We start from the raw sequence: 288,358 nt of genomic DNA on the forward strand, positions 1-288,358 counted from the left end.
AGGCCCGCAGCTTGTGGGTTGAAAACTGGACGCTCAATTTTGCCGGCGTCTGTTTTCCAAACCCGTGGCTGTCAGCGGGCTCGAGAACCGACGCTGGCAAAATTGAGCGTCGGCTGTCAAACTTGCTGACAGCCGCCGCTCCTGTCCAAAAAGAGGCGCTGGGGATGCGCTAGTGTCCCTAGTGCCTCTTTTTACCGCCGGGCCTAATTTAAATAAATTTATGTACTGTATCGCGTGCACAGGAGAGTATCGGCCCGTCTGTTGGCAAAGAAGCATGCAGACGTTATGTTGTTTAATGAGAGGTGCCTGAGACTAACCTATGGCTCGGCATCTCTAACCCGCTGTGGCTCCTGCTGCTGCTTACAGCTTAAGCCCCCTCCCTCCCTCCATGGCTTGTGCAGTTGAAATATGAGAGTTTTGAACTCTGGAGCGCTATATCTGGATCAAAAATCATAAGGTGACAGAAAGAAGGTGGTGGAGACGTACACAGTATCAGAATTTAAGAGGGCACGGAACAAACACAGAGGATCTCTGTGGGAGAGACATAAGCATCGCAACGAGGTGGCTAGTGCCTCCCCTCCCAAAAATGTCCCTGCCACTCCAACCCTGCTTGGCATCTCTAACCCGCTGTGGCTACTGCTGCTGTTCCTGCTTCCAGAGGTGGAGAATCCCTTATAGTGCAAACATCTCATGTTTCAACTGCGTCGGCCTCAGGAGGGAGGCGAGGAAGGGAAGAGGGCTCAAGCCGAAAACAGGAGCGGCAACAATAGCCACAGCCACAGCGGGTTAGAGGTGCCAGCCAAGGTTAGGGTGAGAAAGGAGTGACGTGACTATTTTTTATTTTTTGCGAGGGGGCACCTGCCACCCCTTGCCAATCCATAGCATCACCTATGTCTCTCCCTGAGAGATCCTCTGTCCTTGTCCCCATTGCCCCCCCATACCACCCTTTCTGTAAAGAAATACTTCCTTCGATTACTCCTGAGTCTACCCCTCTCACTCTCATCCCATAGTCCATTCCAGAGCCTGCTTTCCACTGAAAGAGGCCCGTTTTCCGTACATTTCTCATACCTTACTTTCCCCTCCTATCCTCTAGGGGTGACATGGTGACATTTTTAAGTCTGTCCTCACATGCTTTACGATGAAGACTGTTGACCATTTTAGTAGCTGCCCTCTGGACCGACTCTGTTCTGTTTATTTCCTTTTGAAGATGTGTCCTCCAGGACCGTATACAGGCCTCCAAATGAGTCTCACCAGAAACTTATGCAAAGGCAGTATCACCGCCACTCTCTTCGTCCTCTGCGCCCAAGCATCCTTCTGCCTCTTGTCTACCTGTTTGACCACCTTAAGGTCATCAGATGTCATCATCCCTAGATCCTGCTTCTGTTTTTTGCACATCATTTTACCTCCTATACTGTACTGCTCCCTGCATAGCGCTGCATTTTTTAGCATTCAGTCTTAGCTGCCCAAATCGGGTCCATGCCTCAAGTTTCACAAGCACCCTCCTCATGTTTTCATGTTTTTGCATAATTTAGCTATCTGCAACCAAAAGGATTTATCAGTTTTGCAATTTATTTTATAGATGTAGTCTTCCTGGAGCTAAGCTCTAAGCTATTCAGTCCATGTAGTCTGAACTAAATGTCCTTCCATGTGTAATTCATTGGCTCACTTTGACTCTGTAAATCAGTATTTTGTTGATTTATCATGGTTTGTCATTAAGCATGTATGCTTACGAGTCAATAAAACATATTCTGAAAGAATCAATGTGTAAGGAAGAGATACTTTTGCATGAGATTAGATAACCACTGGCGGCTCTAACTCATCAGCAAAGCAAGTATCGAGTCGCTGCTAGCACCTAACACACAACCTGATTTATGGCGAAGCCAATAATGTGATATACAGGAACTTACCAATGTCACTTCTGTTTTGTTAGAAAGGCTTGGTAGTTATGCCATACCCTCTTCTAATTTGACTTGTTAGAACTTAAACAATTTGATCTCCTTTCTTGTTTTGTGTAGGAACTGCAGTTTCTGCCATCTCATTTTGGCATTAGCAGTTAAATATTTTTATAACAGTGCAAGAAAGGGGAGGATATGCTTTCTGTAAAAATGTAGGTTGCCAAAAAAAGATGAAACATCCAAATCTGAAACTCTTTTAGCCTCACCGCTTTCAACGCTATGGTATAACAATCTGCCAGGCAAAGTTGTTTGTCAATAAACATAAAAGCTTTCGTAAGATCTGTCTCTGTCCTAATAATGTGCTGTCCCCTTTAAACATCTATCTATCCATCCATACATGCATAAATCTATACAGTAAAAGTCCCACTGTCCGGCACTGAACCAACCAGAAAGCTCAACTAACCTGCATCTTGCAGTGCATTTTTTTTTCAACTAATGTTGTATTAGAATAAATAAAATCATAACACAACAGTACTTAGATACATGAAGTGTAGGCAATCCCAATAGAAATATTGTAGAGTCTCTGCAAAATATGCAATTAACGATATCTGTAATCAAGCCCATCACCATATCCTAATACTACTGAATTAGTGGGCAAACCCATCATATATGAAAGAGGGTCGTCCGTCCGTCCCCCCCCCAAAAAAAAAACAAAAAACAAAAATTACAGCAACACTTAGCTGGCATAGCCAGGAATAATTTATGTAAGCACTCGGGAGTGAGGTACCAGTGGAAAAGTACTTTGTAACCATTCTCAACTATCAAAGATGAGATATCATTTTTACTAACATTAGAAAAACAAAGGTCCCCTGAGGTTTCATCTGTGATTTCACCCAAGTCCTTTTCCCAGGCCTTAAGGTGTTTAGGCTTATCACTTAACTCTTCACTCAAAAGCGCATAAATCTTTGAAATCAGCCCTCTGACATTCTCTGCCTTGTTGCAATAACCCTCCTCGACCGCCTTCCCCTTCAGGAGGTAAGATTTAACTTCTCATGTGGCCATAAAATGTTTTAACTGGCTATATGGAAATAGATCACTCTGAGTTATGTACTATTTCTCCTGCCGAGATTCAAAAATACTTTATTGTATTATTTTTCCAAATATGTCGTAAGCTAGTGATTCCCAATACCTTCCAACAGTTACATGCATCTGAGGAGATCCATGGGGAGAATGCCTTATTATACCTTATTGGGGATAAAAAAAAAATTAGTCTCATTCGCCAACCAAGCCAGACTTCCCTCTAACCCAAAGATTTATAGTAAACTTAGTAAAAGGAGATTTCTATACCACAGAAGTGCACAAGCTCTTGGGTAGCCATGCATATGTCCATAAGGGGGTACTTCCAACAAAGGCCCGCTCTATTTTGAACCCACTACTTAGGATCCTTTTCTTTGTGCCACTCTATATTAATAGCCTGAACTGAGAAATCAAGTAGTATTTCTTAATGTTAGGGACTCCCAGACCTCCTTGCACTTTTGGTTGACAGAGGATCACATGAGCAGCCCTCAGGGGTTACACCTCCAAATAAAACTATATATCTTTTTCTGGCATTTTTTCCATATCTTGTTTGGGATCAAAATTGGCAGTGTCTGGAGGAAATAGCAGAATCATGGTAAAACATCCTTTCTGACTGCAACTTGAGGAATGGTCTAGAGTCTAGCAGTTAAGATTTAATGCTAAAAAATGTAAAGTAATGCATTTAGGATGCATAAACCCAAGGGAGATGTATAGTATTGGAGGTGAAATTCTTCTAAGTACAAAGTTAGAGTGGGATCTGGGGGTAATTGTATCTGATGATCTTAAGGTGGCCAAACAGGTGGAGAAAGCAATGGCAGATTCTAGAAAGATGCTTGATTGCATAAGGAGAGGAATGGTCAGCAGAAAAAGGGAGTTGATATTGCCCCTTTATAGGTCTCTGGTGAGACCTCATTTGGAATACTGTGTACAATCATGGAGACTGCACCTTCAAAAGCATATAAACAGGATGAAGTCAGTCCAGAGGGTGGCTACTAAAATGGTCAGTGGTCTTCATTCTAAAGAATATGGGGATAGACTTAAAGATCTAAACATATATACCCTAGAGTTAAGGCAAGGTAGGAGAGATATGATAGAGACATTTAAATATCTCAAAGGTTTCCATACGCAGGAGATGAGCCTCTTTCAACAGAAAGAAGGCTCTAGAATGAGGGGTCATGGGATGAGGGTGAAAAGGAGAAGAATCAGGAGTAAACTTAGGAAATATTACTTTACAGAGAGAGTGGTGAATGCATGGAACGGCCTCCTAATGGCGGTAGTGGAGACAAAAACAGTATTTATGAAAGCATGGGATAAATACAGGGTCTCTCTAAGCAGTGATGGGAATTATAATGCTAAATTAATTAGGCGGATGGGCAGACTGGATTGGCCATACTATCTTTTTCTGTCTTTATGTTTCTATGTTTCTGTGAACTTTCAGGAAGAAAACCTCATTTTCCAGAACAGCTATATTTAAAATTTCTGATTTATCCATATTTACCTTTAAAACTGCAGATCCTCCAAAATCCATCCAACTAAGCCAGTGGTTCCCAACCCTGTTCTGGGGACCACCAAGCCAGACAGGTTTTCAGGAGATCCACAATGAATATGCATGAGAGAAAATTTGCATGTTACGGAGGCAGTGCATGCAAATTTTCTCTCATGCATATTCATTGTGGATCTCCTGATAACCCGACTGGCTGAGGGGCCCCCAGGACAGGATTGGGAACCACTGAACTAAGCTATCAAAACCACTTTCTTTTGAATAGATATGGAGAGCCAGTGTAGTATTATTAAAAACACAGGATTCTGCTGGTCAATAGGACCAATTGTGAAGGCTAGATCAGCTATTTATTCAGCTACAGGCAGCCATTTTGTCCAGTGATGTCACTTCCTCCTCAGTTTTATTTATTTATTTTTTACTGCAAAACTGCACTGGGATGGGGATTTTCACGGGGCAGGGGGTCATGCACGTTCCTAAGAACTTAAGAACATAAGAAAATGCCATACTGGGTCAGACCAAGGGTCCATCAAGCCCAGCATCCTGTTTCCAACAGTGGCCAATCCAGGCCATAAGAACCTGGCAAGTACCCAAAAACTAAGTCTATTCCAAGTTACTATTGCTAATGGCATTGGCTATTCTCTAAGTAAACTTAATAGCAGGTAATGGACTTCTCCTCCAAGAAGTTATCCAATCCTTTTTTAAACACAGCTATACTAACTGCACTAACCACATCCTCTGGCAACAAATTCCAGAGCTTAATTGTGCGTTGAGTAAAAAAGAACTTTCTCAGATTAGTTTTAAATGTGCCCCATGCTAACTTCATGGAGTGCCCTGCTCCTTTACGGCCCTGCAACATCACATTGAGCACTGGCTGAAGGAAGATTGCTGAGACTGCTGCCTGCCCAAAGTTTAAACAGAATGCTAATCAATATCTGAAGGTAAGTGAGGAGACGGAAGAAGAGCTCTGGGGAATGGGAGGGTACTGGAAGGTCAATATTCAAGGAGGTGGTGAGGAGGATCCAACAGCACAAATCTCAGTACTGTCACTGTTGTTTTCTTCTAGATACTGTAAAAGCACACATTTCTTGTATCCTGCAACTATGGCTACCAGTACACCATCAACATGTAGAGAACAGAACCAAAAGCGTAATTAATTATGTCCAGTTTCTGATTGCACAGAAACTGGACATAATTAATCACCTGGAGGAAGAAGAAAGCAGAAGGAATTCAGCATTGACTCATTGACTTACCTATAATCTATGACATCAAGGCATAGTGACTACAATGTGTGACAAATTCTGAGACAAGCAAAAAGAAGGGTGTGAGCAATGTGGAGGGAGGTGATAGTAAGTAGTGTGAAGGGATGTGTGTGTGTGTGTGTGTGTGTGTGTGTGTGTATAGGAAGTAGGGTAGGTTGTGTGTGAAGGGGCAGGGGGAAGTGCGGATAACCAGTATGTGGGGGTGACCATTGAGTGATCTGGGTATTCTTCCTATACCATTAATTGTTGGAGTTCAATAAATAAATACTATATAAAGTTATAAAAACATGGATTTCTTTCTTTTATGAAAAGTACTATGAAAAACTCTCAGATAACTATCATATTCAATTAACCGGAATGGACTGTTCCGCCATACATGCTAGATAATGGGGTTGTTATTGTAGATATGTATACCTACACCCACACAATCATCTTTCCGAGAGGCCTATGCACCAAGCTGTAAAATTTGTTTGTGGAAAGGTTTTCTGCAAAAAACAAAAAAAAAGAAAATTGCGAAACATCCACAAATATGAAAAAATACTAAAGTGTGGGCAATTTGCACAAAACTTTTCACAAAAAAACCCCTTTTGAATGCAATTTCACAAAAGGCAGCTTCACAATAGTACATTTTCACACAGTGTACACTATGCGTGAAAGTTTATTCAAATACCACATTAATCAGTTTTTGCGACGAAAAATCATTCAAAGCAGCTCCTGCGTGTGGTATTTTGTGAAAACAGGCATGCAAAAAAGGCTTTGCTGGCCTGTTTTCACAAAAAAAAGTAATCACACCTCAGTGAGGTGTGGTTATTTTTCCTGGCAGCCCTGGGAAATGGTGATGCATGTAAATCACCGCAGGGATTTAAAGGACCTGAATGAAATATCTGTCCTGTCCTGCCGTGCATATGCAAAATTGCCCCTCCTAAGATTTACAAGTTGCACCCCCTTGCCCCCTCAAATCGAGCAATATCTCAATTTGAGATCAGCCTACCCTTACCCTCTATGCCCCCAAAAGCTCAATCACTGAAGCCCCATCCCCGCCCAGTTCCCAAAATGGGCAGTGATCTCAGGATCCCCTTTGACATGTATAAAGGGGCACCTGAAGTCAGAATTAGGCAGTGATGGGGCAGTAGTAGGTGGGAATCACTCCTGCCCCCCAAAATCCCACTCTTTTGCTGGAATAAGCTTTTGGGGCCATGGGGGAATTGGCCCAAATTGGGATGATGCTTACTTTGGGGGGGGGGGGGCAAAAGTGAGGGACTATTAAAAGGGGTTAGAATTGGACATTTCGAGCCCGTGAGGAGCGAGGGGATAGGAGTGAGGTGGGCCACTAAGACCGCCAAGGAATTTTGCAATCATTTGGGGTAGGTTGGGGAGAGGTAACTCACGTGGGCTACAAGTGCCCTTTAATTCCTCATGGCAGTTCGCATGCAGTGCCACTTCCTGGGCCAAGCTCATGAGATGCCAGGGCAAGGATTGCTTGTGCAATTCTGCAATGGATGCCAGTGAACTCCAAGCTCATTTGCATCCGTAGCAAAACTGCACACAAATGTCTGCTAACCTAGGTTACGACATTGGTCTCCAAATATTGTTTTAAGAGTACAGAGAATTAAAACAACTTTACGATTTTAGAAGGGCTTGAAAGAAAGCCAAACAATTACATAAAACAAAAACGGGTGGAAAGCACTGTAATCTTTGTAAGTTTCATAAAAGCCCGGCCCTCAGATTTTCTCCATTGATTTCTTTTTTCTGTTTTGGCTTGACTCTTCTTTCTCCACACCCAAGCTTCCTGCCCAAACCTTGCTCGCTGCTGTTTATGAAGAGCTGAGTCGCTAGGCCTTCCTTTGCAAGTCACCGGATTTGTCCCTGATTAGGGCCTTCCCCCCGTCCTTTTAGGATATAAGTCTTCACAGTACTGCCCCCAGTTTCCCGCAGCAGTGCAAGCAGGGCCGGGTGCTAGCTTTTTGGCTGCTCTGTGCGAACAATTATTGTACTGTCACACCCCCCCCCCCCCACACACACACACACTTCATTCATTCTCCGTCTCGGGCCTGCCAAAAAAAATCACAGCTCCTTCCAGCAACCTAAACGTTAAAAACTGTTACCCTCTCCCCTCATTCCCTCCCCGGAACCCATTGCTTGTGCAAGAGTATTAGGTGCCCCTGCCAAATCTTATACCCTTGCACCCCTGCCTCCTGCTCTCTCCACGTACACGGTTAAACAATTATGCATTTATAATAGATTTTGCATGAAAAAGAACATTCAAAGAACAGTCTTCTGAGGCAAAACAAAATCATAAGTATTTGCATGCACTTCTTTGGTACCAACCAGAAAATCCTACAAAAAAAACCTCACATGGCATTAGGGCTACTGTAATATGTGCTAGGTGTGGGTTTGACCCTCAGAAAACCATGAGTAAATTGCAATTACAATATAATAAACCTCCCCCACCAAAACAGCACTAACTGCTAGTACTTTAAAAAGTAACAACCCTACACCAGGCCCTAAAACTCCAAAATACCTCCTATTAGGGAAATAAAAGAAACCAAGCTGCTATAGATTCCTACAAGCCAGCAGAATACTCCTCCATGTCACACCTGCAGAACACAGGCAGACCCTCACCAAATACAGGAAAAAGAAACCATAAAATATAAATAGAAACATGCAGGCAAACACTGAATAGGAAAACCGCAACAAGTCAGACTCTATGCAATGCAACAGTGGAAAAGGAAATCACCAATACTCAACCATTAAATATTAAAATCAAGAAATATAATAAATACATTAATCATAATAGTATAAACATACTAATAACTAGAATATTTCAAAACAGCTGGTGAATGAAGATTCAATAATTAAAAACTCAAAACAATTTGTTTTAAATTTCTCAACTTTCTCATATTTCAAAATAGAAGACACATAAAAAACTAATAAGGATAAAATAATTCACTTGCTCCATACCTGGAAACTTTTGATTTCTAGTCACTCAGATTGTTTATTTATTGACATTTGATCTCAATTGAAATATCACACTGGTTTACATTCAGGTACTGTAGGTATTTCTCTATTCCCAGAGGGCTTACAATCTAAGTTTTTGTACCTGAGGCAATGTAGGGTAAAGTGACTTGCCCAAGGTCACAAGGAGCAACAGCAAGACTCAAATGTTGGTCTCCTGGTTCATAGTCCACTGCTCTAACCACTAGGCTATTCCTCCTCCACATAAGTGAGAAAGAGATGTATAAACTTTCTCCTCTCCCATAGATATATATCTAAACATACACATACATACATATGCTCTCTCCCTCATACACGCACATGCTCCCTCTTGCATACGCATGCTCACGTGTATATGCTTCCTCTCTCACATACATTCTCACTCATACACATGCTCACAGATGCTCCCTCCTACATATACATGTTCACACACACATACATATTCCCTCTTACATACACACACACACACACACACACACAAACAAGATCCCTCTTTCTCACATATATATGCTCAGACACACACACACTCACAAATGCACACATGCTCAGACACACACGAAGAGAACACCCTATGCTTCAGTACCTCAACTTTTCCTGATATAAACTGAAGAATTTACTGCTCAAAAAGAACTTACTACTATTTAGACCTCTTATTCCATCCTCCTTATAACTTGCATCTGTCTCAGTGCTCTCTCTTTCTCACACATACACACATGCTCCTTCTTTCACACACATGCCTCCTCTCACATGCACATGCTTAGACACCCACACACATTCATGCTCAGACACACACACACACACACACACACACACACATATATAGAGGAATATACAACTACTATGATGGCCCACTTAGGAGATCAGAAACTATCAAGAGATTTCAGATAATCCAACTTCAGAATTAATAAAGAAATTGGATAGTATAGTTGAACCTGTGCCTTTTCTGACAGATAAAGAGAAAAATGTTCTTCTAAGAAAACATCCCAGTACACCACTGATATACTCTGTTCCTAAAATCCATAAAAATATTACCCTGCCTCCAATTAGACCTATTGTCTCTTTAAGGGACACTGGAGCCCCCAGCTGTGTTTTTAGATAAGATTCTGCAGCCAATAGTTCAAAATTCACAGTCATATTTAAAGGATACTATACAGTTTCTTAAAGAAATTAAAGATTCATTTGGAGCAAGAAGACTATTGGCTGGTCACTATGGATATACAATCTTTGTATATGCAGATACCGCAAGAAGAGGCGATTGAGGTGGTTATAAACAGGCTGATTAAAGATAAAGATCATAGAAAAAATAGGATTCCAATAATATTTTTAGAACAATTATTGGAATTAGTTCTGACTAATAACTATTTCAGATTTGGAACTAAATATTACCACCAGAAATATGGAATCGCCATGGGATCTTCACTTGCACTTTTAGCTGCCAATATATATGTTTCCAATTTTGAAAGTCAACATATATATACATCGGAGTGGTGGAATCACATAGTGTACTGGCGTAGATACATAGATGATGTCTTTTTAATTTGGAAGTCCACTGAAGAAGATCTAATGAATTTCTTAATGTGGATTAATACAGTAGATGTTAATCTACAGTTTACATCTAATCAGGATAAAAGTAAGATCAATTACCTGGATGTGGACATAGTAAGGAGGGGAGTAAAACTGGAGACGACAGTTCATCATAAGCCTACAGAAAAAAACTCATTGCTGTGTTACCACAGCCATCATGCCAAGTCCCTGAAACAAGGATTACCGGTCAGTCAATTCTTCAGATTTAGGAGAATTTGTTCAACAAAAGAAGAATTTGAGAGGCAAGCACAGTGGCTCAAAGAAAAATTTAAATCTAGGGGTTATCCATCAAAAGTGATATCCAAGGCTTACAAGAGAGCAAAATACTCAGACAGAGAACAGCTGCTGTAATATCGAAGCAGAAAGGAACAGGATAGGATGACATGTATCCTGCCTCAATGTACATCTACTCCAGCAGTTATAGCATCTATACGTAGACACTGGCACATCCTCTCATTACATGAAGCATTTAAGGAGAAACCACTGATCGCTATGACGAGAGGACCTAACTTCAGGAATCGAGTAGTTCATGCTGACATCTTGAGAGATGCTACACATTGGGAGGGTTTCCAAGGAAAACACTCGAAATGTAACCAGTGTAATATGTGCAATTTCACGATAGAGGGTGCTTCATGGATAGACCCAGTCACAGGGTTTGAGATTTTAAGACATGATAATACTAATTGTTTATCAAAGAATGTGGTCTACTTGATATAGTGCCCGTGCCCGAAGAATTATGTAAGCAGGACGGCACGTATGGTTAAAATCAGGTTGACAGAGCACAGATCACGATTAAACACAAAAACCATGGAAGCCCTGTTGGTTGAGCACTGTCTAGAAAAACAGCACAGTTTTGAAGATCTACGATGGACAGTGATAGATAGCTTGAAAACTAATGAACAGGGAGGAGATGTGAAGAGATTATTAAACCTCCGAGAACAGAAGTGGATATTTAAATTAATACCACAGTACCTTTTGGACTCAATGAAGAGATAGAATGGACGTCATTATTATGACAACCATTCAATTTTTTGATAGGAGCAGATTCAAAAAAACTTCATTGGATGTAGACATATCAATGTGGGATACGTAACTCTCCATTGGTTAATGGCCGAGTCATTGACTTGGTTAAAAGACGAGGAGAAAATCTGTGATTTAAAGGACTTGCTTAAGCGGGAAGGTGACCTGACGCTGAGGAGAAGATAAGAAAACTCCCTTGAGGAAGATAAATTATATTTATTGAAACATGGCCATGTCGGGAGACAACTAAGAGAAAGCTAAGCAGATCGGGAACGCATTATAAGTATTTGTGACAAAGACGTTGAATATTTTAAGATAAGACAATGTCAAGTTGATAGAGGATATTTCCCACATTTATGAGCAAAATGCTGAAGAATTAAAAATATTGTCGGAAGTGTAGGTGAACCCGATTTAAAAGGATTGTTGGAGGTTTACGTAGACCCGGCAAAAGAAAGGTTGAAGATGCCGGGAAGTCACTGAAATAAGAACAAGCCGTTTAAAGTCAGAAGCGGCGTTCATTTAAAAGTTTAAAATGAGAGATTATTTGTATTGAATGTGAACACTTAAAATATACCGATACGCCGGGGAGTTATTAAAGTTGAATGAGCTGTTTTAAAACAGCAGTGGCGTCTATTTGAAAGTTCGAATGGGAAAGCATTCATATTGACTGTGAACACTCAAAACAATACCGGCGCTTTAGAGGTATTAAGAAGAGAAACGTTGACGAAACCAGAAAGGCATTTGAATGAGCTGATTTAAATTATGAGTGGCAGCCCATTTAAATATTTTAACATCAAGGTGTCACTAGATGAGTAAATCCAATAATGTGTTTGTAAACAGCCATAAAATACAAGCATGAAAATTTGATGGACTTCAGTTAAAAGCTCACAAAAGATTTACCAAAACGATTTTTAAATATTTTGACCTTATTCAATATTGAATTAAAAAGTAAAATATTGGTAGGAGGAAGGTTGGTTCATAATTACAAATTATCAATTACACTGCATGCAAGGCTTATTACAGCAGGTTGCAGTTATTGTATGAAACCATCATTTCCCTACTTTCAACATTTTTTGCGTGATTGTATATAAAATATAAAAATACATATGATAAAAAATTAAAAAATAAAGTATATAAAAATATAGAAATTCACGTGTGAGGGGTGGGGAATTGAGATTTGTGGTAACTGATTAATTTTATATCATCTGCAAATTTGATTATCTCACTCATCGTATTCCTTTCTAGATCATTTATAAATATATTGAAAAGCACTGGTCCAAGTACAGATCCCTGAGGCCCCCCATTGTTTACCATTTTCCACTGAGAAAATTGACCATTTAATCCTACTCTCTGTTTTCAGTTTGGCCTTCTAGCCCATGACTTTATTTTTCTTAGATACCTCTCACGAGGGACTTTGTCAAATGCCTTCTGAAAATCCAAATACACTATGGGGTAGATTTTTAAAAAAAGCGTGTTCGCGTACTTTTGTTGGCGCACCAGGCGCCAACAAAAGTATGCTGGATTTTATAAGATACGCGCGTAGCCACGCGTATCTTATAAAATCCTGGATCGGCGCACGCAAGGCTGCCGATTTTGGGCAGCCGGCGTGCACCGAGCAGTGCAGCTTACCTCCATTCCCTCCGAGGCCGCTCCGAAATCGGAGCGGCTTCGGAGGGAACTTTCTTTCATCCTCCCCTCACCTTCCCCTCCCTTCCCCTACCTAACCCACCCCCCCCCCCCGGCCCTATCTAAACCCCCCCTACCTTTATCCATGGATTTATGCCTCCCGGAGGGAGACGTAAATCCACGCGCGCCATCGGACTGCTGGCGCGCTGAGACCCGACCCGGGGGGCGGTTCCGGAGGGCGCAGCCATGCCCCCGGAACGCCCCGGGCCGAAACCACGCCCCCAGGCCCGCCCCCGAAATGCCGCGTCCTGCCCCCAAAACGCTGCGTCATTCGGCCATGCCCCCGACACGCCCCCTTCAGAAAACCCCGGGACCTACACGCGTCCCGGGGCTCTGCGCGTGCCGGCGGCCTATGGAAAATAGGCGCACCGGCGCGCAAGGCCCTGCTCGCGTAAATCCGGGCGGATTTACGCGAGCAGGGCTTTTAAAATCCGCCCGTATATCTACTGGTTCACCTTTATCCACGTTTATTAACCCCTTCATAAAAATGAAGCAGATTTGTGAGGCGAGACTTCCCTTGTGTAAATCCATGCTGACTGTGTTCCATTAAACCATGTCTTTCTATATGCTCTGTGATTTTGATCTTTAGAATAGTTTCCCGGCACTGAAGTCAGGTTCACTGGTCTATAGTTTCCTGGATCGCCCCTAGAGCCCATTTTAAATATTAGGGTTAAATTGACCACCCTCAGGTCTTCAGGTATAATGGATGATTTTAATGATAGTTTATAAATTTTAACTAATAGTTCTGAAATTTCATTTTTGTGTTCCTTCAGAACCCTGTGGTGCATACCATCCAGTCCAGGGGATTTGTTACTCTTTAGTTTGTCAATCTAGCCTACTACATCTTCCAGGTTCACAGTGATTTGGTTCCATTCATCCTCAGCCTTGAAAACCATCTCTGGAACCAGTATCTCCCCAACATCCTCCTTAGTAAATACAGAAGCAAAGAATTCATTTAGTCTTTCTGCAATGGCCTTATCTTCCCTAAGAGCCCCTTTAACCCCTCGATCATCTAACAGTCCAACTGACTTCCTCACAGGTTTCTTGCTTTGGATATATTTTAAAAAGTTTTTATTATGAGTTTTTGCCTTTACAGCCAACTTCATTTCAAATTCTCTCTTAGCCTGCCTTATCAGTGTTTTACACTTAACTTGACGATGCTTATGCTTTTTCCTATTTTCTTCAGATGGATCCTTCTTCCAATTTTTGAAGAATGTTTTTTTGTCTTGTGTGTGTATGGGTGTAAAGTACATGTTTGTGTGTGAGAGGGAGCCTGTGTGAAGGGATGTGTATATGTGAGGGAGAGACAAATGGAGGGAACCTGTGTGCAGGGTTGTGTGAGAGTATGTGCAAGAGAGAGAGGGAGCCTGTGTGAGAGAGAGGGGAACCAGAGATCATGGAGGGGGGGAGGGGGGGAGGGGGGATGGAGACATGAACCTTGAGGGGGTGCCAAAGGAAGTATTCACCCCAGGTGCCAAATACTTTAGGCATGCCACTGGGGAGCTGGGCAGCAAGACTCCTAGGGACTGGGAGAGCTGGGAAGCAAGACTCCTAGGGACTGGGAGGTCTGGAAGGATGGTTAAGCTTTAGCTTAATCACACCAGTATGATGTATGCCGACCCTTATTTAATTTAGATCCCACTTTTGAGTTTCTTTAATTTATATTCCGCCTTTTTGACACTTCAAAGCAGATTACATTTAGGTATTAGTGTGGGAAGGAGAGAGCCACTAAGTGTGAGATTGCCTGTGTGTGTATAAGAAGGGCAGAGAGCCACTGACTGTGAGAGCGTGCCTTTGGGTGAGTGTTGGACAGGGAGTCACTGAGTTTGAGAGAGAGAGAGAGAGAGAGAGTGTGTGTGTGTGTGTGTGTGTGTGTGTGTGAGTGAGTGAAGAAGAAAGAGCCACTGAGTATGTGGATGTGAGTTAAGAGTGTGTGTATGGAGGAAAGAGGATAAAGTTTGTAACCCCACCCCCCCCCAACTAATCCAGGACAATCTCAAGAAGACTGGAAATCAAAAGTTCCCAGGTATGGAGAACAGAGGATTTTTAAAAATCCCTATTAGTTTTAATCGTTGGAATTTGTTTGATATGTCTGTTGTTTTTAAATGTTTGATTGATGTAATATTTGCAAAGCTGTTCTTTCCTGGGTAGGGATGTTGCTGTTTGAGTCCTGGGAGTTAGTGTTGTTTTGATATAGCAGATTTGTCTCTTGGGATAACCTGTATTCTTGGGGTAACCTGTGATAGAATTTATTGGAGCTACGTAAATATTAGCCCAAAATACTGTACGTGAGCTATTGAGACAATATGTAAATATCTCTGATCTGACATTTGAAGAAGGAGCCTATGTAGTTTCAAAAAGTTCTTGTATAATATTTTTAGGTAAAGATATTTATTTTGCCGGTATTTTTAGGCAGCCTGGCTTGTTCTGTTTACCTAACAAGTGTTTTAGAGCCTATTGTAATATTTGCATTGTTGCCTTTTTATATGTAAGGTTTTTATGAGTACTGGCAGTTAGTTCACTTTCGGTATGGAAGGTTTACTATATTGTAATTGTTTAATCATTGCTTTCTGAGGGCCAAGCCCACACCTAATGCATCTTATAAATAGCCTAAAGTCACATGGATTCCAAATGTCTTTTGTATGTTGGGGAAAGGGGATAGAGAGAGCGAGACTGCTGAAGGCTGGAGAGGGGGTGAGGGAGGGTAAAGGGAGCGGAGGAAGACTGTTGGTGACTCGGGAGTTGGGGGGGGGGGGGAGTTGGAAGAGGAAAGGGGGCAGAGGGAGCGAGACTGAATCCCCAACTATAAATGTCACTGCATGCCACTCCACATACAGCAGTGCTCCCTCTAAATTTTGTGGATTGTGTGCGCATAAAAGTTATCATGTGCAATGTACTGTACAAACCTATGCACAGTGGGCCAAATTTTAGTAGCTACATGCGGGCGTAGATTTGTGCGCACAGCCCGGCCCTTTTTTCAAGCCCCGGGATATACACACGTCCCGGGGCTTGCACGCGTCGCTGGGCCTATGCAAAATAGGCTCGGTGTGCGCAGGAGCTGGCCCCATTTTATGGAACGCCTTACCTGATCCTTTGAGGAAAATCCCTTGTCGAAAGGAGTTTAAAAAGGCTTTGAAAACCCACATGTTCCAAGAAGCATTCAGGGATATGGAACACCCTAATTAAGGGGTATCCTTAGATATGGTTGCTGATTTAATTCTATATATGACCTTCTGACATCCTAACTTTTATTTTTTTCATTGTCCTATTTTTTTCTTAACTTTTAAGTTTTTTAACCGTAATGGCCATTCTCTTTACTTTTATGTCACCACATTTTCTTTTATTGATCATATTGTACGTTGTATTTTTATTCATACCTTTAGAGTAATATTTTTGTTTTATTTTGGATTAGTACATTTATATTTAATTTTAACTTGTTGATTATTTTATAATCATTTTTTGTAAACCGCTTTGGTCAGTATTCTTACTGGTAAAACGGTATATAAATATGTTAAATAAATTAATTAATTAAATTAAAGGGTTACGCGCGTATATTATGTGTGTAACCCTTTTAAAATCTGCCCCAGTGCTCTTTAAAACATTTTTTTTTCTCTTGTGTGTGCAGTGTTTTCCTGTGTGTGCTTGTTTCACAACCCTGCGTGTGCATGCATAGCTTATAGGGCACGTTGGTGGAGGTCCTGACGTGCAAATTGGTTATCCAACCTTGGTATGGGTGCAGAAGACTAGTACTTGAACCACCTAGTGGCTGGTTCTCTTCAAAGTGTCCCTTGGGATATCTGGCAGTCAGGCAATCCCCGTTTTACTTGGTACAGTGAATGATTAGATATAAATGGGTAAGAAGCCTGGCTCATTGGGGTGGAACCGAGCCATGAAATGCCTGGCACTGTGCTGTCTTTTATATAATTTAAGCAGGCACCATATTGATAGTGACAGTCCTTAGACACGTCTTCCTTACCATTAAATAAATAATATTTATTTCTTTAAAACCTTATATCTCACAACTTCCTAGAATAAATTCTGTTCAGTGCAATATAGAACAATATACATTGTTTCAGCCTACCACCCCTTCCTATATACCTCCTCCTACATAACTAATAAATGGGTTTCCAGATGTCTCAATATCTATTTTTAATATCAGTTTTTATTTATCACAGTTAATATTTTCCATTGCCCAGGTATTCCCATAGCCTCACAAACCATTCCTTCACACCAGGTCCTGGGTGACGTTTTCCTTTTAGCTGCAAGTATTAATCTTGTTGTCACTAGTGTTCTTGTCACCCATTTATCATCCGTTTGGTATGCTCTTTTCATTGGCAGTGCCCAGAAGACAAATGTCCAGATAGTGCTACGGGCGACACTGGATATTTTGTGCTAGTAGTACATTTGCTCAGCGCAGCCACATAGCCATCAGACTTAAAACACCACCAGTTCTGACAAAAAACAGGAATACATTACCTTTTTTTTTTTTGTTTGTTTGTGTGTGTACTTGCCCGGTTCCTCCTGCTCTTTTGGGCTTCTAGTTCAATTAGAAGTTACCATAACTGGGGTTACGTTGCCATGAGTTTCAATTCATGGATACTGGGAGGATTCCCTCTTTGAATTCCCTCTCCCTCTCCCATTTAGCCCAGTCATTGCAGCTGAGAGGCACGGATGGACTGCGGCCCTCCCTGAATCCTGTGCACCGTTAAGTCAACCAGTTGGTGTCGCTCTTGGTCTGTGGTTGCTGCCTCCACAGTGCCTCCCAGCCCCTTCCCGTGCCCCTGCCCCTGCCCCTGCCAGCTAGAGCAGCAGAATCTGGGTCCAAGACTGAAATGGGTCTCCTTCCTGGCACCATTCAGCACTAAACGGGAGAATGTTTTAGTTTTTGTTCATGTCTTTCCCTTGGTAGGTGAAGGTGAGTGACATTCAGAAATTCCCCTGTCCCCAGAGGGTTTATAATCTAAGTTCATACCTAGGGCAATGGAGGGTGAAGTGACTTACCCAAGGTCACAAGGACCAGCAGCAGGATTCTAATTCTACTTTCCTGGCTCTTTGCTCTTCTAACCATTAGAATATTCTCTCTACTAAACCCCCAAATACATTAACTTCCTCTGAACGTTTGGATAATAGTCAGCTAATGCTCATCTTGTTAATTTCTGCGTGTCTGAGAGTGGATTTTGAACTCAAAGAGCAGCAAAATTATGGAACATTATGCCAGAAGAAGTAGGTATGGTAATAACACTAAATCACTTCAAACACAATTTAAACAACAAAAAAAAAAAATTCAGAATGCAGTACAAATTACAATATAAAACATAATATAACTAAAGCACATGATACTAATCCAATAAGATTGCAACTTAAAAATAAAAAATACTGAAAAGTAAAAAGAAAAACATCTTACCCAAATACAGACTCATAGAACCAAGTTTTCCAGTGTTTCCTGAAAGTTATAAATTAGATCATTATCCTGATTCCTTTGGGCCAAGCTTTCCAAGGGTGGGCCCTATTATAGAGAAAGCTCTTTGCTTCAACTAGCCTCTGATGACAACGGACTATGAAAGAGGTATTTTGTATTAGCATTTGTTTAAAATGTATTAATTGCCTAACACATGAAGGCCTATGTGATTTACAAAAGGTACATACATAATTAAAATAAGACAAATGGAAAATCAAGAACAATAAATACATAAAATAAACAATCATTTCAATGAACATTAAAAAGAAAACATAAAATAAATACAAAAATCAGAGAGAAGCCTGCTGCAATAAAAAGCCTTTTAGAAGGAGTCTGAATTTTTTTAAATTGTCTTGAAGGTGAAGTTCTATAGGTAAAGAGTTCCACAAAGCAGGTGCGGCTACTGAAAATGCTGTATCACTAGCTGTAGTAAGGCGAGCATGGCGTATGGAGGGGACATCTAGTAAACCACATTAAGAAGATCTCAATTCATGGGTGGGCTTGTAAATTTTTAGCAGGGCATTAGACCATGAGCAAGAATCTATACTTAACAATTTGAAAGTAGTCATCACAGTTTTATATAGAATACGCTCTCAAATCGGCATCCATTTCATTTTAGCAAGAACATGTGTAATGTGATCAAACCAACTAGAACCAGTGATTAATCTTGCAGCAGAACTGAGAAGTAATTGTAGAGGATATAGGGAGCTAGTTGGAAGACCTAAAAGTAAACTGTTACAATAATCAACATGAGGGAAAATAATTGCACAAACAATAATATGGAAATCCTGATTATGCAAGAGATGATTAAAGCCGGCAAGAAGACAATTTGTAAAAACTAGCTCTGATAATCGATTTAATTTGAGGTTGGAATGACAAAGTTGCATCCATCCAGACACCAAGACTTTTGATGGGAGAATTCAGCGTAAACGTAAAATTGGCAATGGATACAGAATCGTATTGGGAGGTGGAATGAGGTCTATGAATTAGTAAAAGTTCAGTTTTAGCAGTTTTTAAGGACAATTAATTTTGATACAACCATTGTTTTATTGAAGACATGCAGAGTTGCAGATGGTCTACAGTATCCTTCCAGGTAGGATGTAGTCTAATGAAAAACTGGATGTCATCAGCATAAATTTTATACCCATCTGTAATACTGGCAAGGAGCTTCATGATAGGGGCTAAATATATATTGAAAATGGTAGCCGACAAAGCAGATCCTTGAGGAACACCGGAATTTAGAGGATGTGACGTGGAGAATTGATGATTAAATTTCACTTGTTGAGATCGATTACTGAGATAGGAAGAGAACCAACCCAAAACATTACCCAAGATACCACATTCACGAAGATGGAATAACAAAATGTCGTGATCTATGGTATCAAAAGCTGATGAGATATCCAGAGATACCAGAAGAAATTGTTGGCCATTGTCTAGTCCTTGTTTGATAGTGTCAAAAACACCAATAAAAGTTCAGTACTCATAGATCGACGAAAACCAAACTGATGGGGGTCTGAAATCTCATTGTCTTCCAGAAAATCAGTGAGTTGGCGCAGTGCAGCACATTCAATGATTTTAGCAACAAACGGTAAGGTAATTCTGATTTGAACAAAGTGTTCTACCTGGGACATAAGGGGTCAGGCCATCTATAAAGATATTTTGGTTTCTTCCCATACATAGCTTTGTGAACCAAAGAAAGAATTTTAAAGTTCACTCTGCAGCTTGCAAGAAGCCAGTGAAGGCTCTTCAACATCTGGGTGACATGGTTTCTTAACTTTATCCCCAGTAGAATATGCACTGCCATATCTTGGAGTAGTTGAATCTGATTTAGGTTTGGTTTTGGTTTTTTTTGGCAGACTTGCAAAAAGTGTATTGCAATAGTCTAAGTGTGTAGACACCAGTGCATGCCTAACTAGCCAAATCACTCCTAGTCAAGAATTGTCGTAAGTTTCTAATAAACCTAATATGGAAGAAAAAGGCCTTAACAACTGTAGAAAAATGGGAATACATTTTTAGATGAATATCTAATGTTGCCCAAAGAATTTTAATCTCTTTACATAGCCTGACCTGCGATCATAATCTCTGGAAGGGCTAATTTAAAAGAGGATCTGTAATCCATAGAGTTTCCATTTTTTAAGGGATCAACAGCAACTTATCTTGCAACATCCAGTTATTGATTTCTGTGAGTCTTTGACCCAATACCAATATAGCCAACTGAATCTGGGAGGCAGTACTCACAGTACAATATATCTGGACATGATCCAGCTTTTCTCAAACTTAGACTACTGTAACTCACTTCTACTTGGAATACCTATCTACTAAAAAAAACTACAACTACTACAAAAAAGACTTTTAAAAAGATCAAGAAAATGCAATCACATCTCACATTCACTGATAACTCTTCATTGGCTACCTGTACAATCCCATATCAATTACAAAGTCTTAACATTAATACATACCTCCATCCAATCTAGCACTACTTCACAAAAACTCAGAGCCAAAGTGTGCACTCCAAATATTCAATATCAGTCACCAAAGGAGATGCAGGAGAATTGAAAGGTCCAAACATAGAGATTATGCATAGAAAATCAATTTTTTCTTTTATTTAAATCGGCAACTCACTACAACCATACAAGCCACAGAGATCATTAAGATCTCAAAACAAAGGATTACTAGCTGTGCCATCTACAAAATATTCATCTATAAACATGCAGCTAACTAAATTATTGTTCTCTTGCTATGATGAGTCTGGATATGGTAGAGCATAACCTTGGCTCTATTTATGCCAGGATAGGAGGCCAGTCTGCTTTGCTGCACGTTGACCATTCTCCAGTGGACTCCTTGAAAAAAATCAGTCTAGTGTAGTGACATGGAATATTGGGTCCATTCTAGGTATAGTGGTCCCCCTTTGACCTTTAGAAAACACAGACTTTAAAGTCTTGATGTTAATCGAAATAAAGCATTGTCACAGCGAAAGGGGGCTCACATGTCAAGTATCTGCACTTTCACTCAGTAGGCTTTGAAGAAAACTCCGTGCTTCCTCAGGGGTGTTGTAGACGTGAGTGCTGCCAGAATGTGAAATGCGGTTTAGCGGGATACAATAGTGAGAATCTAATCTTTTTTCAAAAAAGTTCAGTACATATCGGTGAGAATGACCACTGTAGGCCCGCTAGCTTGACTGAATAGTCCTGAAAGATAAGTATTTTCCGGTCCCCGACCTGAAGCTGCTTGCCCTGGCACATTGCTTGCAATATGACTGCCTTCTGATGGAAGTCCAAAAACGTGCAATGACCACCCAGGACCAAGATGAGTTCTCTGAGCGCTGGCCCATCTGGTGGGCACGTTCGATCTGAATAGGCTGGACCACCTCGGGGAGCTGTAAAGCTGTTGGGAACCATTTTATAAGGTATTCACGTAGCTCATCATCCGGGATTGTTTCGGGAAACCGATGAAATGGAGGTTATTGCGTCAAGAGCGATTCTCCAGGTCTTCAATTTTATTTTTTATCTCTTCAAACCTGGTGCCACGTTAATTGTTGCCGCATTGGCACTACCCATTCCATCTTCTATATCCAAAATTTGTTGTTCAACTTTAAGCCTCTGGGTAGTTGAGGCGAAGGAGCTGGTAAGTTCTTTCAGCTTTGCAAATACCCCTTCATAATTTTCCATTGAGTTTATGGTCAAGGGCTTTCTCCACTGCCTCAGTCACTGGGGGATCAGTTCTGGGAAGACCTCAGCTTTCCTGTTCGCCATCTTGTGCTCCGTGGCTTTAGCTTTGTCCCGGTCTCTTTTGACTAACCGAGTCGACATAACCAGTGGAGAGATCTCCCGGATCAAAAAGCACACTTAATACTATGCGCTCAGATGCTTATCAGGGTCGGATGGGGTGCGAGTCAGTGGGTCGAGGGCGGATCTTGGGTAGGCCCGAAGGGAGCTAAAACAAAACACATCCTGCTTCCTTCACAGCATCATGAGACCCCTTGAAAAAATACTTATCTAACAAAAATAAGAGACCATGTGTTCTCTATAGCAGGCTCATTATTATGGAACTGTCTACCTGAGACTCTATGATTGACCCCAGAAACAAAGAATTTTAAACGTGACTTATAAACATGGTTATTTCAAAATGCCTATAACCTAACTTAAAACCTTCTGAACACAGAATTTTCACCAACAAGGACAAATTCACTAAATAGCTAACAATTGTACTAAAAACTTCATCACATCCTAACCACGTCCAAATAAATAAAACTGAAACATATTTTATAGCAGATCTATTCCACCCTGATTACATTATTCAACACATATGTCGAACTATAATATGTATGTTAGATGTTCACATCAAGTCAGTGTACATTTTGTTCTATTATATGTATGTCATGTTGTAAACCGTTGTGATCTTCACTTGGAACAGCTGTATATAAAATAGCTAAATAAATAAATCCACATAAATCTGATACTTCAGACCTGTCATTTGATCATTCTGTCAATGGTTGGCGATAAATGTTTAAAAGTAATGAAGACAGAATGGATCCCTGTAGGGCTCTACACATAAGTTTTCAGGGATCTGAAAAAGTTGAGCCTACCATTACCCTTTGAGTCCTATCTTGCAGCCTAAACATTGCCAACATTGCATGGATTGCCTCCAAATTATGCCGCAGGCAGATTCATTGTGGTTATCCTTAAAGCTCGATGTGCTGTGGGGTCACCAGGACAGGTTAGGGAAGCCCTGCTGCTGTTCCAGGAGGTATGTCACACTGCAGGACTTGCATAGTGGATTCATTACATAACTTATACTAAAGGAAAATGTTAACCTGGGAAGGTGTGCAGTGGAGAAAGTAGAACTCTCTCTTGAAAAGTGGTGATAAAAGGTCCCAGATGGGACCCTTGATGAGGTCTGTCCTGACACTTTTTTCGTATTCTAGGTGAATGGAATATGAAAAAGTAATATGAAAAAGTAATAGGATAGAAGGTGGTACTGCCCAACTCCCATGGTTTTCTATAGGGGAAAACTAAAATAATTATAACAAATTTCCTCTTATAGAAGACAATGAGAACTGCAAGGCATAAAAAGTCACTTGTGGACCTGAATGGAGTAAATATATTTGGGTTAGAGGCTTGAATAAAAGACTCATCTAGGTGGGGGTGAATAATCTCATGTGGGCCAGTTTGAAGGTGTAGTAGAAGATATTCATGGAGCATATTTGGTGGCACTGCCTCCTGCATATCCTGAATTTCTTTATCTGAAAACCATGCTAAACAGATGTTTCTCTACCCTGAATATCCTCGGAATAAACTCATTTATAACAGTTCTATTGCAAGCCCCTATAATATCTGTTGGAATTTGCCAAATGGTGATCCAAAATGAGAGAGAAGATGCTACCCTGCATTGTTTTTTGTTAGAAAAAAAAAAGTACTCTGGTCAGCCTCAGACTGGGTCTGTTTGAGCAGAGGCTGGTGCAGGCTCGGGCAGTGACTGGATGGAGCCTGGACATATTCTAGTGCTTCCACCCCCAAAGGAACCTGATTGGTCCTCACCCAGTGCCCCCAGCAATTTGAGGGTTCAAAGGTCAAGCTGAGTAGATCCGGAAAAGACCCACAAGTCCTTAGAAATTTGTTCTTAAATGTTGCGTGATGCTGGAGTGACCCCTATTGCCTAATGCTGTATGTTGAAGATTTCTTCAAGTATGTGCTGCATCTGTTAGAAAGAAGTGATTTACTATGCACCCAGACCCTGGACTGGATATATAGCACAGATAAAGCCTTACCCTTGCCCTAGACAGAGAGTAATGTAACTAAAGCCTAAGCTGGATTTTTACATAGCCTGTAATGTATAAACCTGCCTGTATTACAGCTGATGTGTAAATAAAACCCTCCCTAAAGGGTTCCCTCCCTAAAGAAAGCGCACCTCACATCTACGAGGGATCGGGCACTCTCCACTGCTGGACCCATGCACTGGAACTCACTCCCGACCTACCTCAGACTTGAACCATGCATCATAAAATTCAGAGCCCAACTCAAGACTTGGCTTTTCAAACAAGCCTTTCCCCAAAATCCTTGACACCTCTTGAACTGCGATGTCATATTACGGTACTCTGAATTTGACTCTGATTTTGCCTTCAAGGCTTGATAGTTCATTTGTTGCTAGTTTGCACCTGTTGTTTTGCTTCTATGCTTTCTTGCTTTCCTATTGGTTCTTTGCACCCCTTACCCCCTCCCCTGTTTTTTTGTAATTTACGTCCTATATTTCGATGTAAACCGATGTGATGTTTCGACTAATGTCGGTATAGAAGACTCTTTAAATAAATAAACCTTGTAGAAACGATACTACTGAATGTGACTTATCACTGACACTCTATTTTGTTTCTTTCAGTATATGTGGTTGGGCATAAGATGGCTGTGCACATTGCATGGTGGATGGAGACAATGTGTCAGCACCAGAACCGGGAGGGGGGGGGGGGGGGTGCACTAGCCACTCTGCATTGAATGTAGCTGGTGCAGAGCAGCTATTGTCTCCCTAGCTTGCAACATTGCCAGCCATTGCTGAGATTGTCTTTCTTTGTAACTGATTTCGTGCAAATAAGTACTAAGTGTATTGTTTGAAGGAAGCAGATCAACCATAATGTGCAATGTAACCCCCATAACACCAGAAATAATATCTTACCATGACAGCATGAACTTCCAATTAATTCTCTAACAGTCGTTGCATAGCCTATTTAATGACTCCTAGCATTTCATTGTATTTTGTCATCAGAGTCAAAGTTCAGCACATGCAGCCAGGCGTGGCTGTGGACTTTGTGTCCTCAGCCAGAGTATCTTCCAGGTGCCAGAGTATCTTTTTTTTTTGTAATCACCAATGCCATCAATCTCACTAAAGACAGCCATCCACATGACCTTCATCCAATGGGTCTGCTTCTAAATTCAGTGATAATTTCCTTTTGCTGTGTTAGTTTGTTCAGTTGCTCCAGTTCCGACCATCTGCCGAGTCTGCAAAATAGGTTACTTACAATCTGCAGAGCAGGCAAGTGTAACAATCTCCTTAACAATATATCATTAATGCAAGAAGCACATATATAAAATATTATATTTGAGATTATAGCAACTATTGAAAAACGCATAGTGAATTTTCTTCCTTTCTCTTCCTCACTGTACCTTTTCAGAAAGCTGCGTCAGAGCAATGTCAGTGCTGGCAGACCCCTCCACTCTTTGGGGCTGTAGGACAGCTTCTATCTGCTGTCATCTTGCAGGTAAGGGCTCCCGTAGGATTGCCAGCTTGCAACCGTCACATTTTTGAACACTTGAAGATGCTTTTTAATATCTTCTCTGATGGGTTTTATACATGTATGACTTTATTTTGCCACTCTTCAATATTAGAAACCCACAGAAACAATAGGTCTTTGTTATTATATTCTGTCTGCTCTGCCCGGTTCATTTCCTGCTGCAGTGCCATAGACCCCAGTTGATCTCAGACTTTCCCCTCATAACTTTGCAGTTTATGATCCTCCGTCCTAGTGCCGTTCTTTCTTCAACTGTTATTATTATTATTTTGTGCCCCTTCCCTCTCCCCTGGGAAGTTGTTCCATGCATCCATCACCCTTTCTGTGAAGAAAATCTTTTTTCATGTTACTTCTGAGCCTACCCCTTTGGGAGCTGCAGATCATGACCACTAGTTCTCAAAATTCTTTACTCCGAAAAACAAGAGTAAAAAGGTTTGCTTTTACCAGCCCAGGATTTTTAGGCCTCTTGGTAAACTGTGGACTTGAAGCCTATGAAAATTCACAAAATAAATGTATCCAACACATACTGAATACAGAACTGCCAAAGCGCATATTATATTGTATAATCGCAGGGGAGGACTAGATAATAACCAAAAGCTGCAGGGCTAAAATCAGGACATTTTGGAACATTTTGGCTCTCCCTCTTTTTATCAGTACAGTACCCTAAAAATCTGGGAGCCTGATTTTTTTTCTGGACTTTACAGGAAGATGGAGCTCCTCCTTTTCTCTTTGTAGATCTGTGGCTCTCAGCAAGCTTTCCTTTGCTTTATTTGTTCTGCAGAACTACTACTGTTGCAGCACAATATCATATTGCCATTTTGCAGTATTGGAGGTTCTAATGGACTCAGAACCAAACGACTGTTTCCATTCCATGTTACTTCAGCCTTCAGAATCTCCAGGGACCCAAGCCTTTCTGGGAGGATTGTCAGCACCTGATGGGCGAGGTGTTAAGACACCCAGGTTTCTCTCCGAATAGATTTGTGGCTGTTGGGGCTACCACACCTGGACCTAACCCAGGATCAATAGCTTTTGTTTTCTTATTTTAAAGTTTCAGCCAGAATGCTGGTTGCGGCAAACTGGAAAAGTGACAAGATTCCTACTAGAAGCCAGTCATTAACCAGCATGCAAAGCGTTACATACATGGAAAAATTAACAGCTATCTGCAGGGACAAGCTACCTAAATTTTATAAAATTTTGTCCCCCCCCCTAGATAAATTGCTACCGAATCAAAGAGAAAATCCCTAATGTGTAGTATTATATGCATGGGTCTCCTTTGGTACAGTGGTTGGTAAGATGGTACACTAATTCAGTTCCTTAATGAGTGTAATTTAACTACTACGGCTCCCTTAAGTACTGGGGGGGGGGGGGGAGGGATGGGAAGGGAAGACTGGGAGAGGGAATGTGGGATAAACTTGGTTTAGTGGAACATTGCTATGCGATTATGGATAAATGTCTTCTGGACCTAGAATACTTGGTTATGTTCTGTCAGTTTGGACTTTCATTTGTATAACTTGTATAACTGAATGCAATTTTCCACAATAAAAAATGTTAATTACAAAAAAACAAAAAAAGACTCTTTTGCTCTTATAGCTACTTTCTGGAATCTGCTCCCCCACGCAGCCCACTGTGCATCACATTCCAGCAGACTTCCAAGTGTGTGGGCACTGTTTGAAACTGCTTCCATATAGATCTTTCCTTTTCCTCTCATTTGATCTCCAAATGCCAGAAGCAAGGAATTCAAAGATTTCAGGTATAAACTTCTAAATAGAAAAGCTGGATGCTTGCTGCCACGCTGACTGGCAGGCAAGTTTCAATTAATAACCCCTAAATACCCCCTCACTCAATTATATCCAACTTAACGGCGCATCCACTAGATGACCTTCATAATAGGCATCATTGTGTGGTAACACGTACCTTCATTCACTCTGCCTTATTTTTAATCATCGGTCAGTCCATATAATATTTTTTCTTTGCTTGTGCTCAAGTGCTCATGTGTATTAAAACGAAATCTTCTCACATTCTTGCCAACAATATTAATGTATAATGACGTTCACTTATCTTAATGTCAGTGTTATTGTTGAATATTTATTTCTCCAGCCCGAAACTTTCTTGTCCGATGGTAAATAGCAATGTGTAAACTCCCCAATTTGCTTCTCCGTGCCCGACACTGTACAATGTTTTGGACGCTCTTGTCCTTCCTCAAGGGCGAAATCTGCGTCACAAACACACAGGTCTTAAAACATTAATTATCATTTCACTGATATTGTCCAAACGTGCAAAAACAAGCTACTCACTCATTCCCCGACATGGTGGTTCTCAGCGTTTTTTATCCTTCTCTTCCGGTTCTTATTACCCGCCTTCATTTTTAAACCCCTATGACAAGTGACATGGCTACCACGTCACTTCTGGTACTATAATGAGTACCACTCTATAACGCTGTTTAAACCTAATGGGATAACAGTGCGCATCCAAAAAATCCACTGCTGTTCTTTTAGATTTAACAAAAAACTAATAACATAAAATGCAGAGTCTTACTGTTGTGGTACCTACAGCCCCCTTTACAGACATGGCTTGTAAAGGAAAGTGGTGACGAGGCAATGAAACACTTTCTGACATATCACCCATGAAGTCATTATTCTTGTTCTCCTAAGTTTTTTGGGGTTTTTTTTATCATATGTCATGCTACGGTATAACAAGGTTACAGAAGATTTTGAAGAGACACAAGGCCAGTTGATATTCAAACTAATTGGGAGCCCCAGATCACACCACTTACATATGAGGTGAGAATAATTAGCATGGAGACCAAGAGCAAATTAACATATGGTCATTCAGATGATTTGTTTATAATAAAAAGCCAATCATAGAAATCCTGACAATTATATAACCTAGTTTAGGGGTTGGAAATGTATAACTATAAAAAGTCTTATTATCAGTGACTCATTTGAGAGAGAGTTTAAGCTGATATCTTGTGTGGCCCTCTGCCTCTCCATAAGCTGCCTTATTATTTATGATTTAAGATTTATATTATTTTATAGCATTTAATAAAAAGCTATTCTCTACAGCTGTTGACTCTAAGTGATTATTTTTCACATAACCCCAACAGTACATTTGGGGGTAGATTTTCTAAAAGTGCGCCCGCACGTACTTTTGTTCACACACCAGGCGCAAACAAAAGTACGCCGGATTTTATAAGATACGCGCGTAGCCACGCGTATCTTATAAAATCCGGGGTCAGCGCGTGCACATTTGTGCAACTTGCGCGCGCCGAGCCCTGCGCGCGCTGCCCGTTCCCTCCAAGGCCGCTCCGAAATCGGAGCAGCCTCGGAGGGAACTTTCCTTCAGCCTCCTCCCACCTTCACCTACCTAACCCACCCCCCCAGCCCTATCTACACCCCCCCCCACCTTTGTCGACAAAGTTATGCCTGCCAGAGCTGCGCGCCATCACCAGACCCAGGGGCTGTTCCGGAGGCCTCGGCCGTGCCCCTGGAACGCCCCCGGGCCGGCACCATGCCCCCCGACACGTCCCCCTGGAATGCCCCGACGTCGCGCCACCCCTGACACGCCCCCGACACGCCCACTAGCGAAGCCCTGGGACTTACGCATGCCGCCGAGCCTATGCAAAATAGGCTTGGCGCGCACAGGGGTTTTTTTAAAAGGGTTGCACGTATAACTTATGCGCGTAACCCTTTTAAAATCTATCCCTTGGTGCACAGAAACCCAAAGGAACAGTACACAATGGAGGATAAGGGAGAGTGAAATATTGATGTCCACAAAGCAGGGAAAAAGTCCTTCTGGTGATTATATCCGATGATTTAAAGGTAGCAAAACAATGCGACAAGACAGTGGACGGAACCCAAGAAATGCTAATATGATAGGGAACGGCATAACTAGTAGCAAAAAGGAAGTGATTATGCCATTGCATACGGGCAGATTTAGCAATTGGCAGAGTAGGTAAGTGCCAATAAGCAGCTTTCCCAGTGGGGTTAGCCACAACACTGATGTAAGCTCCAGTAGCTGCTCCTGTGCGGCCACATCAAAGCAGAGGGGATTGGCCATCCGATGCATCAGCAGGGTGGAGGAAGGGTGCCAGCTGTCCATATGTCTAAGGGCAGCTGGAGGTAAAAATCCATCACTGGTTGTGCAGGTTGTTGGTGAGAAATCACCTGGAGTATTCTGTCCAATTCTAGAAGCCTTAACTCCATAAGGATATAGACAGAGTGGAGGTGGTCCAGAGAAGGGCTACCAAAATAGCGAGGGGCCTGTACCAGAAGCCTTGTGAGATGAAACAAGGATCTATATATATTTACCCGAGAGGAGAGGAGAGGCAAGAGTGATACAATAGAGACATTCATATATCCAAACAATATTAATGATGTATAGAAGGAAAGAAAGTTCCAGGACAAAGAATCATCATAGGAGACTCCAAGGGGACAGACTCAGGAGCAATGTCAGGAAATATTTTTTCACATAGATGATGATGGATGCCTGGCATGCCCTCTCAGATCTGGTGGTGGAGCTAAAACAGTAAACAGCTTTCAAGAAGGCATGACACAAGCTGTGAGGAGCCTTAATTCCAAAATAGTGAAGAGATAGTGGATGCACGGCCTAGTGGAATGTGTTTAAAGTACCCTACTAGAATGATTCAAAAACAAACATTGGGGATACTAAAATGAATGGCAAAGTGGGTGATATGAATTGTTAGATGTCCTAGCAGAAAACACAGGAAACTGAACAGTTTGGTTAGTCCGGCAGGCTGCAATGACAGAAATAACTAGCAATCAAGTCTGTCTGGCAAGCTGCACACTCCTCAAGTTGACCAGGCCAGTGCAGCAGGTTGATGGTGGCAGCAGAGCTGGTAGAAGCACTAGGTGAACAAGGCAGCTGCTGAGAGCACCACAGTTTTGGGAATGACAGGACGATTTCATCTTCTTCCTGTCTGCGTGTGCCCATAAGAGGAAGGGGTGGTGCATGGGCCCATGCAAGCAGGAAGGAGATGCAAGGCCAGATGGAGCAGGTTGTAGGCCCACACAGCCAAAAAAAAAAGCAGGAGCAGAGCAACATCAGACCCATGCAGCAAAAAAAAGCAGAAGGGGCAGGAGCAGAGCAGTATCTGACCAGTAAGTCAAAGAAAGCAGGAGCAGAGCAGCATCGGGCCTATGTGGCTGAGAAAAGCAGAAGGAGCAGTGTCAAGTCATGTATCCAAAGAAAGAAGAGACCTGTCAGCTGCTGCTACTTTCCAGAGGGGGAGAAGAGTAGGTGAGACAGCATGTGAGTGTATATATGAGTGAGAGAGCATGTGTGTGTAAGAAAGCATGTGTGTATGTGAGTGAGCATGTGTCTGTATGAGTGCGTGGGACTTATCCAGCTAAGTAGTGGCAATTGAATATCCATTTTTGTTGAACAGCCACCACTTAGCCAGATAACTAGTTATCCAGCTAAATAATTAGCCACCTAAGTGGCAGGCAGGGTGAGGGTATTTCAGGGAAAAATCGATTTAGCTGGATAAATTATCCGGTAAACTCAGATATTCAGAGTTAGCTGGGTAACTTATCTGGCTAAATCTGGTCGACCCATAGGGCTGTCTTAAAGTTAGCCAGAAACATTTATCTGGCTAACTTCAAGACAGTTGATTATATGGGCAAAGTTAGCCAGATACGATTATCTAGCTTACTAGTTGAACCGCACAGCGGCTCAGTATCTATCTTGATGTTTTAGATTTCTTGATTTTATTTATGAGGAATGGTTTAATGTTTTTGTTTTTCCATTGTTCACTGCATACAATGTCTGGCTTCTTGCGGTTTCCAGTTCAGTTTTTATCTGAACATTTCTCTTTATACTTCATGGTCTCTTTGGTGAGGGTCTGTCTGTGTTCTGCATGTGTGACCATGAGGAGGTATTCAGCTAGCATGTAGTTTCTGTATATGTATCTATAGCAGTTTGTTTTGTTTTGTTTTCTTATTAGGAGTGTTAGTGTTTTAGGGATTGGTGTAATATTTGCAGAGTTGCCTTTTCATATGTAAGGTTGTAATTGTTTGAGTTCTGGCAATTAGCGCTGTTTTGGTATGGGAGGTTCACTATATTGTAATTGTAATTCAATTTACTCATGGCTTTTTGAGGGCCAAGCCTACATCCAACACGTTACAATAAGGCTAATACCATAAGGCTTCCAAGCATCTTTTTCTGCTTTTTTTTGCAAGGTTTTATGGTTGGCACCACACCAGAGCATGTAAATGTAATACACATGTTATTGTAAGTGATATTTTTACCACAGAATGCTGTAGTTTGAATATCCATTTTCATGTAAAATATATTATACATACCAACATTTGATCTCAATTGAGATATCACACCGGGTATCCCCAGCAGGCTTACAATCTAAGTTTTTGTACCTGAGGCAATGGAGGGTAAAGTGACTTGCCCAAGGTCACAAGGAGCAACAGCAGGACTTGAACCCTGGTCTCCTGGTTCATAGTCCACTGCTCTAACCACTAGGCTATTCCTCCACAACATATAATTTTTAATTAAGTTTGGGGAGAGCTGGGTCTAGGATTACACGGCTATAAGGGTCACTCTGGATGGCAGGGTAAAATCCAGAAAGATCATGGGAACCAGGGAGGCTGGATGTTTGAGCAAGAGCCATGCTAGTATTGGTAGTTATTTAGATTATACAAAGCTTTGTGATTAAATATGGGAAAGGAGGGTTGTAGAGTGTGAACTAAATAGATCTTGCATGCTCATCTATGCAAGAGAGTAGACTACCAAAGAGGAAGACAACAAATACTGTGCAGTATAAAAAGTGATATCCTAGAAGCAGTCATGCTGTATGGCTTTCAGCTGGGATATATCCTTGGCAGGATGGACAGAAATAACTTGGCAGACAAAATGGGTCAATTGTGCTTTTCTGACATCATTTACTGTACAATCATTTATAAACATCTGGATATGAAAAACATTCATGAGGATAGCTGGAATTAATAATGATACACCAGGAACTAAGTATGACAGCACAAAAAAAAAAAGCCTTGTCATGCTAGATTAATACATTTATTTATTTTATTTTAAAAGATTTATTGCATAAGCCCTCCAATAGTTCTGGGCAGAGTACATAGTAAACATGCATAGAGGAAAACACAATAAAACAAAAATGAAAGTAGAATAAAATTAACAAACACGGGGTACATTATAATGGACGAGCTGTAGGAGGAGACCTGCTTCTGAGTGAGAGAAAGAAGGATGGAGAAGATAAGTGGTCTAAGTAAAGCACTCAAATGCTCTCTTAAAGAGAAACATTTTGAAGGGTTTCTTAAAGGCCTTCGAATCCGGGATGTTACGTATCTCATGAGGTAGGGAATTCCATAGAGCGGGGCCTGCAGAGGAAAACGCCCTTTCGTGAGTCTCAGCCAAATGTCCTACTTGGGGTGATGGAATATTGATGAGATTTAGGTTGGATGTCCGGAATGTGCATGAGTAAACACCAGGAACAAGGAATATTCATGAGAAAAATGTGCAGATTCTGTGGAATCCAAGTACAATTTATAAATAAACACCCTCGCCCTGCAGGATCCAGGCATAAATCTGAAGGAAACTCCTGAATGCCCCTTTAAGAGCAAATACTCAAAGGGTACTCAAAGGTACTTTGCTACCCTTGAACCAATGGGATATCACAAGGTAGCATTTTTATGGCAGCAATAGACATCTGGAGGAGGATGGTTCTCCCGCCTTTTCTTTTGTCAAACATACCCCTGTTCAGATGCTCACCATTACTTTTCTCTATAAATTCTTATCAGAGCCACCTAAATGATGATAGTTTGCTGGCGCACTGTGGAGAAGCTGACTGTGACTCCCAGCTGAAGGAGACAGCCTTTGTTTACATTACAAGAAAATTACAGAAGCAAATCCAAGTGCAACAGTTAATGAGCACTCCCAAAACATGAGCAGCAGTAATCCTGTCTAAATTACATGGGAAAGTCGGCATCTTAGGCAGCTCCCAATATAGATCAACCCCAAAATAGGACAAAACAGACACAAACCTGAAAGCCAGTGGCTTCGTAGATGAAGTACTCTCCTGCCCTTGGTCCCTTTTGCACATTTTATTAATTGTATGTTGGCTATTTTTATAAGCACAAAAAAATTATAAACAGAGACACTTTTCACTGGCACTGATGATTAAAACACTGCTGGCTATAGGAGTTTTTCTCCATTACCATTTTTTTTTTCGAGTATCTGTATGTACATATTTACATGATTTCTGAAAAGAATCTTGTCAATTATTTTTTTTTTATTTTATTAAGTTTAGAGCACTTAAATGAGAAAGCCTTTAAGCCAGGGACTCCTCTTCTTTTTCTTTCCTTCTTCAACCCTTCTTCCTTTTGTCTGGCATCATGGCGGGGTGGGGGGAGAGGGATTGGAAGACATATCCCCTTCCCCCTCAGTACCCAGTTCTCCACTGCCTCAATGTCCAGTCCTTGTCTCCAGCCCTGCACTACCCCCAAGTTCTAGCCTATGTCTCCAAGTTCCAGCCTGCACCTTGGCTCCAGCTTCAGTCTAAGTCCTGCCAACCGCCAGAACCCAAAGGCTCAACCTGTGCAGGAGGTGGCTGGTCCAAGCAGAAGATCCTCTCTGCCAGGCCCATGCTATCGGGTGTGCAAACCATGCTGGTGCATGGGGTAGCACACCCGGGAAGGCGGCAGCTGTGAAGAAAGGGGGCCCAGCAAAAGGAGCAGCAAGAGGCCTATGCAGCCGCCAGTGGACCCCATCTCACCGGCGGCAGAAGAATGAAGAGGCCTGGCCAGGTGAAGGTGGAACTCATTCCACTGGTGGTGGAAGAATGCAGAGCACCACAAGAATTTAAAACATTTTGTATTCTGTGGGGGCACTGTCCGAGGTTTTCCCTTTCACATTGCTCAATATTTAACCCTGATTTTGGAGAATTTAATTTAAAAAAATGTTTTAATAAAGAAAAGAAGAATAAAAGAACAAGAATTTTAAAATTTTAAAAAGTGAATTGACCTCGGTGTTGGGTTTGACTTGGATTGTTTTGGGCACACCCTGTGAGCTTAATTGCTGTTAAGTGTATAAATGCTCACATTCACATATATGACAAAAAATCTGCATGTAGTACCAGCAGAGAAAAGGCCAAAGGCCTTGTTACAGGAATTTGAAGAGGAAAGCCTTATGCTACCATGGACAGGCAGGCAGCCAATGAAGAGTTATGTTGATCCAAGTCTTCAAGATCATGTATGTACAAAAAAGGAGGGATGGGGCTGTCAGATTTTTGTAAATGGTCCTTGCCCTGTTAAGCCAATCTCAACATACTTCATCCCGAATACTGGTATATGTATTCTGATTATTACCAGCACATAAAAGACACACAAGGGAACACAAGTTTCGATCTTCCATCCATAATTAGGATGGGTCCTCTCTGATGTACTGTTCTGTAGGGATGTGCAGAGGGACGCCATATGTTACATTCTGGATTCGTATTCGTCGGGGGGCAGATACATTGCATTCGGCAAGGGGGGCCCCACGATACATTCATGCGTTAATTCTTATTCGTTTCCTGGCTAAAATTAAATTAACTGCAACCCCCCACCCTCCTGACCCTCCCAAGACTTACCAAAACTCCCTGGTGGTCCAGCGGGGATTCTGGGAGCCATCTCCTGCACTCACATCCTCAGCTGCCGGTATTCAAAATGGACCCCACTGGACCACCAGGGACTTTTGGCAACTCTTGTGGGGGTCAGGAGGGTCTCCCAAGACTTGCCAAAAGTCCCTGGTGGTCCAGCGGAGGTCCGGGAGCCATCTCCTGCACTCGGGCCTTCGGCTGCCAGTAATCAAAATGGCGCCGATAGCCTTTGCCCTTACTATGTCACAGGGGCTACCGCTGCCATTGGTCAGCCCCCTCACATGGTAGGAGCACAAGATGGCGCGGCCATCCATTGCTCCTACCATGTGACAGGGGCTGACCAATGGCACCGGTAGCCCCTGTGACATAGTAAGGTCAAAGGCTATCGGCGCCATTTTGAATACCGGCAGCTGAGGGCATGAGTGCAGGAGATGGCTCCCGGACCCCCCGCTGGATCATCAGGGAGTTTTGGTAAGTCTTGGCGGGGGTCAGGAGGGCGGGGGTTTGTTTAAATTCGCTCCTTTAGACGGCCGAATAATTCGGCGAAGATTCATTGTATTCGTGGGGAATCACGATACGTTTCGCTTCCCCACGAATACAAAGAATATGGCCCTATACGTTGCGGATTACCAATACGTAGGAAATGAATGTACACCCCTACTGCTCTTTTTTGAAGGAGTTAATAAACATGTAGATAAAGGTTAACCTGTAGATGTAATGTACTTGGATTTTCAGAAGGCATTTGACAAAGTTCCTCATGAGAGGCTTCTAGGAAAAATAAAAAGTCATGGGATAGGTGGCGATATCCTTTCGTGGATTACAAACTGGCTAAAAGACAGGAAACAGAGAGTAGGATTAAATGGACAATTTTCTCAGTGGAAGGGTGTGGGCAGTGGAGTGCCTCAGGGATCTGTATTGGGACCCTTACTTTTCAATATATTTATAAATGATCTGGAAAGAAATATGACGAGTGAGGTAATCAAATTTGCAGATGATACAAAATTGTTCAGAGTAGTTAAATCACAAGCAGATTGTGATAAATTGCAGGAAGACCTTGTAAGGCTGGAAAATTGGGCATCAAAATGGCAGATGAAATTTAATGTGGACAAGTGCAAGGTGATGCATATAGGGAAAAATAACCCATGCTGTAGTTACACAATGTTAGGTTCTATATTATGTGCTACTACCCAAGAAAGAGATCTAGGCGTCATAGTGGATAACACATTGAAATTGTCGGTTCAGTGTGCTGTGGCAGTCAAAAAAGCAAACAGAATGTTGGGAATTATTAGAAAGGGAATGGTGAATAAAACGGAAAATGTCATAATGCCTCTGTATCGCTCCATGGTGAGACCGCACCTTGAATACTGTGTAGAATTCTGGTCGCCGCATCTCAAAAAAGATATAATTGCAATGGAGAAGGTACAGAGAAGGGCGACCAAAATGATAAAGGGAATGGAACAGCTCCCCTATGAGGAAAGACTAAAGAGGTTAGGACTTTTCAGCTTGAAGAAGAGACGGCTGAGGGGGGATGTGATAGAGGTGTTTAAAATCATGAGAGGTCTAGAACGGGTAGATGTGAATCGGTTTTTTACTCTTTCGCATAATAGAAAGACTAGGGGGCACTCCATGAAGTTAGCATGTGGCATATTTAAAACTAATCGGAGAAAGTTCTTTTTCACTCAACATCCAATTAAACTCTGGAATTTGTTGCCAGAAGATGTGGTTAGTGCAGTTAGTATAGCTGTGTTTGAAAAAGGATTGGATAAGTTCTTGGAGGAGAAGACCATTACCTGCTATTAATTAAGTTGACTTAGATAATAACCACCGCTATTACTAGCAACATTACTAGGTAACATGGAATAGACTTAGTTTTTGGGTACTTGCCAGGTCTTATGGCCTGGATTGGCCACTGTTGAAAACAGGATGCTGGGCTTGATGGACCCTTGGTCTGACTCAGTATGGCATGTTCCTATGTTCTTATATTCTTATGTGCCTGTGAAATAACTGAGACAATATCAAGCAGTACTAAGCGATATATACAGGCTCAGACTGGAGCTAAAAGAGCTCACCCAGAATGAAAAAAATCTGGCCAGGTTTCTTGTGAGCAGGAATCTCAATATTGACCTGTTGAGGCCATAGTAGCAAGCCCTTATACAGCACCCCTACATAAGAACATAATAAGTTGCTATACTGGGTCAGAACAAGGGTCCATCAAACCCAGCATCCTGTTTCCAATAGTTGCCAATTTAAGCTACAAGTACTTGGCAAGTATCCAAAACATTAAGTAGATCCCATGCTACTAATGCCAGCAATAGCAGTGACTATTCCCTAAGTCAACTTGATTAATAGCAGTTAATGGACTTCTCCTCCAAGAACGTAACCAAACCTTTTTTAAACCCAGCTACACTAACTGCCCTACCCACATTCTCTGGCAACAAATTCCAGAGCTTAATTGTGCATTGAATGAAAAAGAATTTTCTCTGATTAGTTTTAAATGTGCTACTTGCTAACTTCATGGAGTGCCTCTTAGTCTTTCTGTTATCCGAAAGAATAAATAACCAACTCACATTTAACCATTCTAGACCTCTGATGATTTTATAGAACTTTTATTATATCCCCCCTCAGCTGTCTCTTCTCCAAGATGAACAGCCCTAACCTCTTTAGCCTTTCCTCATAGGTGTTGCGTTCATGCTTGTTTTCGCCCTCGCTCCACCCTCTCTACCTTAGTGGCGACTCCCTTCGAGTCTGATGGACAGATGCTGCCGAGGCTTCTCCTCGCCGCTTCTCTCTGAAATTCCCGGGCTGGCCTGATGCTGCGGATCCGCCATGTTCCTGATGACACATGCGCTCGTACGCTCCAGAGTTTGTACCGGCAAGGGCGCGAACCTCGGGGGGCGTCCCCCCATAGTGACGTCATCCGCTTCCAACTTAAAAGGTCTTTGCAACCACGAATTGAGTTAGCAAGGTGGGGGATAACTCTCTCACTGCTGCTTTGCCTCCTTAACTTACCCAGGGGCACCCGCTCCTCGGAGGCCCCACTCTCGCTTCTTGATTTCAGATTGCTAAGACGGGATCCGGTACTAATTCCTTGAGGGCCTACGTCCCTGAATGCTCAGAAGACTCCTTACTACCTGGAAGCGATCGCAGACGTGAACACTGTGAGTTCTATTACAGATAGGAACCGGCACTCGCTCCACGAGGGCCTCTTTTCCTAATCTCCAAAGACTCCCTTCTGTCTAAGATGTTATCGCAGGTATGGAGATCGTGAGTCATTATTGCAGATTGCAGATAGGAACCAGTACTCGCTCCACGAGGGCCCATGATCCTAAAACTCTTCTCAACTCTCTTCTATCTCAGAAGCTATCGCATACCTATATCTGGTGCACTACTACCGTATTTCAGATTGCAGCTAGGAACCGGTACTCGCTCCACGAGGGCCTATGTTCCTAAAACCCTCCAAAGACTCTCTTCTATTCCAGAAACCATCTCATACACAGATATTGTGAGTTCTCATTCCAGACTGCATATAGGAACCAGTACTCGCCTACGGCTCCTGTTCCTGAATATACTGTAGACTCTCTGTTGCATAGAAGCCATTACAGATAACTATAATTGTGAGTGTATCATCTACTACTGGTTATGTATCCAGCATACCCTGTCTTCTCACTACCTATAGTCTCGCTCTACAGCTCAGCAACCCAGAGACCGCAATTCCAGTATCAGAAGGACTTCAGCCCTGCCGGGCACATCAGCTCACTACTGCCACCTCTGGTGGTTCTACTTCCTCTCTAATAAAGAACTATCTGTGTTTGTCTCCATACTACAGCCTAGCCGGTGGTCCCTCTCAGGATATCCTCCTGGGGGCGCTGTCATCTGCCATCGGCCCAGGGATTCACCAATTTACATTGTGTTCATTCCTTACACTACTAGAGCGGTATTATATAGACTGCCACTCAATGGGAAGCCAACCCACTACAGATCATTAACTCCGCCTACGGAGTATTACAATTGTTAGCTCCTCTCCTTTGGCAGAGTGATCCATATCTGGTTGCCAACTCCCTAGCGGTTTTATAACAGATTGCCAACTCCTCCCCCTTGGTGGGCTGATTTATTACAGATTGCTAACTCCGCCCCCCTGGGGAGCAGATTCTAACAGATCGCTAACTCCCAGCAGCAGATTGATAACAATAGGGGAGCTGTTCCATCCCCTTTATCATTTTGGTCGCCCTTCTCTGTACCTTCTCCACTGCAACTATATCTTTTTTGAGATGTGGCAACCAGAATTGTACACAGTATTTAAAGTGTGGTCTCACCATGGCGAGATAAAGAGGCATTAAGACATTTTTCATTTTATGCACCATTCCCTTCCTAATAATTCCTAACATTCTGTTTGCTTTTTTGACTGCCGCAGCACACTGAGCCAACAATTTTAATGTATTATCCACTATGACACCTAGATCTTTTTCCTGAATGGTAACTCCTAATATGGAACCTAACATTGTGTAACTACAGCATGGATTACTTTTCCCTATATGCATCACGTTGTACTTGTCCACATAAAATTTCATCTGACATTTGGATGCCCAATCTTCCAGTCTCGCAAGATCCTCCTGCTATTTATCACAATCCACTTTTGATTTAACTATTCTGAATAATTTTGTATCATCTGCAAATTTGATCACCTCACTCATCGTACCTCTTTCCAGATCATTTATAAATATATTGAAAAGCACTGGGCCAGGTACAGATCCTTGAGGCACTTCACTGTTTACCTTTTTCCTCACCTGTGAAAATTGATCATTTAATCCTACTCTGTTTCCTGTCTGTTAACCAGTTTGTAAAGCACGAAAGGACATCACATCCTATCCCTTGACTTTTTAGTTTTCTTAGAAGCCTCTCATGAGAGACTTTGTCAAATGCCTTCTGAAAATCCAAATACATTACATCTACCGGTTCACCTTTATTTACATTTTTATTAACCCCTTCAAAAAATGAAGATTTGTGAGGCAAGATTTCCCTTGGGTAAATCTATGTTGACTGTGTTCCATTAAACCATGTCTTTCTATATGCTCTATGATTTTGATCTTTAGAATAGTTTCCACTATTTTTCCCAGCACTGAAGTCAGGCTCACCGGACTATAGTTTCCAGAATCACCCCTGGAGCCCTTTTTAAATTTGGGGTTACATTGGCCCCCCTCCAATCTTCAGGTACAATGGGTGATTTGCAGATTCTCATCCCGATTCAAAAATCAATAAATGAATCCATGCAATTCTGGGACTCATGCCTTACCTCCATAAACTCCTTGCTATCCAACCTCCACCTAGCTCTAAATGCATCAAAAACTGAACTACTTTTTATCTCCAGTCATCATGACCGCACTTCCCTCCTCACACTCCAGAACACAGCCACAGCCCATACCCAGCTGCATTCCGTAAGAGACTTAGGTGTCCTCATAGATCAACACCTAAATTTCAAACCCTACATCAAATCTCTCCTAAAGGGGGGTTTCTACAAACTAAATGTCCTCAAAAAACTCAAACCCCTACTCCACACTCATGATTTCCGTACTGTAGTACAGACTACCATGCTCACGAAACTGGACTACTGTAACTCCCTCCTACTCGGCCTTCCCACCTCCACCATCAAACCCCTCCAGATTCTGCAAAACTCCATGGCCAGGGTCATAGCTAACACCTGTAGAAGGGACCATATCACCCCCATTTTAAAGGACCTGCATTGGCTGCCTATTTCCTTCCGCTCACAATACAAAACTCTTACCGTTCTTCACTGTTCTTCACTGTTCACCATACAAATACAATCACACCTGGCTAGATGAAATGCCACGTTTCCGCACCACTGACCGCCCCACAAGAAGGGCCCTTGCAGGCACCCTTCACATCTCTCAAATCTGTGCATCTGTCCCTCACCAGGGAAAGGGCCTTCTCCATCGCTGGTACCTCCCTCTGGAATTCCCTCCCCACTTTCCTCCGTCTAGAGCTATCCCTGCACAAATTTAAGAAAGGAGTCAAGACATGGCTCTTCAAACAGGCCTACCCTGATACAAACCAAACATAGACTGTCTCCCCTGAACAGTTCTGCCATGATGGCTTCCTCAATCCATCCCCTTGCCCCTTCCCTACCCCAGCGCTCCCACCGTAGCTCCTCCCCAACTACCTTCCCTCATTTCCTCCTTTTACGTCCTCCATATTTATGCAATTGATAGCAGCCTTGACAGATAAGATGTCTACAGATGTACATAGTGATATATAAGATGTATATAGTTCCTATTGCATTCACTTCTATCTGGTACGCAGTTCCTTTGTACCCAGTTTATTATTGATTTCCAACTCCTTCCTTTATTTCCACCTCATCTCTTTCCCCTTCCCTCTTCTCTTGCCTGCCCAATCTCCCCTCTCTTGTTTATTGTAATTTTCCTCCTTTCAGTTCATTGTAAACTGGCATGATGTGCCTTACGAATGTCGGTAAAGAAAAGCTCATAAATAAATAAATAAATAAGTAAATAATAAATGATTTTCACTAATAGATCTGAAATTTCATTTTTTAGTTCCTTCAGAACCCTGGGATGCATACCATTCAGTTCAGGTGATTTGCTACTCTTTAGTTTGTCAATCTGGCCTACTACATCTTCCAGGTTCACAGTGATTTGGTTTAGTTCTTCTGACTCATCACCCTTAATATCTGTCTCTGGAATCATTATCTCCCCAACATCTTCATTAGTAAACACAGAAGTAAAGAGTTCATTTAGTCTTTCTGTATTGGCCTTATCTTCCCTAAGAGCACCTTTAACATCTCAGTCATATAATAGTCCAATCGACTCTTTGCAGGTTTCCTGCTTCGGATATATTTTAAAATTTTAAAATTCTCTCTTAGCCTGTCTTATCAGTGTTTTACACTTAACTTGACAATGTTTATGCTTTTTCCTAGTTTCTTCAGATGGATCCTTCTTCCAATTTTTGAAGGATGATTTTTTGGCTAAAATAGCCTCTTTCACCTCACCTTTTAACCATGCTGGTAATCGTTTTGCCTTCCTTCCACCTTTCTTAATGCATGGAATACATCTGAACAGAGCTTCTAAGATGGTATTTTTAAATAATGTTCACGCCTGTTGTACATTTTTACCTTTGCAGCTGGACCTTTCAGTTTTTTGCTATTTTCTTCATTTTATCAAAGTTTCCCTTTTGAAAATTTAGAGTTAGATTTGTAGATTTATATATTGTCCCCGTTCCATTATTAGTTCAAATTTAATTATGTTATGATAACTATTGCCAAGTGGCCCCACTACCGTTACCTCTCTCACCAAATCCTGCATTGCAATAAGAATTAGATCTAAAATAGCTCCCTCTTTCGTCAGTTATGGAACCAATTGCTCCTTGAAGCAGTCATTTATTCCATCCAGGAACTTTACGTCTCTAGCATGTCCTGATGTTACATTTACCCAGTCAATATTGAGGTAATTGAAATCTCCCATTATTATTATTGCATTGCCAAATTGGTTAGCTTCCCTGATTTCTCTTAGCACTTCATTGTCTGTCTCATCATTTTGGCCAGGTGGATGGTAGTATGCGCCTATCACTATATTCTTACCCAACACACATGGGATTTCTACCCACATAGATTCTAAGCATTTAGTCTCTTGTATGATCTTTATCCTGTTGGACTCTATACCCGCTTGGACATAAACATAGAAACATAGAAGTGACGGCAGAAGAAGACCAACGGCCCATCCAGTCTGCCCAGCAAGCTACGCAGTTTATCCATTTTTTTTCCCCCTTTTTCTCCCTCCCACCCGTCTCTATTGGCTTCCAGCACCCTCCGGTCCCAATTCCCTTCCACCCCTCCACCAATGCAGGGAGCAGCGCCATCCTAGTGAACATCCAGCTCAATCAGGGGTAGCAACTGCCGCAACCAGCAGGCCACACCCCTTCCCCTTACCCACCCCTGTTTTGTTTGCTTGTTTGTTGTTTTTTGAGAAATAAAGTGCCACACCCCATCAAGTTAATCCTCCCTATCATTGTGATATAATTTGTACCCTGATATAGCACTGTCCCATTGGTTTTCCTCCTTCCACCAGGTCTCTGAGATGCCAATTATGTCTATCTCATCATTCACTGCTATACATGCTAACCCTCCCATCTGCTTTTCAGTTGATAGGGATAGGTTGGAATTATTTAGCTCAGGTGATTCTTTATTTATAGGCACATGGACTACTTTTGCTTTTCTTGGAACCTCTCTGTTGGGATGCTCTAACTCTCCTGTTTCATTAATATCCTTCTAAGATGCTTTCCTCTGAACCATGCACTGCTGAGTGACTGTTGGCTTTCCCCCTTGTTCTAGTTTAAAAGCTGCTCTATCTCCTTTTTAAAAGTTAGTGCCAGCAGCCTGGTTCCACTCTGCTTAAGGTGCAGCCTGACCTTTCGGAAAAGTCTCCCATTCTCCAAAAGGTTCCCCAGTTCCTTACACAACTGAATCCCTCTTTCCTGCACCATCGTCTCAGCTACGCATTGAGACTCTGGAGTTCTGCTGCCTCTGGGGACCTGCACATGGGACAGGGAATATTTCACAGAATGCCACTCCTGGAAGTTCTGGATTTCAGCTTTCTATCTAAAATCCTAAATTTGGCTTTGAGAACCTCCCTCCCACATTTTTCTTTGTCTTTGGAGCCCTCATGTACTACAACAGCCGACTCTACCCAGCACTGTCTAAAATCCTATCTTGGTAACATGTGAGGCCTGCCACCTTTGCACCAGGCTAGTTACCAGGCTATCCTCACGTCCACCAGCCACCCAGCTATCTACATTTCTAATAATCGAATCACCAACTGTGACAGCGACCTAACCCTTCCCTCCTGGATAGTAGACCGTGGAGACTTGTCCTCAGTGCGAGAAGACAACACATCACCTGGAAAGCAGGTCCTTGCTTTAGGATCGCTTCCTGCTACACCAGGAGGGTGATGCTCTCCAACCGGAAGACTTCTGATCCAAGGCAGTACCGGGGCTGCCAAACTGGATTTGGAACTTGGCTACTATGTCCCTGAAGGTCTCATCAATGTATCTCTCTTTCTGCCTCTGCTCCTCCAGGTCTGCTACTCTAGCCTCCCAAGTCATAACAGCACTTACATTCCTGCACCTTCCACAGGTTACTAGTATTGGCCAGCCATCTGATTACAAATGTGCCACTTTCTTCTTGGAGGCCATATTTGACTGCATCCCTCAGCACATCCTGCTCTATTTCTATTTTTTATTTTATACCTGGTCTCTCCACTCAGAAGACTGCTTAAAGCAACTATCAATCAAAATAATATTCAATACAAAATTACAATACAATTAATGCAAGCAGATATAAAAAACAAAGTACAATCAGAACAACCCAAAAACAAATGATATCAGAGAACCTATCCAATCCCCCATGCCCTTCAGTCCATAGTCCTCTCACCAACAAAAATAATATTCCCTAATATTAATTTATTTACACATCCTTATTGTGATGAGTGGCATGGAAGTGAGCCCTTGGTGCTGTGGAGTAGGTGAGCCTGTGAGGCCCACGCCAACAGCTGGTGAACTTGTCCTGAGGCAGGACAGTCTGGAGCTTCACCTATATCAGCCACCTCCCCACAGGTTGAGCCCTTGGTTTCTGGCGGCTGACAGGACTTAGGTGGGTCCCTAAGATGATGGAGAGAGCAAGAGTCAGAGGGCATGCTGGGGTCAGGACAGGCAACAGATTGAAGATACTGGAGACAGGCAAAAGGTCAGGGCAAGCTGCAGACAAGCTTAGTTAGGTCCAGTGTAAGAGGGCAGGTCCAGATATCAGGCAAGTGAGGTCAGGTCCAATGCAAGAAGTCAGTATCAGGAGATCAGACCAAAGGTGGACAAGGACACACAAGAAGACACTGGACAAGACTGGAATGATGAGACGAAGCTGGATGAGGCAGGCTAAGCAAAGCAAGGCTGGATGAGGTGAGGATGCAGGAACATGCTGAGGCAACACGTACTGCTCACAAGGCAGGAGACCCATTGCTGAGCACTGGACAGGAGCGTGGTTGGGGGTTTAAATACCTCGCCATGCTGAGGTCACCAGGGGAACACTGGCCCGACTTTCCCAATACGGGGCCTTGAAAGGGGATCCAAGTGTGTGCATGTAGGGGAAGGAGCAGTGCAACAGATCCAGTGCACAATGGTGGCATCCATGCAACCAAGAGTTCCTGGTGGTTCCTAGACCTCAGTGGAGTTTGGCGTACGTGTGGCCAGTCGTGAGGCCTTCTTGTGGCCAGCTAGAACATAACATTTATATTCTGCTGATTCCAAATATAGTTCAATGCGGATTACTTAAAAAACATCCATAATCAAATCAAAAAGGCAAAACAGTACATGCGGTCCATATTCAGCTGCTGTATGGCTCAGCCAGTAGCCAGATAAACCTATCCAGCTAACTTAAAAGGTAGATTTTAAATGCATTGTTCACGCAAAAATGGTCATATACGCACATATGCGGACCACAAAATTTTAAGAAGCCGGGAAGTACACACGTACATACCTGTGCATGCGTCAAGAATAAGGAGGCATAAAAGTGGTGGGGCATGGCCATGTAATCCTGAATTTTGCAAAGGATGATCGGGGGGGGGGGGGGGAAGAGAGAGAGAGACTCGGTAAGAGAAACAATCTGACACTTTCTATATCTTTCACTGTAAGAAGGGGCACTTTTAACTCAGGGTGGGTTTTGAGGGGAGAGTGTTACAAGGATCTACAGACCCTTGGCCCTAGGCAGACCAATGTAACACCACCTGCCTCTCCAAAACCCACCCTCATTTGAAAATGCCTCTCTTAACAGTGGGAGATATATGAGTGTCATATTCTCTCTCTCTCTCTCTCTCCCTGTGGCAGGAATATTTTAAAAGCTCACGTGCCAATACCATATGTGGGCTCACATGCATTCCTTTTAAAATTAGCCAGTTAGCCTGGATATTCAGTGGCGAAGAGTCTATCTGGCTAACTTTATAAGAGAATCAACAAAAATCAAGAGCGAACTCTTGTTATAAGAGGCCTACAGGGTGACTAGCCTTAGCTGGATACATCATCTGGATAACTCTAAATAACAGAGTTAGCTGGATAACTTATCGGTCATTCAGTGGGGCCGGATATTCAGCCACCGCCATTTAGCTGGATAAGCTGAAACATATCTGGCTAAGTAGTGCTGAATATGGACCTCAACATGCTCAAAACACAATTCACTAACGAAGGCAAAACGATTACCAGCATGGTTAAAAGGGGAGGTGAAAGAAGCTATTTAGCCAAAAGATATTCATTCAAAAATTGGAAGAAGGATCCAACAGAAGAAAATAGGATAATGCATAAGCATTGGCAAGTTAAATGTAAGACATTGATAAAACAGGCTAAGAGAGAATTTGAAAAGAAGTTGGCCGTAGAGGAAAAACTCACAGTAAAAACTTTTTAAAATATATCCGAAGCAGAAAGTCTGTGAGGGAGTTAGTTGGACCGTTAGATGATCGAGGGGTTAAGGGGCACTTAGAGAAGATAAGGCCATGGCAGAAAGATTAAATGATTTCTTTGCTTCAGTGTTTACTGAAGAGGATGTTGGAGAGGTACCCATACTGGAGAAGGTTTTCATGGGTAATGATTCAGATGGACTGAACCAAATCACGGTGAACCTAGAAGATGTGGTAGGCCTGATTGACCAACTGAAGAGTAGTAAATCACCTGGACCAGATGGTATACACCCTAGAGTTCTGAAGGAACTAAAAAATGAAATTTCAGACCTATTAGTAAAAATTTGTAACCTATCATTAAAATCATCCATTGTACCTAAAGACTGGAGAATAGCTAATGTAACCCCAATATTTAAAAAGGGCTCCAGGGGTGATCCGGGAAACTACAGACCGATTAGCCTGACTTCAGTGCCAGGAAAAATAGTGGAAAGTGTTCTAAACATCAAAATCACAGAACATATAGAAATACATGGTTTAATGGAACAAAGTCATCATGGCTTTACCCAAGGCAAGTCTTACCTCACAAATTTGCTTCACTTTTTTGAAAGAGTTAATAAAAATGTGGATAACGATGAACCAGTAGGTGTAGTGTACTTTGAATTTCAGAAGGCGTTTGATAAAGTTCCTCATGAGAGGCTTCTAGGAAAAGTAAAAAGTCATGGGATAGGTGGCGATGTCCTTTCGTGGATTACAAACTGGCTAAAAGACAGGAAACAGAGAGTAGGATTAAATGGACAATTTTCTCAGTGGAAGGGAGTGGGCAGTAGATTGCTTCAGGGATCTGTATTGGGACCCTTACTTTTCAATATATATATAAATGGTCTGGAAAGAAATACAACGAGTGAGGTAATCAAATTTGCAGATGATACAAAATTGTTCAGAGTAGTTAAATCACAAGCAGATTGTGATAAATTGCAGGAAGACCTTGTGAGACTGGAAAATTGGGCATCGAAATGGCAGATGAAATTTAATGTGGATAAGTGCAAGGTGATGCATATAGGGAAAAATAACCCATGTTATAGTTACACAATGTTAGGTTCCATATTAGGTGCTACTACCCAAGAAAGAGATCTAGGCGTCATAGTGGATAACACATTGAAATCATTGGTTCAGTGTGCTGCAGCAGTCAAAAAAGCAAACAATATGTTGGGAATTATTAGAAAGGGAATGGTGAATAAAACGGAAAATGTCATAATGCCTCTGCATTGCTCCATGGTGAGATCGCACCTTGAATACTGTGTACAATTCTGGTCGCCGCATCTCAAAAAAGATATAATTGCGATGGAGAAGGTACAGAGAAGGGCGACCAAAATGATAAGGTAAATGGAACTGCTCCCCTATGAGGAAAGACTAAAGAGGTTAGGACTTTTCAGCTTGGAGAAGAGACGGCTGAGGGGGGATGTGATAGAGGTGTTTAAAATCATGAGAGGTCTAGAACGGGTAGATGTGAATTGGTTATTTACTCTTTCAGATAATAGAAAAACTAGGGGGCACTCCATGAAGTTAGCATGTGGCACATTTAAAACTAATCGGAGAAAGTTCTTTTTCACTCAACGCACAATTAAACTCTGGAATTTGTTGCCAAAGTACGTGGTTAGTTCAGTTAGTATAGCTGTGTTTAAAAAAGGATTGGATAAGTTCTTGGAGGAGAAATCCATTACTTGCTATTAATTAAGCTGACTTAGAAAATAGCCACTGCTATTACTAGCAACAGTAACATGGAAAAGACTTAGTTTTTGGGTACTTGCCAGGTACTTGTGACTTGGATTGGCCACTGTTGGAAACAGGATGCTGGGCTTGATGGACCCTTGGTCTGACCCAGTTTGGCATGTTCTTATGTTCTTAATAACTTAAGTAAGTGTCTGACTAAAAAACTGTTATGATTTTTGTTTTCTAAAAGTTAAATATTCCATTTCTTCTCTCAGTGCAGAAGGCAAAGAATTCCACAACATAGATGCTGCATATGAAAATTCTCTAGCTCACATTTCTTGTAACCTCTGCTGGCACCTGGGTGGAACAGCTAGCCAAGTTTACCCTGATGATCTTAACAACTGTGCTGATATTTGTTGTGCTATGAGTCTTGCAAAACAAGGGGAGCCCTCACTATACGGATTCTATGAACAACTGTGAGAATTTTAAAATGAGAATTTTAAACAGAATTCTGACATTTATGGGCAGCCAGTGCAGCCTCCACAATTTTAGCATAATACTTTGTGGTGCCAGTTATCATTCTTGCAGCTGTGTCTTGAACTAGCTGAAGAATATGCAGCAAAACCTTGGGAAGACCTCAAACTATGGTCATTACAAGTGCCTGCATCACTGCCGTAACATCTGTTGCAGAAATAAAATACTTTAGCCATCGTGTCAATCGGAGATTTAAAAAAGCCGATCTAGCCACCCTCCTCCCATTCTCAAAAGGGCGATGGTGACCCTCTTCTAATCCGCAGATAAGAATGGAGCAAAGAGGGTTCTTTTAAATTGATATTTTAGCTAACAATTAGTTGCTTTGCCTCTATCAAATTGTAATTAGAGTTATTGACTGCAGTCAAATGTTTAAGGGCCTCCCTGGCCCCAGGAAGCCATCTATTCTAATCACAATGATCTTCACAGTCTCAACGTCCAAGTAAGTTGTAAATACAGAATACTGTTTATGGATGCAGTAGCTAAGCTTCTTGTGCCCTTTCATGCTATCCACATAAATCAAAATTTGTTGTATGAATTAATGTCTACACCAAAAAACAGACAAGGCCTACTCTCAAGGAAATACAAGTGACAAGATGTTCTTCTAACCCAGGGGTCGGGAACCCATGGCTCGCGAGCCAGATATGGCTCTTTTGAGGGCTGCATCTGGCTCGCAGACAAGTGTCGCCATACTTCGCGGTTCCCCGCTGACCCAGCTGCTCCCCGGTCCTCCGCCGCCCGGGCTTAAAATGCTGTCAGCCCGGGCGGAACGCGGCAGGACAGCTGGAGTCAGCGGCACCGGCGTGCTCTCTTCTCCTCCCCCCCCCCCCCCCCCGCGGCCCGGAAGAGGAAGTGGAGAGCATCGGGTGCCTGCGCGGGAAGAAGAGACCACACTAGCGTGGTCTCTTCTTCCGCGCAGGCACCCGATGCTCACCACTTCCTCTTCCGGGCCGCGGGGGGGGAGGAGAAGAGAGCACGCCGACTGGAGTCATCCGGGTGCCTGCGCGGGAGTCATCGGGTGTCAGCTGGGTGCCAGCGCTGGAGTCATCGGGTGCCTGCGCGGGTCTTCCCGATGCTCTCCACTTCCTCTTCCGGGCCGCGGGAAGAAGACCCGCGCAGGCACGCTAGTGTCCGGGAAGAAGACTGCAGCGCGGCTCGGAGGAAAATGAAAATCTTCAACCGCGGCCGATGGGACTCCGCCTTCGCCTCCGCGAGGGCTGAAAATGAAGGAGGTTAGTGTTGGGAGGTGGCTGCTGCTGCCGCGAGTTCCCGGGGGGGGGGGGGGAAGGGGGAGAGAGAGAGTGAATGAATGAGCGAGCAAGCATGTGTGTTTGAGATCCTGTGTGTGTGAGTGAGAGATTGCATGTATGTGAATGATTGAGAGCCTGTATACGTGAAAGAGAGTATGTCTGTGATTGAGATCCTGCCTGTGAGAGAGAGAGCATGAATGTAAGTTTACCATTGGGAACCTGTATGTGTAAGTTTGTAATTGAAAACCTGTTTGTTTGAAAGAGTATGTGTGTATGATTGAGATCCTTTGTGTGTGAGAGAGATCATGTGTATGTATGATTAAGAGCCTGTGTGTATAAGTAAGAGAGAGATCATGTGTGTCTGACAGCTGGTTTAGGTGATGGAGCATGTGAGTATGTGATTGAGAGCCTGTGTTTAAATGAGAGAGAGAGAGACCATGTGTGTCTGTGTGATTGAGAGCTGATTTAGGTGAGGGAGCATGTGAGTATGTGATTGAGAGCCTGTGTTTAAATGAGAGAGAGAGACCATGTGTGTATGTGTGTGATTGAGAGCTGATTTAGGTGAGGGAGTATGTGATTGAGAGCCTGTGTGTAAATGAGAGAAAGAGAGGACATGTTTGTAAGCATGTGAATGAGAGTCTGTGTGTGAGAGAAAAAGACAGCATGTATTTATGTGATTGAAAGCCTGTGTGTGTGTAAGCGTGAAAAGATAGACAGCATGTGTGTAAATGTGTAATTAAGAGCCTATATAAGTGAGAGAGAAAAAACATTTGTATATGTGAGTGACTGAGAGCATGTGTGTATAGGTGTGTCATTGAGAGCCAGTGTGAGAGAGAGCGCTGGTATGTGACTGAGAGAGGAGAAAGTTCCAAGCAAACCACCCCACCTCCTGCTAATTCAGAACAATCTCAGGACACCTGGATATCAAACGTTCCCAGGTATGCAGAGCAAAAAAATTTTTGTATCCTTATTATTTTTCATTACTGGATCTTTGTGTCTGCTATTTTGAAATATTTTGTTGGTATCTGGAAATGTTTTATATGAGTTTTTAATTATTGGATATTCCACTCATCAGCTGTTTCGAAATATGTTCTTTTTGTTAGTACAGTTTTACTGCTGATGATTTTATATTTCTTGATTTGTTTTATAAGGATGTGTGATGTTTCTTTTTTCCTTTGTTACACTGCATACAGAGACTCTGGCTTGTTGCAGTTTCCAATTCAGTTTTTGTCTGCATGCTTCTTGTTATGCGTTTTGGTCTCTTTATTCTATGTTAGGTGAGGGACAGCACGTGATTCAGGTGAGGTTTTCTGCTGGCGTGTAGTTTCTGTGTAGGACTCTATAGCAGCCTGACTTGGTCCGTTTTCCTAACAGGAGATGTATTGGTGTCTTAAGGCCTGGTGTAATATTTTCAGAGACTTATTGTACTTTAAAAGTGTGATCTTACATAAAATGCACACATTTACTTGTATTTAGTTTTAAACATATTGTATGGCTCTCATGGAATTACATTTTAAAATATGTGGCGTTTATGGCTCTCTCAGCCAAAAAGGTTCCTGACCCCTGTTCTAACCTGTTCTTTAACTTCTGTTTTTTCTCTTCTTCATCTTATATTAATCCTGCAAACTATGAATGCAGGCAGGTCTACTTAATCTATGCACTAATTGTTTACACAGATGTTAGCCAGAAACTGGCAATGAGACCAGTGGTTAAAACACAGATCTATGAAGCAATTTGTATCACCCACTATCTCGAGTATTCCCTGCTTCAACCAAGGACAGAAACTTTGTACAATGGTCCCTTTTTCTAACATATGAACTGGGTGCCAACCAATTTGCTGATATGAGGATTTGTTGCAGCAGAATTTGACTGCCATAAAAAATATACTGCACAAAAGGCACATTGTGTCACAACTGTGCTGGCCAATTTGATGATACTTCCAAGACAGGGGAATGCAGGAGTTAGGAGCAGGCAGGTCAGGTATAAGGTCTTCTTCCTGACCAAACACCTTTCCTTCAGGTTGAGCCATCCGGTGCTGGTGGCTGGCAGGTCTTATAGAAGATAGTGCACAGAGTCAGGGACAGGACATCAATTGGGACTGGCAGGCAGTGAGAGGTGAAGGGACAAGAGGGGTGCCCTGGCCACCCTGAACACAAACAGGGTATGCACCAGCAAGACAGGGATGGACAGGCAAGCACAGGGCAATTTAGGATCACAGACAAACAAGGACTAGACAATGCAGGAACAACAGAAAGCACAAAGGAAGCACACAGACAATGGAGCCACTGGCAGGCCAAGACAAGACAGGGAAACCATGTATTTATAACATGCTTTAGATTTATTAAAAAATTATTTTATTTATTTATTTAACAGCTTTTTTATACCGATATTAGTATGTACATCATATCGGTTTACATCAAACAATAGATGGAAAATACAAAAAACAGAGAAATGGGGGGGGGGGGGGGGGACGACACACACAACATAGTGCAACACAGTGCAACATAGTGCAACAACTAGAGAAACTAGATAGACTTAGATGGACTTTGTATCTTAGATGAATATGAGAGTGATGAGGACCATACTGATGAAAGAATAAGAATTTAATGGCATTCTTGAAAAATATACATGAACAGGAGACTGCAATTTATAATAATCATATAATATTCATATGCGACAGATTTAAATGAAAATTTGTAATAGATACTACGTATGTAAAAGGCAAATTGTGCAATATTGTATTTTAATGTTGGTGTATGGGTGTGTGTGTGTGCTAGTAAGGTTTTAATTATTTAGATAGGTGTTTATAGTAACAATTTTTGAATAAATCTAAAGCATGTTATAAATACATGGTTTCTCTGTGTGTGTTACCGATATTAAGAGATAGAGAACAATTTAAAAATATACCCTCTGTGTCGTGATACCAAGACAACACAGGAGCACAACTAGGAACATTCGGGCAAGGAAGGCCACTGGGGGCCTAACACAGGACAACTGCAAGGTTGAGAATACACAGGCAAGAAATGCCTAAGACAGGACAAGGGCAAACTAGGAACATACTGGCAAGAAAGGTCGCTGGGAGACCTAACATAGGACAAGTGAAAGGGAAAGAAGGCCATCAGGAGGCCTAAAAAGAGCAAGAGCAAGGCAAGGAAGGCCATCAGGAAGCCTAAACAGAGCAAGAGCACACTTTTAGTGTGTTCTCTTGTGGATAATCCTCTACTCCCATAACTTTCAGGTCCATCTTTATACTGATGACTTCTAAATCTACCTCTCTACATCAGAAATTTAATCAGGAATCCAGTCCCAAATCTCAATCTGCTTATCTAACATTGCTGCCTGGATCTTTCTCGTTAAGCCCACTTCCCCTCTTACTCTATTTCTGTGGATAACAATGTCATCTTCCCAGTCCCCTCAGCCCATAACCCTGGAGTCATCTTTGATTCCTCTCTCTCTTTCTCTACGTACATCCAAAACAATGTCAAAATATACCATTTCTTTCTCTGTAACATTACCAAAATCTATCCCTTCTTTTCTGAACACACTGCCAGAACTCTTATACCTACACCTCTCCTTGCAAATTCTACTTATTGAGCAAATCTCGTTTATCTATCCCATTCTCCTCCACTGAACTCCCAACTCTATGCTGAGAAGGAAGGCTGAGTTTGCTCATTGGTGCAAATGAATATATGAAATGATGTACCTAACATATCTGTTCTTCATTGTTAATTTTTCTATCTACATAATGTGAGATTTATATGTTAGACTCCTTGGAGAGCTGTGCATTTTTTCCCCCTGAAGAAACCTGTTTTGGCGAAACAGAGGCCTGTGCTGGGGAAGCTGCAGTTGACTGGTTTAATTGAAGGAAAATGATTGCATCATTATACAGAAAGCTGTATGAGTGTAACATTTCCAAGAGAGTTGTAAGAACTGATTCATCCAAGGACTCTTTCCAGCTCCTTACATATTTTTGATTTGAAAATAAGAATTTATTTCTAAAATTATATGTGTACATTGTGATTCCTTTTTTTGTAATTTTGTTACTTTATTGATTTGTTTAAATATTTATATTATGTAATAAATTTTGTTTTTAATATTTCAACTGCTACATAAGTGCTTTATGTGGAGGTGCTTTTGAGGTATCGCACAGTAAGGCACACCACATAGATTGTATTTTCACAATGAATTTCTCTTTAAGAGGCTTTGAAAGTTACGGGCATAGAGCATGCCAGTTGGATGCTGTTGCTTTATAGCAAACTATATCAAACTTGCATGGAACGACCAATCGTGCTGTGGGAATTGCCGACAGATTAAAACTCCCAACTCAGAATATCAACAATATTCTCAAGAATCATGTGAAATCATATTAGATGCAATTTTTGACCGTCATACTCATCGTATAGTTTTGACAGCTTTAATACTCTGCCTTATATATAATCATTAGTCAGATAACACTTTTTTGGAACTTTTAAATTGCTGAAAGTGTAATACCACCACCTTTTAAAATTTAAAAATATGTCAGTCTGTGTAATTACACATAATTTGACTTATCTGTTGCGGTTCTAACCGCCCCTCTCATGTTCGGGCTCAGGCCCGCTTACCGTCGCTTCAGCTCCCTTAGAAAACTACTTGAATCCAGGCTCGATAGGGCCGCCGGCCGAGGACTCCCCACGAGGAACACGCCATTACAGGCCTATCCCTGCCTGGCCCCGCGCGCGAGAAGAGTCTTCTTAAGCGCACAGCACCCGGAAGCCCGGCTCCGCCTCGCTTACTGACGTCACGCTCTACTCCAGATTTAACCGGCGTCCAGTCCCTCACTAGACGCCTTGCAACGAGGTTTCCTGCTGACTAGTTGCTTCCTGTTCCTGTTCTTACTTGCTACTCTCGTTGTCTCCTGGCTCCTGACCCTGGTTTGCCTCACGGACTTCTCGCCAGCTTGCTGCCTGCCTTGACCCCGGTTTGCCTCACGGACTTCTCGCCAGCCTGCCGCCTGCCTCGACCCCAGTTTGCCTCACGGACTTCTCGCCAGCCTGCCGCCTGCCTCGACCCCGGTTTGCCTCACGGACTTCTCGCCAGCCTGCCGCCTGCCTCGATCCCGGTTTGCCTCACGGACTTCTCGCCAGCCTGCCGCCTGCCTTGATCCCAGGTTGCCTCACGGACCTCTCGCTAGCCAGCTGATTGCCTTGGTCCCGGTTCGCCCCGGACTCCTGCGCTGGTCACTCTACTCTCCTGCTCCCGGGTAGGCCCGCAGCCTGGCCTCCTACCCGCGGCCGGCTCAGACCCCGCCTTCATCAGTGACCCGCCGGCTGCCCAGTTCCCTGTCTCTTCTCTGGCAGCCATTCCTGAACTCTCTGAACCCTCTGGACTATCTTGAACTGTGCTAGTCCCCAGAGCCCAGGTCCCTACGGGCCCCTCCCGGGGGGATTCCAGGCTCCGGGTGTTCCTGCCAAGCTCTGACTCCGCCTCCCGGCCTGCTCTGTGTGTACCTGCAGGTCGGCCCAAGGGTCCACCTCTTGCTTGCCCACTGCCCAGTCATAACATTATCTTTGGCGTAGAGAAGTCAATTCATGCCCAAAAATTTGCAAGGTAAAAAATCAAATTATGTGTAATTACCCAGACTGACATATTTATAAATTTTAAAAGGCAGAGTATTAAAGTTATCAAAACTATACGATGATGCCTAGTATGACGGTCAAAAATTGCGTCTAATATGATTTCACATGATTCTTGGGAATATTGTTGATATTCTGAGTTAGGAGTTGCTTTATAGCAGCCATGCCTATTGCCTATAAGGGCAATACACATGCTCATAAGTTGGAGAAACTGCACATGGAAAGCAGAGTTGCTTACCTGTAACAGGTGCTCTCCAAGGACAGCAGGATGTTAGTCCTCACATATGGGTGACATCATCAGATGGAGCCCTGTCACGGAATACTTTTGTCAAAGTTTCTAGAACTTTGACTGGCACTCTGAGCATGCACAGCATGCCACTAACCCTGTGGCCACATAGGGGTCCCCCTTCAGTCTTGTTTGTAGCAAAAAGTACGAGTGAAAAATAAACTAAGAAAACGGTATCAAACCCAACTCCGCGGGATGGTGGGCGGGTTTCATGAGGACTAACATCCTGCTGTCCTGGGAGAACACCTGTTACAGGTAAGCAGCTCTGCTTTCTCCCAGGACAAGCAGGATGGTAGTCCTCACATATGGGTGAATAGCAAGCTACAGGCTGACTCATAAAGAAGCAGGCCAAGCAGCACACAACATGTGCAACAGACACAACAACTGTGGTGCTGTTGGCAATGATGAGGCAGCCTGAAATTCACAGCGGGTCAAAGTAGGATGAGTTGGGTTTCTACCCTGGGAATAAGTTCCGTAGGACAGACTGGCCAAAGATGGAGTCTTGACGTCCAGCCTTGTTAAGACAGTAGTGGGCTCCACGTCGCAGCCCTGCAGGTGTCAGCAATCAGTACTGAACGGTAGTGTGCTACTGACATTGCCATGGCCCTGACTGAGTGTGCCTTAACTCATCCCTCAAGTGGAAGGCCTGCTTGTTGGTAGCAGAATGCTGAGTCAAGGGAGATGGTTCTACAGCCCTGGCCGACAGAAGGGTCGAGAGCTCTGACTCGAGAAGTCCTTTGTGATCGTTCCAGCTCCACGCTGGAATGGGTATGGAGTCCGGGGGTACAGCTGAAAAATGTAGATGGTAACCATGGGTTATGATGGACACTACCCATTGGTCCATAGTAATTGGGCACCTATTGGTTGTGAAGTGGCAGAGGCGGCCTCCCACCGGTGAATCAGGTTGTGGGATTAGGGGTGTGTGTGGCTGCTGCTCTCTAGAAAGGAGTCAGAATCCAGTTGCAGGTCCAGCTTGTGGAGCTGGTTGCGCTCTAGGAGTTCTCGCTTGGTGTGCAAGTCCTCTCTGAGGAGCAGAGCTGGTCGAACATGGGATTCGGGAGGATAATACCTGCGTGGTCTATACAATTGCTTCTTGGTGTCCCTACGTGTGCCCCTGCGGGCTACAGAGGGTGTCTCTGAGGTGACAGTTGAAAGCTGACCCAGGGTCTCATGATGGTCCTTTAACTGGGCAACTGCGTCTTGAATCTTGTCCCCGAACAGGTTTTCTCCTGTACAGGGGAGATCTGCAGGTTTGTCCTGCACCTCCGGGCGTAGGTCTGAGGCCTTGAGCCAGACCCAGCATCTAGTACTCATGCCTGCTGCTGAGATTCTGGATGCTGTTTCAAAAGAGTCGTAAGCAGCCCTAACCTCATGTTTACCTGCTTCCAAATTGGTAGTGCGGTAATAATGGGAGACTTCAATTACCTCAATATTGACTGGGTAAATGTATCATCGGGACACGCTAGAGAGATAACGTTCCTGGATGGAATAAATGATAGCTTTATGGAGCAATTGGTTCAGGAACCGACGAGAGAGGGAGCAATTTTAGATCTAATTCTCAGTGGAGCACAGGACTTGGTGAGAGAGGTAATGGTGGTGGGGCCGCTTGGCAATAGTGATCATAATATGATCAAATTTGATTTAATAGAAACATAGAAATGACGGCAGAAGACAACCAAACGGCCCATCCAGTCTGCCCAGCAAGTTTCGCACTTTTTTTTTTTTCATACTTATCTGTTTCTCTTGGCTCTTAGTAACCTTTTGGTTCTATTTCCCTTCCACCCCCACCATTAATGTAGAGAGCAGTGTTGGAGCTGCATCTAAGTGAAATATCTAGCTTAATTAGTTAGGGGTAATAACCGCCACAATAAGCAAGCTACACCCATGCTTATTTGTTTACCCAGACTATGTAATTCAATCCTTGTTGGTTGTCTGTATATAGATCCACTTTTCTTCATTCCTCTGCCGTTGAAGCAGAGAGCTATGCTAGATATGCGTGAAGTTATCAGACTTTCTCCCCTGCCATTGAAGCAGAGAGCTATGCTGGATATTTATTTATTTATTTAACAATTTTTATATACCGACATTAAAATACACATCATATCAGTTTACATTATAACATTAAAGAAATGGAAATGGAAATTACAAAGAACAGGGGATGGGGAAAACCGGACAACTAATAATTAAAAGAGTAGGCAAAGGGAGAAGCAGATATAAAGAAAGGCCATTAGCGAGCAGTAAATACGGATGAAACAAAGATATTTACAAAAGCATATAAACAAAAGCGTATAACGCATATATTTACATAATTACAGTAGTCAGCACAATTCTTAGGAGTAATGTGGTTACATCAGTAGGGAATTGGCAGGGTGGGAGAGGGTGGAAATTAGTCTAAGAAGGCCTGGTGAAAAAGCCATGTTTTTAGCATTTTTCGGAATTTTAGGGGGCATGGCTCAAGGCGGAGATGGAGGGGTAGGGAGTTCCAGTGGGTGGGGCCAGCGATCGACAAGGCACGAACTCTTGTGGTTGTAAGATGGGCTTTTTTGAGTGGGGGGATTTGTAATGTGCATTTTCGGTTCATTCTAGTAGGTCTGGAGGACTGGGTGAGTTTGAATGGGTCACTTAGCCACGAGGGTTTTTGAGTGTAGATTGCTTTGTGTAAGATGGTATGAGTTTTGAAAAGTATACAGTATGAGATAGGGAGCCAATGTAGTTCCTTCAGGATAGGGGTTATGTGGTCGGATTTACGAGCATTGCTAATTATCCTTGCTGTTGCGTTTTGGAGTATCTGTAACGGTCTGATTGTGGATAGGGGGAGGCCGAGGTAGAGGGAGTTACAATAATCAAGTTTTGAGGATAAGGTAGCTTGAATGACAGTTTTAAGGTCGTGTGTGTGGAGAAGGGGCTTGAGTTTTTTTATGATCATAAGTTTGAGGAATCCTCCTTTTATGACAGAGGTGATATGGTTTTTCAGATTCAAGTGTGTGTGTCAACTAGGACGCCAAGGTTACGCACAGGTTGTTGAGAGGTAAGGGTAGTGAGCATGGTGTCGTTGGAGGGGGAAAGGTTGAGAGACTGTTGGTTATGAATGAAGAGGAGTTCAGTTTTAGCGGCATTGAGAGCAAGGTGAATGGAGGTGAGAAAAGAGTTGATAGAGGAGAGGCATTTTTTCCAGAAATCAAGGGTCGCATGTGGTTAGTGCAGTTAGTATAGCTGTGTTTAAAAAAGGATTGGATAAGTTCTTGGAGGAGAAGTCCATTACCTGCTATTAAGTTCACTTAGAGAATAGCCACTGCCATTAGCAATGGTAACATGGAATAGACTTAGTTTTTGGGTACTTGCCAGGTTCTTATGGCCTGGATTGGCCACTGTTGGAAACAGGATGCTGGGCTTGATGGACCCTTGGTCTGACCCAGTATGGCATTTTCTTATGTTCTTAATCCTTTTTGTAAGATGGAGGTCAAGGTCTCCTGATGTTGCTGTGGTAGGGTCTCTGAGAATTTCTGGACCTGTTTCCAGAGATTCCTATTATATTGAGTCATGTATAATTGGTACGCTGATATTCACGCTATTAACATGGACCCTTGAAAGACCCTACGCCCCAATGCATCCAATGCCTTCTGTTCCTTTCCAGGAGGAGCAGAGGAGTGTGGACAGGATCTTCTAGCCTTCTTTTGGGCTGATTCCACTACTACAGAATGGTGGAAAGCCTGAGGCTTTTTGGACCAGGTACATAGCATCCGTCTTTCTGTTGACCGGAGGTACAATACCCAGATGGTCCCACAAGTGGTGCAAAAGGTCAAGAAGAACCTCGTGCACTGGTATTGCCATTACCCCTTTTGGAGCATCTACAAACTGTAAGACCTCCAACATCTTGTGGCGAGCGTCTTCCTCCATTGCCAGTAGAAATGGGACATTTCTACTGGCAATTTCAGACATCTCCTTGACAAAGCTGGCAAAGGAGATGTCTTCCGGAGGAGAACAATGCCTTTCTTCCGGGGGTGAAGGCTCTGAGAGCAATTCATCAGAAACTTGTGAGGAATGGTGTGAGGATGCATCCTCCCATGGATCATAGGGAGATTCTCCTTCTCCCGGTGGGCTTCCTGAGGGAGGAAGGATGCCAAAGCCAAGGGGGTGGGAAGACATCAATGGATGGCGAGGTGGCATCGATGGAGGCAGCACCGGCATCGAAGGAAGCGGTGCTGGCATCGAGGGCACCGAAGTAGATGAGATGCATTTAGGCACCGACAGCCCCGATGGTCCTGGAACGGGTTCCTGCATCGCGCCTCTTCCTCCTCCGAGGAACCCGGTATGTAAATTGGGATCTGTGGAGGCCTCGATGGTCGACTCGGTGCCAGTGTGTCTGATAGCATGGGTTGAGTCAGCAGGGCACTGATAAGCGTGTCCAAGAGCTCGAGGAGTGGTGTGAACAACGAGGGCGCCAGTTCCATTGCCAGTATGGGGGCCAGTGCCGATAGCAACTGAAAGCCCCCAAGGGCATTCAGCACTGCCTGCTGGACCAGTCTGTCCAACTCTTCCCTGAAGGCTGGTGTGGACAACACTGTGCCTGGGGTAGGAGGCAGACTAGGCGTTACTGGAGCTTCCACAGGAGTCTGTGGAGGCTCAGTATCCAGCACCGATATTGGTGGGGAATGCCTCGGGGTCCTGGGTCCAGAGGATGATGGGGGTTCCTCTCCCCGGGCCCTCTTTGCAGGTGGCTCGATGGAAGTTGATGCCACTGCAGTTTCGGTGCCAGCACCAGGCGAGGACGCACGTCAGTACCGGTGCCGGTGTTTCCTGTGGTGCTCGGTCCGGTCCTTCTCCGGCACCGAGGAAGATGATGCCAATGCTTTCAAAGGGGTCGGTGACGGATGGTCACCCGCGGCACGATGTTCCTGGCGGGGCATCTCCGAAGTAGATGGACCCTCTCCGGTCGGCACAACCTGTACTGGAGTTGATGGAGCAGAGCATTTTGAAGCAAACAAATGCTCCATCTTCTCCAGTCGAGCGTGTCGGCCTTTGGGGGTCATTTGTGCTCAACTGGGGCAGTGACGAATGTCATGCGAGGGCTCTAAGCACAAAACACAGACATTGTGTGGGTCCATTATGAACATGGTCCTTGGACACTCAGGGCATTTTCTAAACCCGGTCGCCATACCGAAAAAAATGGCACGCAGTCAGTGACCATCAGGCACTGAGAGATATGCCGCCGGGAACCGACTACAAATCGCGGGAAAAACACTTACCAAACATCGGAGTGAATATAGCGCGAAGGGAGACCCCAGTGAGGGTGAAATTAGGAAGATAAACTTCGAATTTTTCCATGAGGAAAAGTGTGAGGAAATTTCTTACAGAGCTCCTAACCGCGAGGCAACTTGCTGCGCAGAAAAAAAGAGACTAAAGGGGAACCCTGTGTGGCCACAGGGTTAGTGGCATGCTGGACATGCTCAGTGTGCCAAAGTTCTAGAAACTTTGACAAAAGTATTCTGTGACAGGGCTCCATCTGATAATGTCACCTCACATATGGACTAACATCCTGCTTGTCCTGGGAGAATAGATGCATATAGACTCCAGAAGGATGTTTTTTTCCCATGCCTTCACAGACTCCAGAGGAGACTGTGGACCTGAATTACCAACAGGATAGCTGTAAGCCAGAGTCCAGTAGAAATCTGAATGGATAGCAGAACTCACGTTGTGGAAACTTTCCTTTCAGATGGCGTAAAGGATTTCTAAAAGCAGTGGAGCCAGAAGATTACTTCAGGAACTGGACCCCTATGATGGAAGAAAGTTACAAGTAATAAAAAGGCTGAACTCTGAGGAAAGGGAGTAGACAACTGGGGCTATTAATCTCTTCACTTCCCATTCACTTTCACATAGCCCCAGACCTACAAGATGCACTGTAGGGGAGAAAGGATAAACCTCCTGGGTCTTAGGCATTTTTTTACAATCTCTTTAGTAGTTGATAATAATCACACCAAAAACAATTTGATATTCTAATTCGACTTTACTGAAAGGTGTTTCTAAAGATGAAATATAGTGTTTCTTACAAGTCTTTGTCCTTTTGCAAAATCCATAAAACAAAATTACTTTTGGTAAATCTGTAACTCTGGATTGTCTTCAACAATAAGATGAATGCTAAAACAATTCAGTAAAATTATGTAAGTTGGCATCAGTTTATAAGGCAATAAAGATGAATAAATATTATTTGTTAATGTAACATGTACTCAGGGTTCAAGTCTGGATCTGGATTGTTTTATGTTTCCTTTTGGAAACCACTTATCAGCTTCTCAGAAGAAGGCCAGAGAGTTTCATTTGTTATAACCCAAGATATAACGTTATTTATATAACTTACACTTGAAAAGATGTTTCTTCAACAATCATGATGTAGAACTCTATCGGTTCTCTACTAATGTATAACTTTGTGGCAAGACTATGAAGGTAGAGTAGTATTAGAGGAGCATACCATTTATTTTGCACCATCTCTTTCTTGTGACACTGCTGCAGTGGTTGCTACCTATTGCTATATAAGGTCAAGACCCCTAGTAGATGTGTGGATCTTTTAGTTGAAAGTCAAAGAGTGGGGGAGTGATTCTTTTGAGTTCCTGGCTTTTGCTAAGAAGAAGGCCTAGGCATTGCACATTGGGATCTGAATTTGGAGAAACGTTATGAGATTTACTTTCTGAGTTTTCTCTTTTGAGGAGGAAAGGAGTTTCCATTTGGGACTTTTGCTGAAGGAAGCTTTTCCCACCCTTCCTTCCCTTTTGAACATTGGGATTAATTGTATCTTGTTCATCCATTTCTCTCTACTTGAGAGATACAGCACCTGCCTAACCAAAATCAGGGAGAAAGCTTGGGCATTTGTCCAGCATCCAAGGGAAGTAAAAGAAGTAAGGAAGAGGAGAGAAGTGGCATCCACCCAGGGAGTAACCACTGCAAATACCTATCCAGTATCCAGGGATTGGAGTAAAGAGGTACCCTTCAGTTATAACAGGAGTAAGCTGTTGATTTCATCATTATCTGACTCAAGGAAAGGTAAATGGAGGGTTACAGTTTGGTCAGCTACTCTATTAGTACAGACTGCCCGGGAAGAAACCCCAACTACCTCCAGAGTGGAGAGGGATCTGTTTGAGATTTTAGCTGATTTGTTTTGAATGGTCTAGTTAAAACCCTAGCAGCAGTGGGATAACCTGCAGAGAAAGATGATTATAACTCTTAACAGCAGCAATATGTTTGCATCGGGCTTCTAAGAAGGCACAAAGTGACCATGGTGAAAGCCCTAACTTCACTAAGCATGGGGAGGCCAGATGTTTTGGAAAACAGCCTCCCAAATTTGGTGGCTGTGAGGATTATTACATAACTTAGTCATAAGACATATAATTTGACCTGTATGTTGGATTAAATATTGCTCTTGTAAGAATCAAAGAGGGAGACAACAAGGCCTGAAACAGCCTATAAGAGGAGGTGGTGAAGGCCAGCACTGTAACAGAATTTGGACATGTCCACAAGAGATAATAGAGGACAGTGATAGGAGCAGAGTTGAGAGGTTGGATAAAAGATATGGGGAGAATGGGGCAGAGCTGGTGTTGGTTTATGTACTCAAAATGACTGACAACCAGAAAGGAAGAATCTCAACTAGGCAGACTGAATGGACCAATTGGCCTTTATCTGCTGTCAATTACAATGTGACTATGAATGATCTGGCTGCTTTCCTGCACACACATTATCTTCAAACCTGATTGCTGTGACGCCTGCTGAGGATGACACACTAAATCACTGGCTGGCCCAGCTGCTGATAGGAGCTGCCAAACTGCTGTTGCACAGCCTCTGTTACTCCTGGAACAGGAAATGTATGGCATGTTCCTCGCTGGAGCCAGAGCCAGCAAACACTCTGCTCATTTCCAAATACAGAGGCTGTTTGCTAAAGAAAAGAAAAAGAGGTGCAAAGCCTTGCAAGATATAAATGAAAACTCAGCAGTATCAGCACTACAAAAAGACAACCAAAGATTTAGAGCTTACTTCAAAGCCCTTCTCTGTACTTTTTCCAGTGCAACTATACTTTTTTGAGTTGCGGCGACTAGAACTGCACACAATATTCAAGGCATTATGACATCCACCATTTTATTCACCATTCCCTTCCTAATAATTCCTAACATTCTGTCCTAGGAGAATGTAACATATTGAGAAACAGATACATGCAGAGCATTTTGCAGCACAGTGTTTCTGGCGGCATTATTCAAATGTTTAGTAGTAGGTACTACTGGTGATCAAGAAGCAGCCAAGCGTTCCACTTGACTAAAAATAAAAATTGGTAAATTTCTAATTAAATTAAATTAAATTAAATTAAAAAACAAAGTTTTTCATCAGTCATCACTGAAGAACAGAGGATGCAATCCAGTATTTTGGTTTTTTTTTTTTTTATAAGTGGGACACAGATACCAATTTCTAACATCAGAATCAAAACTGTTCAAACATTGACTTTTGTTGCCACCTTGTGGAAAAGTTGTCACACTGACATTTTTTTTTCATGTTAATACAGACTCCAACATACATTAATGCAGGGGTTCTCATCTTCAGGCCTCAAGGGCTGCAAACAGGTCTGATTTTGAGGGTAACCAAGCAATGTTCTTAGACCATATATATAGGCAAATAACACTAATGGATATCCATTGTGGAAATCCTGAAAACCCAACCTGCTTACAGATTTTACTAAGAAACCTTGCATTAACCAACAACCCTATACAGCCTGTTCTGTTAGAAAGAAACAAGTCTACCATTTCTCCAATTTGGTAGCCATTTCAAGATAAACCCCATGCCACAGTCTGGCTATCCTGTTTTTCAAAACATTGCTTCAGCTTTTTCTTTAGATAGGTGAAGCTCAGAAAGCTGATTTACTAGAACTTATATGCTGGTCTAATAAAAGACATTGAAATTTATTTTGGCCATAAAGTACATTGGTGCCTAGATTTTGATTTTTAGACTGGCAAAATAATTTTCTAGAACAGGAAGTCACAGTATGAGGCTTTACGGGGTTAGGTTCAGGAGCAACATAAAAAAATACTGTTTAACAGAAAGGATGCTAGATATGTGCACTGACCTCCCAGGGGAGGTGGTGGAGACCAAAATAGTAATGGAATCCAAGAAAGTCCGGGGTAAGCACAGAGGATCCCTACTTGCAAAGAAGTGAGGTGAAAGTCAACAAATATTAACATAAAATACAGACTGTAGTTCTATAAGCCAGAAGACTAACTGTAGTGAGATGAAAGGACTCTCAATCTCCTTTGTGGAAATACAGGCTAAGCAAGGAGGAGTGTGCTACCTGCAGAAAAGGAAACATAGCGAAGCAGAGGACGTGAACAGAAATGATATAAAGTCTGGTAGGGGTGGCTACATTATTTCCATACTGACTAAACCTAGCAACTACTCTAAGTAAATGATCAGACCTCAAGCTGACTCTGTGCTGTAACACTTCTGTACCTCTACGTAATGGAGGTTTTTGCCTTACTGTAACACTTAATGAGAACTTAAAAAAACGAAAGCAGCCAGCTACCGACGAGTTCATGTGTACCGTGCTTGATCATGACAATAAAGGCATAAAGTGTAGAAAAAATGTGTTTTAATGACAGAGAAAGCATAAAAGGACTCTACTATACAGTGAGACTACAAAGCCCATCCATTATCTGTATTTTGCCGATAATTGCAATACCTAAACATTTAAAACTTTGTTCATGATTGCTTCTGATATACGAGAGTCCAAGGATGGGATTACATCCAACGTAAATGAGTACCACATTTCCACAGATTCATTTCATTATGAAACCAGAGTCTGATGTCAAATCAATCACATGGCTCTCTTGAGGCTTTCTAAATTTGCTCTGAAGGAAAACCCTTGGGACACACAGGCCTTCTTTCTTATTAACTGTTTCCCGCAGAACGTAGTCACTGACCACCTGCTCACATCCCACATCCGTGAAGAGCCGGGCTAAATATTCTGCAAGAGAAGAAGGAACACGTAATAAAACAGGTGTTTGGGGCGAGTTAATTCTGTACAGCTGCTAATGACCCAGCGATGCTGGTCAGACTCGAGCTCAAGTGAGCGACTCCCATGCTTCACGCCACTGGCCTTTGAGGCCGCCAGGCTCACTTATGCGGACATTCGCTGAGCCACTTTCTCTATGAGTTTGCACTCTCATGCACTCCAGCTCAGAAAAGGCTGCCCCATCAGCATGGTGCACAGTGTGGATATTTTCTTCATATTACAATTGTGAACCTGATATTGGCCTGGCATGTTCCTGCCTGTGTATATTCAAATTTTAAAAAAATGAATTCCGTAAAGTCTCTCATTATTGCACTCAGAATATTCTCTTAATTGTAAGCTGAAGGGGTAAAAGTGAAGCCAACATTTCTAAAGAGATGCCAGAACTAGGCAGGCTGATATTCATTTATTTCAGGAATGCTGGACATATCAAACATGTAGAATATGCTAAGGGGGCAATAATGACAACTGCCCACCCTGCTTCAAGTTCTGCAAGTACTTTTACCTGCAGGGTTTGCACCAACAATCAAAGCAAAAGTCTACATAGGGTTTTGCACCGATAACTGCCACCGGAACATTTCCTACACGCCCAATTCTTCATTCCGCCCCCGCAAACACCTCCGGAATTCACAGGTATAGCTGTACATGCTGAATACCATGCACACTTTTTACCCATGAACAGGTTGGGCAAATTTCAAAGCCCTCACTTCCATATGTAAGGGCTCTAAATAATGCCCTCAATATGATCGATAGTATAGCAAAGGAGAATATCCTTGCAGTCTGTAGAGCAGTGGAAAAACTTGTCAGAATGACCACAAATTTGTTCTCAGAATGGTTGGCAAAATCATAGCTAGTAAGAACACAACCAGGCCTGTCAAACACCCAGCTCTCTGCCTGCTAATGTTGAATATAATAATAATATTTTTGCTTCCTCAATTGCCTTCTCATAGCAATAAGAACATGCCATACTAGGTCAGACCAAGGGTCCATCAAGCCCAGCATCCTGTTTCTAACAGTGGCCAATCCAGGCCATAAGAACCTGGCAAGTACCCAAAAACTAAGTCTATTCCATGTTACCATTGCTAATGGCAGTGGCTATTCTCTAAGTGAACTTTATAGCAGGTAATGGACTTCTCCTCCAAGAACTTATCCAATCCTTTTTTAAGCACAGCTACACTAACTGCACTAACCACATCCTCTGGCAACAAATTCCAGAGTTTAATTGTGCGTTGAGTGAAAAAGAACTTTCTCCGATTAGTTTTAAATGGGCCTCATGCTAACTTCATGGAGTGCCCCCTAGTCTTTCTATTATCCGAAAGAGTAAATAACCGATTCACATCTACCCATTCTAGACCTCTCATGATTTTAAACACTTCTATCATATCCCCCCTCAGCCGTCTCTTCTCCAAGCTGAAAAGTCCTAACCTCTTTAGTCTTTCCTCATAGGCGAGCTGTTCCATTCCCCTTATCATTTTGGTGGCCCTTCTCTGTACCTTCTCCATCGCAATTATATCTTTTTTGAGATGTGGCGACCAGAATTGTACACAGTACTCAAGGTGCGGTCTCACCATGGAGCGATACAGAGGCATTATGACATTTTCTGTTTTATTCACCATTCCCTTTCTAATAATTCCCAACATTGTTTGCTTTTTTGACTGCCGCAGCACACTGAACCGACGGTTTCAATGTGTTATCCACTATGACGCCTAGATCTCTTTCTTGGGTTGTAGCACCTAATATGGAACCTAACATTGTGTAACTATAGCATGGGTTATTTTTCCCTATATGCATCACCTTACACTTATCCACATTAAATTTCATCTACCATTTTGATGCCCTATTTTCCAGTCTCACAAGGTCTTCCTGCAATTTCTCACAATCTGCTTGTGATTTAACTACTCTGAACCTTGGACTTGACAGATGCTCAGCCTGCCTGTTTCATTTTTCTGCCACACTCAAGAATGGTGAATTTGCTGCTTTAAATAAACACAAACTATCATGAAACTCTGGGGAACGTCTGTTAGGGCTTGTTGAGAAAAATTTCATAGGAACCACTTCATCTAAAGCAGGTCTCACAAGCCAATCTTGAGACTCAACAAGACTCTGCAGGGAACCATCTCCTGGAGCCCCAAATAGAGAATTCAAAACCCGAGCTAGCTTATCCATATCTACATTTTTCAGGGTCCTAACTGAAAATTCAAGTCTCCTGGCAGGTTTCTTTAGAAAATTGACATTTAACAGGCATGGTCAGACAATGATATTGGATTAAGTGCCACAATGAAAAAACAAGATCTAATGGGTACCCAGCCCTATGGGTAGGAATATTTACAAACTGGTAAAGATCAAAACCATTCATAGCTGACAAAAAAATTAACCTTATCCCCACTGGGGGCATCAGCATGAACATTAAAATTACTCAGTATTAACCACAACTAATTCAGAAATCATTTTATGCAAATCTTCAAAAGAGATAACAGAAATATTTAATTTCTGATTTATATTTTGCATTTTTGAATCCCTTTATATTATCCCTCTTCTTCTCACCCTCTCTCCGCCCACATAGCCTTCCAAATACACTGGCATACAACTCACAATGTTGCTCTCAAGTTTCACCCAGGCAGACTAAACCCATTACATATAGTATCTTTATATCTCAGACATCCAAGTAGAATTAAACAAGACATACCAATGAAAGCCCCCCACTGACCCTCTAAGAGACCAGCATACCTACCAATTGGATTGATGCCACCTCAAAGAGTTTCCATACTTATTCAAATTAAAAAAAAAAAAGTGCAATTTTTTTAGGACCATCAATTTGTTCAAGAAAAACAGTTTGAAAACCTTCACACCACAGCACTCAGTAATGAGGGTTCTGCAGACCTCCAGACAGGCGATTTCTCATCTGGCTGCAATTAAAACCTGATGAACCAAGGACCACAGAGGAGTGGCATCTGGGTCAGAGGGGAAATTCAATAAGACATTCTTAGGAGAAAATTGTATACTCCGCCCCAAAATCTCCTTAACAAGCGCAAAAACCTCCCTCCAGAAAATCTTTATATAGGGACTGTCCCACCACATCTGAAAAAAGACCTGCCCTTTTCTTTACAACCTCTCCAACATGGACCCCCTCAATCAGAACAAGCTTTATGAAGACATTCCGGGGTAAAATACCACCTTAACAGAACCTTATGGCTGTTTTCAATTATTATTGCAGATATTGAGCTTTTCTTAGTATTAACAAAGACTAAATCCCAATCAGATTCTGACATCTCAAATCCAAGATCCTGCTCCCATGCCCTCATGAAAGAAGATTTACCAGGTCATTCCTGAAGATAGCTATATAGATTAGATATCACCTTCTGCTTTCTATCCACATTATCACACCACTGTTCGAATCGTGTTTTACCCAAAAGCAGATCTTTTGTACTATTTTAAATATAAAAATGCATGTGACTTCTCCAACGCAGACTTGTCACAAAGTGCCTGAAAAGGTATGACACTCGAATCCACCCACAAATTACCTAGTTTGGAAATGTGCTTATCCGCCCAGCCCCATGAAAAGTGAACATGCATTCCTGGTTTGAAATGGAAATTATGATTAATAGAGGAACTGTAAAAATACTGTCGATTCCCCACCAACTTAGTTCGCTATTGCTTCCACACTCTCAAAGTCGTATCGGTGAGCAATGATAAAAATGTCAACCAGATGCCAAGTCTTCCTCCTCACTTTTTAACTTCTCTCTGCCAACAAGGTCCGGTAGCAGCCAAGCAAAAACCCCCAGAAAACAGCCGCTCTTCCATCTGTAACTGTATTGTGCTACAGGAAATAACTGCCAGATCTCACCCTGATGCAAAGGCCGAGTCTTATGAAAAACTGATAACCTACAGGACAAAATCGGGGCAAAGTAACCAAATCTCCCTCTCCAACACGAGCTTCAGTGATACACAAAATGTCCAATATGTACTTCTCAGTGATATTTTGAATCAGAGGTCTGCACTGACCTAGCATTAAGCAGGCCCAAGCAAGCCTTTGGGCAGTCATTAACTAAAGGAGACAAATAAGGTGCCACTGAAACCTTTACTAGACACCTAAGATAAATACCATATCTTCCAACTTCCCATCTTCAGCCTCAAATTACACTAATGGAAGATAGACTGTTGTCCATCTTCCCTCAACGCACAATTAAACTCTGGAATTTGTTGCCAGAGGATGTGGTTAGTGCAGTTAGTGTAGCTGGGTTTAAAAAAGGATTGGATAAGTTCTTGGAGGAGAAGTCCATTACCTGCTATTAATTAAGTTGACTTAGAAAATAGCCACTGCTATTACTAGCAACAGTAACATGGATTAGACTTAGTGTTTGGGTACTTGCCAGGTTCTTGTGGCCTGGTTTGGCCACTGTTGGAAACAGGATGCTGGGCTTGATGGACCCTTGGTCTGACCCAGGATGGCATGCTCTTCTGGATAAACATGATTCAAATTCCCCAACTATAACCTAAGGTCAAAAGTTCTGCATAAAAAAAACCCCCCCAACAACTTTTTTTTTGCTATTTTGCTCTTTTTTTTTTGTTTTGTTTGATCAGAGTGCTTCTTTGCTTTTCTGCCTAATTTTTGGACTTTCTTTTTTGCTTTGCTTATGTTTCTGAATTTTTTGTTTCTTTTGTCGTATTTGGTTTGGGGGGGGGGGTCTCATTGTTTAATGTGTTTTTTGGGCTCCCCCTTTCCCTGCAGCCTTTTCTGTGTGGGCAGAGAGTACCTCAGTCTTAAATGGCTCATCTGGTCCTAAGCCCACAACAGCAGCTCCCTTCTGGACCCATGCTAGCAGCAGATGCCAAATTTTTGATACCCAATGACTTGATGCCCACGAATTTTCCACCCTGGTTTTTGTACCACAAAAAATCTCCTAATATTGATAAGTGGTACTAAAGGCTCAATGAGAACAGCTTACAGAAATGAAGAATTTTAAGATGATTAAAATAATACAGGCATGCTTGGGCCTGCTTAATGTATTTATGAAATACTATACAATACAAAAGATAAAACTTTTCTTTAAAACATGTAAAACATTAGGGAATATGTGATAATGCACACCTTACCTTCAGTAAAGAAATAGGACCTTGTTCCATCCTGTCTGACATAAAAATTCTCTCCAAGCTTGTTGCCAGATTTAAATCTGAGCATTGTGTGATCATACAGCCCGTAATCTCTAAATAAAATGCTTCCACCAGGTTTCAGGACCTGTCAAGGGATACAACGATAAACAAGGTTCCAAAAATTTTAAAGATGTGGTAACCAGTACAATTTGGGGGGGGGGGGGGGGGCAGTGCTCTCTCCTGTCCCCAAACTCTACTCCCAGTCTTTGCCTTCCCTTTCAGGTTCCAATCCACCAATGCACATTCCCAACCTCAAAAGGTCTTGATCCAGCCCCATACAGGCTTCTGCCCTCTACCCCCATCAAGTTCCTATCGCCTCCCCCCTGGCCGGCTGTTCTTCCCTCTGCACCGAAGCTGCCTGCCCTAGGAGCTCCTTAGGAGCGGGCTGAGTGTGGAGGGAGGCAGGCCTTTACATAACTCCTCAGGACAGGATGGATGAGACAGGGTAGGAGGCCTTCCTGCAGCTCCACAGGTTCCTGGCACCAGAAGATGGAGGTAGATGTTTCAGGCAGGAAGACTTCTCTGTGGTGCTGAGAGCTGCTTCCTGCCTTATTGCTACCTAGAGGTTTTCAATCAATGCTTGTGATAAGGCAACCATATTTTTGGAGCCCCGACTATAAATATCTTAGTCCATTAATAAAATATTTCTTTAAAGTCAAGAAATGTGTTTGGTGCGCATGCTCTACAATAACCAATCAGAAGTTGTACTTTTGATGACTTACCTTGCAAATATTTTCCACAGCAAAATGCATCTTGTCAGGGTGGATGGCAGAAAGTACAAATATTAAGATGACAACATCGACTGACTCTGCAGGTACATTATCCAGGAGATCATCTTTGGTCAGGTCACACTGGAATGCTGTACACCTCTCTGTGTTATACAAAGGGTTTTGCTATTTTAAAAAAAAAATCCCACAAATGAAGACTTTAGTTGAAAAGCTGCAGTATTTACAAAAATATCCCAACAATGCAATGCTTCCAAACTTTTCCTTTGGAAAATACACAATATAAAATTTAGCAAAAAACCAACAAGATTGTAAACAAAAAGGTATACAAAGTCAGCTACATTTTCTCTCTTCCCATTACATAAACCCTCCTACCATACCACCTCCCAATTATACTGGGGATAACTTCACCACACAGGGTAGTCTAACAAAAAGAATCCCAGACAAAATTTTTCAAAAGCCATAGGCACGCCACTTTTCACAAGGTTTCCAAATGTTCTGAAATTTTTGATTGCAGTAAAATGACCCTCCACAAATGACACTGCAAAGAAAGTTCTCCAGGCAGTTTAGCACTCTTCCAGTGAAGTGCTATTTCACAACAAGCCACAATAATAATTTGAAAAATCAATTTCCAAGTTTTAGTAGGCATATCAAGATGTGGAGCGAGGTTGCCCAACAACAAAACCTTAGGGTCATTGGGAAGTACACAACCAGTAATGTAAAAAAAATCAAAGAAAGAACCATATCCCAAAATGTTTGAATTTTAGGGCAGACCCACCAGAGATGAAAAAAAGGAACCAAATCTAGGGGTAAATTTGAGTTGCGATAATGAAGAGTTATTTCAACTAAATTATTACATTTTAGCCGACAAGCTGTTTTCCGATCTGGATGTGTGGGACAGGCATAATCTTCCCTGGAAGGGAAGGATAGCGTTTATAAAAATGAACATTCTACCCAGGTTATTAGATCTTTTTCAAACCTTGCCTACAGCAGTATCTGATGCATTCTTGAAGAATGTTCAGGAAAAGATTTTTTGTTTTATATGGAGGCGGCGACCACCACGCGTGGCGAGGCAGGTATTATTTCAACCCAAGATACTGGGAGGCCTGGGGCTTCCTGATATCCAAAAATATTATTTAGCTGCGCAGTTAAAGGCGGTGGTGGATTGGCATGGAGTGGAACATGGTAAGCAGTGGGCTGCAACAGAACAAGCCCAGGCAAATAATGTCTTCATCGCAGGTCAGTTCTGGCTATCCGTTCACTATAGAGCTCTTCCCTCCCAAATTTCTCCTTATACCAAGTTTATTTTACGAGTATGAGACAGATGGAGGGGAAAACTTTTGGGCTCATGTACTTTATCTGTTGGGACTCCAATTTGTGAAAATAAAGATCTTTTTACCAGATTTTGCATATGGGGTATTCTACAGATGGAAAGAATTGGGGTTACAGGTTATCAGTCAGGTGTGGGAGAAGATGGTGAGCTTCAGTAAGCTTTGTGAAAGGTTCGCCATACCTAAGGAAGATCATTTTGCTTATATCCAACTAGCTCATTATATATGACATCTTCTCATGTAAATCTTACCTCCAAGCGGAAATGTCGCTATTCGAAGGTTTGTGGTTTTCTCCCAGTATTAGGCAAAAAATGATTATCTAAATTATATTCTTTTTTACTGGGAAAATTGAAAGCTAAGCCTACACATATTCAGGCTTGGGAGACTGATTTGGGGCATCTTTAGATTTAGGTTTTATTGTTGGGCAGCCTCGCTCCACATCTTGATATGCCTACTAAAACTTGGAAATTGATTGGGATTTATGCTTTAATACTATTAAACGATATTCCATCTCAGCCTCTCTTATAGAGAACAGATATAAGTTGCTCTACCGTTGGCACTTAATGCCATCCAAATTATATAAGATATACCCTCACTTATAAAATCAATGCTGAAGGAACTGTGGACAAGAGGGCACTTTGCTTCATATCTGGTGGAGCTGTGCAAATATTTCTAGGTTACGGGATAAGGTTTTTCAATTAATATAAAAAATTTTATGCTGTCAAGTATCAAAGGACCCTAAGAACTGTTTGTAACTTTTCCTCCATCGGAACTCAATAAGTACCAACAGATTCTATTTTTGCAAATTATTTTAGCTACTCGTGTGGTAATAGCTGCTTCCTGGAAACAAGAGGCCAGCCTGGTAATCTCTTAAGGTTGAACAAAAACTGTTAATACCGTATTACCTTGAGAAACTGACAGATTCGTCAGGATAATTTAGACATACTTTACAAAATATGGCATCCTTACATGCTGAGGCTAGGGGTGGATATCGAACTACATTTTTGTGTTGAACTTGACGGGGTATTAATATCTTTTTTCTTTCTCTATTTCTAAGTATGCTGAATGATGGTCAAGGGGGGGGGGATAAGGGGATAGGAAAAATTGTTGTGATATGTTGATTACTGTACTGTTTTTCAAGTTACCAATTATGTTTAGTGTATTGTTTTCTTGAAATCAAAATGTAAATTATTAAAAAAAAAAAAAAAGGAACCAAGATTCCCACACCTTCTCCAACATCTGCCAGGGCGGAAATATGCACGCCTTCTGATCTGTTGGCCAGGTTTGGCATAGTGCATCCACCCCCCTAGGCCACTTTCAGTCCCCTGGATCCTTGTACTTTTCTTCGGCTGAAGAACCAACTGGGCTTGGTATTTCTTTTTGTTGCCATCACTCCCACTGTGGAGTCTCCCACGAACCTACCATGAGCACAAATGCTTCTTCTGCCAACTCCCATTCTCCCTCTAGCTTCTGCCGGCTGAGGAAGTCTGCCTGTAAATTGTCCGCTCCTGCTATATGAACTGCAGAGATGTCCAAGAACTACATTTCTGCCATTTGCATAATGAGGGCTGACTATCGCTAGGGCTGCATTCTTTGTGCCCCCCTGCTTGTTTGCATAAGCCACCGCTGTGGTGTTGTCTGACTGGACCTGGACTGCCTTGTTCTGTAAATAAGACTGCAAGTAGCCTAGGGCCAACCTGATTGCTCTTAACTCTAATACATTTGTGAAATTTAGAACTGCTTGATCCAAGCAGGTTCCCTGAGCTACCTGGCCCTGATAGTGTGCTCCCCACCCCAGACGACTTTCTTCAGTGGTCACCGTTGCCCACTATGGGAAGTGTAGAGGTTCCTCTGGTTAGATCGCGGGAGTCTAGCCATCACTGCAGATTCCACTTGCTTCGGGACTTTAACTGGAGTTTCTTGCCATACTGTTGGCTCTGCGGCGACCAGCTGTGTAGCAGGTGCACCTGAAGGGGACACATATGAGCTCTCAGCCATGGTACTACCACAATCACTGCTATCATGGAGACCAGAACCTGTAAATACCGCCACACAAACGGGAGTGGGTTTTACAGCAAAGCTCTTACTTGTGTTCCTGCAGCTTCCCTATCCTTTTGCCTATTAGATACACTCTTCCTAATTTGTACACAAGTGTCTGGGAAGGTCAGAACTGGTTCTTTGCCGGGTTCACAATCCAGCCTAATTTCTCTAGGACTTGAATCATTCTCTCTGGTGCCTGCCATTCTTCCTGGGGGGAGCTGGCTCTTATTAGCCAGTTGTCCAGATAGGGGTGCACTTTGACTCCTGTCTTCCTTAGGAAACTTTGTAAAGATCCTTGATGCTGTTGCTGACCAGCTATTTCAAATCGCAAGTAGTGCTGGAATTCCTTCCTGATGGGTATATGAAAATATGCCTCTGACAAATCTAGGGCTGCGAGAAACTTCCCATTACTTACCGCCTCATTTACTGTTGCTAGTGACTCTGTGTGAAAGTGGGGCACCACCAGTGCTTTGTTTACCTGCTTTAGGTCCAGCACTGGCTGAAAGCTTCCCTCTTTCTTTGGCACTAGGAAATAAATGGAATACACTCCTGTGCCCTCCTGACTGGCAGGTACTGGTATAATGGACTGTAATGGACTAATCTGTCCAGAGTCTGCCAGACAGCCTCTCTTCTGCTTGCCTTGTATGGGGAGGAGAGGACGCAATCTTTTATTGGGAATTTTAAATCTGGGTGACATCCTCTGCCTATTATGTCCAGGACCCATTAAGAACATAAGAACATGCCATACTGGGTCAGACCAAGGGTCCATCAAGCCCAGCATCCTGTTTCCAACAGTGGCCAATCCAGGCCATAAGAACCTGGCAAGTACCCAAAAACTAAGTCTATCCCATGTTACTGTTGCTAGTAATAGCAGTGGCTATTTTCTAAGTCAACTTAATTAATAGCAGGTAATGGACTTCTCCTCCAAGAACTTATCCAATCCTTTTTTAAACACAGCTATACTAACTGCACTAATCACATCCTCTGGCAACAAACTCCAGAGTTTAATTGTGCGTTGAGTGAAAAAGAACTTTCTCCGATTGGTTTTAAATCTGCCACATACTAACTTCATGGAGTGCCCCCTAGTCCTTCTATTATCAGAAAGAGTAAATAACTGATTCACATCTACCCGTTCTAGACCTCTCATGATTTTAAACACCTCTATCATATCCCACCTCAGCCATCTCTTCTCCAAGCTGAAAAGTCCTAACCTCTTTAGTCTTTCCTCATAGGGGAGCTGTTCCATTCCCCTTGGTCCTCCATCACCTTGATCTAACTCCTGATAAAAGTTCTGTAAACTGCCACCTACCTGGGGAAGCATGGAGAGGGCCTGCTCCCTATCATTGTGTGCCTTTGTCACTGAGGGGGGCTCGGGAATTTTCTTCCTTTGAAAATAGTCTATTCCCCCGAAAGGGCTGTGATCTGCCCGGGATCCTAACTGGGCAGGAAATTTGGCCTCTACTGCCCCTCTGTCTATACTCCCTGGGCCATTGTCTCCAATTGCCCTCTTTAGCAAATCCTCTGGGTTTCTCTTCTTGCAACGTTTGGGGCTTCATTCCCTCCAGTCTTTGATCATTTTTTCTAGGTTCTCTCTGAACAATAGCTTACCATTAAAAGGTAGCTTTCTTAGTTTGATCTTGGATGCAGAGTCTGCCACCCAGTTTTTCAGCCATAAGAGCCGCCTTGCCATGAGCTCTGTTGATGCTAACTTGACAAACTCTTATGAGGTTGTATATAGTATCTGCCATGAAGGCTGCCACAGTTTCTACTAAGCTCATGTCCACACTATTCCCCGAGGCTCCTTCCTCCTCAAGACCCTGCAACTCCTGCCGAGACCTGATTAGAAGAGCCCTGGCTACATTCCCTCCATAGATGGCCGCCTAGAGGGCCAGGGTTGAAAACTCAAAACCCTTTTTCAGTAGTGTCTCTACTTTCCTGTCTTGGGGGTCGTTAAGGGCTGCTCCTGCTTTCACCGGAATTGTAGTTTTCTTTGCTATTGTCGAGATAGCTGTATGTACTTTGGACAGATTTAGGAGTCTATCTTTATCCTGCTATTCTATGAGATACAGCCTTTGCATAGTTCTACGGCTTCTAAACCCCACTCTATCAGATTATCCTGGATTGCTGAATGGATGGGTAAAGCTTTACATGGCTTTTTTTTTTTTATCACTATAAGAATGGGACTGCCCTTCATTCTGGTCTTGGGCACTTCCTCCTTCAGACTAAGGACTTGAGAGACCTTTGAAATCAGCTCTTCTATTCTAAACAGGCGAACTGCTAAGTCCCTAGTTTCAGCTTCCTCCTCAAATAAAACTTCCTCCAGAGAAGAACCTTCTTCCTCTTTTAACTCCCACAGAGCCTCCATATCAGGTCTCCAATCCTTCCAATCTGACTGGCTTGGACCCCCCCCCCCCCCCCCCCCCCCCCGGGGATGCTGCCCTGCTTCTCTTTCATTTGGCGAGAGGCCTGATGCATGGCTAAAATAAAGTCCGAGGAGAATTCTGACTCCTCCTCCCCTGAGTATCCCGGCCACTGGCGCTGCTTAGCTGGGGCTGCGCCTCTATCCGATGTTGCAAAGGAATATCTTGACCGGATCCAGTAGCTCATTTCCATCAGCCCCACCTCCTTCATTTGCTGGGGTCTGTTTCTCGCCATTGCAATTATGGCAAAAGGATTATATGACAGTAGACACCTGCCGGGCCCCCGCACCTAGCGCACTTCCTCCCCTTGTTCATACCTGGGGCAGGCTGCTTCTCCATTTTTATTTTTTTTTTTTACTCACAGTTTGAGAGTTTTCATCCAGGAAACTGCACCACCTGGTTGCCCTGGGCAGAGAAGATCAAACCTATGGAGGATGTCATTCCGAGGGGCTTCCCACCCGGCCCTGGCTCCTAGGGAAAGCGACCTTAGGGAAGGTCATTGTCCTAGGGCCACTCCTCAAACTGCTGGATCAGTGATGCCTATGTTCCTCACCATCTGCTGCAGGCAAGGGTTATTGACTTCCCCTCTGCTAGGCCAGCCTTTATGGTAGTGATGTCAGAAAAGAAGCTTTTGCACTCTGCTCCCATGTGCTGGTGGGATGTAGAATCCCACAGGTTCACTGGTCTGGCAGGATGAAGAGGAAATTCATTTTCAACAATCAGGGAGGAGATAGAACTACTTTTTGATACTTATGAAACACCTCCCACAATCTTCTTCCTCTACAAATGGCTCTATTCCTTCTTAAAAAATAAGACATTCCAAGTCAAACTAGGTAACCAAAATTCAGACACCTTTCCGATGGATACAGGCGTCCCCCAAAGTTCAGCACTCTCAGCTACTCTGTTCAACATCTATCTCCTGCCTGTTTGCACTCTGCTAGCAAATCTGGGAATCAAATTCTTCCTAAATGCAGATGATATACAATTCTACATCCCTTTCCACAAATCATTTGAAAAAAACTGCAGCAACTCTATCAACATCCATGAGGACCATACAAGAAAAACTCTCCCAAGTGAAATTAACTCGAAACACAAAAAAAAAATAAATAAAGAAATTGTATGGCTAAGGAGAGACAACTTGACACCCAAACCTCCTGACCTAAACATAAGAATTACCAATATTTATCTTCAGATGAGGTATGAGACCTCTGAATTCAGATCGACAAGAACCTCACTATGAAAGGCATATAAGCAAACTAATTAAATCAGGTTACACCAAGCTGAGAATTCCACATAGTACGGAAGTCGTGAATAGTTAATAGTGGTTTTAGTCTATCTTACAAACATTTATATATTCAAACTTAGACTACTGCAACTCCCTTTTACTAGGCCTCCCCACAAGTCTACTAAACCGTTTTTACTAGGTCTCCCCGCAAGTCTACTAAAACTCTACAACTACTTCAAAACGCTTTGGCAAGACTCCTTCTAGGGACAGGAAAATTCGATCACATCACCCCCTCTGATAGCCCTGCACTGGCTTCCTATGCAATTCAGAATTCATTATAAAGTGTTATCCCTAAATTTTAACAAAAACAATATCGATCCTTGCCTACGAGGAGCAACTCTACAACTCTATACACCACAAAAAGAGTCCTAAGATCACAAAACAAAGGTCTCCTAATAGTATCTTCCACTCGAAACACTCACCTAACACAAATAAAAGACCGAATGTTCGCAATTTCAGGCTTTGGAACTCTCTTCCAGAACCATTAAGGCAGATAACAGAGTGAAAGAACTTCAAGTGTAAACTAAAAACTTGGAAAGGCATACAAACTAAACTGCAATAAACTTGATAACTGCACTGACTGTTACCGAGATAGTGATGCTCCAACTTACATTATATAATAAATAACTGAAAAGTATTACTAGTAGGATTAGTATCTGTTGTCACTGAGATATAGACCTTGAATGGATTATTTGGAGCTAAATTAAACAGGAACCCCGACAGTATCCTAGAATATGTTTAATGTACTATAATGTGTATATGCTGTAATGTTGAATCAGAAAGGTAAACACTAACACAAAGCACATGATCGTTGACCATGTTTACGGATGCAAATTCTGGTAACTGTTGAGATTTTCTTTTGGAATAACGGTATATAAAACACCTAAATAAATACATTAAATAAAAAATTCACCCCCTGTATCCTTCTACCAAGCCAAAATATGGTTTGGCTTATTACACTGTTCCTTATTCAATACTGAATAATGCTTGGGAAAAAAGACCCCTAGCTGTTCTAAGAGAAGAGATCGACCCTTCTACAAATCAGACAATATTTTCCCACTTGATACTTAATGCCAAATTTGAAGATATGAAAAACAATCCCCAGATGGGAGAGAAAATGTATCCACTAAATCAGCAAAAGGAACAAAACAGCCTGATGTCCACAGTTGTCCCAACTGAGAAAGACCCAAATGTGCCCACCTCCCAAAGAATGAGGACTGTTATTCAGGTAGAAAAAGATTATGCATAGTATTAGTTAATAAAGAAAAATCCTTCCCTTCAATAAACAAAGATTTCTATATATCCCAAACTTTTAAGGAAATAATTGTGAATGGACTTCCTAGCAAAACAGGACAGCAGCATCATGACTTCAAGTCATCATGCCAATCCAGAAAAATATGCATGTGTGTCATTTAATAGTAATTTTTTTATACTGGGCACCCCAATCCACTACAGAGCCTATGATAAAAAAAAGTACAGACCAGGCAACCCTAGGTGGTCTATATCACCAAATAAATCCAAAGATCCTAACATGTAGCAATTTAACAGGGTCAGTCATCAAAATACATTATGGCTTTAACACACGTGATAACGTGTTAACACCATAACATAGAACATAGAAATGACGGCAGAAGAAGACCAAATGGCCCATCTAGTCTGCTCAGCAAGCTTTTGCACTTTTTTTTTTCTCATACTTATCTGTTACTCTTGGCCCTTAGTAACCTATTTGGTTCTATTTCCCTTCCACCCCTGCCATTAATGTAGAGAGCAGTGTTGGAACTGCATCTAAAGTGAAATAGCTTAATTAGTTAGGGGTATTAACCACCGCAATAAGCAAGCTACACCCATGCTTATCTGTTTACCCAGTCTATTTGATTCAGTCCTTGTTGGTTGTTGCCTGTATATAGATCCACCTTTCTACATTCCCCCCTGCCGTTGAAGCAGAGAACCATGCTGGCTATGCATTGAAAGTGACGTATCAGTCTTGCTCCCCTGCCGTTGAAGCAGAGAGCTATGCAAGATATGCATTGAAAGTGAAGTATCAGGCTTATTTGGTTTGGGGTAGTAACCGCCGTAACAAGCAAGCTACTCCCCGCTTTTTTTCATTATCTCCAGGTAGTAGCTGTCGTTCCCGTGAACCACCCACTCTTCATTCACATCCTCTAGACTTTATGGATCCACAGTGTTTATCCCACGCCCTTTTAAAGTCCTTCACAGTTTCTTCACCACTTCCTCAGGAAGGTCATTCCAGGCATCCACCACCCTCTCCATGAAGAAATACTTCCTGACATTGGTTCTGAGTCTTCCTCCCTGGAGTTTTAAATCGTGACCCCTGGTACTGTGGATTTTTTTCCAATGGAAAAGGTTTGTCATTATCTTTGGATAACACATGCAATAATAGCACTAACGCACAGCGCGAATGCAAATTTTGGGAAGGTGTGGGATTAGAAAGGAGTTTGGGTGGGAGTTATGAAAATGAGGGGCAAAATCATACGGTTTTAACGCTGGAAATAACTATACCTTTTTTCCTGGCGTTATGCTGTGCAATATGCCTGAAAAGGCCATAACGTAACTCACAATAAATTTTTCAAAATGTTTTCGGCCATTTTTGGGCTTTGGAGGGGAAGGAAGTGGAGTGGAGTGTAGAGAGAGAGAGGGAGCGCGAGAGAGAGACCTGATGCGAGACATAACTCTACTAATAATGAAGGCTAATGCAAGCGGAAAAAGCCAACAGTTGCGGATGTTTTCCCTGCATAAAACAGCAATTTCTCTCAAATTCTTCTTCTATAATGTAATTGGAGTGATAACATTAAATATTTCAGTTTTGTTGACCTTTTCAATCAAGAGATCCCTGGGCTCTAGCACACTGAATTATAGCTTCCTTCACTGGGAAATCATACAGGCATGCTAGGCCTGGGGGCATGCAATGCTCTACGAGCCCAGTCTATCATAATTTCAACATCCTTACTGGAGTAGTCACCAGCAATTAAAATAGCTTTACCGAGCTGTTTTATCATGAGAGTTGTATCAGCACAATCATCAATCTCAGGGATACCTTGAATCCTAAGATACCCCCCCATTGAGATCTATTTTCAAGACCTTCAAGCTTGTCAGATAACTCCCCATACTGATTTTCCAAGCTGGTCACTGTGGTCTGCAGCTGCAGCAGCGTATCAGCTTGTTCCTCCAGTTTAGATTCTGCCTCTTCCATACGCTGTCCAATATCCTTAACATCAACCCGGAGGTCAGATATCATCCTGGTATATCATTCTTAAGTTCCTTAAACCAGGAAAGGAGTTCTTCTTTAAAAGGCAAGAGCCTCGGACCTCACAGCCATGACTGCGACTCCAGGGTCCAGCAAGAGCTCCACATTCTCAGCTTCGCCATTCCCTACCATCTTGCCTCCACTCCTCAAATAAGAAAACATTTTTTTAAATTGACTGTTCGATGTCCTGTTGACATGTGGAAGTCCCAGCATCTCAAAAGTAACCGACTGCAAAAATTGCTACCATTCCAGGTGCAAAACTGAGCTAAAACGGGGAGCGCTCAAATCAAGTTGCCATCCCGGCGGCTGACGTCATGCCCTCTAATATTATATTCATTTATATCCCAAAATGATGTCCTGCTTGTACTGTAAATGGCCCAATCAAATCCAGGTCATCACAGGAATCCCATCACTGAAAGCAGTGAAAAAAAATGGGGAAAACTCATCTGGATAAGCAGAGCCTCATGCAATGCGCTGGTACTCAGAGACTGCAGAGCCTGGCTGTAAGAATGCATAACATCTCAAAATAACACAATTCACTTTCAAAATACCCCAGGCTCCCATTTGTCCGAAAGGAAATTCAGATTGTAGCTGCCAGGTGAACCCTGGCCATTTTCATTCTCCACGGCTGCAATCATTCTGCTTTCAAATTCTTCTATGCCAAGGAGAAACAGGAAGTGGGGAAACAAGGGAACCCATATTTAAACACAGCTTCATACATGATTAATGAAATAAACAATCCAAAAGTTACTCAATAGTCTGTGGAAACCACATATCCCACTTACCATCGATTAAGCTCTGGCCACGGTGTGCATTCAATCAGCTCAACTCAGTATCGCCACACTGCTTCCCTGGACCTCCCTTGTCCTTGCACATGAGAGAGGGGAGCAGCACAGAGGGCTGAACAGGTCACAGATCTATGTTCTCATCACTTTGCTCTCTGTTTTGTACAATTCTGAGATGTGCAAAATTTATGCAGAGGAGTAAATCTGTGCGAGACAACACTTACATCTGCTGAGCTGGTCTTTCTAGCATGAGACAAAATGCCTCGGGCCAATTATCTACCAGACAGTCAATTACACGGCTCGGGAGTTTTACATTCTTATGGGTTATGCCACAGGGTGATCCCAAGGAGACAGTTTAGCCATGTTTCAACACTAACCTTCACAAATTCAACAGCTCTGGGGGAGAAATCACAGGCATAGGCAAATATATTCAGATCTCCCTCCAAGAGAGGGAACAGACAGTTCCCTACTCCACAGCCTGCTTCCAGGATAGTCAGCTTCTGATTTTCAAACTGTGGAGAGGCAGAAAAACATAGAGGATAAACACATCTGGTATTTTCTATTTTATACTAGTCAGTCTTTGCTCCTTAAATGCATACAAAAACGGTTAATTTTCAAAGCACATGGATGCCTAACTTTGGAAGCCAGGCACCTAAATAGGTCCCTTTCAAAAGTGACAAGGCCAACAACAAATTTAAGAGCCGGGTTTCACTAAGTTTAGAGATCTCAAACGTGGGTGGCTATGGGGATAGATTTAGGCAGGGAAAAAAATAAGTTAGGAGCTTAGCACCGACTTTCAGTGGCAGGCACCTATTTAGCACTCAATCTAATCAACGAATTGAAGGCCTAAATTTAGGTCCCTAAACTGAAGTGAATTTTCAGCTGAAAATGTAGGCTTCTAAATTCAGCTGAACATCTGTTTAAATTAAGCTCCCTAAAATTAAGTCACAATTTAGGGATTACGCATTTTTTTAAATTGATCCCTAACTGCCTAATACCAGTATTAACAACAAAAAACTATACACAAACAAAATTTCACCATGTAATCCAAGATAAATGGAACTGAAGTATTTTGTTGCATTACTTTTTTGTTATTCACATCTCATAACTGGTTACCTGATTTGACAAGGATAAACAAGAACCTATCGTGCAGAAACACCCACCAAAGGCACATGCACACATTAACGAATGAGAACACCACAAAGCTACCAGAGGACATCATCACCTGAGAGAGGAGAGAAGAGCGAGTCATGATGCTGGTTCTCTGCAACTTCCTACAGCAGTCCTTAGCGCACTCTAGAACCTTTCAGACTTTTTCCCCAACATGGAACTTGGGTTTCCAGCACTAGAAAACTGCATTCAGACAATTGTGCTTCTGAATTGGAAGACTGCAGAAGGTTGTGGAAAACCTTTACGAGCCTGTTTTCAGCTCAGCCTTCTCCACTGGGCCCTCACTGAGCCCACCACCTTGTTGCAATGATCACAATCAGAAAGGACATCAATTGCAAATGCAGGCTATTTGTACGGCTGATTATTTGTTACTGGTAATACAGATAAGAGTATTCCTGTAGCCATATCAGTTGGACTTTCAGGAATCAAACTTTGTTTTATTTCATGTATAATCTCTCCAGCTCCTGTACTTCTACTCTTGCAAGCCAACCAGGATTCTAGTTGAACTTTCCAAACAGAGCTAGTGGATACATTACTTTAAGCTTAAAATGCGTAAAACTCCAGTAGCGTGGCTGTGTTAATTACTCATAACTGGAGTATGACTGCACCATATCATCCCCCCACCAAAAGGTTCTGCACTACTGTAGTAGCGCTGTGCAGCAAACTGCTATTATAACAGCTCACCTCTCTGCAGGCTCGTAGCTCCTCAAACTCTCTTGTTGTCCAGTGTCGATCCTTAAAGAAGTTGGTGCTGTTTCTTTTGTAAAACAAGTCCCAGTTCTTCTGAGCCTCCTTCTCCAGTTTCAGTTGCTTGAAGTCAGGCACCAGAGTCTGATCCTTCTCCAGTCTGGCCACTTCCTCAGCAGTAAGAGTCCGTGCAAGGGGCACTCTCCTTTGGGGCAGAGCAGCTGGGAAGGCAAGGACTGCTGAAGGGATTTCATTAGTTGCCAGAAGAGTTTCTGCCACTTCTCCACATAAACGTGGCGTTCTGGGCAAACAATTGATAGAGTATTCCTCTGGCTGCATGTTGCATCCTCCAGTTTTTACAAACTGAACTATTGAGCTTAAAAAAAAATAATTTCATATGCACACGTAGCTTCTTATTCTTCAAGGTTTCTAAAAAGGAAATAAATAGATTCTAGGTAGTAATAAGTGGAGACTTTTTTGTGGAAAAATACAGTCCTCACATTGCTTATGGCTTTGAAACAGGTAGTAAAAGAAAATACTAAAAACAGTAGAAATTATACTGAAATGATAGGATGGATCAAACTGGTGGAGGGCTGGCACTATTTGTTAAAGAGAGCAGCGAGTCACACAGGAAAATCATTCTGCAGGAAACAAAATGCAATGTTGAATCTTTATGGATAGAAATTTCAGGGGAAAAAGGGAATAAAATACTAAGTGGGGGTGTACTACTGTCCACCTGGCCAGAATGAACTAACAGACAATGAAATGTTAAAAGAAATTAAGGAAGCTAACAAACTCAGCAGCACAGTAATAAGTGATTTCAATTACCCCAGTATTGGCTGGGGAATGTTACATCAGGACCTTCTAGAGCAGAGCTTTCCAAACTGTAAGTCATGACACGTTAGACACACACCTGTAGTGTGCAGGTGTGTCGCGCAAGCCCGGTCAACTCCGACGCAAGTTTAGGCTTTTTTTTCTAGCGATTCACTTTTTTTTTTCAGTTCGTGGGTTGCTTATTATTGGGCAATTTTTGCTGTCAATCGTGGATTTTTTGGGCTTGGTAGGTGGAACTTGAGCACAGCTGCCCCTGTCATTGGCTGCTGCTGCCGATGAGGCCTGGCCACGAGGAGTACTGACTGCAAGCAACATGTCAGGTGATCATGGAAGGTGTTATGCACCACGGCAGGCTTGAACCCTGAAGGGAGTGAAGCACTTAACTGGCAACAATAAAAAAGAAGAGGTACATGAGTGTGGGGGCGAGAGAGATGAGTGTGTGGGGGACAGACATCTGCTTGGGCTTGTTTTTTTGGAAAATAGCGCTTTTTTTCCATGAAACACTGGCAACAATCAAAAAGAAGAGGTATATGAGTGTGGGGGACAGACGTGCTGGGGGGGGAGATATGAGTGTGTGGGGGCCAGATATGTGCTGGGGGGGGGGGGGGGAGATATGAGTGTGTGGAGGCCAGACAATTTGTTTTATTATTGTTACTCATAAATTATAATAACAACATTAATTTTGGAATATTATATATTTTTAATATAAATGAAGGGTTGTGTCGTGAAACATTTTATTTATGTATATATTTAAGGAAACATACATAAATTGTCAAAATACGTTTCGTTCGTTTAACCTTTAACCTCTGGTTTGCTAGTAGACTGAATTACTGTGTCGTGAAATTATGTTTGTCTAAAAAGTGTGTCACCAAGATGAAAATTTTGGAAAGCTCTGGTCTAGAGAAATAGACGACAGCTTCATGGAGCAACTGGTACAAGAACGAACAAGAAGGGAAACTATTTTAGACCTAGTCCTTAGTGGAACACAGGATTTGGTGTGAGAGGTAATGGAGCCACTTGGCAATAGTGATCACAATATTATCAAATTTGATTTAACTGGAGGGGCGCAAAAAAGAAATCTACTGCAACAACATTTAACTTTCAAAAAAGTGACCATGATAAAATGAGGAAAATGCTAGGAAAAAACTGAAAGGAGCAACTGCAAGTTAACTCAGGCATGGACATTGTTTAAAAATACCATCTTGGAAGCCCAGACCAGATGTATTCCACACATTAGAAAAGGTGGAAGGAAGGCTAAATGACTACTGGCATGGTTAAAAAGTGAGGTGAGAGAAGCTATATCTAAAAGAACCTCTTTCAAGAAATGGAAAAGGGATCCAAATGAAAAAAACAGGAAAGAGCATAAACACTGGCAAGTCAGATGCAAAACATTGATAAGGAAGTCAAAGAATTTGAAAAGAAGCTTGCTGTAGAAGCAAAAAGAATAAATTACTATTTACTTGATTCCTTTTCCTTAGTAGAGACAGGTGAATCCAAAACCAGTGGGTTTTCACCTCTACCAGCAGATGGAGATGGAGCAAAGCTGACATCACGGTAAATATATATACCCCTACAGTGACATCAGCCCACCAGTATTCTCTGCAAAAGCCAAATGTGGACAAACTAACAAAACGTGATTATTAACAGATAATTATTCCAGCACTGAGCCAACAGGAAAACACTGAGCTCAGACAAAAAGAGTGCAATAACACTAATCTAGGGGCTGGATTGACACTTACCAGTACCCCCTAGAACACATAGCCACACAGGAGGACCATAGCACAACCATTAGGCAGCCAAGGGTGGACATTAAATTCACCTGTCTGAACTAAGGAAAAGGAAATTCAGATAAGTAGTAATTTCTCCTTTCTTAGTGTATAGACAGTTGAATCCAAAACCAGTGGGATGTATCAAAGCTACTCCTGAACAGGGCGGGAGGCTGCCGTGGTCCAGACAAAACCACACGTGTGAAAGCTGCATCCTCCCGGGCCTGCACATCCAGGCGATAATGCCTGGAAAAGGTGTGTAAGGAGGACCATGTCACAGTTCAGCAAATGTCAACAGGAGACAACAATCTAACTTCCATCCACAACATTGCCTGAGCCCTAGTGGAATGAGCCCTAACCTGACAAGGCAACGGCTGCTCAGCATCCATATATGCGGCTATAATAACCTCCTTAATCCAATGGGTTATCATAGCCTGCGACGCCGGCTCACCCTGTTTACTCCCACCATGGAGCATACATAGCCAGTCTGTCTTTCTGAGAGATTCAGAAACCTCTAAAATCAGCAGTTCTCAACCAGTGTGTCGCCACACTTCCCTGCTGACCCAGCTGCTCCCCCTGCCCCAGCAAAATAGGAACTCATCCACTGCCCGGGCTTAAAATGCTGATAGCCCGGGCAGAACACAGCAGGAGAGCTGGAGTCAGTGGCACAAGCATGGTCTCTTCTTCCTGCCCCCCGTGGCCCGGAAGAGGAAGTGGTATGCAGTGGCCATGCACGTGGGAAGAAGAGACCATGCTAGCGTGTGCAGCGTCGGCCCAAAGAAGAGAGGAGCAGCCTGAAGAAGAGCAGCGCGGCGCAAAAGAGGAGCAACATTAGCCCCCATGGTGGATGGGAGTCCTTTCTCAAGGCCATGAGGGCTGGAAGCGGAGGAGGCTACTGCTGTCGCTAGTTTGGTGGGGGGAGGGAAAGAGTGAATGAGCAAGCATTTGTGTTTGAGATCCTGGGTATGTGTGACAGCATGTATGTGAGTGTTTGAGAGCCTGTATGTGTGTGTGACTGGAAACCTGTTTGTGTGAGAGTATGTGTGTGTGACTGGAAACCTGTGTGTGTGACTGGAAACCTGTTTGTGTGAGAGTATGTGTGTGTGATTGAGATAGCATGAATGTAAGTGTATAACTGAGAACCTGTATGATAAAGATTATGTGTATGTATGATTAAGAGCCTGTGTGTATAAGTAAGAGAGAGAGAATGTGTGTGTGTGTGTGTGATTAAGAGCCTCTATAAGTGAGAGAGAAAAAGCATGTGTACATGTGCGTGACTGAGAGCCAGTGTGAGAGAGAGGAGAAAGTTGCAAGCAAACCATCCCTCCTGCTAATTCAAAACAATCTCAGGGCACCTGGATATCAAACGTTCCCAGGTATGCAGAGCAAAGCATGTTTTCATCCTTATTTTTCATTATTGGGCCTTTGTGTCTGCTATTTTGAAATATTTTATTGGTATCTTGAAATTTTTGATGATTTTTCAATTATTGGATCTTCCATTCAGCAGCTATTTTGAAATCTGTTCTTTGTTAGTATGGTTTTACTGCTACTGATTTTATATTTCTTGATTAGTTTTACAAGGATGGGTGATGTTTCTTTTTTTCCTTTGTTGTACTGCATACAGAGTCTCTGGCTTGTTGCAGTTTCCAATTCAGTTTTTGTCTTCATGTTTCTAGTTATGTTTTATGGTCTCTTTATTTTTTTGTTAGGTGAGGGTCAGCACATGTGATTGAGGTGAGGTTTTCTGCTGGCGTGTAGTTTTTGGGTAGGGCTCAACAGCAGCCTGACTTGGTCCATTTTCCTAATAGGAGGTGTATTGGTGTCTTAAGGCCTGGTGTAATATTTTCAGTGTTGCCTTTTCTTAGGTAAGGTGGTTACTGTTTGACTGCTGGACATTGTTTTGGTATGGGATGTTTACTATTTATGCAATTTCTGTTCAGACAGAATATGTATCGTTCCCTTGTGTCATTCTTAACAATAAAATACTAGACTTATTTTTTCATTTCCGCTGTGAATTGTAATGAGCAGTGTGTCACACATGTGAGCGTGGCCTGTCAGGTGTGTCACGATGGGAAGAAGAACCACTGCTCTAAATACCTCAAGATATGCCTTTTGATATCCAAGGACCATAACAGGCACCTAAATGAGTCCCTTTCAAAAGTGACAAGGCCAACAACAAATTTAAGAGCCGGGTTTCACTAAGTTTAGAGACCTCAAACGTGGGTGGCTATGGGGATAGATTTAGGCAGGGAAAAAAATAAGTTAGGAGCTTAGCACTGACTTTCAGTGGCAGGCACCTATTTAGCACTCAATCTAATCAACGAATTGAAGGCCTAAATTTAGGGCCCTAAACTGAAGTGAATTTTCAGCTGAAAATGTAGGCTTCTAAATTCAGCTGAACATCTATTTAAATTAAGCTCCCTAAAATTAAGTCACAATTTAGGGATTAAGCATTTTTTTTTAAATTGATCCCTAACTGCCTAATACCAGAATTAACAACAAGATGGGACAAAAGGAGCCCTCTTTTTTGGGCACCATGAAATAAATGGAATATCATCCTGTATTTTCTTAAGATGTGGGCACTGGAATCACAGTTCGCAGGCTGAGGAGTCCTGACAACATAACCTCTACTGCCTGTCTCTTCTGCAGAGAGTTGCAGGGACACACCATGAACACATCCCGAGGAACACTGTGAAACTCCAGCACCCACTGGTCTATCGTGATCTCGACCCACCTCCGATAAAAAAAAAAAAGAGGCAACCTATCTCCTGATCCCAGAGGTGGGTCGGCACATCTTAATTGGGAGGTTCAGGGTGCTCCACTACCTGAGTCTGCGCCCCTTCTCGGCTGCCTGGGACAAAAAAAAAAAAGACTGATCTCCCCAAAGGTCGAGTCCTCTGAAAAGCCATTCCTCTGTAGGGTCGAAAACGTCTGAACCCCCCTAGTATGACCTCTCGTGTTGAAGGATTGCGGTGCCTGTTTCTTATTCTCTGGTAATTGAGGAACCAGGGACTCACCCCACTTACTGGCTATTTTCTCCAGCTCTCTCCCATATAAGTGCAAGCCTTTAAAGGGCAACTTTGTAAGGTTAGACTTCGAGGTTGTGTCAGCTGACCAATTTCTCAGCCATAGCTGACGCCTAACTGCTTTCACCGAAACCACCCCGCTGGCTGAAATGCGGACCAAATTGCAGCCTCATTTGCCAGAAAGGCAGCTGCTGGTTCCATCACTGCCCTGGAATTTACACCAGATTATCAATCTCCCAAGAGGGCAATAAACAAGAGCAAGCTACCAGGGAACAATAGGAAGCTATCTGCAAATTCATTGCCATTAGGTTAAAGACCTGCTTAAGGACAGCCTCAATTCTCCTATCCTGTGCATCTTTCAAGGCCACTCCCCATTTTACAGGAATAATTGTTCATTCGGTAACAGCACACACAAGCGCATCCACCTTCAGAAAACATAATTGCTCTCTCACAACTGGATCAAGAGTGTACAGTCTTTCCAAGACTTGACCCCTTTTAAAATTAGCTTGTGGGACGCCCAATTCAAGATCAATTAATTCTTGAATGGCTTCCATAACAGAGAAGCATGAGGCTTTATGCAAGGAAATCAAAATGGCTCAGACATGGATTCAGCCCCAGATACTCCCAGCATCTTCAATGTCTGGGAAATCAGAGCCGGTAACTCATCCCTACGAATGAACCTCAATATAGCTCTATACGGCTCCAATCCTGGAGGAATTTCCCCATACTCCAGGGAGCAAGGATCGGTCGCTTCATCTGTGCCATCTGGGTCCCTATCGGGAAGACTGGCTCCAGGCGTACTGATGCTTATCCGCATCACCCGGCATGTGGGATTTCATCGCTTGCGACCCCCAACTTGTTAAGATTGGCCAGGGCTGGGGACTGCACCTGAAGGAAGGAATGCAGCCCTTGAAATAATTCTACTCAAGAAAAGGCAGAAGGATCCATGCCAAAGCCAGGGGACAACTGCCCTGTGCCCACTGAACTACCTTCCCCCCACTGACGAACCAGTTAGGGGAGCTCCAAAATCAGGCGACCCTTCTGGCAGCTTTTTTTCCATTCCTGCACCAGGCTTATTAAAATCAGAAGGCATTAATTCTCCCTGAGCCTCCAAACAGCGCCGACACAAATTTGAGGGAATGCCAGGCTGAGATGCCCGAATATGACAAGCCGCTTAGGTTTCTTCACTATGAGTGCCATCAGTTTGCCAATATGCCCTAACAGGTGTCTGACAATAGTGCACCCAAAAAATTAGGCGCTCACAGATAAGGCGCACAACACTGTGCCTATGTAAGTGCCCAAGCTGAGCTCCCCCATGATGCTCAGATAATGTGCGCAAAAAGGCACGTGCATGAGGGCACATAAAAAGGCGCATGCGTGCACAAATGACCGCTCTGGTAGGCGCTCCTATACACCTAACCAAATGCACAATGGGCCACAGTGGGGCGCACAAGCCCAATCCAAGGGAAACTGAAGAGGGTGGGCTGCGGCACACAAAAATGGGCAAAAACGCTTCTGCGGCCTACCACACGGCAAACCAGACAAGCTTTGGAGCTGCTCAACCTGCCAGGCTGCCCCTGTCCCCGGAGGCAGGGGATGACCGTCAGATCGCGTGCCAACACAGAGACCAGGGGGTGGGGAGGAATCCCTATTCAACTCTCCTTCTATTTACCATTTTTTTTTAAATTTTATGAGCTCATCCATTCCAGCTGAGTACAAGGTCAGTCTTCAGCTGTGTGTGTGTATGTGTGGTGGTGGGGGGGGGGGGGGGGGGGGGGGGGGGGAAAGATGGCATAAACCTTCACCTCCGTGCTTGGCTTCCTGCACTCGCTTGCCTTTTTTTGTTTTTTATAGCTTGAAGCCCACACCAGTTGAAAAACCAGCTACCAGACCAAGGCACTTATCTGAGGGACCACGGAAATCTTTTCAGGAATTCTCAACTGAGGGAGGGACCATAAAGGTATCACCACAGGAGAGCAGGTCAAATTAAATTTCCTTCTTTTCTCCTTCTAAAACTTAAAACAATCCCCAGTAGGGAGATGCACGTCCACCATCTGCTGGAGACAGAGAATACTGGCGGGCTGTCACTGAGGGGTGTACATACTGGAGATGAAGCAAAGCTGACATCACATCTGCTGGTAGAGATGCATAATCCCACTGGTTTTGGATTCACCTGTCTGTATGCTAAGAAACTCATAATAAAAACTTTTTCAGGTAAATTTAAGGTGAAAAGCCTGCGAGGGACTCATTTGGACCATTAAATGATCAAGGGATAAAAGGGGCACTTAGGGCCTTAGCAGAGAGACTAAATGAATTCTTTGCTTCAGTACTCACTGAGGAAGATGTAAAAGATATACCCATGCCAGAAATGATATTCAAAGGTGATGATTCAGAAGAACTGAAACAAAACTCAGTGAACCTGGAAGATGTACTAGGGCAAACTAACAAGTAGCAAATCACCTGAACCAGTTGGTATTCATTCCAGAGTGTTGAAAGAACTGAGAAATGAAATTGCAAACTTGCTATTGGAAATTTGTCATCTATCAGTAACATCATCTATGCCTCCTGAAGGCTGGAGGGTTGCCAATGTATCGCCAATTTTTAAAAAGGGATCAAGGAGTGATCCAGGAAATGATAGACCACTGAATCTGACGTCTGTGCCAGACAAAATGGTAGAAACTATCATAAAGAACAAAATTGCTAAACATATAGAAGAACATAGTTTAATGGGACAAAGCCAACATGGATTTAGCCAATGGAAGTCTTGCCTCACAAATTTGCTACATTTTTTGATGTGGATAAAGGTTAGCCAGTTACTATAGTGTATCTGGATTTCCAGAAAGTATTTGACAAAGTTCCTCACAAAAGATTTCTTGGGAAATTAAAAAATCATAGGATGGGGGGCAGTGTCCTATTGTGGAATGCCACTGGTTAAAAGAAAGAAAACAGAGAGCAGGGCTAAATAGTACATTTTTCAAATGGAAAAAAAGGTGAATAGTGGAGTGTCCCACAGATTTGTTTTGGGATCACTGCTTTTTAATTTATTTATAAATGACATGGAAATGGTAACAAGTGAGGTGAACAAATCTGCCAATGACACAAAATTATTCAAAGTTGATAAATTGCAAGAGGATTATGAGAAATTGCAAGAGGACTTTGCAAAACTGGGAGACTGGGAATGCAGATAGCAAATTAAATTTAATATGGACAAGTACAAAGTGATGCACTTAGGGAAGAGTAACCCAAATTATAGCTACAAAATGCAAGGTTCCATATTAGGAGTCACCACTCAGGAAAAAGATCTAGGTGTCATAGTTGAAAATTCGTTGAAATCTTCTGCTCAGTGTGCAGCAACAGCCAAGAAAGCAAATAAAATGCTAGGGATTATTAGCAAAGTAATGGAGAATAAAACAGAGAATATCATAATGCCTCGGTATTGCTCCATGGTGCAACCTCATCTTGAGTATTGTGTTCAGTTCTGGTCACCACATCTCAAAAACGATATAGCAGAATTAGAAAAGATACAGAAAAGGGCAACCAAAATGATAACGGGAATTGAACAATTCCCCTATAAAGAAAGGCTAGAGATTAGGACTCTTCAGCTTGCAGAAGAGACAGCTGAGAGATATAATAGAGATCTATAAAATAATGAGTGGAATGAAACGAGTAAACGTTCTCATATTTTGTACTCTTTCGAAAAGTACAAAGACCAGGGGGGGGACACAATGAAATCAGTAGATAATACATTTAAAACTAATAAGAGAAAATATGTTTTTACTTAACACATAATTAAGCTCTGGAATTTGATGCCAGAGGATGTGGTGAAAGTTATTAGTGTAGCTGCATTTAAAAAAAGGTTTGGACATATTCCTAGAGGAAAAGTCCATTAACCATTAAGGGAGAGTTGCAGAAATTCACTGCTTATTCTCGGGATAAGCAGCTTGAAATCTACCCACCTCTTGGGATCCTGCCAGGTACTTGTGTCCTGCCTTGGCCACTGCTGGAAAGGGGATACTGGGCTTGATGGACCTTTGGTCTGACCCAGTATATTGACTTATGTTCAGTAATGTTATCAAACAATTCTGAGGTAAGAGAAAGTTATAGCAAATTATTTAAATGCCACCTTGTGGTGTATCATTTTGTTTGAGGATTTTATTAGGATTTAAAATCATTTGAAAACGCCTCTTAGTTCATTTTTATAACAATGGGGGGGTGAGAAATTAACTCCGCAGCTGCTAATCTAATCCAGAACCTCACCCAGGCTACATGTAGAGTAGCAATATAGTTTGAACAAAGGAAGGCAAGGTTTTCAAACAGGAAGCAAGGCCATACTAAAAAGTACAACTTTTATTCCAAAGTGTATAAATGGAAGCAATAAAATTAAGCCTAAAAAAGAAAAAAATGGGAAATTGTCAGTTTCCAACAGCTGCAGACTCCTATAATGCACTGCGGATGATGTTATAGTGCTCAGAACAGCACACCATACACTAATTATTTTCATGCAGCAGCTGATAGAGAACTGTAGCCACCAAATGACGGACTGAGTCTGGATGCGCGTTTTCGAAGCGCTAGCTTTACCCCTTATCCAGTAAGGGGTAATAGCGCGTCAAAAACGCGCATCCAACCCCCCCCCCCCCCCCCCCCCCCCCCCCCCCCCCCGAAACTAATAGCAACCGCAACGTGCAAATGCATGTTGATGGCCCTATTAGCTATTCCCATGCAATCCAGAAACAAAATGTGCAGCGAAGCCGCACATTTTACTTTCAAAAATTAACACCTGCCCAAAGGCTGGCGTTAATTTCTGCCGGCGCTGGGGAAGTGTATAGAAAAGCAGAAAAAACTGCTTTTCTGTACACCCTCCGACTTAATATCATAGCGATATTAAGTCGGAGGCCCCAAAATTTTAAAAAAAAAATGTTAAATTGGCCCGCGGCCCAGAAGACGGACGCTCAATTATGCCGTCGTCCGTTTTCCGAACCCGTGGCTGTCAGCGGGTTTGAGAACCGACGCCGGCAAAATTGAGCGTCGGCTGTCAAACCTGCTAACAGCCGCCGCTCCTGTCAAAAAAGAGGCACTAGGGACGAGCTAGTGTCCCTAGCGCCTCTTTTTACCGTGGGCCCTCATTTGCATACTAAATAGCACGCACAGGAGAATAGCCCGTGCGCGTGTCTGGAGAGCGGGCGCTCGCCTTGGAGCGCCGGCTCTCCCGCGGGTTTTACTGTATCGGCCGGAATGAAAGGAAAATGACACTGAAAAAAAAAAAGATTAATCTGTCAGTATTATTGCCAAGGAAATACCATGTTATGATGAGACTGTGATCCCATCCTGGTTTTCTAAATTCCTTGTCCAATGTAGTCTGGTGCTTTCCTGGGTATAAGACAGCTTGCTTTGGATAATAATATTCTCAAATGGGCACAGTTTAGTTTCCAACATCAATGCCCTCTTGAGACAGGGAAATACCTACAGTACCTGAATGTAATCCACTTTGAAATGCCTGAAAGGTGGAATATAAATAAAATAAATGAACAAAGGAACTACTAGAGCATTACTACTAATCAAAGTGAGTCAATTAGCAACAAACCCTTGCAAAAGTGGTCCTGGGAGGTAGACATCTGCAAGAGACTTCCAGAAGAGGTTATAGGAATCAACAGAATTCAAATATGCAAGAGACAGGCACAAAGGCCTTTAGGGGCAAAGAAGAAAGACGACCATAGCATAGACAGGTGCAAATGGGTAGACTGGGTGAACAGAGTAGTCCTTTTCTGTTGACATTGTTTCTCATTTTGGGGAAGATCCAGCCAGTTTCCTCCTGCTTCTTTGGTCTTCCAGGTCAGTTGGAACAAAACTGTGATCTAACCTCATGAGCCTTGATTTATAACTGCCCAGGAACATTTCCCCCTATTTTATATCCCCTGCCAACTTAATTCAGTTCAGTCATTGCAGTGACAAGCTTCAGCTGGAAGCCATGTGCCAGCATGCCCACTGGAACCCTACAAACATGGCCCTATATTTGGCCACTAGGTGGTACCATTGTGCAATCAGAGGGACTCACTTCTTCCCTCCCCAGGGGCTGCCAATGCTGTCGCCATGGCATCCTCAGTCAACCCAGGAAGCAGAAAACCTGAGCTGGGAATTAAACCCAGGTGCCTCCATATGACAGAAGTTATACTATGAACATTTCAGAAGTGCGTACGGCAAATATCCTGTCCCAGTGAACAACGCTCTTATTCATGTTTTAAATTCTGCGCTATACCTAAATCTCTGCTTTATATCCAGATGGCAGCTTAGTATCTTTTTGCAGTGACTGCACTCCTCACTCTCCCATTCATAAGAACACAAGAAATTAGCCTCCTTCTATGGCGCCCAAATCTGGATATATCCTGATATAATTAAGCAAACACAGCTGCGTAGAAAAGAGTTCTTAGCAATGAGAGAAAGGGTTCTTAGCTTGGGGGCCTGATATATACTGAAATACCCTAGTAAATGCTGTATTCGATATTTAAACTATGTATTCTTTGAGCCAAATCAACTGAAGGAGTTTCTGCTAGGTCACCCACAAGTGACTCCCAGGGATGGATCAACTATTAGTTAAGAGCAAAGTTCACCTATCTTATACCTTTAATCTTAATGTATGTTGCTTTTGCTTAGAATTTGTATGCCCCCGAACAGAATGTTGGGAATTATTAGAAAGGGAATGGTGAATAAAACGGAAAATGTCATAATGCCTCTGTATCGCTCCATGGTGAGACCGTACCTTGAATACTGTGTACAATTCTGGTCGCTGCATCTCAAAAAAGATATAGTTGCCATGGAGAAGGTACAGAGAAGGGCGACCAAAATGATAAAGGGAATGGAACAGCTCCCCTATAAGGAAAGACTAAAGAGGTTAGGACTTTTCAGCTTGGAGAAGAGATGGGCAGGGGGGTTGGGGGGGGTGGATATGATAGGTGTTTAAAATCATGAGAGGTCTAGAACGGGTTGATGTGAATCGTTTATTTACTCTTTCCGATAACAGAAAGATTAGGGAGCACTCCATGAAGTTAGCATGTGGCACATTTAAAACTAATCGGAGAAAGTTCTTTTTCACTCAACGCACAATTAAACTCTGGAATTTGTTGCCAGAGGATGTGATTAGTGCAATTAGTATAGCTGTGTTTAAAAAAGGATTGGATAAGTTCTTGGAGAAGTCCATTACCTGCTATTAATTGAGTTGACTTAGATAACCACTGCTATTACTAGAAACGGTAACATGGAATAGACTTAGTTTTTGGGTACTTGCCAGGTTCTTATGGCCTGGATTGGCCACTGTTGGAAACAGGATGCTGGGCTTGATGGACCCTTGGTCTGACCCAGTATGGCATGTTCTTATATTTAGGGACAGAATCCTTGTTAAGAAATTTATTTCGATTGTTATTTTGATGTATGCAAAGATATAATTATAGTAAGGATTATGTAATGCTTTCTATTTGGAATATAATTGCATGTAATTATGCGAAATTTAAAAAAATAATTATAAAAAAAAAACAACAACATAAGAAATTGCCATACTGGGTCACACCAAGGGTCCATCAAACCCAGCATCCTGTTTCCAAAAGTGGCAAATCCAGGTTACAGGTGTCCAAACATTTAATAGATATAATACTACTAATGCCAGTAAAAGTAGTGGCTATTCCCTAATAGCAGTTTATGGACTTCTTCAGAAATGTATCCAAATCCTTTTTAAACCCAGCTACACCAACTGCTCTAAACACATCCTCTGACAATGAACTTGAGTGTTAAGTTAAAAAGAAAATTCTCTGGTTTTATTTAGAAACCATTTAAGAAAACATCTGCAAACATTTGACACACATGACTCAAACATGTCAAGCAGAGTATATAAAAATGTAAACCGGTCAAGTACAGAACTTTTGTTTCTGTGTTTACCCCTTATGTTGACAATAAAATCAGTTCTAATACCTGTAAACCCCCCCTCCCCATCTGATAGAGAAAAAAGGAACAAAAGTTGGGGATTGCTGTTATCTAGTGTGTTCAGGGGTAATCACTTCGCTGCTGGCTTTGGGGATAATTTTTGCAAATAAGGATGCCAGACGTTAATAAAAGTACATTTACTTTTAAATGATCTTGTAGTAGTTTGATTCTCCAATTGCATTACCATGTGAAGTTTGTTCCTCCAAAGCCAGAAACTAGGAGGTTCCTGTTTGTACCACTGCATGAGTATTTTTTTTTTGGCAACAAGACACGCCTTGCGGATCAAAAGGCACTTGTCCTTCTCCGGACCTGAAAAAGAGGAAGCTATATTGAAAAATTACACCCTCTGGCATAAACACTACTAGTTGCCCAAGCAAAGAAGATCGATACCTGTGAATTTTCCCCCAGAAGGTTTGAATGGTACAGCAAGCTCAGAAGCAATGCCCCAGGGGGCCCTTAGCCAACATACACTTACGGCATAGTTCTGAATCCAAAAAACCCACCCTGTGAAGCCAAAATGGTGGTAAATACGCCTTGCGTAAAGGTTTGTATTGCATCTCCCACAAAGCTGCATCGTCCGTCAATTCAGGTATACATTTAATGGAGTGAAAAAGAGGAAACTTGGTCAGTGTGGGTATTTCTGCTATCCACCCGATTTGTTTTAAATGTGCTACTTGATAACTTCACCTAGTCCTATTTTATTTATCAAGTTTTATGTACCGTCGTTCAGTTTCACCCTCACAACGGTTTACAATCTACTATCTGAAAGAGTAAATAACCAATTCACATTTACCCATTCTAGTCCTCCCATGGTTTTATAGATCTCTTTCATATCCCCCTAAGCTGTCTCTTCTCCAAGCTGAACAGCCATAACCTCTAGCCTTTCTTCATAAAGGAGTCATTCCATCCCCTTTACCATTTTGGTCACTCTTCTCTGTACCTTCTCCAGTGCAACTATATCTTTGAGATGTGATGCCCAGAAATGCACACAGTACTCAAGGTGTGGTCTCACCATGGCGCGATACAGGGGCATTATGACATTATAATGAAGAAGGGACCTTTGTGGTCTCAGAAGCTCATGTGCAGCATCATCACTGGATATGTCTTATGCTGTAAAGAATCCAGTTTTCTGCAGAACTGATTTGGGTACTAAAGCCCTGCACTACATGATAGCTACAAAATTGAGGATAGCTCAGATCATCAGAAAAGTAGTACTTATGAAAAGGTTGCAAAGAAGACAAACATCAATTATTTTGGGTGCCTGTTATTGTCTGTCCATACTATATGTTTTTATTGCTGTAAATTTGCTGAGGATAACTGATGTTAAGCTTGGCAGCACATACATGTTTTTAAATAAACATTCACACATATAACAGAAGATAAACTCAGTATATCCAGCTAAACTCTAAAGATTAATATAATTAAACACTTTATTTTTATTTTAGAAACCCATTGGAAGATTTTTTTCAATTTTAATCCATATGCTTTAGTACTGGTCATTACAGCACTGTATACCCAATGGGGTTAAGTGGAAGAATGTTAAACCTTCCCATATGATACAGGTTTTCAGTCATAGCCAAAAGACCAGAAAGAGACTGTCCTTAACTCATGGTTTAAATCCTGCACTTAGATCCCAGCCAAAACGGGGATAGTTAAAGAAAAACCTTAATTAGAATATATGTGGTAGAGCTTATTGTATTAATGCTTTTTCCCCAAGGTCAAGGGTAGCAATTACGCTCCTGGAGTGCCACAAACACGTTTTCAAGACATCCAGAACGAATAAGCACAAGATAGATATGCATACAATGTAAGCAGTGCATGGAAACATCTCTCATGCATATCCATTGTGCAAAACCTAAAAAGACCTACTTGTAGCACTCTCGGTCCAGAGTTGCCTTTCTCTGTCCTGATTCTGCTTGATCGCAATGGTCAAGCAGAATCAGTACTGGTTTCACTCCGTATTATATCCAACGCTATCAACTGGCTCAAATTTTTGTTTTTCACAACATATTAGAACATAAAATATGGCATACTGGGTCAGAACAAGGGTCCATCAAGCCCCAGTATCCTGTCTCCAACACCGACCAATCCAAGACACAAGTACCTGGCAGACATTAACCCAATCCTGCTTTTACTCCATTACGAGTATGACCTCTCTGATAAAAGCAGGTCCACAAGCAGTAGAATGCAAACCAGGATTGGATCAGCCTGTCCAGAAGAAGAAAAAAAACCCCGACAAATGAAGCTAGCTGGCACCGTCTATCTCGGACATGTGATGCCACCTTTCCAGGTACAGGATAAGTGGATAACTTCTGTCAAGTAAACAAGGCCTGGATCACCCACCCAGAAATCTTCGCTATGGATCTGCCGCTGAAGTCAGAGAGCTGCGTGAGCGACTTCCACAGCCACAAACATCGTTCAACAAAGGTCGCACGGGCAGCAACAGCTGGCGTTCATGCGGCGACGCCTACCGGCGCCACGGCCACAAACTCCCACAGGAGCGACGGGAAGGAGGAAAAGATTATTTCCCAAAAGAAGGCCGCCTCCAAGCGCCGAGGTCAACCTCAACAGGGTGAACTACTGGACGACGTACGACAACCGCGGCGATCGAATCCTTTGCCGGAAGTCACTTCGGCCCCGGAAACGGAAGTCAGCATGGGCCCCGGCGTTTGAGTGGCAGCGCTGAGGGGCGGGCCTACGTTGCAGGTGACAGGAGGGTGGTGGCAGAGGTCTCGCGGGCGGGTGGTGCTGCTGCTGTGGGGGGCGCACGGCAGAGAATTCCGGCGATTGCTGCTGCCAGCTGCTCCCCAGCATTGTGACATTGTGGGGGGGCTGGGGCGGGGCGTGTTCGCGTCAAGCGCTGCGCTACTCTACACAGATCGTCTCTGTCGGCGAGGATGAACGGGGCGGGGAATCCTCTGCAGGACCGGGAGGAGCACGGGCTGAGGCTGGGCGAAAGCTTCGAGAAGCGGCCTAAATCCTCCTTTCATACGATCCGCTGTGAGTACGGCCCGTCGGCCATCAAACCCCCCCTCCCCATGCCAGAGACCCCTCCCCGAGAGCTGGCCACGCCTCCACGCTAGAGATCTCGTCCCAAGGCCACGCCTCCATACCAGAGTTTCCCTCCTTTGTTCCACGAGAGCGCCGGGCCAGGATGTTGTCCCAAAGGCTCCGCCCCCGCCTTCGAAGAACATGTGGCCACGCCCCTTTCAGAGACACCCCCCCGCTTCTAGTACCCAAGGCAAAAGGCAATTTGTGTATCTGTATCCCCGAATCTTAAAAAAAGTGGAGGCCCTGGCAAGCAGGTAGTAAGCGCAGGTGTGGCGATTGCCATTGTAGTTTTAGATAACTTTAATAGCATGACAATTTTTATACGCATTGCCAAAATGATTACAATACAAGGGAAAATATGTGCAAAATACTAAAATTAACAGTAAAGTAAAATAAAATTACCAGGCACAGAAATCAAAGTTGCATACCTGTGACTGGAGTTCTCAATGGACAGAAGCACAAAACAGCCACACCCGCTGGGCGATGTCCCTGACAACACCAAGTCTGGACTAATCACAAGCCAAGAGTAACAGATAAGTATGAGTGAGAGGAAAAAAAAGTGCGAAAGCTTGCTGGGCAGACTGGATAGGCCGTTTGGTCTTCTTCTGCCGTCATTTCTATGTTTCTACCGGTATGAATAAATTTGGAAGCAACCACACGAAGAAGAAGATTGGTAAACACCAAGGAGTTTATTAATATTTCGTAGTAAAAAAGCCCGACTCAGGCCGAGTTTCGCTCTATCGAGCTGCTTCAGGGGTTACATAGACACAAATAAAACAAACATGCAAATGTATAAACATATAAACACATATAAAACCATGCATAACATAATAAATGATTAAAAACACATAAATGTTACCCATCAAATTAATAGTTATGGTCAGACGAAAGGTACAGAATTGATTCAAACTTTGCCTATGATTGAAAGATAAAGTAAACTAGTGGTCAATATTATATTGTGCTGGATGCTAAGACCCATATTGATGACATCACTTTTGAGCGACACAAAAAAGAGTCATCTATAAAAATCTAACCTGGTCAAGCGTCACGCGCCGAAGGAGCGCGACAAAGGGGCCTGCCCCTTTGAGCGCCCCTTCGGGCAGCCCCTTCGGACTGCCCTGAAGGACCCTGGAAGACCCTAAAGTACTACACGGACCTCCTTCTCACCCAGCAGTCCCTTTTGACACTGAAGTATCGCCGCTCACTTGCCAGCCTCTCAGCCAAGACCCATCCAGCTCCAGGACCTCCGAGTGAGTGGGCACCTCCTCAAAGTGCCTATCCCACCTCTCACAGGTGCTCATGAGCCTGCCTCCCAGCCACTGGACTACTCCCCCTAACACCTTAAATTGCTCTATTCTGTTATTTGTGCATGTTATCTAAGCTGTATAACCTGCATTGTCTGACCTGCATTGTATAACCTGCATGGTACACTATTTACACCTCTTACCCTACCTAATCAGCTTTGTGCCCTTTCCTCAGTGCCCTTCTCTCAGTTTAACTCCTTGATACCTTAATCCCCGCCTTGTACTACCCTATATCCTCTCAGGTTCCTTTTTACCTACCCCCTCTCCCTCCCTCCTCCTTTGCCTACCCACCCACTATGACCACATAACACATCAACCGCATCCACCTCCCCCACAACAGACTCCCCCATTCCCATCCCCCCCGTCCCACCCCCCCCTACAAATCCCTCCTCCCTATCCTCACTACCCCCCTCAACCAATTCCTTGGACTCACTACCCTCTCCATCATTCTGTTCAACGCCCAATCACTCTCCAAAAAAACCCCCATCCTAAATGACCTCCTCACTGACACCAAGCCAGACATCTGTGCCATCACGGAAACCTGGCTCAAAGAAACAGACATTGTCCTCCTGAACCAGCTACCTACACAATCCTACGAATTCCTATCCATTCCAAGACCCAAGAAAAGAGGAGGTGGCATCCTCCTAGCCTTCAAGAAACACCTTAATCTCAAACTCTCCCACACCACATCACCCTCCAAGCTAGAAATTGGCCTCTTCAAAGCCCCCTCACTGCAAATCTGTCTCATTTATGCCCCTCCTGGATCCATCGAATGGGACCCCTCCCCCTTAATTGAATTCTTATCTGCCAACATAAACATTGAAATCCCTTCCATCATACTAGGAGACTTCAACCTCCATGTCGATGCCACCCCCCTTACCCCTTCTTGTGAGGCATTCCTTACTGCACTCCAAGCTCTAGGCCTTAGACAAATTGTTGCCTCCCCCACGCACCAAGCTGGTCACTCCCTTGACCTTATATTCATCAACCACTGCTTCCTACCATCCCACCCCCCCCACCTGCTCCCCTGTACCTTGGTCAGACCACTTCCTCATAAAAGCCCTCCTCCCCCTTAACTTCCCTACTACCCCCACTCCCTCAAACAACACCACCTTCACCTTCAGGAAACCCTGCTCTGGAGATGAACTGGCTCTTGCCATTTCCAACACATCCACTAGCCTTGACTGCTCCAGTCCAGAGACTGCCATCAAATCCTGGCTCAGCATGACTCTTGAAATTGCTGACAAACTATGCCCCATCTCCAGACGTAACATTACCCAACCCACAAAAAATCATCAACCCTGGTACACGACTGAACTAAGATCCCTAAAGAATACCCTCAGGCAGCGTGAGAGAAACTGGCGTAAAGCCCCCTCACCCCAACTCGCCTCAAGTTTCAAAACTACCCTTCACCAATATAGAATAACCACCCTCAAAACAAAAAGAGACTACTTTTCAGCTAAGATCCACCAATACATGTACAACCCGAAAGCCCTTTTCAATTATGTTGCCAACCTCACCAAATCCTCTCAGCCCACTATCCCTGAGAATGATGCCTCCACTAAGAGCGAAGAAATCGCCCAGTATTTCCTCACAAAAATCACCAACATCCTCCGCAGATTTCAACACCCTTCTCCATCCACCTCCCCTTCCCCCTCCCTCCAACCTTCCCCCACTTCACCCACCCTCCAAACCCTTGACCTGACTTCCGCTAAAGAAGTGGAATCTATTCTCAGAAAACTTAAACCAGCTTCCCACCCTTCAGACACCATTCCCACAAAATCCCTCCTCTCCATCCCGAACACTATATCCAAACCCATCGCAGACATCATAAACTCCTCCCTCTCTTCAGGCTCTGTCCCAGATGCTCTTAAACAAGCTATTGTCAAGCCCCTCCTAAAAAAACCAACACTAGACCCTAAAGACCCCGCTAACTTCTGCCCTATCTCTAACCTGCCCTTCCTATCCAAAATTATGGAAAAGATTGTAAACATCCAACTTACAGAATATCTAGAAAGCAACAACATTCTGCATCCAGCCCAATACGGCTTCCGTAAATACCTCAATACAGAAACCCTCCTGCTCTCCCTCACGGACCACTTACTCATAGGCATGGACCGAGGCAACTGTTACCTCCTCGCCCTACTCGACATCTCAGCTGCCTTTGATACCATCAACCATAACCTCCTCATCAACCGGCTATCCGAAATAGGCATCTCAGGCCTAGCCCTACTATGGTTTAAATCCTACTTATCTAACAGAAAGTTCTCCGTCAAGATAGGAAACGCCAACTCCACACTCTATCCCTTGTCTCAAGGTGTCCCACAAGGCTCCTCCCTCTCCTCCACCCTTTTCAACATTTATCTCACACCTCTATGTCAGCTCCTCACAGACCTCGGCCTCAAATTCTACCTCTATGCAGATGACGTTCAAATCGTCATTCCCATTCACAACTCTCTCTCAGATGCCCTTGCCTTCTGGAACACATGTCTTGCCAACATCAATGACTTCCTCACCAACATCCACCTCGCTCTAAACTCCTCCAAACAGAGCTGCTCCTTATCTCTCCTCACCTCCCTCCCAAACCACCGATCTCCAACGATCCAGCTTTCAACGTCATAACACCCCAACCCACAGTAAGAGACCTTGGGGTTATCATAGATCAACAACTCAATCTCAAAAAACAGATCAACTCCATCCTCAAAGAAGGTTTCTTCAAGCTTCACATCCTGAAGAAACTCAGACCCCTCCTCCACTATCATGACTTCCGCACCGTCGTCCAAGCCACCCTTTCCTCAAAGCTGGACTACTGTAATGCCCTCTTCCTTGGCCTACCCTCCTCCACCACCAAGCCCTTACAAATGCTCCAGAATGCCATCGCCAGGGTCATCACCAACTCAAGGAAAGCTGATCACATTACCCCAATACTCAAAGAACTCCACTGGCTCCCCATCGCATCCCGAATTCTCTTCAAAATTCTAACCATAGTGCACAAGTCCATCCACTCGCACAATTCCAATTGGTTGGATGAACCCTTTCGTCCTATACGCACTGAACGACCCACTCGCACTGTCAACAAAGGCACCCTCTCCATTCCCCCTTTGAAAAAAGCCCACCTCTCCTCTACTAGGGACCGTGCACTATCCATTGCAGGCCCTAAACAATGGAACACCCTCCCTACCACTCTCAGGCTAGAGCCATGTTACGCCAAGTTCAGAAAAAAACTTAAAACATGGCTCTTCCGACAAGCCTACCCTGATTAAGTACACCGACTTCTGCAAGTATCTTGCCTACGCCTTGTATATTCCTGTAAATAGTCCGTTGCAGTTTTTATTTATTGCTTTAATTCCTCCACCTCCTGCTCTTTGTATACTCCTCCTTGTTCGCCCTCCCTGTTCATTGTAATTTCTACCTTTAAAGTTACATTGTAAACCGGTATGATGTATGCATACTAATACCGGTATATAAAAGTTTTTAAATAAATAAATAAATAAATAAATAAATATTGTGTAACAAAACAGAATAGAATTGCTTAATAATCATGTAATTTGCTTTTCTTCATTGAGCTATTAAAGCATAAAACGGGTTTGGTATGTTTCTTAATTAGTGTAGAAATGAACTCCCATTGTTCCACATTTCTTTACACTAATTAAGAAACATACCAAACCCCTGTTTATGCTTTAATAGCTCAATTGTTCTTTTATAATATATGACCACTAGTTTACTTTATCTTTCAATCATAGGCAAAGTTTGAATCAATTCTGTACCTTTCATCTGACCATAACTATTAATTTGATGGGTAACATTTATGTATTTTCCTTTATTGTTTAGTCTTATCCAGTACTGTTTGTATAAGTTTTGATTTTTTAATCATTATGCATGGTTTTATATGTGTTTATATGTTTATACATTTGCATGTTTGTTTCATTTGTGTCTATGTAGCCCCTGAAGCAGCTCGATAGAGCGAAATCCGGCCTGAGTCGGGCTTTTTACTATGAAATATTAATAAACTCCTTGGTGTTTACCAATCTTCTTCTTCATGTGGTCGCTACTTGCAATATTGGATTGGTTTCCGGTTTGTTTCTTTAAATTTTGGAGCATGCACAGAGGGTATACTGCACCGTTACCGCCTAAAGTCACCCTCAGGAAGGTGTAGATAAAACAATTTAGTAATCAAAAATAAATATCAACTATTGGGAGGAGGGAGGGAATGTGTGGCTGTTTTGTGCTTCTGTCCACGGAGAACTCCAATCACAGGTATGCAACTTTTATTTCTCTGTGAATGTGCGCACAAAACAGCCCCACAAGGTGAGGCTGTTAAACTCAGTAAAATAAAAATAACAGACCCACACTATATCAAGTACAACTAGTACAAAAAGCCTTCTCTGTATTAAGTACTGATGAAGTTCTTGAGAAAAAGATTGAAGTGTTATCTGAGAAAAGAGAAGAAACCCAATGCATACAGAAATTCCAGATCAGTAACCAAAGGAAAAAGCTCATTGCGATGGATGACTCTGTCATCAGAGGCACTAATCCTTTCCTTTGCACAATCGCAAAGGGAAATGGTGAAGTGAATTACAAAACTCACCTAAAGTCACAAAAGGAGTCCAGTAAAAGCAGTAAACTGAACGAGAAAAGCTGGAAAGCTATGAGCACAAATGCTCATAGTTTGGGCAGTAAAATCCCAGATCTGCAAGCCCTAATGGTGGAGGCGGATTTGGACATTGTTGCCGTCACGGAGACGTGATTGGGTTACAGCCATACTGGGCTACAACTTGTTAAGGAAGGACAGAGAGAATAGGCAAGGGGGAGGAGTGGCTCTTTATGTCAGAAACAATATCCAAGCATCTGAGCTGCAAGGAAGATGGGACAATGAAGAAGCACTATGGGCCGACCTAAAAAAAGATGATGGGGCATCCATTTATATTGGAGTGGTTTACAGGCCTCCAAATCAAAAGGAAGAGCATGACAGAGATCTGGTTGAAGACATCCAAAAGATGGGAAAGAAGGGAGAAGTGGTGATCGTTGGAGACTTTAATCTGCCAGATGTAGACTGGAGAATCCCTTCTGCTGAATCTAACAATAGTAGAGAAATAGTGGATGCCCTGCAAGGGGCTTTGTTCAAACAAATGGAATGGAACCCACGAGAGAGGGAGCTATACTCGATTTAGTGCTCACTAATGGAGATAATGTCTCTGATGTCCAAGTGGGCGCCCACCTCAACACAAGTGATCATCAAACGGTATGGTTTCATATTGAACAAAGGATACTTAGAAGAAGCACGAAGACCTGAGTTTTGCAGTTCAAAAACATGGACTTTGAGAAAATGGGGAAGTACCTGGAGGAAAAACTAAAAGGCTGGGAGAATAAGAGAGATGTGGATCAACAGTGGACCAAACTAAAAGGAGCAATTATCAAGGCAACTAATCTATATGTTAGAAAAGTAAAGAAAAGCAAAAGAAAAATGAAACCTATATGGTTCTCAAAGGAAGTGGCTGACAAAATAAAAGCTAAAAGAACAGCATTCAAGAATTATAAAGGATCCCAAAGGGAAGAGCACAAAGACTAATATCTGGTACAACTGAGGGAGACGAAGAAAGTAATCAAGACGGCAAAAAGTCAGGCGGAAGAAAGGATTGCCAAAGAGATAAGGAGAGGTGACAAAACATTTTTCAGATACATCAGAGAAAGGAGAAAAGTTCAAAGTGTTATAGTGAAATTGAAAGGTGAAAATGATCAATGTGTAGAGAGAGATGAAGAAATGGCAGAAATACTAAACGAATACTTCAGTTCAGTGTTCACTAAAGAGGACCCAGGTGAAGGACCGTCGCTAGTTAACAAGAAACTGGAGGGGAGTGGAGTAGATGTTACTCCATTTACAGTGGAGAATGTGTAGGAAGAGCTGGGAAAACTGAAAGTGGACAAAGCCATGGGGCCTGACGAGGTTCATCCCAGGATACTGAGGGAGCTCAGAGATGTGCTGGCGGGTCCGCTGCATGACCTGTTCAATAGATCCCTAGAAACAGGAGTGGTGCCGAGTGATTGGAGAAGAGCGGTGGTGGTCCCGCTTCACAAGAGTGGGAGCAGAGAGGAGGCTGGAAACTACAGGCCGGTTAGTCTCACCTCAGTGGTGGGTAAAGTGATGGAGTCTATGCTGAAAGAGACAATAGTGAACTATCTACAGTCTGAAGAATTGCTGGACCAAAGGCAGTATGGATTCACCAGGGGAAGATCCTGTCAGACAAATCTGATTGACTTTTTCGACTGGGTGACTAGGGAATTGGATCAAGGAAGAGCGCTCAATGTCATCTACTTGAATTTCAGCAAGGCTTTTGATACGGTCCCGCACAGGAGGCTGGTGAATAAAATGAGAAGCTTAGAAGTGAGTGCCGATGTGGTGGCCTGGATTGCAAACTGGTTGACGGACAGACGACAATGTGTGATGGTAAATGGAACTTGCTCTGAAGAGAGAGCGGTGTTAAGCGGAGTGCCGCAAGGATCGATTTTGGGACCGGTCCTGTTCAATATCTATGTGAGCCACATAGCGGACGAGATAGAAGGTAAGGTTTGTCTGTTTGCGGATGACACTAAGATCTGCAACAGAGTGGACACGCCGGAAGGAGTGGAAAGAATGAGATGGGATTTAAGGAAGCTGGAAGAGTGGTCGAAGATATGGCAGCTGAGATTCAATGCCAAGAAGTGAAGAGTCATGCATATGGGGAGTGGAAATCCGAATGAACTGTATTCGATGGGGGGAGAAAGGCTGATGAGCACGGAGCAGGAGAGAGACCTTGGGGTGATAGTGTCTAGTGATCTGAAGTTGGCAAAACAATGTGACAAGGTGATAGCTAAAGCCAGAAGAATGTTGGGCTGCATAGAGAGAAGAATATCGAGTAAGAAAAGGGAAGTGATGATCCCCTTCTACAGGTCCTTGATGAGGCCTCACCTGGAGTACTGTGTTCAGTTCTGGAGACTGTATCTATGAAGGGACAGAGACAAGATGGAGGCAGTCCAGAGAAGGGTGACCAAAAAGGTGGATGGTCTTCATCGAATGACTTATGAGGAGAGATTGAAGAATCTAAATATGTACACCCTGGAGGAAAGGAGGAGCAGAGGTGATATGATTCAGACCTTCAGATACTTGAAAGGTTGTAATGAACCAAAGATAACGACAAACCTTTTCCGTCGTAAAAAAATCAGCAGAACCAGGGGTCACGATTTAAAATTCCAGGGAGGAAGATTCAGAACCAATATCAGGAAGTATTTCTTCACGGAGAGGGTGGTGGATGCCTGGAATGCCCTTCCGGATGAAGTGTTGAAGATCAGAACTGTGAAGGACTTCAAGGGGCGTGGGATAAACACTGTGGATCCATAAAGACTAGAGGATGTGTATGAAGAGTGGGTGGCTCGCAGGAATGACAGCTGCTACTTGAGATAATACCCTTATTCAATAAACATGCACAGTTAATGCGACTCCAACATTGCTCTAAGCTTCAACGGCAAGAGGTAATGTGGGGGGAAAAAAAAAAAGGATTTCCATTCACATAAAAGCAGGGAGTAGCTTGCTTGTTACAGCAGATACTACTCCAAAACAAATAAGCCTGATACTTCACTTTCAATGCATATCTAGCATAGCTCTCTGCTTCAGAAGCAAGGGAGAAAGGCTGATACTTCATGCACATCCAGCACAGCTCTCTGCTTCAACGGCAGGGGAGTAAGTCTGATACTTCACTTTCAATGCATATCCAGCATAGCTCTCTGCTTCAATGGCAGGGGGATGAAGAAAAGTGGATCTATATACAGACAACAACCAACAAGGACTGAGTTACATAGTTGGGGTTAAACAAGCATGGGTGTAGCTTGCTTATTGCGGCGGTTAGATATTTCATTTAGTTGCAGTTCCAGCACTGCTCTCTACATTAATGGAGGGGGGAAGGGAAATAGAACCAAAAAGGTTACTAAGGGCCAAGAGTAACAGATAAGTATGAGAAGAAAAAAAAAAGAGTGCGGAGCTTGCTGGGTAGACTGGATGAGCCATTGGTCTTCTTCTGCCGTCATTTCTATGTTTCTATGACCCAGAGAATGAAGATTACAGCATTTTGCTTGTTTGATTGCCTTCCTTCTTTTTTCTTTCTTTTTTTTTTATTGTGAAAGAACTGGATAGTTGATATTTAAGTAATCAAATTAGAAAGAATAGAAGATCCCAATGTCTCGTTGGAATCCCATTGAGATAAAATGCAATAATGTTTTATGAATGGGTGAATAGAGGACCAAGTGGCCACTCTACAGCTTTGTACAGGTGGAACGCCATTTAAAAATGCCAAAGATGTTGCTTTTGCTCTCAATGCATGAGCAGTTACAGAAGAATTCAAAATTTTAGATCCTTCATGGTAACAATGTGACAGCATCTGCTTAGAAACTGCTTTTCCCGTAGTAGCTAGTGAGTAAGAAAGGAAAAGCTGCTTTCATTTACGTACTGTCCTAGTCGTTCCTACACTTCAGAGAGAGCATTTAACTGAAATAAGAGATCGTTTTCCATAGCAGGTTCTAAACTATGTAATTCAATGCCTGAAATGTTATGTTTTATTTTAACCAATATGAAGAGATTCAAATGTGAATTGAAAACATGGTTGTTTACAAATACATATAAGCTTACTAAGAAAGAAATAGAGAATGTGATTTGTAGAGCTAAGAACAGAATTATTAGTGATAAGAACATTTGAAGTTATGTGTATGATAGAAGTGAGAAGAATTAAAGGTGTAATGTGTTGATTATTTTATTTGATGTGTACTATTTTATTTTATGAATGTTTTTTCTTTTATATTGATATTATGAATGTTATTTGTAAACCATTGTGATCTAAATATGGAATAACGATATATAAAATGTTTAAATAAATAGTATGAGTCAAGTAGAAGAGCAACACCCTTTTACAATCTAAGGTGTGAAGCCTTTGTTCATGTGGCTTCTGGTAAAAAAAACCAGTAGTTGAATTGATTGATTCAAATGGAAGTTGTTATGCCCGTCAGTCGCAGATGGCCGCGACCGTGTCTACTTACGTCTTTATACTCTGCTCCCCTCTCTGGGCCTGCTTGCGGCCGGGGCTAGACACTACTGCCGCATACCTCAAGTTTCCTCGTGGCGGCTGGGACGCCGATGCCACCCACACCGACTCTGGGCCTTCCTAGGCGCGCGTGCGCACCACCGGGCCCTCTTTTGAAGATGCTATGGCGGGAACCTCGGGGGCGTCCCTGACTGATGACATCACTTGCTCAGGGTTCTTAAGCACTGCCTTCGCCCCTTGCTAGCTGATTTGGCAACGAGTTCCATCGCTACTCTACTTGCTCCTGTCTCCTCGGACCTGTAGTGGCTATCTCAGACCCTCATTTGACTCTGGACCCTGGCTCAGGTACCCGCTCCTCGGGGGCCTGCTTGCGCTCTCTCTGGAGACCTGGTCTCTTGACTTCTCCCGCTCCTCAGGGTTGCCTCTGGGAATGTTCTCATCACTTTGGAGACTTATCTCCATGCTTCCCTGCTCCTCAGGGCTGTGCCTCAGTTCTACACCTGAGACTGTCTGTGCTTCCCCGCTCCGCGGGGCAGTACCTACATTCTACACCAGAGACTGTCTGTGCTTCCCCACTCCTCGGGGCAGTGCCTACATTCTACACCAGAGACTGTGCTTCCCCGTTCCTCGGGGCTGTGCCTTCATTTACTTCAGTGACTGTACCCTCACCTTCCCCGCTTCTCAGGGTTGCTTATGTCATTACCTGGAGACCCAACTCGGGCTTCCCCGCTCCGCGGGTTAGCCTACATCATCACATCAGTACCTCCCTCGCTACGCATCTCCGCCCCTCGGGGCTGTCTCAGCAGTATACCTCCTGCACTTCCTGCCTTGCGCTTCCCGCTCCTCAGGTCTGCCTAGCGCCACCCTCTCGGAGGTCTCTGCTCAGGTACTGCTCTCCAGTCCAACCTGTATACTGTGGGGTCCCTCAGTGCTGTGTCTTTCACCCCGCTGCTTGGGACCTTCCCACAGACTCTCTCCCAGAGCTCCAGCTTCACCTGACCTCCCCCCCCCCGACCTTGTGGACCTGTGGGGCTCCTCCACACAGGTGGTAACAACTCTCACCTCGGGCCAAGGGTCCACAAAACCCACAAACCATAACAGATTGCCAAGTCCATTGGCTCGGCAGAGGTCTCAGCCATCCAGGCCATCCGTGGCCTGGCCAAAGAATCAGCGAACAGCAAAAGTTCCTGGCGTCTCTGGCAGCTGCCATTGACAACTTGAGCACTCATTTAGATGCTATCACAACGTCTATCAAACTCAATACCTCCAACTCTTCACTGGTTCCTCAGCCTACCATGCCCTTGCCGGCACCTCCAAGCTTTTCAGGAAACCCTCTTATGTGCAGGGTTTTCTTGAATCAATGCAATATGCACTTCTGTCTGCAACCAGCTTACTTCCCAGATGTGATCACCAAGACTACCTACATCCTTTCCCCTTTGGATTGTAAGGCCTTGGTCTGGGCGTCACCTCTCTGGGAACGTGCCGACCTGGTTCTTCGAGATCTCCCAGGGTTCCTGGCCCTATTCCATTCCGTCTTCGATGATACAGGCCGAAGAGCCGTTTCTGGGTCATCACTTCTCCATCTCCACAAGGCTCTCACTCATTAACGGACTATGTTATTGAGTTCAGAACCCTTTCATTGGAATTTCACTGGGACTCAGACTGTTTACGTTCCATCTTTCTTAAAGGTTTGAATCCTTGGATTAAAGATGAGTTGGCGGCTTGTGAATTGCCTGTGTCGTTGGACTCCTTGATAGAACTTACTGGACGCATCGACTGCCGTTTGCAAGAACGTTCTCAAGAGCCTAGTGCACTCCGGAAGTCTACCCCAGGCTCGTCCCGAACTTGACGTTCGTCTTCACCCAGAATAAATAGAGCTCAGAACAATGCGGAGAATGAACCAATGCAGATGGGCCAGAGCAGACTTTCTCCCAAGGAATGATGCCGCTGCCAGCAATCCTGTCTCTGCCTGTACTGCAGCCAACCCGGACATGCCATAGCCTCGTGTCCAGTCTGTCGGGGAAACTTCCAGGTCTAGGTTCTGCTGGAGGACTACTTCTAGGCCTGACTTCACCGTTCCTCCATTGACTGTACCCGTCTCCATTAAAATGAATAACCAGGAGTTCAGCACTCTGGCATTGGTGGACTCTAGGACTGGTGGGAACTTTATATTAAAACAACAAACTGAATATCTGCGGATTCCCACCATCCGCTCCCCTGTGCTTTACTCCTCTCATCCATCCATGGAGAACCTCTTCCTGGTGAGGGTACTCGCACCACGGCCCCTATTCTGCTCCGCACAGGGACCCTGCAGGTAGAAACCATTTCTTTCCACATCCTGGACAAATTCATTCACCCTGTGGTCCTGGGACTGTCATGGCTACAGCAACGCACTCCGCAGTTTGACTGGGCTACCCTACAGCTCTCTCGTTGGGGCTCCTCCTGCCTTGAGAACTGCCTAGACTCCATCTTGTCGCTGCCTTGTATGACTTCCTCGCTCTCTCTTCCCGGCCTTCCACCGCAAAACGCCTCATTTGCCATTGTGTTCTCGAAGAAGGCAGCAGACACTCTACCCCTGCATCGCTCCTACGATTGTGCAATTAACTTGCTGCCCAACACAGAACCTCCTCGGGGTAGGATCTATCCCCTATCGCAAACTGAGCCCAGAGTACATCCTCGAGAACCTGGCCAAAGGCTTAATTCGGCCCTCTAAGTCTCCCACAGGAGCTGGATTTTTCTTTGTGGGGAAAAAGGATGGCTCCCTCCGTCCCTGCATCGATTACCGAGGCCTAAATGAAATCACTCTAAAGGACCGCTACACACTGCCTCTGATCTCGGAGCTTTTCAATAAGCTTCAAGGAGTGAAAATCTTCTCCAAATTGGTCCTCCAGGGAGCCTACAATTTGGTCCATATCCGCGAAGGCGACGAGTGGAAGACCGCCTTTAACACACGTGACGGTCACTTTGAATACCTTGTGATGCCATTCGGCTTTTGCAACGCACCCGTGGTTTTTCAGAATCTGATGAACAAGGTTTTCAGAGATATGCTTTACCAATGCATAGTCGTAAACCTCGACAACATCCTAGTTTTCTCGCAAGACCTACAAAACCATCGCCGGGATGTCTCTCGTGTTCTCCAGCATCTACGGGACAACCAACTTTTTGCCAAACTCGAGAAGTGCTCCTTCGAGCAAGAGACGGTTCCTTTCCTTGGCTACGTGGTGTCCAGCCAAGGGTTCAGAATGGATCCTCAGAAATTGAAGAGAATCCGCGATTGGCCTCAACCTATGGGCCTCAAGGCCCTTCAGAGATGGGGGGGAGTGAAGTTGCAAGGTGATTTTGGAGAACAGATAAGGAATTCTGTCTTGGCCATGTTAAATTTAAAGGTGACAATGCGACATTCAGCTGCCAATGTCAGGCAGCCAAGCAAGCTGAGATTTAGGACTGGATTCCTGGAGAAACTTTTGGAGTAGTGAAATAGATCTGGACATCATCAGCATAAAAATGGTACTGAAAGCCATGGGAGGAGATCAGAGCTCACGGGGAACACGTATAGAGAGAGAAGAGAAGAGGGGTCAGGACAGAGTCTGAGACTCACCAATTGACAGTGGGATAGCAATGGAAGAGCATCCACCAAAGTATACACTAAAAGTGCGAAGAGAGAGAAAAAAAGGAAACCAAGACAGAATGGCATTCTGAAATCGAAGTAAGGACAGAGTATCGAGAAGTAGATGGTGATCAACAGTGTCAAAAGCAGCAGATAGCTCAAGGAGGATTAGGATTTGGCCAAGAACAGGTTGCTGGAGACTTTTGCAAGAGCTGTTATTGTGGAATGTAGAAGGTGAGAGCCAAATTGAAGTGGAGTCAGAATGGCTTGAGATGAAATAAAGTCAAGACAGTGGAGATAATAAGTATTTTGTAAAATAAAAAAAAAAAAAGACGGTGGAAGTGAACAGCACGTTGAAATAATTTGGATGCAAAATGGAAGAGGGAAATGAGAGATAGTTGGTAGGACAGGTAGGGGGCTCAGGGTTTTTTGAGGAGTGGTGTGATCACAGCATGTTTGAAGGCAGCAGGACTAGTAGCAGTGGAAAGTGTCTGAGGATGTGACAGATGGAGGGGATAAAGGCAGGGGGAGATAGAGCTGGATGGGCATGGGGTAAGAAGAACAAGTTGGAGGGAGTGGAGGAGGAAAGAAAATGCACAATTTTCTCCTCTGTGATGTCAGAAAAGAAAGTGCGTTCGGGGCCAAAGAAAGGGGACAGGAATGAAGTGGTGGAAGTGCCATAGTTGTGAACTCGAGCTTAATTTTGTGAAGCTTGTCGTGGAAGTAATCATCCATAGTCTGGGTAGAGAGTGAAGGGGAATTGGAGGCAGAGGCAATTTGAGGAGGAAGCTGAGTGAGGCAAAGAGCTGGTGAAGGTTGGAGACAAGGGAGTTTATCAGAAGGACTTAGTAGTCTTGTGTGGCAAGTGCAATAGCAGAAGGGAAGGAGCTCAGCATGGGCACAGGATTTTAGCCAGAAATGCTCTGCAGAGGAGCATAGGAAGCAAATTCTGGAGGTGAACCAAGTTTGAGGTTTGGCACACCTTACAAGACAGGGACGTGGGGAGCAAGAGAGTCCGAAGCAGAAGAGGCTACAGTGTCCTAAAAAGAAATGGCACTGTAAACAGACTCTGACAACCCAGCGCAGGGATGGAGATTAGAGAGGATGCAAGGGTCAATTCTGCAGTGCCCCCAACCCCCAAATTTTGAAAGGGAAACTTTGCAGGGAATTGCCTTTTGAAAATTTGCTTGCAGGCTCTGTGCCGATTTATTAAAGTTGCTCCCATATCCTTTCAGAGGGATGGCCACTAGTAACTTTCTTCATAAAAAAACAGCAACATAAGACTTTTTTGGTGAAATGAAGCTCATTGCTCATGTTATATGTGATTTTATTATATGTATGTTGGTTGTATTTTAGTTTATGATCCACACTGAAGCCAAGTGCTTGGAAGTTGCGGAATATAAGATAATGAAATAGTTAATTAAGATACCTGTTGGAAAAGTTGGGAATATTTTTAGTCTGTTAGTTCCGTACCCTTTTGCAACATGGGTAAAAATGTCTGTGGTGTGAAACAGTAAGGATATTCTTACCCAAAGAGGAGGAAGGCAAGTTTAAGCCTCCCCATCCCAGTTTTATCATGGGATGTTGGTTTCAGGGCCCCCAGGACTGAGAACTTTAAAACCTGTTCATTTATTTCCCCGAGTAAAATTGTTTAAAATTGCCTTCCTGGACAGCCTACTAAAATGGTGCAGGATCTGCAACATAAAACATATATAGGGGCCTTTGTAATTAATGTAATTAAATAACTCAGGAAAAAAAAACCAGTGGAAAAGTCATTTTTACACAATTTGTTTTTTTATCATTGAAATCCCCAAGAAAAAAACCAAGGTCCCTACACATGACATGAGACTTCTGGACCTAAATATGTGTACCCTAGAGGAAAGGAAAGGGGAGAAACATGATAGAGACATTTAAATATCTTAAAGATATATATCAGGCAAAAGAAACAAAGCTTTCTGAGCGGAAAGAAAGCTCTACAATAGTGTTTCTCAAGCCGGTCCTGGGGTACCCTCCAGCCAGTCTGATTGTCAGAATATCCATAATGGATATACTTAAGAAAAATCTATGTGTACTGCCTCTATCTCATGCATATTCATTGTGGCTATCCTGAAAACCCGACTGACTAGGGAGCACTCCAGGACCGGCTTGAGAAGCTCTCTAACAGAGAAAACTTAGTCTGAGGTTTGCACCACAGGAAACTGAGGAGACTTCAGAAAAGCATCGCCATGCCAGGGGATTTCCTATGGCAGGACTGTGCCGTATGCACATGCAGAGCCTCCATTCCAGATGCATGTTTACAGTCACAGGCCGCCCCCATGAAGCACTTCATACCGTCATACGCAGTGCAGTACTGGGAGGAGGGAGGGAGGGACATAGCCCCGTGCTGTTTATTACATTTTCTGAGCAATACCGAATGCAGTTCTTTGCCAGGGCAAATGGGATTGTGTATGCTGTACTCGTAAACACGGCCACCAGCACGTGGTGGCTGAAGGAGCCCTTTCATTCTGCCGTGCCTCAGTGCCTCTATTTCCCTTCCCTCCCATACAGATCATATTGCATGATTACGCACAACAGTAACTGATAGTGTAGTGATGGTTAAGGGTCTGATTTAGTAAGGCTTTGATCTCATTCTGTGTCGTTAAAAAAAAAGAAAAGCTCGGTGAATCTGGCCCAAAGTAGTTAAGGGAAAAAACCAATGGCAAAAGAGTACAAGAAGTTGCCATGATGTATGCCTGCTGTAGACTCTCTCACTTGCTTAGTGGAGCTTATGTAAAAAACGTCAATGTGTTTCCCCCTTTGTAGATGATTTCAAGCCAGCGTCAATCGACACTTCCTGCGAGGGGGAGCTGCAGGTCGGCAAAGGGGATGAAGTCACAATTACTTTGCCGCACATTCCAGTAAGTTGTAGCAAAACGTCTTCTGCCATTTCTAAGACATTGGGCTTTGCAGAGTGTGGTCCATCCCGGTCATTTGCTTCCATTTTCTAGCAGTCTTGATTTTCAGGATTCAGTGAATCTGCATAGACATCCCTGACTGTTCTGTTAAACTGCTATTGCTGCATAATTTTGTGCAATCCCCTTTTTTTTAAATTTATTATCTTAGGGCTGGATTTTCTAATGTTGCGCACTTCTCTGAATCCCGCGGTAACGGGGGGGGGGGGGGGGGCGGGCCTGCGAAAGCCGGCAGCCATCGCACCCCCGCTGTGTTATCGCTGCTGGCTTTCGCACCCAATAGCGCCACCGTGAAAGGTGGTGCTATTAGGCGCGCTACTGGCGGTAATAAGGGAGTCTTACCTTTTCGCCGCCAGCAAAGTTTCCACAGCGTCCGCCCCGACTCCTCCTCTTCCAGTCCTGATGCTGTCCCAACTCTGCCCCTATCTAGTCCCTTTTCGCGTGCGATAGGGATAGAAAATGACCTCCTGAGTTAGTAAACACCTTTCCCAATAGGCCCGAGGCAGACTGCAGATTATGAAACAACATATTACAATAGTGTAATTCAATACAAAACGAATACCCAACCAAAACAATATAAACAAAGCATAAAATTAAATTGTAAATATACTAAATCAAGCATAATGCAAACAGATTAAATAAACTAGCAACCCATTAAAACAAACATAAGCACACACATAAGCCCCCAGTAGGATAATAAGATAGACAAGGCCTCTAAAATTTGCCTGATCAACTAAATAAAACAGATCATCCTAACAGAATAAAAGATGCAGACAGTGTGATACAAATAGTATAAATACAGAATATTAACAAAATAAAACTGTAGGGATTAGGCTCTAGCAGCTAAATAAACAAGCCCGCAACAGTTTAGGGTCACCCACTTCTGCGGTTTGCCTCCATCAAGTCCTGTGGCCATGAATTGCACAGGCTGCCATTGTTTGTTATAAAATTGCCACCTGAGAGTTTATTCTGGTATCCCCAGGTTCTAGAAGGAAACAGTAAATGATGTCACTCGACCGTCGCCAAAGACTCCAGGATTTTCTGTACCTCTATCAGATCTCTCCTTGGTCTCTTTTCTAAGCTGGAGTCTTAGTTTCCTTTCTCTTCTCATATTGGAGTTGCTCTGTACCTGTGATCTCCTTGTTGGCTTGCTCTGTACCTTTTGTAGGTACACACTGTCCTTTTTGAACAGGGATGACCAGAGCTATATAGTATTTGAGGTGTGGATGCATGTAACAGCGGAGTGATATTTTCTCTTTTGTTTGAAAATCCTTTAATGAATCCTAATATTGCAGCAGCCCTTTTTTTTTTTTTTTTTTACTGCTACTGCATGCTGGGCTGATGTTTTAAGAGAACTATTCACACAGTCTCTTTCCTGAACGGTAACAGCAAAACTAGAGCCTGCTATTGCACCTGAGAAATTGTGGCTTTGTTTTCGCCATGTGCTGTGCTCAGTAACATGCTGGATATTGGTTGGGACCCAGTCTGCCAGTTCCCCCTGCCTGGAATGCTCTAGCTCTGGTCATCACTCTTCCTTTCATTTCCCATTGCCTTCTGCCATGATGGAAATCTCCCTTCTGTTAGCTGTCCGAGCTTGATCTCCTGCAAGTAGGAGGGGCTGTCTCACCTTATCCTTCTGGCTCTTAGCAAGGTAGCACAGCTCAAGTCGTCCTGCCATCCAATGGTACTTTTGGAAATGATTTTTGACCCACATTGAACCATGGCATGGTCACTCAAGCGCAGTTTGAACCTCATTTCAAATGTACACATATTATTAAAAATTATTCTGGTAACAGGCATTACCAAACCAGAGCACATCTGGCCAGCCCAGATAGTTGTGAATGAAGGTTCCTGTTGCCAGGATCCTAGCCCCGGTGCTGACTGAGCCGTGGGCAGCAGAGTTGCGGAATAAAACCGCCAGATCCAAAAGATGCACAAATACGTGCAGTTAATTTACAGGCCATTTTGAGGCTGAAGAGCAGCCGTCTTTAAAGAGTTAAAATATCACTCCAGAAAAAAAACATGTGCATTTCTTGGGCTTCTGGCATCTCACACTGCTGGCCGAATTTGCCCCCCGTGGTGTGGAAGGAAGGTTCTGTTGTCGAATTCCTAGTAACATCCCTTGCTTCTGTTACTGTAATATTCCTAAGGGCTCTAGTACAAGCCAGCAGGCACTCGCCAGCTCTTGTCAAACACTTGAAGCTGATCGAGACAAAGACCTTGGGCTATTAAGGGTGCATTCTTCTGTAGGGCTAACTTACTAAGTCTGTCTCCAGTAGATGGTTGGCAAGCATCCGGTGCTGTGGAAGAAGGCCTGATTAGGCTGGATGAAAAGGAATGATTTCTGGGGCAGGTCCTGCGGTGAAAGGCCAGTCCTCCCTTCCCCCGTTGAGCATAATCCCGGGGGTCAGTTTTAGCTAGTCCCATAGGAGGCTACTGAGATGAAAGGCTCCCTAGCTCTGGGCCCAATCGATGCCGTCTATCAAAATGGTGTCACCTGGGCCTGGAGATGGGGTTCACTCCGTGCCGCCACTGTACCACCATGGATTCTTCTTTGAGGTGGTGTGATGGGGCTCTGGCAGGCAGGGCTGTCCAGGAGACACCCCCCCCCCCCCCACGATTCTTTGCCCCTCCCACAGTAAAATATTGTGGCTTTTTAAATCTCCCCTTATACTGGCAGGCTGAGGTCAGCACCGATGCCTATAAAGCGTGACATCAGCAAACCTGTTAGGCTCTGTCTCCATCTTCTGGCCTGACTGGATTCAAGGAAAAGAAATTATTAGGAAAGATTACATTTCTTCACATTGCCCAAGGAAGGGACTTTGTCATTCCCCAGAGGTCTGCGTATTAAAACATTTATTTTGCTAAGGAAAGCAACGTTTTTACTCAACAAACGGCTTTCTTGGAAGGAACCTTGTGGCAGGTGAGCATGACATTTGCTCCTTTTTTTCTGTCACAGTGTTGTGGCACTCCCGACAAAGTCAGAATCTAGTAGAAATTGTATCATTTAATAATGTTTTTTAGCCTATTTTCTCCAAAACATTTTAGAGATTTCCATCATAGGACATGTAGCCTAATTCTAAATGATTATAAACTGGTTTGGGGTGTTTCGATGCCTTAGTTTAACAATATGGATATGATTGACTTTGTACATGGTGACTTGCTTATGAAAAAGGTAGGTGGGGGAGGGGGGGAATTGTTACTGGAAATGTTTTGTATCATTTGCACTGGATGTGTTGGTGTATTTCAGTCCATGTCCTAACATGCAGCTTCAGCCTCAATAAACAAGTTTAATCATAAATAATGATCTGGGGGAGGGGGGTGGTTGAGGGTCAGCCACAGATCTAACGAGGTCTTCTCCCCTATGCTGCTTTACAGTAGGAGAGACCTTTTCACTTCTCTGGGACCTTGGTACAAACGGGTGCCGTATTGGTCCCGAAAGCACAGTGCAGCCTGACTCGTCTCCAATTATTGCTTGCGGGCTTCCAGAGCAGTGTTTGTTGTGTTGTCTTTTTCGGAGACGGAATGCTTTAGCTCCGCTGGCACCCTTGGGACTCTCTGGCTGGGAGAGGGACGTTTCCTGGGTTGCTTCTGCACCCAAGGGTTTCCTGCTTAGCAGCATGGAGTCCTGAGTCCCCAGATTGCTGGGGAAGCAGTCTGTAAACAGGAGGGGTCTGCCTCTGTCACAGCAATGTGACACTGTCTTCAGAACCTGCTGCAGAAGCATTGTTTGTCTGCAAGGGAGAGACGTTGCATCAGCCGCCAGCGAGGAGCTGAGCCCGACGTCATGTTCTGGCTCTGTTGTCTGTACAGAACTGGAAGATGTTGTGTACCAACAGGGTCCCTGTGTTTAGAGAAGCTCAGGCAACACGCTATAAGCCCATGAATTTGGCAGGGAAGACAATTAAAATGCCCTAATGTTACTGAAGTTAGTGGTAACTGGGAATAGGCCCATGCATATAGGTTAGGGGTATAGGGAAAGATGCAGCAGGAAGCCTGTTAGTACACTGTTCTCCCAAACCAAACAGATTGGCAGCAAGGAAGAGCAGGTTGCAAGGTGACCTTTTCTGTTTCTTGCATCTGTATTGCATGTGATTGTAAAGTGTTATTTTTTTTCTGGTTATGTTTATTAGCTGTTAAAATGGGCTGTGTGAATATCAAATCTTTTAGCCACGAGGAACCTTATTTTGCAGAGTTGACTCTCTTACTCTTTGTGCATTTTCTCACAGCACCCCCCCTCCTTCCCCCAATGGTGCAGTGGGCTATGTAGGAGGTGCATGTTCCCCTGAGTGTACGGTCAAGACAAAGAAGCCTGTTCTCTGTTTTCTTTATGCACCAGGGCTCAACTCCTCCCATGACCGTGTTCAAAGGCAACAAAAGGCCATACCAGAAGGACTGTGTACTTATCATCAATCATGATACTGGCGAGTATGTTCTGGAAAAACTTAGTAGCAACATACAAGTGAAGAAAACCAGGTAAAAGGCCAGAGCTTTAAACTGAAGGATTAAAGGATCATTTCTCCCCCCAAGTCTTTTTTTTGTTTGTTTTTGGTCAAAGTTAAAGTGAAAATTCCAAGCATAGCGACCACCCATGTCACTCCCCTGGCATCTTTTTCTAGCTTCTCCCCACGGCTATTGTTGGTTGTGGACAGCCAGAATCCGGAGATGTTTATTCTGTATTAATCTGGCAGCTCTGACTGAAATGAAGCCCACCATCACTTCATCCAGCTGTCTTGCTAGTCCATTGCCAAACCAGAAAACACAGTTGGCACTCGGAACCAGGAAGAAACCTGCAAAATCCAATGCACTTCTGACAAAAAGCATGGAACCCAAAGCACAAACCGATCCAAAACCGCATTCTTGAGCCCACCCCGTGAAAAGGTGCAATATTCTTTTTTTTTTTTTGTAAACTCCCCTTCCCCACCTTCTGACACGGGCAGAAGGCAAAACACATGCATGGGAGGATCAGTCAGCTCCCCTGGGAAAGTTTATTAAGAAATGAATTTAGCCCTTTTCACTACTTAGTCTCTGAGTGCCCTTTTGAACGTTTTGGGGCTGTCAGTATGATTTCTCTCTTGAAATTGACACTCTCGCTTTCTGACCAGCGTGCTGCAGCTGTTCAGAGCAATAGAAAGTCTTCCTTTCCCCTGGCTCCACTCTTTAAAAGCAGGCCGTGGATCTGTTCCACTCTCTGCCTCGCTGTCGGCAGGATCACAACAGACCCAGTTGGGAGAAATTCATAGGAAGTGGACCTTCTGGTGTTTTTGTTCCGTGCCATTTGACCATTAAAGACTGTGGGATAGATATTCAAATGCTACTTAGCCAGATAAACAGGACTAAGTGGCAGCTGCTGAATACCCATTATGTTCAACAGCCGCCATTTAGCTGGATAAGTATTTATCTGGTTAAGTAGATAGCCAGATATCTTGTGGGCGGGCAATGGACAGATCAAGGTGGAGCAACTTATCCAATTATCATAACCAGATAAAAGCCTATATTCAGCCTTATCTGGTTAAGGTAACCAAATAAGTTAGACTAGCTTAATAACAGGTCTAATGTTATCCAGATATAACTTATCCGGTTAACTAGCACTTATTTGGTATATTCAGCAGCATAGCCATGCTGCTGAATATCTGTTCTAAGTTAACCAGATAATTAATATCCGGATAACTTAGATAACCAGATATCTTTGAATATTGGGCCCTGTAAGTCTTGTGATAGTTGTCAAACACTGAAAAGCAACCAACTTGTTTGATTGTACTCTTAAAATATGGCCAAACTCTTTTCTTTAAGGTTCCAGGCTGAGGAGAATTCCATGAGGTAAATATTTCATACTCAAATAAGTCTTTGATATTAAATGAAGTCTTAGCGCTCACCAAGGAGACATTAATGCTGGCTGGCAGTTACACAGAACAATTATCTTGTTATTTGCACAATGGATGTAGCAAAAATATTAGAAATAAGGAATCCACTCAAAAGTGCCAGTGGAGCTGTACAGTCCCTAAAAGTAAATATAGTGAGAAGAATCTTCACATTGTTAGCCAGACAGTGCTAACTAGGAGATGTACTAAAGGGAGGGAGTCAGACCTCTTAAGTTGGCCAGGTTGATTGTACCTGTGAGGAAACCCATATTCTGCAGCCACCTGGAAGTTTCAAGCCAATTTTAAAAGAAAGAAATAGACACAGCTTCCACCATTGCCAGAAATTGTCGCCATGGAGAAGGAGTGGCCTAGAGATTAGATCAAATGGGCTGAGAACCGGGGCTGAAATCCCACTTCTCCCAGTGACATTCCTTGTGATCTTGGCCAAGTCACTTTATCTCTCATTGCTTCAGGTACCCACTTAGATTGTAAGCTGTTTGGGGCAGGGACATCGTACTTGAATTACTAATAATGCCAAAAGATGCCATAAACATTATTTGGAAAGATGGGCTAAAAATTAAAATTTTTATTTACTAATTTTATGATGATGATGATGATGAAGTCTTCCTTCACATAGCCAAGATAACCTGTGATAAATGATCAGCTTCTAAGTGTCCTAGAAGTGAAACTGCTGCAGCTTGTAACTGAAAATATGAATAACTTGTAACTGAAAATATGAGTATTTCTTTTGAGTTAAAAAAAAAAACAAAAAAACTACATCCAGTTTGAGAGCAACACATTGTGGTTTAGTCATTCACTTTATATATTTGTAGAGGCAAAAGCCATAGGATTTTGGAATAATGACTATCCCCAGTGTGCTTGGTTCAGAATACTAGTACTTGGGGTGGCCTAGCTGGGATTGTAGCTTGAACCTTAGAGGATTCAGGCTGCACATAGACAAGGTATTGGGAGGGCCGGTCCCGTTAGAGAGTACACAAGTGCATGAAGTATGCCATGCAGCTCAGCAACTCCCTGTGCGTGTATGTGTGTGTAGACAAGGTATTAGGTAAAAGGTCTTCTTGTCCAGTTGCTTCCTGTGAATACATGATATCGTCTGATTATATCCCAGACACCTGTAGCCATGGCACAGGAGTGGAGTTTATGAGGCAGGCTTATGTAAACGGTATTCTGGCACAGGGCTTTCAAAGTACTGACCCATTCAGAATACTCTGTGTATACAGTGGCTATGAAAGTCTACACCCCCTTTAACATTTCTCGCATTTTGTTGTGCCAGACTTGCATGCATTTAAATGAGGAGGTTTATTTTCCCACTCATCAACCCATCATACTGCACATCTTTTAGGGCAAAAATGTGTTTTATTGGAGGACAAAGCATATACGTATCCAAAAAACAAATCTGAAATCTATTGGCTGGATAAGTCTCCATCCCCTGAATCAGTACTTGGTGGAAGCACCTTTGGCAGCAGTTACAGCTGTGAGTCTGTTGAGCTAGGTCTCCAACTTTTCATACCCAGATTAGTCAATATTAGACCATTCTTCCTTATAAAACTGTCAAGCTCTGTCAAGTTCCTTGGGGATCATTGATGGACAGCAATCTTTAAGTCATTCCACAGATTTCAATTGAACTGAGGCCACTCATTCCAGGACATTTACCTTTTAGTTCCTTAGTCACTCCAGTGTAGCTGTGGGTTCTTGTCATGCTGAAAAATGAACTTCTGTCCCAGTTTCAGCTTTCTTGCAGAGGGCAGCAGTTTCCTCAAAGAGTTTCTGTACTTTTCTCCATTCATTGTTCCTTCTGTCCTAAAAAGTGCTCAGTCCCCACTGATGGGAAACATCCCTATAACAGGATGCTACCACTACCATGGTGTGCCCTGGGTGATGTGATGTGTTGGGTTTGCACCAAACGTGACGTTTTGTATTCAGGCTAAAAAAGTTCTATTTTAGATATGTCAAACCACATAACTTTTTGCCACATGGCTACAGTATCCCCTGAATCTATTAATTAATTAACTTATTTTAAGCAATTAACATACCGGAACCTTCCTAGCAATGTAGTGTTCAAAGTGGTTTACAGGATACTTACATAAAATATATAAAACAATAAAACATAAAAGAGAACTAAATATACATTTCACACATTATCCTAGTCAAATGCTTCCTGAAATAGTAGCGTCTTCAAGCCTTTTCTAAAACACCTTGATATCCACTTCTTTATGCAGTTGTAATGGGACTTTATTCCAGCCACTGGAGGCAATATAAGAGAATGACCTAGCTCTTGTTTTCTATAATCTATACTCTGTGGGAGGGAACTATTAATAATTCTTGATCTATTGATCTTAAAGTACGTGCCGGCATGTATTTCACTAATTTAGCTTGAAGGAGACTCTCCATTTAGCAATTTAAAAACCATCTCCATTAATCGAAATTGCGTTCTAAACCTATTGGGCAATGAATGCAGACGTTTCAGTGCTGGGGTAATGTGATCATGTCTTGACAATCCAAGCAAAACCCTTGCGGCCGAACGCTGTATTAATTGTAATGCCCACAGTAATTTGTTAGGCAAACCTAAAGAGACAGTGCTGCAGTAATCCAAATGACCCAATATGAGACACCGCAACACGGTCTGAAACATTTCCGTTGGAATCAAGTCACAGGGGCTACCGGTGCCATTGGTCGGCCCCTGTGACATAGTAAGGGCAAAGGGCCGTCGGCGCCATTTTGATTACTGGCAGCTGATGGCCCAAGTGCAGGAGATTGCTCCCGGACCCCCGCTGGACCACCAGGGACTTTTGGCAGGTCTTGGGGGGAAAGGGGGTCAGGAGGGGGGGGGGTTGTAGTTAATTAGATTTAAAGGGTTGGGATAGGGGGTTTTTTGTTTGTTTTTTTTCCCCACAGAAAGAGAATGATAAAAGTTTTCTGATCTGGGGAGTGGACAGAAATCGCCCTCCCCAGACCCAAAAATGAAATGGGGACAAAAAAAAATTTGTATGCACTCCCCTAATTTGCTCCATAAGATGCACAGACGCCCAGGAACAGAGCCGGTTTAGCACACCAATTTTTTTTTTTTTTTTGTTAATTTTCCCCCTCTGAATCCTAGGTGCATCTTATGGTCAGGTGCGTCTTATGGAGCGAAAAATACGATATATCTGTAATTAACAGCATATAGATAATATGTCACTCCCAGCGTCTGCAACAAAGAACACAAAGGAATAATATACAAACTGAAAAGAACTGATGACAGGGCAGAGCCCTGAGGAGCCCCAGATACTAATCTCCGCCAAGATGAATTTGGGTTCTTTGCTTGCACAGACTGCTTCCTATTATCAAGAAAAGATGCAAACCATTCGTATACTGTTCCTGCAATTCCACAATAATATACTATGATTCACAGTATCATATGCACTGGAGCTGTCCAACTGGACCAAAAGTCCACTCATCCCATGCTCCAAGTTACACAATATCGTGTCAAACAGCAATATCATCAGAACCTCAGTTTTATGATTCTGCCGAAAATCAAATTGATACTTATCAAGGTAATCATTTTCTAACAAGCAATCCTCTAGCTGTATCTATACACTCTCCTTTGTATACTTCAAACAGGATTGAAGGTGGACTTTACTGAGTAATGGCTTCCTTCTAGCCATTGTAGCGTTCAGGCCAGTTTTGTCAAATGCTTGGAATATTATTGTCACATGCACATTTTGACCAGTCTTGGCCATGGAAGCCTGTAGCTCTTTCAAAGTTGCCATTGGGCTCTTAGCTGTCTCCCTGATCAGTCTCCTCCTTGCTTGGTCATCCAGTTTGGAAGGAAGACGTGATTTAGGGAGTGTTTTAGTAGTGCCATACACCTTCCACTTCTTAATAATTGTTTTGACTGTTCTCCAAGGGATAATCAAGGACTGCAATTCTTTTATAGTCATCCCCAGATCTGTGCTGTTCCACAAGTTTGTCCCAGAGTTCTTTGGCAGCATCTTGGTGCTCATGGTTGGTCTTTGCTTGCACTACCCAGCAGAGGTAACTAAATACATCCAGTCATCATGTGAATCAGTACAATTTAATAAAAGTACAGCCAGTTCATTTAGTGTGTGCTTTTGAAGGCATTTGGTTACATCAGAGTTTTAAGTATTTAGGATTGCTACAGAAGAATAAGGATGGGTGGACACTTATCCAACCAAGCTATTCCATGTCTTTATTTGTACTTCATTTTCTAAGAAATTCTGGTATTTTTCACTTGGCAGTTGTGGGGTACAATGTAGGGCTACATGGGACAAACACTGGTTTCACGCATTTTACTTCCAGGCTATAAGGTGAACATTTTGGAAGGGGGATGTAGATTTTCTGTAGCCACTGTATTACAAATGTAGTAGTGGATTCAGCCCCCTACGTTACTGCACTGCTCTGTGTGCAGGGATCAGCAATTTAAGGAACCAAAAAAAAATGCTCTTGCTCATTAAGAATATTTTTTGTCCTGCAGCCACAGATGCCCCCAGAGTCCTGGATTGTGTAAGTTCACAGAGAGAGCCTTTGTTCCTTGTTTCAGAGCCGAGGGTAGCAGCAAGATCCAGGCACGCATAGAGCAGCAATCTGCCCGCTCCTCCCAACCTGCCTCGCAGCTCAGAGGCCCAGCGAAGCCAGCTGTCGGACCGAAAACCTCTCCCACGAAAGATAATCCTTCCCCTGAGCCCCAGCTAGATGACATTAAGAGAGGTGAGGGGGCTGTTAACCTTCTGCCAGGTTGAAAGTCATGTGCGTTTCCTTTTGGCATCTGCAGTGTTGTCCACTATTGTTTATTGCAGTTTGATTTTTACTTAGCAGCAACAGTAGTATACTTTTAACTGCATGCTCTATCGCTTTCCTGCCCTGCCAGTGTGTCTCAACCACATTTTTGGGTAGTGTTTTACCTCTAGAGAATGAAAAGGCCATTTATTGTCCTTGTAAAATCATCCCTTTGCCTGTCTGCTTGGGCTGCCTTAAAAGTACCAGTTATTTAGCTCTGGAGTCTCCAGGGGCCCCGGCATGACTCTCTTACCCTACAGACTTTTAGAAAGCCGTAGAATAATGCTAGTGCCTAAAACCATAACAGGGGCTCTTAGGCCTTCATTATCAGCCGAAACAACTTCCTGAGCACCACTATACAAGTGCTTGTGATGGTGCTTTTAGATTTTAGTGAGGTGGGCTACTGACCACTGGGCTCGGACCACTAACTCATTTTTCACGGGACACCAGAGAGCTTGCAAATGGGTAATGCTGATCAATGACAATCAGAGCCGCGCTTGTCTTGTTGTTTTGAGGGCCTAGCAATTTCCTTGTGCTCCTGTTGGCCTCGCCTTTGCTGGGGCTCTGGTGCCATGAACCTTCATTCACGGCCTTCAGGAATTTTCCTCACCTTACAGCTTTCCCATTCCCCTTGCAACACAGCCATTGTGCCAACAGTCCTTGTCTGGGGTTCCCAGGATGCTGCTTATTCTGGTACCTGTGTGGCCTGAGTCGTCTGGCCACTAGATGTCCCTGGTGAGCAGTGGCTGCAGCTTCCTTCCAGGGCCCAATAAGCGCTGCATCCCTGGCGGGCCTAAGGCAGAGGATTTTGGCTCAGGAAGCAAACCCAGGTCTCCCTCATGCTAGTACTTAGCACTGCTGTTCGAATTCATCGTGCAAGGGATTGACAATAACAAAACAAAACCCAGGACCACCATCCTGCATCCAGCGTGCAAACACTAAACTGAATCTCCATCACAAACCCTGCATGAAATCCAGGTATGCCCCTTATCACAGCCCCAGGGTATATTAAATCAAAGCAGGAGCCTTAGTGGTAAAATAAGAGTCCTCTGAATTATCCAGAACTTGGGTTATTTACTTAACGTGTTCCCAGCTTCATTTCTTGTAATCTTGGATCGCAGTCACTAAAACTCCCGCACCCAGGGATATATCAGCATTTTGGACAGAGTTTATGATCAGAATTCACCATTTTAATTTTTCTGCTTGTCTCTCGCAATGATTGCTATAAAGAACATGCCAACGACAGGGGAAATGACACACTGCTCTGGAAACACAAATCATGACGTGCAGAAACACTGTTTTATTTGCAGATGCGTTTTGTTTAGCTGTATTTGCTTTTCTTTTTCGTTGTGAGTGCTGTTATAACCAGGTGCATGTCACTTCTTCATAGAGCTGCGAGCAGAGGTGGAAATCATCGAACAGATGAGCAGCAGCGGCGGCAGCAGCAGCTCCTCGGAGTCGGCGAGTTCCTCCGGGAGCGATGACGACAGCTCGAGCTGTGCAGGGGAGGATGAGGCACGCGGGTCCCCGCCACAGCAGAACCAGGTTAACAGAACCCCTGCCGCCAATGGGACCGGCAGGCCCCCAGGGTCCCACCAGCTAATGAGCACACTCAGTAAGTGGAGGGAAGGGTGGTAGCCCAGTGCTTGACGAAGCATTGAAGTCCTCTCCCCAGGAGTTAAAAATGCCATTAACACAGCATCACTCAGAACCAAGACTCAGATCTTTGGTAATACATGCATTTAAAAATAGTACAGAGAAGTGAGAGTAAAACTTTGAATTTATAAGGTAAATGAAGGATGACTTTTCTATAATGTAAACAACCAGTGTTTGTGTGCTGAGCCAAAAACAGAGCAGCTGAAGGCTCACGGCTGCCAAAATACTATGCCAAGATAAATGATGACAGAGAGGCTAGGCAGACGATCCTATAAATCATCCGCCTTTGATCAGCTTTACCTTTCTGTTCTGGAACCCTGGTGAAGATTCCATAATGAAATTGGAATATTGATCAGCAACTTTAATATATTTCTGATTTATTTGATCACTTTCCTGGCCCAGCTCTATACCATTGGTATTCAAGGCTTTTGGAGACTCACAGCTGAAAGGGCCGACTGAGTGACAAAAGGTTGTGTAACTACTGCTTGGATGTGTACTCAATCCTAGACCGATATCATAGACCATGTTGGCTACTCAAAATGTGCCTCTCTCATGCCTCTTTGGGTTTCCTTGCCCATAAAGCCCTTGGTGCAGGCCATGATGCCTTTCGGGATTGGGCATCTACTGAACGGGAAACCCAAGTATGAAGAAAAGAGCCTCAGACTTACCGCAGCAAAATCTCAAGCAGTCTGACCTAAACTGCCCCACAGCAGACTGTCTTAGCATCTGCATTTTGCCCTTTGGCTTGGCAGTACAGGCTAATGCCCAATACTTGGTACTAATCAGTACCACATTGCCAGTCATTTTCTTAGACCTTATTGGTGATGTATTAAACCATGGTAGGTGTAATTCTTTTTAAATTTGAACATATTGTATTTTAGCATTTTTATTTTTACTCATTTGCTTCTGGGTTTTGTTTGTTTTTTTGTTGTTTTGTTTTTCAGGAAATGACCTTCAGTTGAGTGATTCTGGCAGTGACAGTGATGACTAGAGCCTCGGTTCTAGTTCGTTTTCAGAGCAATAGTAACGTGACCCAAAATAGAGGGCCTGTATCGGGACCTCTTTAGAGACTGCGATTAAAACTAACTTGGCACCATGCCCTCAAACTGCTGAATAGATATTTCTGGACTATTTTACCTCAAGAACACTGCATTTTCTACCTGTGCATTCTCCTGTTGCTTTGAAAAGTTTTACGTCGACTCAGATAACGAATATGGCAGCAGTTCTACAGCCATCAGGGTTCTGGGCACAGGCTAACATAAATATCTCTGCCTTCTGCATCTTTTTCAGTAGAGGACTAGGTTAAAGCCTGTGCTGGTTGTAGTCATTCTCGCAGAAAAGTGAAGCAGGATTTTTGTTTTAAGTTTGAAAAGACACAGCATCTTTGGAGTGTTTCTACTGTGGATTTTTTTCTTTGGTTTCTTGGTGTTCTTTTTTTAACACAATTTTCCTCTTACAAACCATTTACAGAAAACTGTACATACATAAAATTTCATAAATATATATATACATATATATATACACAGACACACACGTAACTATTTATTACTGTAGTAAGATAGCATACGTGTTTGTATGTAATTCTAAAAGATGGGCATGAAGACAGCACCTTGACCAGTAGCTGAGCTGCAGGCATCTTCTGTGCCAGGCTGAACAGCGGCTTCTTGTTCATCTCTGCAGACTTCCAGAGAGGCGTGCTCAAAAGGACTTCGCCAAACATTATTTACTTTTTTTTAAAAAAAAGAGATTCTGCCAGTAAATAGCCACACATTGCCGGCACTTTCTCGCAGAGTGAAAAAAATATGTGGCCCATGACGTACAAAATGATGTTTAGCAGGCACCCTGGCTGGGCCCCCTGCTCCGAACCTGCCGCCATCTACTATGTAAATACTGCTATTAAATAGGGAAAAAAATACTCGAGGGAGGACATGAAAACCAACTCTGCACATAGATTTCCAGTGCTTTCCAAGTTGCAGTTATTTTCAATAGCATGATTTCTAGGGCCATGATGGACTTCCCCCCTCCAAACTCCCGAAGAAAGTTGGTGTAGTATTTTGGACGTTAGCATGCCCCCAGAAAGACAGAGGGATTGTATCACACCTAAAGCACTTTTGCACCCCCATGTTGACATGTGCTAAATAAAAAGCCCCACTGATTTTTGTTACTATCTGGAACATGTGTGTTATTTTTTTTTACTTTATAGGGATTATGATTAGTAAACATGTTTTATGCCATGGTTAATTTGTACTGTGCTCAGTACAAATTTAACTGTGGCATCAACACAGTATTGGGTTGAGTACGGGCTCCAGTACTGTGTTTAATACTGGAGCCCGTATCTCAAAAAGGATAGAGAAAGGGATGGAGGTGGTCCAGAGAAGAGCGACTAAAATGGTGTGGGGCCTGTATCTGAAGACTTGCGAGGAGAGGCTGAAGGATCTGAATATGTATATCCTGGAAGAGAGGAGGTTTGGGGGCAGGGGGGGGAGATATGATAAATCCTTTATCTGAAGGTCTGTAACAATGCATGAACTTTGAACCTTTTTCCTTGGAAACGAAACAATAGAAACTAGCGATCACGAAATGAAAATCCAGGAGGGAAGACTCAGAACTAATATAGGGAAATTTTTTTCACAGAGAGGGTGGCGGATGCCTAGAATGCCCTTTTGGAAGAGATAGTGAGGTCAAAAATGGTAAACGAATTCAAAAGGGCATGGGATTGACACAATGGAGCTCTAAAGGCTTGAGGATGCTAATGAAGAAAAGGGTGCATGGGGATAACCTGCACAGAGCGGCAGTTACTACCCTTAGCCCGAAGGTTTGGAAGGATTACTGATCATAATCAATTCACCTTGATGATTTAGACACAACTGCAACATTACTCTCCTGTTTGACAGTGGGCAGAGAAAAAAGGGTATTGGATTCTGAAGACAGCCAATGTTAGGCCTTGACATTTACGGTCTGGGTTACTGGTACGCTGACATTGGGGATAAAGCTTCTATGGACAAGTCCAAAAGTGAAAAACCTTAAAGCAGTATTCTCGGGATTATCAAGAAGGCTGCTCACCATGTAAAAATGTTGTAGTAATTTTGTTATGTTTGACAGTTGCTTGGTCTTGCTTGTAAATATACTGTTCTTAACCTAAGGCATGGGGGGGGGGGCAACCTGCACGGAGCAGCAGTTGCTGCCATGGGAAGCTTGTGGGGCAGACCAAATGCACCATTGGTCTTTTTCTGCCATCAATACTGTGTTAATAATGTCTGTATATTATTCCCCATTTTTCACTTTTTTTTTTGATGATGCATAATAATGGTGCCGGGGTTCTTTTTTGACAAGGATTTTGTTATTAAAGCTGGGAATTAGCAATCTGTTATTAGAGCTCTGTTGTTAAAGATGGTAGTTAGCAATCTGTTATTATTTAGAATAGTTGTGGTTGGATCCTTGGACCAGTGCTAGGTGACCAAGCCCTCGGGGGGAATCCCAAGAGGAACCACTGGTCAGGCTTAATGTAGGAGACAGAAAACACACTAGTTCTTTTATTAGATAATATATTAAACCACCAGAGGTGGCAGTAGTGAGATGGAAGCGCCCGGCTGGGCTGCAGTCCCTCAGGTACTGGAACAGCGATCCCAAGGTGGCTGAGCTGCAGAGAAACTAAGAAAGTGAGTAGGCAAGACATGCAAAGTTCAGGAACAAGTCCTTGATGGTAACACTCACATAATAGTCTCTTGAGGCAGCCCAGGAGTTGGTATGCATTAGGTCCTCGAGGAGCAAGTACCTGATTCCAGGGAAAGCTCTGAGAGATAGATAGAAACTCACTGATGTTATAAGCAACAAAGACTTCTTAGTAAGCAGTATATTAAGCCACCAAAGGTGGCAGTAGTGAGATGGAAGCGCCCGGCTGGGCTGTAGTCCCTCAGGTATTGGAACAGCGATCCCAAGGTGGCTGAGCTGTAGAGAAACTAAGAAAGTGAGTAGGTAGGATATGCAGAGTTCTGGAACAAGTCCTTGATGGTAACATTCACACCATAGTCTCTTGAGGCAGCCCAGGAGTTGGAATGCAGTAGGCCCTCGAGGAGCGAGTACCTGGTCCCAGGGAAAGCTCTGAGGGATAGATGGAAACTCACTAAAGTTGTAAGCAGCGATGACTTCTTAGCAGAAGTGGTATTCAGGAGCTGGTCCAGGATGTGGGCCCTCGAGGAGCGAGTACCGTTCCGCACTGCGACCTGAAAAGAAAAAGAGAGAGCAAGGCCCCCGAGAAGCGGGTACCTCTAGTGAAGTCCGAGGAGGCAGAGTAGCTAGGTTTGCGGAGAGCGAATCCCATCCGCAGCGACCTGAAGGAAGAAACCCTTGCTAACTTGATTTGTTAGCGAAAACTGAGACCTTAAATATCTGGAGCTGATGACGTCATCTCAAGGGGACGCCCCTGAGGTTCGCGCCAATGCCGGTACATCAGTCGGGCCGCACGCGCCCTTATGCATCTGGTCAACATGGTGGCTTGCAGCGTCGAGCCGGTCCGGGAACGCCGGAGGAGGACGGCCTGGAGACGCTGCAGCAGCTAGCCTTCCATCAATTCCGGAAGGAATCGCCAACGAGGTAAGGTGGGCAGAGCAGAAACGTCAGACAGCGACGGACACAACAGATTTAATGCAGTTTAAGTATGTTCATTTTCTTCATCACGGATCTATGTTTCTTTACACAAAAGGACATTATACTATTTCTTAGCTTTCAGGTAGGTCAGTCCCAGTGAGTGGGTTATGCACCTCCGCTAGCAGACGGAGACAGAGAAAAAGCTAACATCGCATCTATATAGTCCTGCCCCATCAGCCGACCAGTATTCTCTGTCTCTAGCAGATGGTGGATGTGCATTTCCCTTTGGGGGATTGCCTGTGAGTAGAAAAAAAAAGACAAGAAAGAAGAGAATAAAGCTTCCTTTAAGCCTATGTCAGCGCTGCCTGGATGCTTTGCCTCCTTCCGAGTTTGCCGACGATGGTTCATTTCCTTGGTCTGAGGGGAGTGGGACTGAAGGAGACACTGCAGGGGTGTCTCCTCCGCTGATTGGTCTGCAGATCAAGTCTTCAAGGGACATTGGCTCGCATGACATCAGGTTCGGGCCTATCAGTTCTGAATGGACCCGGCCTCCTTTTCCTGGGTGGAATTCTTCCAGGGATTGCAGACATTTTTATAGGGCTGGTGTGCTGCAGCGGCAGTTCCTACTAAGGTAGGTCCAGGCACTCTGAGTGCTCCTCTGCTTGTCTCCACGGTCAAGCGCTGTAGCGCAGTGCGATCTAATAGAGCTTGAATGCAGATGGATCAGGATGATACCGATGATAAGAGTGGGGGCTCTCCTGGTGAGGAAGGGGATATTCCCCAGATTTGGAGCCATATAGAACTCTTCTACGTTTCTTTCAGAGAGATGAGTTGCCGGGTCTGATATCTCAGACCCTGAAGGCCCTCAGAGTGGCTGGGTCTGACTCCTTGGGGACACAAAAGAAGGATCCTATTTTGATCACCTTGGCAAGACTTCTTGTTTCTTTCCCCTCTTGGATGCAATCCAGGAGTTGATTGATCTGAAATGGAATGCGCTAGAAGCATCCTATAAAGGAGGATACGTCTTAGTGGGTTTATACCCCTTGGATCTGTAGGCCAGAGAGCAATTGCATTTCCCTAAGTTGGATGCCTTGGTGTGTTCTGTCATGAAATGTACCACCATCCTGGTAGAGGAAGGTACAGCCCTAAAGGATTAAGACTATCCTGAAGCAAGCCTTTTTTTTTTTAAATTTTATTTATAAATGGTTTTTCCAAACAAAACAAGGTATGATAACAAAAAGTATAATTGACATGTCACAGGTAACATTATGGGCATTGTTATGGGAGTCTCAGTTTAGCGGACCCTTGGGCCGACCTGCTGGAGCCCAACCGCTGGGACTTAGGCGGCTTCACCCTTACAAGCTGAAGCCCCCCCGGGAGGAGCTCGTAGGGGCCCGGCCGCTGGGACTTAGGCGGGTTGATGATCAGGAATGGGAACTGGAGCCAGACTAAGACAGTAGACCAATACTGTAACGGGGCTCGGGTTCTGGAACCAGGCAGGAACTGTAGCAGGCAAGCAGGTACTGTAGCAGGCAGGCAGGAACCAAGCAGGCACTGTAGCAGGTAAGCAGGAACCAAGCTGGTACTGTAGCAGGCAAGCAGGAACCAAGCAGGTACTGTAGCGGGTAAGCAGGAACGGAGCGAATAGCAAGGCAGGTTACTCCGGGGCACAACGTAACAGGGAACCGGGAGGTAAACCCGTTGCAAGGCAAAGACTGAATGTCCGCGGCCGGCTTATCAAGGCCACGGCGTCTGATGTCAGGAATTGGGCGGAGTCACCACTGGCGGGAAACGGCCTAGAAAAGCGCCCAAGTGGTGCGCGCGCACGCCTAGAAGCAGGGCGTTCATGGGAAACTTCGCGGCGGCGCAGCCCCCACGGGGACGCCGCCAAACAGGCCGCAAACCAGACCTCCGGAAGCGGGAGCAGGTCCAGGAGCACTGAGGTAAGGGTATGGTCGCGGCGCTCACGGCCAGAACCGCAACAGTACCTCCCCTCTTACGCCCCCTTTTAGCCGCTCCGGGTTTACTTGGGTGGTCCAGATGGAACTGCCGTAATAAGTCCTTGCCGAGGATGTTACGGGCCTGTTCCCAAGAATTATCCTCGGGTCCACAACCCTCCCAGGCAAGCAAGTACTCCCATCGGCGTTGATGGAACCAGACATCCAAGACCTCATGTACTTGATACGTAACCTCGTCCGGTACTGAAGGGTCCGATGGTTCAGGAGCCCGGGAGTGGTATCTGGATAAAACAAGAGGCTTCAGCAATGACACATGGAACACGTCATGTATGCGCATGGAGGAGGGTAGGCGTAGTCGGTATGAGACTGCTCCCACTCATTCGGCGACTCGGAAGGGCCCACAGAATCTCAGAGCTAGTCTTCGAGACGGAATACGTAGCTGTAGATTTTTGGTACTAAGCCAGACGCGGTCTCCTGGGAGGAAGACGGATGCTGGCTGATGATGCCTATCCACCCATTTCTTGGCGGACTGGGCGGCTTTACGGATCTTTCCCTGGATGGACGTCCACAAGGAAAGAAGCTGGCGGGCTGAAAGTTGCACTGCCGGGAGTGCACTAGGTTCAGGTGAAGGCAAGGGTGGTCGAAGTTGCTTTCCCATAGACGACAAGGAAAGGCGAACTTCCAGTAGCAGCATGCGTGTGATTATTATACAAGAACTCCGCCCACGGGAGTAGCTTGGCCCAATTATCTTTTCGTTCGTTCACGAACGAACGGAGAAAAGTCTTCAAGGTTCGGTTAGTTTGTTCCGTTTGACCATTACTTTGAGGATGGAATGCAGAGGAAAGACTAAGTTGCACATTGAAGCGTTTGCAAAGTGCTTTCCAATAACGAGCAGTAAACTGTGGTCCTCGATCGGAGACTATATCCTGCGGGAGACCGTGAAGTCTAAAGATATGCTGAGCGAAAAGGTTAGCTAGGTCAGGTGCAGAGGGCAGCTTTGGCAAGGGGACAAAGTGCGCCATCTTGGAGAATCGGTCTACGGTCACCCAAATGACCAAATTACCTCCTGAGATGGGAATGTCCATGACGAAGTTGGTGGAGATGTGTGTCCAAGGCTCCACCGGGATGGGAAATGGTTGCAACAGGCCCCTGGGCTTCCCGATGAGCGGCTTTTGAACGGCACAGGTAGGGCACGAGCCAACAAAAGCTTGGACGTCCTGTCTCACCGTCGGCCACCAGTAGAATCGGTTCAACAAGTCTAAGGTCCCTTTACAGCCAGCATGGCCCCCAGTGAGGGAGTCATGGACCCAAGTGAGAACTGCTCTCCGGGAGCGACGTGGAACGACTGTCTTCTCCTGGGAGGACACCACGGTTGCTGCAAGACTTACTTTCACAGGATCCAAAATATACTGAGGTGTATCAGGAGTCTCTTCGACCTCAGAGGAGTGCGAGAGTGCGTCAGCTCGAACATTCTTAGAGCCGGGTCGATAGTGTAAGGTAAAGTCGAACCGATCAAAAAACAGCGACCACCGGGCTTGCCTTGGGTTCAGGCGTTGGGCTTGCTTCAAGAATGCTAGGTTTTTGTGATCAGTGTAAATCGTAACCGGGTGGTTGGCTCCTTCCAACCACTGTCTCCATTCCTCCAGGGCAAGTTTCACGGCTAGCAACTCTTTGTCACCGACACAGTAGTTGCTCTCTGCCAGGGAGAATTTCTTCGAGAAGTATGAACAGGCTAACAATTGTCCAGAATCAGAGTACTGGCCCAGCACGGCCCCCACGGCCACATTGGAGGCATTGACTTCCACCACAAAGGGCCGGCTGGGATCCGGATGACGAAGGCAGGTGTCTAACAAGAAGGCTTCCTTAAGGGCCTCAAAGGCCTGGCAGGCAGAAACAGGCCAATCCACCGAGTTGGCCCCCTTTCGGGTGAGGGCAGTCAACGGGGCCACAATATGGGAGTAGTTAGGAATAAAGTGATGGTAGAAATTGGAAAAGCCGAGGAAGCGTTGCAACGCTTTAAGGCCCTTCGGCCGGGGCCAATTCTTAATTGCTGCCACTTTCTCAGGATCCATTTGAAAGTCTGTTGCAGAGACTATCTAGCCCAGGAACGGCAGGGACGTCTTCTCAAAGCTACATTTTTCCAGTTTCGCATACAGACCATGCTCCCTAAGTATTTGGAGCACTTGACGGACATGCTGACGGTGTGAAGGCAGGTCCTGGGAGTAGACTAACACATCGTCAAGGTAAACGATTACGCAGGTGTTCAGAAGGTCCCACAACACCTCATTCATCAGGTGCTGGAACACCGCCGAGGCATTACATAAGCCGAAAGGCATCACAAGATACTCGTAATGCCAGTCTCTGGTATTAAACGCGGTTTTCCACTCATCTCCGGGACGGATTCTGACTAAGTTGTACGCTCCTCGTAAGTCCAACTTTGTGAAAGTCTTCGCTCCCTGGAGCTGATCGAGGAGCTCCGGGATTAACGGGAGCGGGTAACGGTCTCGCTTAGTAATGGAATTTAGGTCTCGATAGTCTATGCACGGTCTCAGCGAGCCATCCTTCTTGCTGACAAAGAAGAAGCCTGCCCTTGCAGGCGACTTGGACGGGCGAATGAACCCCTTGGCCAAATTCTCTGAAATGTACTCGGACATGGCCCGGGACTCAGGTAATGATAAGGGATACACCCTTCCTCGGGGGGGCATAGTACCAGGTAACAAGTCTATAGCACAGTCATACAGATGATGCTGCGGAAGGATCTCCGCCTTGGTCTTGGAAAATACTTCCGTAAAGTCCTCATAAGGTGCAGGAGGACCTAAGGCAGAGTGCATCAACGGAAGTGCGGGAATCTTAGGCACTTTCATACAATTAGCTAGGCAGAAAGGGCTCCACTTGACAATCTGTAACGTATCCCACTGAATTGTGGGCGAGTGCTTCTGTAACCACGGCAACCCTAGCACCACAGGGTGGACAGCCTTATCCAACACTAGGAAGGCTATCTCCGAATGGTTCGCCCCGGTGCGGACAGTAGTGGGTGGCGTGGACATCAGGACAGGTCCTGGAAGGAGCGTCCCCTGGATAGAGGTAATTCGTAACGGGACCTCCCGTCGATGCGTAGGGATTCGCAACTGGGAGACTAAGTCCTGCAGGATGAAATTACCTCCGGTTCCAGAATCCAGGAACGCCATCGTCTCAAAAGAACCTCCAGGATATTCCAGGGTAACAGGGACGGTACATTTAGGAGCTGTAGCACAGCCTAGGAGGAGCTCCTCCCGACCTCCTAGGCTTTGACGTTTTCCGCATGCTCCTGGCAGCGTGCCAAGAAGTGGCCCTTCTGACCACAATATAAACACAACTTCAACAAACGGCGACGTTGCCTTTCTTCCTCAGAAAGCGGGGCCCATCCCAGCTGCATGGGTTCGCAGGTGGGAGCAACTGGACGAGAAATTTTGGGAGAAGACACAGGTCTCGTTGGCCCATGAGCAGGACTGTGGCGAGAGGAGCGCTGCTCCTTGGCCCATTGTTGTAGGCGGCGGTCAATGCAGGCAGCCATCTCTATCATGGCGTTGAGGTCCTCCAGCAGATTTCGAGCGGCAATCTCATCCTTTATGCGTCCGGAGAGACCCTCCAAGAAGATGGCCTTAAGACTACCATCCTACCAACCTACTTCTTGGGCTAAAGTCCGGAATTCCATAGCATAATCTGCCAAGGAGCGAGCCCCCTGACGGAGTTGCAGCAGATCAGATGTAGCCATGGCTACTCGGGCGGGCTCATCAAAGGCCTGACGGAAGTTCGGGATAAACTGTTGTAAGTTCGTTAGTGAGGGATCATTGTTTTCCCAAAGGGAGAAGCCCCTATTAAGGCTTTCCCATCAAGCAGGGACAGGATATACGCCACTTTCACCGCATCCCAGGGGAACTGCTGAGGCAACAGAGACAACCGTATAAAACATTGGTTCAGAAAGCCACGGCAGGTCCTTAAATCATCAGCATAATGAGAGGGTGCGGGCAGCTGGGTCACTGAAGAGTCTTGACCCTCGGGTACTGGTTCTGGGGCAGACGAGGCCCTGGCATCCAATCGGGCCGATAACTCCCCCACCGAACCAGTAAGGACCTCGAGGTATTGTTGATACTGCAGCTGCTGGGCCAACCCTGGCAGGTCCAAGGGAACAGGCGCATCCGCCGAGTCCATGACCTTGCAATCTGTTATGGGAGTCTCAGTTTAGTGGACCCTTGGGCTGACCTGCAGGATACTGGGAAAGATGGTCAATGTCTCTAGTATGTGGCAGGCCGGGAGGCAGATGTTCAGGCAGGACGTAGATGCTCTTCACCCTGGAAGCTGGTACTCCCCCGGGAGGATCCCGTAGGAGCCCAACTGCTGGGACTTAGGCGGCTTCGCCCTTAGAAGCCGACGCCCCCCCGGGAGGAGCCCATAGGGGCCCGGCCGCTGGGACTTAGGCGGGTTGATGATCAGGACTGGGAACTGGAATCAGACTAAGACAGTAGACCAATACTGTAACGGGGCTCAGGTTCTGGAACCAGGCAGGAACTGTAGCAGGACTCGGGTACTGGAACCAGGCAGGAACTGTAGCAAAACTCGGGTACTGGAACCAGGCAGGAACTGTAGCAGGCAAGCAGGAACCAAGCAGGTACTGTAGCAGGCAGGCAGGAACCAAGCAGGCACTGTAGCAGGTAAGCAGGAACCAAGCTGGTACTGTAGCAGGCAAGCAGGAACCAAGCAGGTACTGTAGTGGGTAAGCAGGAATGGAGAGAATAGCAAGGCAGGTCACTCCGGGGCACAATGCAACAGGGAACCGGGAGGTAAACCTGTTGCAAGGCAAAAACTGAATGTCTGCAGCCGGCTTATCAAGGCCACGGCGTCTGACGTCAGGAATTGGGCGGAGTCACCACTGGCGGGAAACGGCGTAGAAAAGCGCCCAAGTGGCACGCGCGCGCGCGTAGAAGCAGGGCATCCACGGGAAGCTTCGTGGCGGCGAGGCCCCCGCGGGTTGCCACCAAACAGGCCACAAACCAGACCTCCAAAAGCGGAAGCAGGTCCAGGAACACGGAGGTAAGGATCTGGTCTCGGCGCTCGCGGCCAGAACCGCAACAGGCATTACAGAGAAAGAACATCCACACTGTGATACATCAAAGTATGCCCCTGAACAGCTCAATTACTCCCTCTCCCTCCATTTCCAATATAACATCCACATGACCTGATATTCCTCTTGTTGTTTTTTTAAAGAAATAATTACCTTTTCCATAAGTGCAATATCTAGTAACTCAGATTCCCAACAAGGGACATGGTGGAAAGAGGATAACCAATGGGACAGTGCTATACCGGGGTACAAATTATATCGCAATGACAGAGAGGAGCACTCGGGAGGAGGTGTGGCGCTTTATGTCCGGGATGGCATAGAGTCCAACAGGATAAACATCCTGCATGAGACTAAATACAAAATTGAATCTTTATGGGTAGAAATCCCATGTGTGTCAGGGAAGACTACAGTGATAGGGGTATACTACCGTCCACCTGGTCAAGATGGTGAGATGGACAGTGAAATGCTAAGAGAAATTAGGGAAGCTAACCAAATTGGTAGTGCAGTAATAATGGGAGACTTCAATTACCCCAATATAGACTGGGTAAATGTATCATCGGGTCACACTAGAGAGATAACGTTCCTGGATGGAATAAATGATAGCTTTATGGAGCAATTGGTTCAGGAACCGACGAGAGAGGGAGCAATTTTAGATCTAATTCTCAGTGGAGCACAGGACTTGGTGAGAGAGGTAACGGTGGTGGGGCCGCTTGGCAATAGTGATCATAATATGATCAAATTTGATTTAATGACTGGAAAAGGAACAGTGTGCAAATCCAAGGCTCTCGTGCTAAACTTTCAAAAGGGCAACTTTGATAAAATGAGAAAAATTGTTAGAAAAAAACTGAAAGGAGCAGCTACAAAAGTAAAAAATGTCCAAGAGGCGTGGTCTTTGTTAAAAAATACCATTCTAGAAGCACAGTCCAGATGTATTCCACACATTAAGAAAGGTGGAAAGAAGGCAAAACGATTACCGGCATGGTTAAAAGGGGAGGTGAAAGAAGCTATTTTAGCCAAAAGATCTTCATTCAAAAATTGGAAGAAGGATCCAACAGAAGAAAATAGGATAAAGCATAAACATTGGCAAGTTAAATGTATGACATTGATAAGACAGGCTAAGAGAGAATTTGAAAAGAAGTTGGCTGTAGAGGCAAAAACTCACAGTAAAAACTTTTTTAAATATATCTGAAGCAGAAAGCCTGTGAGGGAGTCAGTTGGACCGTTAGATGATTGAGGGGTTAAAGGGGCACTTAGAGAAGATAAGGCCATCGCAGAAAGATTAAATGATTTCTTTGCTTCGGTGTTTACTGAAGAGGATGTTGGGGAGGTACCCGTAATGGAGAAGGTTTTCATGGGTAATGATTCAGATGGACTGAATCAAATCACGGTGAACCTAGAAGATGTGGTAGGCCTGATTGACAAACTGAAGAGTAGTAAATCACCTGGACCGGATGGTATACACCCCAGAGTTCTGAAGGAACTAAAAAATGAAATTTCAGACCTATTAGTAAAAATTTGTAACTTATCATTAAAATCATCCATTGTACCTGAAGACTGGAGGATAGCAAATGTAACCCCAATATTTAAAAAGGGCTCCAGGGGCGATCCGGGAAACTACAGACCGGTTAGCCTCACTTCAGTGCCAGGAAAAATAGTGGAAAGTGTTTTAAACATCAAAATCACAGAACATATAGAAAGACATGGTTTAATGGAACAAAGTCAGCATGGCTTTACCCAGGGCAAGTCTTGCCTCACAAATCTGCTTCACCTTTTTGAAGGAGTTAATAAACATGTGGATAAAGGTGAACCGGTAGATATAGTATACTTGGATTTTCAGAAGGCGTTTGACAAAGTTCCTCATGAGAGGCTTCTAGGAAAAGTAAAAAGTCATGGGATAGGTGTCGATGTCCTTTCGTGGATTGCAAACTGGCTAAAGACAGGAAACAGAGAGTAGGATTAAATGGGCAATTTTCTCAGTGGAAGGGAGTGGACAGTGGAGTGCCTCAGGGATCTGTATTGGGACCCTTACTGTTCAATATATTTATAAATGATCTGGAAAGAAATACGACGAGTGAGATAATCAAATTTGCAGATGACACAAAATTGTTCAGAGTAGTTAAATCACAAGCAGATTGTGATAAATTGCAGGAAGACCTTGTGACACTGGAAAATTGGGCATCCAAATGGCAGATGAAATTTAATGTGGATAAGTGCAAGGTGATGCATATAGGGAAAAATAACCCATGCTATAATTACACAATGTTGGGTTCCATATTAGGTGCTACAACCCAAGAAAGAGATCTAGGTGTCATAGTGGATAACACATTGAAATTGTCTGTTCAGTGTGCTGCGGCAGTCAAAAAAGCAAACAGAATGTTGGGAATTATTAGAAAAGGAATGATGAATAAAACGGAAAATGTCATAATGCCTCTGTATCGCTCCATGGTGAGACCGCACCTTGAATACTGTGTAGAATTCTGGTCGCCGCATCTCAAAAAAGATATAATTGCGATGGAGAAGGTACAGAGAAGGGCTACCAAAATGATAAGGGGAATGGAACAACTCCCCTATGAGGAAAGACTAAAGAGGTTAGGACTTTTCAGCTTGGAGAAGAGACGACTGAGGGGGGATATGATAGAGGTGTTTAAAATCATGAGAGGTCTAGAACGGGTAGATGTGAATCGGTTATTTACTCTTTCGGATAGTAGAAAGACTAGGGGACACTCCATGAAGTTAGCATGGGGCACATTTAAAATTAATCAGAGAAATTTCTTTTTCATTCCACTGTTACTTCTTGTGACCTTGCACAAGTTATGTCATCCTCTATTGCATCAGGTACTAACTTACAGGTCTTTTTTAAAAGCATTACTCATGCAAAAATGCCTGCATATGTGGGCTATGTGTAAGCAACACAGAAAATCACAAAATACATGCATATATACCTCTGCACACATAAGGAATAAGGGGGCAGAAAAGGGGAAGGGCATGGGTGTTTGGGGCTGGAACCAAAAACTTACATACATAACTCCAAATTTTAAAACCGAAAACCTCAGCGCACATACGCGGGATATCTGCATAACTTTACTGCTGCTCCTGATGAGGAGCAAATCTGTAGAACTCAAGTTTTAGGACTTATAAAACAGGGTGATGGGTCAGGGTCAACTGGGGGTGGGGGTAGGATGAAGAACCAGAGAAGTCTGAAGGACCTTGCTATTGGTTGGACAAACTGGTAGACTAATTGCAAAAACTGGGAATGTATCTCATGCGAGCATGTTTTAAAATTCACTGACATATGCACGTAAAAGCCGAGAAGGTCTTATGGAAGACACATGCGCGCTAGCTGTGTTCAAGTAACCTCTTAAAATTAGCATGTGTGGTTGGTGCATTTTAAAACTTGCATGCACAATTAAAAATTCCAGCTTATCCTCGCTCATGCACCCATATGCACGTGTATGGGCGCATGCCGGCTTGTTTTAAAATTGACCTCTTAGATTGTAAGCTCTCTGGGAACAGGGAGATATTTACAGTACCTGAATGTAATTTGCTTTGAAATGCTAAAAGGCAGAATATAAATAAATTAAAAAATACAAAACCAGTACCAGTACAATCTGAGGCACTCTGTTAATCACCTTTCTTGCCTCGGAACAACTTCCATTTACCATTACTGTTTGTCATCTATCAGCCAACCAATTTCTAATCCTACCCACCACATTGGACTCATGCTCAGGCTGCTCGTTTTATTCATGTGCCTCCTATGCAGAACAATATCAAAAGCTTTGTTGAAATTCAAGTAAACCACATCTAGCGCATGACCTTGATCTAATGCTCTAGTCACCCAATTGCAAAAAATAGATTTATTTAACATGGTCTTTGTTTGGTAAAACGATGCTGCCTTGAATCCTATAATCCATTAGATTGTAGATAGTTCACTATCCTATCCTTCAGCAGAGATTCCATTAATTTTCCCATCACGAAGGTAAAGCTAATTGAGCTATAGTTACCAACCTCCTCTCTGACTGTTATCACTTTTGTAAAGAGGGACCAATCCTGCAGCACCACTCCCATTTCTAAGGCTCTATTAAACAGGTCCTTTAGTGGATCCGTCAGAACCTTATGCAGCCCCAGGCTTAGAATCACGGTGACAGAAAATCGTTAAATCTCAGAAATACATGATTATTCTTGCCTGCTGATAAACTCAACTTTTTCAGATTTATTTTTTTTTATTATAAAAGCCTCTTCTATGCCACTGCAAGTGACAAGAATGGCTGCTTCTGCCTCTCTGTGACAAAATATTTCTTATGTATAATGACATCAAAAGGATTAATTTACTATCAGTGCCCTAGGGGGATGATGGGAATTCTCATGGAGATAGAGCCATGTGTGATTTAAAATTTTAAGCACAATCATGGCAGAAAAACACAACATACACCACCTCGCCACCCTACTAAGAAATCCATTTTAGATACTAGTCAGTTACATCTGCAATTAGAAACTGGGCCAGAGACAGTACTGTATTACTACCATGCAAAGGTCCTGGGTTTGATTCCAGGCTGAGGTCTTCCAGTCCTCATGGTCAGCTGGGAATGCTGTGGAGGCAGTGTCCTCAGTCCCTAGGGGAAAGGGGAGTCTGTCATGCAATGGCCATACCTATATCGAAGTCATTTTTTTGCTACTTTGGCTGAGGATGTGTGAGGAGGTTGGGCCATGTGAATTCAGAGTTCTCACCCAGACACAAACTAGTTTGAAGGCTACAGGCTAACCTCTGAGTGAACTCATATTTACTGTTTTGCACTGTGAAATGCTTACGAAGAGGTAAGAGTCTGATTATTTTAGTTTTTCCAGAAGGTCTATGATGAGAAAGCAAGTAATTAACTTAAACTAAAGCCTGAGAGACTGAAGACTACACAGCTGTGCCTGAAACTGATAAGAACTCAGAGGGTGGGAACATCGCTGCTTTTCCCAAGAATTTACAGGTTGATACTATAAAGTGCACTCAGCTGAGCACACTGTTTAACTCACGGATGGACACGCATTGAAAGTAGGGATGTGAATCGTTTTAGGACGATTAAAATTATCGTCCGATAATTTTAATATCGTCTTAAACCGTTATGGAACACAATACAATACAGATTCTAACGATTTATCGTTATAAATCGTTAGAATCGTGAGCCGGCACACTAAAACCCCCTAAAACCCACCCCCGACCCTTTAAATTAAATCCTCCACCCTCCCGAACCCCCCCCCCCAATAACTTAAATAACCTGCGGGTCCAGCGGCGGTCCGGAACGGCAGCGGTCCGGAACGGGCTCCTGCTCCTGAATCTTGTCGTCTTCAGCCGGCGCCATTTTCCAAAATGGCGCCGAAAAATGGCGGCGGCCATAGACGAAAAAGATTGGACGGCAGGAGGTCCTTCCGGACCCCCGCTGGACTTTTGGCAAGTCTCGTGGGGGTCAGGAGGCCCCCCACAAGCTGGCCAAAAGTTCCTGGAGGTCCAGCGGGGGTCAGGGAGCGATTTCCCGCCGCGAATCGTTTTCGTACGGAAAATGGCGCCGGCAGGAGATCGACTGCAGGAGGTCGTTCAGCGATTTAATTTAAAGGGTCGGGGGTGGGTTTTAGGGGGTTTTAATGTGCCGGTTTTTCGATTTTTCGATTTTGAACGATTTTTCACGATATTTTACCCCCCCCAAACGGCAACAATACGATTCCCTCCCCCTCCCAGCCGAAATCGATCGTTAAGACGATCGAGGACACGATTCACATCCCTAATTGAAAGTGCATATCCACTACCCCTTATACAGTAAGGGGTTTAGCATATCGAAAACGCGTATCCAACCCTCCTGGAAACTAATAGCGCTCATCACATGCAAATGCATGTTGATGAGGCTATTAGTTATTTGCTTGGGATACTGAAAAAAAAAAAGTGCGGCCAATCTGCACATTTTATGCTTAAAAATTAGTGCCTGCCCAAGGGCAGGCGTTAATTTCTGAGCAGCCAGAAAAAGTGTTCAGAAAAGCAGAAAATACTGCTTTTCTGAACACCCTCTGACTTAATAGCCTAACGAACCCAAAAAGCAAAAAATAAATAAATAAATAAAAATTTGTGCCGGTGGGTCAGGTTAGGGAAACGGATGCTCAATTTTACAAGTGTCCATTTTCCTAACCCATGGATCTCAGCGGGTTCAGAAAATGGACGCTCATAAAATTGAGTGTCAGTTTTCAAAACCCGTTAACAACCACCTCTCCTGAGCCAAGGAGGTGCTAGGGGTGCGTAATTGCCCCTAGCACCTCCTTTTAGCACGACCCCTCATTTCAATTATGTATCGCGAGACCAGGAGAGAGGCCTGTGCGTGCATTCAAAAAGTGGGCGCTGAAGCGGACGTGCTTTTTTTTTAGCGTGCCTGTATTATATCCACCTGTATTTGTATAAGGAGAAATAACAGCTAGAGAGAGAGGGAGAGTGCACCTCCAGACGTGATAGCACAGGCTGATCCTTTGGAAACATGTAAGCTTTAAATATAGCATTTGTTATTATCTACCATTATTTTTTCTGTATGATCTGATTTTATTTGTTCTATCCTCCTATTGCTCAAATAAACTTACTTACCTAAGTATCTGGAATTGTGATGTACTGATTCAAAGTTTGTGTGTGACTATTTGTGTACAGAATAAGCTCCTGGTTTCAAGCTCCCAGGTATAATCTCATTAATTCTGTGTGTGTTTATATTGAGTAAGCTGCTGGGGTAGTGCGATAAGCCCCTCAGGTAGCCCCCAGTGTAGTCCTCAGTAAGATGAACCCCCCCAGGTCAGAGCCCCTGGGCAGAATGCCAATGTGCACGGTCTGAACCCAGAACAAATTTGGCGACGAGGATTCTGGATTCCAGGTGTAAGGTTTAAATGAGCCTTTAATTTATGTACCTATGTATTTCTTGATCTTTTAGTGTGAAGGGCAGATTTGTTTATTTTGGGACTGTATAGTTTGTGTTAAGAATTTTTCTTGTAATCTGCAGAAAACAGGATAGAGCATAAGAGAACCTATCGAGAACAAAATATTGTGTGTATTTAACTTTAGCAGCATGTGGACACAGGGCACAGAAGGTGTCATTTGTTAAGAGTCAAAAGGAGAGTAAGGTAGAATGAAAAGCAGAAACAAAGGGAAAGTACCTTTTGGAGATTGCAGCAGCATGCGGGAAGAATGCATGGGGTCATAATGTTGCAACAGAATTAAATTCTTTTGATGATGTAGAAAATAAAGGGTAGATTTTAAGACCTGTGTGCGCGTGTCCATTGCGTGCGCTACCCGACGCGCACACATGGACGCCCGATTTTATAACATGCATGGGCAGGTGCACATGTTATAAAATCGGGGGTCCGCGTGCGCAATGGGGTGCACATTAGTGCAACTTGCTCGTGCCAAGGCCCACGGCCTTGACCATTTCCCTCCCAGTCCGCTCCGAAATCGGAGCGGACTGGGAGGGAACTTCCCAACCCTCTAAACTAACCTCCCTTCCCCTTCCCCTAACCTCCCTTCCCCCTAGCCCTAAACTAGCCCCTCCCCAAAATTGTTTTCTTACCTCTTGCGCGTGCCGGCACCCGATCTCCCAGCACAGCGGCAAATGGCTTTACGCGCGTAGCCGAGCCTTTTAAAATAGGCCTCCTACGTGCGTAAATCCCATGGATTTATGCATGTAGGCCTTTTAAAATCTGGCCCTAAGATTTCTGAATATATCAATGATACAATGTCCAGAAATAAGAATAAACAGAGCACAGCCTTAATATGGCTGCTATTAGATATTACAAATGCTTGTTCACAACGCCTCAGTACTTTGACAGATAAACTGAAGCAAAAAAACTGTAATAGATTAATACAGGAGAAGTTATCTTCTGCCCTCTTTGTAGAAGATAGACAACAATATGAGGAGCATGAGGCTGATTTAATTGAGAAGCTAAAAATTGTTAGTACCCAGAATGAGGCTTTAAGGTCTGAAATTACCTGTTTAAATAAACAGTTACTTGAAAAGTTAGAAATCCTTTGGGAACACTGCAAACCCAAATCCAGCCCTGATTAAGAGAATGAAAAAGAAGGTGATATGGAGACCACTGGAGAGAAGGGAGAAAATAATCCAGTAGAGAGAGGGAGTGAGGATGTAGTTGCTGTATACACCCTCCATGACAGGACTTTAACCTGTAGTGCTGCATTTAATCGGAAGCATGAGCCAGCTTCTCAGTCAGTGAAATTTTGTGGTATTATTTGCTTTCAATGTATGAGAAAAGGACATACAGCCAAGAATTGTTACAGACCCCACATTTCACATTCACTATTTACCTCCCCCTCCCGGCAGGCCTGGGGATTAAGTTGGGGTTGGTTGACCCCATTCCTTCTACTCTCTATGTGACACACCCAATGCTTACTTAAACAGTGGGGGGTGTGGCCTCAGATGATAACCTGAATTTGTCTTTGATTTTTATGAAGCTGGCAGTATACAGGGCTAGACAAATGAAATGTTTGAAGTTTTTGTTTCTCTTCGTGCATAGTTGTACAAGCTGAGGGGTTTTTTTCATTTCCCAGTTGAAATTAGCTTCACCTTGTATTTGTTTTGGCAGAAGGATTTCTTTCATAGGGACAGGGGGAGAACTGATGGGCAGAAGACTGTCTTGGTATAAGCTGTTATTTTCTCTTCCTTCCATCTCGCCTGACTAAGTTAAAGGAATGTAAACTGTTCCTGTTCTGTGCTTAAGAAATCAAAATCACATAGTTAAAAAAGAGTGAGATATTTTTTCTTTACTGTATAAATTACTTTAATTGTGTAGCTCAGTTGCTTATAGCTATTCTTACATTGTGATATAATTTAAAAGATTAAATTAACCTGTCTTTGTATGTGAGATTTTTTTTTTTCACGTAGATAGCAGCTGAATTAGCCATGCTGTCTGGGTATGTCTGGGTGGCACGGAAGACGTACCCAGACAGCATGGCTAATTCAGCTGCTATCTACGGAAAACACCGTTTACGGTAAGCAAACTTGCTTTTTTTTTACAGATTGACAAGAATGAAGACTACTCCGCTGGATAAAGTGTAAAACCTGAGAGTTTTTCTCTCTCTCTTCCAGATTTTTTTTTTTTTTAACAGATCTGTTTTACAAATTCTGATTTTTTTGCTTAATTCTGGATCACAACATTTTTTTTGGCTTTTAAAGGCCTATAATGAGCTCTAATCTTCGATAATTCTTTGCTGTTGGTGGTTCTCTGTCACAATATGTTTTGTTTGTGTGTCTATATATGTTGTACATGTTACATTATATATACAGATGAAGACATCAGAGTTTACTGAGTATAGAAAAGTGGTAATGAATATACAATCGCTTCTGATGTCATTTAAGTGAAACAGATATTTTGCTGAAGTTTTATGGGCAAAATGCTTTAAATAATGTGTTCTAGAGTATAATATGCTAAGGGATGATAACTGAATTTTTTTTCTTTTCCTCTGTTAACTTTTGTTTAAATTCAGACACAATCCATGAACCTGCAGGCAAGGAGATACTGTGGAGGTTGGTTGTTTTTTTTTACAAGTACGTGTGAATTTTTTCCCCTTCCCCTTTTCCTCCTTCCACTTTTTGGGGTTTAAATTATATGTCACGACCTTATATGTACAATTTGAATGAATGAATGAGCATCTAGGTTGCTTTTGTCTGAATATTGTGTTATCTTATAGAAAAGCGGGGAAACAAAGAAGGGATTGGACATTATGTAGCTGCTTTTTTGAACTATGACAAAACAATATTGGATATCCATATTAATAGTGTATATAGGGATTATTACATACAAGAAGATATTGATATTTATTCTAGAGTTTCTTTCTTTACTTCATTTCGGTTATTAATTTATAAACACAAACATCTGAATTAGTGATGAGACTGCAGAGGCTGTACTTCGATGACAGCTTCCAGAGTGCTGTGCTACGAGAATTATATACATCATTTGTCATTGACCTCACAACTTGAAATCATTCCACCTTTTGCCAAAGAAGACATTTTATGGACAACTGCTCAGAATTTGTCTTCATGTGTGTTTTTTTTTATTCCATGGGGTTGGGCTTACTTAAGACACTTTTTAAGCAATATGTATATCTATATCTCTTTGAAATGTAATAACTGATTATCATGATGAAATATGTTTATGACACACTTAGCTAATACCTGTTGTGTCCATCGGTCTTCAATGGCTTCGCCCCGCTTGTTGCACCCCTATCTCGGCTCCTCCCGCTTACCTAGGCAAGATGGCTACCGCAGCGTCGTCAAGCCGGCCTCTCTGGCATCCCCGGAACGGCTATGGTGCAGCCGTACGCCATTGCTCCGCCCAGGTATCTGCTAGGGTGCGCGTGTGCGCGCGCAACCCACATCTAAGTACGCCCAGTGGCGCAAACTTTGAGGGCATTCCCTCATCTGACGTCACGCCACTCCGGGTATATCTACATCTCAAGATTGCTAGCTCATTGAGTTGGCAAAGGCTCAAATAGACTCGAACTGTTCCTGTCTGCGCTACTCTGCCGCTTCCCTGCTGCCTGCAGGAAGCTCTCCTTCTGCCCTTCGGGGTTTGCTACTAACTTGGGTACCCGCTCCTCAGGGGCCCTCTGTTCTATTTTCAGGTGCCATTCAGGGAGCAGGTACTCGCTCCTTGAGGGACTGCTCTCCCTGCCTCAGTGTCTGGGCCTACGACAAGTATCTGGTGGAATCGCATCCATAACAGCTAACACCAAGTGAGTACTTGTTGCGTTCATGCCTATTCTCGCCCTCGCTCCACCCTCTCTACCTTTGTGGCGACTCCCTTCAGCTCAGACGGACAGATGCAGCCGCGGCTTCTCCCCGCCTCTTGGTCCCGGTGTCCCCGGGCTGGCTTGACACTACGGATCCGCCATGTTTGTAATGATGAAAGGGCACGCGCGCGCTCCAGACTTTGTACCAGCAAGGGTGCAAACCTTGGGGGCGTCCCCCGGTAATGACATCATCCGTTTTCAATTTAAAAGGTCTTTGTTTGCTAACTACAAGCGAGTTAACAAGGAACTCCAACGGGACTTGCCCGGCAGTCCACGCTACTTGCAACTACGTTCCGAGTCAGCAAGGGGAATTCTTCCCCACTGCTCGGCCTTTTCAAACTTACCAGGAGTACCCGCTCCTCGGGGGCTCTGCTCTCTCTATTCTTGTTTTCAGATTGTTGAACGGGATCCGGTACTCGCTCCTCGAGGGCCTACGTTCCCAAAGACTCAGAAGACTCCTACTGCCTGGAGGCGATCACAGACGTGAACACAGTGAGTCCTATTACAAACAGGAACCGGTACTCGCTCCACGAGGGCCATTGTTCCTAATCTCTAAGGCTCCCTTCAGTCTAAGAAGTTATCGCAGGTAGGGAGATCGTGAATTACCATTGCAGATTGCAGATAGGAATCGGTACTCGCTCCACGAGGGCCTGTGTTCCTAATTCCTTTCTCATACTCTCTTTTTCCTCAGAAGATATCGCATACCTATATATTATGGATTACTATTACAGATTAACAGATAGGAACCGGTACTCGCTCCACGAGGGCCTACGTTCCTAAATCTCTTCTAGCCTCTCTTCTATTCCAGAAGCCATTCCATATACAGTTATTGTGAGTTCTATTTCAGACTGCCTATAGAAACCAGTACTTGCCTGCGGCTCCTGTTCCTGCATACTGAATACTCTCTGTTGCATAAAGAAGACTACAGTGATCTTCAATTGTGAGTGTATCATCTACCACTGGTTATGCCCAGCATACCCTCTCTACTCACTACCTATAGTCTCTCCTTACAGCTCAGCAACGCAGAGATCGTAGTTCCAGTATCAGAGGGACTTCAGCCCTGCCGGGCATATCAACTCACTACTGCCACCTCTGGTAGTTCTACTTCCAGTCTAATAAAGAACTATCTGTGTTTGTCTCAATACTCCAGCCTAGCCGGTGGGCCCTCTCAAGATCTCCACTTGAGGGCACTGTCATCTACCATCGGCCCAGGGATTCACTGTTTCTACTAAGTGTTACTTCCTACACTAATAGAGCGGTATTATTCATCTACCACTCTGTGGGAGCCAACCCACATCAGACCATTACTCCTCTCTCTGCGGAAGCTGATCCATATCAGATAGCTATCTCCCCGTGGGAATCATGCAGGTTGCTGGTTCATCTTTCTACACGAACAAAGCATAACATTTGCTACTCCTTCCCTCCAGAAGAGCAGAGCACTAACAGATTGCTACTCCTTAGCAAGATCCGTAACAGAGTGCTAACTCCGCTTCCCCTGGCGGGGTGATCGCTAACAGATTGTTAACGCCTCCTTCAATGGGAGTATCCAGCAGCCAGATTCATAACAGATTGCTAACTCCTCCCCTCTGGGGAGCAGGTCTATAACAGTACTCTAATATCTCATCTGTCTCATCCACAGTAACCCTTGCTGCGGAACCTCCTGACGTCACCAAGGAGAGAAGGGCTCCCTCTGCCGAGGTCCCAGAGACTACAACTCACCACTTCCACCTGATGGCTATCTTCAAGCTGTATAATAAAAGAGTTCAATTCCAGTGTTTTGTGTATAGAGTCTAGCCCTGTGCTTTGGCTCCTCACGGGGCTCCTTCCCGTGGGCATGGTCATCTCCACAGCACCCAAGGATCTACTAAAACACACGTAATAACAATACCTAGTCACATACTTACTTGTAGATGCTATTTTGAATCTTACATTAATGATACAGTCTGAAATGATGCAGTTTTATTGCTCCATAATTGCTGTTCTCTGAGTTAATGGTTTTGCAGAATATGCTATCTGCATGTCATTCTGACACCCAGATAGTAATTTTTTTTTTTGCAGAAAGAACTAGAATAGATTTTTAAAACAAGGATTTTGTTTTTGGTTTTCACCACCAGTGGGTGTGGGAGTATGTGCTACCCCTGAGTTTAACTGTTCCAGATACCTAAAAAATAAGGATTAGCAGGCTGTATGCTGCCAGTGGGAGAGATGGTGAGCAAGGGCCTGAGACATTAATTCATCGCAGAGTGGAGAGGCATCCAAATAATTGCACATGTGGACACAGCTTATGCTGAGTGCAGTATGCTGATATTGAATAATCAATGAAAGGTGGCTATATATTCTGATGAGCTGAGTGTTCCCCTGAAGTCAGAGAGGCCAACCATACACAACAACCAGCATTGGAGGTCACAAAGTATGACATGAGATCCTGAGACCAATCGCTGTGGAGATGCCTGTCAGGCCAGAGGCACGTCTTGCTAAGGCTTTAAATTGGCCAGACCTCTAGGTCAATTAAACTTCAGGTGACATGAAACTTAGATGGGGCTTAGGTATTCTTGATAAGGATATTCTGACCAATTGCACAGAGGAAGCAATGAGTTAATGGATTTAGCTTTTCTTGCAAATACGTTAGTAGCCATGGTCTTTTATATTTTGCTAATCCTAAGGGGACCAGTGTTTAATGCATGAATATATCCAACAAGTAATACACATTGTTCTGATTAATGCTGATACCAATATTATTATAGATTAGGAAACTTGTCATCTGGCAGGTGTCAATGTGAATCCTCTAAATCCAGGGGTGGAATATGTTGGAGTCATTTTTTGCTATGTTGGCTGAGGATGTATGTGGAGGTTGGGCCATGTGGATTCAGAGTATTCACCCAGACCCAGACTAGTTTGAAGGCTACAGGCCAACCTCTGAGAGAACTCATATTTACTGTTTTGTACTGTGAAATGCTTACGAAGAGGCAAGAGTCTGTTTATTTTAGTTATTTCAGTAGGTCTATGATAAAAAAGCAAGCATTTAACTTAAACTAAAGCCTGAGAAACTGAAGGCCACACTACTGTCCTAGTCTGGTTCCAGTTACCTGTCCTGATCCACAACCCGCCTAAGTCCCAGCGGCCGGGCCCCTACGGGCTCCTCCTGGGGGGACTTCGGCTTCCAAGGGTGAAGCTACCTAAGTCCCAGCGGTTGGGCTCCTACGGGCTCCTCCTGGGGGAGCACCAGCTTCCAGGGTGAAGAGCATCTACGTCCCGCCTGAACATCTGCCTCCCGGCCTGCTGTTCATCAGAGACATTGTCCATCTCTTTTCAGTCTCCAGCAGGTCGGCCCAAGGGTCCACTAAACTGAGACTCCCACAACAAGGACCTCAATCTATTATTAAGAAGGCACTTTGCAGAATATGATCAGTTGCCTTGATGTGTCTAGGTTATAGCTTGACTGAAATCAGTCCCTATAAGATAACAGGATTGACTTATTTGAGACATAAGATCTGTTATGCATGATTGTGTAGTCGTCTGTAAGTTTATTTTTTAGTCACCTCCTTGTGATCTGGATATGTTTTTATTCATATTTATTTTAACTGTTTAAATTTGCTTTTGTAGATTGTCCACCTATTATTTTTATTGTATTTTTAATATGTATGTCTACTTGTTACCCACCCAGAATTGTGGATGCAGTGGTTCTCAACCCAGTCCTCTAGACACACCCTGCCAGTCAGCTTTTCAGGATATGTACAATGAATATGCATGAGATAGATTTGCATGCACTGCCTCCATTGTATACAAATCTATCTCATGCATATTCATTGTGGATATCCTGAAACTCAACTGGCAGATTGTGTCCAGAGTGCTAGGTTGAGAACTCCTGATTTAGGAGTTTGTTTAACCAGTTGTTCCAAGCATTCACATGTGCTGGGGTTTTATTGCTCCATTTCTGTAATAGGATTTTATATGTGGGATAGTAATCCCTTATAAACTTAAATTTTGAATAAGCATTTTTCCAGTTTGTGGGGAGCCTTCAATATGTTCCTTTTGTGGTCTGATTGTACAGCAAGGTACATGAGTTGAAATTATTAGTAGTAGGGCACATAGGTTTCTATCTTAGTTTCAGTCTGCTGTTGTGATATAGTATTCTTTTCTCAAATGGGTATAACATTCATACAGGCCCCTTCTATTTCAATTTGTCTATCTATTCTCTGAATTCTATTGTATTGAATGGACTGTAACATATTATTTTACTGTTTGGAAACATATTCCCTGTTTATATTGAGCTTTTTTCCATATTGCCTTCCATTGTGCTTGATAAAGGGTTGGCACTCTTCACAGAATTTTCTATTATGTTTAATTGTCCCTGTTTTAGCTATGGCTCCAATAAAGGGCTTGGTGACTAAGGATTGACATTCAATTGGCACCCATTGAGCATCATCAGACTGATCATAAGAACCATACTAGAGTACAAATTATATCGCAATGATAGGGAGGAGCAACTTGGTGGCAGGGTGGCGTTTTATGTCCGGGATGGCATAGAGTCCAACAGGATAAATATCCTGCAAGAGACTAAATGCACAATTGAATCTTTATGGTTATAAATCCCCTGTGTGTTGGGGAAGAGTATAGCGATAGGAGTATAATATCATCGACTTGGCCAAGCTAAGGGAAATTAGGAAAGCTAACCAAATTGGTAGTGCAGTAATAATGGGAGATTTCAATTACCCAAATTAAACCAAAAGGGGAACCTATAGATAAATATTAAATTATAGCCTAAATGAAGGTGTCAGCAAGCCTGTCGTTGTTTCAACCAAACCTAACCGGTCTTCTCGATCATTCACCTTCATACTTTAATGCACTATATTTTTTAGAATTTTTTTTAAATTGTCAATCATTATTTTCTTAAAATTTGAATGTTAACCACAGTCCAGAAAATATATTCCAAAAATAGACTTTAAGAATCATTATATAGCGCCCAACACGGCCGATGTTTCGCAACAGCAGTGCTTCTTCAGGGGCATTTAAGCAGTTCTTAAATAACTTCCTTATCAAGTTGGAATATGTGTCATTTTTGTCTGGACTTGACGTCTCAACCGTCTCTCATCAGGAACGAATTTCAATTACTCCAATATTGACTTGGTAAATGTAACATCAGGATATACTAGAGAAAGAAACTTTCTGGATGGAATGAATAACAACTTTATGGAGTAATTGGTTCAAAAACCAAAGAGAGAGGGAGCTATTTTAGATCTCATTCTTAGTGGAGTGCAGGATTTGATGAGAGAAGTAACCGTGGTGGGGCCGCTTGGCATTAGTGATCATAACATGATCAACTTTGAATTAATGACTGGAAGGAGGACAATAAGTAAATCCATGGCTCTGGCACTAAACTTTCAAAAGGGAAACTTTTATAAAATGAGAAAAAGTAAAAAAAAACTGAAAGGTGCAGCTATAAAGATTAAGAATATATAACAGGCATGGACATTGTTTAAAAATACCAGCTGAGAAGTGCAGTCCTGATGTATTCTATGCACTAAGAAAGGTGGAAGGAAGTCCAAACGATTACCGGCATGGTTAAAAGGTGAAGTAAAAGAGGCTATTTTAGCCAAAAGATCTCCCTTCAAAAATTGGAAGAAGGATCCATCTGAAGAAATAGGAAAAACGCATAAGCATGGGAAGTTAAATGTAAAACATTGATAAGACAGGCTAAGAGAGAATTTGAATAGAAGTTAGCCATAGAGGCAAAAACTCATAATAAAAGTCTTTTTAAAATATAACCGAAGCAGGAAGCCTGGGATGAAGTCTGTTGGACCGTTAGATGATCAAGGGATTAAAGGGGCACCTGGGAAGATAAGGCCATCACAGAAAAACTAAAGGCCTGATTTTAAAAGGGCTGCGCATAAAAATGGGGGGTTACACGCGTTGCTGAGCCTTGCACACGCTGTGTGCATTTTAGAATGGGCCCGGCCACGTGCATAACCCCCGTTACACACAGAAGTATTGGGCTTTGCAAAAGGGGCAGGCCGGGGGGGGGGGGGGGGGGGAGTGGACTGGAACAGCGCCATTAGCAACTATCCCAAGGAACTGCGCACCGAAGTTTGCTTCTGCTCCCGAGCAGTAAGTATAAAATTAAAAATAATGTGGAAGGTTAGGGTTAGTTTAGGGGTTGGGGAGGAGAGGGGAAGAGGTAGGAAAGGTAGGGTTAGGGGTAAGAAAGTTCCCTTCCAGTCCACTCCTTAATTGGAATGGATCGGGAGGGAACTAGGGGAGACCCAGTTGCGTTGCCCCGTGTATTTTTCTAAAATCCCCCAACTGCGTGCAGAGCAAGCCACCCACCTGCACATGTGCACGCGGACATGAAAATCCGGCGAGCATATGTGCATGGGACCCGTATTTTATAACATGTGCGCGCTGACGTGTGCTTGTTATAAAATAGCCACATCCATGTGCGCGCGCCAGGAACTGCATGCACATGGACGCATGTGCATTTTTTAAAAATTCTACCTTTATATGAATTCTTTCCTTTGGTGTTTACTGAGGACAATGTTGGGGAGATACCCATTCTGGAGACAGCTTTCAAGGGTGACGATTCAGATGAACTGACCTAGATCATGGAGAACCTGGAAGATGTAGTAGGTCAGAATGACAAACTGAAGACCTCAACCTGGATGGTGTTAAGAGAAGTGAGCTGGACCTTGCCTCTGTCTGGCGATCCTGCAGCGCAACAAAGGCCGCTATTGTTGTCGGCATCCTCAGAGTGGAGCCCGACAGGATGCGTGCTCCATCATGGCTCCTCCCCACCCATCACGTCGGGCGTCCTTGCTGGAGGTTCCTGCGCTGAGAGCGGGAACTTTGGAGATATAAATGGCGCATCTGCAGCATTTCCCTGTCTCGGCAACAGGCTTGCTTGTGCTGGTGCTTTGCGGTGCATCTCTTCGTGTCTGCCTCGATCTCTGCCTGAACTTTGGCTTTGGATTGTCTACTGCCTGCTTCAACCCCTACTTGGCTTTGGATTGTCTACTGCCTGCTTCGACCCCTGCTTGCACTTTGGATTTGGTTTGTCTGCTGCCTGCCTCGACCCCTGCCTGGACTAAGGGATGGCTGGTCTCTCGTCTGTCTCAAACCCTTGCAGGATCATGGATTGGTCAGATGTCGAGCACTTGACGCTACCCTTCAGTCTCCACACAGCCTTCAGCTTGAAGGTAAGACTTACTCTATTCCATTGGGATCCACATATCGTAACAGATTGTATGCATCCCGGGGTTCTGAAAGAACTAAAAAATGAAATTTCAGACCTATTATAAGTATTTTGTAGCCTATCATTAAAATTATCTGTTGTACCTGAAGACTGGAAGGTGGCTAATGTAACCCCAATATATAAAAAGGGCCCCAGAGGTGATCCGTGAAACTACAGACAGCTGAGCCTTACTTCAGTGCCAGGAAAAAAACCGGAAACTATTATAAAGAATTAAATCACAGAACATATAGATAGACCCGATTTAATGGGACACAGTCGGTATGGATTTACCCAACTGACATTTTGCCTCACAAATCTGCTACATTTTTTTTTTCATTTTATTTTTATTGAATTTTAGCATAATTACAAAGCATATTATCTTTGTGCAGAAACAACAGAAAATAAAAATATTAGAACAATATTTAAAAAACCCCAAATGCTTACAATTAGACCACAAATCCTTGAGATGGAGGCGGATCTGTAAGAGGAGCACATAATAGGAAACAATACGAGGAGTAGCCTTAATGTTGCGCTGATGATGGAAGGGAGCGCTAGAGGGCGCTCCCCAGCGCGGGATGAGTAGTGTGTACCCTTGCGGCAAGACATACCTTATCTAGGAATGAAGCAAAACCAAGCCCTGCCAACCTGCACACCTCGGTGAGACCAACAACGCAATGTTAGGTCTCTGAATGGTCCTCCGACCATTCCTAGCCCTTTTGGACCTGCCGCTGGGTAACGGCAGAGGAGGCAGACTGGACATGGCAGAGGTGAATGAGGACTGGAACATGGATGCTGATGGTGACAGGGTCCAGACGATGATCAGACTCAGACGGACTCAGGGTCAGACGAGAAGAGACAAGCTAAAACCAGGATAAAAACTCGAGATGGAGAAGACTCCGGGTAGACTCTAATACCCTCAGCCAGAGGGAACTGCAGTAGCCAGACCGGCCCTCAGGCTATCCACTGGAGCTTACCGCTGGGGGCTAAGTGTAGCCGGAGTCCAGAGCATCAGAGGAGAGATTGGACGAGCCTCCAAGGCGAGGATCCAGGACATCCCGGATGACTCTCCAGACACTCAGTTTAATAGCAGCCAGGACGGAAGCGGAAGTTCAGAAGACTCCAGACCCAGGAGGTGATAGACAGGAACATGGAGATCCTCGGCTCCGATGATGGAGAAGACCCACCAGCACCCTACACACCCCAGCGGGGGTGGTTGCAGACCACTGGGCCACAGCGCGCCCTACCAACCCAGCCGGGCTAGTCGTGGACCACGCTAGAAAGGATCAAGCGAAGCCTGGGACATTTGAACAGGACGAACATCAAGACTGGACGAAAGAACATCAGGAGTCGGGAAGAAGGAGAAATCAGGAACAGACGGACATCAGCAAGGACCAGAATAGATGACGACAATGAGGGATCCCATGAAGAAGACAGGAAGCCAAGCAGGAACGAAGAATACAGGGAAGTCCTAGAGAAGACCAGCTCCAGGAGGACAGTTCCAGGAAGGAACTTGCTCCTTGCGAAGGCAAGTTGGAAGTGAAGACTGAAGCTTTTTATACTGCTGAAGAGGCAGATCCAACGATGATGTCAGAGGTGCACCACTCCTTTGCTGTTCTTTAAGAAGGAAAAAGAGGCACGGCTTCGCCCCTTAGGAAGAAGCGGCAGGACCATGGAGAGCGGCGTCCCTGCCGCTGAAGACACCAAAGCAGGAACTAGGCCTCAGACCAGGCCTTGATGTTGGAGGCGGCTTCCAAGCCGCAGAGGCAAGGCTGAAGGCAGCTCCCTGCCGCAAGCGACCCCGGGGATGCAGGCCCCTCCCCAGAGAGGGGACGAGGTAACTTCGGCAGCCTCCGGGCTGCATGAGAAGCGCGTCAGCCGCCTCCTGGCCACATGAGGTGTAGTAGCGTGGCTCCAGCCAAGTAAGGAGCATGTCAGCAGCCTCCGGGCCGCGGAGGAATATCCGCGCGGCTCCATGCCGCGAGGGAGGACCGTAGCGCGGCTCCTGCCGCACCAGCACGATTGCAGCCTCCTGCCATGATAAGGAACCTCGGCACGTCTCCTGCCGTGCCGGTAAGATGATGTCGGGGGTCGGGCCGAAGGCCGCAAGCAGGATTGCAACACTTAACATGCATACACTACCCTAAAAATTCTTAAGTTATAGGACTCTCATTAGGGGAAGAGGATGGAAGCAACCTTTTATGGGAATCAAGAAATGATTTGAGTTGTTCAGAAGAAAAATTATATAGCAATCATTATTATATTTTACTATACATTTGCATGGATACCTTAATTGAAAGGTTGCTCCAAGAGGTTGGGTCTCCTGATGTAAGGTCAGAAAACCTTTTCTCCTCTCTTATGTGGCTTTAGCCAGGTCAAGAAAAATTTGAACAAACTGACCCATGAAATTTACCCCCATATACTGAAAATAATTACGCATGACCAATAGGGATGTGAATCGTTTTTTGACGATTTAAAATATCGTCCGATATATTTTAAATCGTCAAAAATTGTTAGAGCCGCGATACAATAACAATTCCCCCGATTTATCGTCAAAAAATCGTAAATCGGGGGAAGGGGGAGGGCGGGAAAACCGGCACACTAAAACAACCCTAAAACCCACCCCGACCCTTTAAAATAAATCCCCCACCCTCCCGAACCCCCCCAAAATGCCTTAAATTACCTGGGGTCCAGAGGAAGGGTCCCGGTGTGATCTTTTACTCTCGGACCTCGGACCTCCGTGCGTTGTAGAAACAAAATGGCGCCGGCGCTACCTTTGAGCTGTCATATGACAGGCCGGCGCCATTTTGTTTTTTTGTCCCCCGACGTCAGGAGCGTAGGAGATCGCTCCCGGACCCCTGCTGGACCCCAAGGGACTTTTGGCCAGCTTGGGGGGGCCTCCTGATCCCCACAAGACTTGCCAAAAGTCCAGCGGGGGTCCGGAACGACCTCCTGCAGTCGAATCGATTTTCCGTACGGAAAAACGATTTGCGGTAGGAGATCGCTCCCGGACCCCCGCTGGACCCCCGGGACTTTTGGCCAGCTTGGGGGGGCCTCCTGACCCCCACAAGACTTGCCAAAAGTCCAGCGGGGGTCCGGAACGACCTCCTGCAGTCGATTCGTGTTGCCGTACGGCCGGCAGGTCAAAGGTAGCGCCAGCGCCATTTTGTTTCTACAACGCACGGAGGTCCGAGGTCCGAGAGTAAAAGATCACACCGGGACCCTTCCTCTGGACCCCAGGTAATTTAAGGCATTTTGGGGGGGGTTCGGGAGGGTGGGGGATTTATTTTAAAGGGTCGGGGTGGGTTTTAGGGTTGTTTTAGTGTGCCGGTTTTCCCGCCCTCCCTCCCACTGGACCCCAGGTAATTTAAGGCATTTTGGGGGGGTTCGGGAGGGTGGGGGGATTTATTTTAAAGGGTCGGGGTGGGTTTTAGGGATGTTTTAGTGTGCCGGTTTTCGATTTACACGATTTACACGATTTACACGATATTTAAAAAACCCAAACTGCGACGATCCGATTCCCTCCCCCTCCCAGCCGAAATCGATCGTTAAGACGATCGATCACACGATTCACATCTCTAATGACCAATCCAAGATCTTGTTCACAATAAAAGATATTAGCAGTGTTGCTCTTTCAATAATCTCTGTAGTAGAGGATTCCAGGAATTTAGTTAGATTTTCCAAATCAAAAGGGTGCTGTGCTTCGTTCTCTCTTGTGCATGAGAAACGTAGAAAATATACTTTATTAAGTGGAGGAATGTTTTCTGGAGGAATGTGCAATATCTCAGTCATGTATTTCTTAAGAGTATTATGTGGCTGTTCACCAAATAATCTTGGAAAGTTCAAAAGCCTTAAATTCAAGCATCTCAGACTATTTTCCACAAATTCAACTTTCCTATTCAAAATCAAACGATTCTGGACTAATGTTGCTTGTAGATTTTGAACTGTTTCACTTGGTCCTCCAAGTTTTGAATCCTGTTAGTATGATCTATCAAGTGGGAGTTGTGTTCTGTGGACAGAGTGTCCATTTTGGATGAGATCTGCTTAATCTGAAGGGAACTCTCTTGAAAGGCAGGGCCCAGCTGAGCCACCAGTTACCATGGCTAGTTTGGGGAGAGATGATGAAAAAACACACTCAGATATCAAAGTTGAAGCCATTGATGTTTGTTCATTTAAAGTAGAGATCAAAGTGGGCTCACCTCCACTGAGAGGAGCTGCATGAGCGGTAACAGAGTTTTCAAAACAACTCACTTTCCCCGCTATCGTTGCCAGCATTCCAGCCATCCCCTCCGTGGCACCCCCCTTTGCCACAGCCCTTGGGTATTCCATTGCCATGGCTATGAGTATCGAATTTGGAGGGAAGAGGGTGGAACGTGCCAGTGGTAACCTTAACTCCGGGAGCCTCAAAGATATTTCCCCGGACAATATGGAGGCTACCTCTTCCGATACCATCAGCGGGAACCACGTCCTCCAATAGAGAGTAGCTACCTGTGAGCTCTTTGATGGTACACTGACCTTGGGGAAGAGGGGGTGCCAAGGGATACACCCGTACTCTACCCTTTCTTTTCAGAGGCATATCAAGGACAAAACACCGTGAAGAAAGCAAAGCTGTAAGCAAGCAGCTCAGGAGATGCTAGTCGCATGCCGCCCAGCTACATTTTTTTGAAGGGGTAAATAAGCATGTGGATAAAGGTGAACTGATAGATGTGGTGGATTTGGATTTTCAGAAGGTGTTTGACAAAGTCCCTCATGAGAGGCTTCTAAGAAAACTAAAAAGACATGAGATAGGAGGACATGTCCTTTTGTGGATTGCAAACTGGTTAAAAGACAGGAAACAGATATATTAAAATTATACTTAGGGAAAAGATCATGTTTATATCTGAGGGAAAAATTATGGGTATATCCTGATGTCTCTAAAGAGACTCAGACAAGACGTAAAAAATTTCTAGTGCTTGCAAACCAGTCTAGAACCTTTGGGATTCAGATAAACATTAGATTTCCTTGTAAATGTATAATGAAAGTGAATGGTGAAAGATTTGTTTATTATGAACCTGAACAGTTAGAGAAATACTTAGAGAGCCGTATGAGTCATGAGACAGAGTAATGTCATTCTTCTTCGATGTAGGAAAAGAGTTTACTCCTTGAATCTCTCAGTTTTTGGTTTAAATTTATGTGATTCCTTGCTTATAAATGGAACTCCCCCCACTATTGTTTGGTAATAGGGAGACTAGATTATTTTGTTAAAGTGAAATGTATAGAATGTATGTCTTCTTGAATAACACATTTAATGTTATACTTTGTACTCCTGAAATATGATTATCTTCTGAATTTGATTTGTCAAATTTGAAATATGCAAAATAAAAAAAAACAAAAACAAAAAAAGACAGGAAACAGAAAGTAAGATTAAATGAGGTTTTCCCAATGGGAAAAGGTAATTAGTGGAGTGCCTCAGGGATATGTCCTTGGACAGGTGCTTTTTAATATATTTATAAATGATTTGGAAAGAGGTATGACAAGAGAAGTATGATGAATGAGGAGATCAAGTCTGCAGATGACACAAAGCTATTCAGAGCAGTTAAATCACAAGCGGATTGTGATACATTACAGGAGGACCTTGCAAGACTGGAAGATTGGGCATCCAAATGGCAGATGAAATTTAATGTGGAAAAGTGCAAGGTGTTGCATATTGTGTAAAGTACTAGCCCTTGCTGTAGTTACACGATGTTAGGTTCCATATTAGGAGTTACAACCCAGAAAAAAAGATCTGGGTGTCATAGTTGATATTACATTGAAATCGTTGGCTCAGTGTGCACTGTGCAGTGGCACTCAAAAAAGTAAACAATATTAGGAATTATTAGGAAGGGAATGGCAAATAAAATGGAGGATGTCATAATTCCTCTGTATTGCTCAATGGTTAGACCGCACCTTGAATACTGTGTGCAATTCTGGTTGCCACATCTCAAAAAAGATATAGTTGCACTGTCGAAAATACAGAGAAGGGTGACCAAAATGATAAAGGGCATAAAACGTCTCCCCTATGAGGAAAGGCTAATGAGGCTAAGGCTGTTCAGCTTGGAGAAGAGATGGCTTAGGGGGGATATGATAGAGTTCTACAAAATCATAAAAGGACTTGAATGAGTAAATTTGAAACAGTTATTTACTCTTTTGGATAATACAAGGACTAGGGGGCACTCTGTGAAGTTAGCAAGTAGCACATTTAAAACAAATTGGAGAACATTTTTTTTCACTCAATGCACAATTAAGCTCTGGAATTTGTTGTTAGATAATGTGATTAAGGCAGCTACTGTAGCTGGGTTTAAGAAAGGTTTGGATAAGTTCTTGGAGATGTCCATACACTTGTATTGATCAATAGGGAATAGCCACTGCTTGTTGCTGGCATTAGTAGCATGAGATCTATTTAATGTTTGGGTACTTGCCAAGTTCTTGTGACTTGGATTGGCTGCTGTTGGAGACAGGATACTGGACTTAATGGACCCTTGTTTGACCCAGTATGGCATATCTAATATTCTTATGTTCTTTGGTTGCCTTAAGCACTACAGCTTTATAGCAATATAGCATAATTTGAAATTTGGGCAGGCATAGCCCACATTTTCAATGGCCATGTGCAGTCTTTCCAATTTTATTCTTGCTTTTTTTTTTCCCTCCCCAGATGTAGGTTTGTTAAGTTTATTTAAAAAAGCTAGTGGGAATTTTGATTGGTAACATTGAGAATAAATATATTACCCTTGGTAGTATTCTACCATTTCCAAAAAAACCCCCCCCACACATATAGGGAGCCATCCAAGAAGCTTGAAGGCTCCTTTACGGCATCAAGGACATTTTCCTATTGATGTGATGACACAAAAAGCAGAATACCTGGGATCTCCCAACAGATCTAGCACAATTATACAATCTGAAATATAAACTTCTACTGCAGAAATTCAAGACAGAATTAAGTAGATGGAACACGATATCTATAACCTGGTTAGACTGCTTAGCAGCAATCAAATGACCATATTGACCGATGGGTTGTGTATCTCCTTGAAATGCACCCTCTCAAGTTTGTTGTCCTTCATCTCCAGTAAGTCCTGTGCTAAAGGACATTCCCAGAACAGGTGAAGGGCTGTCTCATCGGTAATATGGCCTGAAGGAGGGGCTCTGACGTACCAGGTGTGATTGATACTGGAACCATATTGTTCAGTGTGTATCCAGTTTAGGATGGAATTGCTCACAGTATCATAAGTCAGCATGAGGCAGAAATCAGCAGGGGACAGGTTAAGATGGTGCAGGTTTAAGCTGCACAGAGAGATAACCTTTGTTTTATGTGCTTTTCCCAACAGCATTTTGACAGAAATGACAATATTGTATTTTGCAGGAATGCTGATAATGGGCAGATGGATGGCAGGGCTTTTCATATATGGTGCGAAGATTTCAGACCTGTCAGGGTGATAATTATCCGTATTTAAAAGAAATTACATGATTCTGTGTACGGATGGGATTTATGTCCCTATTTGCCGGAAATTGTTTTGCTTAGTTCTATTCCCTGATGCTCACGAACTGTTGCCATAGGGATACAAAATATCAGTGACACCTTCCCCCCCCCCCCCAATTAAAAAAAAAAAAGAAGAAGAATTAGCAGAGGAGAAGAGGATCCCTGTCAGGAGTGCATGCCCTTTAGCTTTCACAATGAATGGTTCACTACCCAGCCACTCTAGCTGACACTTTCATATACTGCAGTCCTTCCTGCCTCATTGTTCCACAAATGCTATAATTTTTTTCCGCCGATTTAAAAACTGAAAAATAGTATTAACATAATATGGTCATAAGACCAAAGTGACAATATAAAGGCTAGCAGTTTTTCACTATTGCTTACAAGGGATGGGCATTCGTTTTTTAAAGAAATGAAAAACACGATGAATCACTGGCATTTCATTCAAAAACTAAATGAAAAAAAAAAATCCCTCCAAAATGTTTATTTATTTATTGACTTTGATTTCAAAAAGTCAATAAAAAGAAAAAGAAAAAAAAGAGCCCCCAAAACAGGAAAGTTAACACACCCACTCCTCCCCTGGGATTTTCTCATGAGCCCCCACCCTCCTCCCAGAGATTTCTTACCCCCTTCCTGAAGTATGCAGAGTAGGAAGGGGTAGAAGCTGTGCCCCATCACGTCTGCCTGGCTGGGTCACATTTTGAAATGGCTCCTAGCAGCTTGGAGGCTGAAGCTGTTTTTGTTGTATGGCCCGTGTTGTACAGCTATTTTTGAATCGGGCAGGAACAACTGGGACTGCCCCTTTCTACATCGCAGCCCCGGGGAAGGGATCTCCGGGGGGAGGAGGACTTACAGGGATGGTCCGTGAGGGTGTTCATTTTGCTGTTTAGGCGCAGGGAAAGGGGCTTAAGGGACAGTTTCTTTTGGGGGGTTTTCTTTTTTTTTTAATGTGTCTATTTTGATTCAGTAACAAAGCAAAATGAACATTAAACAAACACAAATTTAAAAACGTACTTGAAACAAACAAACAAAAAAAATGCTCCCTGATCCCTGCAGAGCAATAAGAAGTTGAATGTGTCAGGCTTGCCTGGCTGGCAATTATTAATGGATCTATCCTCCAGAAACTTGGCGAATCCTTCTTTTAATCCCAGCTCTATTACTGTCCTTGATCACATCCTCTAGCAATAAATTCCACAGTTTAATTGTATATTGACTGAAAAACAAAACACTTTTTATAAATTCTTCTACTCAGGGTAATGGCTCCAAAATGGGTTAATTTTGTGCATATCTTGACAGGAACAAACCTCACTCTTCAGCCAGTGTAGGTTGAATATGATCTCTCTCTCAAATTCATCAATACCCTTTTTAATACTTGCATTGTGTCAAAGAGCACCTCTTTCTGGAGTTCATAAGATGATATACACAGTAACATGTCTATGCACCTGGAAGTTTTCTTTAATCAAGCCAATGGTACCTAATAGAAGTGAGACTTAGGGATGTGAATCGTTTTCCATATCGTCTTAACGATAGAAATCGTGTGGCAGGGCAAGAAAATCGTGTTAGGCACGATTTTTTAGTTAAAAAATCGTTTAAAAATCGTTTTTTCCGATTAGTGCGCACTAACTCGAGTTAGTGCGCACTAACTGAAAATGATACAATTTGACACTTTTCAGGTCAGTTAAGGTCAGTTTAGGAATGAATATGTATTCCTATTGGCTGCCCTCTTATTTATTCATGTTACCAAGCTTCCCACTGACAGTATATGGGGGATGGGAAATGGAAACAGTTGGTAGCTTGACAAAACAAGTAATGTGATCAGTCAATGTGACTAGAACTTGTGCCCTAACCCTGATACCAGGGGTATTGTGATCTTCCTGCACACAGTGCCCTATTCCTGATACCGGGGGTGTTGGGATCTTCTTGCACACATCCCAGTATCAGGGATAGGGCACTGCATGCAGGAAGATCACAACACTCCTAGTATCAGGAATAGGGCACTGTGTGCAGGAAGATCACAACACCCCTGGTATTAGGGATAGGGCACTGCGTGCAGGAAGATCACAACACTCCTGGTATTAATAGGGATAGGGCACTGCATGCAGGAAGATCACAACACCCCTGGTATCAGGGATAGGGCACTGTGTGCAGGAAGATCACAATACCCCGGAGGAGTGAGGGTCAGGCAGCTCCCCCCTGTCTGTGAAGCCAGCCTCTCACTAGTAATGCAGGGAGGGAGCTGTCTCAGACTTCACCATCCTCCTCCCCCCCCTCACCCACACACCATTCACTAGCTGGGACATGGGGGAAGTCAGGAGTCAGGGTCCGGCAGCTCCCCCCTGTCTGTGAAGCCAGCCTCTCACTAGTAATGCAGGGAGGGAGCTGTCTCAGACTTCACCATCCTCCTCCCCCCCCCCTCACCCACACACCATTCACTAGCTGGGACATGGGGGAAGTCAGGAGTGAGGGTCAGGCAGCTCCCCCCTGTCTGTGAAGCCAGCCTCTCACTAGTAATGCAGGGAGGGAGCTGTCTCAGACTTCACCATCCTCCCCCCCCCCCCCCCCTCACCCACACACAATTCACTAGCTGGGACATGGGGGAAGTCAGGAGTGAGGGTCTGGCAGCTCCCCCCTGTCTGTGAAGCCAGCCTCTCACTAGTAATGCAGGGAGGGAGCTGTCTCAGACTTCACCATCCTCCCCCCCCCCTCACCCACACACCATTCACTAGCTGGGACATGGGGGAAGTCAGGAGTGAGGGTCAGGCAGCTCCCCCCTGTCTGTGAAGCCAGCCTCTCACTAGTAATGCAGGGAGGGAGCTGTCTCAGACTTCACCATCCTCCCCCCCCCCCCCTCACCCACACACCATTCACTAGCTGGGACATGGGGGAAGTCAGGAGTGAGGGTCAGGCAGCTCCCCCCTGTCTGTGAAGCCAGCCTCTCACTAGTAATGCAGGGAGGGAGTTGTCTCAGACTTCACCATCCTCCCCCCCCCCCTCACCCACACACAATTCACTAGCTGGGACATGGGGGAAGTCAGGAGTGAGGGTCAGGCAGCTCCCCCCTGTCTGTGAAGCCAGCCTCTCACTAGTAATGCAGGGAGGGAGCTGTCTCAGACTTCACCATCCTCCCCCCCCCCTCACCCACACACCATTCACTAGCTGGGACATGGGGGAAGTCAGGAGTGAGGGTCAGGCAGCTCCCCCCTGTCTGTGAAGCCAGCCTCTCACTAGTAATGCAGGGAGGGAGCTGTCTCAGACTGGTATCAGGGTTAGGGCACTGTGTGCAGGAAGATCACAACACCCCTGGTGCCAGGGTTAGGGCACTGTGTGCAGGAAAATCACTTAAAATCTACACTTACCAACAATCAATTACATATATTTGAACTGTGTACAGTTCCAGCCAGGACCACCTTTCTAAAATGCACAGTGATTGGCAAATTCAACATGCACTAGCATTTCAGGTGCCTGCTAACAAAAATAATAAACAAACAAGTTCTAGTCACATGAGTGCTGATCATTACATTACTTTTTTTGTCAAGCTTCCAACTGTTTCCATTTCACATCCCCCCAACCATTACCTCAGTGTTAGCCTTGGTAACATCAATAGATAAGAGCACAGCCAGCCAATAGGAATACATATTCATTCCTAAGTGACCTTTACTGACCTGGGAAGTGTGAACACTTTGTTTCATTTTCTGTTGGTGTTCGTTAGTTTCCAGTTCCATTTCCCATCCCCCCAACCATCACCTCAGTGGTAACCTTGGTAACATCAATAGATAAGAGGGCAGCCAGCCAATAGGAACACATATTCATTCCTAACTGACCTTCAGTGACCTGGAAAGTGTTTATTTGTATCATTTTCAGTTAGTGCGCACTAAATCGAGTTAGTGCGCACTAACTGGGAGTTAGTGCGCACTAACACCCGTTAGTGCGCACAAACACGATTTAACGATTTTTAACGATAAATCATTAGAATTTCTATTGTATCGTGTTCTATAACGATTTAAGACGATATTAACATTATCGGACGATAATTTTAATCGTTGAAAAACGATTCACATCCCTAGTGAGACTATTTATCTTCCTATCACATTTTCTTAGTCTCTGATTGTATCTTTATATATGAATGTCTCTGATCTGATAATCTGAAGAAGGGACCAAAGTAGTTTTAAAAGCTTTTCTACAATATTTTTTAGGTATATGTATTTTTTATTTTACAGGTATTATTTGGCAACCTGGCTTATTTAGTTTTCCTACAACAGGTGTATTGGTGTTTTAGAGGCCGGTTTTAATATTTGCAGTGTTGCCTTTTCATAGGGTTGTTAATGTTTGAGTGCTGGCAGGTAGTGTTATTTTAGTATGGGAGGTTTACTATATTGTAATTGTTTATTCATGGCTTTCTGAGGGCTAAGCCCACACCCAATACATGTTACAATAAGTCTAATGCCATGTGGATCCAATGAGAAAGTACTACTTACCTGATAATTTCATTTTCTCTAGTGAAGACAAGTTAATCCATGACCAGTGGGATATGCACCTCTACCAGCAGATGGAGACGGAGCAAAACTGAAGTCACGGTATATATACTCCTGCTCTGACATCAGCCTGCCACTATTCTCTGCAAAAGCCAACTGAGGACAAACTAACAATACTTGACTATAACCATTAACAGACAACCACTCAAGCATTCAGCAACAGGAAACACTGAGCTCAGCCAAATAATGTAACATCACTAATCTAGGGAGTGAAACTGACACTTATCAGTTATCCCCGAAAAGCAGCCACTCAGGAGGACAACGTAACCACAAACCGGCAGCCAAGGGCAGGAGGTGAATTAACCTGTTTTCACCAGAGGAAATGAAATCATCAGGTGTAGGAATATCTCATTTCTCAGCATTCAGACACGTTAATCCATGACAGGTGGGACAGACCCAAGCTACTCCGGAAGAGGGCAGGAGGCTGCCTGCGGTCTGACCAACACCGCACGTGTGAAGGCTGCGTCCTCCCAGGTCCACACATCCAGACAGTAATACCTGGAAAAAGTGTGTAAAGAGGATCATGTCGCTGCTCGGCAAATTTCAACGGGGGACGCTGCCTGAGCCCTAATGGAATTTATTTGGAATTTATTTAGGCAGGAATGAGCCCTAACCTGTTTAGGTAACAGCTGCTCAGCATCCATGTGTATTACCCTGATAACCTCCTTAGCTATCAGTCGGGTATGCCTGTTGAAAAAGCCATGTTTTTAATTCTTTCCTAAACCTTTTCTTATTGAATTGGAGCCTCAATTCAGGTGGTAATTTATTCCAAAGTTTTGGTCCTGCTATTGAGATAGAACGATCTCTCACTTCACTTAGGTGGGCGGATCTTATAGTAGGTATTGACAGAAGGCCTTTATTTGCCGACCTTAATTCACGCTGTGGTATATGCAGTCTAATTGCGGTATTTAACCAATCTGTCAGTTCACCATACAATATCTTGTGTATAATACATACTGTTTTATGCATTATTCTTTGATCTACAGGTAACCAATGTAGTTCTTTCAGGTCTGGAGTAATATGATTTTATTTATTTTATTTATTTATTTTATTTAATTTTATATACCGACAACCGTTTGCACATCGTGCCGGTTTACAGATAACTTACAACAATGGATATATAGGCAAAGCCTTTACAAGGAACAGTGTTTAACATAGCTCAGAAAACAGAGCAAAAACTAGCAAACTTGTGGAAAGAGGGGTAGGGGTGGTCGAGACAGGGGAGGGGGCGGGGGGGAGGGTGGGTGGGTGAAAACAGGTACAAAAAGGAGTAATATGTACAGGTACAAGAGGAGTAATATGTACAGGGGTCGAGTGATTATTGACGTATACATAGGTTATATTATTGACATCTATATACATTGGCAAATTGACATAGGTTATATTATTGACATATACATAGGTTATATACAAAACTGTATAAGCATGTAGTAAATAAGAAATTGAGGTGAGAAGATGGGTGAGAATATGATCTTTCTTTCTTGTATTAGTGAGAATATGTGAGAATAGGTGAGAATATGATCTTTCTTTCTTGTATTAGTTAGAATGCGGGTTGCAGTGTTTAGAAGTATTTGCAGAGTGTTGCTTTTGGGAGGCCTAGCATTGTTGAATTGTAATAATCAAGTCCCGTCAATAACATAGCCTGCAGTACAGATCTAAAATTCTCTCGAGAAAGTAGAGGTCTCAAGCGTCTTATCATCATTAGTTTCGAAAAACCCTCTCTTACTTTTTTTGCAATGTGTGATTTGAGATTTAACTCTGTATCTATAAAAAGACCCAAATTCCTTGTTGTATCCGCTATTTTAACATTTAAATTGCTATTAAAAATTATTACTTTTTGTTCTATATTAGTATTTTTCCTTTCTAGCACCATAAAAACAGACTTATCTAAGTTTAAAATCAATTTCATTTGAGCTAAAAGTTGTCCAATTATTTTTAGGTACATCTCGGCTAGTTTAAAGGTTGAATTTAAACTGTTCTCTATTGGGAATAAAATCTGAATATCGTCGGCGTATATTACTCGGACCGCTTGACCCTGCAAGCAGTCAATGAACCGCAAGCATGCCAACCGAATGGCACGTGCTTCCAGACGACTGATGCTCCAGAGTGACTCCTCTACACTCCAGCACCCTGGAGGCTTGTATCTGCCATGAGCACCAGCCAGTCCGGAGCTTGCAAGTAAACCCCCTTCCTTAGACGATCCACCTGCAACCACCATTCCACTTGGATGCCGATCTCCACCAGTAACTAAGCCGTATCGAGTGGTCATGAAACTATGGACTCCACTGTGCAAGCAGTATGTGCTGAAGAGGATGCATATGCGCTCTTGCCCACGGAATCATCTCTAGAGTGGCTGCCATCAAACCAAGTACCTTCAGGTAAAACCATACAGTTGGGTAAACTGCTTCTATCAATAGTCACACCTGAGCCATCAGCTTCTGAATGTGGTTTTCCGGAAGAAAACCCCTGCTTTGCTTCATGTTGAAACGAACTCTGAGATGCTCCAGCATCTGAACTGGCTGTAAATTGCTCTTGACCAAGTTCATCACCCAACCTAGCTCCTGCAGCAAAGAGACCACCTTGCTCAAGGCTAGAAGACTCTCATCCAAGCTTTTGGCCTGAATTAGCCAATTGTCTAGGTAAGGGTGGATTAAAATGCCATCCTTTCTCAACGCTGTTCTGGGAGCAGAGGTGAAACTGAAGGGTAGTGCTCGAAACCGATGTCGCCCCAAAACAGCAAACCGTAGAAACCATTGATGTTCCAGTTGAATACGAATATGTAGATACATCTCTGACAAATCCAGAGATGTAAGAAACTCCCCCATCTGTACTGCCATTATCACCGAGGATAAGGTTTCCATGAGGAAATGAGTCACTCACAAATGACGATTGACTCCCTTTAAATCCAGGATGGGTTGAAAAGAACCCTCCTTCTTGGGCACAATGAAATAAATCGAATAACGGCCCGTATTTTCTTGTGACTTGGGCACTAGAATCACAGCCCACAAGCTCAGGAGCCTTGTCAACATAGTCTCCATTGCTTGACTCTTTTGCAGGGAGCTGCAGGGAGACTCCATGAAGACGTCCCAAGGAACACTGAGAAACTTCAGATCATAGCCATGCTTTATCTCCTCCAGAATCCACTGGTCTAACGTGATCCTGACCTACCTCTGATGAAAAAGAGATAGACGACCCCCTATCTCCTGCTCCAGGAGATGGGTCGGTACACCTTCATTGAGGGGGGTCCGGAGGCACCGCCACCCAAGCCTGCACCCCGACTGGGCTGCTTGGGCCGAAAGGACTGAGACCTACCCAAAAGTCTAGCCCTCTGAGAAGCCACTCTGTAGGGTTGAAAATGTCTGAAACCCCTAGTGCAGCCTCTTGCACCGAACAAGCACGGTGCCTGCTTCTTATCCTCTGGCAACTGAGGAAGCCAGGACTCACTCCACTTATTGGCCATTTTTTTATATCTCACTCCCAAATAAGAGTGATCCTTAAAAAGGCAATTTCATAAGATTAGACTTTGAAATTGCATCAGTTGACCAATTCCGCAGCCACAGCTGACGCCTGGCCACTATCACCAAAGTCACCCCTCTGGCAGAAGTACGGACCAGTTCGCAGCCCGCATTTACCAAAAAGGTGGCTGCTGGTTTCATCACTGCCCTGGAATTCAAACTAATCTCATCGACCTCCTGAAATAGAAGCAAACAAGTGTGAGCCACCAAGGAGCAGTAAAAGACTATCTGCAAATTCATTGCCATTGCCTCAGAGGCCTGCTTAAAGATAGCCTCAATTCTCCTATCCTGAGCATCTTTCAATGCTGTTCCTCCTTCTACCGGAATGGTCGTTGCTTGGTGACAGAGCACATCAGCGCATCCACTTTCCGAAAACGCATCTGCTCTCTCACTACCAGATCCAGGGGGTACAGACCTGCTAAGGCTTGTCCCCCTTTAAAATTAGCTTTCGGAGCACCCCATTCAAGATAAGGAAATTCCTTCAAGGTTGGAACCTTATAAAGTAATGTTGCCGGGGCACTGCTAGCATCTTCAAAGTCTGAGAGATTAGCACCTGCAACTCATCTCTATGAAAGAAGCGCAACATTACTCTATAAGGTTCCAACCTTGGAGGAATTTCCCTATCCTCCAAGGAGTAAGGATAGCCTTCCTCATCTGTGCCATCCGGCTTTCCATCAATGTGACCCGCAACAGGCTGAGATTCCTTCCGACATCTACTTGTGGCACCAGACTTGCAGGATTCCGCAGCCTGCGATCCTGAACTTTCAGGTTTGACCGGATCTGCCAAATGTGCCTGTAGAAAGGACTGCAGTCCTTGAAAAAATTCCACCCAAGAGAAGGCAGAAGGGTCCATACCAAAACCAGAGGTCATCAGTCTGGTGCCCACTGAGTTGCCCTCCCCTGCTGATGAACTAGTTAGGGGAGTCTCAAAACCAGGCAAAACGTCTCACAGATCCCCCTCTGGTTCTCTTCCTCTTACCTGCTGGGAAGGGCTGGACTCAGCAAAGTCAGTTGGAGACAACTCACTCTGAGAATCCAAGCAGCGCTGACAAAGATTAGAGGGCACCCCGGCTGTGATGCCTGAATACACAAGCAGGGCAAATCGCAAGGCGCTTAGGCTTCTTTGCTACAGGCGCAATGGATAAGGATGTCCAGTAGCAGCATGCTCAACAAGTGTTTGACAATTGTGCATCTAACAGTGCATCCATACCTGGCAAGCCTGGACAGGACGCCCAAAATTAAGACGCCTATATATATCTGTTGAATCCTCGTACCAAGAACGCCCAAAATTTGGACGTCCAACCACATGGTCCAGATGGACACTCAGGCTGGAAGCACAGGTGCAAACTGATGTCAGGCACTGACTTTGCAGACTTGCGCAGAAGAAAACGCGCAAACACTGCTGCGACCTACCACTCAGCATCCTAGTGAAGCCTGAAAGTGGGGCCAAGCCAAAAGGGCTGTTCAACCCGCCAAAATTACCATGACTGCCCAGGTCCTCCACGAAGACGGGAAAGCTTGTCAGATTGGCATGCTGAGGCTCGGAAACCAGAAAACAGAAGAGGGGAGAGGAATCCCTAAATCTCTCTCTTCTTTTTTTTTTTTTTTAATTCTTTACCTGCGCTCAGCCCATCCCGGCCCAGTACAGAGTCAGTCTCCGGCTGCGAGGAGAGAGGGCAAAAGGCCTTCACTACCGTGCACAGCTTCTTGCACTCGCTAGCCTCTCAGCTAATTCTCTCCTCTTTCTCCTTTTTTAAACAAGCAATCCCCAGTAGGGAGATGCAAGTCCACCATCTGCTGGAGACGGAGAAAACTGGCGGGCTGATATCAGACCAGGGGTATATATATCGTGATATCAGCTTTGCTCCGTCATCATCTGCTGGTAGAGCTGCATAACCCACTGGTCATGGATTAATCTGTCTGAATTCTGAGAAAGTGTCTTTTGTGTGTTGGGGAAAGGGGAGTTAAGGGAGCGAGACTACTGAAAGTCTGTGTATGTGTGGGATGGGGGATGAAAGGAGAGAACTACTACTATTACTGCTAAACATTTAAATAGCAAGTTAAGCATATTTCATGCAAATGATATAAAGCAGAAAACATCACAAAATGCAAAAGGTATGTGTTAATAGTCTTTTGTAAGAAATCATTCATTTATGTAAAGCACTGTTTTAAAGCAGATTTTGTAATGGTATATGGGGGTGAAATCAATTTGGGAAAAACATAAGGGGTCCTTACACAAAATTTTCCCAGGGCCTCATAAGGTCTAAACGGCCCTGACTTCCCTGGCTTACTACATGAGAACTTATCCACATGGTCAAGCCTCGCAACTATTCGTCTCTTACAATCCTAAGTGACTGGACATAGCAGTGGCCAAATGTACATTGTCCAACTGACTAGGAAACTGCATCACACACTGCTACACTCTAGCAGGCTTAATAATCACAGCTACTGTGAAACCTCATTAAGTCAGAGCCATGAGTTCAGTGTCTCATTTATAAGACGTATCACTTGAAGTTATCTGCAAAGCTGCTACATCGTTGTCAGTATACACCTTTGCGTCGCATTACTGTCTGGACACTCTCTCAAGGAGTGATAGTAAATTTGGATGAGCAGTTTTGTGTTGCCCATTCACCCAATAGTCTACTTTGCAAGGTGGGGCCCAGATTGCTTATTCAGTAAACTAGCCGTTAAGCCCATAACAACGGGCTACATTAAAAAAAAAATTTCGGTCCATTTCCTCCCCCCCTCATTCTCCTCCCTCCCACCTCATTCTCCCCTCACCCTTTATTCTCCCTCCCACCTCCCCCCTCTAGTCTCCCTCCCTCCCTCCTCCCCTCAGTCACTCCCTCCCCTCTTCCCCTCCCTTCAGTCACTCCCCCCAGTCACTCCCTCCTCCCCCTCAGTCACTCCCTCCTCCCCTCCCCCACTCCCTCCTCCCCTCAGTCACTCCCCTTCCGGATAGCACAAATGGAAGATCTTCGGGGGAGGTCCCTCGCGCGCGTGCCGCTAATGCGCCTTGCCGCTGCTACTGGTCCTTGCCGCCGCTGCTCTCCGCCACCGCTCCTGGTCCTTGCCGCCGCTCCTCGCCGCATTAGCCGCATTTGCCGCATTTGCGCAGTAGAGTTGCTCTCTACTGCGCATTTGCGGCACGTTGGTCCAGGCTCCCTTATCTAGTAGATGGTCCATTGCAACCCTCAGTGTGGGACTCCCTACATGTCATGTCTAATTCAGCCCTGCTTATGGATGGAAAAGGCAAGTTTCCTGTAGATAAATACCTGCCCACTTCCCTTGAGAGACTACCTAGCTAACGGGCTGATACAGTAAAGTGCATTCCAGCGGAGCGCACTGTTAGCCTGCGTTTGGCCGCGTGTTTTCAACGCGCTATTTTTACCCCTATTTTTACACGCGGCCAACCCCCCCGAAACTAATAGCGCTTGCAACATGTAAATGCATGTTGATGGGCCTGTCATTCCCGCGCTGTACAGAAAGCAAAATGTGCAGTGAAGCCGCACATTGTAATTTCGGCCGGCAGCGGGAAAGTGTACAGAAAAGCAGAAAAAACTGCTTTTCTGTACACCCTCTGACTTAATATCATAGCGATATTAAGTCGGAGGCCCCAAAAATAAAAAATCTGCCCACGGCCCGTGGGTTGGAAGACGGATGCTGTCAGCGGGTTCGAGAACCGATGCCGGTAAAATTAAGCGTCAGCTGTCAAACCTGCTGACAAACGCAGCTTCTGTCAAAAAGGAGGCGCCTCCTTTTACCGCGGGCCCTCATTTGCATGCGGTCCGATACTGAATTGCGTGCCCAGGACACTGGCCTGTGCGCGTGTCGGGAGAGCGGGCGCTCGCCGGCTCTCCTGCGCTTCTTTCTGTATTGGCCCATAAGTTAACTCTAAAATCGACTAAGGGGGCTCACAAGGAAAAGCTCTTCAATCTGAGAGAGAGGTCCGTTTGGTGCCGCTGGATGAAATCACCCACATATTATGGCTAATTCATCTTGCTATCTACGAAAAACACCATATACAGTAAACAAACTTGCTTAACTCATAATTTGCCAGCTAATTTATTTCTAATGATACAAAATGCTTAAAATGAAAGGGGACAAATTTAGAAAATAGTGATAATTTATTTCAACTTAATTTCATATTTACAGACTTTCTTTCTTGTAAAAAAAAAAAAAAAGAAAAAGTTGTTTACAATATAGAATATAATAAAATACAACAAAATCTAACACATAGGCTAAACCCACCTGGGAGGGTGGGACATAGGTACATAAGAAGCTAAAAATGCAATAGCCCACTAGACCTAAGATCCCAATCCATACTATAATAACAGTAAGCTAAAATTACGTGGTACAGAAAGGACAATAAGGCCAATTCCCAGGTTCTGACGTTGGTCCATATTATTATCCCTGAGCAGAGAGACTGAGCTTGGGCCCTTCTAGTTTATACGCCAGCGTATCCAAGAACGGCTCCTCCCCGAACTGACGTCACGCAGCCAGGAGACTAAAGAAAACAATGCGCAAACCTCCCTTCCCAGCGTTCCAAAACTCCGGCGGCGATTGGGAGCTGTCTTTGTGACATCATCGAAGCGGGCGAGCGTGCGCGCGCGATCGTGATCTCGCGCAACCTGGAACGGCCACCACCAAGCCGCGGCAGGGAAGGGAAGGGAAGGGAGAGCGGCTGCGCAGCCGCGTGCTCGGTGCGGTGTGAGCGCAGGGCGGGGAGCCGCCAGCCTTACAGCATGCAGCAGCCCCAACCCCGCCGTGGAGTAGCGGTGAGCGCACAATGCTGAGCTGCGCCCGCCACTGAAGCTTGATCCCGGCCCTCCCCTCCCCCCCCCTCCGGAACGCGCCCGCAGCTGCAAACGCGCCTCAGAGCCGGGGAAGGAAGCAGGCAGGGAGGGGGCACCGCTGTTGCCGCCGCCGCCGCCGAGTGACGAGCATGGATTTCCAGCAGCTGGCGGACGCTGCGGACAAATGGTGCTCCAACACCCCTTTTGAGCTCATCGCCACCGAAGAGACCGAGAGGAGGATGGATTTCTACGCCGATCCCGGTGTTTCTTTCTACGTGCTCTGCCCTGATAACGGCTGCGGGGACAATTTCGTAAGTACCCGCAGGGTGGGTGTGTGGGTCAGGTGCGTTGGATGGAGGAGTGTGCGTTATGTAATGTGTGTTGTGGAGGGAAATGGGTGCGTGCGATTGTGGGGAGGGGCGAGGATTGTATATATAATATGTGATGTACTTAGGAGATGTGGGTGTATTATCGTATGGAGGGGGTTGCATTGTGCGTATATATAGTATGTATGGTGGACGGTTGTATTTTTGTTGTGATGTGTGTTTATATGCAGTGTGTGTGATGGAACCTTGTGACTATATATAAATGAGTGTTTTAGGGATACATATTTAATGAAGAGCTACACACACCTTACTAGTCAATAATAACATTCACGTCTCCTTAGCTGATCTGTGACCTGTCAAAGGGGTGTGGGGAGCAGCTGCATCTTTATACTGGGCAGGGCTTGAACCAGCACATGCTCACAACTCCCTGTGGCAGCCCCAGTCTCCTTGCACTTCCTTTTCAAACAGGAAATCCACAGATCCACCGGAGGGGGTGCGAGACTCCCTAGGGGAATTTGTGCACAAGCCCGTTCCCAGTTCCATGCTCAGTGAAATATTGCTGCTTGGTGCCCCTGCTAATAGCAGCTTCTAAACATCTCTGCTGGCGTGTGGATCAGCTAAGCAGGTAGGGTGAAGACAGACTGTTGTGTCAGGACAGCTGCACTTGCATTTTGGGTACTTGCAAGTGGTATTCTTGTGGGTTGATTATGTGTATGTTTAATACGTATGTGATAGCATTTCTGTGTAATGTGTGTGATGGAAGGTGTGAGGTGAATGTAATGGAGGGGGTGGTGTATGATGTAAGGTGTTTGTGTGTTTATATATAGACTACATTTTCAACTGGTTATATGAAATTTGTTATCTAAAATATACACTTGGATTGTTAGTTTTGGATGTCTCATATTTTTAAATACTTCTAGGTAGGTATGTAATTAACTTGGGGCCATATCATACATTGATGAAAGATAATACTGTAGTATCTTAAACAAGAGAGAAAAACATAGTCAAATATATTACCAAAACATCTTTTCAATAAAATAAAATCAATTTCTGTAACCATAAAATTAGTTTAGTTTATTGGTTTTGATTAATTACCATTCTTAAACCGATAAATCAAAGCAATGTATAGTAAAATATTAAAAATAATTTAAAATACTGGAAATCTATATATAAAACAAAAACATGTTTAAACGAGAACACTAGGAAACATATAAAATAATAAACAGGAAAAATCATAGACCTTGATTAAATAAATTTAAACAGCTGCAGGCAGAAGTAAGAATAAAATAAATGCAAGGAGAGGTAACAATATATAATGGATAAGCTTAAAATTTGAGGAAACATTAACAGATCAAATGTAGAATAAACAATAAGAATAGGTTATGAACCGTGTAAAACTGTCAAGTACAGTTGATAGAAGTAAAACCACTGTACAGGCTCTGTAAAAATAAAGTAAGTTGTTAAAAACTCATGAACGAAGCCATGTCTTGAGACACTCCTGAATGGAGAAAAATCCTTTCCCAAGTGTATGGAGAGCGGGAGGCCAAATAAGAAAAGTTCAGCTTATGTGCTTTTTCCAGTGGAATTTCCTCAGAGAAGGTAATTTCAGCTGTACTTCTTGTGAAGAAATGCAAAGCTCGTCCTGGTTGATATGAATTGAGGAGGTTAAGGCATCCAGTCTTAAATTGAATGCGACTTGATTTGGGTAACCAGTGAAGATCTTGTAGCAAAGGAGTTACATTATCCTTTTTTTTTTTTTGACAAATTAATTTAGCAGCAGTATTTCAAACTTTCTGAAGCCTGCAAGTTGGAAGAGAGTCTACATGGTACAAGGCATTGCAGTAGTCAAGACAACTTAAAACCAGTGAATAAGTTAGAGCTTTGAGATCATGAAAGTCTAAGAATTGTTTAAGGTGGAGTAGTAGTAAGGTTTTCAACTCTCTGTTTTCTGTGATAAAAAGTACCATGTTCTTTATTATTTTAGAGAGGACAGGAAGGTTGGGGATTGGACTATAATTGTCAGGGATGTCTGGATCAAGGTGATGTTTCTTTAATAACTAGTAGGCCTTAGCTGCCTGAAATCCATCCGGTAAGGAGCCTTGCACCAGACTGATATTTGACATTTAGTTAAAAATGGGGAAAGACTCACTTTCTGATTTTTCAGCAATTTGAAGGGCAGAGTGTCCTGTAAGGAAAAGAGACATTTGTCTCAGAATGTAATTGCAAGCTGGCTGGTGAGATCTTGTTAAAAGCAGAGAACTGTCAACACAAAATGCCTCTTGTCCTGAACACTCTTTTAAATACTACATAGACAAAATCCAACATGAAGGATAAAAATACCGTACTTGCTATATCACTTGTCTGATATTTTACTGAAAAGGCATCTGCGCCTTGACTCAAAATATATTCTGTTTTTGTGTTTGTGATTCTGTATTTTTGTTTTGTTTTTATAATGCAGTTTAAAAATGTCAATCTTTGAGAGCTGCTAGGAATACATTTTTTTGGAGAGGGTTTTAAGAAGCATTTGAATTTATCAAAGATTGACATTTTTAAATTGCATTATAAAAACAAAACAAAAATACAGAATCACAAAAACAAAACAGAATATATTAAAAACAGTATATATATTTTGAGTCAAGGCACAGCCTTAAGGGGTGGCAGATGCCTTTTCAGTAAAATACCGGATAAGTGATATAGCAAGTAAGGTATGTTCATCCTTCATGCTGGATTTTGTCTATAAAAAGCAGAGAACTTACAGGGATTCTGGTGCCAGCAGGGGAAGAGAGATGATTCAAGTATAAAGTGGTATCTGATACGAATTCTGCTTGGATATTTATTTCCTTCTTAAAGGCTGATGCAAAATCCTTCAGCTTTTAAATTTCTCTGGGTTGGAGTTGGTGAGTCCCTGAAGCATGGGAGACTAAATTTAAAAAGACACTTAGGCCTGCTTTCCATCTTACCAAGGGCTCTGCTAAAGAAAGCTTTCTTAGTTCACTTAGACAATAACTTTTAAACAGCCAAGCGGGCGCGAATGTGCGTGTGTATATGCACACATGGTCTGAAATAAGCTGTACGTGTTTATACATGCGCACAATTTTACATGGGTGCACACAAATGCTGCCTCTCCGAGTAATGTGGGGGGATTTTAAGAAACGCACGCCGATGCAACTACTACTTTCCTAGCATGTAGACAGATGGACTCGGGGCCAATGGGTTATGCTCCCCTGCCAGCAGATGAAGACGGAGCAAGCTGACGTCACAGTATATATACACTCCTGCAGCAACCCCAACCTGCCAGTATTCTCCGTCTCCAGCAGATGGTGGACGTGCATCTCCCTACGGGGATTGCTGTGAATTTTGAAAGGAGAATTTTATATTGTGAAACGAAAGCCCTGCTCTCCTGCAGTGATACCTAAAGTTCCCTCCCCCAGCTGAGAATTCCCGAGGTGATTTCCGTGGTTCCTCAGAGGTGTGCCTTGCTCTGGTAGCTGGTTCCCGGTGTGCACTTAGCTGCTTGTACAGCTGAAAGGCAGCAGGTGCGGAAGGCCGAGCGCAGCAGTGACAGCAGATGCCCTCTCCCCCGCAGGCGGAGACAGTGTCTGTACTCAGCCGATAAGCGCTGAGCTCCGGTAAGTTTAAATTTAAAAAAATAAATAAATATAAAAATTTACCTACAGAATCTGCCTTCCTTTGATCTCCATGCTCGGTGTGCCGTCCCAACATTGTTCCCCCTCCTGTTGGGGTTAGGGGAGCTAGGCAGGCTGAGCAGCCCAGGTGGGCTAGGCCCCACGGTAGGCTTTTCTTGGCACGCCGCATGGTAGGCCGTGGTGGCATTTTTGCGCGTGCTTGTGCGTGCTTTACTGCCCTCTACAGGACGTCAGTGTGCACAGTGCATTGTTTGCGCTGCGCTAGGCGTGACTTTTGTGTGCATAACATTTTTAAGCGCGAGCCGTTTGAACACACGGTTACTGCCGCTCATGGTGCCAGTAAACAAGCCAAAGCGCCTTTCTCTCTGTGTTGCCTGTCATATTAGAGCTTCTCAGCCTGACCTGTCTTCCAGCACGTCAGCACTGTTCTGATGCTCAGGGAGCGTTGTCTTCCTCGGATTTTGCTAAGCCTGGATCCTCTCATTCTGATGATGATCTGGTTATGGAAGTGCGCCATATCTTGGTACTCCCTTGACTGGCTCCTCCGCAGGAGATGGCAGTTCAGTTGGGCCCGCTCTAGTACCATCCGGGCTTGGTCTGGATCCGGCTATTTTTTCTTGGGTGGAATTTTTTCAAGGTTTACAATTCTTTTGTTCAGGTGCAGTCCTCCACTTTGCGTGCTCCAGCTGGTGGCCCCTCCCTCTTCCACGTCTACGGTTAAGCACCATGGCACACCATGATTTGTCATGGAAATCATGGCCAGTATATCATCTCTATGTGGGAAGTGGGATGATGAGGCGGATCCTGATTCCTTGGAAGATGGTGAAATTCCCCCTAATTTGGAGCCATATCGAACCGTCACTGCTCAGCTTCAGGTTAGTAAGCTGTGCTTTTGTAAGGGCTGAGATTTCTCTGGAAGCCACTGGTTGTGGCTACTTGGAAGCAGTCCATTTGAGTATCCCTCCGCAAGGCGCCCGTTTTTCAAACTTTTGGCAATCCCTTTGACCGATTCTTTGCAATATAATTTGACTCTATTCACAGCAGTGTCCTCTGGGCCTTTGTCCCTCCTGACGCAGCCCATGTGGCGAAACACGGCCCGTGTCGGGGGACTGAAACTTCACTTTAACTATTTGTGAATAAAACGTGGAAACGCATGCCTTAAGTTTTCATTTTTTGACTAAACTCACCACAAGGATCTGTGAGTCTTCAGTGCTATACCATTTCTATTTATGGTTAATCACCACTAACATATACCGCTCATCTCCACTTCCTATTGGCTCTTTCATAGAGATGAAATACTGGCCATGATTTCCCAGACATTGAAGATGCTGGGAGTGTCTGGGGTGGATTCTTTGTCAGAGCTGACGAAGAATCCCATTTTGGTCTCCTTGCTTTAAAGCCTCTTGTCTTTTTCTGTTATGGACGCCATTCAAGAACAGACTGATCTTGAATGGGATGCCTCGGAGGCAAATTTCAAAGGGGGTCAGGGCATTGGAAGGCCTATACCCTGTGGTTCCAGCTGTGAGAGAGTGTTTGTGTTTTCTCAAAATGGATGCGCTTGTCTGCGCTGTATCTAAATGGGCGACTATCCCCCATGGAGGGAGGAGCGACCTTGAAAGATGTGCATGATAGGCGGATTGAATTTATCCTTAAGCAGGCCTTTAACACAGTGGCAATGACCTTGCAGTTTGCTTCCTGTTGTTCTCATGTGGCTCGTTCTTGTCTGCTTCTCTCTCAGGAGGTGGATGATTCCGGGGTGAATTTCAGAGCAGTTATGGAACCCACTACCACTTTTTTGGCAGATGCGGGTTGTGATTTGGTCCGTACCTTGGCCAGAGGAGTGGCTTCTTTAGTGGCGGCCAGACATCAGCTATGGTTGAGGAATTGGTCAGCTGATGCAGCCTTTAAGGCTAATTTTACAAAAATGCCCTTTAAAGACTCACTTTTTTGTTTGGGAGCGAGTTGGAAAAGCTGGCCAGTAAGTGGGGCAAATCTCCAGTTCCCTGGTTAACTGAGGTTAAGAAGCAATTGCACTGTCCCTTTTCTATGAAGGATCGTCTGGGGGGGGGTCCCTACAGAAACCTGACCTTTCAGAGGACTCAGCCTTTTGGTAGGTCTCAATCCTTTAGTCCCCGGCAGTCCAAGAGATGAGCAGGCTCGGGTGGTGAACTGTCCTGAGCTTCCCATTGAAGGTTTGCTGACCCATCTTTGGGAGGAGGAGATAGAGAGATGGCTATCGGAGGTGGGTTGAGATCACATTGGATTAATGGGTCCTGGAAGTGATACGGGAAGGATATGTGCTGGAGTTTTGCAGCATTCCTCTGGATGTGTTCCTGTGTCTCCTTGTCACTCCCGGCAGAAGAAGCAGGCAGTGGAGTCTACGCTTCTGCATCTCCTCCAGCTGAGGACTGTGGTTCCCATGCCTACATCTCAGGAAAATACGGGGCACAATTCCATTTATTTTGTTGTATCAAAAAGGAAGATTTGTTTCATCCAATCCTGGACCTAAACAGTGTCAACCATCATCTGCGGGTGACTCATTTTCACATGGAAACCTCGCGATCTGTGATAATGGCCATATAGTTGTGAGTTTCTGACCTCCCTGGATCTGTCTGAGGCTTACCTTCATATACCCATCCGTTTGGAGTACCAAAGTTGTCTACGTTTTGCGATGCTGGGTTGCCATTATCAGTTTTGGGCATTGCCCTTTGGTCTGGCCATCACCCCCAGAACATTTTCCAAGGTCATGGTGGTCGTGGCAGTGGTGTTGAGGAAAGATGGGATCCTGGTACACCCATACTTGGTCGACTGGCTGATTCGGGCCAAGTCCTTTGCAGAGAGCAGTCTGGTGACCAACAAGGTGATTTCTTTGCTGCAGGAGCTCAGTTGGGTTGTGAACTTGGCCAAGAGGAGTTTCCAGCCTTCTCAGTCGTCTGAGTATCTGGGAGTTCACTTTGACATGAGGTTGGGCAAGATTTTTCTACCAGACACATGGATCCAAAAGTTGATGTCTCGGGTGTGTCAGTTGGTGAACACTATCCCCTCAGCGGTGTGGAGCTATTTACAGGTGCTCGGTTTGATAACAGCAACCCTGGAAGTAGTGTATTAGGCAAGAGCACATATGCGTCCTCTTTAGCGCTCACTGCTGTGTTGGAATCTGCAGTCTCAGGACTATTTGGTTCGGCTCCACTTGCCAATGGAAATCTGCTCTCGCTTCCAGTGGTGCTTGTAGGAAGCTCACCTGAGAGAGGGAGTTTCTTTGACTTCTCTGAACTGTTTGGTGCTCACGACAGTTTTGAGTCTCCAGGGTTGGGGAGCTCACTGTCAGGAACTGACAGCCCAAGGGAGTTGGATAACCGGAGGCTCTTTGGAACATCAATCGCCTGGAAGCCCAGGTGGTCAGGTTGGCATGCTTGCAGTTTAGCCATAGACTACTGGGTTGAGCAGCCTGCGTGATGTTGGACTATGCAACAACTGTGACCTATATCAATTGCCAGGGAGGAACCAAGAACTGGCAAGTGTTGCAAGAAGTGCAGAAGGACATCTTCAGATGATCTTGGCCTCTCACATTGCAGCAAAAGACAACGTACAGCAGACTTCTCAGCAGGGAAAGTCTGGACCCCGGAGAGTGGGTGTTGTCTCCCGAGGCGTTTCAGCTGATAGTAGATCGCTGGGGCCTTCCAGCCCTAGACCTATTGCGACTTCTCACTGTGCAAAGGTTCCTCGATTCTTCAGTCGCAGGAGACATCCATGGTCCCTGGGCATCAATGCTCTCATACAAGTATGGCTGGGAGATGAGTTGCTTTATGCCTTTCCTCTGAGGCCCTTGCTGGGCAGGGTCATTCCCAGAATCAAAATCCATAGGGGCTAGTATTCCTGGTGGCTTTGGATTGGCCCAGGCATCCATGGTATGCCGATTTGCAGAGACTCCTGGTGGAGGACCCATTTTGTCTTGCTCTGTGCATGGATCTGTTGCAGCAGGGGCCAGTTCTTCATGAGGATCCAGCTCTGTTCTGTATTATGGTTTGGCCCTTGAGAGGGCTCACTTGTTGTGCAGGATATTCCTCTGCAGTGATTGCTACCTTACTCCACGCTTGGCAGTTCTCCACTTTTCTAGCATATGTGTGGGTTTGGAGAGCATTTTGTGCGAAGAGTGCAATGCTCTTTCTCGTTCAGTTAAGATCCCGCTTATTCTGGATTTTTTGCAAGATGGGTTGAGTAAGGGATTGGCCCTTAATTCCTTGAAGGTTCAGGTTGCGGCTTTTACAATTTTCAGAGGCATGGTAAATGGTGTCTCCTTATCATCCCATCCTGATGTAGCTTGTTTCTTGAATGGCGTGAAGCACCTTCGGTCTCCTTTGTGGTTGCAGGTTCTTTTGTGGAGTCTTAATTTGGTGCTGGATTTTTTAGTGGGCCCTACATTGTGACCACTGCATAGCCTTTCCTTGCGGTTATTGACCCTGAAGACAGTGTTCCAGGTGGCTATATGTTCTGGGTGTCGCATTTCTGAGTTCCAGGCCCTGTTTTGCTATGAGCCATTCCTTAGCACCCTAAGGAATGGCTCATGGCAGTTGCACACTGTTCCCACCTCCTTGCCTAAGGAGGTCTCTGAGTTCCATTTGAATCAGTCCATTTCTTTGCCGTCCCTGGATAAGATCTGGGCCGCAGAGGAGTATCGCCTCCTGCGTTCCTTGGATGTCGAGAGATTTGTCATGCGATATCTGGAGGTTTCTGAACCTTTCGGAAAGTCGGATTGTCTGAATGTCCTTCATGGTGGAAGGTCACAGGGCGAACCAGCTTTGCTGGATTAAGGAGGTGGTCACGGCCATGTATGAAGAAGTTGTTGCCTACTCCAGGTTAGGGCTCATTCTTCTAGAGATCAGGCAATGTCATGGGCAGAGGTTAGCTTGTTGTCTCCCGTCAACATTTGCCGAGCTGCGACGTGGTTCTCCTTACACACCTTTTCCAGGTTTTATTGTCTGGATGTGCAGGCCTGGGAGGACGCAGCCTTTGCGCGTGCAGTTTTGACTGGACCGCAAACATCGTCCCGCCCTGTTCAGAAGTAGCTTTGGTACATCCCACTGGTCCTGAGTCCATCTGTCTACATGCTAGGAAATGGAGAAATTACTTACCTGATAATTTTGTTTTCCTTAGTGTAGAGAGATGGACTCTGCTTCCCACCCTCGGCTGCCAGCTGATTATATCAGTTGTCCTCCTGTGGGGATACGGGTTCTAAGAGGTTACTGGTAAGTGTTCATCCAGTCCCTAGCTTGGGGTACCTATGTTCTTACTTGAGTTCAGTATTTATTGTTGGTTGAGTACAGTTATGGTTGACTGTTTTTAATCAAGTTTTTTGCTAGTTTGTCCACAGTTGCTTTTGAAGAGAATACTGACAGGCTGGGTTCACTGCAGGGTTATGTATCCTGTGACGTCAACTTGCTCCATCCCCATGTGCTGGCAGGGGAGCTTAACCCACTGGTCCTGAGTTCATCTTTCTACACTAAGGAAAACGAAATAATCAGGTAAATAATTTCTCCATTTCCCTATTTTGCCCAAGTAAAGGATAGGACTTCCTAACCCTCCTAGTTAAATAGCCTCCCTTTTACTCTGTTAGCTCTGACCCTTAAAACCCTGCTGACTAGCCTAGATTTTATTTTACAACTTACACACCATTCATAGCAGAAGTAAAGTTACGCAGTAGGGGGACACTGGCGCACACTTGTGTGCAGAAGTATTTATGTGCAGATTTCATTAAGTCCTGGAACGCCAATGCCCTGCCCTTTTTTAAGATATGCGTGTACTGTCATGCCTTTTAAAATCCATGTGGCGCGCATGGATGCGATTTCTGCACGTGTCTCCTAGGTTTGGCATGCATAGGGCTTTTAAAATTCACCTTTTAATCTTTAATAGAATTTAATACTTTTGAGTGAGTGTTCATTTTCAGTTGATTTACATCCACGCATTTCCTTTTGAGGCGTCTGGTCTGCTTTTTCAGGGTTCGATAAGTCAAAATCTAAACAAAAAAGGGCATAATGGGGGGAAAATGTCAACAGGCAACGTAGAAATCAAACCAAAATTTGAATGTCTTAATGTCTTGCTATCGTATTCCCTGCTACAAAAAATGATGCAATTACATTCATTTACATATTATTGCTAAATCTAAAAAAAAGGTATCCATTTCCCGAACATTCAGCCATCTAACTTTGTCTTTACTTCAGAAGGGAGGAATGAGGACAGAGGAAGATTTTAGATGGGGGGGGGCATGGGTGGGGGGGGGTCATAAAAAAATGTGCACACCATGCTCTATGGTAGGGATGGAAAAATATATTTTATTTGCTTTTATATACTGACTTTCAACAAGTGTTATCACATCGGTTTAGATGGAAACGAGATAAGAGGGTTACATTATAACAGGGTGTGGAACTTGGAGAATATAACGGGGAGAGTAATTTAACAAGGATAACTTTATCTTATCATTTAGGTATAGAGGCTCATATCATTTAGGTATATAGAAGCTTAACATTCTGCGATAATTGGGTTTCAAGTATGGTTTGAGTCTGTGGAGGAGAGAAGGGTAGAGAGGGGGATGGGAGGAAGTGAGATGAGAGTTGGAGGTCCTTCGTAATTTGCGAAGGCTTTTTGGAAGAGCCATGTTTTTAGCTTCTTTTTGAAGGTTTGCGTTGTTGGTTTGAGTCTTAGGTCTGTGGGGAGGGTGTTCCATAGGGAGGGTCCGGCTATGGAGAGGGCACGTTCCCTGGTTGAGCTGTGGTGGGCTAGTTTTGGGGAGGAGATTTTATTTTATTTATTTAGGAAATTTTTTATACCGATATTAGTCGAAACATCATATCGGTTTACAGTGGAACAAAAGAATGGAAAATACATTGAACAGGGAAAGGGGTACATAGAACCAATAGAAAGTATGGAAGGAGCAAAAAACGGGCACATAAGGCAACATGGGAAAACCAAATGCAATGCAAATAAAGCAATTAAAACAATTAGAAAATGCAATTGATTAAGTTACGTTAAAATTAAGAAACGTAACTATGTACAAGGATAGGGTGAAGACTGTGGCGCATGGGGCGCGATTGGGCAGGGGAGCTCTTAATTGTTCGGAGGGTAAGCTTGTTTGAATAACCAAGTCTTTAGTTGGGATCTGAATTTCAGGGGGCATGATTCTAGCCTGAGGTTGGATGGGAGTGCATTCCAGTGCGTAGGGCTGGCAATGGAAAAGGCCCGCTCTCTTGTGGATGAGAGGTGTGCCGCCTTTAGGGATGGCACATGGAGGGTCCCTTTGTTGGAGGTTCTAGTGGGGCGATTGGAGCATGAGGGACGGAGAGGATCATCAAGCCAGTCTGAATTGTGTGTGAAGATGGATTTGTGGGTAATGGTAAGGGCCTTGAAGAGTATGCGGGATGATACCGGGAGCCAATGAAGGTCCTTGAGGATAGGGGTGATATGGTCATATTTATGTGCATTGGAGATGGTTCTGGCTACTGCATTTTGCAGCATCTGGAGGGGTTTTATGGAGGAGTAGGGTAGACCAAGGAAGAGGGAATTGCAATAGTCCAATTTAGAAGAGAGTGTGGCTTGGATGACAGTGCAGAAGTCACCGGGGTGCAGTAAGGGTTTTAGTTTTTTCATGACATTGAGTTTATAAAATCCCTCCTTGAGGAATGTGTTGATGTGTTTCTTGAGGTTCAATTGCTGGTCGATCTGAACCCCGAGGTTTCTGGCATGGTACAGTGATGGAAGGGTGTTGTAGACAGGGTCGTTTGCGATGGAGGGTTTGATAGGGAGATGTTGGGAAATGAGTAGCTCCGTTTTAGATGTATTTAGAGCCAGGTGGAGGTTTGTAAGTAAGGTGTTGATGGTTGCGAGGCAATTCCCCCAGAATTCGAGTGCCTTAGTTAAAGAGCCCTGAATGGGAATGATGATTTGCACATCGTCAGCATAAAGATAAAATTTGAGGCCGAGGTCTGTTAAAAGTTGGCAGAGCGGGGTGAGATAGATATTGAAAAGGGTAGATGAGAGGGAGGAGCCTTGAGGGACTCCCTGTGTGAGGGAGTGGTGGGAGGATTCTGCGTTGCCTATCTTAACTGAGAATTGCCTGTTGGCGAGGTAGGAGGTGAACCACATGAGTGCAGAGCCAGATAGGCCAATGTCAGATAGACGGGAGAGGAGGTGCTTATGGTTTATGGTATCGAAGGCTGCTGAGATATCTAGCAGGGCCAGGAGGTAGCAGTGTCCTTGGTCCATGCCTCTAATGAGATAGTCAGTGAGGGAGAGAAGGAGGGTCTCTGTGTTGAGGTATTTACGGAAACCGAATTGTGAGGAGTGTAGTATGTTGTTCGTCTCGAGGTAATCCGTTAATTGGGAGTTGACGACCTTTTCCATAATTTTTGAGATGAGAGGGAGATTGGAGATGGGGTTGAAAGTTGGAGGGGTCCTTAGGGTCTAGTGAGGGTTTTTTGAGCAGAGGTTTAACAACTGCGTGCTTGAGGGGGTCAGGGACGATGCCTGAGGAGAGAGAGGAGTTGATGATGTCGGCGAAGGGTTTAGCAATGGTGTCCGATATCAGGAGGAGGGCTTTGGTGGGGATAGTGTCTGAGGGATGGGTCGAAGGTTTTATTTTTTTAAGGATGGAAGCAATTTCAATGGAAGAGACAGTGTCAATGGAGTTAAAAGTAGCAGAGGTGGTGCATGTGAGAGCAGAGGGTGGATGGGGATTAGGGGGAAATCTGAGGAGGATGTTAGAAACTTTATTATTTATTTATTTTATTTATTTAACAGCTTTTAATATACCGATGTTCGTGCGGGCACATCGCGCCGGTTTACAATAAACTTGAGAAAGGAGGAAAGTTACAAAAAACAGGGTGTGGGAGATGGAGCAGGAGCGAAAAAGGGGGGGGAGAGAGCGGGAAGAAGGTTAAGGAGGAGAGGATAGCAGCTGAGAAGGTAAAGGAACGTAACATTACTTACAAGAGTGACTAATTAATGTGGGTTATGAAAGTAGAGGGCCAGTTCCTCACATTTGCTACTGGCCTCGTTGTCTTCAATATCGGGGTGTGTAGCCTTTGTGAGATTGGATACATAAGAGAAGAGGGCTTTTGGGTTATATTTGTAGTCATGTATCCTTGAAGCGTATATGCAGACGACGTATATGCAGAGATGGTGAGAAGGCCAGTGTTTGTGGAACGTAGATTCCTTTGTGGTGTTTGGAAGTGTAGCACAGGATTCATCCATTCTGTTTTGTTGCTGTATAGTGCTTTGTGGATGAGGGACAGGGTTTTGTATTGTTTCCTATAAGGGATCGGGAGCCAGTGTAGTTCTTTGAGAATTGGGGTGATGTGATCTCATCTTTTGCAGCTGGTGAGAGATCTTGCTGCTGCGTTTTGTAGGAGTTGAAGTGGTTTGAGGGTAGAAGCTGGTAGTCCTAGGAGTGTGGCGTTGCGGTAGTCTAGTTTGGAGAACAGGAGAGCTTGTAGTGCCATTTTGTAGTCTTGTGGGTGTAGGAGGGGTTTGGTTGTTTTTTGGGTTTTTTTTTTAGGACTTGGAGTTTGAAGAAACCCTCTTTAATTGTGGTGTTTATGTGCTTCTTGAGGTTTATTTCGCTTTCTAGTGTGATTCCCAGATCCCTTGCAGTGAGGATGACTTGTTTGTTTGTTATGCAGGTATTGAGTTGGGGGTCAGGTGTATTTGAGATTTTGTTGGATATGTAGAGTATTTTGGTTTTGTTGAGGGTGAGAGCCATTTGAGTTAGAAGTTGTTGGATTGCTTTGAAGTGGGTGTCCCAGAGTGTTAGGGTATCTGCAATGGTGTCTCGTATGGGGAGGAGGATTTGGACGTCGTCTGCATATATGTAGTATGATGGACCGAGTCCAGATAGGAGATTGCATAGAGGTAGGAAGTAGATGTTGAAGAGTGTGGATGATAATGAGGATCCTTGGGGGACACCATGGGGATAGGTATTTGCTTGGATTCTGTGGTGTTGGTTCTGACTTTGTATGACCTGTTGGAGAGAGAGGATTTGAACCAGTTGATTATAGTGTCACATAGTCCATTTTCTTTTAATTTGTTCAGGAGGATGTTGTGGTTGATGGTATCAAAGGCTGCTGATATATCGGAGTATGATAATGTATTTTTGGCTGTTATCTAGGCCTTTGAGGATTGTGTCTGAGAGGGATAGTAGTAGGGTTTCTGTGCTGAGGGTGCTCCTGAATCCGTGTTGCGCTAGAAAGAGTATTTTGTGGTCCGAGAGTTGTTGATTAGAAAACTTTGGACACCAGCCAAAATTTTTAGAGTGGGGCTAGAAATTATTTTTCCTTGTCACCTTTTGGTTGTGGTTTTACTTTTTTTGTTTCTTTTAGACTTTTTTTGGTTTTTTTTGCTTTTTGTTCCTTTTTTTATGCATGTTTCGTATAGAGCAAGAGCACCTATTGAAGCTATTTGTGTCTGGCCCTGTGTGTTTGCACAGACAGAGCAGACAGGTTGGAGAGCCCAGGCCCTGCTACCTGATGAAGAAGCTGGGCGGTGGCTGCTCCCAACAACTTTCCTCCCTCATGAACACATGCTTAGGGGCCAGTCCATATAGCCGCCATCTGGAGTAAGTATATTTCCTTCAGGTGGCAGGGGCAGTTTGGTGGTTGCCACAGGAGAAAGCGGAAGAGTGCCATTCATAAGAACATAAGAAATTGCCATGCTGGGTCAGACCAAGGGTCCATCAAGCCCAGCATCCTGTTTCCAACAGAGGCCAAAACCAGGCCACAAGAACCTGGCAATTACCCAAACACTAAGAAGAACCCATGCTACTGATGCAATTAATAGCAGTGGCCATTCCCTAAATAGCACTGTGTGCAATTTCCAACTCTGGTTTTTTTTGTTGTTCTGATTTCCTTTTAAATAACTTTATAAATTTTCCTTGGCATACAGTCACAACACACAAAGAATAACTTTTAACATTGTACATCACTTTAGGAAGATACAAAATTCAAACATCAGTAAACTCAAAGTAAATAATCAGCTCTTCCTATAGACATAAATAATACACTCGCAGGTCCAAATCTCTACTTCTTTGGACCAAGAGGTGGTGTTGAAAGGGTCCCCATATAGCATTATATTTAAATTGCTCATGCCTCCTAATATATCGCAGGTGTTCCATATCGGCAGTAGTTTGCACTTGCTTAGGCCGATGCTCAGTACAGGAGCTTCTTTTCCAAAAAGTGGCAATAGTAACTGACTAACCACAATTTTGTGCTTGTGAGGTATCCACGAGCCCTCCTGTTGGCCCAGGCCAGTTATGGGTACTATGTAAACAGGGAGATTGATTGTTTGCTTTCCTCTCTGTCACTTTATTCCAGAATTGTCTCGTGCCTGGAAAGTGCAACCACATATGTGTGTGTGTGTGTGTGACCATTTTCACCCCATCCCCTCCAGCACTGTAGGAAATAATGTAAATAGAAGAGAGGAGTGTGATATGTCCTACGAAGCAGTCGAGCCATTAGTTCAACCCAGTGTTGGCACAGAGAGCTATGATGAGCATTAGACCAAGTGGCCTGCCACATTGTGGCATATAAAGGATCACCCAGATCTGTATATTCCAGTTTTTTGTTAAAACCTCAGGTGTCCCTTTCCCAAATTTACCCATGAAGATACCCCAGTAGATAAGCTAATACCCTCAGTAGAAACTTCTGGATCAGAGAGAGATTTTTCCATTCCATTAAGCTCTCTAAGAGGGACAGCAAGGTCAATGATTGCAGAAAGTACTTGACGCAGTTGTAAATAATTTGTGCGTGTGTGTGGGAAGGTCAGATTCCTGACTTAAGGATTCAGAAGTTTGAAATTGCCCATCTTCCCAGAGTTGAGCAAGGCTATACAGACCTTCCACTCTTTAGGGGCCAGAGAGAAGGTAAGTCCAGATATATTAGAATTTCCATATATTGGCGCCAAAGACATAAGTCTCTTCCTCCACCCCAAGTATCTCTGCACTTGCTTCCAAATTTTGTGTGTGTGTCTGAGAATGGGGCAGTTCTTAATCACTCTTCTTTGAACTGGGGACGTATGTGAGATGAATGGTGGCATGATTGAATCAGCCACATCTGACTGCAACTGTTCCAGATGTCTCCATGATACATCTGTGTGGCTGAAACAAGTTTTGAGAGACACTAATCGGGCAGCCTAATAATAGATTTTAAAATTAGTGCCATCCCATCCTGCTTCTTGGGAAGCCACAGCTGACTCAATCTTATGTGTGCTTGGCGATAGCACCAAATAAATTTAGATATCAAGTCATGTAAATCATCAAGACCCTGGCTGGTGTGTCACACAGCACATGTTGAAACAAAGAAATTTGGGAAGAACATTAATTTTAATAAGACCTATACCAGCCCATGAGATTGGCAAATCCACTCATCTTTGCAAATCACTTTTGACCTTGGCTATTAAGCTGTCCATAGTTCTTAGAAAATTAGACTTTTTTTTTTTTTTTAAGGTTCTTTGAAACTAGTATGTAAAGCCTGCTTGCACTACCTTAAATACCGCCATACACCCAGGAATGAACACTTTGGACCCAATCGGAAATAACTCTGACTTCTCATAATTACCTTTGATTCTTGACAAGACATCAAAACTCACTAGCGGATTGATTAAGGCAGGGCCCGAGACAGGCAGATTTGACAAATAGATCAAAACATTGTCTGCATAAAGAGAGAGATTATGCATATGTGCTCCAACCTGAAATCTGGTAATCTCTGGCTTCTGTCTAACCAGTGCTGCCAGTGGCTCTATGGCCATATCAAATAACGAGGGAGGAAGGGAGAAGCCCTCTCTTGTGCCTCGGGCTATAGAAAAAGGGAGAGAATACACAGTTAATCAGGGTGGTGATCCCCGGGGGCAGCATACATGGCTCTAATGGAATTTAGAAATTGGTCTGGCAAGCCCGTGTTTCTCAGGTTTGCAACCAGAAAAGACCAGTATCTGGCAAGTACCCAAACATCAATTAGATCTTATGCCTCTAATGCCAGTAATAAAAAGTAGCTATTTCCTAAATCAGCTTGATTAATAGCAGCTTATGTACTTGTTCACACCTTTTTTTTTAAACCTAGATAAGCTAACTACTTTAACCACATCCTCTGACGACAAATTCAGAGCTTAATTATGCATTGAGCGCGAAAGATTTTTCTTTGATTTTTGTTTTAAACGCTCTACTTGCTAACTTCATGGTGTGCCCCCTAATCCTTGTATTTCCTAGCGTGTAGACAATGGACTCAGGACCAATGGGTATAGTGTACTCCTGATAGCAGTTGGGAGACAGTCAGATTTCAATCTGACGTCAGCCTACATATACCCGTGCAAGAAGATTAGCTCTTCAGTATTTCTCCATCTCCTAAGCAGGAGGGACACTACACACACTTGCACAGTGTTAGAAAATCCAAACCAAAGAAGAAAGAAATCTTACCTCTACGAGACTAGCCCTGCTTCTACTGCGGTGATACCTAAGGGTCGCTCCCCCAGTCGAGAATTCCTGAGGTGATTTCCGAGATCCCTCAGAGGCAAACCTTGGTCCAGTAGCCGGCTCCCAGGGTGGACTTAGCCCCCAGGGTGGCTGAGAGGCAGTGGGTACAGAATCGAGCGAGGCGGTGAAGGTAAAGCCCTCTCCCCCCCCGCAGCCGGAGACCGCTCGGCCCGAGACCAGGTAAGGTAGAAATCTCTCTTAAAGTCTCCGGTCTCCGAGGCTCGATTTGCCGCACAGATCTTCCCTTCCGGCGTCTGTTACATCGGGTTGAGCAGCCCTGTCTGGGCTAGACCCCAATCCGGTGCGAGGGTCCACACACATGGAGACCCTCCGGGGGGGGTCACCATCTTGTCCGTGTGGTCGTTGGCACCATTTCTCTCCCTTGACCGATGTATTGCCCGCTCAACTGAGCCATGCGCACAACTGACTTGTGTGCACAGCGGTGTGCACACCTGTGCCGTGCTCACAGCGACGCGCATAACGGCCCGAGCACACAAATATTGCCGTGCGCACAGCGGCGCGCACAACTCAGCCAGGCGCACAAGTAGTGGCCTGCGCGTACATCTTTAGGTATTCCGCACACACATCTTCAGCGCACCCGGAGTGCTCAACCAAGCCGCCTGGTGCGCATTCCTACACGCACAGACGAGTTTTGAAGCTCACCATGGCACCGCCTGCCAAGAAGGCCAAGGGACAAGCCGTCTGCCCAGCCTGCCATCTGAGAGCTGTGCAACCAGAAGTGGCCTCCTCCCTATGCCAGCAGGGCGAAGAGGCTCAGGGGAAACCAAAGCAAGGTCCCTCACAGCCAGTAGAGGGATCTGGATCCACTAATGATAGTACCCCGGACCTCTGCATCTCCAACTCGGCTCCTACACAGCAAGACACCTCCGAGGTCTCTACTATAACAATCCCTGGAATCAACATGGACCCAGGGACTTTTTCCTGGGTGGAATTCTTCAAAGGGCTACAAACCTTTGTCCAAGCGCACTCAGTATCGACTGCAACCCAGTCCCAGTCGCCACCAGAAACGCAAGACATTCCAAGCAACTCTCGGGCCCATCGAGACATGCCTTTCCTAAGCAAGAGCCTCCCTATCGGGGATACAGACACCTCGGAGGACGAGGCTGACTCCCTGGAGGAGGGAGAAAATCCCCCCAGGGATGGAACCATACTGAACCATACTACGATTCTTCTCCAAAGATGAGTTACCAGCTCTCGTGTTCCAGACCCCATCTTGGTCTCCTTCCATCAGGCCTCATGCTATTTTCCAATGTTGCAAGCGGTACAGCAATTGATTGACCTGGAATGGAATGCCCCAGAGGCCAGCTTCAAAGCAGGATGGGCCCTAGAAGCTCTATATCCCTTGGAACCAGCAGCAGTTCCCAAAGGTGGAAGCCATGGTCTGCGCAACCTCCAAGCGCGTAACCATTCCCATCGAGGGAGGAGCGGCACTAAAGGATGCCCAGGACAGACTGGAATCCATCCTTAAACAGTCCTTTGATGTAGCAGCAATGACTCTTCAGATCGCTTCCTGCTGTGCCATGGTGGCACGTTCTTGCTTGCTTCTCTCCAGAGACGCAACCACGCCTATTGAGACAATGGAACCTGCAGTATCATTCCTCACGGATGCGACTTCAGACCTAGTGCGCACTCTGCCAGGAACATCACCTCAGCAGTGACAGCCAGAAGACATCTATGGCTCCGAAACTGGTCAGCCGACGCAACATCCAAAATGAACCTCATGAGGATGCACTTTAAAGGATCTCTCTTGTTCAGAAGCGAATTGGAGAAACTTGCCAACAAATGGGGCGAATCTCCAGTTCCTTGCCTACCGGAGGACAGGAACAAAAGAAACCAGTGCTCCTCCCCCCGAAGAACCAAGGACTGAGCAGCTCAGCGCTTTAGACCGTACAAGAACTCACACTACCAAGCACCTCGCCCCGCAGGCAGAGCTCAGTCCTTTCTGAACAGACACAACAAGAGGGGAGCAGGCTCAGGGAGAGGCCCCGGCCGCACCCCACAATGAGAATCAACAGACCCATCCATCGGAAGAAGTCGTAGGGGGCAGACTTACTCTCTTCTAACAAAGATGGGTCAAGATAATGTCAGACAAGTGGGTCCTAACCATTAATCAAGAGGGATACTATCTGGACTTCCACAGCATCCCTCCAGACAAATTTGTGAGATCATCGTGCCACGCCCTCTCCAAGAGGACGGCAGTGGAAACCACACTGACGAAACTACTCAGCCTAAACGAAATACTGGTCACTATTCCATCTATTTTATTGTTCCCAAGAAGGAAGGACCAAGGGTCCATCAAGCCCAGCATCCTCTTTCCAACAGAGGCCAAACCAGGCCACAAGAACCTGGCAATTACCCAAACACTAAGAAGATCCCATGCTACTGATGCAATTAAGAGCTGTGGCTATTCCCTAAGTAAACTTGGTTAATAGCCGTTAATGGACTTTTCCTCCAAGAACTTATCCAAACCTTTTTTGAACCCAGCTACACTAACTGCACTAACCACATCCTCTGGCAACAAATTCCAGAGCTTTGTGTGTTGAATGAAAAAGAATTTTCTCCGATTAGTCTTAAATGTGCTACTTGCTAACTTCATGGAATGCCCCTAGTCATTCTATTATTTGAAAGACTATGGGGGTGAGAGTATGCTACACACAGACTCCCACTTCCTCATGGGGCAGATGCTGGGAAGGGTGAAAGATAGGTGGTAGGATTGCCAGCTGCCTAGTAAGATTGTCACAGAGCTCTTATCTTCCACTTCACTGGGACCCCTGCCTCCTCTCTTCCCCAGTATTTCTCGCTTACCCAAACTCCAAAGGAGGACCCCTCTTGGCCCTCTGGTGTTTGGGGTAGGGTTAGTGAGGTAGGGTGGCTTTGTGTCGGGGGGGGGGGGGGGGGGTGTACACTAATGGGCACTCTCTCTCGCTTCCCAACCCGTGTGTGTATGGAGTGGGGAGGAGAGGGGAGAGATACAGGAAGGTGGTGGTGCAGAGGTGGGTAGGTGGGGAGGGGGTATATGTATAAGCTTTCCCTTTGCACTCTCCACTTTGTAGCCCTCTGCCCCCTTATATAGGGTTGGGGGGTTAATGGTTTAGGTAGAATTTATGGGGGAGAGGCAGGGCAAGTGTGTGTGTGAGAGAGAGTGTGACTGGGGGCAATTGCTTTGGCTGGCACAATGCTAGAAATTGAACTCCTGGATCAGAGGCGGAGGGCATTCACGTTCCTGATGGCTAGTGTTTATTCTATTACCGTGCGTATGTGGTATTCTCTAGTTGCCTCTACCACACTTGGCATAACAGAATAAATTTAGCCACTACAAAGGTGAGTATAAGCTCTCTTTGGCGGGCACCTTCAGCTGAAACGTACTTCAGAGTTAGGATGCATCGTATTCTGCTGCAGGTGCCTGCCCAAGAGAGTTTACACTGGAAATTTTAATTCCTGGGTCTGAGGTGGACTCAACTCTCATTTCTAGTCACCTGTGTTTTTCTGTTGCTGTGCCCAGTGTGGTAAGAAGCAGCCAGCCACTTCCACATGGCCACAAGAAAGAAATATGCACTTACTCTCAGACCCAGGAGTTAAATTTCCAGCCTTAAGAAAATGTCTTAATCTGACTGCCCTTTAGCACACCTCCCTGCATTGCTGGGAAATGGGTTTTAACCTGACTACCCTTTGGCCCACAGCGTTGCTTTCATGATTAGGCTGCCAGAGATGATCTGTTTTGCTGAATTAGGAGTTTTGGCCATTCGATGTCTCATGTCAGCAAATCATTCCTTGGCATCTATTGAAAGTCCTGAAAAGGGCTTTGGAAGGTGAAGATGCTGTTGCATTGTTTCTAGCGCAGGGCCTTTCAGCCCCCGTACACTGCTGGGACGCAGATATTGTTACTGAATTTGGACAGCCTCTCCTTATTGGACCCACTAAACATAAGGCAGGAAGTGGCTGTCAGCAAGCTACTTCTGAATGTGAGGGGGGCCAGATAACATGTTTAGTGCACCATTGTTCTTACTGCAGGTGCTTTGGGAATTCTTTTTTTTCCTTTTTAAACCCTCGCAGGTCATTTCAGGTGTGCGGTGGCCAAGAGGGCCTCCCGGGACCCACGCGCGTTCTGTTCTGCTGAGCGGCCAGATCATGTGCGCATCAGAGCGGCATCTTGTCTTCCCAGCCCCGGGTGCAGGAAGTAGGCGCTGATCTCTGAGGCCTGTTCTGCAGAACCTAGCCTGTTTTCTTGTCGTTAAGCTGAAGTCAACCAGAAAGAAAAGCTATTGTGGTTTCTATTTATCAGAGAGCAAGACTTAACTTCCCATAGCAGCGTGACAGTAATCTCTTCTTTTTTTCTCTCAACAAGCCGGGGCCTGCTGTCTGAGTCCACTGGAGATCATGGAGTATCAGGTGTCTCCTCCCACCAGGGGCAGCCTGCAGTCCTGCTGTGGAGGCACAGGCCTCTATTTCAGATTGTGGGTTTTGATTTTTTTTTTCCTTTAAATTAAATTTGATGTGGTGTAGACACTATCCAGAATTCTTTGGCTCTCTGGAGAGCTTAGAGTCAGACTGCTCAGACCGTGCCCTGGGCCAGCACACCTGCATCTGCGCTGATGCAGCATTCATTATAAAAAATGCCTGACAGCACACTTAAGTTTTGTGTGGATGCTTGAAATCAATGCTTTTCCCTGTGGAGCTCTTTTATTTATTTAAACTTTTTTTTTTTTTTTTAATTCTATCCCACCTTTACAAACATCCTGTTTTGTTCTTGGTGGCTCACAATGTTGTGCGCTCACAAACTGCACAAATTAACAGTACATAGACAAACAACTTATTAAAGTAACACATCATTTTGAAATCTTCTAAAATTCCCATAAGTTAGTTATTTATTTATTCTACTCATCCATGGTGATCTTTTTGTAGAACCAGATCAAACTTTTCTGTGGACGCTGCTGTGTGACTTGCCCTTCAGCACCAGGCCTTTGCGGCCCCTTTGCTGCCTACCTCAACACACACACACTCTCCCCTGATAAATTTGGGATGCAAGGGGCAGTAAATGCGAGCACTGCCGGGGAGACATATTGTTAATCGTCTCGTATTGTGCAGAAGCCTCCTGTGGGAAGGACAAGAGAGCTTTTCCAGACGAGCGGCTTTCTGTTTTCAAGGTTTCGGAGCAGTTTATTTGCTGATGCTGAATGGTATTTCTGGCTGCTGCTATGGTGTGTCGGAGCATCAGGCAGCAGAGAGAGAATTCAGGTTGAGTGAATGTGCAATGAAACCGGATACCCTTGGGCAGAAGGTTCTGAGGCAAGGCTCTGCTGGACGACGCTAGTGATCTGCCCATCCTGCATAATTTACATGCTTGCAGTATTGTGCTGGCGAAGCTTTTCTCTACATTTCTTGCATGCCTGTAAACCCAAAAAGCAGAAACTTTTTTTTTCCATCCTAGGTTATAGCTGCAGCCAAAGCATGCCAGGAGATGCTGTGAAGGGCTCTTTCCTATAATCTGCAAATAACAGCAAAAAGATGCACTTCAGCAGGATGCGAGGAGAGAAGCGGCGGCCGTCCGTGGCTGGTGTTTTTCATCTCCCCTCTGATGCTGCATTAATGGTTTTGCTTTGTGGTTTTGTTCATTTGGTGTTGATGGCACTTCTCCTAGCTGTTGCTGTTTTTTTGAGTGAGGAGGCAGGAGAAAGTAGTAAACGTGGTAGAATGTGCCACGGTGTTTTTAGCTTGTGGCTTTCTTTTTCCATCTGCATACTGCCCAGTAGTACAGGGGTATGGCATTTCCCTCGATGGCCATTGAAAGAGCAGCAACCACTGTTAGAAACGCTTTCTGCAGACTTGGATGGAATAACACAGCTCTGGGCACTGGCAGGAGAGAGAGAGAGAAGGATGCTGGAAACTTGAGGCTGGCTGTCCTGTTTGTACCGTAGGCATGTATAGAAGGAGATGACTTCATTGTCTGAGAGAGGAATGCCGGTGGGTTCTGTCCTGCTTCTGTAACCCCAGCGAGTCAGATATCAGAAGTGAAGTTGATGTCGGAGGTTTCGTTTAGAGTCAGAAAATCATAAGAACAAATTGCTGGAAAAGATCTCAGGAGGTGACATGGTCCAGGGGTGTCTAACTCCAGTCCTGAAGAGCCACAAATAAGTCTTGAATATGCATGAGAGAGATTTGCATGCACTGCCTCCATTGTATGTAAATATCTCATGCATATTCATTGTGGCTATCCTGAAAACCAGGGCTATTTGTGGCTTAGGACCGGAGTTGACCACAGCTGCCATAGTCCGTTCCCAACTCCAGGCAGCATCCAGTGTACCTCAGCCATCCCAGACAGATGTGTGTCTCTTCTTTTCTTATAACTGAGATCCTACCATTTCTGTGCACACAGCTTCCTTTGCTTTTCCAGCTGGAACATTCTTCCTGACTTCTGACCTCAGTCTGTGCTGGTCTCGCCAGTAGAGATGAAGGACAGTTGATCACCGTTCTCTTGGTTGTATACTGCTCTTCAGTTTGGGCTTTTTCCTGCCCAGGGCCAGCTGGGAACGTAGGATGGTCTGCTTCAGTTGATGGGAGGAGTAGTTGGGTTGGAGGAATATTGGAAGGGAAATCTGGGCTCATGATTGCTTCCTAAGCCTGTTGTTGCAGACACACTTCAGTTTAGGGTGAAGAAAACTGCTTAGTTCTGGGAGCCTCTTCAGTCTGTTCAAGAAGTCTTACTTCATAAGAGAATTACTCACATCTTATAGCCATCTGCCATCTTGCCTCTATCTTGCTAGTCATTTAACAATCCTTTAGTGTAAATTATAAAATCAGAAATCCCTGTAGTCTTGCCAGCATACTACAGAAAAAGTAGAAAATGCTTAGCTAGCTTGACAGGTGGCCTGTCGCTATTGTGGTAGTGTGGACTCTTGAGTCTCCAAGATGACTGCTATAATGGTGCCTTACTTGAATTCATGAACCAAGAGTTTGTTCTTCACCTTCTGGAGCTGTAAACGTCAAGAGAGAGGGGAAGCTGAGATCTTTCTCTTTTGAGTTTTCCACTGCCGCATCTGGCCTGATGGATCAATTTGTCACTTCCTTTAGACTATCTCCACATATGGGATTTGCCTCCTTCACAGCTCATGGAGACAAGAGGGGATACGCCTCTTTTATGAGCTCTCTCTGGGCTATAAGGGATTGCCAGAAGTTTCTGTTTCCAGCAACTGCAGACGCATGAGGACTGGTAGCTGATTCCCTGAGTCTAGGTTTGGCTCCAGCAAAGCTGAGCTTTTTGCTTCTGGGAGAGCAGCCCTTAGCTGCCACTGGGAATATCAGTCCCTAACGTCCAGGGTCTCCCTGCTTGAGTTCCTTTGGAGACAATTCCAGTACTTTGAGGGGGTTCTATGGATTCACTAGGGAGGTGGTTCCCCTTACTAGGTAAACCAAAGAGGGGCTGTCCTCAAACCTTTGTCTCCCTCTTCTGGTGCTTCCCCTGCTAGCAGCAAAAAAGAAAGCCAGGGGATGCTGATGGGAAGCGAAGAAGCTTCAGGCCTGGAGAATGGCGAGTACCTGAGGGAGGAGAGGGAAGGCAGCGATGCTATCAAGAAGGGCAGCCCAGGGCCAAATTGGAAAAAAAAAATAGTTGGCGTTCTCGGCGCGCCCTGTGCCGCGGGAGCCCTTAACACCATGGTAGCTGCACTGCAGAGGGGGACGCACACTACTTCGGCAGCACGTAGAAGCTGCAGGAGTTAACTGTATCGCTGCGGCAGCAGATAGCCCACCTTGTAACCATGCATTGAGGCTATAGGTGTAAGGGTTGTGGAGCAAAACCTCTCCCGATTGTAGTTGGGTCCTTTTGCCCTGTATGTGAGGGGGACCCCAGACCTAGATTCTCAAGAAAGGGGTTGGCTTTGCTCCCCACCCCCCCTTGCTTCCAGGGAGAAGCAGTTGAGGACCACCTTTGCTCGAGCCCGGCCAACCTGTGTGGGGGAAGGGAGCCTCTTGCCACCAGGGGGAAGAGGTTTTCTTCCTCCACTTACAGATATGTCTGCAGGGGCTAATCCAAATCAAAAAGCACTCAGAAAAGGGGCCCTATCCCTGCAGGAGTAGCAGCAGAAGCCTAAAACACTTGGCAGGGAGGGTTTCCCCCAGAATTTGTACTGCAGATGCATCAGTCTTATTTTGCTATGCAGAAGTCTGTGGGGAACCCCCCCCTCCCCCCCATGGTCCTTGGAGGCTTCATGCTGTAGCCAGCACGTGAAGGGTCCACGATTCAAACAGCTACAGGAAGGCCCTGACCGCTCTCTCTCCATTATACATATCTACATAAGGTTGGACTCCTCTGAGGAGAAGGAATCTGCAGTTGTCCAGCTGTTCCACAAGGAGGCCTCATGTCAGAGTTAATTTCCGCCTTAAGGACAACAGACCCCAGTCCAAAGGATCTTGCAGTAAGAGACCCCATTCTCCAGGGAATCAGGAAACCCCCGAAGATATTTCCCCTACACAGCACTCTGTCCCTCTCTCTCTCACACTCACAGGTTCCCTCTCTCTCTCATGCATATAGACACCCCGTCATACAGGCTTCCTCTCTCTCTTGCACACCCCCCCCCCCCATCTCTCTCATGCATACACCCTCACACAAGCTACCTATATCTCTCTCATACACACACACACCTGCACATTGGCTCCCTCTCTCACACAAACACAGGCTCCCTCTCTCTCGTGCACATACATGCTCCTTCGCTCTCATACGCACCCTCACCCAGGCTCCCTTTCTCTCTCATGCATGCACCCTCACACAGGCTACCTATCTCTTTCTCTCACACACCCCCTGCACATTAGCTCCTTCTTTCTAACACACACATCCCGTCACACAGTCTCCTTCTCTCACAAACAAGCACCCTCACTCCTTCACATAACACACACTTCCCTTTTTCACGCACACCAGCTTCCAATCTCTCTCACACATACACATTCCTTCACAATCTCCTCGCAAAGACTTCCTCTCTCTGGTGCACGCACATACACACACACACACCAGCTTGCAGTCTTAAACACAAGCCGTTACACACAGCCTCTCAGTCTCTCACACAACCAGTACACATAGACTTATCGGGGCCTGCTTTGCTCACGGCATGGTGGGACTTGCACCTCCATCTTCACTGTGACTCAGCACGCCGGGGCCTCCTTCCTCTTCACCCTGACGCAGCACCCCGGGACTCCTTCCAGAAACTGGAATTTCTGTGCAGAGGGGGAATTCTGCACTCTGCAGTAGCGCAGAATTCCCCCAGGACTACTAAATGAAGAGCAGTTATTTAGTACAAACAGCCTTAAAGCTGATTTTTCCTCATCTATCTTCCCAACATCTTCTGGTAGAATTATTAGAATTGAAGGGGACACTCCATGAAGCTAACTATCAGATTAAAAAAACCCAAAAAACAAATAGTAAGATTACTTTCTCACTCCATGCAAAGTCAGTCTGTTGCCAGTGGACATTGTCGAGGCGTCTAGCATAGCTGATTTTAAGGAGGAAAAAAATCCATAAACCATTAGCCAGGTAGATTTGGGAAAGCCATCGCTTATCTCTGCGAATGAGCAGCAAGGAAAGGATCTGCTCTATGGCTTCCGTCAGGCTCTTATGCCCCTCACTGGGATGCTGGGCTTGATGGACCTTTTGGTCTGACTCAGCATGGCACGTCTTATCTCTAGCAAACATGTCTTGCCGTGTGTAGCTGCGTGATGCAGGCACAGCAGTTGAATGCACGTTATATGGTTCTCGTGCTAGCGCGGAACTGGTACTGCGTATGCTTGGATCTAAAAAGTCAGATTTGCTCTTTGGGTTTTGATCTTATTTATTTTCTCCTCCTTTTGCAAGGAGGACAGGACACATCTGTGGTGCAATAAATCTTCTCTACTGCATGTTGGCAGAGCTTTCTGCTGCCTTTGGGAGTTTTTCACTTCTACGGTGCTGTGTTATGGATGGTACTTGCAAGAGGGCCATTCTTCCTGGCTTTTCTATGCTCGTAAAACTCCTCTGTCCTCTCTTAGAGCACTCTTCTCATTTTAAGGTGACAGAATAGGTAAGGTAAGAGCTGGAGGGGGGTGTTCAATAGCTTCTGGTTTAAAAACTGAATATTTTTCTTTTGAATCTTATTTTGTGCGCCTCTTTTTTTTTTTTTTTTTGCCAGACAAAACTCAAGAAAGGGGGGGAGAGTTACAACTTGGCATACCTTGCTGATTCCAGAGATCTAGTCCAAACCCACATTAAGTTATTCTTAGCAAAACCACCAACGGGGAGTATTATTTACACCCTCCTATGTTCCCTCACCCTCTGCCGAATAGAATGGGCATTTTACCAGGTAATAAATAAATGAATTATTTTGTGGTCCCAAGCTTTCTCAAAAGGGCGGCAGGCTTAGCCTCCTTTGATAGCCTTGGCATATTTGATGCGGTTGTCACTGTGTTGTTCGTGGTGAGGTGATTTGCTGATGTTCTCTGTGGCTCTTGTGGAAAAGAGCAAAGCCCAGAGAGAGGTCTGACTCAGCCGCACCGATGTTTTGTAGAACTGTGCTCGGTTCCAGGATGGTGAACGATTTAGAAAGGACACTGGGATTGTGCTGATTTTGAAAAGTTTTCCATCCTATCTGTGGTTTTTTTTTGTTTTCTTTAACCGGGGGGGTCTTGCCCTTGTAAAGGACATGGCTTGCCACCTGGCTGGCCGTCCCAGGTGGATGGAGTAGAACTTGGTGGCTGCCGTGCTGCTCCACGGTTGGGTAGTAATTTCCGGCATTTCCAACACAAGTGGTGAAAGCCCTGTTCTTCTTGTCCCATCTGCCTCTGTGAACACCGTTCAGAAATTCGATTCAAGTGGTCTGCCTATTTACTCTTGCCGTTTTTAAGTAGGTAGGCAGATTGCTCTATAAAACATGACTGTATGCCCGTTCTACGGGATATTATGAGGCTATACTTTGACATTTTTGTTCCATTGTCTTGCTGTATTTCTCCTGGTTTGCTTTCCCTATGTTCCACTGCTGCTTCTTTGAGCGTGTAATAACAATAGTTAGCTGAAGTCCAACATGTATCAGAAATGATCTGTCTGGATAGTTTTGAGGTAACGCAGTACAAGTCAGAATAGTAATATTTCAATCTAGCATCTTTCTGATACCTCCTTGGCGTTTGACACACTGAATTACATAATTTTAAGAAAATAAGATTTGCAATGCTGGGTTAGGCCAAAGATCCATCAAACTCAACTTCCTGTCTTTGGACAATGGTCAATCTAGGTCACAAGTACTCAGCAGGATCCCAAAGAATAGTTTCAATCCTCCTTGCTCATTACTAGGTATAAGCAGTGGCTTTCCCAAGTGTACATGGCTGATAATGACTTATGGACTTTTCCTACAGGATCTTGTCCAAACCCTTTTTGAACCCTGCTATGCTAACTGCTTTCACCACATCCTCTGTGATGAAAATTATGGTAAGTTTTATGTGCTGAGTGAAAAAATGCTTTCTCTAATTTGTTTTAAATGTGGTACTTAATAGTTTCATGGAGAGTCCCCTAGTCTTACAAATAGTAAGTGTAAATAATCATCCCCTTTTATCCATTCACCCCACTCATGATTTTATAGACCTCTATCATATCTCCTTTCAGCCATTTCTTTTCCATCCTGAGGAGCCTTAATCTATTTAATCTCACCTTATAGAGGAGCTGTTCCATCCCTTTTATTATTTTATTTTTTTATTTTATTATTATATACCTACAGTACCTGAATGTAATCCACTTTGAAGTGCTGAAAAAAGTGCAAAAAGCGGAATATAAATCTAAATAAAATAAAAAATAAATAATTTTGGTTGCCCTTATCTGTATATCTTCCAGCTCTGCTATAACTTTTTTTTTTTTTTTTTTTTTTGTTGAGATGGGATGACCAGAACTGCCCACAGTAGTAAATGTCGTTGTACCATAGAGAGATACAGATGCATTATGATATCCTCTGTTTTATTTTCCATTCCTTTCGTAATACTACCTATCATTGTTTGCTTTTTTCACCTCCACCAAAGATTTCAATGATTCCAAGATCCTTTTACTGGGTAGTGATGCCTAATATGGAACCCAGCATCATGTACCTATAGTTAGGATTAGTCTTTACGTTTGCCCACATTAAATTTCATCTGCTGTTTATACACCCAGTCTATCTCGCAAGAACCTTTTTGCAATTCCTCACAATCAGCTAGTGATCTGACATCTTTGAACAATTTTGTGTCCTCTGCGAACGTGATCTTGTTAAATGGTCTGATTACCTTGGACATAGTTATTCACATTGTGAAGTGATTTCAGTCATTTTTATCCGACCCTTGTCAGCAGATCAAAGTGAGAGAGAAATGTTGAACATAGAAACCTATTTTCAAGGGAGTGCCTCGGGACTCAGCCTTAGCTCCTGTGTATTCAGCATTTACCTCTTCTACCTCATAAGGAAACTGTGCTGCTCTTGGAATGAGGGGCAGGATCTATACAGATGATATTTTAGCATTCTTCCACTGAAATCCAACAAACCTCAAGCTCTGGGACAATTACAGATTATTTTTGAATAGTAAGTAATTGAATGGGGGACAACAATTTGGCTCTGAGCCTCGGGAAGACTGAGGCTTTGTGGGTCAGTTTTTCTCCCAGCATTTGAATTCTATCCTGCTACAAAAAGGTGAGATGTTGCTTCGCATTCACACAATGGTTTACAGTTTGGGCATTCCTTTTGATCTTAAGCTTTCCATGAAATCCTATGTTAGGGATCTAAGCTTCCACAGTCGCCTTCAAACTGAAGTTAGACTGAAACCTTTTTGTCAGTCTAGGGATTTAAGAAGAATAGTCCAGTTGCTGGTCATGGCTTGCATTGATTATTGCATTCCTTTCTCTGCATTCTGGTTGGTCAATCCCCACCAGTGGGTTATGGACCTCTGTCAGCAGATGGAGATGGAGCAAAAGCTGACGTCACGGATATATAGTCCCGCCCTGACATCAGCCAGTATTCTCCGTCTCCAGAAGATGCTGGACATGCATTTCCCTTTGGGGGGATTGGCTGTGAGCAAGAAACATAGAAACGACGGCAGAAGAAGACCAAACGGCCCATCCAGTCTGCCCAGCAAGCTTCACACATTTTTTCTCTCATACTTATCTGTTTCTCTTAGCTCTTGGTTCTATTTCCCTTCCACCCCCACCATTAATGTAGAGAGCAGTGATGGAGCTGCATCCAAGTGAAATATCTAGCTTGATTAGTTAGGGGCAGTAGGGGTAGTAACCGCCGCAATAAGCAAGCTACACCCACGATTATTTGTTGTACCCAGACTATGTTATACAGCCCTTATTGGTTGTTTTTTCTTCTCCCCTGCCGTTGAAGCAGGGAGCTATGCTGGATATGCGTGAAGTATCAGTTTTTCTTCTCTCCTGCCGTTGGAGCAGAGAGTTATGCTGGATATGCGTGAAGAGTTATGCTGGATATGCGTGAAGTATCAGTCTTTCTCCCATGCCGTTGAAGCAGAGAGCCATGCTGGATATGCATTGAAAGTGAAGTATCAGGCACATTTGGTTTGGGGTAGTAACCGCCGTAACAAGCCAGCTACTCCCCACTTTGTGATTGCGAATCCTTTTTTCTTCTCCGCTGCCGTTGAAGCAGAGAGCTCTGCTGGATGTGTGAAGTATCAGTTATTCTTCTCCCCTGCCGTTGAAGCAGAGAGCTATGCTGTATATGCATTGAAAGTGAAGTATCAGGCTTATTTGGTTTGGGGTAGTAACCGCTGTAACAAGCCAGCTACTCCCCTCTTTGTGAGTGCAAATCCTTTTTTCCACATTTCCTCTTGCTGTTGAAGCTTAGAGCGATGTTGGAGTCACAGTAAGCATGTCTATGTTTATTGAATAAGGGTATTGTGTCCAGGCAGTAGCCATCATTCTGGCGAGTCACCCACTCTTCATTGGCGGCCTCTTGACTTTATGGATCCACAGTGTTTATCCCACGCCCCTTTGAAGTCCTTCACAGTTCTGGTCTTCACCACTTCCTCCGGAAGGGCATTCCAGGCATCCACCACCCTCTCCGTGAAGAAATACTTCCTGACATTGGTTCTGAATCTTCCTCCCTGGAGCCTCAAATCGTGACCCCTGGTTCTGCTGATTTTTTTTCCTACGGAAAAGGTTTGTTGTTGTCTTTGGATCGTTAAAACCTTTCACGTATCTGAAAGTCTGTATCATATCACCCCTGTTCCTCCTTTCCTCCAGGGTGTACATATTTAGATTCTTCAATCTCTCCTCGTACGTCAACCGATGAAGATCCTCCACCTTCCAGGTCGCCCTTCTCTGTACCGCTTCCATCTTGTCTTTGTCTTTTTGTAGATACGGTCTCCAGAACTGAACACAGTACTCCAGGTGAGGCCTCACTAAGGACCTGTTCAAGGGAATAATCACTTCCCTTTTATTACTCGATATTCCTCTTTCTATGCAGCCCAGCATTCTTCTGGCTTTTGCTATCGCCTTGTCGCATTGTTTCGCAGACTTCATATCATTAGACACTATCACCCCAAGGTCCCTCTCCTGCTCCATGCACATCAGCCTTCCCCCCCCATCGAATACAGTTCATTCGGATTTCCACTCCCCATATGCATGACTTTGCACTTCTTGGCATTGAATCTCAGCTGCCATATCTTCGACCACTCTTCCACTTTCCTTAGATCCTGTCTCATTCTCTCCACTCCTTCCGGCGTGTCCACTCTGTTGCAGATCTTAGTGTCATCCGCAAAAAGACAAGCCTTACCTTCTATCCCGTCCGCAATGTCGCTCACAAAGATATTGAACAGGACCGGTCCCAACACCGATCCTTTCGGTACACCACTTAAAACCGCTCTCTCTTCAGAGAAGGTTCCATTTACCAGAACATAAGAAAATGCCATACTGGGTCAGATCAAAGGTCCATCAAGCCCAGCATCCTGCTTCCAACAGTGGCCAATACAGGCCACAAGAACCTGGCAAGTACCCCAAAAACTAAGTCTATTCCATGTTACCATTGCTAATGTCAGTGGCTATTCTCTAGGTGAACTTAATAGCAGGTAATGGACTTCTCCTCCCAGAACTTATCCAATCTTTTTTTAAACACAGCTATACTAACTGCACTAACCATATCCTCTGGCAACAAATTCCAGAGTTTAATTATGCGTTGAGTAAAAAAGAACTTTCTCCGATTAGTTTTAAATGTGCCCCATGCTAACTTCATGGAGTGCCCCCTAGTCTTTCTACTATCCGAAATAGTAAATAACAGATTCACATCTACCCGTTCTAGACCTCTCATGATTTTAAACACCTCTATCATATCCCCCCTCAGTCGTCTCTTCTACAAGCTGAAAAGTCCTAACCTCTTTAGTCTTTCCTCATAGGGGAGTTGTTCCATTCCACTTATCATTTTGGTAGCCCTGCTCTGTACCTTCTCCATCGCAATTATATCTTTTTTGAGATGCGGCGACCAGAATTGTACACAGTATTCAAGGTGCGGTCTCACCATGGAGCGATACAGAGGCATTATGACATTTTCCGTTTTATTCACCATTCCCTTTCTAATAATTCCCAACATTCTGTTTGCTTTTTTGACTGCCGCAGCACACTGAACAGACTATTTCAATGTGTTATTCACTATGACACCTAGATCTTTCTTGGGTTGTAGCACCTAATATAGAACCCAACATTGTGTAATTATAGCATGGGTTATTTTTCCCTATATGCATCACCTTGCACTTATCCACATTAAATTTCATCTGCCATTTGGATGCCCAATTTTCCAGTCTCACAAGGTCTTCCTGCAATTTATCACAATCTGCTTGTGATTTAACTACTCTGAACAATTTTGTCTCATCTGCAAATTTGATTATCTCACTCGTCGTATTTCTTTCCAGATCATTTATAAATATATTGAAAAGTAAGGGTCCCAATACAGATCCCTGAGGCACTCCAATGTCCACTCCCTTCCACTGAGAAAATTGTCCATTTAGTCCTATTCTCTGTTTCCTGTCTTTTAGCCAGTTTGCAGTCCATGAAAGGACATCGCCACCTATCCCATGACTTTTTTTACTTTTCCTAGAAGCTTCTCATGAGGAACTTTGTCAAACGCCTTCTGAAAATCCAAGTATACTACATCTACCGGTTCACCTTTATCCACATGTTTATTAACTCCTTCAAAAAAGTGAAGCAGATTTGTGAGGCAAGACTTGCCTTGTGTAAAGCCATGCTGACTTTGTTCCATTAAACCATGTTTTTCTATATGTTCTGTGATTTTGATGTTTAGAACACTTTCCACTATTTTTCCTGGCACTGAAGTGAGGCTAACCGGTCTGTAGTTTCCCGGATCGCCCCTGGAGCCCTTTTTAAATATTGGGGTTACATTTGCTATCCTCCAGTCTTCAGGTACAATGGATGATTTTAATGATAAGTTACAAATTTTTACTAATAGGTCTGAAATTTCATTTTTTAGTTCCTTCAGAACTCTGGGGTGTATACCATCCGGTCCAGGTGATTTACTACTCTTCAGTTTGTCAATCAGGCCTACCACATCTTCTAGGTTCACCGTGATTTGATTCAGTCCATCTGAATCATTACCCATGAAAACCTTCTCCATTACGGGTACCTCCCCAACATCCTCTTCAGTAAACACCGAAGCAAAGAAATCATTTAATCTTTCCGCGATGGCCTTATCTTCTCTAAGTGCCCCTTTAACCCCTCGATCATCTAACGGTCCAACTGACTCCCTCACAGGCTTTCTGCTTCGGATATATTTAAAATAGTTTTTACTGTGAGATTTTGCCTCTACAGCCAACTTCTTTTCAAATTCTCTCTTAACCTGTCTTATCAAGGGAGAAGTACAAAAGGAGATGACAGGTAGATGAGACATTTATGTAGCATCGCTTTCCTCCTGAGGTGATACTATTCAGTAGCCTGGGATTCTGTGGACTTAAAATTTAATTAGCGGTTGCAAGCCGAGAGAGGCTCGGTGGTGAAGGCTTTTGCCCTCTTCCCTCCCTCCCCGGTATCCGGGACCCGTTCCTGCTCTCAGCCAGGGATGGCTGAGCTCAGGTAAAAGTTTCTCTTTATATAAAAAAGAGAGAAGAGGGTAGAAGTGGAAGCTACATTATAAAGGCTGTCTGACTTGTAAGCGGTGATTCCCATTCCTGAATCGCAGCAATTATGGGCTGTTATTCCATTTATTTTGTTGTACCCAAGAAGGAAGGGTCTTTTTGATCCCTGCTGGATCTCAAGGGCATCAGTCATCATTTGCAAGTCACACCAGAATGGAAATGGTGTGATCTGTCAATGGCTCTGATAGAGGCATATCTCCATACGCCAGGAATATTGACGATTCCTTCAGTTTGCCATTCTGGATAGTCATTACCAGTTTCAGGCCTTGCCTTTTGGGCTGGCCATAGTGCCCAGGACCTTTTTCAAGGTCATGGTGGTGGTAGCTGTGGCCCTAAGCAAAGACAGCATTCTTGTTCACCCCTATCTGGACGACTAGTTGAATTGAGCCAAGAACATGGAAGAGAATATTCTCGCTTCTCGCAAGGTGGTTTAATTACTACAGGAACTAGAATGGGTGGTGAATCTGGTCAACAGTAATTTGCAGCTGATCCAGACTCTGGAGTATCTCAGGGCTTGCTTCAATACAAAGCAGGGCAAAGTGTTTCTGCTGGAGACTTGAATCCAAAAGTTGATGGCTTGATCAGGGTTTGAACTAAGCATTGTTTGCCCAACCATGTGGTCTTATCTGCAGATTCTGGGGTTGATGGCTGCCAATTTGGAAGTAGGTCCATGGGCAAGGGCACACATGCAACCTCTTCGTGTGTTGCTTTCCCGCTGGAACCTGCAGCCGCAGAACTATGCTCCTACCATTGGAGGTAAAGTCTCAATTGAACTGGTGGTTACAGGCAGATCATCTCAGAAAGGGTGTTTCCCTGGAGACACTGGATTGATTAGTTCACATGACAGATGCAAGCCTTTTGGGCTGGAGGGCTCACTGTCAAGAGTTGATGGTGCAAGGTCGCTGGAATACAGAGGAGCGGCATTGGACCATCAACAGGTTGGAAGCACAGGCAATTCAGTTAGCATGCTTGTGGTTTGCGGAGCGTGTGGTCCAAATAATGTAAATCAATGTGATGATAGTGACTTTCATCAATCATTAGGGTGGAACCAAGAGTCAGCAGGTGTCGGAGGAGATTGATGTGTTCATGGTGTGGGCGGAGCTACATGTTCTAGGAATATCTGCCTCTCACATTGTTGGAAAGGACAATATTAGAGCACACTTCCTCAGCAGGAGAAACAAGGTCACAGGAGAATGGGTGCTGGCATACAAAGCCTTTCAGCTTTTTGTGGCCTGCTGGGGAATACCGGACCAAGACCTGTTGGTGACCTTCAACAGTGCGAAGGTTGCACGCTTTTTCAGTTGCAGATGGGATCCCAAAGTGCTGGGCATTGATGCTCTCATTCAGGAGTGGCCACGTGGCGCCCTGCTCTATGTGTTTCTGCCCTCGCCTCTTTTAGGTAGGGTTGTCCGGAAGATTGCAGGTCAGTCCATCACCTTCCCAATCCAGAGCCAATAAAAGGCTTTTGCCATTGAAATGGCTCAGTTGTTAAAGCAGGGTTTTTCGCCTGCTGTGATTACCACCTTACTTAGGCTAGAGAAGTAGAAAACTTTCTGGCCCTATGTTAGTTTGGAGAGTTTTCGAGGCTTGGTGTTCTGAGTAAGGTTCTCAGCCTCTCAAAGTGGATATTCCTTTAATTTTGGAATTCTTACAGGATCGCTTACATAAGGGCTTCACTCTTAACACCCTGAAAGTTCAAGTTGCAGCTCTTGCTTGTTATAGAGGGAAAATCAATGGAAGGTCTTTGTCTTTCCATTCCAACATGTCCTGTTTCTTGAAGGGAGTTAAGCATCTGCCCCCCCCCCCCCCCCCTTGCTATGGCTTCTTGTACTTCTTTGGGACCTTAATTTGGTCCTGGAATTCTTGGCAGGTCCGACCTGTCGGCCGCTGCGTGCACTTTCAATACGACTGCTTACCTTTAAAGACAGTTTTTCTGGTAGCAATCTGTTTGGCACGTTGTGTCTCCGAGTTGCAGGCTCTTTTTGCTGTGAGCCTTTTCTGTAAATGACTCTAGGAGTGATACAGCTTCGGACTGTGCCCTCATTTTTTGCCAAAAGTGGTTTTGGAGTTTCATTTAAATTGGTCCATTTCCCTTCCCACCTTGGACAGGGACAGAGATGAAAATGACTATTGTCTTTTGCGTTACTTGGCGGTGACTGAATCTGTTCGGAAGTCTGATTGCCTGTTTGTGCTCCATGGTGGTGGTAAGCAGGGAGCACCGGCAATGCGGGCGACAGCCTGCTGGGTTAAGGAAGTCATTACGGCCACTTCTGTGGCTGTCTAGGTTTCTTTGCCAAAACAAATTAGACTGCATTCCAAGAGGGCTCAGGTGGTATCATGGGCGGAACTTTATTTGCTGTTGCTTGCCGAGCAGCAACATGGTCATCTTCGCACACCTTTTCCAAGCATTACTGCTTGGATGTTCGGGCTAGGGAGGATGCCGCATTCACACAGGTGTTTTTGATTGGACCTCTTGCAGCCTCCTGCCCTTTTCAGGATTAGCTTTGGTATATTAGAGGAAAGGAAATTATCAGGTAAGTAGTAATTTCTCCTTCTGCAAATTCTCCAAACTAGTTCAACTAATTCTGCATCGTATTGGGATGTAGCTGTTGTGAACATATTACCCCCCACTAGCTGCAAACTGAGAAGCGTCGCAAGTTAGCAGTGCAGAGACAGTGCAAACGGAATCAGTGGTGGCATTTGTTGTAGATACCCTTTGTCAAGTATGTGGTGAAAGGATTTATGGCCAGGTGCCTGCTTAGGTGGCAGATTCAGCTTCCAAGGCTAGATTAAGTAAGCTTCCATTTAAAGGGAGGTTGCTATTTGCTGAGGAATTAGAGAAGTTGGTGAAGGAACTAGGAGAATCAAAGCCACAGAGGCTGCTAGAGAATAGGGCCAGAAGGTCTACCCAGGTAGCAGTGTTGAGGCAATAGCCAAAGGACAACAGATAGTACAAACTGGCCATGAGCCAGAGCACAAAGAGGTCCAGGCCCTTTCGGGGGGACCAGCACATCACAAGAGGTAGCATTGGGACCCCAATCGCCATTAAGGGCCACATTGACAGATTGCAGGCCCATGCCTTGCTCCCACCGGTAGGAGGACGGCTTCAGAGGTTCAATGAGGCATGGACCCACATCACAGGAGGCCACTGGGTTCTCAATATCATACAAAGAGGATACACCCCAAAGCTGAAATTCCCAGTAAAGAAGGCCTTTCTGCCATCACCATACAAAGCAAGCAAAAGGAAAGCAGTCCAGGAAATAGATTTACTCCATTTACAGGGAGTAGCACCAGTCCCAAATAAAGGAAAAGGAATCTATTCAGTCAATTTTATAGTTCCATAGAAGTAAGGAACATTTTGACTACTGCTAGATTTGAAGAAAGTGTATCGGACTTTGTGGGTACCTCACTTTCACATGGAAACTCTAGAGGTATTAAAAGCAGCAGTAAGAAGAGGAGACTTAAGAACATAAGAAATTGCCATGCTGGGTCAGACCAAGGGTCCATCAAGCCCAGCATCCTGTTTCCAACAGAGGCCAAACCAGGCCACAAGAACCTGGCAATTACCCAAACACTAAGAAGATCCCATGCTACTGATGCCAGTAATAGCAGTGGCTATTCCCTAAGTAAACTTGGTTAATAGCCGTTAATGGACTTCTCCTCCAAGAACTTATCCAAACCTTTTTTGAACCCAGCTACACTAACTGCACTAACCACATCCTCTGGCAACAAATTCCAGAGCTTTATTGTGCGTTGAGTGACATCGCAGGATCTCTTCCCTAGACCTCATACATGCATACTTCCATATTCCAATCGGGAGGGAATTCCAGCACTCTCTGTACTTTGTAGTACTGGGAAAGCACTATTGGTTCAAGGCATTGCCTTTTGGGCTGGCAACAGCATTAAGGACATTTATAAATGAAATGGATAAGAGCAAATTCTTTCCAGGAAGGTTGCCAAAGCAACAGAGAGGGTAATTCAAATATTGGAGAAGTTGGGTTGGGTAGTAAACTGGGCCAAAAGCCACTTGTACTCTTCCTAGACACTAGTTTACCTTGGAATGCAATTCGTTACAAGGATGGGAACACTATCTCTAACAGAAGAAAGGATAGACAAACTACATCAGCAAATAAGGGCGTTGCTGAGCCCTCCCCCCCCCCTGAACCAAAAGGAGAAGCAGCTTCCAAAGCATCCGTTGCGTGATGGATTAAGGAGGCGACAGCAACAGCTATGTAATGAGGTAGATCTGTTCCTGAGGACTTAAGAGCACAGTCCATAAGAATACGGGCAGGATATAGTATAGTAGCGTGGATTGACATCTGCAAAGCAGCCACATTGGCCTCAGTGCGCACATTTATGAAGCATTATAGGTTGAATCTCCAAGAGAAAGGAGAGACACAATTTGACACGGGCATCCTGGAAGCATCTCTGGGTATCTCCTGCCTGAAATAAGCACGCTTATCTGGACTGGTCTGGTAGGATGAAGAAGAAGGTACAAGTAAGTTCTTATCTGCTAATTTTCTTTCCTTGGGTCCTGACAGACCAGTCCAGAACCCATCTGGGAAATAGGAAGAAAGTGGAGTGGATATATATAGCAGGAAAAGAGCACAGGTGTACCTGATGAGAAATGCAACCTGGAAGAGAAGAGGTTATGCTCAACCCGGGGGGGGGGGGCCTTGTTTTACACTACTGTGAATGAACTCGTTTGTTTATTTTTGTTTGGATTTAGAAAAAAAAAAAAAGGGGGGGGGGGGAGAATGGGAAGAACCAACACAAATTTTGAGGCCAAACTTGGGCAAGAGATTTGACTCCTTCCCTGCTGTATTAGCCTATATAGGGAGGGTTGTCAGGACAAAATGCTTGCACTCTGCCTCCATCTACTGATGGGGTGGATAAATCCCCCTTGTTTGGACTGGTCTGTTGGGACTTAAGGAAAGAAAATTAGTAGGTAAGAACCTAATTGTACCTTCTGTATGTAAGGGATGGAAGCTGTCAAAGTGAAGTTAGCTGCATTTGTCACTTGATTTTCTGTATACAGATGTTTTGTAGATGGCTATTGTTGATTGAGGCTGTGGTATCTAAAAAGTTAACTCTTGGTGTAGTGTGTTTTGAATTTGATGGAATACATTAAAACAGTGGTATTTTGGTTTGCAGCCCTGGAGGACTGGAAGCAATCAGATGGTTTGCAGGGTATCCTTAATGAATATGCTTGAGAAAGATTTGCATAACAGAGGCAGTGTGGCTACAAAACTAGCTCATGCACATTCATTAAGGAGATCCTGACTACTCAACCTGTTTGCAGCCCTTGAGGACTGGAAGTGAGTACCACTATATTAAAAGAATTGTTAAATTATTTGAGAGTCTTGTTTCCAAAATATATAAAAATGTCATCAGTGTATCAGTAATCTTTGAAAGGTCTATTCTGGCATCTATTTTAAAATCTCTTTCAGTTCTGCCATAAAAAGATTGGCACGGTATGGTTCTGTCCTGGTGCCCATGGTCTGTAGTTAGATGTCATTATTTAAGCTAAAGTAGTTGTAGGTGGTGATGAACTTAATTTTGTGATAGTATTTGATGTGTACTGATGGTCCAGAGTTGGGTGTCTTCAGAAATATATAACATGCAGTTATGTTATCTGTATGGGGAATTATGCTGTATAGTCAGAGCCTCCAGTTTCCTGTGGCAATTCTAGGGTAACTTTGCCTATATTTTCAATTATAAATTTAAAATGACATTTTAAAGTTTGAGGCGTGTCTGCCTATACTCTATTTGAGTTTATTTGATTGTCAGTTGATGCTGTATGGTATATGTTTGATTTACTATTGATTTTATAAATGTAATGTGAAGCATGGAATCCGCCCAGGAAAAAATTGTATGTGTGCGGAATACAAACTAGTTAAAATAATTATTTTCTTTTTCACTTTCATAAAAATAAAGTCCTTTTCTGACATGTCTGTGTCCAGTTAATGTATTTGGTTCTCTTAGAGGAAAAGGAATCTTTGTGATTAGGGCTAGGAAGGAAGGAGTGGAATAGGGAGAGAGGAAATCACAGAACAGGGAAATGAAGGAATCATAGGCAGTAAAGGATGGAGGAGGATAGAGGCATAGGAGGAGGAGAGGATGGTGGATTCAGGGAGGAAAGAGGGATCAAAAGTGAAGGGGGGAATATTGGGGATGGGAGTCGAAGGGAAGAGGGAGAACTAGGAATGCACCTCCCTTTCCAAAGCCCCTTCAATCCCCTCACTGTCCCTCTTTTACTGCCCTTCCCCACCATCCCTTCACCCTCATCCCACTCTCCTACAAGCCCTTCACTCACTCTGGTTCCTTCCCACACCCCTCACAAACTCTGGTTTCCTTCTCCCCGCTCACTCTGGTTCTCTCCCTTCTCTCCCTCATGGTGATTTCTGGTATATTCACGTCCTCTTCTTCCCCACACCTCCTAGGGTGATCCCTGGTTCATTCATTCACTCCTTGCTCCTCCCAAAAATCTCCTTTCCTAGTGTGTAGCAGATGGACTCAGGACCAGTGGGTATAGTGTACTCCTGATAGCAGTTGGAGACGGATTAGATTTCAATCTGATGTCAGCCCTAGTACATATACCCCTGCAGGAAGTGCAGCTCTCCAGTATTTTCCGTCTCCATAGCAGTTAGGGACTCTATGCACGCTCGCACAGCATTAGAGTAATTTCACCAAAGAAAACCAAAAGAATAAGAAGAAATCTTACCTCTACAGATGAGCCCGCTCTCCTGCGGTGACACCCAATGGGTCCCTCCCCCAGTTGAGAATTCCCGAGGTGATTTCCACGATCCCTCTGAGGTAAGCCTCGGTCCGGCGGCCAACCCTCGGCGGGGACCTAGCCCCCGACATCGGGTGAGGCTGAGAAGCAGCGGGTGCAACTTCGAGCACGGTGGTGAAGGTATTTTCCCTCTGCCCCCACAGCCGGAGACCGCCCAGAACGAGACCAGGAAGTGTCAAGACAAGGTAAGGTAGAAATCTAATTAAAAGTCTCCAGTCCCCGAAGCTCGAGGAGTCGCACAGGTCACCAGCCAGGACCAGTGCCACCAGGTTGATCTGCCCTAGCAGGGCTAGACCCCGGTTAGATCCAAGGGTCCTTCCACGTGGAGACCCTCCGAGGTGGTCACCATATTGCCCACGTGGTCACCATCACCATTTTGATCTGTTCGCTGCCTGGATCTGTGCGCACAGAGGCGAGTCGTGTGCACAAATACCTTGTGTGCACAACGTCGAGCACACAAGTACCGTGCACACAGACGCGTGTAGCCTCCCGCTTACTGTGCCGGGCGCACAACTCGATCTGTGCGCACAACAGCGCGCAACAAATCTACGCGCACAACTGTATTTTATGCGCACAAGCCATGGCACCACCGGAAAAGAAGCTCAGGACCTTTGCCCAGCATGCCACATTAGAGCTGCACAGCATGAGGAGGCCATGGCCCTGTGTATACAGTGCGAAGAGGCCCTAGGGGATCCAACTCATGGCCGTCCCCAGCCGGTACCGGGTTCCAGCCTCTACAACAGTACACCGGACCTAGCATTGCACAGCAGGGCTCCCCAGGGACACGACACCCCTTAGTCTAGTCTCCTGGGTGGAATTCTTCAAAAGTCTGCATACCTTCGTCCACATGCAACCGGGGCCTCCTATAATACGGCCATAAGCTCCACCAGAGGACCTAGACGTCCCGGGACCCTCTATGCCCAGGGAAGTGATCCCACCGCCCAGAAGCCCCCCCTTCAGGAACGCGGACAACTCGGATGAGAATTCAGAACTCCTGGAGGAAGGGGAACTCACTCCGGGGGCAGAGCCCCACCGAACCATGAGACCCTTCTTCACCAAAGTTGAGCTTCCATACCTGGTCACACACAGCTTAAAAGAGCTTGCTATCCTAGCACAAGTGCCTCAGGGGGGAACCTAAGACGAACCCCCTACTAGAGGGACTCCGTCAGACCTCCCGTCATTTCCCACTTTACAAGCCATCCAGCAACTAATTGACCTGGAAAGGGATGTCCTGGAAACTACATTCAAAGGGGGGCGAGCTCTGGCAGCCATGTACCCCCTGGACCCAGCCGCCAAAGATCTCCTGGCATATCCGAAAGTGGATGCCATGGTCTGCGCGGTCTCGAAGCCCACTACTATCCCGGTGGAGGGAGGAGCAGCACTCAAGGATGCTCAAGACAGACATTTGGAATCTATCCTCAAACAGTCCTTTGACGTCTCTGTCTTTACAGATCGCGGCCTGCTTTGCCGTGGTGACATGCGCCTGCTTATCACAGACCAGGAACAACACTCCTGGGAGGCCCTGGAACCAGCAGTATCATTCCTTGCGGATGCCGCTTCTGATCTGGTACGCAACGCAGCCAAGAGGAGTGTTATTCACCATGGCAGCCAGAAGACAACTCTGACTCCGAAACTGGTCGGCCGACGCATCCTCCAAAATGACTCACAAGGATGCCTTTCAATGGAACACTCCTGTTCGGAAGCGAACTAGAGAAACTAGCCAACAAATGGAGTGAGTCCCCACTGCCGTGGCTACCAGAGGACAGGAATAAGAGAAACCAGCGATCCTTCCCCGAACTTCCAGGGGCAGAGGATCACAGCTCTTCACCACATGTAGAAGCACATATCAAGCGGCCCGCCCCGCAGGCCGAAGCCAGTCCTTTCGGAACAAGCACAACAAAAGGGGAGCCAGCTCGGGCCCAGGCCCTAGCCGCACCCTACAATGAAAATCAGCCGACCCATCCAAAGGAAGAAGCCTTAGGGGGCAGACTTGCCCTATTCTACCAAAGATGGGTCGAGATAACTTCGGACAAGTGGGTCCTATCCATCATTCAAGAGGGATATTACCTGGATTTCCACCACCTCCCTCCGGACAAGTTTGTGGAATCCCCCTGCCACGACCCTTCCAAGAGGGTGGCAGTGGAAGCTACACTGACCAGATTGCTAGCCTTAGAAGCTATAACACCGGTGTTTCCACAACAAATACTGGACATTATTCCATCTATTTTATCATCCCAAGAAAAAAGGAACCTTCAGGCCCATCGTGGACCTCAAGGCGGTCTACCGTTACCTGAAGATTCCTAGTTTCTGCATGGAAACACTACGCTCAGTAATAAGGGCGATACAACTGGGAGAGTTCCTTACATCCCTGGATCTGTCGGAAGCTTACCTACACATTCCGATCCATCAAGAGCATCAGCATTTTCTACGCTTCTTGATCCTGGACCATCACTACCAGTTCCGGGCACTACTATTCGGGTTAGCCACTGCACCCCAGACGTTCACCAAGATCATAGTGGTGGTGGCAGCAACATTGAGGAAGGAAGGAATCCGCATGCACCCTTATCTAGACGATTGGCTGATCAGGGCAACATCCCCAGAAGAAAGCCACCAGGCAACCAACAGAGTCAAAACTCTACTGGAGAGCCTCGGGTGGGTGGTCAACACAAACAAGAGCTGTCTGCAGTCCTCCCAATCTCTAGAATACTTGGGAGTCTGGTTCGACATGAACAAGACAAGGTCATCCTGACACCGACAGATCAAAACTGATGATCCAGTTTGGAACCCTGTTGAGCGAACTTCGCCCCACAGCATGGGACTACCTACGTGTCCTTGGCCTCATGGCATCCACACTGGAAGTAGTGCCATGGGCAAGAGCTCACATGAGACCCCTACAACGCTCACTACTATCACGATGGAATCCACTGTCCTAGAACTACACCGTATGTCTTCAGCTCCCAGACAGAGTTCGGACCCAAATACGATGGTGGCTACAAGAAGGCCATCTGAGCCAGGGAACGAGACTATCCTCACCAACCTGGATCCTGCTCACCATGGATGTCAGCCTACGAGGATGGGGAGCACACTGCCAGGAGCTAACTGCCCAAGGGCAATGGAATAAAGAAGAGTCAGGGTGGAACATCAGTCGCCTAGAAGCCCGGGCAGTCAGACTAGCCTGCCTACGGTTTGGTCACAGACTCCGAGACAAAGCGGTCAGAGTAATGTCGGACAACGCCACAACAGTGGCCTACATCAACAGTCAGGGAGGAACCAGAAGCCAACAGGTGTCTCTGGAAATAGACCCCCTAATGTCATGGGCGGAAGCAAATCTTCAAGAGATCTCGGCCGTCCACATCATCGGGAAAGACAATGTCGCTGTGGTTTACCTCAGCAGAGAAAGTCTAAACCCAGGAGAATGGAGGCTGTCAACCACAGCATTCCAATTGATAGTAAACTGTTGGGGAACACCAACCATGGACCTCCTGGCAAACCGGTCCAACACCCAAGTGCCCAGTTTCTTCAGCCGCAGGCAGGAACCCCAGTCCCAGGAAATCGATACCCTGGTACAGAGCTGGCCACAGGAGACTCTGTCATACGCCTTCCCGCCGTGGCCCCTATTTGGCGCAATCATCCATAAGATAGAACACCACAGGGGACCAGTACTTCTAGTGGCCCCGGACTGGCCAAGAAGACCGTGGTACACAGACATGCGAAGACTGCTGACAGGGAGCCCCCTCCCGCTACCTCCACACAGAGAACTGCTCCAACAGGGACCGATCCTCCACGAGGATCCAGCTCGATTCTCTCTTACGATCTGGCCATTGAGAGGAGTCCCCTGAGGAAGAGCAGATACTCAGGGGCAGTAATTGGCACGCAAGTTCTCCACATCCCTAACATACATAAGGATTTGGAGAGTATTCGAAGCCTGGTTCGAGGACCGCGACATCATACCATGCTCAGTCAAAATTCCTGCAATTTTAGAATTCCTGCAGAACGGCCTACAGAAGGAATTGTCTCTCAACTCCATCAAGGTACAGGCGGCCACATTGTCATGCTACAGAACCAAGAGCGAGAGCAGCAGCATAGCCTCTCACCCGGATGTCTCCCGCTTTCTGAAAGGAGTCATGCAGATCTGACCACCCCTAAAGTGGCTGGTGCCTCTTTGGAACCTCAACCTGGTCCTAGATTTCCTAGCAGGAACCTCCTTCAGACCTCTCCGCGGCCTGTCTCTCTGACTATTAACATTGAAGGCAGCCTTCCTGCTGGTAGTCTGTTCGCCCCGTCGTATATCCGAGCTACAAGCACTGTCCTGCCGGGAACCATTCCTCAGACTCACCCTGGGAACCATCCAGTTATGCACAGTTCCGTCGTTCCTCCCCAAAGTGGTGTCTCACTTCCATCTCAACCAAACCATCTCGCTACCGTCGCCAGTTGAGCATAAGAATTCGGAAGAGGCTCGAAGTCCTCTCCATCTCAACGTTGGCAGACTCCTAGTTCGATACCTGGAAAGGTCGGAATCCGTACAAAAGACGGACCATCTTTTCATCCTTCACAGTGGGAAGAAGCAAGGGGAAGCGGCCTCGCGAGCAACCATAGCCTGCTGGATCAAAGAAGTCATCAAGGCGGCCTATGTAGAAGCAGGCAAGCCACCACCTTTACAAGTCAAGGCCCATTCCACTAGAGCAAAGGCAGTGTCCTGGGCGGAAACCAAGATGCTGTCACCCGCCGAAATCTGTCGGGCGGCAACATGGTCCTCCATCCACATCTTCTCCAGGTTTTACTGCCTGGATGTTCAGGCTCGAGAGGACTCAGCATTTGCAAGGACAGTACTAAATGGGTCACGGGCAGCCTCCCACCCGGTTCAGGAGTAGGTTTTTTACATCCCATTGGTCCTGAGTCCATCTGCTACACACTAGGAAATGGAGAAATTACTTACCTGATAACTTTGTTTTCCTTAGTGTAAACAGATGGACTTAGCATCCCACCCACGGCTGCCGTTTATTCATGGAATCCTCGAGTGACATCACCGACAGTGAGTGATTCATGGGTAAGCCATGCCTTTCTCCAACTAGAACACCCATCTTACCGGGTGTCGACACTTCTCGGTTGAGGGCAGTGGCGTTCTCCAGCTATAACCAATTCAACCAGTTCAAATTAATTAAGTTATCCAAGTTATAAAGTTAATCAAGTTATTCAAATTATTCAGTCATACATATATCCACAATTGCTTTTCGAGGAGAATACTGAAGAGCTGCACTTCCTGCAGGGGTATATGTAGTAGGGCTGACGACAGATTGAAATCTGATCAGTCTCCAACTGCTATCAGGAGTACACTATACCCATTGGTCCTGAGTCCATCTGTCTACACTAAGGAAAACGAAATTATCAGGTAAGTAGTTTCTCCATTACTCACTTGCTCCTATTGTGGAATCGGCTCAAAGCAGGGGAGGAGGGTGCAAGGGCCCTATGTATTCTACATCCATTGTGACCAGGAGAGTGTCAGTAACTGCTCAATGTTCTTTAGCTTGTTCAGAAAGTTTGTGGTGACTTGTATGAAGTTGTATGTATACTGAAAGTTTGAAACCCCCCCCCTCCCCCCAACTACCGAATCTGATTGGTTTGCCAGGGTTCCTGCGTTTTTGTGCATTTTTTAGCTAGCATGTAGACAGTACCAGCAGAAGGATGGGTTGGTGTCAGGTAGTTTTAGTTGAGACTGTACTTGCTTTGGAAATGTGTTAAGCATTTTCAGTTTAGTGTGTTCCTGTGAGAGTTCCTTATTAAGTTTCCTGTAGGTGTATGTATTGTTTGAGAGCTGTTTGTCGGAAAACTGAATGGAAAATAAATGACCTGCATCCGCAGTGATGTCTTGGACGTGCAATGCGGCATAGCAGAAGTGGAAATATTTAGAAAATGTAGGCACTAGGGCTAAGTTTTCACCCACCTCCTTTTTTTGTTTTCTTGCTTTTTTTTTTTTAATTTTTGTTCTCAATTTTTGTTTTTGTTTTCTCTGTTTTTTAGTTTAGCTATTGATTATTTCTTGTTTTATTTTCTTTTCCTTATTTTTTTGCTCCTTTGAATTTTAGGAAGCCAGGTGCCAAATTTTAGGCACAGAGGTCACTTGGATTTTTCCTGCCCTGCATATTGAATCAAAACCATTCAACTTCATCAGATAGACTGTGTTTCTTTCATGCGATCACATGGATGACATAATATTTGTCAAAGATACTGATTTAAAAGCTTTTTGGCTCCATTGCTCCGCCAGGAGCTCCACGTGTCGGGTCGCAGACAGGCCTCCACCCACGGCATGGGTTCGGGTCCACATATTAATGCCAAAACTAGAGATTGGTTGAAAAATCCAAGTTGAGGTGTAGAATCACTAGCCCTTCCTACATGCAGAATTTTTCCAGCTTTTATGATGTATTGGCTCACAGCCATAGATCATGATAATGAGATCACCAAAAACAAGAAGCAAAACTGACACGGTTCAGACACGTATTTAAATCCTTGGGCTGGCACGCTTTTATAGTTGGATCTGCTCAGTGAACACACAACTATTCAATAAAAACCTTTTGTGCTAGATGAGAGATCTCTGTAGGTTACAGTGTGCGTTACCTCAGTGCAGTTGGAATTATTAGGCGTGGTTATTAAATGTGGGTTATTCTCACCCTAGGTGGTGTCTAAATTGCAGATTTTCCTTCTCTGTAGGACTCCCTTCCACATTTCTGTTGCCATCAGGGTGCTGAGCTCTAGAGAGAACCATTGCACAGCCTCCTCCAGGGCTGTTCCTCCTTAGGTGTGCTCTCCTGGCTCATGCCTCTTTCTATCCTTCTTCCTTTATATGGTAGCTCCAATACCTGTCTTTAAAACCAGCTGAAATTTAATAAGAGAGTTTTTGATATTAACATTATTAGATGTTTCATGTTATGTATTATATCTTATGTTTTATGTTGACTGGGTGTGCATTTTCAGCCCGATTTTTAATGGCCCACGTTCGTGACTGGGCCTTTCATGCATTTTAAAAGGGGCCTGGCTGTGTGCGTAACCCCCGTTATGCGCACAAGAGCCGTGCCTCACCAGAGGGGCGGTCGTGGGGGGTGGGGCTAGAGGCGCCAGGTACAACAGCCATGTGCTGCTGTGCGGGGGGATCGCGTAGCGGCAGCAACTTGCTACAGCTCCTTTGCAGGAGCAAAAGGTAAAAGATTTGGGGTACCTACGGTAGGGAAGGGGAAGGGAGGTTAGGGTAGGGAGTAGAGACGTTCCCTCCCAGTCCACTCCTTAATTGGAATGAATTGGGAGGGAACTGGGGAAACTGGACAATGTGTCTCTGTGCGATTTTAACCTATGTCTGCCCCCCTTGCGCACGCCGCCTACAATTTTATAACATGCGTGCACCGGCGCGCGTGCACACGTTATAAAATCACGTGTCCTTTTTAAAAATCTGCCCCTTTATGTTTTATGTAATGTTCCATTGAGCTGCTTATAATTGGAGTCTATAAATTTTTAGAAATTAAGAAAATTGGGCAAATTATCCCTTTTTGCTGCATTTGAAAATCTCTCCTCCCCCCCCCCCCCCCCCATTAAAGAGCGAAAAGCTTCTGAACTCATTTGAATGTTCTAAGTTTACTGCAGAAATTCTCACATTTAAATCTCTTGTGAATACTTTTGTAAATGCGTGAATTTTGCAAAATTTATTTGATGTGAAATTTTTTTTTTCTTTTCTCACATCCTTTAGCTGTGAGTCTTTTGGCTTAAAGAAAAAAAAAAAAAAAGGTAAATTAGAAAGAGTTGTGAGCTGTAGTAGAGTACTTCTGACTGCTCATCTCTCCCCTCACCCCAGTCTGCTTACAAGTGCTATCAGTGCTTCCCTCCATACCCAGCCTTACCGCAAGGAGAAGGGGAGAAGAAGAATCGCAGTAATACAGTGAGTGACAGCAGATAAAAAAAAAACCCCCAAATGATCCACCTAGTCTGTCCAGCAAGTTGCTTACAGTAGTAACTTCCACTCCATGCAGGTTATTCTCATGCCTTCTGCTATGGGTAGCAACTGCCCAATGGGTATGGCGAACTGAGAGAGAGTGGAGGATGAATGAGCCTGTACCAGTTTCTAACACTATCATGTACAGTGTTAGCAAGTTCAGACTGGTTGGCACTTGGCAACTCTTTCCAGCAAGAAGTTTTCATGTTCTCTCAGGAGCCTCCTTTCCCTTATCATTAAAGGGAAGTGGCCAGAGAGCAGTGGGAAAACACACTTCTGCTACAGGTTTAGGGGAGGGCCAATAGGGGATCTCCCTCTGTTCCTGGTTCTTGCTTACTGTACAAAAAATATTCAGATTCTGCACATCCCTCCCCCACTCTACACAGAGCTTACACACTAGAACACGGGTGAGCAACTCTGGTTCTTGAGGACCACAACCCGGTTGGGTTTTCAGGACATCCTTAATGAATTTGCATGAGAGAGAATTGCATACCCATTGCCTCAGTTGTATGCAGACTTATTTTATAAGAAAATAACACTTGCCATACTGGATCAGACCAAGGGTCCATCAAACCCAGGATCCAGTTTCCAACAGTGGCCAATCCAGGTCACAAGTACCTGGCAGGATCCCAAGGTGTAGATAGATTCCAAGCTGCTTATCCCAAGAATAAGCAGCAAATATCTGCAACTCCACCTTAATAATGGTTTTTGGATTTTTCCTCCAAGAACTTATTCAAAACTGTTTGTTTTTAAATGCAGCTACACTAATAGCTTTCACCACATCCTCTGGCAATGAATTCCAGAACTTAATTATGCATTGAGTAAAATATTTTCTCTGTTCCAAATGTATTACCTAGTAACTTCAGTGTGTGTCCCCTAGTCTTTGTACTTTTTTGAAAGAGTAAACAACTGATTAATGTTGACTCGTTCCATTCCACTGATTTTATAGACCTCTATCATATTTCCCCTCAGCTGTCTCTTCTTCATTCTGAAGAGTCCTAACCTCTTTAGCCAAAAGATCTTCATTCAAAAATTGGAAGATGGATCCATCAAAAGAAAATAGGATAAAACATAAGCATTGACAAGATAAATGTAAGACATTGATAAGACAGGCTAAGAGAGAATTTGAAAAGAAGTTGGCCATAGAAGCAAAAACTCATAACAAAAATTTAAAAAAAATATATCCAAATCAGAAAGCTGGTGAGAGAGTTGGTTGGATCATTAGATGATCGAGTGGTTAAAGGGACACTTAGGGAAGATAAGCCCATTGCAGAAAAACTAAACAAATTCTTTACTTTGGTGTTTACTGAAGAGGATGTTGGGGAGATAACCTGTTCCAGAGACAGTTTTTAAAGGTGAAGATTCAGATGAACTGAACTAAATCATGGTAAAACTGGAAGATATAGTAGTCCAGATTGACAAATTGAAGAGTAGTTAATCACCTGGACTGGATGGTATATACCCTAGGGTTCTGAAAAAACTAAAAAATGAAATTTCAGATCTATTACAATTAATTTGTAACCTATCATTAAAATTCTGTTATACCTGAAGCCTGGAAGGTGTCCAATGTAACCCTGATATTTACAAAGAGCTCCAAGGGTGATCCGAGAAACTATAGACCCGTGAGCCTGACTTCAGTGCTGGGAAAAATCATGGAATCTGTTAAGAATAAAATCACAAAACATTTAAACAGTGGGGTGCCTCAAGGATCTGTACTTGGACTTGTGCTTTTTAATATATTTATAAACAATCTGGAAAGGCGTATGATGAGTGAGGTGATCAAATATGCGGATGACACACAGTTATGCAGAGTAGTTAAATCTCAAGCGGATTGTGATGAATTGCAGGAGGACCTTGCAAGACTGGAAGATTGGGCTTCTAAATGGCAGATGAAATTTAACATAGACAAGTGCAAAGTGATGCATATAGGGAAAAATAACCCATGCTGTAGTTATACAGTGTTAGGTTCTATCTTAGGAGTTACCAACCAGGAAAGAGATCTAGGTGTCATAGTGGATAATACATTGAAATCATCGGTTGAGTGTGCTGTGGCAAACCCAAAAGCAAACAATGTTAGGGATTATTAAAAAAGGAATGGCAAATAAAACAAGGGATGTCAGTGCCTCTATCCGCTCCATGGTGAGATGCATCTTGAGTACTGTCTGCAGTTCTGGTTCCACATGTCAAAAAAGATATAGTTGCACTGGAGAGAGTGCAGAGAAGGGCGATCAAAAATAAGGGGCATGGAACAGCTCCCCTATGAGGAAAGGCTGAAGAAATTAGGGCTGTTCAGTTTGGAGAAGAAAACGGGGGGGGGGGGGGGGTGTATGATAGAGGTCTACAAAATCATGAAAGGACTTGAACAGGTTAATGTAAATTGGTTATTTAAACTCTCAGATAACGGACTAGGGGGCACTCCATGAAGTTAGCAAGTTGCACTTTAAAACAAATCGAAGAAAATTCTTTTTCACATGGTACATAGTTAAGCTCTGGAATTCATTGCCAGAGGATGTGGTTACAGCAGTTAGTGTAACTGGGTTTAAAAACTGTTTGGATAAGTTCCTAGAGGATAAATCCATAAACCACTATGATGGTAATTAATAAGTAATAGTAGCATGTGATCTATCTAATGTTTGGGTACTTGCCAGGTACTTGTGACTTGGATTGGCAACTGTTGGAAACAGGATACTGGGCTTGATGGACCCTTTTAATTTTAACTATTAATTACTTTGCCAGAGCCTGACTCTTTTTTTTTTTTTTTTTGCCTTCCTGCAGTTACGACATTTTGTTCAAAGTAGGTTGCTCCCATTTCAAGAGTCTGTCTCTTCTAAAAAGCTGCAAGAGATAATACTACTGGGGAAAAAGCAATGTCCCTCAGTTTCCCACTTTTTTAAGCTGCTGCTTTCCATGGAAAAGACAGATCCATGGAAGAGAAGAGACAGATCTGCTTCAGAGTTTATTTAGGAAGTAGACAGTAGACAGGAAGTAGACAGAATGGTCCGCATGTCATCTTTCTTTTTCTGATTTTAAGAATAGCTTCCTCAGCATAAATGACCCTATGAATAATGTTCTCTTGCGGTAGACCCAGTATAAATTCTTTTGGCAGACTTATCTCACCCTCTTAAGAGCGTTCCAAGCTCGGTTGAGCTCGTCCATGTTACGTCCAAAGTGCCGCGGTGACGTCTGTACATATTATCACTGTTTTTCAGGAGTGCCCAATAATCTCGGTATTCTGGGGGGAATGTCTGCCGTAAGTGTGCAATTTTTCTAAAAGGAGAGCTGCCACTGGATCCGAATCTTTGGTTATTAGTGTCCCCTATAATGTCAGAAACTTGTTGGGGAGATGAGACTCTTCTATTTATTACAAAAGCTGGTTTAGTGGGCAAGAAACTGATCCTGACAGGATGGGTGGGGCATCAAGGGCCTAAAATAGAGCATTGGTTCCACAAAATGATGAATATTTGTCTGCCCGAGCTAGTTCCCCTAAGAAATTAGCTAATATTCTAAACATTTGGTCTGCTTTCTTAGATTATATTTCCCCAATGATGAGGAATGATCTAGTTACTCTGTAAATATAAACCTAATAATGTTTTACCTATTGGTACTCAACCTGAGGCAGCCTTCTACCATGGGCCATGTGAATTGGCTGACATGGCTGTGTTTGTTTGGAAAATCCTAATAACAACAGTTTTGTACTATTAAATAATAAGCAATAGTAGCTTGAGATTTATTTAATGTTTGGGAAGTTGCCAGGTACTTGTGACTTGGATTGGCCACTGTTGGAAACAGGATACTGAGCTTAACCCAGTATGGCATGTCTTATGTTCTTCTTCCATCCCCTTTATCATTTTTTTAGTCGCTCTGCACGGAGCGGCAGTTACTACTCTTCAAGGAAACATGGGCATATTTCTTATGCATCGGGATGTATTGTAAACCCAACTGGTTTGCGGCTGTCAAGGAGTAGAATTGCCCAGCCCCCTTCACTAGCAGAATATTTTTATCTTGGTCAGACACGTGCAGATATAGATAGTCTCTCACCGAGCAAAGAATAAGTGACCACAAGTATAAATAAATAAAGAAGCATACAGACAAAATCTGAACTGGAAACCAAAGAAGCCAGACTCTGCATGCCTCACAGTACCAGAGAAACAAAAACCAGGGGCAAACCTTGCCGTCACCACCATCTTAGAAAAGAGGTATGTCATGCACCACTGGCTTCCCTGAGGCTGTCCGCCCTCCAATAAAAAAAAAGTTGCTGGGGCCTGGGGGTGAAAAGGTGGGATTGGATTCAGATGATGGCCAATGCTGGGCCCCTATGCAGGCAGTAGGAGAAAAGCACAGGACTGCTTCTAGGGCCAAGTTCAAAGCAAAGCATGTTCAAGCAGCTTTGTCTGAATTTATCAAGAAGTCTGTTCGCCCCATAAAAATGTTGCTAGCAATAATTTTTGTTAGGGGTTTGACAATTGCTTGGTATTGATTGTAAGTATTGCTATCTTTAACATAAGGCTTGGGGGTAACTTGCGTGGAGCTGCAGTTACTACCCTTCGCAGAAACATGGGGATATCCCGTGCGGAGCGGCAGTTGCTACCCTTCGCAGAAACATGGGGATATCCCGCGCGGAGCGGCAGTTGCTACCCTTCGCAGAAACATGGGGATATCCCGCGCGGAGCGGCAGTTGCTACCCTTCGCAGAAACATGGGGATATCCCGCGCGGAGCGGCAGTTGCTACCCTTCGCAGAAACATGGGGATATCCCGCGCGGAGCGGCAGTTGCTACCCTTCGCAGAAACATGGGGATATCCCGCGCGGAGCGGCAGTTGCCTACCCTTCGCAGAAACATGGGGATATCCCGCGCGGAGCGGCAGTTGCTATCATAAGAAAATTACTGGGCAGACTGGGTGAACCGTTTGGTCTTTTTCTGCCATTACCTTGTTACTGTTTTACTTTGGGTTTCTCCAAAATGTATATAAATAAATAGTTACCAGGCTGGGAGCCGCCCGAAAAGAATTGTCAGGTCTGGGAAACACCCTGGCTCCTTCTTACCCCTTCTGTGAGGTCTTGACTAGTAAAAGGGGTAGGAGAGATGCCCACTCATCTCCTGCCCCTCCCACATCCCTTACAAATGGCACTGGTTGGCTGTGAGAACAGTGCCCTTTTGATGTCAGTATGGTGCCTGTTCATGGCTGACCGGCACCATTTGTAAGGGGTGTGGGAGGCAAATGGGCATTTCTTCTTCCCCTTTTATTAACCAGGACCCCCACAGAAGAGGGGAGATAGGAGCAGGAGTGGTTCCTCCTCAGGGGGAGGGGCTCCCATTTCATTTTTGTGTGCTGTTTTGGTGGGGTGGGGGGGGGGGGGGGTGCATCACTAACTTTGGCTGTCACCTTACGCTCCCTCATAGAAACAGAAATGCATTTCGAAAGAGATCAGAGATGCACATTTTGCAAAGCTGACAGAACATATCAGACTTTTCCACAAAAGAAAGAGTTAGAAACAACTTTATGATCCTGCAGAAAACAGGAGAAATGGTTATAACAACAAAATATATGGTATCCTGCTACCAAGCCAGAAACCAACTGACCAGAGACAACATTGAAAATAACCAAAATCTTGGAATTGTAACTTTTTCACTGGTGATAGTAGTAGTAGTAGTAGTAGTAGTAGTAATATATTTGTATTCTCTTCTTTTATCTTTTAACCACTTCATGTGTTACTGTGGAATACCAAGTGGGGGAGTAGGAAATCATGCATCCAAAGGGTCAGAGACCCAGAAATAATGCATGCAACAGCTTATGGGTGTCCGCCACAGTCAACGAGGCAGTTGTCAATCATGAGTGCAGACTTTATTCAAGAGCTTCAAACCAGCACGATTCAAAATAGTTGGCCGAGTGGGTATTCCACAGGAAGGAGCAGATGTGGGCCTAGAGCTTTGCTGCCAGGAAGGAGCAGTTACAGGCCACTTACAAGCCCAGCAGCCTGCTAGTGGTAGAGATGGAAAGGGTCTTCAGTGGAAAGAGCCTGGAGTAAGACAAGGAAAAAGAGAAAAAAGAGAGAGAGGTTGGAGAGGAGAGGAAGAAGCTAGATAAGTGAATAAAGAGAAAAACTCCCTATCTTCCAATAATGAACAAAGTAAACTTAAACTATTCCCCCTCCCATAAAGTAAAGAGAGAACCCAGCCCCCATAAAAAGAAAACAATCCCCCACACTCATTGGGTAACCAAAGAAATTGTATTTTCTAGCTCCTAAAAGTTTGTTAATCCCTAACTTTCCTTGTGTTTTTAATTGGATAGGTTTTACTTTATAAAAATGTTTTACAAAACGTTTCCTGGCCTGCTTATCATTCGTGTGTATATGGGAGGAGTCTCCATCATGTGGCACTCAAACTAGCTGGCCGTTCCATGAAGGCTGGGGCAGGGCGGGAGAGAGCACGTGCCGGAGAGGCTGCTCAGTAAACAGGAAGCTGTCTCTGAACAGGGAATTTGCCCTGGACTCTGTCTGTCTGTGTGTGTATTATGAGCTCGTGTCCTGCTCTTGTTTCCAGCACGTGTGGAGTGAAAGCGAGGACTGCCTGCCTTTCCTGCAGCTGGCACAGGACTACCTCTCCTCCTGCGGCAAGAAGACGCTCCACGAAATCCTGGAAAAGGTGTTCAAGTCCTTCAGGCCTGTGAGTCCCAGTGCTTCTCTCTTTCCTGCCTTCTTCCTTCACAGTCGCAGAGTTGGGCATTTTACCTCCTCCTGTGATGAGGCTGATCGTTTTGATTTTGCTTTACAGAAGTAAATTTGATTTGTCATGTATTAGTATATGTGAGGCCTGTTAATATTCAAAATTTTTTTAATGTTAAATTTTTTATTTTTTTTTTTTTCAAAATACTTTTTATTGCAAGGAGAACAACTTAGAAATTCAGGAAACAGAAACACAATATCAATACACAATCAGCTTGTCCAGCAAGCCCATCAATTTGGAGATAAAGCAGTGAAAGATCCCGCTGCAGGCGTGCTCCTCCACAAGTTTTCCATTTCTTTTTCACCTAGTTCCGCCCCCAAGAACTCCTTTTATGTACATACAGTCCCCATTCATACCAACCCTCCCCCTCCTCCTGGAACCTCCAATTTAGCACCAGGCAGATTTGTAACCATTGATAAGCAACCCCGCCTGAACCTCAGGGGGGAAGCATGGCATAATAAGCATGTCAACAAGCACAGTAAATTTTGTCTGGTGCCCTTGTACCATTTATAAAGTCCATAAATTCCATCTGAAGCAAAGAAACCATTCTGTTAGTCCAGGCTGTTAGGTAGGCGTTGCTGCCGGATCAATCCAATCGGCCAAAATAGTCCAGCAAGCTGGTATAACAGCGAGGCGTTCAAATTTCCGCTTGGAACCCCAACCAGGTACTTTACCCGTATGTTGACTGGCCAGAAGAGCGTGCCCTGTACTAGGTATAGGTATGTCCATACATTTAGAGATTGTTTGCTTGTAACACTGAGTCCCAAAAGGCCTTCATCTTTGTACAAGTAAACATACGATGATAGAGCTCTCCCGCCGCTGCTCCGCACTTGCTACACGAAGGTGTGGACGCCAATTTCATTTTGTAGCGGCGCACATCATCGCAGTAAAAGCAATGTAGAAGTTTGAATTGGACTTCCCTAAATCCCAGATCAGGTAAAGACCGGTAAAGAGCCGTGAAACAGGTTTTCAGATGTGCCAAGGTGACCTCTGTACCCGGCATAGCAGACCAGCGTTTTGCCAGCGAATCGAGACTTGTTGCCTTACGAAACTGTTGTCCCAACTTTTTCCAGCCAGTGATTGTATTAGTCACCCATGCAGTGTCAAATAGTTTAGTAGCGTAAGTTGATTCAGCCGCCAAAGCCTCTGAATCCCAGGAAAAGGATTTCAAATAGTGACGGACTTGTAGATATGCATAAAAGTGTCTGGGCGGTAGGTGATAGGTACGAGCCAGAGTGTCATAATCCAATAAGAGGTGTGAAGTGGGGTCATATAAATGGAAGGCAAACATTACCACACAATTCGCCCAGTTCCTGGCAAAAAGCCCGCATTACCCAAGAAAGGTAGCAATAGAGAGCCCATGCCCGGTAAGCCTACCAGGCGACGTAACCATCTCCAGGCTCGAACACAAGGTGTAAATAAGACCTTAGGGAAAGTGAGGGTGCTCCATAGCCCAGGGCGCAGTTGAATAATGCTTAAAGGGGAGCTAGGGCCAGACATGATATCCAACATCCCCTGCGCGCAGTAATGATATTTCCCCGTGAGCCATTCACCTATGAAACACATCTGGCAAGCCACATCGTACGGCCTAAAATCTGGCAAATTTAGGCCGCCTTGCTCCCGGGGACCCTCCAAAGTAGTATAAGCCATGCGGGCCCACCCTCCCTTCCAAAGAAATTTGTGAATGCTAGTTCTAAGTCGTTTAAGATCCCCCAACCTTCAGCCAAAAAAGGAGCATATGAAGGAGATATAGAATCATGGGAACTAATACCATTTTTATTAAAGCACATCTTCCAAACAGCGATAGAGGGAGAGAATGCCACATTTTCAACTGTGCCTCCAAGCGAGCAATACATGGGGAAATATTCAAATCATATAATAGTTCCAACCGTCTCAGGACCCAAACTCCCAAATACTTCAACTTGTCTGGGGCCCATTGGAATGGAAAGTGTTCGACCCAAGTATCAGGCAGGTGATCATTCAGAGCCAAGGCTTCAGATTTAGTGAAATGTATCTTTAACCCAGCCACGAGGTGAAATTGCTCAAATAGTTCAATAATAACTGGAACACTCGTACGGGATCTTCCCACAAATAGTAAAATATCATCTGCAAACATAGCAGTTATCAGTGGGTATCCATCCACACTAATCCCAGTAAACTGCGAGTCCCTCTTTAATACAATAGCTAAGGGTTCTAAGGCCAGGACGAACAGTAGTGGGGATAGAGGACAACCTTGCCTGACCCTGCAATGTAATGGGAAAGAAGTTGTGGGTGATCCATTGAGTAAGATAGTAGCACTGGGATTTCTATATAAAGTCAGGAGCCATTTATGAAAATCTCCAGTGATGTTGTATCATTGTAGTGCCCAGGAGAGGGAGTCAAAAGCCTTTTTGGCGTCCATGCTGAGGACTAATGCCTCCGCCTTTGGCTGATAACTCAATGCAGCCAAGAGGCGGCGGACATTTCTGTACTCCCTGCTTCCCCTTAACAAAACCTGTTTGGTCTCCATGAATAATATCGGGTAGAACCTTATTTAATCGGGAAGCCAAATCTGCAGCTAGAATTTTGACATCTACATTAAGTAGAGAAATAGGGCGGTAAGAGCCCACTTCCAGGGAGTCTTTACCTGGTTTAGGAAGGACGATGATAGTGGACTGATTGGCAGCCGCAGTAATAAGATTATCAAGCAGCATACCAGAATAATATTTTTGCAGAGGGGACAAGAGGGTAAATTTCAGAAATTTATAAAACTCTGACCCAAGTCCATCTGGACCCACTGCTTTACCTAATTTAAGTGTATGGATTACAGAGAAGATTTCACTCTCAGTTAGTGGGCCGTTTAATGCCTCCCCTTATTCTCGTGACGGCTGAGGCCATGAAAGATCACGAAAGAGGGTATCTGCAACCTCCATATTCATAGGTTTAGGGCCATACAGGGATGTGTAATACTCAAGAAAGCGAGCCGTGATAGCCTCGGGCACAGTCTGATGCACCCCTCAACCATCCCGGATACCAACTACAGCCGCATGAGCACCCCGGGAGCGAATAAGATGGGACAGGAGGCATCCAGCTCTATCCCCCTGTTTATAGAGTTGAGAACGATAATAGCGCAGCGATTTGGACGCCCGCTGGTGAAGTAGAGTATTTAGTGCTCTCATGTTCTATCCATATGGGCCTTGGCATCTGCTGTCATCCCTGCTATGTGTTGTTGTTGCACTCTTTTTTTAAAACATTTATCAGGCACAATATATCTGCATTACACTTTTTGTTGCATTTAGCTACATAAGCAATAATGGTGCCCCTCATGACCGCTTTCCCCGCCTCCCACACTGTCGCAGGGGAAACCTCCGGAGTTACGTTAAATGTTAAGTATTCCTTCCAGCACCCCTGTAAGTATTTATGAAATTCCTTATCTAGATATAAATCTTGGACGTAGGTGCCAAGAGAATGGGGGTCAACTCTGGGTGCCACATTGCGGTGTTACTGTCACTGGGGCGTGATCGGAGATGGAAATCACTCCAGTAGAGGCTTCAGTCACAGTGGGGAAACATAAGTCCGACACCAAATAGTCGAGCCTGGAGTAAGTCTGATGGGGATTAGAGAAAAAAGTGTACTCCGTATCATCCGGGCGCAAAACCCGCCAAACATCCAAAAGCAATTCTTGGCATAACAAATTGACTCCCATCATCTGGTCTTTTTTTGAAACCTGCTTAGCGGGTCGGTTATCAAGCAGCTTATTTGCCACCATATTAAAGTCTTCCCCCCACAACCAGGCGACAGTCTGAAAAGTCAGCTAAGTGCCGCACCAAGGAACTAAAAAAGGCAGGCGAGTACACATTTGGGGCATAAACATTACAAAGTGCCAGCTTCAGGTGATATAAGTGGCCCACCACTATGACATAGCGCCCCTCGGGGTCATACAAGGTGTGCGTAGATAGAAAAGGCAAGTTTTTATGGATGAGGATGGCCACTCCCCGCTTCCTAGAATTAAAAGACGAATAATAACACTGCCCCACCCATTCACAGTGCAGTTTAGCATGTTCAGTGTCTGCCAAATGCGTTTCTTGCAAAAACGCCACCTGTGTGTGCATGCGCTTAAGCATAGTAAATATCTTTTTTCGTTTGATTGGGGAGTGTAGGCCATCCACATTCAAAGACACAAACGTAACCGGCGCCATTACTTACATCTATTATAGAACATACGACAGTAAAACGTATATTTCCAAACTTCAAGGCCCCCCAGCCTGGGCCTCGAAGAGTCCGGTACCAAAGCCTGGAAGCATCTCAATTAATATGCCCAACCAAGTAGCCTAGAGGTTCCCCATTCACACACCCCATCCCCAAAACACACATACCACACCTACTAACAATCATTCCAAACATCCACCCCCCTCCCCCCCCCTATCAGCACTTCCCACCGCCACTCCAGGAGGATTAAGGTCCACCCTCTCCCACGAAAGAACATCTGGGCCTAGGGGCACCTACCTCCGGCCCCGCTCCCTCCCTCATGATTTACAGCAAACAACATTGCAACCAAGTTTAACCTTTGGAGCCCCAACCAGGGAAAACCACTAACCCTACAACAGTCCCCGAAAGGATTTACATCTAGTTAGCCACCAGACGCCAGATGGGGTGAATTAAACAGATGTCCACAGTCCAGGTCCCTAAGATATTCGCACAACAGGGGCAGGGTAGTCTGCAGTTGTCTTGGAGAGATAGGAACGCTCCTGTAGGACTACAGTCTCATATTAGAAGTTCCAGTGTTCAGGGCTGTAGGTACATGGGCAATAACATTTACAAAAAAAGGCAAGAGGCCCGAGCACTTAGGCTCCAACATGAAGGCATCTGCGGCCCCTTAAATTTTGCCTAGGGTTAGTCCGCTTGCTGCGTATCATAAGGCTGTACCCATCAGCCACACTCCTCTCCGCGATGCGGCAGCATCAAGATGAAACGATCCGCCTCTGCTTTAGAGTTGAGGAATAAAACCTGGTTATCATACAGGATATGTAGCTTCGCTGGGTATAGTAGTGCAAACCTGATGCCACGCTTGTGGAGTTCTGTGCAAGCCGGTAATAGAACCTTTCGCTGGGCCGCAGTACTGGCCGAAAAATTATTGAACAGCAGAATTTTGCAGCCCAGATATTCCAAAGTAGCTTTTTGTCCATAGGCCCGCAGCAATTGGGTTTTGTGGTCCCAGTCCAAAATACGCGCCATTACCAGCCACTGTCTGCCACTTCCCTCATGTAGGGGGCCCAGCCGATGCATACTCTTACATTGCAGACGTTCAGCATCTAGAGTTAAGCCCACCTGGCCTGGTAGCCATTTTTCCACAAAGTCCCGTAGCTCGCCCTCTTTTACCGATTCTGGCAGCCCTATGATCTTTACATTGTCGCGTCTCCCGCGATCCTCCTGTTTTATTCTGTAACAGCACACAGCAAAAAGACATAACGCTTACATATCTTACACTGTATATCCAGAATTTGTTACCTCAAGAGAAGTGCGCTATTACATATTTTCACTTTCTAATGAACCATTCAGAAAAAAGACAGAACAATTCATCCCTCCACATCCCACAGGCGCACTCACTCAAACACACCCGCAATCATCCCAGGTGGTGGTGATGGTCCTCATAAACCTAGTACCATCGAAAAGACAAGAATGAGAGAAAAAGAAGGAATCCAATACACCATAAATCAGATTTTATCAATCTGCTGTGTAGCCCAAAGCCCAATAAACTTTTTTTTTTCTTTTTATTCTGTAGTTGCTTGTGAAAGAATTCCCACATTGCCTCATGATCCTTGTTCACATTATGATAGAGGTGTTTTGTTTTTGGGTTGTGTGTTTTGGTTTTTTTTTTTTACTCACCTACTCTTTGCATTTCTTCTATTCTGGTATCCAGCTTAATTTTTCCTTATTCCAATTCAAAGATTTCAGTAATGTTTCACTTGTAGGAAAGCAAAAAATTATGACTGTGAGATATGGTGATCACTTCTGTGTTTCTGCTCATGGTGGGTAATATGGATTTTTTGCCTGGCATGGAGCATAATGTTTTTCAGCTGTGGAGTGATAAAGGATCTGAAGTATAGAGAATATCTATTTGAAGAAGGGAACAATAAATAATGTGCAGGCTTTTTCACAAATTCAGATTATTTTCCAATCCCTACCATGCACGAAATCATCTCCACGCTATAATAGCCCGAATTAAGATTTTTTTTTTTCTTTCAACGTTTGGGACATTTTTTCATTGCTTATGTGAACGACTGTGACCTCCACCATCCCAAACGTGCAGCACACGCTCTCCAGAGTGCCGCTCTCCAATGAATCGCAGTTGACATGCGTTTATAAATGTTACATTTTGGTAATTCTGTCCCTCCCAGCTCTCTGCTTCTAGACAACTTATCATAGCTCACCTTGCCCTTTTGCCCTTCCATCTAAGCAATAAGAAATCTGGTCTTTTTAGCCAACATGCTAGTATTTGTAATTTATATAAAATTTTGGGAATTACCACCAGTTTTAGAAGGGTGCACGTTCCCGTGAAGGAGACCAGGCATTCCTTCCATGTGATCAGTTGCATTTTAATCTGGGAAATGGTCTTTGTTTAGGGTATAGAGATTGCTTAGATCCCTAGGGATTCATACCCCAAATATTTCAGCTTCCCTGCAATCCATTTAAATGGGATGTTTTGAAGTCCTTGTCCAGAGGCATTGCTTCAGATTTATCAAAGATTATTTTTAATCCTGTAAAACTTTTGAACTGCAGGGACAACCATTTTATTGTTAATATTTCTTTTTGTGAATTGCCAACAAATAGCAAATTGTCATCCCAAAACATGGAGATTTTTAAAACTTTGTTTACTTTTATATTTTGGAATACCTTAGGTTGTCTCAATTTAAAGCCAAGGATGCTATGGGCCAGATAAATAGTAATGCGGACAAGGAACAACACCCTTGTCGCACATCACCTTTCAGCACAAAGTTGTCTGAGACCATACCATTTACAAGTAATCTGACACTGGGAGTATTATATAATGTTTTAATCCAGTTCAAAATCCGGCCCCGAAACCAAAATTCCCCAAGACCCAAAACATATAACTCAGTATCAAGGAATCAAAAGCCTTTTTGGCTTCCAGGCCAAATACCATTCCTAAACGTTTGTCTCTTTCAGCCAATGCAGCTGACATCTTCCTTACATTCTTAACACCATATGAACCTTTAACAAAATCTGTTTGGTCCATTGACACCAAATCTGGGATGGTTCCATTAATTCTCACTGCTAACACAGCTGCTAAAATCTTAATATCCGCATTTATTAAGGAAATTGGTTGATATGAATTTATTTCACCCAGATCTTTATTCTTCTTTGGTAACACTGCTATCCATGACTGGTTCATCCCTAGAAAAAAAAGATCCTTGGCAAATTTGTCATAGGCACTAGCACCTGAAACTTTAATAATTTATAAAATTCCATTCCCATACCTTCTAATCCTGCGGCTTTCCCTAATTTAAATCCTCTGAATTACTCTAAATGTTTCTGAACCTTTTATTGGTATATTCAGCCTGTCCAGTTTGTCTTCCCAGAGTTTTGGCCAAGTAAACTGTTTTTGGTTTCATATCTTCCCTCCTCTTATCGTACAATTGCTGATGATATTCCAGAATCTTTTTGCTATGTCCTCAGTAGAATTTTTAACATTCCCCAATTTTTCTTTAATTCTTGTAATATAAGAGTATTGCCCTTTCACATTCACCAAATTGTCTAATAATTGACTTTTTGTTCCCATATTTATAAAGCTTATATTTGAAAAAGAGAGAGGTGCCACTCCGAGATAATAGGTGAATCTGCGCTTGATGTAACACTTTTTTTTGTGCCTGAGACATGTCTGCCTTAGATTTACCTTGTAACCTGTTTTACAGTATTCATTAATCTCAAAATTTCAGCATGGTCTATCTTATTTTGTGAGCAACGTAGACGATATTGTCTCACATTACTACTTTATCTGCCTCCCATAATAGAGACGAGGAAACATGAGGTTGGTTGATATGGTTTTATATACGTCTCACGTTTCCCTCTAGGCATTTGCCAATCACTTCCATCATGGAACAAACCTGGATTAATCCTACAACTAAAACACTAGTTATTGGATCCTCAAGTTCTAATCCCACAGAGAAGGCACGTACGTGATCAGAGATAGTGGGATGCTTGAACCAACCGGACTATAGACTGTGATGCCAACAAAAACATTTGTGTGGGTTGGAATAAAAAGTAAAATCTGCTTCACCCGGGTGAAGTGTTTACCAAATGTCAATCAACCCCAGTTCCGTGCCAATAAAATTGACACCCATTTTAGCTTCTCCCGATTTAACCTCCTTAGTTTGCTTGCAATCCATACTGCAGTCTGCAACAACACTGAAATCACCTCCTACTATTGGCTGGTATTCTGGAAACTGCAAAAGCTTTGATGCTATTTTGACAGCGAAGACTAGTGAATAGATAATTGGTGAATATAAATTACTTGGTACAAGCTTATGTCTATATAATGTACCTGTTAAAATAATAAATATCCTTTTTTAATCCTGTAGGTATTTCTCTATCTCACAAGGAATTTGAATATGAATTAAAATGGCCATCCCACTTTGCCTCGAGTAAGAAGAATAAATGCACTGACCAATCCATTCCCACTTTAGCTTCATGTGTTCCTTATCCATTAAATGTTTCCTGCAAAAATACAATGTTTTTAAATGCCTAAGCATGCAGAACAATTTCTTTCTTACATTTTATTGTAAAGTGAATACCATCCACATTCTGACCAGGTTATATAACATGGACATTTAAAGTATATTTGCGGGGTGGATGAGCCAGACCCCATAAGCTCTGTCAAATGGTCCTGAATGCTTCCAAGCCTAAACATGCAATCTTCCCCCCACCTCTCTCTCCTTTCCTTGAGTGTTTAAATCTTTCCCCCTGTGATATTTTATCTCAGAACACACATTTTTTATACGAATATTTAATATTTGCAAATATACTCGCATAACTGCATACAAACTCCAATCTCAAAAACCCCATCATCTCTGCTCCAAGGAACTGCATTCCCTACCATTATTATTTTTCCTACTGAGGCATGCCCAACCAGAATGACTCTTAAATGAAAGCCTATAATGAATCAGGGAACATATGTTCACTATAACACGTGTCTGCTCAAAATGTCCTGCACAAGGAAAATACACAAAAATAATATAACCTTCATGATTGTCCTGCCAGACTAGAGTTCTGATGGGATTCTCCCTTCTACCAGCAGATGGGGGCAGAGTGTTTGACTTCTTCCTGTGACGTTAACTGTATATATGCTGGCCCAGCAGGGAGACTTTCAGTAGTCTCTGCCTCCAGCAAATGGTGAAGGGGTATCAGACACTGGTCCAGCAGATGAGTGAAAGAGACTCCAAGGCAACAGCCTTCCTTAAAATCGATTTCCCTGGAAGCCTAGGCCAGGTGGGCAGCACCTGTGGGATGATAGCCTCCAAAAGCCTGTTTTTCTCACCCCCAGGACAGCTAATCGTTTTGGTCCTCTGGCCTCCCCAGAGTCTCAGTAAGTGTAAAAAAATAAAATAAAAAAAAAAGCCACCCTTAAAGCATGGTCCTGTGGAGCCAGGCACATCCTGAGTGTCACTGGCTCCTGCAGGAATTGCAACAGAGAGAAGCAGTTTATGCTTGAGGAAGGAGAAGGGGGCCAGCGGCAGCGTCTCTACCACTGTTGTTTGAGGCAGCGTTGGGGTGCTCTCAGCATTCCTCCGCGGCATGGGAGGGAGGAGCAGGCCCCATGAAACAGCAAGAGACAGGATTCCTCAGGGCATGAAGAGGAAATAATTCTCCTCAGACTTCATCTTGACAAAGCACCAGGTATATTGCCAGATGAAAGGCAGGCAGGGGAGCTGCAGGGCTTTCCCTGGAAGAGAAAGGGAGCGCCCACTCCTCATGGGAGAGGTAGAGACCCAAGAAAGGAACTCTGCCTGAGGAAGAGGAGACCTCTTCTCAAGAGGAAGTAGCTTGGAAAGAGGAAGGAGAAGTAAAAGAGTTAGCTGTGACGCTGTTCAGATCGGAGGAACTAGGGATGCTGATTGCTAAGGTGTCAAGTTCTAAGCCTTAAGGAGAGTTGCCGACTAGAGAAGTTAAGAAGGGGAACCCGATTCTGACAGGTCAGCTAAGGCATTTCCTATCCATTGAACAATTAGATATGCTTTCTGCAGAATGGGAAATCCCAGAGTCCAGGCTTAGGAGCTGTAGGACAATGCAGAAGCTGTACTTGTGTATTAGGATAGAAAAAGATTCTTGAATCTCCCAAAAGTAAATGCAGTTATATCTGTGGTCTCTAAGAAGATCATGATTCCTATGGAAGGCAGATCAGCTTTGAAAGGCCTCCAGGATAGAAGGGTAGAAACTTTCCTAAAGAGAACCTTTAAGCAATCATCATTAGCACTACAGGCAGCAATTTGTGGGGGGGTATGTAGCGAAGGTGCTGGTTATCTTGGCCCAGCAAGATGCCCAGGAGCTGGAGGGAGTAGGCTTCTTGGGGAGCACAACAGATCCGGGGCTCATAGTCAGTGGCCACCTTTGTGAGTGACACAATATATGACTTGATAAGGATTTCAGTTGAACAAACCACGATTGATGTGGTAGTGAGATGCTGCTGTGGCTAAATGTTGGGCAACAGACTCAGCTTCTAAAACGAAGCTCAGGAAGTTACCCTTCAAGGAGAAGCTACATTTTGGAGAGGAGATGAAAGATTGATAAAGGATCCAAAGAGAGACCTTAGGAAGTTTCCCAGAGGGGGGCCATGGAGAGGATGGCCGAGAGACTATAGGCAGCCTAGGCTAGCAAGAGGCTTGAGTGCCCACTTGTCCAAACCGTAGGAAAGATTGCAACCCTTTTGAGGTAACAGATGGTTTTTAAGGGTTAGTAGAGCCCGGAGCTCTGCGAATAGTAAGCCTGCACAATGACTCAGGTTATTCCCACACCTCCTGCCACCACTAAGTGACAAATTGCAGGGATTTTATCATCAGTGCATCAAAGTAACGGAAGACCAGTGGGTCTTGCAGATTATTAAGAAGGATATCAGCCAGAATTGAAGTTCCCCATAAGAGAGTCCTTTTGTAGTCTTTCCATGCAAGGGGAGCAGAGGAGCAGTAGTGTGACAAATGGTGAACAGGTTACTCCACCTAGAGGCGATAATGCCGGTGCCCAAAAAAAGGTACAGGAGCATTCTCCATATATCTCGTGGTTCCAAAGAAAGAAGGAACATATAGACCAGTGTTGGACCTCAATGTAGTAAATAAGGCACTAGTTATCCCACATTTCCTCATGGAGTCACTGGAGACAGTGAAGATGGCGATTCAGAAGGAATAATTTCTCTCCACTAGACCTGACGGAAGCATATTTTCATATTCCTATGAAGAAATAATTTCAACAATACCTGCAGTTTGATTGCAGGAAAGCATTTACAGTTAAGGGCACTGCCATTTGGCCTGGCAACATCTACCAAGAAACTTCACCAAAGGTGATGGTGGTGGTAGCAGCCTTCTTATGGAGGGAATTGGAGTTTACGCCTATCTGGACAATTGTCTCCTAAGAGTGAACTCGATACAGCAGGGTTGCTTAGCAGCTGTGAGGGTCATACAGATCTGAAAAGGGCTAAGTTGAGTGGTGAAAAAGGCAAAAAGCCACTTGATCCAATACAAACCATGATCTACTTGGGAGTTTAGTTTGATATGAAGAGAGGACAGGTGTTTCTCACAGAAAACAGGATAAAGAAGATCCAGGAGCAGATATGGGACTTAGTGGGCTTTGTGAGCCCTTTCGCTGGAGATACCTACAAGTGGTAGGCTCGATGGCCTCAACAATTGGAGTAGTACATGGGCAAGAGCCAGGATGAGGCCTCTGCAGGCCCAATTGCTGGGAAATCTATGCAAAGTCAGAAGTACAACAAGAGGATCCAGTTACTGCAGAATGTCATAAGGAGCTTATGCTGGTGACTGATCTCAAGCAACCTGACCAGAATTACCAGCTGCTGTCCTCTCCATGGATAAAAATGACAATGGACGGTGGGGTGCACACTGTGAAGGATAGGTGGCACAAGGAACCTGGTCCTACCAGGAATCAATCTACTCTATGAATCAGTTCTAAGTGAGAGCCATCAGGTTGGCCCTAGACCATTTTCAGGTGTAGTTGTAAGCAAAGCGGTACATATCCTCTCGGACAATGCCACAACAATGGCCTACATAAACAAGCAAGGAGAAACAAAGAGTAAGCCACTGGCAGGGGAAACCTCTCTAATAATGGCACCACATGAGAGAGAGACAATATTCAGCCAAACTTTGTCAGCCAGCAAATGCTAGACCCAGGGGAATGGAAGTTGGCAAAGGAGACTTATTATTTGTGATAATTGTGGGTGGATCCTTGGGCCGGTGGCAGATGACCATGCCCACGGGGGAAGATCCCGAGAGGGACCACCGGTCAGGCTCAGAGTTGGGGGACAGACACATACTTAGTTCTTTTATTAAACTGTTTTAGAGAACCACCAGAGGTGGCAGTAGTGAGCTGGAAGAGCCTGGGTGGGCTGTAGTCCCTCAGGCACTGGAACAGCGATCCCAGGATGGCTGAGCTGTAGAGAAACTGAGATAGTGAGTAGGCAGAGTATGCAGAGTTCAGGAACAGAACCTTGATGGTAACACACAATAGTCTCTTGGAACAGCCCAGGAGCTGGAATGAAGTAGGCCCTCGAGGAGCGAATACCTGGTTCCAGGGAAAGCTCTGAGAGAGAGATGGTAACTCACTGGTGTTGTAGGCAGCGGTGACTTCCTGGCAGAAGTTATATTCAGTAGCAGGTCCGGGAACGTGGGCCCTCGAGGAGCGAGTACCGGTTCTAGACTGCGAGCTGAAAAACAAGAGAGAGAGAGCGAGGCCCCCAAGGAGTGGGTACCCCTGGTAAAGTCCGAGGAGGCAGAGTAGCAAGGTAAGCGGAGAGCGAATTCCATCCGCAGCGATACCTGGAGGCAGCTAGGTAGGAAACCCTTTGCTAACTCGATTAGCTAGCAAAACAGAGACCTTAAATATCTGGCGATGATGTCATCTCAGGGGATGCCCCTGAGGTTCGCGCCACAGCTGGTACTTGAGTCGGGGCCGCGCGCACACCCTTAGGCCTCAGGAGAACATGGCGGAAGGCAGCATCTAGCCGGTCCGGGGACGCTGGAGGAGGTTGGCAAAATGATGCAGCAGCAGCCAAACTTCCATCAAAGAGGGAGTCTCCAAAGAGGTAAGGTGGGCGGAGTGGATACGTCTGGCAGCAACGTTCATAACAGAGACCTTCCATCTAGTGATAAAGGCATGAGGAATCCCACAGTGGGACTTGATGACCACCAGTACACTGGTCTGGCAGGATGATCAGGAAGGTTCAGTTAGGACTTATTTGCTAATTGGCTTTTCCCATTCAGAGGGAAAAAAAAGAGGGGATACAATACCTAAATAGTTTTCTCAGTAAAAGGATGCACTGGCAGGACAGGAGTGCAGGAAAGGAAAGCTCCGTAAGTTGTGAATGGAGGGTTACTCTCCTCTTTAATATCATCTTTACTCTTCTTTGTTTACTTTGTCTCCCCTGCGGCCTTTCCATTTTGTTCCGAGTTGAGCAATTTGTTTTTCATTTTGTAGGTTGAGGTTTTCACCCAGCCTCCTGAAAGTTACAGGTATCCCTCTTAGATGCTTAAATGGGGAAAGCAGAAGAGACCAGGGAACTAGAAGATAATGGACCCTGGAGAAGGAAGTCAAGGAGGTGCTATGGGAGAGAATAGTTTTGAATTAAGGAGTCACTTGATGATGAAGAATGCAAAAAAAAAAAAGCAAGCTTTGGCAAAAGACTACCAACAGTCTCTCACAATCCAGTGGGAGCACCGAGAGGAGAGAGGATCACCTTGCTAGTGGCTGGAAAGAATAACAGGCTGATATAGTATGGTGCGCTCTTATTATCCCTTATACTGTAAGGGGTAACAGTGCATTGAAAACGCACAGCCAACTAATAGCGCTCATCATATGCAAATGCATGTTAATGAGCCTATTAGTCAGTCACCCGGGATACTGAAAGTAAATTGTGCGGCTATGCCGCACATTTTACTCTCAGAAATTAACGCCTGCCCAAGGGCAGGCATTAAGTTTCAAACAACCAGGAAAAAACTGTTTTCTGTACACCCTCTGACATAAAATCATAGCAATATTAAGTCGGAGGAACCTAAAATTTAAAAACAAAAAACTAATCCACCAGTAAGCATGTTAGAAAAACGGACACTCAATTTTAGCAATGGTAACATGGAATAGACTTAGTTTTTGGGTACTTGACAGGTTCTTATGGCCTGGATTGGCCACTGTTGGAAACAGGATGCTGGGCTTGATGGACCCTTGGTCTGACCCAGTATGGCATTTTCTTATGTTCTTATGTTTTCTTATGATAGGAGGTGATATCCTTTTGTGGATTGCAAGCTGGTTAAGACAGGAAACAGAGTAGAACTAAATGGTCAGTTTTCACAGTGGAGTGCCTCAGGGATCTGTACTTGGATCGGTACTTTTTAATATATTTATAAATGATCTGAAAAGGGGTAAGATGAGTGAGGTAATCAAATTTGCGGATGACACAAAATTATGCAGAGTAGTTAAATTTCAAGCGGATTGTGATGAATTGCAGGACGACCTTGCAAGACTGAAAGATTGGGCTTCCAAATGGCAGATGAAATTTAACGTGGACAAGTGCAAAGTGATGTATATAGGGAAAAATAACCCTTGCTGTAGTTACACAATGTTAGGTTCTATCTTAGGATTTACCACCCAGGAAAGATCTAGGCATCATAGTCGATAATACATTGAAATCGTCGGCTCAGTGTGCTGTGGTGATCAAAAAAGCAAACAAAATGTTAGGAATTATTAGGAAGGGAATGGCAAATAAATAGAGGATGTCATAATGCCTCTATATCGCTCCATGGTGAGACTGCACCTTGAATACTGTGTGCAATTCTGATCACCGCATCTAAAAAAGATATAGCTGCACTGGAGAAAGTGCAGAGAAGGACGACCAAAATAAGGGGCATGAAACGGCTTCCCTATGAAGAAAGGTTAAAGAAATTAGGGTTGTTCAGTTTGGAGAAGGGGGAAAACTTGTCATGAAGCAAAAAACAAAAACCCACAAGCAATTTCTACTGAAATACAGGCTTCTCTGAAACAAAGTGGTGTGGGTGTTTCAGCGTGCACAATAAGGAGATACTTAAACAAAAATGGGTTGCATGGTAGACGTGCCAGAAAAAAGCCATTGCTGCACCAATGCCACAAAATAGCCCATTTACAGTAAACCAAACAGGACCTAGATGTTGCAGGAGCGCTAGGGAGTGGTCCTGATTCTGAGGAGAGTGTGTGCCCTTGGGCCCTGGCACGACCCCAGAGGAAAGACCCCCGGAGGAGCGCCAAGGCAGGCAAGATGCATCCGAGCATGGGCGGACAGACTAGAGACTCAGGACCCTGATCTCTGCTGAACCCAAACGCACCAGAAGAGACCCAGCAATGCAATGCTGGTCTCTGAGGTAGCCCTCTGACCACTCGATAGCCCTTTCAGACTCACCGCCTGGGAACGGCAGGATTGACAGAGGTCGAGGACAGGCAATGGCACTGGAACAAGGATGAGACATAGGCACTTGGAGACTTGGACGAGAAGGCATTTGGAGACTAGACAAGGTTTCAGGATACTTGGATACTTAGACAGCCACTGTCCCTCAGGGTGCTCTACACAGCCCCCCTTGGGCTGGTCACGGACCACCCTGTCCCACTGCGCGCCCTACACAACCTGAAGGGGCTAGTCCTGGACCACGCAGTGAGCGGGACATGCACAGGACTGAAGCTGAGGATGGAGGAGGGATCCGGGTAGTGCTCAAAGAAGGATCCAACCGGAAGAAGACTCCAATGACTGGGAACGGACACCGGATCAGATGCGGATTTACTCACAGGATGGTCATCTGGAGGCGGGGTCCAGTGGGCAAGGCTAGGCTTGAAACCCGGAACTAAGAACCTAGAGGATCAGGGACCACGGGACACAGGAACAGAAGAACTGGAACATCCGAGGACAAGGACATCCGAAGAGAGGAACCGGAGGGAACTAGGATATCTGAAGACAGGGACATCTGAAGACAGGACGGATGAGGACGAAGGATCCAACAAGAGACCAGGAACCATGGACGAAGAAAAGGGAATTCCCACGAAGAACAGAGAACCTTGAAGGAGTGAAGATAGACTTCTGAGGCTCCTGGAATGACTCCAGGAGTGGCTTGGCTCCTTGCAAAGGAAAGGAGGGGCTGACGAGGAGCCCTTTTATAGGGCTGAAGAGAAGACGCCTTGGAGACATCATCAGGTGGGGCCGCGGGGCTTTTCCTGCCGCAGGTCCTTTAAGTAGTCAGGAGAGACGTGGCTGCGCACCTAGAGAGAGGCAGGGACAGCGGCGGTGTCCATGCCGCGAAGATCAGGCTGGAGGTGGCACTAGGCCATGAAACAACAAGGACATCGGCGGCTCTGTGCTGCGCAGGCAGAACAACTGTGGCGGCTCTGCCCACTGTGGGTAGCAGGTGGTGCTCGGGCCGCGTTGGACAGCGACGGCAGCGGCCTCTGGGCTGCAGGGAAACACGGTGGAGGCAGCTCTGCCCACCGCAGAGAGAGAGAGGATGGAGGCAGCGGCCCTGTAGCACAGGAGAATGGGGTCGGCGGCCTCCGAGCCGCGGAGGTGAGAGGCCCGTGAGCAGTATTGCAACACTAGAAAAGCCTTAAATCTTCTGGAACAAAATAATTTGGAGTGATAAGACCAAAATTGAACTTTATGATCACAACCATAAATGCTATGTTTGGAAAGGAGTCAACAAGGCCTATGAAAAGAATCACACCATCCCTACCGTGAAGCATGGAGGTATTTTGGGAGTGTGTGAGCTAAATCGGCACAAGGAATTTAATCAGAATTGATGGCAAGCTGAAAGCAGCATCTTATAGAAAATATTGGAGGAGAATTTGCATTCATCAGTCAGGAAGCTGCACTTGGGGCATACTTGGACTTTCCAACATGACAATGATCTGAAACATAAGGCCAAGTCAACCCTTCATAGCTGCAGCAGAAGAAATTGAAGGATCTGGAGTGACCTTAACGGTCTTCTCATCTAAATATCATTGACCCACTTTGGGGAGAACTCTAACATGCAGTTCATGCTAAAAAAACAAAGAATTTACAAGATCTGGAGGCTTTTTGTCAAGAGGAGTGGGCAGCTTTACCACATGAGAAAATAAAGGGACTCATTCACAACTATCACAAAAGATTGCAAGCCGTCATTGAAGCAAAAGAGGACAATACACGTTATTAAGGACTAAGGCTATGCAAACTTTTGAACAGGACAGTTTTATTTGTTTTGGTTTGTTTATGGATTGTGCTGTTCTGTGATGCATAATATTTTTAATGTGTATCAAATTAAACTAACAGACCTGTTTTGTTTGACCAGTCATGTTTTATTAAAATGTGGTACATCTTACAAATTCTGCCAGGTGTATGTAAATTTATGAGCACAACGCTCTCTCTCTCTATCTATCTATCTATCTATCTATCTATCTATCTATATATATATATATATATATATATATATATATATATATATATATATATATATCTCTCTCTCTAATCTCTATTTTTTTTTCTTATGCTGTGGAACATGCGCGCACAAATTTACCAGCAAGAGAAAGTTACATAAGCTTAAAAATAAATAGCTAGATTCATCAAAAAGTATTACTAATGCATTGATAATGCCTGCGATACTAAAAAAGGGGTGTGTTTATGGAAATTCTTGAATTACTGCACCACGCGGTAACTTACGGCTTCACATTGGTATTATCACATGGTGTAGTAAACTTAGCGTGCCCTGCGTCAAGTCCCTATTCCCACATCCTGCGCTGAGAGAGAGAGCGTCTATCTATAAGGCACTCATAGTAATTATTTATATCTTTATAGGAGGGCCATCTAATAGGTCAAGGTGAGGTGTTGGTGGGGGTTTAGGTGCCAGTTTCATATGTAAAGTGAGATATACGAACAGACTCTCTTTCCCTCTCCCTCTCTCCAAGCCCAGAAATGGCCAAAATGCAATTCCAAAAACTTATCGCAAATTGCATTATGGCCATTTCGGGTATATCACACAGCCTAACGCCAGGAAAAATGGTGTGATTATTTCCGGCGTTTAAAATCGTGCGATACCATGCGTTATATCGCACGGTGCGATATTACCCCTCATTTTCATAGATCCCACCCAAACTCCTACTTGATCCTGCCCCTCCAAAAAAATTTTGCATTTGCACCGTGCCTTATGAACAAAACGCATTTTGATGAATGACCCAGAAAATTAATAAAAAGACCTGATCAGAAATCTGCAAGAACAAGCGCGCACACATACTCTATTTCTCATATACGCACTATTTTTTTTCCTCACACGTACAAACAGCTGCAGCATTTCTGTATCACCATATGCAAACAAGCTCGCTCTCAAATACGCACAACCATCAGTTTTTTGATGGTGATGATTCTGAGCAACTAAAGCAGATCTCTGTGATGATGGAAGATGTTATGGATTGACAAACTAAAGAGTAACAAATCACCAAGACTGGATGGTATTCACTCCAGAGTTCTGAAAACTCAAACATGAAATTGCAGACCTGTGACTCATAATCTGTAACCTATTTAAAACTGCCAGTGTTCCTCTAGCCTGGAGGGGGTGGCCAGTGTAGCACTAGTTTTTAAAGAGAGTTCTGGGTTGTTTCTGGAAAGTATAGACCAATGAGCCTGACATCAGTTCAGAGCAAATTGGTAGAAGCTGTTCTTAAAAACAAAATTACTGGCCATATATATATAGATAGATAGATAGATAGATACAGTTTAATGGGGAAGAGTCAACTTGGTTTTAGCAAAGGGAAATCTTGCCTTATATATTTGTTACCTTCTTTTGAAGGTGTAAATAAACATGTAGGTCACTGTTTTCCAGCCCTTGTTCCATGGCACACTGGTGTATCTTCAGAGCTAATCGCGGAAAAGTCACTACTGCCTGATGCTCAGATCCAGGTCAGCACCTGGGCTCTGCTCTCAGCATCTTACATTAACAAGAGACACTAATGGTGGTTCTTAAATATGTAGGAGCTCCTTCCTGAGAAGGTGTGTAATCGTGCATACCTAGACTTCCTAGCTACAGCATGAGCCCGGGAGTGTGGTAATTAATGGGCGGCGTGCAGGGCATGGATAGCTGAGCCCCACTTTGTGCAGCACCTCCTCATCTTCCCCCATCTTGAGACTCTCCTTTGAATCCTTCCACTCTGTCTTATCCCTAGGCCGAATAAAATGGGGGGATTGGGGGGGGGGGGGGAATACACTGATCCAGGATGTGACTTACTCTGAGTGTTAGGAGTAGCAGCAGTGGAGGAGCTTTGACAGTCGCATGCAACAGCCAAGGTAACTAACTTAGGATCTGAGTCACTAAGTCTTTTCTCTCATTCTGTGTCTATGGGGGGAAAAATGCTTAGTGAATCAGGCAGGCCCTTAGCCGGCTGCTTACCCTGCACTGATTTCTCCCTTTTCCACTTGTATGTAGAAGAGGTAGGTCCATTGTAATGGATTCACATGCTTGGCTTCTGCTCACTCCCTTTCTGGGGTTTTCAGTGCTTTCCCAGCTCTTCTTTTGGCCATACGAGTTCTCTTCATGTCTGCATTCCCTGCTCCATGGAGGCTGGTGTGCTACACAACATTTTTGTTAAAAAGTAGGTGTGCCTTGGGCTTGAAAAGGTTGGGAAACACTGATGTACATAAAGATGAGCCAGTTGATAGAGTGTAGTTGATCTTTAGAAGAACTAGGGGACACTCCATGAAGTTAGCAAGTAGCACATTTAAGACTAATTGGAGAAAATTATTTTTCACTCAGTGCACAATTAAGCTCTGGAATTTGTTGCCAGAGGATGTGGTTAGTGTAGCTGGGTTTAAAAAAGGTTTGGGTAAGTTCTTGGAGGAGAAGTCCATTAACTGCTATTAATCAATTTTACTTAGGGAATAGCCTCTGCTATTAATTGCATCAGTAGCATGGGATCTTCTTAGTGTTTGGGAAATTGCCAGGTTCTTGTGGCCTGGTTTGGCCTCTGCTGGAAACAGGATGCTGGGCTTGATAGACCCTTGGTCTGACCCAGCATGGCAATTTCTTATGTTCTTATGTTAAGTCCCCCGTGAGACTTTAGGAAATTAAAAAATCATGGGATAGGAGGCAATGTCCTATTTTGGATTGGTAATTGGTTAAAAGATGAGGAAATGGAGGATAGGACTAAATGGTTAGTTTTCTAAATGGAGAAAAGTCATTGGTGGAGTACCACAGGGATTGGTACTGGGACCTGTGTTATTTAGCATATTCATAAATGATCTGGAAAAGGGAACGATGAGTGATGTGACAAATTTTGCAGATGACATGAAATTATTCAAAGTTAAAACAGCAGCAGATTGCGAGGAACTGCAGAAGGACCTTGTAAGACTAGGAAAATAGGCAACTGAAAGGCAGATGAAATTTAATCTGGAAAAGTGCAAAGTAGTGAACATAAGGAAAATCATTCTCAGAGGACAAGAAGGATGTCAGTCCTCACACATGGAGCCTGGCCTTTACATATTTAGACTTTTCCTTCTAGTTTTCAGCACCCCTCATCCAACTGACGGGCCTCCACAGCAGGCCACCCTTACACTTCTCATACCCCTGTTCCTGGGGCAGTGCAAGACCAGTTTTCATGAGGAAAGTGGTTTCAGGTCTTCCACAGTGAACCATTGGCTGCTTTTGCAGGGCCTTCCTGACAGGGCTCATGAAAGCCTCCCCAGTTTCAGGATGAGTTTTTTTTGGCTGCACGTGCATCTGGGAAACCTCCCTGTAACCACTGCTCACGTAAAGTGGCATGAGGATCTGAACCTCCAGTCCATGCTGAGAGGTGCAGAAGAAGTACGTAAAAAAAAAATATCACTTTACCCATTGTCAAAAGAGAGAGGGAAATGAAGACTGGAGTTAATTCTACTGCATGCATATGAGTCCTGCGTGGAGATTCAAAGCCCTCAGCAGTGGAAGAGACTTTTGGTGAAGCAAAGGGACGACAAAAAAAAAGTGCCTGGGAGCTGTAGAACCGGGGATGCAGGGAAGGAAAGAGGTGAGTAAGCCAGTCAATAGATATTACTGATTCAAGCTAGACTGGGGAAAGAGTAGATCTTGCAGGTCATGCAAAAGAAATAGGCTGGTGGAAAGAGATGACTGGAGGAATAACTAGCAAAAAAATGTATGGATTGTAGGGCATTGAGACATGCATTACAGACCAGTCACTGGCTATGGAGTGTTTCACTAGGAGAGACTACAGCTATGTATAGCCTCAGGTTTGCCTGAGCAGCACTGTGATGAGAGATCTCAAAGAAGCCCACTAGCTGTTGTAGCATCTCGTCAGTGGGGCAGGTTTTCCCTTTGAGCCGGTGACGGACGGCAGCCCCAACTCTGCACAACCTGGTGCCTGCTAAAGAGGCCCCCCCGTCAGAAGAAGAGGACAGAGCGCGTATCCGTCGGTAAGTTGTCAGTACTGTGGGTGAAAGTGCTGGGCCAACGCAGCAGAAGAATAAAAGTGTTCGGGCGGGGCGCTAGAGAGCAGCGCTGCAAGATGGCCGCCTGACCCGCGTGCTCTGCTCCCTAAATAGCAATAAGAGGCTTAAAAGCATAGTATCTCCTCGCACCCCATCGGTTTTTTAGGCTCCGTGTGCAGGTGAATACTCCAGGATGGCAGCACGACGGCGTACGGTCGACTTAAAGCAGTTTTCATTCACTAAATGTGCGGGGGAACTGCTGGACGCCGAAGAGGCCCAGGACGCAGATCTCTCTGCGGGCGGCGATTCAGCTGACAACATGGACACCAGGAGCAGTGCACTTCGTTCGGAGACACCTGATCCGGTGGTGTCTAATATAGACTTTCCTACGCGGACCGAAATGCGATCTTGGTTTGTGGAGTTACGCGCCGATCTCAAGGCTCACAAAGCGGAGCTGTTAGCATCCATGGCCGATATGAGGGAAGATCTAAACGCACTAGGCCGCAGAGTGGATGACATCGATATGCGGGGTGACGCACATAGTATAGCCATTGAGTCTCTCGCCTCCCAGAATAAGGAGATTACAAATGAATTGGAGATGGTCCAAGACAAACTTGAGGACCTTGAAAATCGCTCACGGAGAGCGAATCTTCGCCTGCGAGGGGTCCCGGAATCGGAACAGTTTCAAGACTGTATGCAAACTGCGGAAGCCCTGTGTAAGTTCATCCTAGCACAGGGGTCGTCCGGAGCTGCCGACCCACCTGCGGATCGAGAGGTGGATTTGGACCGGGCCCACAGAGCCTTGGGCCCGCGACGAGATAACCAGCCGCGGGACATAATTATAAAATTCCACAAGTTCCGGGTCAAGGAGGAAGTCCTTCAAAGGGCACGGGCCAAGCAGCAGTGGAGCTGGCAGGGCCACTCCATATCTATATATAACGACCTAGCTCCTGTCACTCTGCAAAAAAGATTCCAGCTCCGGGAGGTGGCTTTGGCGCTGCGCAATGAGGAAATCCGATACCGATGGGGATTCCCCTTTGCCCTCATTTTTCAACGGCGGGGCATCACTTACCGTGTAAAGTCCCTGGCAGAAGCGGCCGACAGTTTCCAAAAAGCGGGCCTGGAGGTCCCCTTTCAGCATGATCCTCCTGTACGGCGAGCGCGACCGGCGGACCCGACGCCGAGGTGGCAGCGACCGGGCCCGGGACGTGGCCGTTTGCGGCAGCAGCAGTCCTGGAAGGGGGAGCTCCCGGCGGAAAAAGGCTGACTTTACTTTATTCATTGTCTTTCCTTGTTCTGCCTGGCTGTAAAGCTGTAGAGCGTTTGGGATGGCTCGCCTATTTGGGAGGGCCCGAGCTCTGTTTCTCTATTCATGTTTATATGTTTTACTGGTGAGATTGTTCACTCATAGTTCAATGTTGTATTAAGCGTTCATGTAGTAAGTGTATGATGCTAAGGTTTCCATCTTAGAATAAGCCTCAAATGGCTCATGTAAGCTCCGAGGGAGGGGTTGTGGGGGGGGGGGGGACATTCGGCGCTGCTCCACATGTGTACCCCGCGAGGGATTCGCCGCGGTTTAGCGAATCGAAGAGTTAGGGGGGGAGGGGGGTATCAGCTACAGCTCAGTTTGTCTTCTGGGGTGGAGTCTAAAGCAGGGGAGAGCACAACCAAAATATGGAGGGTTTCTCTTTACTTACAATTAGCGTGGGGGGGGTCTCGTTGTTATACCTGCCCTTTAGCTAGGTTGGGCATGTCAGTGGGAAAATTTCTTTGACTTGTGGTACTTATGGTTAGCATAATCTCTTTGAACGTGAAGGGTTTAAACTCTTTTCGTAAGCGTTATTTACTCAAACAGGAATTACAGTTTTTCCAACCTGATATAGCTTTCATTCAGGAGACCCATTTAAAGAGACGTCATGACCATTTGGCGATGTTCCGGGGCTACCCTCATGTCTACTTGGCTTCTTGCACCCCTCAAGCCAAATATACGGGCACTGGTATATTGCTATCTGCACATCTGGTGTTTGAATATGTCCATCATGTGGCTGATCCTGGAGGGAGGTATGTGCTGTTAAAAATTCGGATGGGCTCAGTGATTTCCACTTTATTAACTGTCTATGCCCCCAATAAAGACCAGGGTGCATTTTGGCAGTCCATACAGAAGCTGTTGCTCGCTCACGCTGAAGGTGCTATTATCATTGGCGGAGATTTTAATATCACCTTGTGCCCGGAGCGGGATAGTTCCGCGACTGCTCTTCCCGCCAAAGCCTCCGATAGATCTTGTTTACGGGGGCTTATCCATGACTGGCAGCTGGTGGATATCTGGCGGAACCGTAACCCCAAGTCCCGGGTGTATTCCTACTTCTCGGCTCCCCATCAGAGTTATTCTCGTATAGATTATTTCCTAGTGGATAGGGGACTGAGCAACCAGGTTCGTGGAGTGGACCTGGAGGCTATTTCATGGTCTGATCATGCCACTATTAGGCTCACAGTTGCCCTGGGCAGTGGCGACGCTGGGGACAGATACTGGAAATTAAATGAATCATTATTACAGGACGCTGCTTTTGTCAATGAACTTAATACATCTCTCCAAGAATACTTTCACTTAAATGGTCAATCGACTCTTAGTGAGAGTACGATGTGGGAATGCTCTAAGGCGGTAGCCAGGGGGCTCTTGATTTCTAGAGCCGTGGCCTGTAAAAGGAAGAGGGCCCAAGCCAGACAGGAGTTGCAACTGCAGCTCACGGTTCTGACACGGGAACACATGAGAACTCAATCCTCCCGCTGCTACCAAAAACTATTAGCCGTAAAGGATAAATTAGCCCAACTTAACAACTCCAGTATCCTTCACGCCCTAGCACTTACAAAACAAGTTTATTATGAAGGGGGTGACAAAGCGGGCCGTTTGTTGGCCCGGCAATTACGCTCTAGAATGGTTCAGAATAACATAACCAAAATTAAGATAGAGTCTGGGGACGTACTGACATCCTCTACTGACCTGCGGAAGGCTTTTTCGGACTTCTATGGTATGTTGTATACGGCTCAGTCAGCCATACTTCAGTCGGACATTGCAGACTATCTGAGCAATGTGTCCTTACCGGTCCTTACTTTAGAACAAAGCCAAGCTTTAGACGCACCTATCACTGAGGGAGAGGTGTCCTCTGTGATTCATTACCTTAAGTTAGGGAAAGCACCGGGCCTGGATGGCTTCTCCGGCGCATACTATAAAAAATGTGCGGACACTTTGGTAGTCCCTTTGACCGCCTATTTTAACAGCCTTAGAGAGGAGGGATGTATTGAATCACAATCTAATACAGCAGGGGTTACTATTTTGGCCAAACCGGGGCGGGACCCTTTGCTGTGCAGCTCATACCGCCCTATATCACTCATTAACGTAGACTTAAAAATACTAGCCCGCATTTTGGCAGTCCGCCTTAATAAATACGTCCCAGGCCTGGTGCATACTGATCAAGTGGGCTTTGTTCCACAACGAATGGCGGCGGATAATATTCGTAAAGTCATTGACCTTGTGTGGTGGGTGCGGAGAGAGCGAATTCCGGCAGTGCTACTCTCTTTGGATGCTGAAAAAGCATTTGATTTAGTGCACTGGCCATTCCTATTCCTCACACTCCAGAAATTTGCATTTGGCCCATTCTATATTAAGTGGATTCAAAAGCTGTATGATCGTCCTCAGGCTAGGGTGAAAGTTAACAATGGTTATGGTTTAGCGTTCAATATTGGTAGAGACACTAGACAGGGGTGCCCGATGTCCCCGTTATTGTTCGCCTTATATATGGAGCCCCTGACCACCAAAATCCGAGCTTCCCCGGAGATACAGGGGATACAGATAGGCCCACTCCAATACACACTGTCCCTGTTTGCAGATGATGTCTTACTAACGCTCACTGACCCAGAACGGTCCTTACAGGGAGTGGTACAGGAACTCGCGGCGTTCGGTAGAGTCTCAGGGTTAAAGGTGAATGTAGACAAATCTGAACTGCTGAATATAAATCTTGACCCCGCTAGGGTTCAGCTCCTGCGGGATGGGTTCCCTTTCAGATGGGCCAAGTCTTCTATAAAATATTTGGGGGTTCAGATCACGCCCAACTTACCTGATTTGTATGTCCTGAACTACACCCCGCTGGTTCGTAAAATCATACTGGATATGAGTAGATGGAACAAGGGCAGTTTTTCCTGGCTGGGCAGGATTGCTATTGTCAAAATGTCAGTCCTGCCTAAGCTATTATACCTTTTTTCATCTCTGCCGGTCTATATTCCTTCGCCCATTCTCCGCAATTGGCAGAAAAAAGTATTTGATTTCATTTGGAGACGGAGACCCCCGCGCCTGGCAAGACAGGTATTATACCTGCCAAAATCACAAGGGGGTCTGGGGGTTCCCAACCTTGCGCGATATTATAGTGCCGCTCAATTGAGGGCGATTATTGATTTTCATCGCCAAGCCACTGTGAAGCAATGGGTACTGGTGGAGCAAGCTCTAGTGGGCCCAATGGCCCTATCCGCTATGCCTTGGCAACCTAGACACACGTGGAGGCCAATTAAAGTTGTATCCTGGGCATTACAGGTCACTCTCACTATTTGGTCCCATAATCGGCGGGGCCTTCTCGGGGATTCTAAGTTTTTTTTTATCAGTCCTCTTTAATGCATAATACCCTATTTCCGAGTGGTTACCAATCGTTAAGGTTTATACACTGGCGAGAGTGTGGGCTCACCACTATTGGGCATTTTTTCTCGCAGGGGGCCCTTTCCTCCAGGGACCTGGTATTCGGGACCTATCACCTTGACCACCATGATTTTTTAGCACATGCACAAGTTACCCATTACATTCAAAGCTTGCAGAGGGATGGGTCCCTACGGGCCGGAAGGACTCTTCTGGAAACATATTGCCGGTACAGCGACAAGCTTAAGGGACTGATATCTAAACTGTATCTGTTGTTATCCCCCCCTATGACAGAGCGTTGCTCTTTTAAAATACAATGGGAAACTGACCTGGGAAGGCACCTGGGGAAACAGGACTGGGAAGCAATATTTAATAACGCTCGGCGATGCTCTATATCTGCCCGAATGCAGGAAAACTGTTACAAAATTATCTATAGGTGGTATCTTACCCCAGAGCGTCTACATCGATTTTCTCCCTCTGTATCTGCCTTATGCTGGAGAGACTGTGGGCACAGGGGTACATTTATGCATATTTGATGGGGATGCCCTCTTCTTACTCCATTATGGAAGGAGGTCTTCTCTTGGCTGTCTAAGGTACTGGGGATTGACTTTCGGGCTAATGTTGAATCTGCTTTGAAACACCTTTTCCCTGATGTTATTGATAAATCAATGCAAAGATTTTGTATGCAAATGTTTATTGCCACACGGAGTAAGATTGCTTTACATTGGAAGTCTCCCCGGGTGCCGGGATTTCACTCTATTGTGGACTTATTACATCTCTACCAGCAGATGGCATCATTGACGGCTGCAAAGCACAACAAAATGGCGACTTATCGTAAGACTTGGCAACCCTTTCTAGACTTTGCTTCTCGGTGAGGGCTCGGATGCTTTGGACGACACTGTGGGGGTTGACCCCAGCTTTCGCTAGACTTTTCTGGACTCTATTGGCATCATTGACTCTATTGGCATCATTGGATTTAGCTGATACGTCACCATGGGAGGGGATTATTGACCTATCTAACCATGGTTCATTTATTTTGTATGTGTCAATACGTATGTTCTGTTGTTCTGTTACCTGGTTGGTGAAAACCGAATAAAACTTAAATTACAAAAAAGTGTTCGGGCGGAGGAGGAAACCCCCCCCCCCCCCCCCTGGGGGATGTCTGTGGATTTCCCAGGCTCTGCTGGCTTCACAGGGACAGGTGAGAGGGGCACTCCACACGCGCACACACCCTTCATTCACTGTTCTGCAGGTCCCTGAACCTGCTCTGCTTTTATCCTGATCTCGTCTGTTTATATAGATTGTAAGGAGTTTCAGAGGACACCTTGCACCTCATTTGATAGCTGCTGCTGAATGAGGCTATGGCAGAGCTCCCAAGGTTGATTTACACATTATGAATTTTGGATGTTCTACTATAGTGTGGGGGAAAAAAAATTCTTGCTATCTTCTAGACTTTTATGTCCCTTTTGGGGAACATAAAAGAGAGCAACTTACTATATTGCTGAGAGCAAAGCTGATGTTTAAGTTGTTTGAGGGATCGGATTGTAGCTTCGCTTGCCTGTGCTTTTTGAGGATTTTCCACTTTGGATTTAGGATGTTCAGTTCACCTTCCGTGCCGGCTGTGTAACCCGCATTAGTAATAACGGTGTGTGCCCATGGGACGACGCAGCGTGCTGGTGGAGCGGAGGCGCGGCACTGCGGTCAGAGGGGGTGGGGGGTGCCTGATGACAATCTGAAGAGCCCCCCCCCCCCCCCCCCACACACACACACACACTCTGCTCCCTGAATCCCAGCACTGCCGCAGGAGGCATAGGATGTGAAAAACCACATTCCTGAGGCCATCTCCAGAAGGAGTAGAAACAGTTCAACAGAGAACTGCCAGACTGGTATTGTCTTGGCCCTTCTGTAAGCTCCGGGAGGTGAGGGCTTAAATATGTACATCCCCGTAGGAAAGGGGAGGGGAGAGTATGATAGACACAATCAATTATCCTAAAAAGAGTAAAGGTGGAAAAATCAAGAGTTTTTCGTTGAAACGAAAGTCCTAGAACATGGGGCTCATGATATTAGACTGAAAAGAGGTCGACTCGGGAGAAATGCACAGAAGCATTGCTTCGCAAAATGAGTGGCAGGTACACAAAACAGCCTCCCAGGGAGGTGGCGGGGGCGAATACAGTAATAATGAAAGGAAACACAAAGCATCCTAAATGATGGGAAAGGTGAGGATAAGTCCGGAGGTCAGGTAGGCCCTGTGATATTACAGTGAATAGAAAAGATAAAACCATTAGCTTATTCTTCTAAAACTGTTTTGAATTTGTGGTAGAGCTCAGTCAGGAAAGTTAAGAGATATTTATAGAAGTTAAAATTGATACGTTTGTATCCATCCTTTGAGGCTTGCTGCCTGGTTTTCCTGACCCCCTTTTCCCCTCTGATCGGAAGACCAGACACACGTGTGACTTTGGCTAGAATCTGATTTGTGCTTGGAAGCTACTGTAATTGTTTTGCAATTGTGCTCCCCCTTGTGGGAGGGCTGGAGTCCTTCCCCTAGTGGGAGGCAAGGGCTGTACTGCAGCTTTTCACCATTGGAAGGGCAGAGTATATGTGGTCAGTGCTGCAGTCAAAATGCACAGTGTTACTAGCAGAGCTTAGCAACCCCCCCCCCCCCAGTTTCCTAATGCTGCCCCAGGGGTAGATGCTGTGGAAATATTTAGAAGCACAGTTTTCAAGATTTTGCATCATGTTTATATATGTGTGTGTGTGTATGCATTAAAAGAAACACATTTCACTTAAAGTTGTTCAAGATTTAAATATGTTTCTTTTAAAGTCAATAGTTTTATTTTTTTTTTCTCCTTGGTGAATGCATCTGGTTAATTGCATTTGTTGTTTTTTTTCAGGATTTTTCCTCTGAATTGCATTGTTAGCTATAGGGTGGATTTTTCCTCTGAATTGCATTGTTAGCTATAGGGCGGAAATTGCAATTTCCGCCCTATAGCTAACCTACCATTCATCTCTAAACTCTTGGAAAAAATCGTTAATAAGCAACTTTCTGAATATCTGGATGAAAACAAAATCCTAGCCCCAGCTCAGTTCGGTTTCCGCAAGTCTCTAAATACAGAAGCCCTCTTAATTTCACTCTCAGACACCATACTTTTGAATCTGGGGAAAAAAAAAACAGCCTTGTCTTCTCGCTCTCTTTGACTTATCAGCCGCCTTTGACACTGTGAACCATTCAATTCTCGTGGATTGGCTAGCTGACCTAGGCATCAAGGGTACCACACTTAGTTGGTTCAAGTCATTCCTAAGCAACAGGTTCTACAAGGTGAAAATCAACAACAAAGAATCCCACCCGGTTAGCTCCACTTTGGGAGTCCCCCAAGGCTCTTCTCTCTCCCCAACCCTCGTCAACATTTACCTCCTCCCGCTCTGCCAGCTCCTTACAAATCTAAAGTTAACTTACTACATATACGCCGATGATGTGCAAATTCTCATCCCGATCATGGATTCTCTCCCCAAAACCCTCTGCTTCTGGAATAACTGCCTTCAATCTATCAGCCACCTTCTCACAAGCCTCAATTTAGTCCTTAACACCAATAAGACAGAACTCCTCATTTCCCAGGACGACAACAATGTAGTATCCAACAATTATCTCACCGTTCAACCAAACGTCTCCCCCCATGTGAGAAACCTTGGAGTCGTCATGGACAACCAACTTAACCTAAAGAAATTTGTTAATAACACCGCAAAGGATTGCTTTTTCAAATTACAAGTCCTAAAAAGGCTGAGACCCCTCCTACACTTCCAAGATTACCGCACAGTTCTTCAATCCATCATCTTTTCAAAAATTGACTACTGCAACTTGCTTCTTCTCGGTCTCCCAGCAAACACCATCAAACCCTTGCAGATGTTGCAGAACGCTATGGCCAGGATTCTGACCAGGACCAACAAAAGAGAGCACATTACACCTATCCTGCGGGGCCTTCATTGGCTCCCAATCAAATTTAGAATTCAGTACAAAGTCCTAATGACTATACACAAAGCCATGCTCAATCTCACTCCGCTTGACCTAAATATCCCTCTCCGTCCCCACAAACCCTCTAGACCGGTTAGATCTGCTTATAGAGACATGAGCACTTTAAGGAAACGAGCACTTTCTACAGCTGGCCCTCCGCAATGGAAGGCTCTCCCTGCCAGATCTCTGGCAAGAACGATGCCCGACAACCTTCAAAAAAAGACTCAAAACCTGGCTATTCTGTCAAGCTTTTCCTTAATTCAGAGGATCCATCCATCTCTCCCTCTAATAACTGGACTAGATTTTAATTTTGCAAATGAATGTCGGTATATAAAAGTTCCAAATAAATAAATAATTGTCTTTTTTTCCTTTTTTACCTTTTCAGAACTTTTTAAATATGTTGTTCTCCTTTCTCTTCTTACCCCACCCTCTCACTGCTGCTCCTAAAGATACTCCATATACTGTCCCGTTATCTATTTTTTGCCTTCCTGCAGTCTTTTTCCATGTTTGTTCCCTGCATTATCCCATCTCTCTCCTCTCCCTTCTAGTCTTTCAACTTTTGCTTCTTCAACCTACCCAGGTTTGTCACCAGCTCCTTTCCTCCCACCTCATTACTATGCTGCACACCTCTCACTGCCGCCACACCGCCCCCCCCCCCCCCCCCCCCCCCCCCGGCAGTGAGAGGGATAGCAATCCAGTAGCATCTGGAGAGAGATGCAGGGAGCATGGGCATTCTTCCTATGTCTCTGTCCTGAGACCAAAAAAAACAAAGGCATTGATTGGAAAGAGGGCAGGGGGAGAAAGAAAGACAAGTGAAGCACGGCTGCATGCAAGAAAGTGGAAAGGACTGGTGGGATGGGGGGAGAGCAGCCACTTTGTTTAGCAGTAGGGAGGAATTGAGAGTGAATAATGCAGCTGTGTATGTCTGTGGGAGCACTTCTGGGAGAGAGCACATGTGTATCTTGTTGGGGTTTGCCAAGAGAGAGTGGCTACATGGGGTAAGGGTGGAGGGGGGAAGAACCACAGTTGGTGACGCAAGGGAAGGAAGGAACTGAGTAGCAAGAAGCAACTTAGAAGGGTTGCAATACTAGACTATTTGCTATTATTCTATGGCCAGAATTAAATACCTTGGCAATTACCGTGGTGTTGCGGTCCCGGTCGCTAGGCTAGCGACCGGGTCCTTACCTTTCTGCTGCCTCTCCCGGTCTCGCCGCGTTCCGTTGCTCCTGGGGCCTGCAGGGCCGCATGGCAGCGTCTCTCTCCACGTGGAGACGCTGCCGAGGGACGACTCAGACTCCTCCCACTGCCAGGCAACGCGCGCGCGCGAGCAGGGGGCTCTTAAAGGTCCAGCACCCGGAAGTGCTGAACCGCCCCGTTCCTGACGTCAGACGCTGGCCGGCTATTTAAACCAGCGTCTGACTTCCTTGCTTTGCCTTTGCAACGAGGTCACTCTACTGTGTGCTTAGTTGCTTCCCAGCGTTGCTTTCAGCCTTGGTTCCTGCTTGTTCCAGCCGTGCCTTGCTTCCAGCCCTGGTTCCTGCTTGTTCCAGCCGTGCCTTGCTTCCAGCTCCGGTTCCAGCTTGTTCCAGCCGTGCCTTGCTTCCAGCCCTGGTTCCTGCTTGTTCCAGCCGTGCCTTGCTTCCAGGTCAGGTTCTGTTTGGTCCTGCTGTGCCTTGGCTCCAGCTCTGGGCTCTACTTGCTGTCTACATATCCTGACTCCAGCTCCGGTTCCTGATTCTCCTTGTCTTCAGCCAGCCACGAACCTTGGTCTTCTTCACGATTCTCCTTTGTCTTCAGCCAGCCACGAACCTTGGTCTTCTTCACGATTCTCCTTTGTCTTCAGCCAGCCACGAACCTTGGTCTTCTTCACGATTCTCCTTTGTCTTCTGCCAGCCTCGAACCTTGGTCTTCTTCACGATTCTCCTTTGTCTTCAGCCAGCCACAGACCTTGGACTCATTCACGATTCTCCTAAGTCCCAGCGACTCGGACCCCTACGGGCTCCTCCTGGGGGGGTCTTGGGTTTCCAGGGTGAAGACGCCATCAGTCCGCTCCAGCTGAGTGCCGCCTCCCGGCTTATTAACTCCTGTGGACGCTGTCCACCTCAGCCGGCCCAAGGGTCCACTATTGACTTTACTCATAACATAACAGTTTGCAAAGGCCATGGACTCGGCGGACTCCGCTCCTATGCAGGCCATCCCTGGCATGGCCCAAAGAATCCAGCAGCAACAGCAATGTCTGGAGGTCTTGGCTGCTACGGTGGATCGCCTAGCCAGTCGCTTGGACGCCAATCCTTCTCCGGTGGCACAACCCCCGCCTCCACCGGCGGTTCTAGCTCCCGCGCAGACTCAGCTTCCAGCGCCTACTCGATACTCCGGGGATGCCAGATCATGCAGGGCGTTTTTGAATCAGTGTTTCATCCGCTTCACTTTGCTACCAGGGCAGTTCCCGTCTGATGCCGTCAAGGTAGCATATATTTTGTCTCTGCTCGATGGGAGAGCTATGCTATGGGCCTCTCCCATGTGGGAGAAACAGGACGCCATGCTGCACAATTTACAGGATTTCGTGACTCACTTCAAACAGACTTTTGACGAGCCAGCTCGTGCTACCACCGCTACCACTGAAATTCTACAGCTACGACAAGGATCCCGTTCTCTGGCGGAGTACGCTATTGAATTTCGTACTCTGGCGATGGAACTCGGCTGGCAGGATGACTGTTTGCGGGGTATTTTCTTGGAAGGCCTTGCAGGCCGTATTAAGGACGAGCTGATGGCTCGCGACCTGCCCTTCACTCTGAACGGGGTGATAGACTTGGCCGGGAGGATTGACCGGCGATTGCAGCAACGAGCTAAGGAGGGTCGAGTTCCTCGTCGGCCTGTCTCTTTGGCACCCTCCTTCTCCAGGTCTCTGACTTTATCTCACAAGACATCATCAGCCTCCCACAGCCCCTCTGAGGAACCTATGCAGCTTGGTCGGGCGCCCCTAACCGAGGAGGAGAAGACACGTCGCCGCACTCAAGGCCTGTGCTTATACTGCGGCACTAAGGGTCATTTCCTGGGTCAGTGTCCTGCGAGACCGGGAAAAGCTCAAGTCTAGGGAGAGATGAGGAGGTTCCCCTAGGCTATGTTAATGCTACTCCTCAATGTACAGTTCCTATAACGTTGGAGTATCCAGGTGGCTCCTTTCAGACTCTAGCTTTCATTGATTCCGGAGCCGGAGGGAACTTTATCTGGAGAGAACTGGTACACTAATTAGGACTACCTACTAAGCGCCGGATACCTCCATTACGGGTTACCTCTATCCAGGGAACCCCTCTACCTGGATCCATTTCTGAAACTACGATGCCTCTCACTTTACGGACGGGAGTGCTTCACACTGAGACAATCTCCTTTTTGCTACTTGATAAATCGGTGCACCCTGTGGTCCTGGGACTCCCTTGGTTGCAACAACATGCTCCGGTGATCCATTGGGACTCTCTCCAAATTGCGCAATGGAGTCCTTCCTGTTTCCAGAATTGCCTGGATCCCGTTCCTAGACCGGAGATATTACTCTCTCACTCTGCCCTGGACCTTCCTTTGCCGTACCAGAATTACGCTGACGTGTTCTCCAAACAAAAGGCTGAACTGCTTCCATGCCATCGGCCCTTCGACTGTGCCATTGATTTACTACCTGGTTCCACTCCTCCGCGGGGTAGGGTATACCCTCTTTCTCTGCCAGAAACCCATGCAATGTCAGACTACATTACGGAGAATCTTGCCAAAGGGTTCATTCGTCCTTCGCACTCCCCTGCAGGAGCAGGATTCTTTTTGTGTCCAAAAAAGATGGCTCCCTCCGGCCGTGCATAGACTATCGAGGTCTGAACTCCATCACTAAGAAAGATCGCTATCCCTTGCCTCTGATCCCAGAACTGCTCGATAGACTTCAGGGGGCCAAGATCTTTACAAAATTGGATTTACGTGGAGCATACAATTTGGTTCGTATTCGTCCCGGTGACGAGTGGAAGACAGCGTTCAACACACGAGATGGACATTACGAATACTTAGTAATGCCTTTCGGCTTATGTAATGCCCCTGCTGTCTTCCAGAATCTGATGAATGAGGTACTCCGGGAGATGCTTCATTCCTTCGTCATAGTGTACCTTGATGACGTCCTGATCTATTCCCAAGATCTTTCTTCCCATCGCCAACACGTCAAACAAGTCTTACAGGCTCTAAGGGACAATCATCTATACGCTAAATTTGAAAAATGTCAGTTTGAGCGCGAGTTGCTTCCGTTCTTGGGATATATTGTTTCCTCGTCCGGTTTCCAGATGGACCCAGAGAAGGTGGCGGCCATTGTCAATTGGCCTCGCCCGTCTGGCCTGAAGGCGCTACAACGATTCCTTGGATTCGCCAATTTTTACAGGCATTTTATACCACATTACTCCCAGAAGGTAGCTCCTCTCACGGCGCTTACTCGCAAAGGGGTTAACGCTCACGATTGGTCCACTACCGCCTCGGCTGCCTTTGAAGACTTAAAACAAGCATTCCTAGCCGCTTCCTGCCTACGACACCCAGATCCACAACGACCCTTCATCTTGGAGGTCGATGCCTCGAATCTAGCTGTTGGAGCGGTGCTCAGTCAACACGATACTTCGGGCAAATTGATGCCATGTTCTTACTTCTCTAAAAAGTTTTCGCCTGCTGAATGTAACTATGGCATCGGAGACAAGGAACTCCTAGCCATTAAGTTAGCCTTCGAGGAGTGGAGGCAATGGCTGGAGGGGGCTAATCATCCGGTGACAGTGTACACTGACCACAAAAATTTATTGTACTTGGCCCGAGCTCAACGACTAAACTCGCGGCAAGCAAGATGGTCACTCTTCTTCAGTCGTTTCAATTTCATCCTCAAGTTTCGACCAGCGGAGAAGAACGTTCGAGCCGATGCTCTATCTCGTACCTGTCAGCCGGAGGAAGAGGACGACTCTCCACGAACCATCCTGGATCCTGCCTGTGTTCAACTAACTACTACTTCCTTTTGTTCCTCAAGTAAGACTACGGTTCCTAAAAGGCTTCGGAGGGAAATCCTGTCTTGGGGCCACGACTCCTTGACCGGGGGGCACGCTGGTAGACTAAGAACTTTCTTCCCATCTACTTGCTGTCTACATATCCTGACTCCAGCTCCGGTTCCTGATTCTCCTTGTCTTCAGCCAGCCACGAACCTTGGTCTTCTTCACGATTCTCCTTTGTCTTCAGCCAGCCACGAACCTTGGTCTTCTTCACGATTCTCCTTTGTCTTCAGCCAGCCACGAACCTTGGTCTTCTTCACGATTCTCCTTTGTCTTCTGCCAGCCTCGAACCTTGGTCTTCTTCACGATTCTCCTTTGTCTTCAGCCAGCCACAGACCTTGGACTCATTCACGATTCTCCTAAGTCCCAGCGACTCGGACCCCTACGGGCTCCTCCTGGGGGGGTCTTGGGTTTCCAGGGTGAAGACGCCATCAGTCCGCTCCAGCTGAGTGCCGCCTCCCGGCTTATTAACTCCTGTGGACGCTGTCCACCTCAGCCGGCCCAAGGGTCCACTATTGACTTTACTCATAACATAACACGTGGCTATAGAAAAGTGGTGGCCCCGAGTCTGATTGTTTAATCCTAATACTTATAGCTATGTAAGCATAACACAGGGCTCTTCCTTAAGCTATCTGCATAGTTTCTTTAATTTGATTGAGGTTCCATTTTTTAGATGGTCTGTCACTGCCTTTTCAGCAGTGGGACAGGTGTGGCAAAACAAGAATTTTGTGTGCATTGGGATTTCTTGTTTTGCCCTGTAACAGTGTTTTTCCCCAGAGAGCTAATTTTTTTTTTGAGCTGGCCTGCAGGTGGAGCTTGACCTTTTCATTCCAGTTCAAACTGAGGCTTGGGTTGCTTGCTCTACTCAGAGTGAAGCTTGTACAGCATATGTATATCTCTGTATCCTTGGAGAAGCAGTAAGACACTAACATCCTGCAATGCCATTGGCCAGAAAGTTATTTCTAGTCAGAAAGCCATTGGTTAGAGAGCTGTTGTTAGTACTTTGTACCCTGATTGGCCCTTCAGAGACAACTCGCAGAGAATTACCATCAAAGTAGCTAATATTCTCTAGTCTTTGCTGGAAATAGCGGTTGGATTGCTGTGGATTGAGACAGGGGCCTGCAGATAGACTGTTAACTAGTTATTGTTATTGTGAAATACCTTTTCTTTTCCCTGCCTGTTGTAATTCAGCTTTTTAAAATCGTTAATGTTTACTGTTCTGACTGTTTAATAATTCTTTAGTTTATTAGTGCAGTTTGTGGCTGATTGGTATCCCAGGTAAGTGAGATGCTGGGCGATCCTGATGTTTCAGATGTGGGGTCTGTGAGTATTTTTCAGGAAACTGTGAAGACCACAGGTGTGTGGAGTCACCATGTCTCCAGAAAACCCTCAGGGAGCAGCTTACTGACAGAGTACTTCCCAGAGACAATCAGACCCAAGTTGGCAGGTTGGAGGTTACCAGTGTATGAGCCCTTGCACAAGTGCAGGCAGGCCTGGGCAGTACTCAGCAGGGGCATGACAAGCAGGGAAAAAAAAGAAAAAACATATTCCACACTCTTCTCCCCACTTCCTCACCATCCTTCAAGAAAGAGGCTCATCTCTTAAATTGCTTTTGTGTGGTGTTCTGGCTGTTGCTTGCCTGTGAGCTGGATATAAACTCCTAAATGATAACTTCTAGTTGATTACTAGCATTTCAGATTTAGTATAATTGCTGTTAACCTTGATTTATCCCACAAATGGAAAAATATTTTGTATTTTCCCATGGCCCAGGAGCATGGCCTATTACTGAGATTGTAGCAGGTAGGCATGAGGTGAAGTGTTTTGAGATGCTCAAGGCAATAGCCATCATGGATGACTTTCCTCCTCAAATTCTCGTCCTATTTCTCATGAGTTAGCATTCTGCACCCTTCAGCTTGTTTGCAGTTTCATTGTAATAGTTCTTAACGTTTTTTTATAAATTACAAAATGACTGAGAACTGTTGGGTGTGCATTCATTTTCCATAATGGAAAGGAAGGTGTGTGAATGATTGCAGGGTTGTGTCCCTCATGGCGAGGCATTTGTGGGGTGGTGAATCGGTCAGAGTGGGAGGCTAATAGTGAACGTTGATTTTCCTCCAACTCTTTTCTTTACATTTTTCTCTCTCTTTCTCTAGTTGCTGGGGCTTCCAGATGTAGATGACGATGCTTTTGAAGAATACAATGCAGATGTTGAAGAGGAAGAACCGGAAGCAGACCATCAACAAATGGGCGTCAGTCAGCAGTAAATTTAACAAGGAATTCAAAATATTAAACCGGCAACTACAAACTATTTCTGAGCTTTGCATAAACAAGATTCTATATATATGTGTGTGTATATACAAATACACGCACGCATATCTACATTCATATACATATATATATATCTATACTTACATAAACACACAATCAGGTGACCTGCCTTTCACTCCTGCTTCAGTGGAGTCTCTCTGGATTGTCTTGGTAGCATTTCACCATTATTAATTTAGCTTTAGCTTGGTTGCTGAAGGTCTCCCTCAGTCTGTAATAGCAAATAACGCACAGGATGTGCATGTTCGAGTCCTTTGAATGTAAGAACTGTTTTCGCTTTTGCATTGAACGCTGGCCTCTTACCTCATTTAGTGAAGTGTGTGCAAGGGGCAGGGGAAGCAGACTGCCCGTTGTACCATCAGCAGGGAGCTGGTTCTTTTTCTTTTTTTAACTTTTTTCTTTTACCAACTACCAGACAAGATACACAGTTCTGACAAATTGGATCCCTGCAATGTTAAGTTCCTGTCTAACGGCTGCACTACTAAAGGGGAGGAGGTGGGTAGAGACGGCACGCTTTGTATGGTGTGTTGTAAAGTGTGGGGTCGGAGCATAATTTTGTTAGGTTTTTTTTTTTATTACTATTCTTTTGCTGCTCCTCTGATGTAGCATAGCACGAAATGGCAACTTAAAAGAATTTTTTAAAAAATTGAGCATATACCCAAGTGGCTGAATTAACTCTTAAGAGAATGCAACCTAATTTACAAAGCCATTAAAAAATATGTAGAATTGATTGAAAGCCTGCTTAGTTGGGATATAAAATGAAGATGCACCTGTTTGAAGTGAATTTAGTGAAATTCTTTTATGCACTCTGCTGACTAGAATGGGAGGAGCGGAGGAATAAAGGTTTCTGTTTACTTTGCTTGGTTTTATTTTGAAGGCAAGGAGCTTCTAAAATGACTTTCAGCTTAGCAGACTTTTTTTTTCTTTTTTTTGAGCAGAAGGGGAAGCGTTTGGAGGAAAGTAAGTTTAAAAAGTTGAAGAAATCAGATTTGATTGTGCACATTAAAAATAAATGCTGCAAGTGTAAGGATACTAGCATAGTTTTAAGAAAATAAACCTTAGCCATCTCCCAAAATGTTATCTTTAAACATGAGAAGAATTGAAATTCTTTAGAATACAATAGTGGGGCTTATACATAGGAAGGCTTTGTATCTTGAGTGAATATGGGGCATGGAGCATTGATGCAAAGCAGACTAGAATGGGAGGCCCATGTGCTGTGCCGGGGTAAGCAAGAAAACAGATGCTGGGAAAGCATAATATGGAGCGGGGGCAGCCTGGTGGGACCGGTGTCAGGCGAGGTCTGTGGCACTTGATTGTATAGCAGTGAGAGGGGAATTGAAGCTCAGTGCCTATGCTTCTGTCTCCCTCTTCTTTTGTAAACAGTGGAAGGGTCCTGGTTTCAAACTTCAATGCTTCCTCTGCAGTGACGTTTTGTGACTAAAAGCACTGTTTATCTCCTGCCTGTTTGTACCCTTTGCAAATCGCTATGTCTCAACTGTGGCCCGGCCTCTGAGCTGTTTCGCGTAGCCAAGGATTGAAGTTTCAGAGTTGTGTTAATTCAGCCCTTGCACTATTACGATATTTGTCATAAGCGAATACTAAACTCTGTGTGATATTAATTTAAAAAAAAAAAAAAAAAAGTTTTGGGGATGTGTCCTAAATGCCCTGCCCATAGCACGAATTGTGAAATAGAGAGTAAGAAAAGTTGAATGAAAGGATATCCAGCTGACACATCTGACAGCAACTTGGAATTTTATATATTGAGGGAGATAAGTATATACGTGTTTATAAAATATCGTGTGAGCATTGCTAAAATTGAATGTATCTAGTAATAATTTTAAAAATTGTTACCTTTTGCTTTAACTTTGACTAGTTCACCTCTGTGTTCCCATAATGTTGTGCCCATAGCTTTCCCCACCCGAATTCCATGCCTTAGGAGTCTGACAGCTCAGTGAAGCACTGCTCCAAAAAAATGTGTAAAAAAGAAATGAAGCTATGGTCTTGACACTAGTTGCTTGGTGTTTTGAGCTTCTGTGCTACAGGGCATACCGAGCCCTCCGGAGTCAGGGCTCTCTGCTGCTGCCGAGTCTGTGGCCTGAGCCACAGGGGTTTCCATTGGCAACGGTGCTCTGACAACAAGGGATTTTATGGTATCCTCTTTGGGTATTTACTGTTTTCCAAAATCTTTTAGAGAGCTTATTGGATTCAGATGACTTTATTGGCATGACAGTTTTACATGGGTCACATAAAGGGGTTTAAAATTTAAAAAAAAAATTTTTTTTTTTCAAAATAGTAATAACAGTAAAAATAAATTTGAACTTTTCATCAAGAAGCGAACAGATCCTTCCCTTGGGCTATTTGTTGGGAATCCATAACTGTTGTTTAAAGGAGTTGTTAAAATTATCCCATTCATAAAGTCAGCTAGGTCAAAGTGATGCTCCTTGGACATAGTAGTGCTAGAATCAAGTACCCATTGCAGGAAAAGCTCCTGAAGAAAAGTCCTTTACCATTGGAAAGATGTTTGGTGAAATGCATCGGTGGCTTTACTCCAGTTTGCAGGGGACAGGTGTTTAGGTGTCCCAGTTAAGCGTTCTCAGCCGAGAAGCCCCTAACTGGCCAGGTTGGAGAGCAAATTGCCCCTTGGAGGTGGTTACTCCAGAGCAGGCTTCAGTGTAGGGGGGGGGTACTTGTACTGCCACTGCCCAGGCTGCAATTATTTTGTGAATATATGACCAAAAATGGTTTCCAGGACTGTCAACCTGGTATCTTTCTTGAGATATATTCACTAGAAAAACCTCAATGAAAAAGAGAAAATATTTTATTTAAAAAAAAAGTCTCTGGAATCCAAGGCTTAGCATGTACCAAGAGGAACTCCTGGTCGGTCTCTCTCTCTCTCTCTCTCCCTCTCTCTCTCTCTGTGCTCAGTCTCCTCCATTGAATCATGGGATAGGGAGAGAGTAAAGTAAACAGAAGAAATCAAAAAAGTTATTTTCTCTTTCTGTAGGTGCATAGTCCTGTATTCTAATGCTAAAGTCGCAGGAAGTGTTTGTCATGGCCGGCTTCAAATCTTCCAGGTTAAGTACTGCATTTTTAGTAGCAATGCCATCGTAAATGTGTTCAAAGGCTTGAGAACACATTTTCTTATGGAAATACCTGGTATTTATTCATGTGAAATTGGTCTTTATTGGACACATCCAGATATGCCATCTTACTTTGTTGCTGACATTATTGTCCATGGGCACATAACATGAACAACAATCTGTCCCTGAGCTCTACCACCAAGACCCGTGTGTGATGCTGTATTTTCAATTGAATACATTTTTTTGTTTTTTTTGTTTTTACTCCCTATAGACATCAGGCTGCCAGCCCTGTAAATGTGCTTCATTTGAAACGTGTTTTAATAAATTCACTTCAATAGCATTGCTATTCCAAGCTAAATTTGAGTTTGAAATCCGCATCATAAAATGCATTCATCTTGTTTGATATGAATTTTTATTCTGTCTGCCACTGTTGACCCTCTGGAAGTCAATTCAGCTTCATGCAAGATGCTGAGATGAAGCTTCTCTTTTTTTTTTTTCTTTTTCTGTAATTAAGGTACATACTGTTATTTATGTAGACGAGGTCTGTGGTAACATTGCATGTGAAAAAGTTTGCTTCTGTCTTTTGAAGGAAAAAATAAATCATTTTAACTCTTGAGGGTGTCTGAAAAATGTGTGGTGTTAAATGTTTTCCTAAAAGAGGGATTAATATAGCTACTTAGAGTGAAAATACTTTCAAGGTATTTGCCTTGCAAAGCCTGCTGCTTCAGTATAAAACTTGGGGACTGGAATGTTAAGTTTGCCTTATGGTTGTCCATTTCAGTTTCATAATCACAGTGACCAATGTGAGATGCTTTAAAAAAAAAAAAAAAAAAGCAGGGTGCTGCAGCAGTCAAAAAAGCAAACAGAATGTTAGGAATTATTAGGAAGGGAATGGTTAAAACGGAAAATGTCATAATGCCTCTATATCGCTCCACGGTGAGACCGCACCTTGAATACTGTGTACAATTCTGGTTGCCGCATCTCAAAAAAAGATATAGTTGCGACAGACAAGGGCAACCAAAATGATAAAGGGAATGGAACAGCTCCCCTATGAGGAAAGGCTGAAGAGGTTAGGGCTATACAGCTTGGAGAAGAGACGGCTGAGGGGGGATATGATAGAGGTCTTTAAGATCATGAGAGGTCTAGAACGAGTAGATGTGAATCGGTTATTTACACTTTCGGGTAATAGAAGGACTAGGGGGCATTCCATGAAGTTAGCATGGGGCACATTTAAGACTAATTGGAGAAAATTATTTTTCACTCAATGCACAATTAAGCTCTGGAATTTGTTGCCAGAGGATGTGGTTAGTGCAGTTTGTGTAGCTGGGTTCAAAAAAGGTTTGGATGGTTTCTTGGAGGAGAAGTCCATTAATGGCTATTAATAAAGTTTACTTAGGGAATAGCCACTGCTATTAATTGCATCAGTGGCATGGGATCTTCTTAGTGTTTGGGTAATTGCCAGGTTCTTGTGGCCTGGTTTGGCCTCTGTTGGAAACAGGATGCTGGGCTTGATTGACCCTTGGTCTGACCCAGCATGGCAATTTCTTATGTTCTTATCCTTTGAATGAAACTGTTCAAATTTCTACACTCTGATCTTGAGCTATCAAAGATATCAAGGCACTAAAATCAGGAGCTGGCCATTAAAGTGCTTAGGAAGCATAGGGCTGCACGTGACTTTTTGATTGTTTCTTAGAGTAAGTATCTTTCTGTCTTCTGAGGAGCTCAGCTGTTGGGGTAGTCCTGTGAGGAGCAGGGTCATGAGGCCAGAAAACAGTTCTCTTCTAGACTAGAATAGATTGGGTGTTGTCATTTCTTTTGAAGCCTGAATGTCTGTAATAATGGCCAACTCTGCATCTTCTTGCTGAACCCTGATCTCCAGTGCTTTCTGAATGTGGAGCTACAGGGTTTCACATTGAATGGAATAAAAAAAAAAATGCAGTAGTCTGGAAGTGAAACCCTGTAGCTCCACATTCAGAAAGCACTGGAGATCAGGGCTCAGGAAGAAGATGCAGAGTTGGCCATTATTACAGACATTCAGGTTTTAAAAGAAATATATATATAATATAACTCAGATATGTCTTTGTGATGACATTTTGTGCAGACCCTTTCTTTTTTTTTTTTTTTTTTTTTTTACAGAAATGCAAGAGCGCTCTGTACAGAGTGAAGGTTTTCATACTATGAGCAGCTCACAGGTTGATTTGGGGAGTAAATGGAGAAGGTTCATTATTAAGCCTTCTCCTAGTCTAGAATAGCTTTTGAAGGCTTCTGGCTTTCCAAGGAGTTGGGATTACCCACCACAATCACTGAGAGAAGCGAGGATGGTGGGAAAAGATGAGAAGGCCATTGTGGCACTTCAGACTCACTGCTTATTTATTTAATTTCTGTTACCATATAGTTTATAGGGCAATTAAACTTCAGCATACATCGCTGGGAGTTGCGAGAAATAGTCTGGGGCCTGTTTGTTCATGAACTTGAAGGCTAAGCAGAGTATTTTGAACTTGATCCTGCTCTCTTTTGATTGCCAGTATAGCCAAGGTAGAATAGGTTTTATGTGGTCAAATGCTTTTGTTCTTACTAGGAGCTGGAGGTGTTTTGAATTGTATAGGGAGATGCCCTTGAATAACGAATTGCAGTTGTCTATTCTGCTGTTGATTAGTGCATGGATTACTGTAGCCAGATTGTGCTTGTCTAGGTAGTTTTGTAGTTGGTGGATCTGACGCAGGTACTGTGACTTTGGAGATATGATTTTCCGTACTGAGGTGTTGATCAAGTAGGACCTCCTAAACTTCGTGCTAATTCTTTGGGATGTATCAGAGTGCCTAACAAGTAGGGTGGTGACTGTAAGGGTTGACCTTGGCAGCTACTCTTGAAGTTCTGATTTTTTTTTTTAAAGGGATTTGATTTGAGTTTCTGCTTGCTGAGCCCATTGTACCACTGATGTAAGAAATTAGTGAGATTAGAAATGGAGGGTGATTGCATGAAAAATCAGAGCTTACCAGAGTTGAATGTCATATGCAAAAAAGATGGCACTCAATGTCGAAGGCCTGAATGAAATCTCATATTGGACAGATGTAAATATTAAAAACAATTGGGGAGAGGACTGAGCCTTGGAGGACTCCACACATGAGAGATTGAGGTTTTGAGGGTTTATTGGCCAAAGTGACAGACTGAGTTCTGTTAGAGAGGGGATTTGAATCAGTTTAGGGCAATACCTTCAGTGCTGATGGTGGACGGAGAGGGATGGTGGACGGAGAGGGTGGTGGACGCCTGGAATGCCCTTCCGGAGGATGTGGTGAAGACCAGAACTGTGAAGGACTTCAAAGGGGCGTGGGATAAACATTGTGGATCCATAAAGTCAAGAGGCCGCCAATGAAGAGTGGGTGACTCGCCAGAATGACGGCTACTGCCTGGAGACAATACCCTTATTCAATAAACATACACATGCTTACTGTGACTCCAACATCGCTCTAAGCTTCAACAGCAAGAGGAAATGTGGAAAAATGGATTTACACTCACAAAGAGGGGAGTAGCTGGCTTGTTACGGCGGTTACTACCCCAAACCAAATAAGCCTGATGCTTCACCTTCAATGCATATCCAGCATGGCTCTCTGCTTCAACGGCATGGGAGAAGACTGATACATCACGCATTTCCAGCATAGCTCCCTGCTTCAACAGCAGGGGAGAAGAAAAACAACCAATAAGGACTGTATAACATAGTCTGGGTAAAACAAATAAGCATGGGTGTAGCTTGCTTATTGCGGCGGTTACTACCCCTACTACCCCTAACTAATCAAGCTAGATATTTCAATGGTGGGGGTGGAAGGGAAATAGAACCAAGAGCTAAGAGAAACAGATAAGTATGAGAGAAAAAAATGTGTGAAGCTTGCTGGGCAGACTGGATGGGCCGTTTGGTCTTCTTCTGCCGTCATTTCTATGTTTCTATGATGTCATGTAAGTGCTGGATCAGAAGTTGATGGTTGACTTAAAAAAAAAAAAAAAAAAGCAAACAATGTTGGGAATGGTGAATAAAACGGAAAATGTCATAATGCCTCTGTATCGCTCCATGGTGAGACCGCACCTTGAATACTGTGTACAATTCTCGTCGCCGCATCTCAAAAAAGATATAATTGCGATGGAAAAGGTACAGAGAAGGGCTACCAAAATAAGGGGAATGGAGCAACTTCCCTATGAGGAAAGACTAAAGAGGTTAGGACTTTTCAGCTTGGAGAAGAGATGGCTGAAGGGGGATATGATAGAGATGTTTAAAATTATGAGAGGTCTAGAACGGGTAGATGTGAATCGGTTATTTACTCTTTCGGATAATAGACTAGGGGACACTCCATGAAGTTAGCATGGGGCACATTTAAAACTAATCGGAGAAAGTTCTTTTTTACTCAACGCACAATTAAACTCTGGAATTTGTTGCCAGAGGATGTGGTTAGTGCAGTTAGTATAGCTGTGTTTAAAAAAGGATTGGATAAGTTCTTGGAGGAGAAGTCCATTACCTGCTATTAAGTTGACTTAGAGAACAGCCACTGCCATTAGCAATGGTAACATGGAATAGACTTAGTTTTTGGGTACTTGCCAGGTTCTTATGGCCTGGATTGGCCACTGTTGGAAACAGGATGCTGGACTTGATGGACCCTTGGTCTGACCCAGTATGGCATTTTCTTATGTTCTTAAAGGTGGCAGAGAAATTTAGCAAGATGAGGAGGGAATCACCACCTTGATTAGCATGCAAGTGGATGCTATTAGTGATGGCTAGTAGAACAGATTCAGTTCCATGGCCTCTACAAAAGCTGATTTTTTACATTTTGTAATGTTGTTTTCCTTGAGGTAGTAGAACTGTTGGAGATAAACTGCCTTTTCTGTTAGCTTAGACAGAAAGAGGAGGCTAGAGACTGAGCGCTTGATGTCTAACGTTTTTTGATCTGATACAGTTTTCTTCAGAATCTGTTTAATAATTGCACTTTTGAGTGAGTGAAAGAAGTTGCCTTAAGAGAGGATGGTATTTACAATAGTTGTCAATCAAGGAGTTGTCTTGTTTCAGATTGCAGATGAATCTTGGTGGAATGGGATCTAGTGGATTTACTGATTCTTTGTTTGGATCTTTTCCATCTCTTTTGGGGTAACATTTTTTATGTCAGTCAGTGGGAATAGTTTGGCTGAGGTTTGTTGGTGGAAGGTAGTATCTTTGGGAAATGTGGTGCCATAATTGGTGAAGTTGAGGATGGAAGTACATCTAGGGAAGATCTGATTTTTTTTTTCTGTGAAGAACTGAGCAAAATCTGCTGATGGATCATCAGTAGCAGTGATGGGTGTTTGAGCTTCAGGTTTAGAAAGTCAGCGTTTACTCAGGTGATTCATTGCTAGTGTTGATGGTAGTTCGTATTTTTAGGTGTTCTGTTAGGGGTAGATTTTCAAAGGGGTACGCGTGCAAGATATGCGCGTACCCCCCTGCGTGCGCAAGCCCCGGGACGCGCCTAAGTCCCGGGGCTTCGTAAAAGGGGCGGGGAGGGGGCATGTCCGGGGTTTGGGGCGGGACCGGGGGCGTGGTGCTGGCCCAGGGGCATGGTCGAGGCCTCCGAAACAGCCCCCGGGTCGGGTGATGGCGCACCAGCAGCCCGCTGGCGTGCACAGATTTATGCCTGCTTTCAGCAGGCGTAAATCTGCCAACAAAGGTAAGGGGGGGGTTTAGATGGGGGGGTTAGGTAGGGGAAGGTGCGGGTGGGGTGGAAAGAAAGTTCCCTCCGAGGCCGCTCCGATTTCGGAGCGGCCTCGGAGGGAACAGGCAGCGAGCGCCAGGCTCGGCACGTGCAAGTTGCACAAATATGCACCCCCTTGTGCGCGCCGACCCTGGATTTTATAAGATACGCGCGTAGCCGCACGTATCTTATAAAATCCAGCGTACTTTTGTTCGCGCAACTTTATAAAATCCGGCCCTTAGCGTGTCGCTGGTGACTGCAGAAAAGTTTCTGAATGGAGGTCACAGTGCTTGGGTGATAGGTGTTTGAGTAGGGATCTGGAATCAGTTGTGGACTGACCAGGAGATAGGCATCACAGATACTGAATCTAGTTTGATATTGAAAGAATGGAAATTAGGTCTAGAGTGTCTGTGTTTAGGGGTCGGAACCTTGATTATTTGGGTGAGACTCAGGTCATCCATGTTGCATAGCCTTTAAGGTGGGACCTCTGCATGATAATTGAAGTCTCTAGAACAAACAGGTTGGGGGAGGTGGTAGCAACGTCATATATAAATTCAGATAATTCGAGGAAGGAATCATGGTGATTTTCTGGAGGACGACAAGTTAGCATGAGTTGTGGGCCATCATTGCCCTGAAATGTAATTGTTAGGCAGTCAGATTTGCCTATAACAATACAGTTAACAAATAAACTCTTCAGTCTTTGCAAAAACCTAAACCAGTATATGCTTAGTGGCAAAGCCACACCACCCTGGTCAAATTTGTTTTCAACTCAATTCAAGATCAGAGTCGCTGATTATGCCAAGATATCAGAAATCAGTGTCCTGATTATGAAACCTCCATCTAACCTGTGGGACCAAAGCAAATACCTGTGCATAGTGCTCCACCCCCAAACTGTCACAAACTTCTACCAAAAGGCATATGGACATAAAAGTAAAGAAAAACCAGCAAAACACAACCTCATCAGCACTTTCCTTACCAAAAACTACAGCCATACCCTAGAGGACACTGACCAAAAAGATATTTAAATGCAATTTTTCACAGAGCAGCAAGTCGATTGCTAACTGCAATCAGAAATAAGAAACCTGAGCAAACAAACATGTAAAGTAGCTGGGTTTGGTAAAGAATACAGAAACCTAAAGCAAAAGTTGAGAAAATTCTCTAACATGAAACATGGAGCCCCTCAGGGAAGATGTGCAAAGCACCTAATTTTGTAATTTGAGTGACTACAAGAAACCCTTGAAATTTAAAAAATATGCATCAACAAAAGTCTGAAATCTAGACGATGATAGATAACCATTTCTTCTGTGACATGGAGCATGAACTTAAACCTAAAACCAAACATGATTTAGCAATCCAGAATGGCAAAATCTGGATGGAGCACTTCCAGCACCTCCATAAGGAGATCAAATTTAAAGTCCTCATACAAATCCAAAAAAACACACCCAGGGGGGAACAAAACCTGCAGAAAAGTGTGTGCAATCAATGTTGTTGTGTGATATCACTGGACACCCTATAACAATACAGGAAATCAAGGAATGCCTGCAGACATTTAAACTCAGAAAAGTCCTCATAGGGTACTGTACTACTTATCACTTTTACAACACATTTTTTTTCAAATACATTTTATTGAATATAGGAAAGCATAAATTAAAGAGCAAACTTTAACAGTCATCCAGGTACAGTCAGTGACAGATACAGCATATTATTGTTCAGCATGTCATCCAGTAGTGGAACCCCTCCCACCCCCATATCTATATAAATTGCTTTCTCTCCTTGGGCAGCGGGAAACAAAGACCTTTTTTCAACTCTGCTTATTTCTCCAGGAAACATACAGGACCCAAATCTAATCAGATTCTTATGTTTGATTGCCATAAGTTTGCTCAAGTTAAATGTTTGTTCCAAGCGAATGGCTTCCAAGGAAGGTGCTGAAGTCATCTTCCCACAGAAGGCTCTCTCGCAGCAAGTCTGTGGGATAAGGGGTTGTAATTGTTGCTGAGCATTTGGCGCAGGTAGACTGAGCAGCACCGGGGGGGGCTGTTTATTTATCAAAACATCTTGTATTCTACAATTCAATATGGTTCACGCATTCAATGTTACAAATACTTAAAATACATAACACATTAAATCAAGTAAATATAAATACAATTAAAACTGTTAACTTCAAAATACAATTAATGTATATATTTTTTATATAACACTTTACCAGTGAAAACTTTTTAAACCTGTACTCTACACTAAGGCATCACACCGTCATACATGTGAGGAATAAAACTGCTTTCCGTTGTTTACGAACCAGTAAATCTTGTTCTTGCTGCAACTCTATTGATAAAGTATTCCATAAAACTGGAATCGCCCCAGACAATGCTCTTGTTCTGATTGTGTGAAGATGGCTAAAATGTAGAGAGGGAACATGCGAGAGTATTTGAGTGGATGATCGCAAAGACTGAGCGAGCAGGCACATCCCACGTCAGCTTCCCAGCTAAGGGATGTGATGCCACACAAGCGGCTTTGTGTGCCTAGTGTTAACGCCTTAAAATAAATCCTTTGCGATTGGCAGCCGGTGTAGCTCCTTCATAAATAACATCGTTATCCCCCATATCATAAACCAAAAACCCAGCTGTATTTTGCACAAGCTGCGGCACCTTAAGTAAATAAGCTGGTAATCCCAAATAGCATTGTAATAGTCTAAATTAGAGGTGAGCGACCATTTTGAACCACAGCCCCCTTCCATTCATGAAATTAGTTGGGGCTCCCCAATAAGTGTGTATCTATATATACACCAGGCATGCACTCATACATTTTTATATTTTATATATATAATATACATATATTTTATTTCAACAAATTGCACACATGTACATTTTGTACATCACATGTACTGTTGAGTACTCCAGTCACAGGTTTAACTGCTCACTCACCATGAAGTTTATTTTATTTTGGCTTTATGTGGATTTTTATGTGATATTCTTTGTGAGGTGTCAGTGATGGTGGGTATGCAGTATTTTGTGATTTTTAAGTTTGTTTTTGTGTGTTAGTTTTTATTTGCTGTCTAGTTCTTAAATTTATATTTATTAATGTTTTTATGTAAGCCCCCTAGTAATGTTGATAGGTGGTTTATACATTTTAAATAAATAAATGACTGTTTATTTTGCTCTCTGTCGGTTTGGGTGTGGGGTGTCTGTGTCTATGCCTTATTGGGTATGTGTGAGAGCTTACTCCTTTCAGCAATTTGAAGAGAAACAAAATGGGAACTTTGAGCCACCGGTTGGTGGTATGGCTGCCTGATAAATATCGTACGTGTGCGTGTACACCAGGCATACACACTTATATATCTCTCACACACACACAGATATATGAAGGATATTCAGCAGGCAGCCATCCTGCCAGCCAGTGACCCAAAGCTCCTATTTGTTTCTCTTTAAGTTGCTGAAAGGAGTAAGTTCACACTTACCCATGGGCATAGAAGCAGACACCCCACACCCTGACCAACAGAAAGTGAAACAGACAGACAGACAACCAACATCCAGACAGCCACAGAAACATACATACCGTACCCAGAGACAGAGGCAGACAGACCACCTCACACACAGATAAAGCACAATTTTCTCAGGTTTTCATCTGCTTATTTTACTGTTTTATACTTTTTGCTTTATCTTCTCTTCCCACCTCCTCCCTCTCTCCCCTCCAACTCCTTATTCTCTCTGGCCTCATTGCCCATTCCCCTCTATCTTACCATTTCTTTTCCTGTAGCATGTACAGGGCCAGTGCTAGGTATTTTGCTGCTTTGTGCCAACAATTACTGTGCTCCCCCCCGCCCCCCCCGATTCATTCAGTCTTTGTCCCGGCCCGTCAATTAAAGCCCAGCTCCTTCCTACAATCTATATTTCTAAAAACTGATATGCCCGTCCCCTCAGTCACATATGCAGAACACAGACAGAAAGAAATACGACGAGTGCGATAATCAAATTTGCAGATGATACAAAATTGTTCAGAGTAGTTAAATCACAAGCAGATTGCGATAAATTGCAGGAAGACCTTGTGAGACTGGAAAATTGGGCAGTAAAATGGCAGATGAAATTTAATGTGGATAAGTGCAAGGTGATGCATATAGGGAAAAATAACTCATGCTATAGTTACACAATGTTGGGTTCCATATTAGGTGCTACAACCCAAGAAAGAGATCTAGGCGTCATAGTGGATAACACATTGAAATCGTCGGTGCAGTGTGCTGCGGCAGTCAAAAAAGCAAACAGAATGTTGGGAATTATTAGAAAAGGAATGATGAATAAAATGGAAAATGTCATAATGCCTCTGTATCGCTCCATGGTGAGACCGCACCTTGAATACTGTCTACAATTCTGGTCGCCGCATCTCAAAAAAGATATAATTGCGATGGAGAAGGTACAGAGAAGGGTGACCAAAATGATAAGGGGAATGGAACAGCTCCCCTATGAGGAAAGACTAAAGAGGTTAGGACTTTTCTGCTTGGAGAAGAGACGACTGAGGGGGGATATGACAGAGGTGTTTAAAATCAGGAGAGGTCTAGAACGGGCAGATGTGAATCAGTTATTTACTCTTTTGGATAATAGAAAGACTAGGGCGCACTCCATGAAGTTAGCATGGGGCACATTTAAAACTAATTGGAGAAAATTCTTTTTCGCTCAATGTACAATTAAACTCTGGAATTTGTTGCCAGAGGATGTGGTTAGCGCAGTTAGTATAGCT

At 44.4% G+C, this 288,358-nt stretch overlaps 3 protein-coding genes across 9 annotated transcripts; 2 read left to right on the top strand and 1 right to left on the bottom strand.

The window, feature by feature from the left end:
* Positions 1–25,351: 25,351 nt before the first annotated feature.
* Positions 25,352–133,178, top strand: EAF1 (ELL associated factor 1). 4 transcript variants are annotated; one of them, XM_029589358.1, is made up of 8 exons: positions 25,352–25,494; positions 25,634–25,720; positions 118,542–118,636; positions 123,030–123,166; positions 124,484–124,510; positions 129,113–129,279; positions 130,739–130,963; positions 131,949–133,178. In XM_029589358.1, the coding sequence occupies exons 1-8, from the start codon at positions 25,377–25,379 to the stop codon at positions 131,993–131,995; spliced, it is 903 nt and encodes a 300-aa protein (XP_029445218.1). In that variant the 5' UTR covers positions 25,352–25,376; the 3' UTR covers positions 131,996–133,178. The 4 variants fall into 4 exon arrangements, with proteins under 4 accessions (XP_029445218.1, XP_029445219.1, XP_029445220.1 ...); XM_029589359.1 differs by lacking the exon at positions 124,484–124,510 and having other exon boundaries at positions 25,353–25,494; XM_029589360.1 differs by lacking the exons at positions 25,352–25,494; positions 25,634–25,720 and adding an exon at positions 101,429–101,712.
* Positions 65,818–101,363, bottom strand: METTL6 (methyltransferase like 6). Of its 4 annotated transcripts, none has more exons than XM_029589354.1 (7): positions 101,056–101,363; positions 98,897–99,021; positions 85,116–85,547; positions 83,639–83,773; positions 72,133–72,303; positions 71,354–71,495; positions 65,818–66,214 (listed from the first exon to the last, which is right to left on the bottom strand). In XM_029589354.1, exons 3-7 carry the CDS (start codon positions 85,455–85,457, stop codon positions 66,027–66,029), a joined length of 978 nt encoding a protein of 325 aa, XP_029445214.1. In that variant the 5' UTR covers positions 85,458–85,547; positions 98,897–99,021; positions 101,056–101,363; the 3' UTR covers positions 65,818–66,026. The 4 variants fall into 4 exon arrangements, with proteins under 4 accessions (XP_029445214.1, XP_029445215.1, XP_029445217.1 ...); XM_029589355.1 differs by having other exon boundaries at positions 98,854–99,021; XM_029589357.1 differs by having other exon boundaries at positions 98,897–99,036.
* A 47,594-nt stretch (positions 133,179–180,772) lies between the features above and the next one.
* On the top strand, positions 180,773–278,542 carry MTURN (maturin, neural progenitor differentiation regulator homolog). The gene is made up of 3 exons (XM_029589362.1): positions 180,773–181,319; positions 236,945–237,067; positions 274,677–278,542. The coding sequence occupies exons 1-3, from the start codon at positions 181,158–181,160 to the stop codon at positions 274,785–274,787; spliced, it is 396 nt and encodes a 131-aa protein (XP_029445222.1). The 5' UTR covers positions 180,773–181,157; the 3' UTR covers positions 274,788–278,542.
* The last annotated feature ends 9,816 nt before the right edge of the window (positions 278,543–288,358 follow it).

This window comes from Rhinatrema bivittatum, chromosome 2 (genome assembly GCF_901001135.1).
Source record: "Rhinatrema bivittatum chromosome 2, aRhiBiv1.1, whole genome shotgun sequence".
Classification (NCBI taxonomy): Eukaryota; Metazoa; Chordata; class Amphibia; order Gymnophiona; family Rhinatrematidae; genus Rhinatrema; species Rhinatrema bivittatum.

Excerpts from the sequence above, each read along its gene's own strand:
- EAF1 (XM_029589358.1), top strand. The coding sequence starts at position 25,377 with ATGGGTCTGCTTCTAAATTCAGTGATAATTTCCTTTTGCTGTGTTAGT. Across the intron at positions 25,495-25,633 it reads ACTTACAATCTGCAGAGCAG|AAAGCTGCGTCAGAGCAATG; the intron begins GCAAGTGTAACA and ends GTACCTTTTCAG. Across the intron at positions 118,637-123,029 it reads TTACTTTGCCGCACATTCCA|GGCTCAACTCCTCCCATGAC; the intron begins GTAAGTTGTAGC and ends TTTATGCACCAG.
- METTL6 (XM_029589353.1), bottom strand. The coding sequence starts at position 85,457 with ATGCAGCCAGAGGAATACTCTATCAATTGTTTGCCCAGAACGCCACGT. Across the intron at positions 72,304-83,638 it reads GAGCTGTTGAATTTGTGAAG|CAAAACCCTTTGTATAACAC; the intron begins GTTAGTGTTGAA and ends TTTTTAAAATAG. Across the intron at positions 71,496-72,132 it reads CTGTGGAAAATATTTGCAAG|GTCCTGAAACCTGGTGGAAG; the intron begins GTAAGTCATCAA and ends ATCCCTTGACAG.
- MTURN (XM_029589362.1), top strand. The coding sequence starts at position 181,158 with ATGGATTTCCAGCAGCTGGCGGACGCTGCGGACAAATGGTGCTCCAAC. Across the intron at positions 181,320-236,944 it reads ACGGCTGCGGGGACAATTTC|CACGTGTGGAGTGAAAGCGA; the intron begins GTAAGTACCCGC and ends TCTTGTTTCCAG. Across the intron at positions 237,068-274,676 it reads TGTTCAAGTCCTTCAGGCCT|TTGCTGGGGCTTCCAGATGT; the intron begins GTGAGTCCCAGT and ends CTCTTTCTCTAG.